The sequence below is a fragment of the Scyliorhinus torazame genome, chromosome 11, assembly GCF_047496885.1.
Source record: "Scyliorhinus torazame isolate Kashiwa2021f chromosome 11, sScyTor2.1, whole genome shotgun sequence".
In the NCBI taxonomy this organism is placed as follows: Eukaryota; Metazoa; Chordata; class Chondrichthyes; order Carcharhiniformes; family Scyliorhinidae; genus Scyliorhinus; species Scyliorhinus torazame.
Window position 1 is genome coordinate 167,744,782 of NC_092717.1, and position 288,358 is coordinate 168,033,139.

Sequence of the window (288,358 nt, forward strand, 5' to 3'; positions counted from 1 at the left end):
AAAACTAAAACTTAAACACTTTCTACCTTACAAGACCGCAGTTGCTAAGTAACCACTGTTGGTTTATTTACTCTTCATGCCTTAGCCCTCTCTGAGCTCAACACAATCACAGCTAGATTTGAAACCTAACCTCACGCATACAGACCTCTTTGTCCAGCATGAATCTAACTATAGGTGTTACCCTTCCGACACAGAAACGTTAAATTAAACCCCTTTAAAACCATACTTTATTTCTATTGTTTATCAATACAAATAGAAATTCCTTAAAACTACCTTTGTTTTCCTAACATCTGTATTTACGTAATGTTTCCCATCCACCTTTATATATCCCAGACGTAGGCAAAGAATGAACAGAACAAAATTTCAATAAAAGCAAACAGATAAAATAGAATAAATAGGGAAATAAGTTAAATGGGTTTGAATTTAATACTCATTAATAAATTATGTAGTACCAAAACAGCTTCAATTTCAATTCGATTTTACTTGATTTGCATTGTGTTTTCTAACTGAAACAGGTGTAATGTGTGTCCACATTCTTTCTGTCCACAAAAACAGTACTGTGTGTATTACTATATGTAGATTCCAGTATATGCAAATAAAAGACACTGAAAATCCAATTGACAATCTTAAATTGGGTGTCAGCGTCAGCTGAACAAAATCAGTGACAGCCATTCCAAGACTCATTCGTCAGAGCAATGCCTTGACCAGGGTCAAACTGCCTGGTTTAAATTTCAAACAATGCTTGGCAGTTAACTGTCAGTCATCTGGTAAATTCTCCTTGGCAATGCCTCTACCAATCAGAGTCTACTTCCCACTAATCAATACTTTCTTCTCATACAGTATAAATAATTGATTTACCCAGGGCGGCACGTGGCGCAGTGGTTAGCACTGGTACTACGGCGCTGAGGACTCGGGTTCAAATCCCGGCCCTGGGTCACCCCCACAACCCAAAGATGTGCAGGTTAGGTGGATTGACCATGCTAAATTGCCCATTAATTGGAAAAAAATAATTGGGTACTCTAATTTTATTTTTTAAAAATAAAAAAATTGTTTTACACTTATACCAGTATTCTTTCAAAGTGTCCTAGTGAGTACTTTGACCTGTCTCTTTTTTCAGCAATACTCAAGTCCTGTACCACCAAATGACAATGTATCTTTACACCTTCAGTGCATTTATTAAACAATCTTTTCAGCAGTTTGGTAAACATTTAATATAAACCCTTCTTTCAGTGCTAAACAAAAGCAGTTTTTTTACACCACATTTTCTGTCATCTGTTTCAGTAGTATACTTTATTGTATGAATTCTGTAGATACAAAAGCAGTAAATTACAAAGAGTATAGATACAACAGATCAGAAAGAATGTGTTGCACATTCTACTGATTAATCTATATGCAATCAGTGAACTTCACAGGTGGAAGGAAAGCATTTCCTACACCCTTTTAGCACACAGCTATCGTCACACAAATCACAAGCACATGAGAATGCAAGATATTTAAAACTCTTCAGCACAGAGGATTAATGCCAAATCTTTCCGAAAGAGTTTTCCTCCATCAGACAAAACCATAATGCTTTTCTTGTATGTTGTAAGGTTTTGAATGTCTAGGTCCTGAATTTAAAAAAAAAATAGAAGTCACAGTTAATTCCATGAACAACCTTTTAAATATGCTGTCATTTTGTGCATATCATTAAAATTAGTGGTTCTGAAATGTGTTTTTGCTACCTTTTTGTTCTTTTCGCAGAGATCCTTTAATAGTGCATCTAATTCATTTTCATCTATGTATCCATTGCCATCCTAAGCAAAAGAAACATGCAAGATTGAGGCACTTCTATGTTGTACAATGCATCTCTTAACCATCCCAATCAATCTGTTATCATTAGTAAATACTCTATAGTGCATGTATGATACGTTTCTGAAATACTAAGTCACTCTGACAATTTACAGTTGTCATTTGGTAAAAGTCTGACAAGTCACAACTTCGTCGCATAAAACATGCGGAAAAGACCTTCAGAATTCTGCAAATCAGAAATCACTATTTTTTTAAAAATAAACAAAACAATGATAACATACCATTGAACATCAATATATCATTTCTCCTTTGGAAATTGTGAGAAATAATTATAATATTGAAACCCTCATGGGCAGTTAACATTGCAACGCGCATTCACTCTAATTAATGAGTATTGCTAACTGTGTGGTTTAACAATATAGATGTAAAGTGATAAGTCCATTGCCTAAATCAAGTGACTAAAGAGCCAGTATGGAAAACTAAGCAGTTCAATGCAAACATCTGCATATTATTGCTACTATCCATAGTTTTTAGTCATAAAATGCTAATTGTTGTGATAATGTGCTTGCACGAACATGATATAATAAACAAGGAGCACATAAAGAACAATAGAACCATAACTAACATAAATCGAGTTATACCAGAAATTAGACAAATCCTGAGCTGCTGCAAAAAAAGCTCAAGATAGCTTTTAAAGAGCATAATGTTGCTTTTCTCAACTTGTCTTTTTCAATCACTAATAAAAACAGTTTGTATTTATATGGTGCCCTGAACATAGCAACACATCCCAATTAAGTTGTTTCACAGGAATGTCATCAAACAAAATTTGACTCTGAGCCACGTAAGGAAATGGTTGATTAGTGCTTTAAAAGAAGAAAGAGGTGAAGAGAGTAGGGGAAGGAATTCCAGAATTTAGTTGCATGGCAGCTGATGATGTGACCACCACTGGTGGAAAGATTTGAATTATGGATGCTTAAAAAGAGACTAAGCTGTTCAAAAAAACTAAACATTTAGAAACACAAACTAATTTATTTTGTGGCAGTGGAACCACCTGTATATTTATTGCATTTATGGAGATTGAAATATCTTAAAACACTTCATATAATAATACAAAATTAAAATACTGCAGGTCCTGGAACTATTAAATAAACAATAACATCCTGAAAATACTTAGCAAGTCTGGCAGCAATTGTGAATAGATAATTAAAGTGATCTCTCATTAGAGTTCTTTGGTTTTACTTCACACAATAAGTTCCCGTATCAGCCTCCCCGAACAGGTGCCGGAATGTGGCGACTAGGGGCTTTTCACAGTAACTTCATTTGAAGCCTACTTGTGACAATAAGCGATTTTCATTTCAAGTTATGTTTTATAGTGAATTCAAATTTGATGCGTTGGGAAACTTGTTATGTCAGAAAACTCTGTACCTAATGCATTTGTAATACTGTTCTCAATGCTAAGGTCATGGAAGATTATATTTACTGTAGCATAAACAAAATCATTTATTAATAATAGATGTTTCCTGGCTTCCTTTGTTTTTAAGTTAATAATAGGTGTTATACTAAATAAGAAGGACGTGGTAGAACCAAGAGACTACATTTTTAAAAAGCTAGCAGCCTTATCAATGTAAACAGATGTGTTTATGGAGGTGGGCAAACAAAATGAGTCATTGTTCTCCAATTCAGCATATTGCTCTTTCAGCAGCTTGTTATATAAATAGTAAGGTTTTTACATACTGTATTGAATATAATCCTTTTAAATTATCTAATAGAAGGACAAAATCATAAATGCAGTAGGCAAAGCTTTCAACTATGTGGTACTCATCAAGCAGAGGTGATTTTGCTGGCTTGTGCACATTCACAGGGTGGAAGATGGTCAAATGGGAAAAGATTTTCTGTATAGTGAAGTAACTGGAGCCAGAAGACCAGTAGGACATGTTAGGAAAGAGTTAATGTACGCCAATGTTTAAGTTAGAATTAGAGCTTTAATTGTTTAATAGACCACACTTACTGTTTGACAGACTTAACAATATAAATATAAAAGGGATACAGGTGGCACTGTGGAGTTGGAGGAAACGTGATTCTAGGATAAAATAAAATTGAAGTTGAAGAAGCCAAGACTTGCTTTCTAGTTCTTGTTACAAAGACACAATCAGAGCTTAACAATCCAGAGCTCTGCTTGAAGGAATTTTGCAAGCGTGATATGACGGATTTTGATTTCCACACCTGGGAGATACTAGCTGACAGAAAAATGGTCATCACCTGTGGGCTGGTGTGGCTACAGTGACTTGGCAATAGATGCCAACACTGAAAACAACAATCCACAATGACTCCTGTTGACCACTGGATATGTGGCACTTGTGGCTGAACTTTCCCCTTAAGGATTAGTCTCTTCAGACATCATCAAAAGTGCATCAAATAAACCTACCTCATCTCCATGGATTTGTTTTGCTGCATGTCCACCATCTTACATAAATGGAAGGATTCCACTACTGACGACCTTTTAAATTAATTAAATAATTGTAGGTCTTTCAGGGTAGCCTTATTTATTTTTCATGGGATGTGGACATTGCTGGCTGAGCGAGCCTTGAACTCAGTGCTCGCTAGGCCATTTCAGAGGGCAGTTAAGAGTCAACCACATTGCTGTGAATCTGGAGTCACATGTAGACCAGACCAGGTAAGGATAGCAGATTTCCTTCCCTGAAAGACAGTAGTGAACGAGATGGTTTTTTACAGCAATCGACAATGATTTCATTGTCATATTAGACTTAATTCCCAATTTTTATTGAGTTCAAATCTCACCAGCTGCAGGAAGCAAAATGCTGCAGTTGCTAGAATCAACATTGAGTTCATCAACTTTAGACTGACCTTTCTCCTCCATTTTAATCCCTTTTTTATATTCTGTACATTTTTGCCTCAATGCAAAAACACTCCTTCCCCCTGCATCTGGTTATCTATCTCTTGTTCTTAAGATTACTACACTTTTATTGCAATCTCTTCCAGCTACATTATAATATCAAACAGATTTCCCCCCTCTCTCTCTCAGTTCTGATGAACAGGCCAATGGACTCGAAAAATTGAGTGTGATTTACCGACCAATCCACCGTGTGTTTTTTGGAGGCGGCGCATACCCTCCCAATCCATAAAATCATTTTTTTAAAGTATTTTTATTCACCAAATTTTCAACAATTTTACAAGACAAAAACAATCCCAAAATAATACCCCCCCCTCCCCCGCCACAGTCAACGGTAACCAACTTGCGAAAGTGTATGATGAACAAACCCCAATTGTAGAACCTCTCACTCGCCCCCTTCAGCGTGAACTTCACCTTCTCCAGTATCAAAAACTCCAGCAGGTCCCCCCAAGACGCCGAGCCACAGAGTGGAGAAGCTGACCTCCACTTCAACAAGACCCACCTGCGAGCAATCAGTGTTGTGAAGACTAAAACATCTGCACCCGTCTGCAGTTCTGGCTGGCTGCTCGGGGACTGGGCTCCACATCCACATGTAAGATCCCCAAGATAGTACTGAACACCATCCTCCAAAACCTCTCCAACGACGAGCAGTACCAAAACATATAGACATGGTTCGCAGGGCCCCGCCCACATCGCTCACAGACATCCTCCACCCCCTTGAACAAGCGGTTCATCCTTGATTTTGTGAGGTGTACCCTATATGCCACCTGTCATAATATACACCAGTATATTGTGGTGCAGATACACACACACACTGATGGACATGCAGTGGGACCAATCAGCATACACAACACCGCAGCCAATCACCAATGAGAGCACAGGCACTATAAAGACACGGTTCAGGAGAGTTCCTGCTCATTCTAGTAGCAGCCAGCTCAGAGCACAGAGCTCACAGCCTGCAACACAGACATTCACCATGTGCTGAGTGCATCACCCGGTTAGGACTAGGCAAGGGTCAACAGTTAAAGCTGGTATTGCATTTACCCACAGTTCAAGTATGTTAATATAGTTAACCTTATAATAAAATAGAGTTGCACCACTTCCAGTGCTGGTGACCTGTTTGTTATCCAGAACACCCAACACATCATGGTACAAGGAGTGGTTGCATACTAGCACTTCTGAGACCCACCTGCAACTAATCAGCATCCTGAAGTATGGAGAACATCAACCCGCCGCCGCTGCCCCGCATCACCGTCAATCTCGGGGTCAATTGGAAGACTTTTAAACAGCGTTTCCAGCTCTTCCTCAAAGCCACAGACGGAGAATGCCACGGACACCAGGAAGATTGCTCTGCTCCTCTCCACGGCCGGGCAACACGCCATCCACATCTTCAACTCCCTCACATTCGCAGACGACGAGGACAAGACAAAGTACAAGACGGTTTTCCTCAAATTCAATACCCACTTCAATGAAAGCTTCGAAAGATACCTGTTCCAGCAGCGCTTGCAGGGTAAGGATGAGCCTTTCCAATCCTTTTTAACACACCTCCGCATCCTTGCGCAGTCCTGCGGCTACGGGCCCACCTCCGACTCCATGATACGCGACCAGATCGTATTTGGTGTCCTGTCGGACCCCCTGCATTAGCAGCTTCTCAAAATTAAGCAACTCACCCTAGCGACTGCCATCGAGACCTGTGTCCTGCATGAAAATGCCACCAGCCAGTACTCCCACATACAGGCGGCTGAAACGGCACGGCAAGGTCCCCACGAGGCGGAACGGGTCCAAACAATTGAAGAGCTCCAAGGCTGGAGCCTGAATGATGGCGGCCATTTCGCGTGCTTTTCGCGGCCTCCCGCGCTTGTATGCGCCAAACGAGGGGATGGTGACGTGGAGGAACATGATGCGAAGGCACGCACCATGCAGGATCGCACCGCGCATGCGCGGTGGCGCAACGAAGGTACTGACGACACGGTGTGCGGCAACTGTGGCTCCGCCCATTTAAAGTGGCAATGTCCTGCAAAATCGTGACAATGCCTATGATGTGGCAGACTTGGCCAGTATGCTGCCTGCTGTCGAGCAGCTCAGCCTGCCAATTCGCATCGCTTCAGCCAGCCTCACAGGAACGCTCGGGCAATTCAACCCACGTTCACCGAGTCCGATTCCGACTTGCCACAGATCAGTGACACCGAGGACCCGAGGGAGCCTTTTCGAGTCGCTGTTATAACAAAGAACAGGCTGTCCCCGAATCAAAACCACCAGCCGCTGTCGGTGCACAGCATTGACCCTGCTGACGAGTGGTGTGCCACCCTGACGGTCAACCGATCCCAGATACGATTCCGCCTGGACACAGGTGCTTCCGCTAATCTAGCGTGGTCAGACTTTCAGACCCTTGGGGTTAAACCAACCATTCTTCCGTCGACCTGCCAACTAGTGGACTACAATGGCAACGTCATTCCTGCTACCGGTTCATGCCAACTCGAAGTGACGCACAACTCGCGAAAAGCCATCCTTCCCTTCGAGATCATGGGCTCCTCGAAGGACTCTCTGCTATGCGCACAGGCGTGCAAACTCCTGAACCTCATTCAACGAGTACACTCTCTCTCTCCAGAGGACACGTCTGCCTTCCAGGATGCAGACTTCAGGGCGCAACTCAATGCCATCATCGACCAGCACCGCGACGTTTTCGAAGGCATGGGCACGCTTCCATACACTTACAAAATCCTGCTCAACCAAGACGCCACGCCTGTGGTTCATGCGCCTCGCAGAGTCCCAGCACCCCTCAAGGACCGCATCAAGCAGCAGCTGCAGGACCTCCAGGACCAAGAGTGCTCTCCAGAGTGACGGAACCAACCGACTGGGTCAGTTTCATGGTGTGCGTAAAGAAGCCTTCCGGCGAGCTCCGGATCTGCAGTGACCCAAAGGATCTGAATCGCAACATAATGAGGGAGCATTACCCTGTCCCCAAGCACGAGGAGATCACGTGTGAGATGGCCCAGGCCAACATCGTCACCAAACTTGACGCCTCGAAAGGATTCTGGCAAATTTAACTAGACAGGTCCAGCAGAAAGCTGTGTACCTTAAATACCCCGTTTGGCAGATACTGCTACAACAGGATGCCGTTTGGGATTATATCGGCATCAGAAGTATTCCACCGGATCATGGAGCAAATGATGGAGGGCATTGAGGGTGTGCGCGTCTATGTTGACGACATCATAATTTGGTCCACCACCCCGCAGGAGCATATCAGTCGCCTCCAGCACGTTTTCTAATGAATACAGGACCAAGGCCTTTGCCTCAACAGAGCCAAATGTTCCTTTGGCCAGACGGAACTCAAGTTCCTAGGGGACCACATTTCCCGGTTGGTGTGCGGCCGGATGCGGACAAGTTTGGTATGTTGCCTCCCAGGTGCAAGGGTACGTGATGTCTCGGATCGTGTTTTCCGGGTCCTTAGGGGGAGGGGGAGCAGCCCCAAGTTGTGGTCCACATTGGCACTAACGACATAGGTAGGAAAGGGGACAAGGATGTCAGGCAGGCTTTCAGGGAGCTAGGCTGGAAGCTCAGAACTAGAACAAACAGAGTTGTTATCTCTGGGTTGTTGCCCGTGCCACGTGATAGTGAGATGAGGAATAGGGAGAGAGAGCATTTAAACACGTGGCTACAGGGATGGTGCAGGCGGGAGGGATTCAGATTTCTGGATAACTGGGGCTCTTTCTGGGGAAGGTGGGACCTCTACAGACAGGATGGTCTACATCTGAACCTGAGGGGCACAAATATCCTGGGGGGGAGATTTGTTAGTGCTCTTTGGGGGGGTTTAAACTAATGCAGCAGGGGCATGGGAACCTGGATTGTAGTTTTAGGGTAAGGGAGAATGAGAGTATAGAGGTCAGGAGCACAGATTTGACGTCGCAGGAGGGGGCCAGTGTTCAGGTAGGTGGTTTGAAGTGTGTCTACTTCAATGCCAGGAGTATACGAAACTGGCAGCATGGGTTGGTACCTGGGACTTCGATGTTGTGGCCATTTCGGAGACATGGATAGAGCAGGGACAGGAATGGATGTTGCAGGTTCCGGGGTTTAGGTGTTTTAGTAAGCTCAGAGAAGGAGGCAAAAGAGGGGGAGGTGTGGCGCTGCTAGTCAAGAGCAGTATTACGGTGGCGGAGAGGATGCTAGATGGGGACTCTTCTTCCGAGGTAGTATGGGCTGAAGTTAGAAACAGGAAAGGAGAGGTCACCCTGTTGGGAGTTTTTTTATAGGCCTCCTAATAGTTCTAGGGATGTAGAGGAAAGGATGGCGAAGATGATTCTGGATAAGAGCGAAAGTAACAGGGTAGTTATTATGGGAGACTTTAACTTTCCAAATATTGACTGGAAAAGATATAGTTCGAGTACAATAGATGGGTCGTTTTTTGTACAGTGTGTGCAGGAGGGTTTCCTGAAACAATATGTTGACAGCCCAACAAGAGGCGAGGCCACGTTGGATTTGGTTTTGGGTAATGAACCAGGCCAGGTGTTGGATTTGGAGGTAGGAGAGCACTTTGGGGACAGTGACCACAATTCGGTGACGTTTACGTTAATGATGGAAAGGGATAAGTATACACCGCAGGGCAAGAGTTATAGCTGGGGGAAGGGCAATTATGATGCCATTAGACGTGACTTGGGGGGGATAAGGTGGAGAAGTAGGCTGCAAGTGTTGGGCACACTGGATAAATGGGGCTTTTTCAAGGATCAGCTACTGCGTGTTCTTGATAAGTATGTACCGGTCAGGCAGGGAGGAAGGCGTCGAGCGAGGGAACCGTGGTTTACCAAGGAAGTGGAATCTCTTGTTAAGAGGAAGAAGGAGGCCTATGTGAAGATGAGGTGTGAAGTTTCAGTTGGGGCGATGGATAGTTACAAGGTAGCGAGGAAGGATCTAAAGAGAGAGCTAAGACGAGCAAGGAGGGGACATGAGAAGTATTTGGCAGGAAGGATCAAGGAAAACCCAAAAGCTTTCTATAGGTATGTCAGGAATAAGCGAATGACTAGGGAAAGAGTAGGACCAGTCAAGGACAGGGATGGGAAATTGTGTGTGGAGTCTGAAGAGATAGGCGAGATACTAAATGAATATTTTTCGTCAGTATTCACTCAGGAAAAAGATAATGTTGTGGAGGAGAATGCTGAGCCCCAGGCTAATAGAATAGATGGCATTGAGGTACGTAGGGAAGAGGTGTTGGCAATTCTGGACAGGCTGAAAATAGATAAGTCCCCGGGACCTGATGGGATTTATCCTAGGATTCTCTGGGAGGCCAGGGAAGAGATTGCTGGACCTTTGGCTTTGATTTTTATGTCATCATTGGCTACAGGAATAGTGCCAGAGGACTGGAGGACAGCAAATGTGGTCCCTTTGTTCAAAAAGGGGAGCAGAGACAACCCCGGCAACTATAGACCGGTGAGCCTCACGTCTGTAGTGGGTAAAGTCTTGGAGGGGATTATAAGAGACAAGATTTATAATCATCTAGATAGGAATAATATGATCAGGGATAGTCAGCATGGCTTTGTGAAGGGTAGGTCATGCCTCACAAACCTTATTGAGTTCTTTGAGAAGGTGACTGAACAGGTAGATGAGGGTAGAGCAGTTGATGTGGTGTATATGGATTTCAGCAAAGCGTTTGATAAGGTTCCCCACGGTAGGCTATTGCAGAAAATACGGAGGCTGGGGATTGAGGGTGATTTAGAGATGTGGATCAGAAATTGGCTAGCTGAATGAAGACAGAGGGTGGTGGTTGATGGGAAATGTTCAGAATGGAGTACAGTCACAAGTGGAGTACCACAAGGATCTGTTCCGGGGCCGTTGCTGTTTGTCATTTTTATCAATGACCTAGAGGAAGGCGCAGAAGGGTGGGTGAGTAAATTTGCAGACGATACTAAAGTCGGTGGTGCTGTCGATAGTGTGGAAGGATGTAGCAGGTTACAGAGGGATATAGATAAGCTGCAGAGCTGGGCTGAGAGGTGGCAAATGGAGTTTAATGTAGAGAAGTGTGAGGTGATTCACTTTGGAAGGAATAACAGGAATGCGGAATATTTGGCTAATGGTAAAGTTCTTGAAAGTGTGGATGAGCAGAGGGATCTAGGTGTCCATGTACATAGATCCCTGAAAGTTGCCACCCAGGTTGATAGGGTTGTGAAGAAGGCCTATGGAGTGTTGGCCTTTATTGGTAGAGGGATTGAGTTCCGGAGTCGGGAGGTCATGTTACAGCTGTACAGAACTCTGGTACGGCCGCATTTGGAGCATTGCGTACAGTTCTGGTCACCGCATTATAGGAAGGACGTGGAGGCTTTGGAGCGGGTGCAGAGGAGATTTACCAGGATGTTGCCTGGTATGGAGGGAAAATCTTATGAGGAAAGGCTGATGGACTTGAGGTTGTTTTCGTTGGAGAGAAGAAGGTTAAGAGGAGACTTAATAGAGGCATACAAAATGATCAGGGGGTTGGATAGGGTGGACAGTGAGAGCCTTCTCCCGCAGATGGAAATGGCTGGCACGAGGGGACATAACTTTAAACTGAGGGGTAATAGATATAGGACAGAGGTCAGAGGTAGGTTCTTTACGCAAAGAGTAGTGAGGCCGTGGAATGCCCTACCTGCTACAGTAGTGAACTCGCCAACATTGAGGGCATTTAAAAGTTTATTGGATAAACATATGGATGATAATGGCATAGTGTAGGTTAGATGGCTTTTGTTTCGGTGCAACATCGTGGGCCGAAGGGCCTGTACTGCGCTGTATTGTTCTTATGTTCTAGGTGGCAGCCATCACGGCCATGCAGAAGCCAGCGGATAAGAAGGCGGTCCTCCAATTTTTTGGCACAGTCAACTTCCTGGGGAAGTTCATCCCCAACCTCGCCTCCCATACCACAGCTCTCCGGAACCTGGTCAGGAAGACGACAGACTTCCAATGGCTTCCAGCCCACGAGCGCGAAGGGGAGGAGCTTAAGACCAAGCTTACCACGGACCCGGTATTGGCATTTTTTGATTCCACGAAGGAAACAAAAATTTCAACAGATGCCAGCCAATCCGGCATTGGGGCGGTGCTCCTGTAACGCGATGAGGCCTCATCATGGGCCCCCGTTGCATATGCGTCATGTGCCATGACCCCCACGGAACAGCGCTACATGCAGATTGAAAAGGAGTGCCTGGGCCTGCTGACTGGGGTCGACAAATTTCATGATTACGTGTACGCCTCCCTCAATTCACTGTCAAGACCGACCATCGCCTGCTGGTCAACGTTATACAAAAAGACCTGAATGATATGACCCCTCGCCTCCAGTGCATTTTGCTTAAACTCCGGAGGTACGATTTCCAGCTCCTATACACCCCGGGCAAGGACCTGATCATAGCCGACGCTCTGTCCAGCACAGTCAACACCCCGTGTGACCCAGAGGGGTTCGTCTGCCAGGTTGACGCCCATGTGGCCTTCACTCGAGGCAACATCCTAGTTGACCGCTTCTGTACCCTCTCCAAAGCACTCACATCCTTCTGGTAGTGTGGCGACCGGAATTGTACACAATATTACAAATGAGGCCTAACTAAGTCCTGTACAGCTGCAACATGACTTGCCAATTTTTATATTCAATGCCCCAACCAATGAAGGCCAGCATGCCCTATGCCTTCTTGACCACCTTATCCACAAGCGTTGCCACTTTCAGTGATTGGTGGCCATGCACCTCTCTGCCTGTCAGTACTCGCAAGTGTTCTACCATTTATTGTGTAATTCCTACATGCATTGGACCTTCCAAAGTGCATTACCTCACACTTGTCCAGATTAAACTCCATCTGCCATTTTTCCGCCCAAGACTCCAACCAGTTTATATCCTGCTGTATCCTCTGACAATCCTCTTCAGTATTCGCAATTCCACCAATTTTTGTGTCACCTGCGAACTTACTAATCAGACCAGCTACATTTTCTTCTGAATCATTTATATACACTACGAACAACAGAGATCCAGAACTGATCCCTGTGGAATACCGCTAGTCACCACCTTCCATTCAGAAAAGCACCCTTCTATTGCTACCCTCTGTCTTCTGTGCCAAAGCCAGTTCTGTATCCAGCTTGCCAGCTCTCCTCTGATCTTTTTTGACTTCACCTTTTGTACCAGTCTACCATGAGGTACCTTGTCAAAGGCCAAACCTTTGCTTTGCGCAAGCCCAAACGTCTTGCCCAACTCCGCCAAACTCGCAAATTGCCTTCCCACAAACATCCTTCATTTCCTTAATCCCCCCTCTCTTCCCATTCCCAAAACCTTGCACCCAGCCTCCCCGGCTCGAACCCATGATTCCACCTAATCGGCATCCTCCCTGACCCTGCTCCCAGCTGAAAGTGCTGTCTAAACTGCCTCCGAATCTTCAACGTAGCCACCTCCACCGGACTCACTGTATACATCCCTGGGGTCACCAGGATTGGCACCGTTGCCAGCTCCCACAACCCCGGCCCCCTGCAGGAGCGCACCTCCATCCTCACCCACAGAATCCCTCCCTGCTCCAACCTCGCACCTTCTTTGCATTTGCCGCCCAATAATAATACAACAAATTTGGGATACCTAAACCCCCCTCTGCAGTATCATCCTCCTAATCCTGGCTACCTCCCCCACCCCCCACCCCCAAACAAACAAGGAAATCAACCTTGACAGGCAAAAATATAGGCAGAGATTGAATCAAAAACAGGATTCGCAGCAAAACATTCATATTAACTGCTTGCACGCAGCCTGCCAACGACAGAGGGAGATTGTCCCACCTCAAATCTGCCTCCTACCTAACCCACTACACTAGTGAAATTAAACTTCCGAAGCCCTGCCCAATCCCGGCCACCTGTACCTCCATGTGAGATGCTGCCAGGCAGAATGACAGCTCCCCCACCCCCGCTCCCACTCCCAGCAGGGATATACCTAAATTCAGTTTGTACCCTCAAAACATCCCAAATCTCTGGAGCAACCCCATCGATGTGCTTGGTTCCGAAATATACAGCAGCAAATCACCTGCATATAAGGTCACCCTGGGCGGGATTCTCCGTTTCTGAGACTAAGTGTTGACGCCAACGCATAATTTGTGGACTATCATGACAGAAAAATGACCGCCACACCTGCACCGATTCCGCTACTATTAAGGGGCTAGCACCGGTGCCACATGGAACACAATCGATTCCAATGAAAAATGGTGCCAGGTTCGTCGGTTCCGCGATTGTCACTAGGGAGGCTGACAAGCTGCAGCCGCATATACACACTTCACTCCCCACACACACTTACCCCAGCCAAAAAGATGGTACTGGCTGTGCTGGAGCACGCCCATTCTGCTGATGAGTCAGCTGGGGCCAGAGGTCACTGAAGGGGGTGCCCTGGGGGACAGCTATACGACACGTGGCACTAAGTTCAAAGTGGGCTGTTAGCAGTGTGCACAGTTGCATGGCTGCCTTGCCGGCTGCCGCAAATATGTTCCGTGCCCATCCACCCCCACCCCACTGCCCATAAGACCATAAGACATAGGAGCAGAATTAGGCCACTTGTCCCATCGAGTCTGCTCCGCCATTCAATCATGGCTGATATTTTTCTCATCCCCATTCTCCTGCCTTCTTCCCATAACCTGTCAGCAAACTATGGTGATGTCGGACACTTTCCTTACCCCCTCTCTCTCCCTCAGCAGCTGCCATACCGGTTTCACGATTTTTAAAAGCACAAGTGATAAGCGCCGTCGGGAACCCGGCCCATTGGAGGCCGAGAAGTGGGGAGGCCCCAGAGGATAACGGGTTGGGCCCGCTAATGATATGCAAATGATGTTGATTGTACATGCGTTCTGGAATGCATTGACACCACTGTCGAGGTGCTGGAGAATTGCCATTTGGCACCTGCCACCATTTTGGCGTCAGAACCAATAATCCACCCAATCGCTTTTCCTGATTTCGGCGTCAGCTAATGGAGAGTCTCGCCCCCTATGTTACCCCCCCCCCCCCCCACTCCATTATCGCCTTCCACAACCCCGAGCTCCTCACCACAATGGCCAAGGGCTCAATAGCCAAGGCAAATAGAATGCGGGACATAGGGCATCCCTGCCTTGTGCCCCGATGTAACATAAAATACCCTGAATTCATACTGTTTGTGCATAGGCTCGCCATCGGCTCCTTATATAGTAGCTGCACCCATGCCACAAACTACGGGTCAAACTCAAACTTCTCCAGTACCGCCATCAAATAATTCAACCCCACCCGATCAAACACCTTCTCCACACCCAACGCCACCAGCATCTCTGTCTCCCCTCTGCCGGAGAGAGCACCACGTTCAGCAACCTCCTTAACTGTCTTCCCTTCGCCCATCTGGTCCTCCCCGATCACTTTTGGAAGACACTCTTCTAACCTTAACACCATCATCTTTGCCAGTATCTTGGCATCTACATTCAGAAGAGAGATGGGCTGAAATTACCCACACTCCACCGGATCCTTGTCCTTTTTTAACTACAGTGAGATGGAAGCCTGCCCCATTGTTTGCAGCAAGGCACCGCATACTTATCGTGTCCTCAAACATTCCCACCATCAACGGCGCCAACCTGTCCTTAAAGTTTGTACAACATTCGATCAGGGCCCCATCTGGCCCTGCCTCCTCTGCCCGCATCCTCCCAATCGCCACCTTCACCTCCTGCTCCCCACCGCCTCCTCCAACTCTCACCTCTCCCAAACTTGAATACTCCAGCCCACCCAGAAACTCCCTCATCTCCCGCTCCTCCTCCGCTGGCTCCGACCTATGCAGGTCCCGATAATATTCCTCGCACGCTTTATTATTCTGATCGAGAGCATCAGCTCCCCCGCCTTATCATGCACCCGAACTATTTCCCTCGCCGTGGCCTCCCTTCGGAGCTGACCGGCCAACATACGCCAAGCCTTCTCCCCATACTCATGGACAGCTCCCCTTGCGCTTTTCAGCTGACACATCGCTTTCCCCGTGGACAACAGGTCAAACCTCACCTGCAACTCCTTCCTCTTTGCCAGGATACCCGGGTCCCCAGGGTACCTCCCATCTACCTCCAAAGAATGTGGAGAGACACTATATGCTATGTGGAACAATTTTAAAGGGGGTGCAAGAAGAGAGAACCTTATGTACCTTCTCCAAATATCCTTTTCAGCTTCTCTGCAGTCTATCCACATCGCTCAGCCCTGAAACCATTCTAGTAAATCTTTTATGTACCTTCTCCAAAGCCTACATGCCAATCCTGTGTGTAGTGCCCAGAGGTGGCTCCAGCTAGAACTGAACTCGTGTTTTGTGCATGTTTGGCATAACTTTGGGCTTTTTGTACTCTGCTTCTATTTACAAAGGCAAGATTCCGTATGGACAGATTAACCTGTCCTGCCACCTTCAAAGATTTGTACACAAATACCCAAGGTTCTCTCTTCTTGCACCCCTTTAAAATTGTTCCACTTAGCACATAGTGTCTCCACATTCTTCCAAAATGTATCACACTTTTTCTGTGTTGAATTTCATCTTCCAAATGTACGCCCACTGCACCAGCCTACGTCCTCACAAAGTGTATTGCTATCTTTCATACTTTTCACTGTACTTCCAAGTTCCATGTCAACTGCAAATTTCATAATTATGCGAAAGTCTAAGTCATTAATGTGTGTTATGACTTGACACATCGCATCATCAAATTTTACAGAACTGAAAATGTTCTCATCCTTTGTACATATAAATTTTTAAAACATTCATACATGCTCTTTTTAAAAGCCATAATGCATTCTGTATCCACAGCCATTTACGATATAGTATTCTACGTCCTGAAAGCTCTGCAGAATAATATTGCTCCTAACTTATCTCCAGTGGTGATGCTACATTTATGCCTTCTGTTTACTGATTCATCAACCAGTAAAAATAGTTATTCCCTTTTCAAACTGCCTTTCCCCACTGCGCCCCAATTTTGTACACCTCGATGAAACCTTCTAACCTTTCTTAAGACTGATAAGTCCTATTTATGGTCTCTTTTAATAACTAAGTCTCCGCGGTCCAGTGTTCCACCTTCATAGAACAGAGAGTGCAGAAGGAGGCCATTCGGCCCATCGAATGGCACCAACCCACTTAAGCCTTCACTTCCACCCTATCCCCGTAACCCAATAACGCCATCTAACCTTTTTTGGACACTAGGGGCAATTTATCATGGCCAATCCACCTAACTTGCACGTCTTTAGACTGTGGGAGGAAACCGGAGCACCCGGAGGAAACCCACGCAGACACGGGGAGAACAGACAGTGACCGAGTGGGGAATCGAACCAGGGACCCTGGCGCTGTGAAACCACAGTGCTATCCACTTGTGCTATCGTGCTTCACTGTCATCTGACAAGATCACAGCTGACCTGATTGTGGCCGCTACGTCCTTGTCTATCTCCGATATCCTTGTCAGTCAAGAATCTATCTAACTCAGCTTTAAAAATATTCACTGACCCTGCCTCCACTGCTTTCTGTAGAAGAGAATTCCACACACTAATGAACCTCTGAGAGAAAAAATTCTTCTTATCTCCACCTTAAAAGCAGGGTCCCTTATGATTTAACTGTGCTGCTTAGTTTTAATCACTACTGCAAGTGCAAACATCCTCCCAGTATCTAATCTATCAAGTCCCCTCAGGATCTTGAATGTTTCTATATAATCACCTCTTATTCTGCTAAACACAAAAGACTATTGGCTCAATCTGGTCAACTTTTCTTCATAAGATAAACTCCTCATCCCAGGAATGAGTCAAATGAGATTCTAATGCAATTATATATATTTTTTAAAAAGGGGACCAAAATGTACCCAGTACTCCAGGAGTGGTCTCAACAAGGCCCTGTACAGCTGCAGTAAAACAGCCCCCCTTTTATCATCCAGTCACCTTGCAATAAATGCCAATATTGCATTTGCCATTCTAATCACTTGCTGTACCTGCAAACTAACTGTTTGTGATTCATGTACCAGGACACCTCTGCACCACCAAACTTTGCAATCCCTCATCATTTAAATAGTGGACTGCTTTTCTATTCTTCCTGCCAAAGTGAACATGTTCACATTTTCCCACATAATACACAATCAGCAAAATATTTGCCCTCTCACTTAACGGGTGAGATTTTCCACACTCTCCCGCAGCGTGTTTCACAATGGCGGGATCTTCTGGTCCCACTGTTGTCCCGTTGTATGCATTCCCTGCCACTGGGAAAACCATGGGAGAGGTTTGCCATTGGCCGGACCAAAACGTCCGGCCAATGGGAACAGTTAGAGAAATCCAGCCAACCTGCCTGTATCCCTTTGCAGATCCTCTACATCAGTAATGGGCAACCTATGCTATTGAGTGGGGTATATGAGTGGCCTTCCTTCATCTCAGGGGGCCGCAAGACTGAAATCAGGCTTGTTCACTAAACATGACCCCAATGAATGAGATTCATCAAAAGAAATATTTACACTTTGGATGCAGAGGGAGCAAACAGCTCTCACAGTCACTGTTTTGTGCAATCAGCATGCACCTCACTTCACTTGCCCTTGCTTTAGACACATATCATTTCAGTTATACAAGTAGGAAAAAAACTATGCAGATGGAAATTAGTGGAATGTGGCAACCCTGCACGTGGGCAACAGTCAATAAAATATCTTGTGAGCTGTACTCAGAAGCCAGCATGTGGCCCCTGGGCCGCAGGTTGACGACCACTGTTGTACATCTTTTTGACAACTTACTTTCCTACCTATCTTTGTGCCATTGGGAAATTTAGCTACCATAGATTTGTTTCCTTCATTCAAGTCATCGTTGCAGATTGCACAATGCATACTTGGCCAAGATTAATTGTCAATTGTTTTAATCTTATCAAATGATTGGATTATTTGCCCAAAAATGTATTTGCCAAGTTTTGAGACTCTCTGGAGAGCGATCTTCCCATTTAGAGCACAATACCACAGAGTGGAACCTGAGCTAATGTTCTGCTTTAGGATTTCAAAGATCAGTTGTGGAATGCCGTCTGTCAAAAAAAAAGCATGCCAGTTTAAGGGCTGAAATCCAGAATGCAGCTGCAACAGCAGGAGAAGTTGAAAATGATCCGAAGATTTCAGAAGGACACTGAAGATGGCTACTAGACATCCACTGAAAACCTGAGCATTGGATAAGACAAGAACTTTAAGCAGCAAAATGCTGGACACAACTTAGAGGTAGGGAAGCTTCTACAATGTAACCCACCCACATTGTGAAAACTCAGTTACTCTGCAATCCAATGACACCTTCCACATGGTGGCTCCAGGAAGGGGTAGTAAGTGGGTCGGACAAAAGTGAGCCATGCCTCTTCCTGCCATTGTTTTAATGCAGCATGTGAGAAAGGAGCTGTCAGCTGCTGGTGCAGTGAATGTGAAAGGGAAATCCTAATCAGTGATGAGGGCCTTACCGACCAAATTTTCCTTCATTCTTCATCACAATCCCACCTGATTTTGAGGAGATGTCCCCCTCTGAAATGTACAACAGAACACATTTTCTACATCTGATATTGTTCTTCACAATGGAAAATGTTTAGCTGTTGAATATTATTGTGCTTTGTATAATAATTAAATAACATTTGGTTCTATGAACTCCTTTCATACCCAAATGGCAACTTTCCCCTTTAAGATAGTAAAACTGCTTCTCTTGTAGCAACATGTCTCTGATGATATACTTTGCTGATTAAAAGCTCACAAATTAGGTTTTAGAAAGCTTACCTGATCATAATAGTCAAAGATATCATTAAATTCTTTTGAAGACAGATTCACACCCTGAAAAATTAAAAAGAAATCATAGTGCCAGAATGCTGAAGTAAATGATGGTTCTGTAACTTGCAACTGATTACTGTAACATTGATAAATCTATGAACAGTCATGATATAATTGATCATTCCATGAAATTTCCTATGGCCAGTCAGAGATTATGGAGAATACGAGTTGGTATAAAAATGAAGTGGATAGTGCTGAGGTGCTCCTTGATATCTAAGAGAGACCAAGTTAATGAGCAGTGGGAAAAGTGAGAAAGAGGAGGAAGAATAAGGGCTTGATGTGGATTCAGTTTAAATAAACTTTGGTTTTCTACTGTAGCATAAAAAACCTGTAGGAATAGTTTTAAAAGTGTTCAAAACACTTTGTGCCAGATTCTCCACTTCTGAGGATCCGTGGCAAAAAATCAGTGGCACCCCCTCATCCATGCTGCGACCGGAGAGGGGCAATCAGCCATGCCGCGTAAAACTCCCGGCCTCCACAAAATAAACATCCGGAGAATGGCCGGGTCCGTGGCCGTGCATGGTGCCGACCCTCCAGCGGTCGTGCTGCAAAACATAGCACCGGTTGTGCGCGGACCCAACTTGCCAGATAGTGCCCCCCCTGGATACCCTGTACCACCCCCTGGCCACCCCCCTCCAGTCCCCCAGCCCTCATGAAAGGCCCCCCCCTCCCCCCCCGGCCAACAGTACAGTTCCCTCCCGACTGTGGCAGTGCTGGACACAGTCTGCAGCCGCCACACCGGGTTCCCGCATGGCTGTGACCAGAAGTGAACCGCGCCGTCGTGAACTCGGCCAATTGGGACGGAGCATCGGGGAAAGGCCTTCAGGTGATGCGCTGAGGCCGTCCCAACGGCGTGCGCCATGTGCCAAGATGATGCCAGTTCGGAGGGGGCAGAGCACACGAAACCTGCATCAAGCAGGCGCCGCCCCCCATTGTGTCATAAAAAGGGATTCTTCACCCGATTGCCAATTACGAAATCGGCGTCGGGGAACGGAGAATCACGCCCTTATTATTTCATGGGATGTGGGCGTCGCTGACCAGGACAACATTTGTTCTGCATCCCTAATTGCCCTTGAACTGAAGTGCTTGCTCAGCCATTTCAGAGAGCAGTTAAGAGTCAACCTCATTACTGTGGGTCTTGTGGTGGTTTTAAAATTAAGTCTGCAGACCTCAGAGGTTCAAACAAATGAAGAGCTTTATTTAGAAGATGTTAATACTACAGGCTGCTATGTTACACTACCCGTTTGCCCGTGCAATCAGCCAATGACGTCCCATGATCGTTCTTTTAAAGTGTCCCTTTTCCGCTGCGAGTGAGCAAAAACAAGAAATAGCATGAATAGAAATATTTTGCTCCCCCTGTAAATCAAAGATCCCTTACACAATAAACAGTAATACATGAATGATTAATCAACAACAAGTCACTACGTCAGACGCTTCAGAGGCCATCGTTCTCTAAGTAGTTGTCAGTGAACCTCAGCCTCTGCCTTTTAGTGCTCGCTGCCACCTCTGGTGTCTTTGGCTTGGTTTGGACATTGTCCATATTCGTCTTAACTGGAGTTGACGTAGTGATCTGAGATTGACTCAGTGTCTGGTTCTCAGCTGAGGTACTGCTTTCCCCAATTGATTCAATTAGTGTCAGGTTCTCAGGAAGGTCCAGGTCGTCTCTTGGCGCAACTTGATTTGAACTCTCTTGTAGGTTCTGTCTCTGGCAGATTGGTTCTTGTCGCCAAAAGTTGATCCCCATATCCCCTCCATATTGTATTGTCTGGGCGTGTACAGTTTAAGAGACTGGTCCTGTCATGCTAAATTGGTGTCAGTATTGTTGCTCTTTTTAACCTTAGTCTATTTGCTCTGATTACGTCACCTTTGCTCACGAGTCGCTAGGTATCTTTATGATACCGCCACGTGGTTCAAGTTCAGGCTATGATTAATAATACAGCACACCGCTTAGTAAGGATTAAAACAATGGTCATTTATTATATACAACGAGCAATATTAATACACTAATACTACTATCTATATAATAAACCTATCACCACTGGCCAATACTTAACTTAGGAAGAGCCCACCAGGTCAGGGAAACGAATGGCTTGTCCAATCAGATCTGGCCCGCGGGATTCAAAAGGCTGCTACAGGTCGGTGGCTAGGTGTCTCTACCGGATAGCGATCGCTGGATTCAAATTTACTGTTGCCGGTTGCTGTTCTTGCGAAGGTCTCGAGCAGGCGAAGAGGATAGAGCGAGAAATCTGAACTTGGCCCCTCACTTTTATAGGGCCCAGGGGCTTCCCGCCTCCCGGGGCAGCCCTTGACCCTGAGTCCCAAGTGATTGGATTTGTTCCCAATCCCTGGGGTCGATGTGTCCAATGGTGAGGCGATTCCTCGATCGGGGGGGTGGTCGTTCACCTGTCTTTGTTTCGGCCACTGCAGGCGCCGACAGGTCTGGCCTGGTATTCAATTGCTAATATGTTGCAATTGTTCCCGGGGATAGCCGATTTAACTGCAGATGTCTGGAAAGGTGGGCTGCAAACAGTCCTGAATGTAACTGCAAATACCTGGGTTGATGGGCTGTTGATAGCCCTGAGTATCGATCTGGGCTAACTTCCCCAGAGCCGAATATGCAATACTGTCTGCAGCTGCCTGCTTGTGTCTTGTTAGCTGCTTTTCCCAGCAGTCTTTCAGGTTAGCCATTTCAAACTGGGTTTTGGCCAGATTAATCGGAACGCAGCCATTTTACGTGGCTACAGTATCCAGTTTTCACTTGTGGTATATTTCCTTGCCCCTCTTGACCCTGGTGAAAAACACAACATTTCGCCTTGTATGACCTGCAGCTTTTTCTCAACAATTTATTTTGTCTTGGGTGTTTTTTGAAAATTGAATGCTCTGTGTAGTTGATGTTTAACCATTAGCAACGCCAGTGAAACTTGGGTTGTTGAGTGCACAGTATTCCTGTATGAATTGGCTCAAGCGTTTAGACAATAAACGTTGTTGTCTTGTTGCCTTTAATGAATCTTTCATTTGGAGTTTGTGTCCAGTTTTGGTCTCCTTATTTGAGGAAGGATGTGGTGGCATTGGAGGCAGTCCAGAGGAGGTCCACCAGATTGATTCGGGGATGAAAGGGTTGACGTACGAGGAGAGATTGAACAGTTTGGACTTATACTCACTGGGGTTTCGAAGAATGAGAGGAGATCTGATCGAGATACGTAAAATACTAAGAAGGATTGAGAAAGTAAACATGGACCAAATGTTCCCCCATGTAGGGCAATCTAGAATGAGAGGTCACAGATATGGGTGAGAGGCATTAGATTTAAAACTGAGATGAGGAGGAACTACTTCTCGCAGAGGGTGGTGAATTTGGGGGACATGCTGCCCATTGTGCAGTGGAGTCTGAATCATTAAATGATTTCAAGAAGGAGATACAAATATTTCTGATTTTAAAAACGGGTTAGAAGGATATGGGGAACAGGCAGGGAGGTAGATTTGAAACCAGGAAGAGATCAGCCATGATCTGATTGAATGGCAGAACAGTCTCGAGGGGCTGAACTGCCAACTTCTGCTCCTAATGCTTATGTTCCAATGTCCAGCGTTTGTACAAAATGTTCAACCTGCCAACCCATATGTGGCAGGATGATAAGGATCGAATCGATGTGTTGAATTCCGTTCTCCTTTAAGTGGTGTACGAACTCTTGCGAAATGAACTGTGGCTCATTATCGCTCACGAGGTGTTCATGGGAACAAAATCTTCTGAAGGTTTCACCCAATCTCTCAATTGTTCTCTCAATTGATTTCTCCGCTGACGTTATCTTAATGATGGCAACTTCAGGCCATTTTGAGTGAGCATCAATTAGAATGAGAATATACAACTCCAAACAGTCTGGCATAATCAACATGTACCTGTTGCCAGGCTTCTTCTGGCCATTCTGATGTGTGTAATGGGACTAATGGCAGCAGGTTAACACTTTTGCACAAGACAAACAGATAGCCTCCTTCTCCTTGGTTTCAGCATCCAATCTCGGCCACCAAAAATAGCTCCTGGTTATCTCCTTCATCTTTACAATATCACAGTGTTCTTTGTGTAATTGATTTACGCACGGTAGCATAGTGATGAGCACAGTTGCTTCACAGCTCCAGGGTCCCAGGTTCGATCCCCGGTTGGGGTACTGTCTGTGCGGAGTCTTCACGTTTTCCCCGTGTCTGCATGGGTTTCATCCGGGTGCTCCGGTTTCCTACCACAGTCCAAAGATGTGCGGGTTAGGTGGATTGGCCATGCTAAATTGCCTTTAGTGTCCAAAAAGGTTAAGTGGGGGTTACTGGATTACAGGGATAGGGCAGATACATGGGTTTGAGTAGGGTACTCTTTGTAGGGGCCGGTGCAGACTCGATGGGCCGAATAGCCTCCTTCTGCACTGTAAATTCTATGATTTCCTTTGGAGCGGTGGAATGAGAGGGGAATGGATAGTTAAAATTTTCTAGTAGAATATGCTTTAACCCAAGGTTTGCTCCTGAAGTCTTTCCTAGAAACAACATGCCCATGACCTCTGACAGTATTGGATCATTTCTTTTTTTAAATAAATTTAGAATACCCAATTCATTTTTTCCAATTAAGGGGCAATTTAGTGTGGCCAATCCACCTAGCCTGCACATCTTTGGGTTGTGTGGGCAAAACCCACGAAAACAAGGGGAGAATGTGCAAACTCTACAAGGACAGTGACCCAGAGCCGGGATCGAACCTGGCACCTTGGTGCCGTGAGGAAGCAGTGCTAACTACTGCGCCACCGTGTTGCCCTGTATTAGATCATTTCTGGTATGCCTTTTAATTTATCCTGTGGTTACAGCAGTGTTATCTATTTTCTTGAAGTGGAAAATATTTCTACACAAACTGCTTACCTATGAACTATTGGGTAAAGGTAGTTGGAAAAGCCCATCAGCGTTTCCATGATGGCTTGACGGTATTTGATCATGTATGTGTGTGCAGACAAGAGCAATGCCCACCTCTGCATCCTGTTGTATATTCATGTTTGTTCCTAGTTGGAACAAGGTCACTTTCGGAGTCTGGCCACATGGTGTATTGATGTTATCGGTTGTTTGCACAGCAAATGCAGTCCATCCAAATAGCTGGTAGAGTAAACATTATTCCAATGAAACTTATTTGTTTGTACCTACATGGTCTGCAAGTCGAACCTTTAAAAATACCTCAAAGAAAGCTGGCGACGAGGAAGTCAGAACCAAGCCAGCAGATTCCAGGAAAAGGAACAAAATCAGAAAAATCGTCGATCCGTGCGCAAACATGCTAAAAGGACGAAGAAGCTTAAAACTTCACAGCACCAGGGACCTCCGGTGGCGGCCATGGTGTGAGTGGTCACACATGTGGGAGGTCCCGCTCGTGGTGGTTTTGTTTGTCCCTTTCCCCGATTAACAGGTAGATGTTTTGACGAAAAAAGGTGCAGGAGTGGTTGAGGAAAACTATACTCCACCAGTGGATGGACTCGTGGACCAGAAGTGGTTTTAGGCAAAAGGAGCTGTTGGAGCAAGAAACTTTTCCTGTGGTACAGGAAAAGATGGCGGAGAGCAAGGGATTGGCCGTACCATCTCAATGGTCGATGGAGCAGCTGGTGGACTTCTTGAATGAGAAGATCAGCCAGCAGAGAAAAGAGGCTCTGGAGGACTTGGCGAAGGCGGTAGACCCGCTGAAGGCGGAGATCGATCTGTGGAGCTGAGGTTGCAGACCCAAGGTCAGGCGATCCAGAAAATGGAGGAAATGGTGGGGGAGCATGAGGAGCAGTTTGCCTCGTAGGCGGCCAAAATTGGGATATTGAGGGATACCCAGAAGCGGCTTAAAGAGAAAGTGGAGGATCTGGAGAACCGCTCCCGAAGACAGAACTTGAGTATTGTAGGATTGTCGGAGGGCATTGAGGGAGCGGACACTGGCTCTTATGTTGGAGAGGTTACTGGGGGAGAGAGCCTTCGACCTGCCCCTGGAAGTGGATCGGGCACATAGGGCGCTGATGAGGAAGCCATGGGCGAACGAGCCGCCGAGAGAGATGGTGGTGAGGTTACACCAATTCCTGGATAAGGGAAGGATCTTAAGGTGGGCCAGGCAGATGAGGAGATGTACCTGAGAGGGCAACGAGCTCCGGATTATCAGGACCTGGGTGCGGAACTGGCCAAGAGAAGAGCAGGTTTCAACTGAGTAAAGTCTTCCCTCTTTAAGAAGGGGGTGAATTTCGGGATGTTGTACCCGGCCTGCATCTGGGTGACCCACAATGGTAGCGAGTACTACTTTGGTACACCAGAGGAGGCAATGGAGATTGTTAGAGACAATGGACTTGTAGGAGAAGGAGGACATTGAGCTTTGGAGCAGGTGTTTGGGGAGGTTGCTCCACTCTGCCCCCCGTGCTGGGCGTTTGAGGTTTCTCTCCATATTTTGTCTGGCTGTTATTGTTGTCATTTTCTTGTTTCTCGGGGATGGGGGTCGGAGGAGAACCTCCTTTGTTTTTTTTTACCTCACTCAGGGTTATTTGATGGGTGTTATTTTCCTTTTCTCGTTCTTTTTTATTGACATTGCTGTTTGCACCATGAGACTGTGTGAGTGGGGGGGAGTGGAATCAGTGGGAGGGGGGGGAGGATGTTAGGCGCCATGGGTGGGGGTTGTCAGGGTAGCTGGGCGGGGTAGTTCACGGGAGCGCAGTGGGGGTTGAGCAGGCGATTAGTGGGTTGTGGGGGTTGGGATTGTTGTTTTGTTTGGGGGGAGAGACTGCTGATAGGGGTGAGGCTTTTGAAGTATGATAGGAGGGGGGTTGATGACGGTGGACATCCGAGGGCAGGCCTGAAGGGTTGCGTGATGTGGGCCGGGGGCAGTCTTAAGAAGGACTATGGTTGATCGACGGGGGGTAGGGTGTCCCCTGACCAGGCGGATCACATGGAATGAATGGGCCAGTCAAGAGGTCCCTCGTGTTCGCACATTTGAGGAGTTTAAAGGTGGATGGGGCATTCTTGCAGGAAACACACCTGAAGATCGGGGATAAGACCAGTCTAAGGAAAGGGTGGGTAGACGAGGGGCGGGATTCTCCGACCCCCCGCCGGGTCGGAATAAATTGGAGTAAGTCCTTACTGGTGGGACCTGGCGGCGCGGGCGGCCTCCAGGGTTCTCGGGGGGGCGCGGGGGGATCTGGCCCCGGGAGGTGCACCCATGGTGCCTGGCCCGCAATTGGGGCCCAGCGATTCGCGGGCGGGCCTGTGCCGTGGGGGCACTCTATTCTTCCGCACCGGCGGCTGTACCGGTCCTCCATGGCCGGTGCGGAAACGAAGCCCTCTGCATGCACGGGGATGGCGCCAGCACACGCTGGTGCTCCCGCGGATGCGGCAACTCACGCCGGCCGGCGGAGGCCCTTCAGCACCGGTTGCCATGGCGCCAAGCCCCTTCCCCGCCGCTCGGCGGGGCGCAACCCACTCCAGGGCCGGCCTAGCCCCTGTAGGTGCGGAGGATTCCGCACCTTTGGGGTGGCCTGACGCTGGAGTGGTTCACGCCACTCCTTCCCACCGGAGTTGCCCACTTCACCGATTACGGCAGAATCCCGCCCCAGGTCTTTCATTCAGGATTAGATATGAAGACGCAGGGGTTGGCAGTCCTAATAAATAAGCGGGTAGCATTTGAGGTGGGGAAATATAGTAGCAGACTCAGGGGGAAGGTTTGTAATGGTGAGTGGGAAATTGGCGGGAATGCTGGTGCTCCTGGTGAATATTTATGCCCCTAATTGGGACGATGTTGAATTCATGAGGCGGGTGATGGGGAAAAACCTGGACCCGCACTGGCTGATAATGGGGGGAAGATTTTAATAGGGTTTTAAGACAAAATCGGACAGGTCGAGTCCGAGGTCAGGGAGGGTATCAGTGGTGGCGAGGGAATTGAAAGGGTTTATGGAGCATATGGGAGGGGCGGACCCGTGAATGTTTGGTAGGCCAAGGGCGAAGGAATTTTCGTTCTTCTCCCAATCTACGTAGGGTGTACTCCCGGATCGATAGGAGGTATTCTGAGGCCCCGGAGGCTGGGTTGTTGAAAGAGCAGTAGAAACTCCATATAGAGTTTGGACTGATATCTACAGATAAGACGATGGGGCAGCTGAGTAAGGCCCGCGAGAGGGGGGGAGGGAGGGGGAGGGGGGGGGGTGTGCAATCTATGAATATGGGAAAAGGGCGACTATGTTTTTGGCACACCAATTGAGGAAACAGAAGGCGACGAGGGAGATTGAAAAAGTGAAGGATATGAGGAGTAATCTGGGGCGTCATTCTCCGACCCCCCGCCGGGTCGGAGAATAGACGTTGGCCGTCGTGAATCCCGCCTCGCCCCCGCCGAAGTCTCCGGTACCGGAGATTGGGCGGGGGCGGGAATCGGGCCGCGCCGGTTGGCGGGACCCCCCGCTCAATTCTCTGGCCCGGATGGGCCGAAGTCCCGCCCAGAAATTGCCTGTCCCGCCGGCGTAAATTAAACCTGGTATTTACCGGCGGGACCAGGCGGCGTGGGCGGGCTCCGGGGTCCTGGGGGGGGCGCGGGGCGATCTAACCCCGGGTGGTGCCCCCACGGTGGCCTGGCCCGCGATCGGGGCCCACTCTTTCCCTTCCGCCTCCGCCACGGCCTCCACCATGGCGGAGGCGGAAGTGACTCTCCCCACTGCGCATGCGTCGGGAAACTGTCAGCGGCCGCTGACGCTCCCGCGCATGCGCCGCATTTCCGCGCCAGCTGGCGGGGCAACAAACGCCATTTCCGCCAGCTGGCGGGACGGAAATCCCTCCGGCGTCGGCCTAGCCCCTCAATGTTGGGGCTCGGCCCCCAAAGATGCGGAGCATTCCGCACCTTTGGGGCGGCGCGATGCCCGTCTGATTGGCGCCGATTTGGGCGCCAGTCGGCGGACATCGCGCCGTTGGGGGAGAATTTTGCCCATGGTCTTAGACCTGGTGGGGCTCAATGGGGTATTTGAGGACTTTTACAAGAGGCTATATGATTTGGAACCCCTAGCCGGGGTGGAGGGAATGAGGTGTTTTTTAGGCGGGCTGGAGTTGCCCAAGGTGGAGGAGGACCTGGTGGAGGGGCTAGGAGTGCCCATTGGATTGGTGGAGGTCCTGGAGGGTACGGGGGCGAAGCAGCCAGGGAAGGCCCCGGGCCCGGATAGCTTCCCAGTGTAGTTTTATAAAAAGTTCTCGAGAAACCTGGGGCCACTGCTGGTAAGGGCATTAAATGAGGCAATGGAAAAGCAGGAGCTCCACTCAACTTTGTCACAGGCCTCGATTTCCTTAATTTTAAAGAGGGAAAAGGACCTGGAGCAGTGTGGATCCTATCACCCAATTTCATTGCTGAATGTGGATGTCAAGTTGCTGGCCAAGATCATGGCCTCACAGATTAAGGACCGTGTGCCAGGGGTGATAGGGAAGGACCAGACAGGATTTGTAAAGGAGAGGCATCTCTCAGCCAATATTAGGCATTTGTTGAACGTTATATTAATGCCCCCGGAGGGACGGAATGTGGAGGTGGTGGTCGCGATGGATGCGGAGAAGGTCTTTGACCAGGTGGAATGTTGGTTCAGTTGCCGTTCAAGGTAGTGGAGGCGAGTTTCAGGTATTTGGGCATTCAGGTGGCGCGGGGTGAGAGCAGTTACACAAGTTGAAACTGGCCCGGTTGGTGGAGCAAATGAGGGGGGTTTTAAGAGGTGGGACGTGCTCCCACTGTCGCTGGCAGGGTGGGTGCAGCCTGTGAAGATGACGGTTCCAGAACCTGCCGCTCTTTATTTCAAAGACCCTTTTTAGGAGGGTTAATGCATTGAATTCGGGGTTTTTGTGTGGGCAGGTAAGGCCCCACAGGAAAGAAGGTGCTGCTAGGGCAGGGACGAGGGTGGGGGGGTGGGGGGTGGGGGGGGGGCTGGCTCTGCCAAACGTGATGAATTATTATTGGGCAGCAAATATAGCCATGGTGAGGAAGTGGGTAGTGGGGGCGGGGGCGGCATGGGAGCGGATGGAGGCAGCCTCTTGTAAGCACTCGTGCTTACGGGCACTGTTGACAGCGCCTCTGCCATTCTCGCTGGCCAGGTACTCCACAAGTCCGGTGGTGGTGGCGGCACTGAGGGTGTGGGGACAGTGGCTGCAGCACCCGAGGCTGGAGGGGGCCTCGGTTTGGGCACCAGCAGCTAGAATCATAGGTTCGCTCTGGGTGGGCGAGACGCGGGGTTCCGGGGGTGGCGGCGGATGGGGATTGAATGGTTTGGGAACCTATTCATTGTGGGCAGCTTCTCAAGTTTGGAGGGGTTGGTCGAGGAATATGAGGTGCCCAGTGGGAATGGGTTCCGGTATTTGCAGGTAAGGGACTATGTGAGGAAGCAGGTGCCGTCCTTTCCCGACCTGCTGCCCCCGGGGTTGCAGGAAAAGGTTGTGTCAAAAACAGGGGTGGGTGAGGGCAGAGTCTTGTAGATCTACAAAGAGTTAATGGACTGGGAGGGCACCCCTATATGCGCAGTCAAGTGCAAGTGGGAGGAAGAGCAGGGAATGGAGTTGGAGGCTGGGCTATGGGGAGAGGCTCTGAGGAGAGTGAATGCATCCTCTTCGTGTGCAAGGCAGCCTTATTCAGTTAAAGGTAGTCCACAGGGCACATATGATAGTGGCCAGGATTAATGGGCTTTTCGAGGGGGTAGAGGATAGGTGTGGACAGTGCGCAGGTGGTCCTGCGAACCATGTCCACATGTTTTGGGCCTTTCTGAAGCTGAAGCGATTCGGGCGGGGGTTTGCTGATGTTACGTCTGAGGTGCTGAGGGTAAAGGTCGTGCCGAGTCCATAACTGGCAATCTTTGGAGTGTCAGAAGACGCAGGAGTCCAGGGGACAAGGAAGGCCGACGTTTTGGCCTTTGCCTCCCTGATAGCCTGGAGACAGATCTTATTGCAATGGAGGGACTCGGGGTCAGCCGAGGGTGGGTGGCATTGGAGGTTAAAATAAAGGTAGCTGAGTTCCTGCCATTTTTACTATGCAAAGGCCTTGCATAAGCATGATGTGCCGCAAAATTTTGAGCACTATTTTTGCTTCATTTTTCCAAACAAGAGTTAGAAAAACCAAGAGCCAAGGGCTGGACTCTCCGTTGCCTGACGCCGATATCGTAATCAGCGATTGGGCGGATAATCGACTTAGATGCCCAATTTGGGCCAGCACCAGAGTGACGCCGGTCAGCCATGCTCCGCCCCCTCGGAAATGGCATCATCACGGCACACGCCATTACAACGGCATTGGCGCGTCATCGGCCGCAATGCTCTGCACCCGATGGGCCGAGTTCCCGATGGCGCGGGACACGTGTGGTCTCAGCCGTGCAGGAACCCGGCATGGCAGCTGCAGACTGTGTCCAAGGCCGACTCATTTGGCCGGGATTCGTGCCGCTGGCTGGCGAGGGCTGGGGGGATTGGTGGGGGGTGGCCAGGGGGTGGTCGACGGGTGGGCTGTGGGGTCACGGATGGCAGGTCGGCTCCGCGCACGGCCGGTGCCATGTTGTACGGCGCGACTGCTGCAGGTCGTCAGCCGTGCGCATACGCAGCCACGGACCAGGCCATTCTCCGGCTATTTTCGGCATGGGAGCCGGGAGTTTCACCCGGCGCCACTGCTAGCCCCTCACTGGTCCCCGAATCAGTGAGGGGTCGGCGCCAATTCATCGTAAACCTCCTGAAAATTCTCCGATCGAGCCGGCACTTAGCCACTGAAATACAGTCTCAAGTGTATCAAATGCGGAACCGAATAAAGGAAAAGGATTCACATGATACAAAAAAGGTGCAAAAAAGGAGCAGATCACAGTCAGATGATTAACTGTCATTGAACGTGCTGGCCATTGCGGGCGCAACAAACCACTACTGGGTCATTCCTTTACTGGACGATAACTAGTGAAAATGGAGGTGGACAATGGAGCAACAGTTTTGTTGTTACCAGAAGCTGTTTACCAAGAGAAATTAAGACATATTGCCTTAAAACCCTCAAAGATAATACTAAAAACCTATACTGCGGAAATGGTTCCATTGAGGAGCCAAATCGATGTAAACAATATACCGCAGACTTGTCCCTGCACATCGTTAAAGGTAACTATCCAGCCCTAATGGGAAGAACCTGGCTAGAGAAAATTAAACTAAACTGGGCCAAGGTGAATCTCATGTCAGAGTGCGTAGCAAGTCTACCGAAGATTTTAAAGATCATCCCATTGTCTTTAATGGAGAGCTGGGTAGCATGAAAGAGATCTCGGTCAAGCTAAAGATTAAGGATGAAAGCCAAGCAAGATGTTCAAAGGCTAGGTTAGTGCCGTACGCCATCAGGCAGAATTAGAGAGGCTGGTCAAGACAGGAGTCCTCAAATGCATTAATGTAAGTGATTGGGCCACGATGATCGTATCCATGATGAAGAAAGATGATTTGATACATGCCAATTTTAAAGTTACTATCAATTTGGTACTGTGTGCAAAGCAGTACCCTCTGCCCTTAATTGCTGATTTATTTGCTGGGTTGGTTGGGGGGGGGGCAGCATCCCAGTGAAGTTGACCTTAATCAAGCTTATCTCCAGATAAATGTGGATCCAGGGGCGACATTCTCCGACCCCCCGCCGGGTCGGAGAATCGCCGGGGGCTGGCGTGAATCCCGCCCCCGCCGGTTGCTGAAGTCTCCAGCACCGGAGATTCGGCGGGGGCGGGAATCGCGCCGGTTGGCGGGCCCCCCCGCTCAATTCTCCGGCCCGTATGGGCCAAAGTCCCGCCGATAAATTGCCTGTCCCGCCGGCGTAAATTAAATCACCTACCTTACCGGCGGGACAAGGCGGCGTGGGCGGGCTCCGGGGTCCTGGGGGGGGCGCGGGGCGATCTGACCCCGGGGGGTGCCCCCACGGTGGCTTGGCCCGCGATCGGGGCCCACCGATCCGCGGGTGGGCCTGTGCCGTGGGGGCACTCTTTCCCTTCCGCCTCCGCCACGGTCTCCACCATGGCGGAGGTGGAAGAGACTCCCTCCACTGCGCATGCGTGGGAAACTGTCAGCGGCCGCTGACGCTCCCGCGCATGCGCCGCCCGGAGATGTCATTTCCGCGCCAGCTGGCAGGGCAACAAAGGCCGTTTCCGCCAGCTGGCGGGGTGGAAATTCCTCCGGCGTCGGCCTAGCCCCTCAATGTTGGGGCTCGGCCCCCAAAGATGCGGAGCATTCCGCACCTTTGGGGCGGTGCGATGCCCGTCTGATTGGCGCCGTTTTGGGCGCCAGTCGGCGGACATCGCACCGTTTCTGGAGAATTTCGCCCCAGGTTAACAACAATATTTGACAACCATGACACATAGCAGCTAATCAGATATAAAAGACTTCCATTTGGCATCATGTCCGCACCTATGTTGTTCCAACAGAAGTGGACTGAGTGCCATGGGCGGCGCCGGAGCACAGTTGTTAGCACTGTTGCTTCACAGCACCAGGGCCCCAGGTTCGATTCCTGGCTTGGGTCACTGTCCGCGCAGAGTCTGCGCATTCTCCCCATGTCTGCGTTGGTTACCTCCGGGCACTCCGGTTTCCTTCCACAAGTCCCAAAAGACATGTTTGTTAGGTGAATTGGACATTCTGAATTCTCCCTCAGTGTACCCGAACAGGCGACGGAATGTGGCGACTAGCGGCATTTCACAGTAACTTTATTTGAAGCCTACTTGTGACAATAAGCGATTTTCATTTCATTTTCATTTCATTTCATGGCTGCAGAGGTGGAGCAGGAGACATTGAAGAACCGTTGTAAACTGCCAGGCTTGCTGGGGAATGGCTGACTGGGCTAGGGCAGTAGCGTGTAGTGACTTGGTGCTAAGTCGTGAACTTGGGGTGTCACCCTCGGGCTCAGTCCGCCATTGCTGCAGTCTGCTTTTTAAATACAACCTTTTGGTGTTACTTACTGCGCACACTGCTGAGTGCTGCCTCTGTCCTTTAAATGCTCAGACGTCCTCTGGTCATCTGGGAGCCCACCCCTCTGGACACCCTCATACCCCAGCTGTATCATCAAGGATGAAGCTCAATCAGGAGCCCAGAAGGCGTTGGCACTCCTCAGAAGCGCTGCCCCATTGCAGAGGAAGCAGGGGATCAGCAGAGCTCACCGCATCTACAGGACACCTGCACTGCAGCGTTTGGAATTCTCCCTGGTTCTCTGCCACTCTCTGGGAAGAGGACTCACCAGTGACCAGCTGTCTCTTACTGGTGAGACTGGCAGTGCTGACTGCTTCTGCCACCACCTCCCAGGCTGTGTTCAAGTGGGCAGGCCTGAGTCTGCGGCCCATACTGGGGAAGAGGATGTCCCTCTACTCCTCACTGTTGATCCACTTCAGGGGCGTCATTCTCCGACCCCCCAGAACTGGCTGGCGGACCTGAGGACCGGGAGGTTGCTGATGCAGAGGTCGGGGGCGTACTAGCAAGTGAGCCACCGACAGCCCGTCCCCATATCCCCCCTCCCCTATATCCCCCTCCCCCATATCACCTGATCACTGCCTGATGTCTAACCATGCATGCTTCATTGTGTATCGCAGGACCAAACATCCAGGCACCCATCCCCGCAGATGCAGACCGCCCGCAGGATGCCCCTCGGAGGCCACGGGAGACAGAGAGACCCGGACCCTCCAGCATGCGATGCCCGCAGGATGCCCCTCGGAGGCCACGGGAGACAGAGAGACCCGGACCCTCCAGCATGCGACGCCCGCAGGATGCCCCTCGCACACTACTGGAGACGGAGAGACCTGGAGCAACAGGGAGACGACACCCCCGTCACGTGCGGGAGCGACCACCCAGCGACGAGGGGGGCAGCCACAGGCCCCCGTCACATCCGAGCCAGGACACCACTACCCAGGACACCACTACCCAGGACACCACTACCCAGGACACCCCTACCCGGGACAGCACTACCCAGGAAGACGAAATACCGGACAGTGACTCAGAGTGGATGGGTGGAGACGAACCCCCACCCCAAAGTGCCATGGAGTGGCAGAGAACCAGGGACTCTGGTTCTCTGGGACGAAGAGCACAACACAACGCCACTGCTGTCACCAACACCCTCCACCATCACAGAAACACTCACCTCGGTTGGGCACTTTAGTGATGAGGCGTCCGCTACACTCACTGGTGCGCACAACACAGCCGTCCCGGTACAGCAGGTGGAGGTAGGACCAGCAGAGGGGCGGGGCGGTCGGAGGGCAGCCCAGCCCAGGCGAACATCTGCCGCCCAGATGGATCCCGGGTTCCTGGAGTTACCACACCCACACATAGATCCGATGCAACCACCGACCCGGAGACGAGCGAAGAGGGTGACGGCCGGCTTGCGGCGGCTGCATTCGCAGGTGGAGGAGTCCACCCGCGTCCAGGAGCTGGGACTGGCGCTGGTCATGCGTGCCACCCAGGCTGACACCGCACGGGTGGCGTCCGCGGTGCAGGCAATGGGTGCGATAGTGTCAGACATGGGGAACGGTTTGCGAGGCCTGGGGCTTTCCGTGCAGGCGGCGTCTGTGGCCCAGGACATGGCTGCCCTCTCACAGGAGGCCATGAGCCAGTGCCAGCGCCAGATGGCAGAAGCGCTCAACGCCATAGCCCAGTCTCTGCAGGCCAAGACCCAGTCTCAGCAGGCCATGGCCCAGTCTCTGCAGGCCATCGCCCAGTCTCAGCAGGCCATCGCTGAGGGCATCGGCGCCAGTGGCCATGTGCGAGCCGGCGTCGCACTGTCACAGACAGGGTTTGCCAACCCCCTGGGCTCCATGGCTGCAAACCTGCAGACCCCCGTCGATACCAGCACGGGCCTCCAGGACTGGCAGCGCCAGATGCCGGGGGGGCGTCAGATGGCCAGTCCGTTCGCATCCCCCACCCATGTAGAGGCCTGGGAGCCATCGAGCACCCCGAGGGAGGAGGAGGTGGTGTGGTCCGTCCCGGCTCCCCCTGTAGGGGAGGTCCGGGAACACCGCGACACCTCGGACTCCCCCCCTTCCGTCCCAGGTGCATCGGTCAGGCTGGCAGCTCGCCATCCCAGTCGCCCGGGCCGCAGCCTGGCCCATCTAGGCCAGGACGCCCCAGGAAACGGCCGCCAAAGGGATCCAGTGTCAGAGGGCAGGAATCACAGTAGTCCACCTCCAGTTCTGCTGTACCGTCTGGGGAACCACGTAGACGTAGTCAAAGGGCACGTAAGGCCAAACAATTAGACACTGAGTAAGTTGGCACGGGTGCAGGGCACAGATGAGTTTTAGGGGCTAGGGCACGTGCATGAACTCGTTTGGTTATTAAAGTCAATGTTACACCTACAGAAGCTGCCTTTGTGCTCTGTCCAAAGCGTGCGGGGGTGTCATGTACGTTGAGCGCAAGTGTGTGTGTGAGGGGTGGTCTTACCTCAGTCCCAGGTGAGTCTGCCCCCTTCCCCCTGGGCCGCCATCAACATCCCCCGGGCAGAGGACGGGACCGTGCGCTGCAGTGTCACAGCCGCATGCAGGGATGGTCCGGGTGGATGTTGGTACTGTGGCCATGGGTCAGACATAGTCCAACGATGTGGAGCCAGGAGCTCACCGCAGGGCGGGTTGTCATCATCCTCCATGGCCTGCAATAGACACGCGTCCACCCGCAACTGTGTGAGCCCGGCCCGTTGTGCCGCAGGTGGATCGGCAATGGGGGGGGGGGTGGTGTGCATGCGGGTGGGATGGGTGGGGTTGGGGAGGGGGGTGAGGGTGCTGGGTGGGTGGATGGGTGGGGGGTGTGGGTGGTCGGCTGTTGCCATGGTGTGTGGTCTGCGGCCATACTACCCGATTCCCACGCCCATCTAGTCTGTGAAGCGGGCGGCTATCAGTCTGTCCCGTGCCCGCTTGGCCAGCCGGTAACGGTGGACAGCCACCCGCCTGTGTCTACCCCGTCTGCCCTGACCATTACCCCCATCCCCCTCATCTGGGGAGGACTGCGCCTCTTCCTGCTGCTCCTCCACTCTGCCCTCCTCTGCCTGCGGCACATCGCCCCTCTGCTGGGCTATGTTGTGCAGGACGCAGCACACCACAATGATGCGGCCGACCCTATCTGACCGATACTGGAGGGCGCCCCCAGAGAGGTCCAGGCACCTGAAACGCATCTTCAACACGCCAAAGCACATCTCTGTCACTCCCGTTGTCGCTACATGGGCATCATTGTAGCGGTTCTCCGCCTCATTGCGTGGCCTCCGTATAGGCGTCATCAGCCACGATCGCAATGGGTAGCCCCTGTCGCCCAGCAACCAGCCCCTCAGCCGGAGATGGCGTCCCTCGTACATGCCGGGGATGGATGACCGCGACAACACGTATGAGTCGTGTACACTGCCTGGGTAACGGGCGCAGACGTGCAGGATCATCATGCGGTGGTCGCAGACCACCTGTATGTTCATCGAATAGGCCCCCTTCCTATTGGTGAACACGGCCCTGTTATCTGCAGGTGGCCGCACGGCGACGTGCATCCCATCAATCGCGCCCTGGACCATGGGGAACCTGGCCACGGCAGAGAAGCCCACGGCCCGGGCATCTTGGCTGGCCCGGTCCACAGGGAAGCGGATGTAGCGGTGCGCCATGGCATATAGGGCATCTGTCACTGCCCGGATGCACCGATGCACCGATGTCTGCGATATGCCGGACAGGTCCCTACTCGGTGCCTGGAATGACCGCGTTGCATAAACGTTCAGGGCCACCGTAACCTTGACGGACACGGGGAGAGGGTGTCCCCCGCCAGTGCCACGCGGTGACAGGTGTGCCAGCAGGTGGCAGATGTGTGCCACGGTTTCCCGCCTCATCCGGAGTCTCCTCCTGCATTCCCGGTCCGTGAGGTCCTGGTATGACTGCCGGGGCCGGTACACACGGGGCGCCCTCGGGTGCCTCCGCTGCCGTGGGGCCGCGACGTCCTCCTCCCCCTCCTCGTCCTGTCGGTCAGGTGTCCCTCCAGCCTGGGCGGCTGCCGCCTGTCCCTCTGCGGCAGCCTGCGCCGCCTCTCTGGCACGCTCCTCCTCCTCCTCCTCATCCAGGGCAACATAGACATTAGCGGGGGAGGGGGGATATGGGGGAGGGGGATATGGGGGAGGGGGGATATGGGGGAGGGGGGATATGGGGGAGGGGGGATATGGGGGAGGGGGGATATGGGGGAGGGGGATATGGGGAGGGGGATATGGGGAGGGGGAATATGGGTGATATGGGGAGGGGGGATATGGGGGATATGAGGGAGGGGGGATATGGGGGAGGGGGGATATGGCGGAGAGGGGATATGGGTGAGGGGGGATTGGGGGAGGGGGGACATGGGGGAGGGGGGGACATGGGGGAGTGGGGGACATGGGGGATATGGGGGAGGGGGGATATGGGGAGGGGGGATATGGGGGAGGGGGTATATGGGGGAGGGGGGGATATGGGGGAGGGGGGATATGGGGGAGGCTCACCCTGCCTGCCCTGACGAGGTCGTTCACCTTCTTGTGGCACTGGGTGCCTGTCCGTGGTGTCAGGACCGCAGCGGTGACGGCCTCTGCCACTTCCCTCCACAGACGCCGGCTGTGGCGTGGGGCAACTCTGCGGCCATGCCCGGGATACAGGGCGTCCCTCCTCTGCTCCACCGCGTCCAGGAACGCCTCCACATCCCGTGACTCGAACCTCGGGGCTGAGCGGCGGCCAGCCATCCAGTCAGGTGTTCCGGTCGGGTGTTCCGGTCGGGTGTTCCGGTCGGGTGGGGGGGAGCAGCGCGGCCTTATGAGCCGTCACGCCGTGCGGCGCGTATGACGCTGCACGGCGTGAACCACGTGCGCAAGCGCGGATCCCGTTACGTCGCTGCTAGCCCATTTAGAGCCGGAGACTTTCGACCCATTTTTCCGATGTGACGGAAGTCGGATTTGCGCCGTTTTTTGCGCCGATCGGCGGACTTTCCGCCGATAACGGAGAATTTCGCCCCAGACTCCCAACATCAGTGGGGAGGTCTTCCAGGAGCCATCTTGGTGGCTGCAGTGAATGTGTGGTAAATGGAATGCTTAAAAACAGCTCTAGCTGACAGGCTCTTTGGTGCTAACTCTGGCCCCAGCAGTTAGAACACCCATCAGGCTGGAATTTGCTCGGAATTCATGTCAGCAGAGGGCTGGGTCATTAGCATGTTCTGAATTGCTCCACAAATTGCGTCACCAACAGGAAAGTGAACCTCACGCAATTCAGTCCTCGTGTCCACATTTAGGGCTGGATTCTCCCTCCGCGCCCGCCACAAGAACGCCACGGGCGAGACGCCGACAATGGAAAAATCCATTGACCTCGGGTGGGATTCTCCAGTTGCTGGGCGAATGCGGCCGGAGAATCCCACCCTTAGTCTCCCAATCGGAAAATTTCGCCCATCATGTTTCATTGCAGGAACCTCTAATATAAAGACGGATGAAAGTGTTGTGTATTCTTGTTTGTTCCTAGTTGGAACAAGGTCACTTTAAGAGTCTGATCACATGAGATATTGATGACATCATCGGCCATTTGCAGGGGCTGAAGGGCCTCCTCTGTGCTGTATTTTTCTGTGATTCTGTGATTGCAGGATTCCCCTGGGAATCCCACTTATTCCTCGTGATGCATTAATTTGCATGGCAAGGAATAGTGAATTGCTTCCTGATGAGCACTCACAGGGGGAACGTAAATCAATAGCAAATCTCCTCTGGAGGGAGAACATAGGGTAGGATTCTCCCTAGCCCGACGCCAAAATCAAAATCAGGAGGAGAATGAGCTCCGACTCCGAAATTGGGACCGGCGCCGGTTTGCCGCTGATCCGCCTTCCACCCCTCCAAAATGGCACTATTGTGGGGCGAAATTCTCCGGAAACAGCGCGATGTCCGCCGACTGGTGCCCAAAACGGCGCAAATCAGACGGGCATCGCGCCGCCCCAAAGGTGCGGAATGCTCCGCATCTTTGGGGGCCGAGCCCCAACCTTAAGGGGCTAGGTCGGCGCCGGACGAATTTCCACCCCTCAGCTGGCGGAAAAGGCCTTTGGTGCCCCGCCAGCTGGCGCGGAAATGACATCTCCGGGCGGCGCGTGCGCGGGAGCGTCAGCGGCCGCTGACAGCTTCCCACGCATGCGCAGTGGAGGGAGTCTCTTCTGCCTCCGCCATGGTGGAGACCGTGGCGGAGGCGGAAGGGAAAGAGTGCCCCCACGGCACAGGCCCGCCCACGGATCGGTGGGCCCCGATCGCGGGCCAGGCCACCGTGGGGGCACCCCCCCGGGGCCAGATCGCCCCGCACCCCCCCCCCGGACCACTGAGCCCGCCCGCGCCGCCTTGTCCCGCCGGTAAGGTAGGTGGTTTAATTTACACCGGCGGGACAGGCAGTTTAGCGGCGGGACTTCGGCCCAACCAGGCCGGAGAATCGAGCGGGGATCCCTCCCGATATGAACTGGATCGGGCTCATCAGTCGTGTAGGCCTGTACCAAAAGCGAGTGAGCCGCCAAGGGCAGTGGCTCTGTGCTTCCGTAGGTATAGTGTGAAGGAGAAGGTCCTGAGCTGGGCCAAGCAGAAGCGGGTGGTGCAGTGGGCTGGAGCTGGTATACGTGTATACCGGGACTTTACAGTGGAGCTGGCGAGGAGGCGGGCTGCCTTCAACCGGGTGAAGAGGGCACTGTACATTAGCAAGGTGCAGTGCGGCATTGTGTATCCAGCGAAGCTGAGGGTGACTTATAAGCACAGGGACTTTTATTTTGGAACAGCGGAAGCAGCGGAGGAGTTTGCGAAGGCAGAAGGACTGTGGCAGAACTGACAAACTGAGAAATGGCCATGTGCCGATGTAACCTCATGACTGTATTTTCTTCTTTTTTGTTTCACTGCGCGCGGGTGTAGGGGCTAAAGGAGCCAATGTGGTATATATTTGGACAAGGGAAGTGATGGGACTTTCACCCGAAATGAGGGCTCTTTGGGGTGTAGGTGGATATGCGGGGTTTGTGTGCTAAAAGGGGATCTCTGGGCTTTCCTAGGGCCGGGCAAGGGGGAAAGGGACCCGGGCGGGATCTCCACGCTGGCCGGTTTAAGCCGGGCAGTGAACGGGAGTGAGGTGGGGGGAGGGGCTGCGGCCATCGGGTCCGAGTGGTGTAGCCGGGGTGGAAAGTTGGGGGGAAGGAGTATTACAAGAGGCAGTGGACGGGAGGAGCTGGAGACTTGGTTGGGGGGGGGTGGGGGGGGGGTTGTACAATTCTTGGGTATCATGTACGGTACTCTTTCAGAGGCTGGATGGCGTTGAGTGTAGGCGGGGGGCGGGGGAGTGGACTCTATAGGTAAATGGTGACCACGGGCGGTCCCGGGCTCCTTTTTCTTTTTCTCTTTTGTTTTTTGTTTCCACCGTGGGAGGGTTTGGTTTATTGGATGCATATATTGACAGGTGGCCGTTGTTTGGGGTGGTGGGAGGATGGGATCATTGGTATTGTTAAGGGGTTTGATTTTGTATTTGTTACCATTTACTGTTTGTGGGTGGGGTGTAAATGTTTGAAGGAAAATGTGAAAATGTAGAATAAAAAATAATTTTTTTTTTAAATAGAAAAGATCCCATAATATCGGGACTAGATTGTTGGGGGAGGCAGCACAAGATTATGCTTTATGCGGATGGCGTGCTGCCGTTCGTGTCTAAAGCAGGTGTCATGGTTCCCGTCATTATTGGTGCGGTGGATAGATATAGCGCCTTCTCTGGTTATAAGATCAAATTTACTGAGTCCGAGGCTCTGCTGAGGATGTGTTAAGAGGTAAACCTCCTCCTTTTGTTAATTTCCTTTTTAGGTGGTCCCCCTTGTGATTTAAGTATCTTGGGATTTAAATTACTCCTTGCTTGAGGCAGTTATATGGGACCAATTTCCCTCGAATTGGGATTTAGCTTGTTGGTCAGCCCTGCTGCTTTCTGGCTGGGAAGGATTACCCTGATAAAAATGATCGCGTTGCCTAGATTGTTGTATTCCCTGCAGATGCTGCGTACACTACTGTCGGCTAAAGTTGTTAAGGAAATCAATAGAATGATCAGTTTATTTATCTGTAATAAGAAGCCTTGCGTTAATTTGTTAAGCTCCAGATCTCAGGTCCTAAGGGTGGGTTAGATGTCCTGAATATTAGGCTATATCAGCTGGCCTTTCATTTAAGGTTTATAAGGGATTGGGTTAAAAAGGACCTTCGTCAATTTAAAATAACAAAAAAATGTAATTAATTTATGGGATGTGGGCATCGCTGGTTAGGGCAGCATTTATTGTCCATCCGAAGTTGCGCTTCAGAAGGTGGTGGTGACCTGCCTTTTTGAACCGCTGCCGTCCCTGAGGTGTAGGTACACCCACTGTGCTGTTAGGGAGGGAGTTCCAGGACTTACCCCAGTGACAGTGAAGGAATGGCGATATATTTCCAAATCAGGGTGGTGAGTGACTTGGAGGGGACCTGAAGTCCTTAGCAGAAATGGAACATTGACTGACAATGCAAGTGAAATCGTGAGGATCACGCAGGCTCATCTATCATATTAAAGGTAAACAAAAAGTCAGTCGCGAGGTTTGGGCCGCGTGGGTTGTGAAGGTCAGCCAGTGTGGGTCGCAAATGTTGGCTGGCTGGCATGGGTCCTGAAGAATGGCCGGCTGGTAAAAATGGGTCGCGGGCAAAGAAAGTTTGAAAAACACTGTTCTAGATGGTAGCAGTCGTGGGTTTGGAAGGGGCTGTCTAAGGAACCTTGGTGAGCTACTGAAGTGCATCTTGTAGATAATAATAGTAATAACTTTTTATTGTCACAAATATGAAGTTACTGTGAAAAGCCCCTAGTCGCCACATTTTGGCGCCTGTTCGGGTAAGCTGGTACGGGAATTGAACCCGCGCTGCTGGCCTTGTTCTGCATCACAAACCAACTGTCGAGCTCACTGTGTTAAACCAGCCCAGCCCAGATGGGACACACGGCTGCTACTGTTCGTCGGTGGTGGATGGTTTGAATATTTGTGGAAGGTGGAACAATCAAGCGGACTGATTTGTCCTGGATGGTGTCGAGCTTCTTGAGTGTTTTTGGAGCTGCACTCATCCAGGCAAGTGAAGAGTATTCCATTACACTCCTGACTCGTGCCTTGTTGATGGTGGACTGGTTTGGGGGTGTCAGACGAGTCAGTTTACCCTCTACAGGATCTTGTTGTTCTATGGTGACTTTAAGGCACATTCTACTAAGTGGGATAATCCCATTATTATTAATTCTCTGAGAGCATGGAAATTAGGCCATCGATTAGAAGGGATATTGAAACTGACTTCCGTTCTTTTTCCTATTCAGGGCAGTCCAGATTTCCATCCAGTCTAATCGACTATGGATTCAACACTTGGAGAGACAGAGCATTTGTAGGCTGGGAGACTTGTTCAGAGATGCTTCCTTGTCATCCTTTGTGTAGCTATGTCAACAATTTGACATCCCAAGACACTCCTTTTTCAAGTATTTGCAACTTAGAGACTTTATCCTTCATAAAGATTATTATTATAAGACTAATGAAGATTTTTATTATTATAAGAAGACAATTTTGTACTTTGATTCCTCAATTTCCCTGGTGGGAAGAATCCTAAATTCTGTGGAGCCTAAACAACTAATTATTAAGTTCTATGATACTTTAAATTCTAGATCCCACGTTAGAATATAGATGCTTTTCAGTCTTGAGAAAAGGACTTGGCAATCAATATTTGCGAGGAGACATGGGGTAATATATGGGACACCGCTGGTAAAATTTTGTTTTGTAATAAAATGAAGGAAACCCAATTGAAGATACTACACCATTCGTATATAACACCTCGGGTTCAAATTAATGGGACAAAAACAGAGTCCCATTTGGGCCCGGTTAGCGGGTGTTTCTCAGCATAAACTACACCGCTATTTAGCCATTTTTTTTGGCTTCAGCGAGGAATGCCTTGCCGCGACTGCACTTCAGTCATTTCCTGCACTGGCGAGCTAGAGTATTTGCAGATTATGGTGACATTTTTAAATGCCTCCCCGATCTTTCAACCCCCCTTAGCCCCTCTACTATGGCCTCCGCCCCCCCCCCCCCCCCCACAGCACCCAACTTACCTCTTACGGGGTCCTCGCGCTTCCCGTCACCCCACCTCTTAAGGGCAAGGCACCCCTGGGGCGCGATGAGGCCGTTAAATCGCACCCTTATTCTTAGACACAGGCTTAATTCTGCTACATCCTTGATGTGCTTAAAGTGTCTGGTCGTTGAGGGTAATTATATAGATTTTTGATAGAGCCTTACAGTCTAAACCTGTGTTCCTGGTTCTTGGTCTCCCAGATCAGAGAATTACTGATTGTAATGAAAAGAGGCTGTACAATATCCTGACCTTTGCAGCTCATAAGAATATACGATGCTCCTAGATTAGTGACAAGTATCCCTCAACTCAAAACTGGCATATGCTAATTATGAAATGCATCCCTATGGAATTCCTAACCTCTGTGATTGGTTCTACGTCTGATGAATCCATAAGGTATGTGACCCCTATCTTAAATTCATAGGCTCCACCTTGGCTGACTTACTCCTGTTGGGATATCCATGACCTAATTCATTTCATTTAATTTCATTTTGGTAGTCTTGAAATTCTCGAAATTCAGAAAGACAAGCGTCCTGAATTGAACAGTTCTTCATTTCCCCCCGCTCAATTTTTGTTAATCTGTTGCTGAATTACTCCAATATGTAAACTAGAGGCACCGGTTCATTAAGCACACTATCCTGAATTTATTTCACTTGTTCTTGCTTGTTCCCATGTTCGCTATAAGTCTTGCTCCATTCTGTCTGTGTTTTGCACTAATTTTGTTTTGTTGCCTTTATTGTTAAAAATATGAAAAACCTAATTAAAATATATTGAAAAAATACTCACTCCAAAGACAGTAGCACCTACCTGAAATTTGAGGAGAAAATTTTCTTTGTCAGGAAGCAACCTATTAAAAAATAAATTTTACATATATGTAGTTTATGCATTCATACTGCCTAAACAATATTGCTGCTTTAAAAAAATAAATGGTGTATTGAAAACTACATACCTTGCCATTTCGCCCAGTCCCAACTTTCCATCATGATTTGAATCGAACATTTTAAGCTTAAAAAATAAAAATAAAAATGTTCTAAAATGATTCAAACATTTATTTTTTTCAGCAAATTTAAACAAAGTCAGAATTTTAAAAACAAGCCATTAGGAAATATAGCTTTTCATGTCACTTTGCAGGCAAATAAGTTAAATTCTAATCGTTTGAAAAAAATATCCCATCTGTACTCTTTTCTGTCTCCAGGACCTGATGCTTTTATGCTATTATTCCATGCTCTTGTTTTCTTGCACCAGTATCTAACTTAAGAAATCCCCTCGCCAAGTGAATATTAAGCTGTATCGTTTGAGCATGATTGATATATGATTGATAGTAGGCTGATATATGACCAGATTTCTACCAACAAGAAGTGTTGATTTTGAGCACAATATTACATTATTTACACCATTGTCCACCATATCCAGCAGGGGAAATTGAGACATGCAAACAAATCTATAGGAAATCTACAGACATAACTTTTTAAGTACCAATTTTGATTTTCCTTTGCAGATTCCGCAGTCTGTCAGCTTCTCCCAATTTCCTGTATTTGTTCTATTCTTTAGTATCTTTCGAATTGCAGCATCGTTGTATATAATCAACTGAAGATGAGCATTTACAGCTGGGAAACATAATAGTTTTCCAATTATTTTTAATCGATAAAGATCGATGATCAAACGTGCATTGTGTGTCGTGGGATGGGAGAGAGCTTTGGAGGATTTGTAATGTTATCAACATCTGATGCACACACTGATGCACATCTGATGCACACACATCAGTTATTTAAAAGTGTAAATATATATGAAATGGTCAAACTGGCATCAAGATAATTACTTTTCCCTACCATCAAATGTCCAAATATGCACATAACAGCCTAGTTTGATTAGCATAAAATGTTCCTTCTATAGTTGTTCTTGAAATCTTCCTGCAGCAGTTAAAAGCTGAAGCCTTACTATAAATTGACCTGAGCACTGCCATTATCCATAAGGACACTAATTGTGCAATATTTTAACAGAGCTAAATTTAGCAGTGATGTTGAGACTGTATTTAATCTAGTTAAATGTAATTCACTTCTGAGAATGGTGGTCTGTAGAGGAATGTAAAGTGAACTTTACCCGACAAGTGATCTGAGTCAGTTTCTGCTCCACCAGAATCTTCCATAAGTGCAAAGTTCACCAAAAAAGCAATTTCAACTTTGGTCAGCTACAAGATACAGCAGAATAGCATTGTTGATGTCTAAAATAAACGTTTTAAAATGACAGTAAGTAGGTGAACAGGTCACACACCAGGTTTGTGCTGTAGGGCAGGTTTATCTGGAGGGTACCCCACAAATGCGCTTGGAAATTTCTACCCCACCCACCCGAGCACTAGAGGTTCCCAGGTAAGGTTTGCACGCCAATTGCCTATGAAGTTCAAACTTCTGATAGGCAATTGTCCGGCATTATGAACTATTCCAAAATGCAATTTACAACACAATGTCTGATGGTTCTGACTGTGTTTCAGCAATAGTTACCCAGAAACAATTAGAGCATTTAAACCTCTTCTAGTTTCTGGGTAACTATAGCACTGAACCACCCCAACACCCATGGGGCTTCCCAAACACCCTCATACTCACCTACTACCCTCAACCACCCTCCCAGACCATACTCACCCAGCGCCCAGGACCCAACTCCCAACTCCAATCACCCCCAGGCCAAACTCCTGACCCTTGACCACCCCTCGCAAGGCAAGCTCCGCCCCACCACCCTTCTATGTCCCACTCCTTAAATCCCCCCTTCACAGGCCCAACTCCTGATACCACCCCCGTCCCCAGGCCCAACTCCCACCAGTCCTCCAACAGGTCCGATTCCTGACCCAACCACCCCCGATTCTCCACAAGGCTCAATGCCTGACCTCCCCTTGCCCACCTGGCCTGACCCACCTCCATTCCCAGACCTGACTTCCTACAGACCACCCCCCCCCACCTCCATGTAGTGCCATAAAAAATGGAGGTACTGGTAACCTACCTTTGACTGAGGTACACTAAACTGTAGGCCCGAGGAGCACACTACACAAAAAAGATATTGCCTGGCCTAGGCGGAACATCAGACGAGGTCGGATTGCCTGAATTTTCAGGTAAGTAATTTCAGGTGGAGTGGCAATCTGATTCATTTGCCAGTCCATCGGACTTTACAGCTTTTAAAACAAATTAAAACTGTTTGGCCTGAACATCAAGTATGGTTTGGAGCCTATGAAGTGAAGTAGAGTGGATTGTCCCCCATTTAATATTTAATGTCTGACATTAAAATATGAATTCTATGTTAGATCACACAACAAAATAAAAAATAACCTTTCGAATACGAGGAATGATTTTGCCAACTGCCTCTGTCCCTGTCGAGTCTGAATAATTTGGTTTCTATGAATCTTATATCCTATATCGTTGAGTAATAGTCAATTTCATTGAAGTGTCGACCACCGACATTTGACCAAATTTCTTAATTTTTCATATATTTTGCATATAAGCCGATCACTGACTTTCAAGGAAACCATGCTTCGACTCAGCTTATTGCATTTAGAGGAATACAGCAGAGACCACAGGATTTGAAGCAGGAAGCATCGTATTGGGCGACATGGTGGCACAATGGTTAGCACTGCTGCCTCACAGCGCCAAGGACCCGAGTTTGATTCCAGCTTTGGGTGACGGTGTGGAGTTTGCACTTTCTCCCCGTGCCTGCGTGGGTTTCCTCCGGGTGCTCTGGTTTCCTCCCACAGTCCAAAGATGTGCAGGTTAAGTGGATTGGCCATGCTAAATTGTCCCTTAGTGTCTAGGGATGTGCAGGTTATGTTATAGGGATAGGGTGGGGTGGACAAGGGAGTGGACCTGGGTAGGGTGCTCTTTCGGAGTGTCAGTGCAGACTCGATGGGCCAAATGGCCTTCTTCTGCACTGTAAGGATCCAATGATCACTTAAATTGGGTACAGCACAGGCAGTTGCAGGGTAATTTTCTGATCTTTCTGCATTGTTGCGAAGTCAGAAGGCAATTTGCCAACTGAGACATTAGGAACTTTAGTAAAAGTTCAATTTCTTGTTGAAATGATGGAGGTAATATTTGTACAAACTGCAGAGTCAGTGTGCTCCTGCCTGGGAGGTATCTGTATGAAGTAACAAGCTGCCTATGTGAGCCATGAGCATCGGTAGTTGAAAGTAAGCCCTTTGACAGCAATCCCCTCGAAAACAAATCGGAACAGAAACTGAAAACCCAGCATAGGTCGCTCCTGGCTTTATTTTTCTATTCATTCAAACGATGTGGGTGGTGTTGGCTGGGGCACCATTTATTGCCCATCTCTAATTTCTCTTGAACAGTGCATTTCAGAGAGCATTTTGTTAAGAGTCAATCACATTGCTGTCGTTCTGGAGTCACATGGAGACTAGGCCAGCTAAGGATGGAAGGGTTCCTTCCCTAAAGGACATTATAGTGAACCAGACGGGTCTTAATGACAATCGGAAATAATTTCATGGTCATCGTGGCTATGTGCACAGTAAATGTCAGTAGTTGAAAGTAAGCCCCTCTAAAACATTACCTATGTGAAAGTAAACTCTGTGACATTATGTAGAATGTCCAGAATATAAAAAGTTAATGCAATATCATAATTGAACACTAGATGGAGCTAGAAGCTGAACTATATAAAGCACTGACTCTCGGCTTCTGGGAGAGGGCTGGAGAGAGTGCAGAGGAGAAGTCTAGAGAGTGCAGAGTACAGTTATAGATAGAGACTAGATTGTAGATTACGAGATTATTGCTTGCTATAGAAGTAAGTGGTCGAGCTTTAATTAGTGTAATAAATGTTATTGAACTTAGCTTCTGTGGTCTTTGTGAACACTACGGCATCTATCCTGATAATAAGAATCACAAAGAACATCACATGATGCCAGAAGTGAGTTTCTAAAAGTATAGCAGTAAGTTTTGAAAGTCAGATTAGCTTCTAAGAAGAAAAGAAGAACAATCACGCTACTCAACAGAATCTCGAAGTCAGCACCAAGTTACTGGTTGTAAGATGGAAGGTCTGAAAAAGCCAGAACACTTCAGGACGACCGGTAAACTAAGCCCGATCTGGAAAAATTTCAAACAGTAATTTGAAGTTTTTCATCTGCCTTCATGTTAGAATCAGCTCCTGATCATCGCAAAATCCCATGCCTCCTAAATATGGCTGGACCGCAGGCATTTGAATTATATAATTCATTTGAGTTCAAAAACAGTGAGGATAAGAAAAAATATGAGCAGGTCATGAACAAATTCGATGTTCATTGGAAAGCACAAGTGAATGAAACGTATGAGTGCTACATGTTTAAAAAAAGGCTGCATCTAAAAGGAGAATCATTTGATTCATTTGTCACTGATCTAGAGCTCAGTCTTGTAACTTTTCCTCCATAACGGATTCATTAATTCGGGATCAGATCGTGTTTGGTGTGTATGATGAGCGGTTGCGGGACCGTTTACTTAGACGACCAATTTTGCCGTTAGAAGGTATAAACCTCTGCAAGGCTAGTGAACAAGCCACAAACCAATATGCAGATATGCAGCAAGTGCAAGATCCAAATTAACATATTTAAGTAAGCCATTAGACTCATTTAAATATGTTGCCGCCTGATTCTCCCGAGTACCTGGGAACAAACACCGTGCCTGGGAGACTTTGCCATGGGCCATTTAGCACTGGTCCACACAAACATGGGCCAGACATAATGGAAGTTCGGGGGGTCTCCCAGGCCACCGGAGCCCCCCCTAGATGGTCAAGTTCTGGACAGGGAAGTACCCTGGCACTCCGGCTGTCACCCAAGCAACTTGACACAGCCAAGTGGCAGTGATGTAAGTGCTTCCTCGATGGAGCATTCACGACCGAGGCCAGAAAAGAACGATAGAGTCCCATTTGATAGCAGGGTTCTCTCGGTGTTGCAGATGCCAAGACCCTGCTATAGGCGCCCAAAATGAGACTTTGATTTTTGCGCGTTAAATCACGCCCAACATGTCTTTACGCTTTGGCTGCCTGGTCCACATTGGCCAGGGTCCAGCTCCCAGGACCTGCACAAATTCCCAATTGGCCGAGGTTTGCAGGCTACCGTGTGATTGGCCCTGAGTCAGTCACATGGTCTTTGGAGCCTGGCCCCTTAAAGGGGCCATATTCCCACATCCCTCCCACCTTAAGTCGCTTAACACACTACCCCAAAACTATGTACGAACATTACAATTGTTAACAGGGAGAACCAAGGAACGAGCGTCCATCATAAAGTCAATCGGTCTGGAGACCTCCAGACCCTCCCAGACTTCTGTAGCCCAGCCATAGGCTCAGCACCCTTTTGGATGATCAAGTGGTCCATAGTTGATGCCACCTCAGGAAGGACCACTTCGACGACAGGTGGACTAGCCTCAATAGACACAGAATGTTGAACAGAAATGGAAGTCGCTGGCTTTCTGTGACTGGACCGAGTTACATGAGTATTCATGATGCTTGCTGGACTTGTTGACTTCTCGTCGGGGATGCCACCCTCAACTCCTCAGGTGGTCGACGTGTTTTTCGACAGTCTTCCCGTTAACATCACCAACATAAGACATCTCCTTTGAATGGGCCACAACCCGTTCTTCTAACCAAGGTGAACCAGCAGCAAAATTTCAGATCGAAATGACCTGTCAGCTTTCTGCTCTGACCGCTGACTCTTCTGGGAGGCCTGAAATGTCTCCTCCGCCCTGCCAAATTTGGAAATATAAAGTCCAATCGGGTTCACAACTGATGCCCCATGAGCAACTCAGTGAATGTGACCCCTGCGGTTGAATGGGGGGTTGAGTTGTGCAACAACAAAAAATTAGCCAACCCCTAGTGAAGTGATTTATCAGATTGCTTTTCATGGAATTCTTGAAATATGGCGCTCTCAGACAGACTGTTTGGCGTTGGATGGAAGGGTGCTGTCCTCGTGTGTTGTATGCCTTTTGAGCTCACAAAATGCTGGAAATCATCATCAGTGAAGGGGATGCTATGCAAAACAATTGACTTGGGAAGACCATGAATGGCAAACACTTGGCGCAAGACATACACTGTGTTTGCCGAGGTAGTGGTCCCCATCTCCTGAACTGGTAGCCACTTTGAATGGGTATCTACCAGCACCAAGAACATCTTAAACATTTGTTTAACCTTCAAAAGAATATGGGTCTCTTTGGAACCAGCTGTGGGAATGCCTGTGGACACTTACAGGATCTTTAGGATGATTCGGGTTAGAATGACCTGTTGGGTTAGCGGTGGTGGTGATACGCACTCGGGTAGGGCAGGTGACTTCATGCATCCGCATTAGCATTTTGTGTCCCAGGTTGGTGCTGAAAAGCATAGTTGTAAGCTATAAACAGCAGGGCCAAACAAGGCTTTGACTAGCTCCCAGTTCCAGGGACCGGCGGCTCTGCTTGGTTCGTGGTTACGGGTGGTGGAGTGGGGCGACGCTTCCGCCTTTCTCCTGGAAAAAGTGAGCAGTGGCTCTGCCTGGCTCCTGGTTACAGGGAGGGGCTCTGCCTGACTCCTGGTTACAGGGAGGGTCTCTGCCTGGCTCCTGGTTACAGGGAGGGGCTCTGCCTGGCTCCCGGTTATAGGGAGGGGCTCTGCCTGGCTCCCGGTTATAGGGAGTGGCGGCTCCACCTGACTCCCGGTCACAGGGAGCGGTGGCACTTCTGGCTCCTGGTTACAGGGAGCGGCGGCTCTGCCTGGCTCCTGGTTACAGGGAGGGGCTCTGCCTGCCTCCTGGTTACAGGGAGCAGCGGCTCTGCCTGGCTCCTGGTTACAGGGAGCGGCGGCTCTGCCTGGCTCCTGGTTACAGGGAGCGGCGGCTCTGCCTGGCTCCTGGTTACAGGGAGCGGCGGCTCTGCCTGGCTCCTGGTTACAGGGAGCGGTGGCACTTCTGGCTCCTGGTTACAGGGAGCGATGGCTCTGCCTGGCTCCTGGTTACAGGGAGCAGCGACTCTGCCTGGCTCCTGGTTACAGGGAGCGATGGCTCTGCCTGGCTCCTGGTTACAGGGAGCGATTGCTCTGCCTGGCTCCCAGTTACAGGAAGCAGCGGCTCTGCCTGGCTCTTGGTTACAGGGAGCGATGGCTCTGCCTGGCTCCTGGTTACAGGGAGCGATGGCTCTGCCTGGCTCCCAGTTACAGGGAGCGATGGCTCTGCCTGGCTCCTGGTTACAGGGAGCGATGGCTCTGCCTGGCTCCTGGTTACAGGGAGGGGCGGCTCTGCCTGGCTCCTGGTTACAGGGAGCGGCGGCTCTGCCTGGCTCCTGGTTACAGGGAGCGGCGGCTCTGCCTGGCTCCTGGTTACATGGAGCGGCGGCTCTGCCTGGCTCCTGGTTACAGGGAGCGGTGGCACTTCTGGCTCCTGGTTACAGGGAGCGATGGCTCTGCCTGGCTCCTGGTTACAGGGAGCGATGGCTCTGCCTGGCTCCTGGTTACAGGGAGCGATGGCTCTGCCTGGCTCCTGGTTACAGGGAGGGGCTCTGCCTGGCTCCCAGTTACAGGAAGCAGCGGCTCTGCCTGGCTCCTGGTTACAGGGAGCGATGGCTCTGCCTGGCTCCTGGTTACAGGGAGCGATGGCTCTGCCTGGCTCCTGGTTACAGGGAGGGGCTCTGCCTGGCTCCCAGTTACAGGAAGCAGCGGCTCTGCCTGGCTCCTGGTTACAGGGAGCGATGGCTCTGCCTGGCTCCTGGTTACAGGGAGCAGCGGCTCTGCCTGGCTCCTGGTTACAGGGAGTGGCTCTGCCTGGCTCCTGGTTACAGGGAGTGGCTCTGCCTGGCTCCTGGTTACAGGGAGGGGCTCTGCCTGGCTCCTGGTTACAGGGAGGGGCTCTGCCTGGCTCCCAGTTACAGGGAGGGGCTCTGCCTGGCTCCTGGTTACAGGGAGGGGCTCTGCCTGGCTCCTGGTTACAGGGAGGGGCTCTGCCTGGCTCCTGGTTACAGGGAGGGGCTCTACCTGCTTCCTGGTTACAGAAAATGAAAAAAAATGAAAATCGCTTATTGTCACAAGTCGGCTTCAAATGAAGCTACTGTGAAAAGCCCCTAGTCGCCACATTCCGGCGCCTGTTTGGGGAGGCTGTTACGGGAATTGAACCGTGCTGCTGGCCTGCCTCGGTCTGCCTTCAAAGCCAGCGATTTAGCCCTGTGCTAAACAGCCCCTGGCTCAGGGAGCAGTGACTCTGCCTGGCTCCTGGTTACAGGGAGCAGCGGCTCTGCCTGGCTCCTGGTTACAGGGAGGGGCTCTGCCTGGCTCCTGGTTACAGGGAGCAGCGACTCTGCCTGGCTCCTGGTTACAGGGAGCGGCTCTGCCTGGCTCCTGGTTACAGGGAGTGGCTCTGCCTGGCTCCTGGTTACAGGGAGTGGCTCTGCCTGGCTCCTGGTTACAGGGAGCAGCGACTCTGCCTTGCTCCTGGTTACAGGGAGCGGCTCTGCCTGGCTCCCAGTTACAGGGAGGGGCTCTGCCTGGCTCCCAGTTACAGGGAGGGGCTCTGCCTGCCTCCCAGTTACAGGAAGCAGCGACTCTGCCTGGCTCCCAGTTACAGGGAGGGGCTCTGCCTGGCTCCCAGTTACAGGGAGCGGCTCTGCCTGGCTCCTGGTTACAGGGAGGGGCTCTGCCTGGCTCCTGGTTACAGGGAGTGGCTCTGCCTGGCTCCCAGTTACAGGGAGGGGCTCTGCCTGGCTCCTGGTTACAGGGAGGGGCTCTGCCTGGCTCCCAGTTACAGGGAAGGGCTCTGCCTGGCTCCCAGTTACAGGGAGGGGCTCTGCCTGGCTCCTGGTTACAGGGAGGGGCTCTGCCTGGCTCCTGGTTACAGGGAGGGGCTCTGCCTGGCTCCCAGTTACAGGGAGGGGCTCTGCCTGGTTCCTGGTTACAGGGAGGGGCTCTGCCTGGCTCCCAGTTACAGGGAGGGGCTCTGCCTGGCTCCTGGTTACAGGGAGGGGCTCTGCCTGGCTCCCAGTTACAGGGAGGGGCTCTGCCTGGCTCCCAGTTACAGGGAGGGGCTCTGCCTGGCTCCCGGTTACAGGGAGTGGCTCTGTCTGGCTCCTGGTTACAGGGAGTGGAGGCGGCTCTTCCTGGCTCCTGGTTACAGGGAGCAGCGGCTCTGCCTGGCTCCCAGTTACAGGGAGTGGCCCTGCCTGGCTCCTGGTTACAGGGAGTGGAGGCGGCTCTTCCTGGCTCCTGGTTACAGGGAGTGGAGGCGGCTCTTCCTGGCTCCTGGTTACAGGGGGTAGCGACTAGCCCTATTCTCTGCTCCAAAGTCTTGCTCCTGTTATGGGCCAGGGTTTAGAGAACCCAAAGTGTATCATGGAGTTCACCTGACCCACAACTTTTAATAGATTGTGGTATGGGAAGCACACGGCCCACTCTATAGGTGTGAAACAGTAGAAATGGAAAATTATTTTTTAAAGCAAAATAATATTTATTCTATGAACTCAAGTTAACCTTTTTAAAACATACAGTGAACTTGTTAGCAACCATTAATTCAAATACAACATCCAAAGAATACAACACTAAGTAATCCTTTAAGCTTTCCTTTTAACATCCATAAGACGTAAAACACCTTTTTCCAGAAGCACATCAGGTTAAAGTCACTACTGTTATTAGTTTTAAATCACCAGGATCGATTTACAGTCTTTAGATTACAGAGAGAGATTCTAATACACCTTCTGGCTGTGACTGCAGCTATCCAGCTCTGAAAATGAAACTAAAATACACCCTGCAGCAAACAACCTAAAACAAAAGTAAAAAGCTGACAAACAGCCCAGCTCCACCCACTCTCTGACATCACTGCAGTAGTAATCACCCATTTCTTAAAGGTACTCTCACTACAGATACTTATATACACAGCCATTTATAAACACCCATTTCGTAAAGGTACTCTCACATGACACTCCTTAATGCCCCACTCTCTGCTGCAAATAATCATTATCTTGGTGTGCCCATTGAGCCTATTTGCTGGAGCATGATTAATGAAATCTTGTTTTGATTTGGAGTGTTTCAACCATAAACAAGTCTCTATTTTCAAGATGCTTTTATACTTCCTTGTTTATGTAAATGAGTGATGAAAATCCTTTTGACGGCTCTTTGAGATATCTCAGACAATTCGTTTTGCATTGAAAGGCAGAACAAATCATTGGATGAGGGCCCGAAGTCTCTGGTCATTGCGATCCTCTTTGCCCGTCGGCATGGGAAATCTCATTGACAAGCAGTGGGAGTAAAGAATCTCGCCGCCAGCGAATGGCGCGTCGCCAAGATACGCGGGGCTGGGGGCCTGAGAATCCCGCCCGAGGTTTTATAATTGTCTCTCAAAAAAAGCGTCAAACCAGTGCTGTGGATTTAATTCTCTGTTGGACTCTGAAATTTTGGCCTTTGTTACAATGTGCTCAGAAAATGGGATTGAAATCCCAGCAAAATCCTGCACTTCATTTGTCTGTTTCAGGAAAACATTGATTGATTTTTGTGCAAGGCTGAGACCAGTGTTCCAGCATAGCATCTTTAACTTCTCTGACCATTTCCTCGTCTGAAGACAAAGGCAACAGAGTTACATTGTCGTGGCGAAAGACTTTTCTGACAAAACTCTATTGTTCATGTACGATAAAAATGTTACATTACTTATCTGGCAAAGAAAGTTTAACCTCATTGCCGTGCAGATAGCCCAACAAAAACCTGGATCGAGGAAATGATGATGATTCAGAGAATATAAAAATCTCCTCCTTGAATTTGCAGATTCTTGCCAATAAATTTTTGCCATGAATCAACCTTAGAACGTTTTTGATTACCTTCATCTGTCCTTTCTGGTGAGAGAGCTTTTTATCTGAAAAAAAAGTCTTGTGGATTAATTTTGAGGGCAGGATGTTCAGTCTCCAAGTCACGTCTTAATTTGCTTGGTTTCATAAACTGGAAGAGCTTAAACACAGACAACACACTGCAGTCAGCGATCTTCATCAGAACTAGAGAATTTAATTCCAAGTTTGGGCAGGAAGGGTCCTATTTCCAGGTTTTATTTTGCTTGTTTTATTTGTTCCTTCCACAACCTCAAACAAAAACTTTCATCATTGTTGGATACCAAATATCACAGTCACTGCAGTTATATAGCTTTCAGAACACTTTAATGCTACAGATCAATGAAGTTTTGGCACAACTTTGTTATAACTTGCACGGGACCTACGGGTTGGAGCAATCAGTCTCCCAGTGAGTCTTGCCGAATATGAGCTCCCACCCCAGAAGCCTGAGAACATTCATGACTGTGATCTGTATAAAGTTGGCCAGGTATGGAACCGACAGAACAGACAGACTGGAATCTGGGGCAAAATTCTATGTAATCGGCGCGATGTCCGCCTACCGGCGCCCAAAACGGCGCAAATCAGTCCGGCATCGCATAGCCCCAAAGGTGCGGAATCCTCCGCATCTTGACTGGCCGAGCCCTCACCTTGAGGGGCTAGGCCCGATCCGGACTGATTTCCGCCCCGCCAGCTGGCGGGAAAGGCCTTTGGTGCCCCGCCAACTGACGCGGAAATGACATTGCCAGGCGGCGCATGCGCGGGAGCGTCAGCGGCCGCTCAAGGCATCCCCGCGCATGCGCAGTGGAGGGAGACTCTTCCGCCTCCGCCATGGTGGAGACCGTGGCGAAGGCGGAAGGAAAAGAGTGCCCCCACGGCACAGGCCCGCCCGCGGATCGGTGGGCCCCGATCGCGGGCCAGGCCACCGTGGGGGCACCCCCCAGGGCCAGATCGCCCCGTGCCCCCCCCCAGGACCCCGGAGCCCGCCCGCGCCGCCTTGTCCCGCCGGTAAGAGAGGTGGATTAATTCACGCCGGCGGTACAGGCATTCTAGCAGCGGGGCTTCGGCCCATCCGGGCCGGAGAATCGCTGGGGGAGAGGGCGCCAACCGGCGTGGTGTGATTCCCGCCCCCGCCGAATATCTGGTGCCGGAGCCCCTGATGTATATTGTAAATATAATTGCTTTGCAATAAACCAAGTTTTGTTTTGACAATCTCAGTTCGGTCTTGTTTGTGGCCTACTAAACTGGCGATGAGGCTAAAACTGGATTACTGTTGAAGCTGCTACACCATCAGACGAATAGCCACCTCCTTTCCATTGTTGGACTAAGTTTGGAGAATTGTTTTTTGTTGCAAATATGCCTTTGTGTGGGCGATTGTACGTGTGCAATGCAAGCTTAGAGGATTGGACACACTATGCAGAAAGCATACGTTATTCTTTCTGACGAACACTATCACAGATGGGAACACTATCACAGATGATGACCGACAGACAGTGATATTGCTGACTGCATGTGGAGCTCATACTTGCGAAAAGTGATTAAAACCCTGCAGCTCCAGCCACTAAAACCTTTGGCCAATTGGTTGCCCTAGTGGTGCAACACTTCAACCCTAAACCATCTGTTATAGTACAGAGGTACCATTTTAATACAGCAGAGGGGACTCCTGGAGAGTCCATAACCAAGTTTTTGATGAGGCGACGAAAAACAGCCGAATATTGTGAATATGGAACTTCTCTTTCCAAAATGCTGCGCGACCTTTTGGTCTGCAGCTTAAGTAACATGGCTACTCAAAAGAATTTGTCAGCCGAACCATCCCTAGACCTTCAGCACAAATTCTACTTTCCTGCAAAAGCACTGAGAGAGGAGTGCAAGAGATCCAGGGAGTGTAGGTAAATACGCCTCCCATGACAGAAACCCCACCCTGGACAGAGTACCGTAGAGGCCAGGTCCATTGATCAAGGACCAAAATGTCCCAATGGGATACCTCCCCAGAATCTGTAGAGGGAGACCCTAGATGTTGTCGGGCATGTGGCCACAAGAGCCACAGGGAGTACAAGACAGAAGTTAGCTAGCAACTCCTGCACTTAGTTAGAGGTAGGCGCCAATCAAGAGCTTGCACTTTCCTGGACTAGCCAGAGGAGGAATGCATGTAGTTAAATTGCAATGAAGCACCCCGATGGCCCCCATCAAGATTCCTGTGCAAGTTAATAGGCATCCATTAGACATGGAACTCAACACAGGAGCTGCGGTTTCAGTTATTGGGAAGCAGACCTTCGACTGGATAAAAACAGGAGTACAGCAGTTACATCATGCAGGACACTGAGGCATGATTAGTGACATCTACCATTGCAGTAACCACAATGACCCCAATGGTTAGCGGACTTGGTGCGCCTTCCATTGATCATCGTCCTGCTAGGCCGTGATTGACTGAAATGCCTGCACTTTGATTGGCAGCAAATTTTCCAAAACCCAGACTGGGGAAAATAAAAGGGACCATGGCAAGAATTCAGGTCAACCTGGATGCACAATCAGGTACTTCTGGGTTTGCCCGATCCCTTACGCTTTATTAGTGAAAGTTGAGGCCGAGCTCAGCTGGCTCGAAGGCCTTGGAATCATTAGACCAGTACACTTTGCCGATTGGGCAGTGCCGGTTGTCCTGGTGCTCAAGGTCAGACTGTGTGGGAACTATAAACTGATGGTCAACTGGGCATCCTGGTTGGATCACTACCCAATGTCCCATATCGAGGACCTATATGCAAAATTAGCCAGTGGATACTCATTTATGAAGCTCGATATGAGCCACGCATACTTGCAGTTAGAATTGGACCCTGTCTCTCGTAAATACACGATAAACACCCAGATAGGCCTATACGAGTACACCAGGCTACCCTTTGGAGTTCGCTGGCCTGTGCCATATTCCAGAAGGTAATGGAAAACATACTGAGAGGTTTGCCGCTAGTGGCAGTGTGCCTGGACAGCATGTTAGCCACAGGGGCAATTGAGCAGGACCATTTAAGTAATTTGATGAGGTTCTCTGTCATTTCTCAGAGATGGGTGTCCACCTGTGGAGAGAAAAATGCATATTTCATGCGAGGGAGTTGGTATACCTAGGTTACCGAGTGGTCTGCGAGGGGTTACACCCGGTTGTGGAATAAGTACGGGCAATTCAGCAAGCTCCTTCAGCTGAAAACACCACAACGTTGCTGTCTCTTTTAGGATTGGTGAAAGTTCACCCCCGGCCTTGCCACCATGTTGGCCTCCTACACCTCCTCTTGAAAAAGAACCAGGAATGGGCATGGAGAAAGCAACAGGAAGTAGCATTCACAAATGTACAAACAAAATTGACTTCCTCAGTCTTGTGAACACAGTATGATCCCGCCAAACAACTAATAGCCAGGTGTGATGCGTTACCATATAACATTGGCACCGTTTTATCACACCGCATGGAAGATGGTAGAGAGAGACCGATTGCTTTTGCCTCCCAGACACTGGCTGTGGCCAAGCGCAATTATGTGCACATTGAGAAAGAGGGATTGGCAATTGTCTCCACCATGAAGACATGCAATCAGTATGTGTGCGGTTGACGGTTCATGATCATCACGGACCACAAACCGATGCTACGTCTTTTTAAAGAAGACAAGGTGATTCCGCCCATCGCCTCTGCCATGATACAGCGTTGGGCCATCCTGCTGGCCACCTATGAGTACTCATTTGAACATCATCCAGATACCCAGATCAGAAACATGGATTAAGTCGACTGCCTTTGCCGGGCACGTGCCCTCCTTCTCCTCCCAGGGCAGACTGGGTAGTGGCCATGCTCAACTTTATGGATTTGTTGCCTGTTGCAGCACCACAAATCCATGAGTGGACTCATACCGACCCGGTCCTTTCGAAAGTACAACACATGGTCCTGTATGGGGGCCAGCATAGCAGACTGCCGAATGAGTTACGGGAATTCTCGACGAAAATGTGTAAGTTTAGTGTAGAAGGGGTATGCGTGTTGCCGTCCCGTGTTAGCAAGACCTGATCTGGAGGGACCTGCACAATGGCACCCGGGGGTGCCCAAAATGAAAATGCTTGCCCGTAGCTACATGTAATAACCTTTAATATTGTCACAAGTAGGCTCACATTAACACTGCAATGAAGTTACTGTTAAGAGCCCCCAGTCGCCACATTCTGGCACCTGTTCGGGTACACTGAGGGCGAATTCAAAATATCCAATTCACCTAACAGCACGTCTTTCGGGACTTCTGGGAGGAAACTGGAGCACCCGGAGGAAACCCATGAAGACACAGGTAAAATGTGCAGACTCCGCACGGACAGTGACCCAAGCCGGGATTCGAATCTAGAACCCTGGCGCTGTGAAGCAACAGTGCTAACCACTGTGTTATCGTGCCGCCCAGACCCTGTCGCCCATCTGGTGGTCAGGCCTAGATGCTGGGATAGAGGGCGTCATTCTCCGACCCCCCGCCGGGTCGGAGAATGGCCGCTGGCCGCCATGAATCCCGCCCCCACCCCCGCCAAAGTCTCCGGTACTGGAGATTGGGCGGGGACGGGAATCGGGCCGCGCCGGTTGGCGGGACCCCCTGCTCAATTCTCCGGCCCGGATGGGCCGAAGTCCCGCCCAGAAATTGCCTGTCCCGCCGGCGTAAATAAAAGCTGGTATTTACCGGAGAGACCAGGCGGCGTGGGCGGGCTCCGGGGTCCTGGGGGGGGGCGCGGGGCGATCTGACACCGGGGGGTGCCCCCACGGTGGCCTGGCCCGCGATTGGGGCCCACCGATCCACGGGCGGGCCTGTGCCGTGGGGGCACTCTTTCCCTTCCGCCTCCGCCACGGACTCCACAATGGCGGAGGCAGAAGAGACTCTCCCCACTGCGCATGCGCGGGAAACTGTCGGCGGCCGCTGACGCTCCCGCGCATGCGCCGCATTTCCGCGCCAGCTGGCGGGGTACCAAATGCCATTTCTGCCAGCTGGCGGGGCGGAAATCCCTCCGGCGCCGGCCTAGCCCCTCAATGTTGGGGCTCGGCCCCCAAAGATGCGGAGCATTCCGCACCTTTGGGCCGGCGCGATGCCCGTCTGATTGGCGCCATTTTTGCCGCCAGTCGGCGGACATCGCGCTGTTGGGGGAGAATTTTGCCCAGAGAGGGTTGTCCAGCAGTGCGGCGTATGTTAGGAACAACAAAAGCTTCCACCAGCTGTAATGATATAGAGACAAGCAGCTAATGGACACAGAACAGGACATGACCAATAAGCTGGCAGGACACTCGGGGGTGGGATCTGACTATAAAAGACACCAGGCACTCACACTCCGCCTCGTTCCACGAATGAACATCTAGAGAGTCAGTCAAGGGTGTTGTTACAATCACACACCACCACGTGGCTAAGAGCTAGTCTGGTTCAGTCAGACAGAGTAACCACACTTAAGTTAGCAGAGAGTCGAACTCACAGAGAACTGTGCTAACTGTGCTATTAGTTCAATAAACCTGATTGAACTAACTTCAAGGTCTGGAGTATCTTTCTGATCTAAGCTGCATCCAGTTGCAGCCAGTGTTAGACCAGTGTAACTTGTAGCCACCTGGGTTGGCCACTTCCCGACTTAAAATGGAGATCCGCAAAGAATGCAGGGAAATTCAGTCAAGCCAGGAAAAACAAGCAGGTGCAAAGTTTCCTGTGTATTAGAACTTGCAGAAACCCAGACAGCACTGAAACTAACCACCATCTGCATATTAATGAGCGATCCCCGGGAACAATTGGAAACATTTAAGGTGAACAAGGCCAAGCCAGAAACCTCGGAGCCAAGACAAAGAAAGGCCAACGGACAATTAGGAACCGCCCGGCGATCAGGGAACAGCTCCAGTATTGGAGAAATCGATCCAAGTGATCAGTACGTAGTCCAATCACTTGAAACCAGGTATGGGGTCCACCCCGAATTACGTGAAGCCCCTGGGGACTATAAAATAGAGTCCCCAAGTTCAATTTGTCCTTCTTGGCAGGGTCACTAAGCAGCTCGAAACAACCCTTGACAGTGACCTGCCTAGCCGCTGCATCAACCAAGTAAGTCTCCAGTCAACGCACGCTATGAGATAGGCGCTCCTAGCTACCAATCTATACCAGCTTTGAATCCTGCAGACTCAGAATCGAACGAAAGGCCATTTGTTCCCCTGACCTGGTGGGCCAGTTCCAAAGCTAAGTATAGGCCTTTTAGTGATAGAGATAGTCTAGTAAGTAGAGTTTTATGCATGAGTAGTAATTGACTGTGTATAATAAATGTGTTTTGATTTGAAACTTACTAACTGGTGTATTGAGTTATTGATCAGCACTTGAACTTGAACCTCGTGACAGTATTATAAAGATACCTGGCGACTCTAGAGCAAAGGTTATAGAAACAGAGCAAATTAAGTAAAGACACAACGAGCAACATTTAAGAGCCAACCAAAAGTTAGCAACAACCTAACACGACATGATACCAGGAGACTACTAATTTAAGGTGGCTTACCTCAGTTTGTTCTGTGATGACCAGCAAATGTATCCCGGCACCATGGAGAAGATTCAGGCTTCTCACCAGCTTAGGACCTCCGGCAATCTCAGTGCCAACTGATGGACATTCAAGCAAAAGTTTCTGCTGTACATTGCAGGCTCAGAGCTCAAGGGTGCGTCTGATGCAAGAAAGATCGTGTTTCTCCTCTCACCAGCGGGTGATCAAGCCATCGAACTCTTCAACTCATTTAACTTCACCGAAGGCCAGGACAAGACAAAGTTTCAGACCATCCTGGACAAGTTCGATAGTCACTGTGAAGTGGACACCAATGAAATCTTCGAGCGCCACATATTCAAACAACGTCTTCATGGTAAAGATGAATCTTTCAATGCCTTCTTAACTAGCCTCCGCCTGCTAGCGCTGACCTGCAACTTTGGTGATATTGCTGACTCCATGATCAGAGACCAAATCGTGTTTGGAGTTCACTCTGATCCTCTGAGAGAGCAGCTCTTAAAAATCAAGCATATGACCCTGCTAGTCTCAATTGAAACATGTACAGTGCATGAGCAAGCAAAAAATCGGTATTCCCAATACAAATCGGCTGAAAATGAGAAACTTGCCTCCCACGAGACAGTGAATGTGCAGGCCATCACCCGGATGCAGCGCCTCAGCATTGAAGACAGCGGCCATCTTGCGCGCGTTTCCCAGAGCCCCACGCATGCGCGATGCGAACGGGACAACAAAGCGGCCGACACTCACACTGCGTAGGTGCAGACGTCTGCCGACTGCACTGCGCATGTGCAACGACGTATACCCCATCACGACGCCGACGTCATGACGTGCCCGAACTGTGGCAATGCCCACTTAAAGGGACACGACCCTGCAAGAGGCAGGCGAAGTTTAAACTGCGGGAAGCCTGGACACTATGCAGCCCTGTGCAGATCTGCACCACCAGTCAGAGGCCAGCGCTCCCAATTCCGACGACGGCGCGTCCAGAATGTGCAACAACGATTACAGGATTCTGATCCTGGCAGTACAACAGATCCAGAAGACGAGGGCCTGTAGTCCGCCTACCAAGTGGGCATCATTACCACACGTGAACATGCCACACCTAACTCATCTTGCATTCAGTCCATCCTCGCTGTGGATTCGGAGGATGAATGGCGTGCCGTGATGCATGTCAACGGCTGCTCCATCCAGTTCAAGCTGGATACAGATGCTTCTGCCAACCTCCTCTCACAGGCAGACTTCAAACGCATCAAGAAGCCCCCCAAGATCCTTCCAGCAGCCTGCCAGCTCCTGGACTATAATGGTAATGCCATCACAGCACTGGGGTCCTGCCATCTACTCATCTCCAACTGGAGTACCCATGCACGGTTAAGGTTTGAAATTGTGAAGCCGGACAGGGCATCCCTACTGGGCACGCATGCCTGCAAAAAACTAAACCTGGTGCAGCGGGTTTATTCAACGACATCCTCCAACGTGGATCTTCAAGCTGGCATTGACATCATCCTCGCTCAGTATCCAGATGTGTTTGATTGGATGGGCACTTTGCCATATCGGTACAAGATCCTACTGCGACCTGATGCCAAGCCAGTGGTCCGTGCGCCACGCCGGGTCCCGGCTCCGCTGAAGGAGCGCCTGAAGGAACAGCTCAAGGAGCTGCAGCAGCAGGGGATCATTTCCAGGGTAACCGAACCGACTGACTGGGTCAGCTCGATGGTGGTGGTTAAAAAACCCTCTGGAGACCTGCGCATCTGCATTGATCCCAAGGATCTCAACCAGAATATAATGCGTGAACATTACCCCATCCCGAAGCGGTAGGAATTCACCAGTGAGATGGCACATGCACGGTTTTTCACGAAGTTGGATGCATCACATGGATTCTGGCAAATCCAGCTGGATGAGTCCAGCAGAAGGCTCTGCACCTTCAACACACCGTTTGGCATGTACTGCTACAACTGTATGCCATTCGGCATCGGAGATATTTCATCGCATCATGGAGCAGATGATGGAGGGCATCGAAGGGGTTCGTGTGTACGTGGACGACATCATCATATGGTCCACGATCCCTGAGGAGCATGTTTCCCGTCTCCAGCAGGTATTCTACCGTGTCCACGCCAATGGCCTGAAGCTGAACAGGGCCAAATGTTGCTTTGGCATGTCAACACTCAAGTTCCTAGGAGACCAGATCTCTCAGCAGGGCGTGTGCCCCGACACAGACAAGGTCAAGGCCATCACAGCCATGAAGGTCCCGGAAGACAAGAAGGCGGTATTGCGCTTCCTGGGCATGGTAAATTTTCTGGGCAAGTTCATCCCAAACATGGCCTCACACACCACGGCCCTACGAAACCTAGTGAAGAAGTCCACTGCCTTCGAGTGGAAGATGGCCCATCAGGCAGAGTGGTTGAAGCTGGAAGCCAAGCTCACCACTGCACCAGTATTGGCATTTTTCGGCCAGACAGGGAAACAAAAATCTCGGCAGATGAGAGCCAGGATAGCATCGGTGCGGTCCTGCTGCAACACGATGACACTTCATCCTGGGCACCGGTTGCCTACGTATCAAGGGCAATGACACCCACCGAACAAAGGTATGCACAAATCGAGAAGGAATGCCTGGGCCTTCTCACTGGCATTCTCAAGTTTCACGACTATGTCTATGGCCTGCCGACATTCACAGTTGAGATGGATCACAGGCCCCTGGTCCCCATTATCCACAAGGACCTTAATGGCAAGACGCCTCGGTTGCAGCGCATCCTTCTTAAACTCAGAAGTAACGACTTTGACCTGGTCCACACGCCTGGCAAAGAGCTCATCATTGCCGATACACTGTCCTGCTCCATCACCGTGCCTAGTGAACTACTGAACGTCATCCGGCAAATTGAGTCACAGGTTGAGTCGCAGGTGCAACTGTGTGATAGCACCCTCCTGGCATCTGATGAGAAGGTGATTCGTATCCGTGAGGAGACAGCCAAAGATCCCTCTTGCAGCGAGTTATGCAACACCTAGCCAATGGCTGGCAAAAAGGGCAGTGCCCTCAATTTTTCAATGTAAAGGACGACCTGACGGTGATTGATGGTATCCTCCTCAAACTGGGCCGGTTTGTAATTCCACACAGTCTCCAGAGCTTGGTGCTCCGTCAAATCCATGAGGGCCACCTGGGTGTGGAAAAGTGCAGAAGCAGAGCCAGGCAGGCTGTCTACTGGCCCGGGATCAGCCAGGACATCGCGAACATGGTCCTTAACTGTGCGACCTGTCAACACTTCCAGCCAGCGCAGAGTAAGGAGACACTTCAGCAGCATGAAATCGAAACCTCTCCGTGGTTCAAGGTTGGCATCCTCCTCTTTCAAGCAAATGGTCGGGATTACATGTTAATCATTGATTATTTTTCCAATTACCCTGAAGTCGTGAAGCTCTCAGACCTCACATCTCGGACCGTCATCAAGGCCTGTAAGGAGACGTTCTCCAGGCATGGTATCCCACTCACTGTCATGAGTGACAATGGCCCGTGCTTCAGCAGCCATGAATGGTCTCTGTTTGCACAGTCGTATCAGTTCAAAAACATCACTTCCAGCCCACACTATCTGCAGTCAAACGGAAACGTTGAGAAAGGGGTACACATAGTGAAGCAGCTCATCTGCAAGGCCGCGGATTCTGCATCTGACATTCACCTTGCGCTGCTTGCGTACATGCCACCGATTTGCCCGTGTTATCCCCGTCAGACACTGTTTGGGTCAAGATCCCTGATGGAAGCTGGTCAGTTCCACCTGTCATTGTTCGACAGGCTGCCCCCCGCTCGTATGTTGTGCGCCTGGCTGATGGTTCTGTTGTGCGACGAAACAGACGGGCACTGCGCAAAGTTGCCTGCCCACAACCACATTCTTCTCCGTTTCCTTCTGTTGTTTTGCCACCTCCTGATACCTCGACTCACGAAGCCACCAGTCAGGCTTCAATCCTGCCCACCAAGGCGCTGTCGTCCCCACCACCACCTCTCCGGCGGTCGACCAGGATCAGACGCAAGCCACAGAGACTGGACTTATGAACATTTGTTCTGTTTGCTATGTTCTGTGTTCTCGCATTAGACAGCTGTTTTTACATGTACATATGTTCACATCCACTGCATGTATATATGTTATGATGTGGAGATGCCGGCATTGGACTGGGGTGAGCACAGTACGAAGTCTTACAACACCAGGTTAAAGTCCAACAGGTTTGTTTCGATGTCACTAGCTTTCGGAGCGCTGCTCCTTCCTCAGGTGAATGAAGAGGTATGTTCCAGAAACATATATATAGACAAATTCAAAGATGCCAAACAATGCTTGGAATGCGAGCATTAGCAGGTGATTAAATCTTTACAGATCCAGAGATGGGGTAACCCCAGATTAAAGAGGTGTGAATTGTACCAAGCCAGGACAGTTGGTAGGATTTTGCAGGCCAGATGGTGGGGGATGATTGTAATGCGACATGAATCCCAGGTCCCGGTTGAGGCCGCACTCATGTGTGCGGAACTTGGCTATAAGTTTCTGCTCGGCGATTCTGCGTTGTCGCGGGTCCTGAAGGCCGCCTTGGAGAACGCTTACCCGGAGATCAGAGGCTGAATGCCCTTGACTGCTGAAGTGTTCCCCGACTGGAAGGGAACATTCCTGCCTGGTGATTGTTGCGCGATGTCCGTTCATTCGTTGTCGCAGCGTCTGCATGGTCTCGCCAATGTACCACGCTTCGGGACATCCTTTCCTGCAGCGTATGAGGTAGACAACGTTGGCCGAGTCGCACGAGTATGTACCGCGTACCTGGTGGGTGGTGTTCTCACGTGTAATGGTGGTATCCATGTCGATGATCTGGCACGTCTTGCAGAGATTGCCATGACAGGGTTGTGTGGTGTCGTGGTCGCTGTTCTGAAGACTAGGTAGTTTGCTGCAAACAATGGTTCGTTTGAGGTTGCGCGGTTGTTTGAAGGCAAGTAGTGGGGGTGTGGGGATGACCTTGGCAAGATGTTCATCGTCATCAATGACGTGTTGAAGGCTGTGAAGAAGATGACGTAGTTTCTCCGCTCCGGGGAAGTACTGGACGACGAAGGGTATTCTGTCGGTTGTGTCCCATGTTTGTCTTCTGAGGAGGTCGGTCCGGTTTTTCGCTGTGGCGCGTTGGAACTGTCGATCGATGAGTCGAGTGCCATATCCCGTTCGTACGAGGGCATCTTTCAACGTCTGTAGATGTCTGTTACGCTCCTCCTCGTCTGAGCAGATCCTGTGTATACGGAGCGCTTGTCCATAGGGGATGGCTTCTTTAATGTGTTTAGGGTGGAAGCTGGAGAAGTGGAGCATCATGAGGTTATCCGTAGGTTTGCGGTAAAGCGAAGTGCTGAGGTGACCGTCCTCCGATCAAGGAATGTTCCCTTCCAGTCGGGGAACACTTCAGCAGTCAAGGGCATTCAGCCTCTGATCTCCGGGTAAGCGTTCTCCAAGGCGGCCTTCAGGACCCGCGACAACGCAGAATCGCCGAGCAGAAACTTATAGCCAAGTTCCGCACACATGAGTGCGGCCTCAACCGGGACCTGGGATTCATGTCGCATTACATTCATCCCCCACCATCTGGCCTGCGAAATCCTACCAACTGTCCTGCCTTGGTACAATTCACACCTCTTTAATCTGGGGTTACCCCATCTCTGGATCTGTAAAGATTTAATCACCTGCTAATGCTCGCATTCCAAGCATTGTTTGGCATCTTTGAATTTGTCTATATATGTGTTTCTAGAACAGACCTCTTCATTCACCTGAGGAAGGAGCAGCGCTCCGAAAGCTAGTGACATCGAAACAAACCTGTTGGACTTTAACCTGGTGTTGTAAGACTTTGTACTGTATATATGTTAATATTGGCCTATTCTTGTAAATACGTTCACATATGTCATCCAAACATGAAAAAAAGGGGAGATGTAATGATATACAGACAAGCAGCTAATGGACACAGAGAACAGGACATGACCAATAAGCAGGCAGAACACTCAGGGGTGCCATCTGACTATAAAAGACACCAGGCACACACACTCCACCTCTTTGACATCTAGAGAGTCAGTCAAGGTTGATGTTACAATCTCACACCTCCACCACGTGGCTAAGAGCTAGTCTGGTTCAGTCAGACAGAGTAACCACACTTAAGTTAGCAGAGAGTCAAACTCACAGGGAACTGTGCTATTAGTTCAATAAACCTGATTGAACTAACTTCAAAGTCTGGAGTATCTTTCTGCTCTAAGCTGCATCCAGTTGCAGCCAATGTTAGACCAGTGTGCCTAACACCACACCAGCCACCCCCCTTTACCCTTGGGAATGGCTGAGGCGACGTTGGGTGCCGATACACCTGACTGTGCTGCTCTCTCTCAAGGCTCAATGTTTGTTCTCAGGATAGATGACCACGCTAAGTCCATAGAATGTAGTCGACCACTTTGAGGATGGCCATTGCGAAATTGCACCTGTCTTTCAGTATGCACGGTGTCCCAGAAGTTTTTGTTACCGACAATCGAATGCCTTGAACAAGTGAGGAAGTCTCAGGATTCCTAAAGAATAACGGGGTACAGCACATCCGTATGGCCCCATATCACCCAGCTTCCAACAGGCTGGTGGAAAAAGTGGTACAAACGCTCAAATGAGAATTGAAAAAGCAGACTTCAGGATCAATGGACACGAGATCGGCCAGGTTCTTGTTCTGCTTTGAGACCACTCCGCATGCAGCGACCTGGGTAGCACCAGCTCAATTGCTAATGGGCCAGAGGCTTCAAACCTGCCTTTGTCTGGCTTTCCCGGATATTGGCTGGAATGTCCGCCACATTAGGAGCAGCACGGGCATAGCCCTTTTCTAAGAAAGCCGCCCAGACTGTTTGGACCAGGTGACGTATTTTATGTTAGAAACTTTGTATGCAACGCCCAGTGGATCGCAGGGACCATCGGCCGCCAGACAGGGCCGGTATCTTATCAAGTTCAGGCACAAGGTCGCATTATGAGAAAGCACTTTGATCACATAAGGTCCAGAAGACCAATCTTACGAAAGATTCCTCGGGACAGGAAAATTACAGTCAAACCAAATCCGGTGCCAGGAGAGGCTAGAGCTTTACCCCAAGGGGGTAAGACGCCAAAATGAGAGAGTTCATACTTACGGATTCTGACATGGAACCCAGGCATTGGAATCTACAATGTGGAACAAGCAGTGCAGCAGCCTCAGACAGTGCATCCACCACAACATCTGAACGGAAGCAGCGTTCGCTGTCCAGATATACACCGGCCGATCCAGCCCTGCAAGTGCAAGAAGCACAGACACGGGGAAAAGAGAGTCCGGCGTTCCCCTACTCTGCAATCGTCAGAAGGGCCTTCAGACTTTGGAGGGAAGGGATGTTATAACCCGCAAAAGACCTACGGGGTTGGAGCAATCAGTTTCGCCGAATACAAGCTCCCCCACTTAGCGGGGAGGGAACCTGAGGATATTCATGACTGAGATCTGTATAAAGTTGGCCAGGTATGGAACCGACAGAGCACACCCAGCTGGGATCTGATGTATATTGTAAATATAATTGCTTTGCAATAAACCAAGTTTGCTTTTGACCATCTCGGTTCAGACTCGTTTGTGGTCGACAAAACTTGCCCAGACTTTTCGCAAAATATAGCAAAGAAATGCTGTTGAGCTGGTGAATGCCTGCTACCTTTCTTGCTCTGGCTGTTTTTTTATTGTAGTTTATGTCGTGTTGGGTTCTCTGCTACACAGACAAACCAACACGGTTGCAGATGGTACAACTCTGTTTTATTACTAACAATAACAACATCTGTAAACTGGTTACTGTGGTTCGTTCATTACCCTTTAACCTGTGGACCCAGCCCTAACACTATCTTAGAGAGGCACTCAGCACATGGTGAATGTCTGAATGGCTTGCTGTGAGCTCTGTGCCCTGAGCTGTCTCCTGCTGGATTGAGCGGGAAGTGTGGTGTTCCCCGTTTTATAGTGTGTATGCTCTTGCTTGTGATTGGCTGTGAAGTTGCGTGTGTGTTGATTGGTCCGTTGATCTGTCCATCAGTGTGTATGTGTGTTTGCACCATGATGTTTATCTGAATATCATGACATCCCCCCCCCTTTTTTACAAGAAAATGTGCTGAGTGTGTGTGTGCAATATCTACAACATGTACATGAGGCTAAACTATATACATAGGAAGGTGTCAGGTGCAACATAGCAACGAGGTTGTACCATAAACAAAACAAGTGTAAACAGCAAGCATCAAAACGAACTCCTGTAACGACAAAAAGAGAAATATATTAACATTGTGGCATAATACTTTAGTGAGTCCAATGTTCAAACAGGCTCATAAGTCCAGCCTAGTAGTTGGGCGACGAATTCGAGTTGACCGTTAGGGTGGCACACCATTCATCACCCGGATTGACACTGTTCACTGGCATCGGCTGATGGGTCCTGCTTGGAGACATCCGGTTCCTGTCAATGACCGCAACGCAGAAGGCTTCCCGGTCGTCTGTATCACTGGTCTGTATATCGTCAGGGTATGACTCGGAGTATGGAGGCTGAATGGTCCGCACATCCCTGCGAGGCTGTTGGAATTGGGGAGCGTTGGCAGGTTGAGCTGCTCGACAGTAGGCAGCGTAATGGCCCATCTTGCCACAGCGGAGGCATTGTCGGTTCTTTGCTGGACATTGCCACTTTAAATGTGCGGATCCACAGTTAACATAGAATTTTAACATAGAATTTACAGTGCAGAAGGAGGCCATTCGGCCCATCGAGACTGCACCGGCTCTTGGAAAGAGCACCCCACCCAAGGTCAACACCTCCACCCGATCCCCATAACCCAGTAACCCCACCCAACACTAAGGGCAATTTTGGACACTAAGGGCAATCTATCATGGCCAATCCACCTAACCTGCACATCTTTGGACTGTGGGAGGAAACCGGAGCACTCGAAGGAAACCCACGCACACACGGGGAGGATGTGCAGACTCCGCACAGACAGTGACCCAAGCTGGAATCGAACCTGGGACCCTGGAGCTGTGAAGCAATTGTGCTATCCACAATGCTACCGCACTTCGTGACGTCATGGCGTTCGTTGCACCATCGCGCATGTGCTGTTCGGTCCTGCGTAGAGCGCGCCTGCACGTCACGTCCCTCTGCGTCGACATCTCTTTTGGCACGTACAAGCGCGGGAGGCCGCGGAAAGCGTGCAAAATGGCCACCCTCGTCCGGGCCGCGGACCGGGAAGAACTCGATTGACTGGACCCGCTCGGCCTCGTAGGACCCCTGCCTTGCCGCTTCAGCCGCGTAGGACCCCTGCTGTGCCAATTCGGCTGCCTGGAATTGGGAGTAGCGGCTGGTCGTGTTTTCATGGAGGACGCAGGCTTCGATGGCGGTGGCTAGGGTGAGGCTTTTAATTTTGAGGATCTGCTGGCGTAGGGTGCCCGAGGTGACCCCAAAAACAATCTGGTCCCGAATCATGGAATCGGAGGTGGCCTCGTAACCGCAGGACTGCGCGAGGATACAGAGGTGTGTTAGGAAAGATTGAAGGTCGTTGTACATATTGGTACTAACGACATAGGCAGGAAGGGGCATGAGGTCCTGCAGCAGGAGTTCAGGGAGCTAGGCAGAAAGTTAAAAGACAGGACCTTGAGGGTTGTAATCTCGGGATTACTCCCTGTGCCACGTGCCAGTGAGGCTAGAAATAGGAAGATAGAGCAGATAAACACGTGGCTAAACAGCTGGTGTAGGAGGGAGGGTTTCCATTATCTGGACCACTGGGAGCTCTTCCGGGGAAGGTGTGACCTGTATAAGAAGGACGGGTTGCATCTAAACCGGAGAGGCATAAATATCCTGGCCGCGAGGTTTGCTAGTGTCACACGGGAGGGTTTAAACTAGTATGGCAGGGGGGTGGGCATGGGAGCAATAGGTCAGAAGGTGAGAGCATTGAGGGAGAACTAGGGAATAGGGACAGTGTGGCTCTGAGGCAGAGCAGATGGGGAGAAGTTGCTGAACACAGCGGGTCTGGTGGCCTGAAGTGCATATGTTTTAATGCAAGGAGCATTACGGGTAAGGCAGATGAACTTAGAGCTTGGATTACTACTTGGAACTATGATGTTGTTGCCATTACAGAGACCTGGTTGAGGGAAGGGCAGGATTGGCAGCTAAACGTTCCAGGATTTAGATGTTTCAGGCGGGATAGAGGGGGATGTAAAAGGGGAGGTGGAGTTGCGCTACTTGTTCGGGAGAATATCACAGCTATACTGCGAGAGGACACCTCAGAGGGCAGTGAGGCTATATGGGTAGAGATCAGGAATAAGAAGGGTGCAGTCACAATGTTGGGGGTATACTACAGGCCTCCCAACAGCCAGCGGGAGATAGAGGAGCAGATAGGTAGACAGATTTTGGAAAAGAGTAAAAACAACAGGGTTGTGGTGATGGGAGACTTCAACTTCCCCAATATTGACTGGGACTCACTTTGTGCCAGGGGCTTAGACGGGGCGGAGTTTGTAAGGAGCATCCAGGAGGGCTTCTTAAAACAATATGTAAACAGTCCAACTAGGGAAGGGGCGGTACTGGACCTGGTATTGGGGAATGAGCCCGGCCAGGTGGTAGATGTTTCAGTAGGGGAGCATTTCGGTAACAGTGACCACAATTCAGTAAGTTTTAAAATACTGGTGGACAAGGATAAGAGTGGTCCGAGGATGAATGTGCTAAATTGGGGGAAGGCTAATTATAACAATATTAGGTGGGAACTGAAGAACATAGATTGGGGGCGGATGTTTGAGGGCAAATCAACATCTGACATGTGGGAGGCTTTCAAGTGTCAGTTGAAAGGAATACAGGACCGGCATGTTCCTGTGAGGAAGAAAGATAAATACGGCAATTTTCGGGAACCTTGGATGACGAGTGATATTGTAGGCCTCGTCAAAAAGAAAAAGGAGGCATTTGTCAGGGCTAAGAGGCTGGGAACAGACGAAGCCTGTGTGGCATATAAGGAAAGTAGGAAGGAACTTAAGCAAGGAGTCAGGAGGGCTAGAAGGGGTCACGAAAAGTCATTAGCAAATAGGGTTAAGGAAAATCCCAAGGCTTTTTACACGTACATAAAAAGCAAGAGGGTAGCCAGGGAAAGGGTTGGCCCACTGAAGGATAGGCAAGGGAATCTATGTATGGAGCCAGAGGAAATGGGCGAGGTACTAAATGAATACTTTGCATCAGTATTCACCAAAGAGAAGGAATTGGTAGATGTTGAGTCTGGAGAAGGGGGTGTAGATAGCCTGGGTCACATTGTGATCCAAAAAGACGAGGTGTTGGGTGTCTTAAAAAATATTAAGGTAGATAAGTCCCCAGGGCCTGATGGGATCTACCCCAGAATACTGAAGGAGGCTGGAGAGGAAATTGCTGAGGCCTTGACAGAAATCTTTGGATCCTCACTGTCTTCAGGGGATGTCCCAGAGGACTGGAGAATAGCCAATGTTGTTCCTCTGTTTAAGAAGGGTAGCAAGGATAATCCCGGGAACTACAGGCCGGTGAGCCTTACTTCAGTGGTAGGGAAATTACTGGAGAGAATTCTTAGAGACAGGATCTACTCCCATTTGGAAGCAAATGGACGTATTAGTGAGAGGCAGCACGGTTTTGTGAAGGGGAGGTCGTGTCTCACTAACTTGATAGAGTTTTTCGAGGAGGTCACTAAGATGATTGATGCAGGTAGGGCAGTAGATGTTGTCTATATGGACTTCAGTAAGGCCTTTGACAAGGTCCCTCATGGTAGACTAGTACAAAAGGTGAAGTCACACGGGATCAGGGGTGAGCTGGCAAGGTGGATACAGAACTGGCTAGGCCATAGAAGGCAGAGGGTAGCAATGGAGGGATGCTTTTCTAATTGGAGGGCTGTGACCAGTGGTGTTCCACAGGGATCAGTGCTGGGACCTTTGCTCTTTGTAGTGATTTGGAGGAAAATGTAACTGGTCTGATTAGTAAGTTTGCAGATGACACAAAGGTTGGTGGAATTGCGGATAGTGATGAGGACTGACTGAGGATACAGCAGGATTTAGATTGTCTGGAGACTTGGGCGGAGAGATGGCAGATGGAGTTTAATCCGGACAAATGTGAGGTAATGCATTTTGGAAGGTCTAATGCAGGTAGGGAATATACAGTGAATGGTAGAACCCTCAAGAGTATTGAAAGTCAAAGAGATCTAGGAGTACAGGTCCACAGGTCATTGAAAGGGGCAACACAGGTGGAGAAGGTAGTCAAGAAGGCATACGGCATGCTTGCCTTCATTGGCCGGGGCATTGAGTATAAGAATTGGCAAGTCATGTTGCAGCTGTATAGAACCTTAGTTAGGCCACACTTGGAGTATAGTGTTCAATTCTGGTCGCCACACTACCAGAAGGATGTGGCGGCTTTAGAGAGGGTGCAGAAGAGATTTACCAGAATGTTGCCTGGTATGGAGGGCATAAGCTATGAGGAGCGATTGAATAAACTCGGTTTGTTCTCACTGAAACGAAGGAGGTTGAGGGGCGACGTGATAGAGATATACAAAATTATGAGGGGCATAGACAGAGTGGATAGTCAGAGGTTTTTCCCCAGGGTAGAGGGGTCAATTACTAGGGGGCATAGGTTTAAGGTGAGAGGGGCAAGGTTTAGAGTAGATGTACGAGGCAAGTTTTTTACGCAGAGGGTAGTGGGTACCTGGAACTCGCTACCGGAGGAGGTAGTGGAAGCAGGGACGATAGGGACATTTAAGGGGCATCTTGACAAATATATGAATAGGATGGGAATAGAAGGATACGGACCCAGGAAGTGTAGAAGATTGTAGTTTAGTCGGGCAGTATGGTCGGCACGGGCTTGGAGGGCCGAAGGGCCTGTTCCTGTGCTGTACATTTCTTTGTTCTTTGTTGTTTGAAAAGGCTCATCCTTACCCTGCAGGCGCTGCTGGAAGTGGTACCTCTCGAAGCTCTCATTTACCTCGACGCTGAAGTGTTGCTCGAGTTTAAGAAGGACCGTCTTGTACTTCGTCTTGTCCTCACCTTCAGCGAACACCAGGGAGTTGTAGATGTGGATGGCATGTTGCCCTGCCGTGGAGAGAAGGAGGGCGATTTTCCTGGTGTCCGAAGCATTCTCCCTCCCTGTGGCTTCTAGGAAGAACTGGAAGCGCTGTTTAAACAGCTTCCAGTTGACGTCGAGGTTTCCAAACCTGGCACTATGTCGTTTTGGGTGCTCTGCTACACAGACGAACCAACACGGTTGCAGATGGTACAACTCTGTTTTATTACTAACAATAACAACATCTGTAAACTGGTTACTGTGGTTTGTTCATTCCCCTTTAACCTGTGGACCCAGCCCTAACACTATCTTAGAGAGGCACTCAGCACATGGTGAATGTCTGAATGGCTTGCTGTGAGCTCTGTGCCCTGAGCTGTCTCCTGCTGGAATGAGCGGGAAGTGTGGTGTTCCCCGTTTTATAGTGTGTATGCTCTTGCTTGTGATTGGCTGTGATGTTGCGTGTGTTTTGATCGGTCTGTTGATCTGTCTATCAGTGTGTATGTGTGTTTGCACCATGATGTGAATATCATGACAGTTTACTGCTTTTGCGACTGGGTTACTTTGAACATTCTGCCTTTTCCTGAATCAGATTGTGTCAAGAAGTTGAACTTGTATGCGTTTTCCCTTTTCAAATACTCTTACGTTTGAATGGAGCTTGGTGAAATATCACGCAACATGTCCAGAACAGCCATTTCTCATTTAAAGGGATCAACTTAAATGTAGTTTTGCTTGGCCTATTTGACATTTTGTTTGTAACAGCAGACTGCCACTGATAGCCACGTGCCCCTTCCTGCTGGGATCGGTTGGACAGGCAATGAAAAGCACAGATTACAATGTTTGAATTCCCTCTAATTTCTCGAAGTCAAAGTAGGGCCTATCAAGGCTGTTTCTGGCAAATATCTGACTACTGTGCACAAGAAGATTTATTTGCTGCAATTTCTGTTTCTAAAATAGCGCAAGTTCAAACATTGCAAATTGTACTGAGATTGCAATGTGAAAGCCTACCGCAGTGTACATTTTTCTTTGGTTTCAAAATTAAGTGTGCTCAGTTTCTTCAAATATAAAGAAAACCAGACTTTTGACACATTTTGTTTATACAAGGTTGGAGCCATCCTCCCTTCCAGCCTTTACAATTTGGGAACCTATGCTCTAGGCTCAGAAAGATTGACAACATGGGCGAAATTCTCCGGAAACGGCGCGATGTCTGCCGACTGGCGCCCAAAATGGCGCAAATCAGACGGGCATCGCGCCACCCCAAAGGTGCAGAATCCTCCGCATCTTTGGGGGCCGAGTCCCAACCTTGAGGGGCTAGGTCGGTGCCGGACGAATTTCCGCCCCGCCAGCTGGCGGATAAGGCCTTTGGTGCCCCGCCAGCTTGCGCGGAAATGACATCTCCGGCCGGCGCATGCGCGGGAGCGTCAGCGGCCGCTGACAGCTTCCCACGCATGCGCAGTGGAGGGTGTCTCTTCTGCCTCTGCCATGGTGGAGACCGTGGCGGAGGCGGAAGGGAAAGAGTGCCCCCACGGCACAGGCCCGCCCGTGGATCGGTGGGCCCGATCGCGGGCCAGGCCACTGTGGGGGCACCCTCCCGGGGCCAGATCGCCCCGTGCCCCCCCCAGGACCCCGGAGCCCACCCGCGCCGCCTGTAAGGTAGGTGGTTTAATTTATGCCGACGGGACAGGCATTTTAGCGGCGGGACTTCGGCCCATCCGGGCCGGAGAATCGCACGGGGAGGTCCGCCAACCAGCGCGGCACGATTCCCGCCCCCGCCGAATCTCCAGTGCCGGAGATTTCGGCAACCAGCAGGGGCGGGATTCACGCCAGCCCCCGTCGATTCTCCGACCCGGCGGGGGGTCGGAGAATCTCGCCCCAGGTTACAAACTGGGTGAACTAAGGAACTTTGAGAGAAGTACAAAATAAATACTTGGAAAAGAGCATCAAGATTAGTCAGGAATATCGTTTCTTCTCAACCTGGGAATAAGGGAGTGACAAATATATCACTGATGCTTCTAACTAAACTTGAAAAATTTAGAATGAAACAAGCAAATGTTTATTACATTGATTAACATAGTGTAGGGGGGTACATGAGGGTGTCTAAATTGGACACAAGGTAAATGTAGAGCAGATAGTTTCAACTATAGCTTTTAAAGTTACAAATGAAAAATAAGTTAAAGCTTGGTGTTCTGTTCCCATATGTTAGACCTAAGTATACACTGAGAAACGTTTAACTTTGAATTTTCTTTTTAAAATGAGGAATGAAAACGATAACATGAATACTCTGCTACATTAATGAATGGAATGTGAATTGAAACATGAGCCAAATTATTTAATGCACATGTCAATACTTGTTAGCAGGTTGATTATCATGTGGTCATATTAAGAAAAGGCTATGATACTGAATGAATAGTATATGAGGCAATTGAAGTGGAGGTAAATATTGGAACATGCTGGTTGACTGAGGATCAATGAATCACCAGGGCGGGATTCTCCCATTCGGCGGCAGTGTGTCCATGCCATCGGAAACGCCGTCGCCTTTCACTATGGCGTGAACGGGCCGCTGGGAGTATCGATTCTGGCCCCTACAGGGGGCCAGCACAGCACTGGAGCGGTTCACGCTGGCGCCCTAAAAAGGCAGAGTTTGCGACGGTGCCAACCCGCGCATGCACGGTGGCCTCGCTCAACGCGCTGGCCATGATGCGGGACTTCAGGGGTCGGCGGGGATGAAAATGGGCCCGGGGAGCGAGAAGCCGGCCCACCGACTGGTGGGCCCCGATCGCGGGCTAGGCCCCATCGGAGGCCCCGCCTGGGGTCGGAGCCCCCCTTCCCCCCCCCAACAGGCTGCCCCCCCATGACCCTACGCACGGAGTTTGCGCCAGCTGTGACCAGGTGTAGACGTTTCCGGCGGAACTCTGCCTTTTTAGAGCGGCCGCTCGGCCCATCTGGGCCGGAGAATTGGCGGCCCGGCCGCGTACAGCAGCCCGCGGCCGGCGCCGTGCCAAATGCACCGGCACCAATGGCGGCAATTCTCCGCTCTGCGGAGAATCGCGTGCCGGCGTCGGGGCGGCGTGGCCCGGTTGCGGGGATTCTCCGGCCCGACCCCGGGCTGGGAGAATCACGCCCCAGGTATGTGTGAATAATTCCTATTTGTGAATTGCAGGTATAGGCTGGAAGCCTTAGTTGCTGACTATCTTTCTTGAGTTCCCGATGGAAGCACACTAATTGCGGTAGACCGGCTTACCAACAGAAAATACTGCACCTGATCCGTGTAAGTGGAACAGATGGATAAAGGATTATTAGTCGTGGAGACTATTTCAAGCCAAAGTAGGAAATAAGGCTGACTTTGGCTAATTAGATAACCCCACAGGCATCCAAAATAATGCTATTTCAATTAAGGTAATTCAGGCCTGCTTTCCTACGCCCAGGAGGATCATTTGCTCTCAGGAAACGGTGGCCATTCGGACTGGCAGCTGTGTAATGAACTTTAGGAGTTATTGAATGACAACATTGTCAGCAACAGAGTTATGCTTATAAAAGGCCTGCATAAGTGGTTGCTGTGACCATTACAGCACAGAGGGCAACGTGGCATGATTACAAATTGGCTGCAGAGGCAAGGAGTTCAATATCTGAATCCTGGATATTTCACCAGTCCGGAGAGTAAGCAGCCACCACTGCTAATCCTTAACCTGGAGGCAGAGTAGAAGCAGTGTGTGGATATTTACCAATCACAAGGATAATTAAATGCTAGAGGGAAAAAGCTTTGAAGACTTACGCCACATTTATTCCAGCAGCATATGTGCTCTATGCCACTTGAGATACATTTGACAATTTTATTGCACACAAATTAAGTTTCATGTTTAAAAAGCAGACCAAAATGAACATGTGCACTCTGAGACTTTATTTACTGAGAAAAGTAAAACTTCTATTTTATAGCATATTTTACACTCTCAAAACATCCCAAAGCAGTTTACCTTTTGAATAAAGAATCTTTTGCAATGTCATCTTCAATTATAAATGTGTCCAATACAATCACAAAGGTCACTTGACAATCAAAGCAATTATTACTTCCACACTTGCGTTTGCATGTCTTTGGTTATGCACTATATCCAGTTCCCTTGTGAGCACATCTCCATAACAAGAATGTGCAGCATAATGTGACATTTTCTCCATACCTTTACTGGGAAGTACTTCACTGAGAATCCCTAATCATTCTCATATGGCTTTAATGCTGGGAAGAAAGAGTGAGTACAGGCAGACAGATAATCTCCAATACCATTTTGTCAAAGAAACACATCATCTTGGACCATTTAAAATTCTTCAAACATTTCCAAATGTATGTGCCCAAATTTCATTACATACACCACTGGGAGTAGAAAGATTGAAAATTAACAAAACAATATTGTCAAGTATCAGTCATGTTTACTTATGCCTATTTTTTTCTTTAACGTACAAAGATTAAAAAATTAGCCCAAGTCTTTATTCCATTTGTTCTGCCTACTAAACCATTTTTATTATAAACAGCTTCATATTTCTAAGGGGAAAAACAATTGCCTCCAAGAGTTTGTTTGCTGCTTTAGGGGATAAAAAAATAATTTCCTCGAACTTTTTTGGCCAAACATAAAACACTTTTCTTTACCCCTTCAAAGGGATTGTTTTAAAGAACCATTTTTAAAGCACACCTATAAGGCTCCTTAATCAGGTATGTCCAGTCTGAAGCAATCCTGACAGCTCTATTTGGAAAATGATTGAACCCAACCAAAATACCGGATTTTATATCCACTTAAATTAAATGGGGAGATCGGTTTTGATCCCATCAAATGGTGAGGCAAAGCAACATTCAGGAGAAGGTCTACAGGATGCACCAACAGAATGATACCTATGCAAGAATGCTCTGGCCATTGCAATTCACTGTTCCCGCCAGCAGTGCATCCCTGCCCATGGGTCTCCTGGGGGTGTGGGGTAGCTTCAATGGGAATTCCCATTGGCAAGCAGCGGGAGCAATGAATCCCGCCGCCAGGGAATGGCATGCCATCGAGAAACATGGAGCTGGGGGACCAGAGATTGCAGCCCCTATACTTAGAGCTCTTAACTACCAGGAAAAGATTAGGCAAAGTTTATTTTTCCTTTGGTGAAACACAGAATTCAAGGTGGTATGAGGGATGATTTTAAGAAGAAGGAAATAGCTAGATCATTTGAGTTGGTTAGGAATGGGAGAAGTAAGGGACATCACTACAAAATAAAGATAGATTGGAAGTACTCGCAGAGAATTAGTGACCTCTTAAATTGGTGACCAAAATGTAGGGAAGTATGGATTCATTGCATCCTTCAAAAGCAACTGGGTATATTTGAAGGTGCTGAGGAGATTTCACATTACAGAAAGTTAATGGAAGAATAGTTGCAATTATTTTTTGTAATTGAAGCCTTCATTCGTTGCTTTAGGAAATAAGAAAACAATTACCAAGAGCTCTTTTGGCCTAAGATAACTCTTTTTCCTTACCCCTTCAAAGAGACTGCATTTCAGTTGATGGGGTAATGCAGTGTTCCTGGGTGGGAAAAGGTGAATGTATCAATGGTATTACGAATGTGGGCCTTTACAAGGCAGCTATCTTTTAAAATATGTCCTTTAAATTAAGGTATAATAGTATGTTCTAGATGGGGAGATGGTGATCATGCTAGACTTCTACCTGAGGACAGGCCCATGTGATTTGGTTGCCATGGGGAAAGAAATCCAAACCGAAACCTATTGAAAATCAAGTGACAGTTTTCACACCTTGACACAGGCAGAAGGACAGCTGTTTTTTTTTAAATAGAGGCAGACAGAGAGAGAAAAATTAATTGCTGCTGTGTGGAGCAGTGGCTAGGCTATGTGTGAAAAGCAGGAGAATATGATTTTGTATTGTCAAACAAGGTGGCTGCTGGTGAGAGCTGATAGTCGATTTTTAAAAGGCGAGCAGAACATATGGACGTTTTGAAGATTTAAGGAATAAGAAGTCGCCGAGATGGGTCTTGCTAGTTCTGGAATATTCAGGCTGAGCTGGATGATTTTCAAAGGACACCAGAAGATTTGACCTTGTAAGGCTGAAGAAGCAAACCTGCTTGAAAGTCAGGAGTAATTTGGGAATTGATCCTCATGGAAAGGAAATTTAAACCTTTGTTGTGACTGACTGAGGAGGCTGAATAGAGTGGAACTAATTCACTGCTTCTCACTGGTCATAACAGAAGCTTGTTATGGGATAGTCATAGTGTAAAGGGCAGAGAAGGAGAAGAGTGTTCAGAGGAATTTTCTAGATCTAACCCAATGAAGAAGAAGGCATTGCTGAATTTTGTTTGTGGGAATGAGGTCAAGCATCAGTAAGGGAACATTTAGGGAATAGTGATCATAATACCATGAAGCTTATACACACTATGGAAAAGTAGAGTTATCTAGAGTTCTTGGAGGATGGTAAAATAGGCTTCATATAAAAAGTTCAGAGAGAAAGTGAAGATGGAAATAAGAAGGTGTCATGGGAGTGTACCTTTACGAAATGGGTGTTTATCAAACAGCTGCAGTGATGTAATTGTGTGGGTGGATCTGTGTTGTGTCTCTGGCTTTTACTTTTGTTTTGAGCTGGAAGCTGTTTGTGGCTTTGTGTTTTACTTTCATTTTAGGCAGTTGAAAGCTGAATTTAGACAAGGAAGGTTCATTTTGTCTCTCTCTCTGTATGTGAAAAGGTGTCCAGATCACTTGATAATTTAAAAGTAATAACAATCTTGTGTAAAGAATGTATACCTACTGCTTTGTCAAAAAGGGTGTTTGGCTTATGGATGTTGCTCGGAAAGTTATTCAGGGTTGCCTAAAGAGTACTGTATCTGTGGGGGATATTTGTATTGGTAGTTGATAAAATGTTTATTGTGTGTTTATAAAATGTTAACTGAATTCATAGAATGAACATTGTTTTGTTTAAAAATACTTAAGGTCTCTGTGGCATAACTCCTGGAAAGTGTGCCCTTGTGCTCCTCATAACCAAAATCTATTAAAAGTTTTAGGTCAGGTAAACTCCATGATACACCTTGGCGTTTTCTAAACCCTGGCCCATAACAAAGGGCAAAGCTGGGCTATAAGAAGAGACTGGCAGCTAACATGAAAAGGAGCTGCAAAAGTCTTCTTTAGGCATATAAATGGTAAACAGGTAGCAAGAGGATGAGAGAGGCCAATTACAAGCTCAAAAGGAGATCTGGAATGGAAGCAAAGAATATGCTGCAGATACTAAATCAGTACTTATCATTTGTCTTTACCAATGAATAAGATGCTGCCAAAGTCATAGTGAAAGAGAAGGTAGTTGAGATACTGATGAGTTGACACTGAAAGATAAACTATTAGGCTTGATGAACGTAAAGTTGAGCAGTCACCAGGACTGGATGGGGATGCATCTGAGGATACTGAGAGAAATAAGAATGGAAATTATTGAGGCACTGGTCATAATCTTCCAATCCTCCTTAAATACAGGACACTGAAAACTGTAACTGTAGCAGCCATGTTCAAAAAAAAAAGTACAAAGGTTAGCCCACCTTACGTCTGTCCAGTCAATTTAACCTTGGGATTTGGAAAACTTTTAGTAACGATAATCCTGGACAAAGTTAACAACCATTTGGACCATTATAGGTTAGTTAGGAAAGCCAGCATGCCAAATAGTGTTTAACTACCAATTAAAAAAACAAATACTGCATGGAATGAAAGGACACACTGAGTGACAGGAAATAGAGTAATGAGGATCGGTTGGTTTTCAGACTGGAGAAAGATTTACAGTGATAGGCCTCAGGGGTAATAGGATCAGTGCTTTCCTTGATATCTATCAATGACATAGACTTCGGTGTCCGGGCCACAATTTCAAGATTTGTAGTAGACTTGGAAACATTGCAAGCTATTAGGAAGATAGTGATAGATTTCAAGAGGACATATACAGGCTTGAAGCAATGGGTGGACATGTAGGAGAATAAATTTATCACAGATAAATGCAAGATAATACATTTTGCTCGGAAGGATGAAGAAATGCAAGGGGGCACGGCGGCACAGTAGTTAGCACTGCTGCCTCACAGCACAAGGACCCAGGATCAATTCTGGCCTTGGGTGACTGTCTGTGTGCACTATCCCCCTGTGTCTGCATGGGTTTCCATCGGGTGCTCTGGTTTCCTCCCACATTCCAAAGATGTGTGGGCTAAGTGAATTAGCCATGCTATTTTGCCCTTAGTGTCCAAAGTTGTGCAGGTTAGGTGGGGTTACAAGGGTAGGACAAGGAGTGGGCATGGGTAGGGATGTTCTTTCAGAGGGTTGGTGCAGACTCGATGGGCTGAATGGCCTCTTTCTCCTTCTGTTAATATTTAATATTAACTTAAGGGTACAATTATAAAGAGATCAACAAAGAGACCTAAACGTAAATGTACACAAATTATTGATGGCAGGGCAGGTGGACAAAATCATGAAATGGCATCCTGGGCTTTATAACTAGGGATGAGGAGCACAGAAGCAAGGAAACTATGCTGATCGTTTAGAAAAGATGTGAAGGCAATTAGAAATTGAACAGAAAAGATTAATGACAATGGCTACAGGGATGAGCGACATCAGATACGAGGAATGATTGGTGAAGATGGGTCTGCTCTCCTGAGAGAAGAGAAAGCTAAGATACAATTCAGAGGTGTTCAAAGTCATGAGGAGTCAGGACCAGCTAGATAGAGAGAAACCGTCTCCTTTCATGCTCGGTCAAAAAACAGAGAACAAGGGCAGCACGGTGGCGCTGTGGGTTAGCACTGTGGTCTAACGCAGCCGAGGTCCCAGGTTCGGCTCTGGGTCACTGTCCGTGTGGAGTTTGCACATTCTCCCCGTGTTTGCGTGGTTTTCACCCCCACAACCTAAAAGATGTGCAGGCTAGGTGGATTGGCCACGCTAAATTGCCCCTTAATTGGAAAAAAAATGAATTGGGTACTCTAAATTTAAAAAAAAAAACGAGAACAAAGATTTAAAATGATTGACAAAACAATCAAAGGGCACAAGGGGGGAAGGTTTTTACACAGCAAGTGTTTATAATCTAGAGTGAACTGCCTAAAAGGGTGATGCAGGCAGATTTATTTGTGGTTTTCAAAAGGGAATCAGTTAGGCACCTGAAAGCAAAAACTTTGCAGGGCTATGGGGGAAAGGGTAGGGGAGTGGGCCCAGATAAAGATCTCTCGCAGAGAGCCTGCAAGAACTACATTCTGACCTTCAATGTTCTAGAATAAACTAGTTTGCAACCTGTAGCGCACAAAGACTCACGAGAGACGAATAGAGATGAAGTCGATGAGGCTTTATTAAGCGTGACTTAGTTCCCCGCAGTTCAGTAGCTGACTGGCCTGCGGGGGAGAACTCCAGGTTCTTATACTCCGCCTTCAGGGCGGAGCTAGAGGTCAACAGCCAACCATGACCCGGGATCTGTCAGCCAATGACATCGCGGCTTCACAGTCCCACATGACCCCTAATGCATACTACCACACAACCAATAAATGTTTCGAAAGTAAATTAATAGAACTTCACTCTTACCGTTGTCAGGGTATACTCTTCTAGCTTCACTTCATCAAAGGGTCTATTTGCTTTCTTTAGTAAATCTCGAAGAAAGCTCTGTTTAAGAAAAACAGTAATGCATTGAGATCTCAGCAGTGGTTTCTAATATCAATCATAGCTATATTTTTTCTGTATCAATATGATCCTTACAGAATGAAATCTCATTTTATTCCGAGTTATAAACAATAAAAATCAATACCTTGCCAAATACAGGCAAGATGGGATAAATGTTGAAAATGCTCTGAGGTAGTTGTAATAAATATATTAGTTTATAGACCTGTAAATTCTCTTTGTTATTTAGCTATTAATTAACCCATTTAAAGTAAGTAACCCACTGAACATATGAAAGAGCCTACAGCAGAATTCCATAGGAATAAACTAGTGCATATCAAATGTCACTAAATATTCTCTGATTATAAAACTCAGATTAAATTTGCTTCAGTAATTTATCATACAGATTTGAAATTCATTAGGGCTTCAATGATTCATGAAATTGTGAAAGACTAAATGCTCTAAGTAAAACAATAAAAACATACTATGAGGAGCTTTGGTGGTGTTATAATCAATATTAAACAACATGCACAATTGTCCTTTTACCTGACAGTTTCCAAAATGATTTGATTATAACCTATATTGAGGCTTCAAAGTTGATATCAAAGTTTATCAAAGCTGTGCAAACCTAACCATGCTGCAGCAAATCTGTTGTCATTGGCCTTTCGGCAGTCACTTAATTCGACAATAACATCTACTCAAGGTCACAAGTTAATGTCATGAACAGGCTGATTCTCAACCCACACATCTTTGGGCACATGGATCAGGATGTTGCACGAGGTATTGGTATCCGGAATGCAGGATCTGTTTTTCTTTCCTTCAGTGTAACCGCTCTGTCCATTATTAAGATGTTTGGCCTCAGAGCATGGATGCAGTTTAATGGACAGTTTGTCGTCGTTTTGAACAATTGGTAGCAATCTCTTCCAGTCATTAATGTCATTGCTACTGTGCTTTCAGAGCTTCGGAGTGTCTTTGAAGTGCTTTCTTTGTCCTCCCCGGAAACGTTGGCTGTTTGACAGTTGAGAAAACAATTGAGAAAACAAACAAAATGGGTGGCACGGTAGCACAGTGGTTAGCACAGTTGCTTCACAGCTCCAGGGTCCCAGGTTCGATTCCTGGCTTGGGTCACTGTCTGTGTGGAGGTTGCACTTTCTCCTGTCTGTGTGGGTTTCCTCCGGGTGCTCTGGTTTCCTCCCACAGTCCAAAGATGTGCAGGTTAAGTGGATTGGCCATGCTAAATTGTGCTTAGTGTCGGAACAAGTTTGGGTGTGGTTAAGGGGATACGGTGGAGTTGTGGGCTTAGGTAGGGTGCTCTCTACAAGGACTGGTGCAGACTCGATGGGTCGTATGGCCTCCTTCTGCCCTGCAAATTCTATTATTCTATGATTCTATGACCTGGCAGGGAAGATATTTTTTAGCTATGCGAACTCAGTGACCAATCCAATGTAGTTGAAATTGTACTAGTTTCACCTGAATGTTTGTCCATTGGCACATGAGCATTTGTTCGGTGGTTCTCCCATTGTATCCAGAGGATGTGGCGGAGGCATTGCTGATGGACTTTTTCTAGTACGCTTACGTGTCACTGACACAGTCCAGGTCTCACTGTAGTACAGGAATATGGTGACAATAATTCTTCTGTACACTAGGACACTTGTTGACTTGCGGAAGTCTTAGCTGTCAAACATTCGCTGCCATAGCTTGTAGAGGGCAGGGCTGGTGCAGCTGATCCATTGTTGGATTTCCTCGCCAATGTTGGCCTTTTAAGAGGGGTAGCTGCCAAGTCATGGGAAGTACTCCAGAGCCACTCCTTCAATCTATCTGGGAGGTGCAATATTTGGCTGACCAGGTATGGGTTGATATGCAAGTTTTGTTTTGTTGATATTCCAGGGCAATCTGAGCCTCTTATTTTATAGGCTTCCTCCAATTTTGAACACAAATTCAACATAACATTTCTTTTTTTAAAATCTGTTATTCTACAAAGGAATCACAGTGCTTTGTTTGCTTCAATAATGTTTTTTTGCTACTTTTATTGGTCCGTACCCCCATTTCCTCTGTACCTACGGACAGAATTTAATGATGCTCCTGGTAGCAAGACGTATTTCAGGCAGTGGCGCTTAATTTTGTATGTGGAGAAATATCAGCCTCCGTAGGGTGGAATGATGTTGTAGTGAGCTTAGGTGATCGCTATCCAGGATGGTTGAGGCATGGCTGACCCTGGAAGAACTGGTGGCAGCAGCTTCTAGAATCCAAGTGTAGCATTTGTGCAGGGAGTGACAGCGTTTGAAGGTCATAATCAACATCTGAGGCAGTTAGAATAATGATGCTGGCCTGCAGGGTGTGGTTGCCTGGCTGTTTGCCTTTTAAAAATGGTGCCTGGATCATTGACCCCCTGAGGTAACCGCAAGGTTGATTACTTTTTGCCCACTCCCACCACACAATTGGTCATGCCCCTTGACTGTACATATGTAGCTAATTGGTTGGCTGCTGTGTGATTGCGCGTCGTCAATAATCCCACCTATGAGTGGTGATCCCGCTCACTTTTTGTTACTGCTATTGGGACACTCACCACTACAATAAAATTCCATCTTATGTCCCATATCGGCAGTTATTTTAAGTGTATGTTTCCTCCTTTACCTTTCCCTCAAAATGTACTCGCTGACACTTAGCTATTTTGTTCATTTGACCAATACATGCCCATTCTATACTATTGCTGGCTCAAAATCCTGAAACTTCCTTCTAACAGTGATTTGGGTGCTCATTCAACACATGGACTGCAGCAGTTCAAGAAGGTAGTTCATTACCACCTTCTTAAGGGCAATGGATGCTGGTCTACCCAGCAACATCCAAATCCTATGAATGAATTTTTAAAAATCAGTGAGTTAATTGTCTTCCTATATTAGGGCAGCATGATGGCACAGTGGTTAGCACTGCTGCCTCACAGCGCCAGGGACGTGGATTCAATTCTGACCTTGGGTGACTGCCTGTGTGGAGTTTTCACTTTCTCGCCGTGTCTGCATGGGTTTTCTCCAGGTCCTCCAGTTTTCTCCCACAGTCCAAAGTTGTGCCGGTTATGTGAATTGGCCATGGTAACTTGGTGTACAGGTTAGGTTAGGGAGATAGGGTGAGGGAGTGAAATGAAATGAAAATCGCTTACTGTCACAAGTAGGCTTCAAATGAAGTTACTGTGAAAAGCCCCTAGTCGCCACATTCCGGTGCCTGTTTGGGGAGGCTGTTACAGGAATCGAACCGTGCTGCTGGCCTGCCTTGGTCTGCTTCCAAAGCCAGCGATTTAGCCCTGTGCTAAACAGCCCCTATAAGGGACTGGGCCTAGGTAGGGTGCTCTTTCAGAGGGTCAGTGCGGACTCGATGGGCTGAATGGTCTCCTTCTTCACTGTAGCAATTCTATGACTCAATAGTATTTTCAGTTTCTAGGGCTGTGATCTAGTGACTCTGTTAGATTGCGCATAAATCCCATAATGGCCGTGAAATTTCACAAGCGGTGAAGGACGTGAACTTGATTTCCATAAATTTCGATACATTATCGTCTGGGCTTGATCCCATAGCGTATCGCAGCCTAACCCTCAAGCCAGCGTGACAAATATCTACTGGTTTTCAAAAATGAAAACAGCTGTGTTGGCCACACCGGGGCGCACACTTCCTGGGGAAAGTCCCTGGTGCTGGAGGGTGTGGGTTGGTCACTGATTCTTGCATCGGGGATGCCCAATCTTTGAGTTTGGGGGTCAGGGTGTGGTGGTTGCCTTGATCTTTGAGTTGGGGTGTGGGGGTGCTTCAATCTTTGTGTTGTTGGGGGAGCGTGCCTCGATCTTTGCATTGGGGAGGAATAGCCCCTTATGTGTGTGGGCTTGAGGGTTTTTCTCTTGTCCACTTGGGGTCTTGATCTCCTTGGGGTGGTTCCCAATTTCCAGGAAGGGTTTTCCGAACTCCGTGGGGTGGGTTACGAACTCTGTTGGAGTGGGGTGGTGAGGGGTGGCCTTACAATTAACTTTGATATTGTGGCGTCCTTATCTCAGAATCCCGGTGTTGCCAGGAATCAGTCAGGTGAAGCTTTGCAGTACTCCTTCTATGGCAAGTATATCCTTTCTTAGATAAGGAGACCAAAACTGCACACAATACTCCAGGTGTATTTATTCCTACTCTGTTTACTGTCTGCCAACCAATTCTAAATCCATGCCAATACATTACCCCCAATCCCAAGTGCTTTAGGTTTGCACACTAACCTCTTATGTAGGACTGTATCAAAAGCTTTCTGAAAATCTAAATACACCACATACACTTCATTCACACTTATCACTTCGACTAGTTATGTCCTCAAAAAACTCCCATAGGTTTGTAAAAATGATTTCCCTTTCATAATTCTGTTGATGTTTTCTAAGTGTGCTGTTATCACATCCTTTATAATAGACTCCAACATTTTCCCTATTGCTGATGTTTAGTCGAACCGGTCTGTAATTCTGTTTTCTGCCTCCCTCCTTTTTTAAATAGTGGGGTTGCATTTATCACTCTCCAATCTGCTGGTACTGTTCTAGAATCTGCAGAATTTTGGAAGATGATAACCAACACATGTACTATTTCCATGGCCACCTCCTTTAGTACCCTGGGATGTAGATTATCAGACCAAGGAGATTTAGTGGCTTTCAGTCCCATTAATTTTTCGGTCACTATTTTTCTAGTAATATTAATTTCTTTCAATTCCTCCTTCTCAAAAGACCTTTGATTCCTGAGCATTTCTAGGAAATTATTTGTGTCTTTCTCCATGAAGACAGAACTAAAACTAATTGTTCAATTGCTCTGCATTTCCTCGTTCACAATTATAATTTCTCCTGCTTTTGGCTGCAATGAATCTACATTCATCTTCACTAATCGTTTTCTTTTATAGAAGCTTTTACAGTCCATTTTTATGTACTTGCAAGTTTACTCTCATACACTATTTCTCCCCTCCTAATCAATCTCTTTGTCCTCCTTTGCTGATTATTGAAATTATCCCAATCCTCAGGCTTGCTACTTTTTGTTTTAGCAACTTTACATGCCTCTGCTTTGGATCTAATACTATCCATAATTTATTTTGTAAGCCATGGTTGGGCCACTTTTTGTGTTGTGTTTTTGCGCCAGAAAGAAATGTATAACTGTTGCAATGCATACATTTGTTGCTTAAATATTAGCCATTGTCTAACCACTGCCAAGCCTTTTAATGAAGTTCTCCAATCTATCTTGGCCAACTTAGGCCTCATACCTTCATTGTTTCTTTTGTTTATGTTCCTTTTGTTCCTCTTGTTTATGACCTTCAATATTTAGTTGCTTGGTCTATTCTTTGTGTAGCCATGTTTCAATTATTTGTACATCATCTTAGTATGTGGTAATTGCTTCCAAATCCTGTTTTGTATACATGGCCGGTCCGATGGTAGTGGGTTATCGTTGCTATTTGCTATACATGCGGATTAATTAATTTTTAATAGTTGCTTTTTTTTACTTCAATTCTCTCTAGGTGGCAGCAAGCAGTATATGGTGCATAGTTTAAGTGCATTTGCATCAGTGATTTGCAAAGAAACATGAATAATGCACTATTTTGGCTCACTATTTACTTTTCAAACATCCCAACATCTGATTTGCTTTACTCACTGCTATTCAGCATTGTAATAGTTTCAATTGTCAATGGCCCCTGCCTCTTTGATTTCCAATGTGCCTTATTTTATTTCAGTTTGGGTAATAGACCCTTTTGAGATATTTTATTCCCAGGTGAAACACTTCAGGCACAATTTACCAGCCTTGTCGTGCCTGATTTGGTGACGCAATGAGTCCATTGAATCTCACGAGAGGCCACTCGCAAGATTCATACGCTTGAGACCTATCTCGAGATTCAACCAAACCTCGCGAGATGTCACAATCTGGATCTCGCTCTCACTGGGCAAGAGCCAGATCAGCATATCTAAATGAGCTATTGGGCTCACTTCGCCAGATTCTCCCAGTGCCCAGGAACTAACAGCCTCCACAGCAAGAGCTTGACAGAGTGCAATTTAGTACTGGTCCCCACAAATGTGGACCAGGCATAACGGCACCAGGGGTTTGTGGGGGGGGGGGGTTCCAAGGCAATTGGAACACCTGGGTGGTCATGGACAGGACAGAGTGGCCCCCTGTCTATGCCACTGGCACCCAGGTACCTTGAAATTGCCAGCCTGGCACCTTGGCACTACCACCCTGGGTGCCTGGGTGGAAGTGTTAGGGTTTCACTGCCAAAGGACAGGGCTTGAGGAGGGCCTTGCCAATGAAAGGGGGAGTGAGGGTGGGATATGAAGGGTGGGGAGGGTGAAGGGTGGTATGAAGGAGCCTCATAAAGGTTGGGAGGAGGGGAGGGTTAACAGCGGGGGTCCGGAAAGGGAGGAGCCTGAAAGAAGGGGTGGGTGGGGGCCTGAAAAGGGGACCAATGAGCGGCCCCATAGTGGGGTATCCTTACTTCAGGGAGCGTGGGGTAATGCCCCTGTGTGCAGGGGATGACACTGCCCATGGGTGGGGCATTTGGGGAACTCCCAAATTCACTTAGAGATCAGGCACCCTTTCAAGATTGCGCCCTGACCTTTGAGGAACTGGTTTAGTTGGCGAGTTCAGCTCCCTAGTGAAGATAAAATTTCTAAATGTGGACTAGACTGAGGAGAAACTCCCCAAGGCCCAGAAAATGGCTGTATTTCACTACGTTGAAGGTGACTCACCATCACCTTATTAAGGGCAATTAGGAATGGCTGCCAAATGATGGCCTATATCAAGTTATGACCACATCTTGTGAAAGAATAAAATAAATTACATCTATCACTTGTTCCTGAGTATATGCATAATCATAATCTCCTGTAGCTTGCCCAGTTCAGTTTTGGAATTTATCACATTATTAATCGTTAAATTGAATTAATTTAGTGAAGATAATTATCATTTGCAAATGTAGCCACTGTGCTTGCAACTTGTTGCTCCACAGTATTTACAGAAATATTAAACAAAGTGCTTCCAAAGCAGAATCCTGTGAGACTCCACTGATAATTTCCCAGACTATTAACCTCCCATCTCCCGCTGAACGCAGTCCTCAGCTGCCATCTCTGTGTCTATGGCTTCATCCAATCCTCGCTCCTTCTCTGCGTCTGCTACTTGGTACAGTTAAGCAGTCTAATCCTGCTTGACCTGGATGTTAACCTTAATCCATGTTCTACACCATAATAAATAAACTAATACACAAACACTCATGCATTTTCTATTTTGAAGATAGAATCAATCATAGAAATCTATGGTGGCCATTCAGTCTATTGTGTCTGTGCCAGCTGAAAAAACTATTCTACTTAATTCCAATTTCCAGCTCTTTGTCCGTCGCCTTGTAGGTTGTGGTATTTTGAATGCAAATCCATGCAATTTTTAAATGTGATGAGGGTGTTTGCCTCTAGCTTTCAGGCAATGAATTCCTGAGCCCCACAACCCTTTAGGTGAAAACAATTCTCAACAGCCTTCTACTTCCACTAATTATTTCAAATCAATGCCCCTTGGTTATTGACTAAGGGAAATAAATCCTTCCTATCCACTCAATCTCTCATAATTTTATACACTTCAATTAAATGTCCTGTTACCCTCTTATGTTCAAAGAAAGCAACTCCAGCCTATCCAATTAAATGATTATGATGATATTTCACCTGTAATGTGATGACCAGAACACTGTGCAGAATTCAAACTGTGACCTAACTAGTCTTATGTACAGTTCTAGCATAACCACCCTTCTCTTATATTCAGTGCTTCAAGAATCCATTTTATCATCTTAAATACGATAGAATCATAGAACCCCCAGTGTGGGAAGGAGACCATTTGGCCCATCGAGTATGTACCGACCCTCCAAAAGAGCACCGTACCAAGGCCCAATCCCCTGCCCTATCCCCATAACACCACTTAACCTTTGGACAATTAGGGGAAATGGCCAATCCACCTAACCTGCACATCTTTGAACTGTGGGAGGAAACTGGAGCACCCGAAGGAAACCCACGCAGATACGGGGAGAACATGCAAACTTGACACATCAAGTTGGGATTGAACCCTGGTCCCTGGCACTGTGAGGCAGCAGTGCTAACCACTGTATCACCATATCTTCCGTGTACCTCCGTATCATCCTGTTTCTACCATATCTACCCATACTTTTACCTTTAGGGATCTGTGTACATACACTTCAAGGACCCTTTTATATACTGCACTTCTCAGATCCTTATCATACTTGTGTATTCACTTGCCTTGCTTGCCTTCCCCAAATGTATTACTTCCCAATTCTCCAGATTAAAATCTTAATACCATTTTTTTGCCCACTTGGCCAGTCCATTGATATGTTTCTGCAGTTTACTGCTATCTTTCATCCTATCAACAGCAAGATCAACTTTTGTATCATTTGCAAACTTTTTCATCATGCCCACTATGTTCAAATCCAAATCTAAGCAATAAAAAGCAAGGGACCTAGTACTAAACGCTGTGGAGCCCTACTAACATCAGCCATCTTGTCACAAAAACACCCATCAACCGTAATAATTTGCTTCCTCTCACTGAGCCAATTTTGGATTCAATTTGCCACTTTACCTCGGTTCCCATGGTTCTCAGTTTTCTGAGCACTTTGCTATAATATATATGGACCACATCAAATACGCTACTCTCATTGACTCTCCTTGTTACCTCCTCAAAAATAATTCAGTCAAGTTAGTCAGAAATGACCTTGCCCTAACAAATCCATGCCCACTGTCCTTGATTATTTTATGCCTTTCTAAATTATATTTAATACTTTTTTTCAATACTTTTCCCACCATCAAGTTATATCTGATTGGTCTGTAATTATTTGGTCTATGCTTCCTCCCTTTTAAAGCAACAGAACAATGTGAGCAGTCCTTCAGTCCTCTGGCACTACACTGGTAGCCAGAGAGGATTAGAAAGTGATGGTTGTACCCACCACTGTTCATCCTTATCTGATAAAATATTATCAACCTGAAATATTGGGCAGAAATTTCTAGTTGTTGGAGGTGGGTTAGGAGTGAGCAAACTATTGGGTAAATTAATATTGGGTCAGGATCCCAATGTGATTCCACACTCTTCCATCTTTCCCTAATGCAGACTGAAAACAAGTGGGGAACCCTCTTAGATCTACCGGGTAAGCAATTGAGAAGTTATTGAAGTTGGTAAGAAACAAATGATGAGCTACCTTGTCGCTGAATCCTGAATTTCCCAGCCGTGGAGTCAGTCGCCTGACTTGTCAGCACCACAACAGCATTACCAAGGCAAGTGAAGAGCAGGAAGAACTCCCTTATTATAACTGCCAAGCTGGGAAGGGTTTGATCAATTGCACTGAAGAGCTTCAGCCATGGCCATTGAGAAACTGATATTCAATGAACTTCTCTCAGAGTACTGTCATTGCTTGACAGATGATTGCTACCATCTTGGAAGGCACTTCACCTGTCTAGCTTCACTGTCCTTCAGCTGAACTTCTCTGCTGCCCGCGTTCATCACGGAATGAGAGCAACTTAAGTAGCTCCACCTTCCAGCTCTGCTGAGTGGCAAAAGCAGAAGCCTCACCAACACCAACAGCAACAGTAGGGGCAAATCCTGCAGCAGCACCAACTGCCTCTTCCTCAGTTCATGCCCCTCTATAGTGCAAATGTGAGGGTCATCGAGATTGAGCTGGAAGGAGGTGGGACCCCTAACACAGGATCTACGGACAGAAGATCAGCTCCCTCAAAATATCTGAGCACCAGAGCCTCAGAATTTTCAGGCTATCACGGGGAGGTCACTGCTGACATCTGCAGCCTCCTGGAACTCCTTCCCAGTGGGGCACATGTTGCCAATTGCCAACAAAGTCCCTATAACTGTAGAATAAGGGCTTTACCACACCCCTGGTTCTCTTCCTTGAACCAAGTTTTGTGTGTTCTTCCCTTGCAAAGGGAGAAAACATGGCTTGAGTGCGGTGAAGAAAGGCATGATTCGTGAAGTGTAGGTGTGAGCTGTCAATAAGCTGAGGTAATGAGAGTATTTGCTGCTCAGTGAGGTGCCTGCAGAGAGATGAATGAATGGAGCTGCAAAGTGAGTTGGCCTGAGGGGTGTTGAGAAGTAGAATACTTGGTAATATTGGCAGCTCAATGTTTATGGTTGCAGGCTTTCCAAGTGGGATAGAGAGTGAAATAAAATCAGGCTGAAGTCATCACAATATTGATTGAAGAAGCAATTACAGCAGTGAGGAGGGATGAAAACGGTAGATGAGTCATCAAGTGTGGCCTTATCGATGGAATCAAAGAATAAAAAACTGGAATTGTACAATACACCTCCAAACAATCAGAGATAGAGAGTAATACAAAAATAGAGGGAAATCTCCGAGAAATGCAAAATCAATATGGCAGTAATAGGGGTTGCAACTACCCTAATATTAACTGGGATAGAATAATTGTGAAAGGTACAGAGGGAGCAGAATTCTTAAAAGTGTATTGCGGAGAACCTTTTTAGCCAGTATATAGCAAGACTAACAAGAGAGGGGGCAGTTCTGGACTAGTTTAGGGAATGAAACTGTGCAAGTGGAAGTGGTATCACTTGGGGAGCACCTCGGTGGAAGTGATCGTTACTCAGTTAGATTTAGAGTAATCACAGAAAAGGTCAAAGGTAGCCCAAGAATAAAAGTTCCCAATTGGGAAAATGCTAACTTTACTAACCTGATATGTTATAGAACATAGAATTGACTATAAAATTCCAACAGTGCAGAAGGAGGCCATTCAACCCATTTGAAAGAGCACCCTATCTAGGACCACTCCCCCGCCCTATCGCTGTAACCCCATCTGACCTGCACATCTTTGGACACCACGGGGCAGCACGGTAGCCTTGTGGATTGCACAATTGCTTCACAGCTCCAGGGTCCCAGGTTCGATTCCGGCTTGAGTCACTGTCTGTGCGGAGTCTGCACATCCTCCCTGTGTGTGCGTGGGTTTCCTCCGGGTGCTCCGGTTTCCTCCCACAGTCCAAAGATGTGCAGGTTAGGTGGATTGGCCATGATAAATTGCCCTTAGTGTCCAAAATTGCCCTTAGTGTTGGGTGGGGTTGCTGGGTTATGGGGATGGGGTGGAGGTGTTGACCTTGGGTGGGGTGCACTTTCCGAGAGCCGGTGCAGACTCGGTGGGCCAGGTGGCCTCCTTCTGCACTGTAAATTCTATGATTAAGAGGCACATTAACATGGTCAATCCATTTAACCTGTACATTGTTGGACTGTGGGAGGAAACCGGTGCACCCGGAGGAAACCCACACAGACACTGGGAGAAAGTGCAAAGTCCACATAGACGGTCACCCAAGGCGGAACTGAACCCACATCCCTGGCACTGTGAAGCAACAGTGCTAACCACTATGCCACCGTGCTGCCCGCGTAGTTAAAGTGAATTGGAAACAAGTATTTGTAAGGTAATTCAGTGCCAGATTAGTGGGAGACATTCATAGTAGAGACCGAGTGTGCAGAGGAAAAAGAGTGGTATGAACAAATCCCCCTGGATGTCAAAGGGCTTAAAAGAGGCAATTAGAACATAGAACATACAGTGCAGAAGGAGGCCATTCGGCCCATCGAGTCGGCACCGACCCACATTAAGCCCTCATTTCCACCCTATCCCCGTAACCCAATAACCCCTCCTAACCGTTTTGGAAACTGAGGGCAATTTAACATGGCCAATCCACCTAACCTGCACGTCTTTGGACTGTGGGAGGAAACTGGAGCACCCGGAGGAAACCCGCGCACACACGGGGAGAAGGTGCAGACTCCTCACAGACAGTGACCCAGCAGGGAATCGAACCTGGAACCCTGGCGCTGTGAAGCCTCAGTGCTATCCACTTGTGTTACCGTGCTGCTCTAATTATGGAAGAAAGGTTTATGACCGACACTAAGGACTCATTAGGAAACCTGAAGTGGTATAAAAAGTGTAGGGGTGAAATTAAAAAGGAAATTACGAAAGCGAAGACAGGGCAAGGAATGTTATTGGCCAGTAAAATCAAGGTAAACCTAAAGATTTTTTATCAATGCATAAAGAGCAAGATGATAACTAAAGAATGAGTAGGGCCTATTCGGGCCATAGGGGTAACCTCTGTGTGGAGGCAAACGATGTTGGTATGGTTGTTAAGTAATATTTTGCACCTTTTTCACAAAAGACTAGCACTACAGACATTGCAATCAAGAAAGAGGGGCGTCATTCTCCGACCCCCCGCCGGGTCTGAGAATGGCCGTTGGCCGCCGTGAAACACGCCCCCGCCCCCGCCAAAGTCTCCGGTACCGGAGATTGGGCGGGGGCGGGAATTGGGCCGCGCCGGTTGGCGGGAGCCCCCCTCAATTCTCCGGCCCGAATGGGCCGAAGTCCCGCCCAGAAATTGCCTGTCCCGCCGGCGTAAATCAAAGCTGTTATTTACCGGCGGGACCAGGCGGGCTCCGGGGTCCTGGGGGGGGGCGCGGGGCGATCTGACCCCGGGGGATGCCCCCACGGTGGCCTGGCCCGCGATCGGGGTCCACCGATCCGCGGGCGGGCCTGTGCCATGGGGGCACTCTTTCCCTTCCGTCTCCGCCACGACCTCCACCATGGCGGAGGCGGGAGAGACTCTCCCCACTGCGCATGCGCGGGAAACTGTCGGCGGCGGCTGACGCTCCCGCGCATGCGCCGCATTTCCGCGCCAGCTGGCGGGGCACCAAACGCCATTTCCGCCAGCTGGCGGGGCAACAAACGCCATTTCCACCAGCTGGCAGGGCGGAAATCCCTCCGGCGCCGGCCTAGCCCCTCAATGTTGGGGCTCGGCCCCCAAAGATGCGGAGCTTTCCGCACCTTTGGGCCGCGCGATGCCCATCTGATTGGCGCCGTTTTTGGCGCCAGTCGGCGGACATCGCGCCGTTGGGGGAGAATTTCGCCCGAGGAGTGTGAAACATTCAATGAAATTAACATAATGAGGGAAGAAATATTAAGGTGTTTAAACATCTTTGAAAGTGGATATATTCCAAGACCCAGATTAAATTTATTCTTGACGGTACAGGGCATCAAGAGGAGTGGAGGCTCTGCCAATCATTTCCTAATCCTCTCTGGCCACAATATTGGATGACAGCAAATATTGTATAAAAAGTGAGAAAGGGGTGGGCTGAGCAATTACAGGCCAGTCAGTCAAACCTCAGTGCTAGGAAAATTATTGGAAAATATTGAGGGACAGGTTAAAGCTTCTTTAGAAAGACACAGAATAACCAGTAACGGTCAACAAAAGCTTTTTGAAGGGAGGGTCATATCTGACTAACATGATTAAATTATTTCAGGAGGTAACAGGAGGATTGATAAGGATATTGCATTTGATGACCATGTAAATTTTAGCAAGACCTTTGACAAGATCCTGCATGTCTAAATGGTCAGCAGATTAAAATCACATGTCATACAAGGTAAAGTGGCAAGTTAGATCCAAAATTGGCTCGAAGGCAGGAAGCAAAGGGTAATGGTTGATGGTTTTTTTTTGTAACTGGAAGGCTGATTCCATTGCAGTTCCATAAGCTCAATACTAAGTCCCTTGCATTTTGTGGTACGTAGCCATGATTTTGACTAAAATATAGGGGGCATGATTATGTTTGTAGATGATACAAAAATTGACCATATGGTTGATGATGAAGAAACAAGTTGTCGGCTGCAAGAAGGTATTAGTGGACCATTCAGGCGGGCAGAACAGTTGAACAAAGAACAAAGAACAAAGAAATGTACAGCACAGGAACAGGCCCTTCGGCCTTCCAAACCCGTGCCGACCATACTGCCCGACTAAACTACAGAATCTCGAGAATTGTGAGTTAATGCATTTGGGGAAGGCTAACAAGACAAGTGAATATACAATAAATGGGAGGATACTGAGAAGTGTGGAAGAACACCTAAGATCGCTGAAGGTGGCTGGACAGATAGATAAGGAACTTAGGATACCATATGGACTTGCTTTTATTAGCTGTGTCACAGAATATAAGAATTGGGAAGTTATGCAGTTCCCAGTGGGTCTCAGGGCTTCTGTGCACTTGTTGTCTGGAGAAAGGCCGCATGTGCACAATTGGTGTCTTTCACGCCTTCAGGCCCGGAACAAGCCCTGCGCATGTGCGCAGTTCATTTCTTTTAGCCTGCAGGCTGAGAACTGTCCCTATGCGCCTGTGCGGCAGAAGAAAAAGGAGGAAAGTAAAACAGCGTTAAACTGCAGGTCAGGTGACCTGAAGAGGCACATCATTGTAGAAAATGTGACTCAGAGAACAGGACGCAGCGAGAGGGACAGGGAGTGGTCGCAAACCAAGATGAAGGTCCCAAACAAGGGAGTGGGACAGCACAGATCCTCGAAGACAGGCCCAGGTAAAAGATAAGGACAGAGATCAGAAATTGATCCTGTTAAACAAAGTGGAGAGAAAGGAGCAAAGCAATTTACTCCGAATTAAAGAGAGGGAGCTTCTGGGAGCAGACTTGAAGCAAAGTGGGCTCAAGAGGAGCCTTGAAGACCTGAGAGGGAAGTCAATCTTTGGTGACTTAGTGCTGTGAGCTGTAAGGGCAAAGCCACTCTTTGGAGAAGTGATGTTCTGCTTGGTACGGCCAAAGATCTAAAATTGTGCTTGGAATGTGAAGCTTGAGTGCACTCAGAGATCCTGAGGAAAGGAATCTAGATAGGCAAGATTGAAACACTGGAGGTGGATTTTTGTTGAAGCTGTCTGAGCGGGGCGATGTTTGAGAGAGAATTCCAAGGTGAGTTCTTCAAATGTGAATAGTGGTAGAGGATTCTATAGTTAGGGGAACACGAGCTTTAATTTTGTTCACTAATCTCTTGTGTGGGACCTTGTCAAAAGCCTTTTGAAAGTCCAGATACACAACATCCACTGGTTCACCCTTGTCCACACTACTGGTCACATCCTCAAAAAATTCCAAAATATCTGTCAAGTATGATTTCCCTGTAGTGAATCCATGCTGACTTGGACTGATCCTGTCCCCACTTTCCAAATGATCAGTTATTTAATCCTTAATAATTGACTGCAGTATTTTCCCCATTACAAATGTCAGCTAACCAGCCTATAATACCCTGTTTTCTCTGTCCCTCCTTTTTTAAAAAGTGGGGTTACATTAGCTACCGTCCAATCCATTGGAACTCTTCTAGAGTCTATAGAATGCTGGAAAATGATCACCAATGCGTCCACTATTTCTAGGGCCATTTCCTTAAGTACTCTGAGATGCAGAGCATCAGGCCCCGGGGACGAATCGGGTTTTAATCCCATCAATTTCCCCAATACAATTTCCTGACTTATAAGGACTTCCTTCAGTTCCTCCTACATTCTAGACCCTCTGTCCTCTAGTATTTCCAGAAGATTATTTGTGTCCTCCTTAGTAAAGACAGATCCAAAGTAATTGTTCAACTGGTCTGCCATCTCTTTGTTGCCCAATATGAATTCACCTGATTCTAAGTGTCAGGGTCTTCTCTAGTCTTTTTCTCTTCAAATATCTATAGAAGCTTTTGCAGTCAGTTTTTATGTTTTCTGCAAGCTTAATCCCATATTCTATTTCCCCTTCCGAATTAAACCCTTTGTCCTCCACTGCTGAATTTTAAATTTATCTCAGTCCTCAGGCTTGCTGCTTTTTCTGGTCAATTTATATGCCTCCTCTTTGGCTTTAACACTATCCCTGATTTCCCTTGTTAGCCATGGTTGAAAGATTGGATAGACTGGGGCTGTTATTCTTAAACAGAAAAGGTTTTGATTGAGATGTACAAACCTGTGTGGGGCCTGGATAGAGTGGATGGGAAGGGTCAATGTCCAGAGGGCATAGATTTAGGTAATCAGTAGAAAGATGAGAGGGAAGATGAGGAAGACTTTTTTCATCCAGAGAGTTGTTTCCAAAAAGTGTAGTAGATGTAATAACCCTCAACTTGCTTAAAAGGTGTCTGGATAAACACCTCGGGTGAAATTCTCCCGAAACGGCGCGATGTCTGCTGACTGCCGCCCAAAACGGCGCCAATCAGACGGGCATCACGCCGCCCCAAAGGCGCGGAATGCTCCGCATCTTTGGGGCCGAGCCCCAACATTGAGGGGCTAGGCCGGCACCGGAGGAATTTCTGCCCCGCCAGCTGGCGGAAACGGCCTTTGTTGTCCCGCCAGCTGGCGCGGAAATGACATCCCCGGGCGGCGCATGCGCGGGAGCGTCAGCGGACGCTGACAGTTTCCCACGCATACGCAGTGGAGGGAGTCTCTTCCGCCTCCGCCATGGTGGAGACCGTGGCGGAGGCGGAAGGGAAAGAGTGCCCCCACGGCACAGGCCCGCCCGCGGATCGGTGGGCCCCGATCACGGGCCAGGCCACCGTGGGGGCACCCCCCCCGGGGCCAGATATCCCTGCGCCCCCCCCCCAGGACCCCGGAGCTCGCCCACGCCGCCTTGTCCCGCCGTTCAAAAGGTGGTTTAATCCACGCCGGCGGGACAGGCAATTTATCGGCGGGACTTCGGCCCATCCGGGCCGGAGAATCGAGCGGGGGGGCCCACCAACTGGCGCGGCGCGATTCCCGCCCCCGCCGAATCTCTGGTGCCGGAGACTTCGGCAACCGTCGGGGGCGGGATTCACGCCAGCCCCCGGCGATTCTCCGACCCGGCGGGGGGGTCGGAGAATGACGCCCCTCAAGTGCCGTAACCTGCAAAGCTATGGACCGAATGCTAGCAAGTGGGATCAGGTTGGGTGGCTTGTTTTCCAGCCAGCGTGGGCACAATGGATCAAGTGGGCTTCTTTCTGTGCCATAAACTTTCTATGATTCTATCTGCAGTCACCAGCCCTGGAATTAGCAGCCTTCTGCCAGCTGTCCTGAATCGACTGGAGTTGCATGGCATAAGGCCACTTGGACAGGCAAAGACACATGGAAGACAGGCACAAAGGGAACAAAGGTGATTAGTTGACATTTGCATGTAATATGGAAAGGGTTGATGTTTCAATTTGATTTGTTACATTTATTATGCTGGCTTGTATTTTTGCATTATTGCCAAGTCTTTTAAAACAATTTTAGAAGGCAGCACGGTGGAGCAGTGGGTTAGCCCTGCAGCCTCATGATACTGAGGTCCCAGGTTCGATCCCGGCTCTGGGTCATTGTCCATGTGGAGTTTGCACATTCTCCCTATGTTTGCGTGGGTTTCACCTCCACAACCCAAACATGTGTGGGGTGTGGTGATATACACCACTCAGTACACAAAGGGTTAATGTACATACACTACACCTAGCTAGACACTAGAGGGAACACCAGAGGCATGGCACACAAACAGTCAACCAATAGGTCAGTAAGATAGGACATGACCAATGGGCAGTCACGATACACACAGAGGTGACACTACCACAGGAAGGCATTACACCAACCCATATAAAAGGAGACATTACACATGCTCAGTCTCTTTCCAGTGGAGACTCTCAGTGAGTACAGACACAGGATTGATTGAACATCACTCCCACCACATGGATTGTAGCAGACTGGTTAGTTAGTCTGAGTAGCTATAGCAGGATTAACAGTAGCGTCGAATCCAAGTAGGAGAATTGTTAACAGTTTAATAAATGTGTTAAAGCTATCTCCAAGTCTGAACCTTCCTTTGTCAGAGTGCACATCAAGGAAGCAGCTTATGCTACGTCAAGGGCACAACAAAACACGGAGTAGGTGGATTGGCCACGTTAAATTGCCCCTTAACTGGAAAAAAATAATTGGGTACTCTAAATTTATTTTAAAAAACAAACAAATAAATAAATAATTTTAGAGTACCCAATTAATTTTTTTCCAATTAAGGGGCAATTTAACGTGGCCAATCCACCTACCCCGCACATCTTTGGGTTGTGGAGGTGAAACCCACGCAAGCATGGGGAGAATGTGCAAACTCCACACGGACAGTGACCCAGAGCCGGGATCGAACCTGGGACCTCGGCGCCGTAAGAGTGCAGAGCTAACCACTGCGCCATCATGCTGCCGCCAAATTGTTGCCAAGTTGATGGTGTGATGCTCAGTGACAGAGGGAAGGAATGGCATTGGATTATTGTTGAATGGAGAATTACAGATACCGGTATTATACTTGGATGAGTTCTTCACAGCCTGCCCAGTCAGAAATGGACAGGCTGCCGTTTCCTCATTCTCCCTCCTCAGTTTCCTCCTCCTCATGCACCAGCTCCTCAGCTGTTTGCCTCCTCTTATGATGGCAAGATTGTACAGCATACAGCAGATAATGCAGAACCTTGGCATCCACTCTGCTCTCTACAGGGTTCCTCCATAACAGTCCAGGCAACAAAAACATTGGGTAGGATTTTCTGGCCCCTCTTGCTGGCAGGGTCTTCTGGTCATAGAATCATAGAGTACAGAAGAGGCCCTTCAAAATCTACCTATCTCACTTTCCAGCAATCCGAATCCTGGAGCTCATGTTTCTGTGGTTGTGAGAATTTCCTGCACATGTGGTCATCTAGGGTGTTGGTATGGTCCATGATGTCCCACATCTGCCAGGTCACGCATTCCACTCAGCTGACCTCACCTGCCATCTCTTGAATTTTAATGTCCTTCATCTTACTTGCTAACTCTTCAAATTACTTAGTCATAAAGATATTCCTCTTAGCTTAACTCCGTCCATTTGTCTAATTCTACTTTGACCGACTTATCCTTGTATTACTTATTATAATTACTTATCACTTTATTCTGGCGGCACTGACTTTATTTATCCCTGGTGCTTCTCAGTAAATTTACTTCAACTAGGACTGACTGTAGGATACCAAATACCAGACTGCTTCACTGAGGTGCTGACTGAAGGATACCGCTCCCAGACTGCTTCACTGCGATGCTGACTGCAGGACATTGTTCTCAGACTGCTTCACTCAGTGCTGACTGCAGGTCATCGCTCCCAGACTGCTTCACTGCGATGCTGACTGCAGGACACTGTTCTCAGACTGCTTCACTCAATGCTGACTGCAGGTCATCGCTCCCAGACTGCTTCACTGCGATGCTGACTGCAGGACACTGTTCTCAGACTGCTTCACTCAGTGCTGACTGCAGGTCACCATTCTCAGACTACTTCTCTGCGATACTGACTGCTGGTCACTGTTCCCAGACTGCTTCTCTGTGTTGCTGACTGCAGATCACTGTTCCCAGACTACTTCTCTGCGATGCTGACTGCAGGACACTGTTCCCAGACTGCTTCCCTGCAATGCTGACTGCAGGACACTGTTTCCAGACTGCTTCCCTGCGATGCTAACTGCAGGACACCACCCCCAGACTGCTTCACTGCGATGTAGACTGCAGGCCACCATTCTCAGACTGCTTCACTGCGATGCTGACTGCAGGACACTGTTTTCAGACTGCTTCACTGCGATGCTGACTGCAGGTCACTGTTCCCAGACTGCTTCACTGCAATGCTGACTGCAGGTCACTGTTCCCAGACTGCTTCACTGCGATGCTGACTGCAGAGCACTGTTCCCAGACTCAAGGAAGTCAATGGAGATTTGAATGGCTGGTTACATTCACCATGGGAAATCTCACTGTGGCGGGGTCGGAAAGTCTTGTCAATTGTTTCAGCTTACCAGTGGTCAACATTTTGTGTGGTTGCATGGCCTGCTGCATGACTTGCAGTCCGGAGTGATCATCCACGCAGTCAGTGAAAGACCTTGATGTGTAATAGCCATGCCTTAGTTTGCTGAGATGTCGCAAATGCAACTGACTTTAATAACTACATGCTGAAGACTTTAATAACTACTGTTGATATGTGGCATCCAAAAAGTGGTGTGCATGCAGCCTGCAAGCTTGGTGAAGCCCATATGCTTCTTCTGCCTGTTTATCTCTGGGAAACAGAGAAAATATATTGTGCGCTCACGGTATAGAGACCCTCAGTGACCTCCCATATGGAACATTGAACAACAGTACATATTTCTACTCTTCTACTCTAGCCTAGAACCATCCCAACATAAACAAGTTCATCGCCACTGTCACTTTCATGGTAATGCAACCTTTGCCCCTGTTCTTGGTTTGCAGTTATGTAGCAGTAGTTGGCAGATTTCACTGAGGATGGCTTTATTGAGGTTATTGTTCCTTGCTGAGGTTCTGATTGGAGAATTTCTCCCTGCACAACCCGGATAAATGTTGCCTCCTTCTGCGAGCCCTTCTCTTCTTCCTCCATACGACCTCTGCTCACTCTCCAAGTCATGCTGTATGCCGAATGAACTGCTGGCTCGTTCACTGACAACAGCTGGGTTGTGGACAAGTTTTCAAATCAGCTAATTCTCAGTCAGCATCTGCCACAGCACTTCCTGTAGACCTTGTAACAACTACAGAAAGCATCAAACAATAATAGAATTGAAGCAGGAGCCAGAAATAAAAAGAACCAACAGCTAACATATAATTAGTTGATGGTCTATCCACCAGCACTGCTGGTGAATCGTTCCTGCTGTTCAGCTGTGTGAGGTTAAAATAAAACTAGAGCATCAAGCTCTAAAATGGCATTGCTAATGGCATATCAGCATTGCCTTCTGATTGACATCATCATTATATGTCTGTATTTAATACTTCCAGTGGACAATCACTGAATGTGCACAGATATTCATCACTCAGGTGCGATTCACCTCAAAAGTATGTGTTTAGGTGCTATTATGAAGCTCTTGGGGTAATTGTAGCACCAAAAGACAGATACATACAATTCCAATTTATCATCCATTTTCTTTGGTCCCCAGCAGAAACACTTTATTCTTGCCACCAATTCTATCCCTCTCCCTGTTTATTTTTCTGATAGTTTGAAAACTAGTTTGAGTCCTAAAGAACTAGCCTTAATCATAAAGACCGCCATCTTCTATCTCACAGAAATATAGAAAATAGGAGCAGGAGGTAGCCATTCATTATGATCATGGTTGATCATCCAACTCAATAGCCGAATCCCGCTTTCCCCCTATCCTTTGATCCCTTTCGCCCTAAGTGCTATAACTAACCGCTTCTTGAAAACATGCAATGTTTTGGACTCAACTACTTCCTGTTGTAACAAAATTCACAGGCTCACCACTCTGGGTGAAGAAATTTCTCCTCATCTCTGTCCTAAATGGTCTACCTCGTATCCTCAGACAGTGAGGATAACATTGCATTTCTGCAAATTATACTGCATCTGCCATTCATTTGCCCACTCACTCAACCTGTCTAAATCACACTGAAAGATCTCTGCATCCTCCTCACACCTCACGCTCCCACCCAACTTGGTTCTGGACACGACCCCCGCCCCCCGCCACAAACACATTCTTCTGAACTCCAACTAATACAATCCTAAGCGATTCAATCTCCCCTCATATGTCAGTCCCACCATCTCAGGAATCAGTCTGGTAAACTTCCACTGCACTTCCTCTGGAGCAAGAACATCCTTCCTCAGATAAGGAGACCAAAGCTACACACACTATTCCAGGTGTGGTCTCATCAAGGCCCTGTATAATTGCAGCAAGACATCCCTGCTCCTGTACTCGAATCCTCTCACAATGAAGGCCAGCATACCATATCCCTTCTTTACCGCCTGCTGCACCTGCATGATTACCTTCAGTGACTGGTGTATGTGGACACCCAGCTCTCGTTGCACATTCCCCTCTCCTAATTTAGGGCCATTCAGGTAATAGTCTGTCTTCTCAGTTTTGCTACCAAAGAGGATAACCTTGCATTTCTTCAAATTATACTGCATCTGCCGTGCATTTGCCCACTCACTCAACCTGTCTAAATCACACTGAAAGATCTCTGCATCCTCCTCACCCTCCCACCCAACTTGGTGTCATCTGCAAATTATTACATTTTGTTCCCTCATCTAAGTCATTAATATATATTGTGAATAGCTGTGGTCCTAGCATCGATCCCTGCGGTACCCCACTATTCACTGCCTGCCAATTTGAAAAAGACCCAATAATTCCTACTCTTTGTTTCTTCTCTGCCAATCAGTTTTCTATCCATCTCAATACACTACCCCCATTCCCATGCACTTTAATTTTACACACTAACTTCTTATGTGGGATTTTGTCAAAAGCCTTCTGACAGTCCAAATATACCACATCCACTGGCTCCTCCTCATCAACTCTACTAGTTACATCCTTGAAGGATTCCAGTAGATTTGTCAAGCATGATTTCCCCTTCATAAATCCATGCAGACTCTGTCCGATCCTGCCACTGTTTTCTAAGTGCTCAGCTATAAAATATTGATAATAGATTCTAGATTTTCCCCTCGACCGACGTCAGGTTTACTAGTCTATAATTCCCTGTCTTGGCTCTACCCCCCTTTTTAAAAAGTGGAATTACATTAGCTACCCTCCAATCTGCAGGAACTGTTCCAGAGTCTATAGAATCCTGGAAGATGACCACCACTGCATCCATTATTTCTAGGAGCACTTCCTTAAGTATTTGGGGATGTAGATTATAAGACCCTGGGAATTTATTCTTCAATCCCATCAATTTCCCCAAAGCCATTGATCTCCTCCAGGTCCTCCCTCTCACTAAACCCTGCATTCCCCAACATATCTGATTTGCTTCCTCATTTGTGAAGACAGAACCAAAGTATGTATTTAGTTGCTCAGCCATTTCTTTGTTTACTATTATACTTTTGTGAGGGCCACGAAGAATCCAGCACGCGTTTTAAGGATACAAAGTAATAACATTTATTTACTATAACATATATATATATATAATAGCAGCAGCAACTTCCCTTGCTGCACACTCCTTCCTGCTGGTTCCAAACTCGCCAGCTTTATTTATACTTGGAGTTTACTAATGGTTTCTCTACCCCCCTCATTGGGGAAGCTCATACTATCACAGGATTGTGGGATTGTCATTAGTCCCCAGCCAATGGTAATCAGGCAGGTTATAACATCCCTCCCCCCCAAAGTCCAAGGAATCCACCGAAGACCCTGGCGAAGGAGGGCTTCGGACTCGTTTTGCCGCAGTCTGGACCCCATTTGCATGCGGTGCTGGATCAGGCGGCGTGTAACGAGACGGAGACTGGTGCTTCCGTGATGAACGGTGTAACGGTTGTACATCCACGGCCCGTGGACCTGAGGATTCCCCCTCTGATGCGTCCTGTGTCTCCATCTCGGAGTCAGAGTCTGCTGCCTCTGTCATGTCAGCGTCTCTATCTCCATTCGGTTCTGTAACGACCTGCGCAGGCTTTGAGTGAGGCACCAGTGGAAGATTGTGAGGACTACCTTCCCTTGTCTCTGGTCTCTGCGGCTGTAGAAATGAGCTCCGTTGGCGGGGAATCTTTGGAGGGGATAGTCTTCTGGACCGAACGTGGTCTACATGTTTGCGCTGGAGACGACCCTGGGCTTGCACCTGGTAAGATATAGCACCCGTTTGGCAAAAGATTACGCCAGGAACCCACTGGGCACCACCAGCAAAATTCCGAACGAACACTGGGTCACCGGGCGCAAACTGCCGAATCGGCCGATGCCGAGAAAATCCCTGTCGCTGCCGTTCTTGTGTGCAGCGTACTTTTGCGCCAATGTCCGGGAAAACCATACTAAGGCGGGTGCAAAGCCTCTGGCCCATTAGGAGTTTTGCGGGAGCTACCCCAGTCACCGCATGGGGGGTTGTCCTATACGTAAACAAAAAGCGAGCCAGTCTCGTGTCCATTGATCCAGAAGACTGCTTCTTTAGGCCTCTTTTGAATGTCTGCACTGCGCGCTCTGCCAACCCATTTGAAGCCGGGTGGTAAGGAGCAGTGCGGATATGGCGTATGCCATTCGCCTTCATGAACCTCGCAAACTCCTCACTCGTGAATGGAGTGCCATTATCCGTGACCAGCACCTCGGGAGGCCATGCGTACTAAAAGACAAACGCATCTTTTCAATTGTTGCGCAGGACGTTGTCCCCTGCATCTTATGCACCTCTAGCCATTTAGACTGGGCGTCGATTAATAGAGGAACATGGATCCTTGAAAAGGGCCTGCGAAATCTGCATGCAAGCGTGCCCAAGGCCGCCCTGGCCATTCCCAGTGATGTAGGGGCGCGGCCGGCGGAAGCTTCTGATGCTCCTGGCAAATGGAGCAGTTTTGGGCCACCTTCTCAATGTCGGTGTCGAGGCCTGGCCACCAGACATAACTCCGGGCCAACATTTTCATCTTGGTCACACCTGGATGCCCATTGTGCAAGTCTCTTAGTATCAGCTCCTGGCCTTTTTCCGGGACAATCACACGCGTCCCCCACAAGAGGATGCCGTCTTCCACGCTGAATTCTGACACTTGGAGGAAAATGCCCGCAACTCGCCTGGGAGCTGTCTATGCTGCCCACCATACAGGACTATGTGCCGAATCTTTGACAGGACTGGCTCGGTCTGGGTCCACTCACGGATCTGTGATGCCGTGACAGGCAAGGTGTCCATAAAATCTAGGGTTGCAACCACCTCACCGGTCGTGGGGGTCGACATGGGGCCGGTCGATAAAGGCAATCGGCTCAGTGCGTCGGCATTTTCCATCTGCGTTCGTGGTTTGTGCTCCAGAGAATACTCGTATGCAACAAAGCCCAGCGCTGGATTCGTATTGGGTGGTATTGGCCTATCCTCTCTGAAAAGTCCCAGCAGAGGCTTATGATCAGTCACGATAATGAAATGGCGGCCATACACGTACTGGTGGAAGCGTTTCACCGCAAAAACCACTGCCAGGCCCTCCTTCTCGATCTGCGCGTACTTTTTCTCCGCTGCAGTCAATGTGCGGGAGGCGAAAGCTATCGGTCGCTCGGCCACGTTCTCCATCTTGTGGGACAGGACGGCCCCAATACCATACGTGGATGCATCACATGCGACGAGCAAAGGCTTTCCAGGATCATAGTGGGTTACTAACCCAGACGACGTCAATTGTTGCTTTACCCGCCGGAAAGTGGTTTCTTGCGGCTGACCCCAAACCCAGGTGTGATTTTTCTTTAGCAGAAGGTGCAACGGGGCCAGCGTAGTTGCCAGATTGGGGAGGAACATCCCGTAATAGTTTACGAGACCGAGAAAAGAACGAAGATGCGAAGTGTAAGTCGGGGCGGGGGCCTGTTGAATCGCACGCACCTTCTCTGCGACGGGGTGCAAACCTTCGCGGTCCACCCGATAACCTAGGTAGACTACTTCCTTTGCCTGAAATACGCACTTTGTGCGACGTAAACGGACTCCAGCCTCCGAAAAGCGTCTAAGGACAGCCTCCAGATTTTCCAAATGTTCCTGCTCCGACGTCCCTGTGATCAAAACATCATCTAAGTAGACAGCAAGGCGTGGTAAACCTCTCAAAATGCCCTCCATAACACATTGAAAAATAGCACAGGCAGAGGATATTCCCAAGGGCAACCGTGTATATTCATACAGGCCCCGGTGTGTATTAATCGTTCCATATGGTCGGGAGGCAAGGTCCAGCTCCAACTGTAGGTAGGCGTGACTCATATCTAATTTTGTGAAGGAGAGTCCGCCTGCAAGCTTCGCGTAGAGATCCTCTATGCGAGGCATTGGATATCGGTCGAGTCGGGAAGCCGTATTCACTGTAAGTTTATAGTCGCCACACAAGCGAACTGTGGCACCTGGCTTCATTACAGGTACAATTGGTGTTGCCCAGTCAGCAAAATGGACGGGCCTGATAATACCCAAACTCTCCAAACGAGTGTGCTCCCCTTCTACCTTCTCGAGCAATGCGTAAGGCACCGGGCGCGCCCAGAAATAGCGCGGTGTGGCTCCTGGTTCGACTTGGATACGGGCTACGGCCCCTTTTATTTTTCCCAAACCAGGCTGGAATACATCTGGGTATCATCCTAGCACCTCACTCAACCCTTCAGAAACTGTTTGGAGGATGTGCTGCCATTGCAACCGCAAATGGCGCAACCAGTCCCGACCCAACAGGCTGGGCCCATGGCCACGCACCACAATAAGTGGGAAACGCCCCTGCTGGCGTCCATAAACAACAGGGGTCATTGTAGTTCCTGCAATGTCCAGTGGTTCCCCCGTGTAGTTGGCCAACCTGGCCTGTGAGTCGGTTAATGTAAGGGTCTGTATACCCTGCTTGATACGGTCGAATGTGCTCTGGGCGATCACGGAGACCGCTGCGCCAGTGTCCAACTCCATCTCAAGCGGGTGACCATTGACCCGTACTGTCACCTTAATGGGGGCCACACAGGGAGCTGCCACACAATGCAGCTGCAGGCAGTCGTCCTCCGTCTCCACGTCCTCAGGAGTAGTCGCCGCAGGTTCATCCACATGGAAGGACGGCCCCTGGGCTTGTCCCAGTTTCGGTCGGAACGACGGCCGCCCCCAGGACCGGCGTCCGTGACGGGGTCGTCGCCTACATGTCTGACATGGACATGGCTCCTCATCCATTGGTTCTGGACGAGGCTCCCTTCGGGGAGGAATGTCCGACGGCCACTGCCGTCGGTCCGGACGTCGCCTCGCCCAAGGTACCACAGGAGTGCGCGGGAACGTTTTCGGACGGAAGGGGTTGCGCCCCAAGGCATGCACTTCCATTCCCTGTAGCTCCTGCACTCCTCGTTCTGCGCCCTCTCGGGACAATACTATTTGAATGGCCTGTTGAAAAGTCAATGTAGGCTCAGCTAACAACTTTCTCTGGGTGGCCGCATTGTTAATACCGCAAACCAAACGGTCGCGTAACATTTCTGACAAGGTCTCACCATAGTCACAGCACTCCGCAATCCTGCGTAGCCTGGATAGAAAATCGGCAAGGGATTCTCCAGGGGTCCTCTCAGCAGTATTAAACCGGTAACGCTGGACTATTGTGGACAGGGTTGGGTTAACATGTTGCCCCACTATATTCACAAGTTCATCAAACGTTTTGGTGTCCGGCGCAGCTGTGTACGTAAGGCTCCTAATCACCCCCAAACATATGCGGGCCGCAGGCGGTGAGCAATATGACCACCTGGCACTCGTTTTTGGTGATATTGTTTGCCCGGAAATAGTAACGCATCCATTGTGTGTACTGGTTCCAGCTTTCCAACGCAGCATCAAAAACATCCAAATGTCAGTACAGAGGCATGGTATAATAGAAAACAGCTTCCAACCTGTATCCAACAAAAATCCAGGGAGGTGGCTTCAGCAGTGTAGACAGCTATTCACTTTAACCCTCGTCGCCCGTTTTGTGAGGGCCACGAAGAATCCAGCACGAGTTTTATGGTTACAAAGTAATAACATTTATTTACAATAACATAGATATATATAACAGCAGCAGCAACTTCCCTTGCTGCACACACATTCCTGCTGGTTCCAAACTGGCCAGCTTTATTTATACTTGGAGTTTACTAATGGTTTCTCCGCCCCCCTTATTGGGGGAGCTCATACTCCCACAGGATTGTGGGATTGTCATTAGTCCCCAGCCAATGGTAAGCAGGCAGGTTATAACATATACATTCCCATGTTCAACAATAGTTTTCTCTTCACATACCTATAGAAACATTTACAGTCAGTTTTTATGTTCCCTCGTACTCTATTTTCCCCTTCTTAACCAATCCCTTGGTCCTTCTTTGCTGAATTCTAAACTGTCTCCCAATCCTCAAGCCTATTGTTTTTCTTGGCCAATTTATATGCTTCTTCCTTGGATCGAATACTATCGCTACGTTCCCTTGTAAGCCACCGCTTGGCCACCTTTCCCGTTTTACTTTTGTGCCAGACAGGAATAAACAAATGTTGCAGTTCCCCCATGGGCTCCTTGAATGTTTGCCATTGCCTATCCACTGTCATCCCTTTCCGTAACGTTCCCCAATCGATCAAAGCTAACTCATGCCACATATCATTGTGGTTTCCTTTTATTCAGATTCAGGACCCTCGTCTCAGAATCATCTACTTCACTCTCCATCTGGATGAAAAATTCTATCATATTATGATCGCTCATCCCCAAGGGATCTCGCACAACTAGATTGCCAATGATTCCTTTCTCATTACACAGTACCCAGTCTAGCATGGCCTGTTCTCTAGTTGGTCCCTCAATGTTTGGTTCGGAAAACCATCCCGTATACACTCCAGGAATTCCTCCTCTACGGTATTGTGGCTAATTTTATTTGCCCAATCTATATGCAGATTAAAATCACCCATAATTACTGATGTTCCTTTATCGCATGCATCTCTAATTTATTTTTTAATGCCATTCCCAAATGTTTTTTTCCCCTTAAAATTACATATCTCTGGCTCTGCCACTGAAACCCAGGCTTGACTATTCCAGTGTTCTGTTTGCTCCCATTTCCTACACTCAAAAAGCCTGCCTTCCATATCCTATTTGCTGTAAACCCTCCCTTCATCCAACCATTGATGGGAGTGCCTTACACTATTTATGATCTGAATATCCACTCTAAATCCAACCCCCTCCTTAAGTTCTTCTTAAAATCCATCTCTTTCACCAAGGTTGTATCAGTCTTCCTTATTTGCATCAGCATCTATTTTTGTCTGGTTACGCCTCTGAACATTTTGGGATGTTTTTCTATGTCAGAAGTGCATAAAAAATACAAGTTGTTGATGCTGAATCTCAACTGTTCGTGTAGGGTAGAAACAGGTGAAGTTCCCAGTCCTTAGCCTTGGGAAATTCCACTTAGCACATCACTCCAGGTTAGCATCACTTTCCTAATCAATACTTTCTGCTTCTTTTCTTTCATCTAATTCAGTAACGTTGCAACATTTTGCCTAAGAATTAATTTTACATGGAGTCTTTCATGCAGAAATTTATTGAAAGTTTTCCAGATGTTCATGTACATATCATCATTAGCTGGATGTCCATTGATTTTTTTTGTACTTCCACTGCTCCAGCAACAAAAACAACCTGTACTTGATATAGTACCTTTAATGTAGAATAGTATCCCAATACAGGGCTGCATGGTAGCACAGTGATTAGCACAGTTGCTTCACAGCGCCAGGGTCCCAGGTTCGATTCCCGGCTTGGGGCACAGTTTGTGCGGAGTCTGCACATTTTACCTGTGTCTGCATGGGTTTGCTCTGGTTGCTTCCCACAAGTCCCAAAAGACGTGCTGTTAGGCAATTTGTGGACATTCTGAATTCTCCCTCTGTGTACCCGAACAGGCGCCGGAATGTGGCGACTCGGGGCTTTTCACAGTAACTTCATTGCAGTGTTAATGTAAGCCTACTTGTGACAATAAAGATTATTATAAATACACTTATTCATACTGATATCATCAAAAAGCAAGCACAAAGCAAAGGAGGCACTGGGAAGGATAACCGAAAAATGGGCAGGTTAATAGGGTGGTGAAAAGGCATATGGGACACTTGCCTTTATCAATCGAGGCATAGGTTACAAAAACAGGAAGGTCATGTTGGGGTTTCATAGAACTTTGGTTCACCTTGAGTGCTGTGTGCAATTCTGCTCACCACATTATAGGAAGGATGTGTTTGCACTGGAGGAGGGGCAGAGACGATTCAACAGGATGTTGCCTGGGATGGAACATTTTAGTTATGAAGAGAGGATGGATAGGCTTGGGTTGTTTTCAATGGAGCAGAGTAGACTGAGGTGTACAAGATTATGAGGAGCATGGACAGGGTTGATAGAGAGAAGCTGTTCCCCTTAGTTGAAGGGTCAGTTACAAGGGGACACAAAGTTCAATGTCAGGGGCAGGAGGTTTAAGGGGGATGTGAGGAAAATCTTTTTTATCCAGAAAGTGGTGATGGTCTGGAATGCACAGTCTGGGAGGGTGGTAGAGGCAGGTTGCCTCACATCCTTTAAAAAGAACCTGAATGAGCAATTGGCACGTCATAACATTCAACGCAATGGGCCAAGTGCTGGCAAATGGGATTAGGTAGGCAGTTCAGGTGTTTTTCATGTGTTGGTGCAGACTTGATGTGCCGAAGGGCTTCTTCTGCACTGTATTATTCTGTGATTCTGTGAAAGTTTGTTGAAGCGATGGGCTTTAAAGGAAGAGGGGAAAAGTAGAGAGGAGGTGTAGATTAGGGTGAGTGGTTGAGTGTGAGGCCTAGGTGACTCGTGGCAAGGCACCAATGGTGTGGAAAAGTCAGAAGAAGAGCGAATTTGAGGGCTTAAGTTGTAGAGCTGAAGATTACAGTGATAGGGATAGGACAGATCTTAAACATAAAGACAAGAATGAAATTGCTTCAGTCAAGAAGTATTTATCTAGATGATGATAATTCTTGTGAGGGATTGTACTGACCTTTTCATGGTTATTTTCTGCAAAAAAACACTTATACAACATTAAACATCCTGCTGAATGTTTAATTATTTGTTGGTATTTTAAACAGTCTGAACTGTTTCTAGTGAGACAATATCACTGTCTTCCCATGGTTACAAGTAACATGATACTAAATATCATCAGCAATCAACCATTATATTCGCAGTTAAACAACAGAAACATTACTGTAAATATTCAGCTATTAGATCTAGATCTATTGATTTTTTAAAAAAATGTTTTCTTTCGAAATATCATTGCTTAACTTTTGCCTTTCTGTGTTCTATACTTTGTTATACCAACTGCAGATGGAGAAGAGAGAGAAAATGAAAATATGCTTTCCAAAGGCCTTTATTAAAGGAATTGGGAACTTGAAAATAGCGATAGAAAGCTGACAGTGGAAGAAAATGACCAATTTCTTCATGCGGGATTCTGGTGGCTCTGATTAATAACTAAATTGCTGCTGCCCTCTTGTGGACGTAGTCTATATGTCAGTAAAATGTCAGTCAGTTATAATTTCTGTGCATGGTTGGTGATATGGTAGGCACACAGCTATATCATCGAAATTGGAAGTTAATTTGGGTGATGCATGTTAAGATCCCAGGGAAGTCTTGACGTGCACACATGCACTGAAATTACCTGGGAAATGTAAGCTTCCGATAGGCTGATATTTGGTGCCTGGGACTCTCCACAAAAATTTCCGACATTGAATTGGGCCAGATACACGTGATTTGACTAACTCCATGATTAGTCAGTGTAACTAAACTGAGCACCACAATCAATCCACCCAATGACTCCTCAGACCCGGCCAGACCTGGCTTTTTTTCCTACCTCCATTCCCCTGACTCGACGACCTCCCAAGCTGACCACCCCTGTACTTCACGGCCGACCCAATCTGAACGAACCCGACTCTCTCCTATCAATACCCCTCCAACCAGAACTGACTGCCCACTCATTCAATCACCTGCCCATTTGCCTACTCACTCGCCCACCCATTCATCCACTCACTCCCTCAACCACACATTCACCAACTCACTGAAAGACTTGGGACCTTTCAAAATATACCTGAATATGGCAGCTAATGTTTTAAAAATGGGGCAAGTCCTCTCTTGGCCTGTATTTTCTTGTGCTGGTCAGTCTTCCACAGGGATGGATTGCACATCTATCCGAGAGGATGAGCCATCTTGGCCTCCTCAGGAGGTCCCCAGCATCACAGATATCAGTCTTCAGCCAATTCGCTTCACTCCACGTGATTGCAAGAAACAACCAAATGCACTGAATGCTGACAATATTCTGGCAATAGTACTGAAGACTTGAGTTCTGGAACTAGCCGCACCATATCTCTTTCAGTACAACTACAACACTACCATCTATATGACAATGTGGACAATTGCCAGGTATATCCTTTCCACAAAAAGCAGGACAAATCCAACTCGGCCAAATACCGCCCGATCAGTCTACCCTCCATCATCAGTAAAGTGATAGAAGGCGTCATTAACAGCGCTATCAAGTGGATCTTTCTCAGCAATAACATGCACATGGATGCTCAGTTTGGGTTCCGCTGGGGTCACTCAGTTCCTGATCTCATTATAGCCTTGGTCGAAACATGGATAAAAGAGCTGAATGCCAGAGGTGAGGTGGGAGTCACTGCCCTTGACATCAAGGCAGCATTTGACCAAGTGTGGTGTCAAGGTGTCCTAGTAAAACTGGAGACAAAGGAATGAGGGGAAATCTCTCTGCTTGCTGGAGTCATATTTGGCACAAAGGAAGATGGTTGTGGTGGTTGGAGGTCAATCATCTCAGTCCTGGGGTGTCACTGCAGGAGTTCCTTAGGGTAATGTCCTGGACCCAACCATCTTCAGTTGCTTTATCAATGGTCATCCCTCCATCATAGAGTCAGAAGTGGGGATGTGCGGTGATGATTTCACCATGTTCAGCACCATTCGTGACTGCACAGAAACAGAAGCAGTCCATGCCCAAATGCAGCAAGACCTGGATAACATTAGGCTTAGACTGATAATTGATAAGTTACACTCGCATCACACAAGTGCCAAGCAATGACCATCTCCATCAAGAGAGAATCTAACCATCACATTCAATGATATTACCATCACTGAATCCTCCACTATCAACATCCTGGGGGTTACCATTCAACAGAAGCTGAATTGGATAAGCCATAGAAATATTGTGGCTACAAGAGCAGGTTAGAGTTTGGGAATTCTACAGAGGATAACATACCTGCTGACTCCCCAAAGCCTGACCACCATCTACAAAGTACAATTCAGGAGCCTGGTGAAATAATCTCCACTTCCCTGGATGAGTGCAGATCCAACAACTCACAAGAAACTCAACACCATTCAGGACAAAGCAGCTGCTTGAGTGGCACCACATCCACCACCAACACACAGTGACAGCAGTATGTACCATGGACAAGACGCACTGCAGCAACTCACCAAGTCTCCTTTAACAGCACCTTCCAAACCTATGACCTTTACCACCTGGATGGACAAGTGCAGCAAATGCATGGGAACACCACCACCTGCAAGTTCCCTTCCAAGCCACACACCATCCTGACTTGGGATTATATCGCTGTTCATTCACTGTGGGTGAATCCTGGAACTTCCTCCCTAACAGTGCTGTGGGTTACCTGCAACACATGGACTGCAACAGTTCAAGAAAACGGCTCACCTGCACTTTCTGAAGGGCAATCAAGGAAAGGCAATAAAAATGTTGTCCCAGCCAGTGACACACAGGACCCATTAAAGAATTTAAAAAAGAGCCAGGGAAAGGAGCTGGCAGTAAAAATCAAACCGAAAGATCTGTGCCGGGGTGGAAGACAAGAGTGACTGAATGATGAAAGAGATACCCGTGTAAGTCAAAAGGCTGATGGTACCAGAAGTAAAGAAACAAAATTTAGTAAATGGAATAGCAGAGTAAGCGATGGCAACAATGATTAGTTCAGCCGACAGAAATTTTTGAATTTTATGCTGAGCCTGGAAGGCTCCACAATGCCTAATCAAAAGGTAAAGTACTGTTCGTCAAGCTCACATTGAGCTTCATTTGAGCACTGTTTGAGACCGAGGGCAAATAGGTCAAAGTTGGAGTGGGGAGAATTAAAATGACAGACAACTGGAAGCTCAGGGTCACACTTGAAGACTGAATGGAGGTGTTGCACATCATGGCCACCCAATCTGCATTTGGTCTCCGTGACTGCATTGTGAATAACAAATGCAGTGTAATAAATACAAGTAAATCACTAGTTCTTTATTTGTCCTGCTGGCGAAATATTAGACCGAATAATATGGTCGCTTTCCAGGGCATGTCCTGCAACCATAAGATAGCAACATTCCAACTTCAAGGCCTGCTGTCGGTGCGCAACCTACAATATGCTAATTGCTTTGAATTAACAGCAAAGGCATCTCACAGACCCCAGTCCCGCCTATAGATTGCTGGAGGGCGTGATGTCCAGGCTCCAAAGCTTCAGGCACCTGGAACAAGGTAATGGCCAGAAATTTAAAGGGTCCGCTGGCACTTGACAGTGTCAGGGGGCCTATCAGACGATCAGTCAAGTGCATCTAGTATACTTAGTAAAGATTGTTGCATCTTTCAGTCTGGTCAGGTGAGTCCATTTCAGTTTTAGCTAAAATAAAAGGAAAATACTGCAGATGCTGAGAATCAGAAATAAAAACAGAAAATGCTGGAAAAACTCAGCAAGTCTGACTGTATCTGTGGAGAGGCAAACAGTCAAAGTTGCATCTGTGCATCTCTTCTTTAGAGCTGAAGAGAGGGAGAAATATGATGGATTTTGTAGTGTTGAAGAGACAGGGTGAAGCACTGGAGCAAAAGGTTGTTTTCCTTGGAGCAGAGGTTACTGAGGGGAGGCATGACTGAGATGTATAAAATTATGAGGGTCCTAGAGTAGACAAGAAGAGACCTTTCCCCTTAGTGGAAGGATCAATGACCAGTGAGCATCGATTTAAGGTAAAGGGCAGGAGGTTTCAAGGGGATGTGAGGAAAAATATTTTCACCCAGAGGGTGGTGGAGGCAGAGGTCCTCATAACATTTAAGGTGTATTTAGGTGTGCACTTGTGATGCCAAGGCATACAAGGCTATGGGCCAAGTGCTTGAAAATTGGATTAGAATGGTTAGGTGGCTGTTTTGACCGGTGCAGACACGATGGGCCGAAAGGCCTTTTATGTGCAGCAAACCTCTATGACTCTATGAGAGACAGCTGGGAGCTCAGGGGATATTTGGCAAAGTTGTCATGGATACAAGACAAATGATAGTGTTGAAGACTAAGAAGGTCTTAATGGTACTATAATCAGAATGTGCTAATAGTGGTACAAGGGCCTTGACTCCCTGAAAGCAAACATAAGAACAATTACAGACTGACCATGTTTGGGGTGGGGGGGGGGGGGGGGGGGGACTGCGGGGAGCGGTGTAGGAGTAGGGAGCTGACAAAAGATTATCAAATGGAGGGCAGAGTTCATAGACTGATGTTGTTGAACTCAATGTTCAATGCAGAAGTTTGTCAAATGCTTAATGTGAAGATGTAATATTCCTCCAGTTCCCCTGATTAGAGGAACAGCAATTCAACTTCCGATTAGGCTTTCTGCACTTGTCAATGTGTTCAACAAATCCAGCCCATGAACTCTGTCCTGCATGTTAATAATCTTTCCCAAACCTCTCGTTTCCCCACAGGGCCACTCTGTAATTTGTTCTTATGCTTTGTTTTCAGAGAACACAGCCTTATTTTGCTATTGACACATTCTGTCTTCTGACCTTCATGCAACTTTTAGCATTTGCTTTAGTCTTTCACACTCTCATTACCACTCCCTTTTTCTTGTGTCTATAACATCTTTGTCAAATCTCTTCTGAGCTTCCATGTATCCCTGTCCTATTCTACTCCACCTGCTCCACCTTCTGTACAAGAGTATAAAACCCGTTACATTCCTACCTCACTTCAGCTCTGGAGAAGAGTCACATGGACTCAAGGGCGGCACGGTAGCTCAGTGGTTAGCACTGTTGCTTCACAGCACCAGGGACCCAGGTTCAATTCCCGGATTGGGTTACTGTCTGTGCGGTGTCTGCACGTTCTTTCCGTGTTTGCGTGTGTTTCCTCCGGGTGCTCCAGTTTTCCCCCACATGTCCCGAAAGACGTGCTTGTTAGGTGAATTGGACATTCTGAATTCTCCCTCTGTGTACCCGAACACCGGTGTGTGGCGACTAGGGGTTTTTCACAGTAACTTCATTGCAGTTTAATGTAAGCCTACTTGTGATACTCATGAAGATTAAATGTATTTCCCTCCACTGATGCTACCAGGTCTGCTGAGTCTTTGCAGCATTTTGCTTTTTAAAAAAATATTCTAGCTAATCTCTACCAACCATGTCAAATTTCATAGGGAGCAGAAATTTTACAATTCTGCAAGTCTCCCACTTTTTGGCATTCAGGAATTATACATTCATTACATGTCACAATACATAGTTGTCTGCGATATTGGGGAGAGGCAAAGTTGCCTCCAGATTCAGGGAGGTCGGCCTTGCTGCTGTCTTGCATGCAGTGCACAATAGACATCACCAGTTCATACTGAGCACTGGGAAGTAGAGGACGCTCAGGCAGACTCATGCCTTATGGGTGAGGAGGACTTGGTTGCAGTAACACAAAAGGCTCAATGACCTAATGAGGTCAGTTGCAGGTTGCTACATCTCTACCTGCATACCTTTGGGGAGACATAAATTAATTTGGGCCTCCGCTGAATGTTTCTGGGTTCCTCCTGACCCTCAAATGTCTGGCACTGCTCTATCCCCTTCTTGACGAATCACAGAATCCTGAGCCTCCCTGTTTTCCGTTCTTCATCTCACCTTCCCCTCCTCCTAACCCTTCTCACCAGAGATTGTGTCTCCAACTGAGACAACAATCCCCATCTGTCTAAGACACTTTATACCCCTCTCGAATGGGTAATGGGCAGAAAAATATTCTATCCAAAGAGCCCTCTCAGATGAGAATTCTTCTCATGGAAAATATTCATGGAAAATATGTCCACTCAAATGAGCAGTTTCTGCAGTCAATGGAGTTTGAACTGCAGAGTTGAGCAGTTTTAAACCACCCAAACCAGCTTGTCCTTGAAATAAAAGATTACCCCCCTGGGACGTAATGGAGGATGACTATTCGGGGCATGGAAGTTTAGTAGTGTATCTTAATAAATCTCTTTCTTTGTATCCTACTGTTCATTCTATGAGTGTTTCGTACCCGTCGAATTCTACACTGGCGACGAGGCTGAAGTGGAGTTGCCGCAGGCACCACATGTTCCACATCGGACCACTTTGTCTAGGCCGCAAGAGACCTAACCTCAACCGACCGAGATGCCTCATGTAGGAAAGTTGGAGGTTTTCGATGTGAGTAACGATCATTGGGCTCAATATATAGAGTGTATGCAATTTTTTATTTTGGCCCAACACCATAATTGGAGATGAATGGCAGACCACAACCCTACTAATGGCGGTTGACGGACCAAAGTATGCACTTGTCAAAAGCTTGACACACCCGGATGTGCCTGACTCTCAGCCTTTTACAGCTTTGGTAGCTTTGGTAGAAAACCACTTAAATCCAAAACTGGCACACATTGTTGCCAATTCCGCTTCCACACGGCTACCCAAACATGTTTAAGGAAACTGTGAGACTTGTGAGTTTGGGCTATCCTGAGTGAATACCTTGGCGACTGCTTTGTCTGCCACCACGCAAGAGGAAGTTGCTGACCAAAACCCAGCTGACTTTGCAGCGGACAATTGAGATTGCCGTTTCCCGCGAGAATGTGGAGCTGGAAGTCCAGGAGCTTCAAGGGATGGAGATATTGAATCTCAATGCCTTATGGGTGAGGAGGACTTGGTTGCAGTAACACAAAAGGCTCAATGACCTAATGAGACAAACCCCACTGGAGGAACCGTCTTCCAACCCTGCTGGTCTGACACAGAGGGTTCTGGGGACATTATCCCCTAGGAGACCCCAACACTGACATGCATGAAGTGGAGGAGTTCGGATCTGATATGGAGACTCAGGCATCCAGGTTTTCGGACGATGGCATCGCCAGGGATCGACTGCTGATGGTGTCCCCCAGATGATCGACAGGGAAACGACGTTTCCTGACACATTACATTCCTCCGACCCAACCCCACAACAGCCGGCGGCACAACTGTGGGACAGTGGGGAAGACAATCTCCTCTACTCCCTGCAAAAGAGGGACATACGCACAATGGGTGGGGGGGATGATATAACCCACATGTGTCCCATGGTGACTGTAGTGATTTGTACATCTGCACATACATCTGCACATACACCAGGGACTACAGACAGATGTAACAGCCACAACATCACTAGAGGGCAGCATCAGAGACGGGTATAAAGGGTCCAGCCCAAGGTAGGATTTGCCTCTTTTGGAAGCACAGGGCTAGTGAGCAGCAACAGACAGAGACAGCTCAGCATAGGCAGTTTACCTTAGCTTCCCTGGTCATACCTCTTGACTGTATTATATCTAGTTAAGCTCTGGAAACAGAACAAACCCACTGAATAAAGTATTTGCGTTAACTGGAAGTCAACAATCTTTATTCAGACGTAAAGAATAACATATGATACCAGAGGTGATTTCAGAAAGCTAGCTAGACACCAGCAAGAGAAAAAAAACTTAAACCGGATATTCGACTGTGGAAGACTTTGCAGCAAATGGATCCTCGACGACTAACTGATTTGATGGAACGCGTTGGAACTCCATGGCGGCTGGAAACAATGGTAATTTAAGTTATAACTGGAAAATGTTTGAACAGATATTCCAAATATTTATCACAGCTAATGATTTAAGCATTGCCTCTGATGCAATGAAAATAGCCCTACTACTCTCAACAGGAGGGCATGAAGCTAGAGAAATCTATAATTGCTTTAATTACTTAGAAGGTGAGGAAAACACCAAAGTAGAAGTTATCCTCAAAAAACTTGATGAACGCTGTAACAGTCAGGCTGGTGAGATGCTGGAAAGATTTAACTCTTGTCAGAGAAACGGAGGGCCCATTTCTGATTTTATTACAAATCTCAAGTTAATACCATAAGGCTGTGATTGTGCTGATTTCAGAGACACTGTGATAATGCATCAATTAATTTCTGGACTAACTGATAAAAATTTGAGGGAAGAACTTTCGCAAAATAAGTATATAACTCTAGAAATCGCTATACAAAAATGCCTTGCTTATGAACAAAAACAAAATCAATACTTTGAGTCTCTACAAACACAGAATCATCATTTAGAAAACAAAATTGGTAAAAATGGCACGAACACTCACCACGAGGCGGAGGCAGGGTTGAATCGGAGGAAATTGGAGGTTCTGAGCGGCAGCCATCTTGAGAAAGGAGCCGCACATGCGCAGTTGCGCAAAGAGCGCACAGTACTGGAAACTTGGAGTGCGCATGGGCAATCGAGTCCTACGCATGACATCATGAGCGTCATGACGTCAGAGGACAAGGACCACGCTCACTTAAAAAGGAAATGCACGAAAATGAACAAAAAGACATTTAAAGCTGCAAAACCCAATTTTCTTGCCTCAAAAGACAGAATAATGCCCGAACGTACACCAGCAGTTGAAAATAACTTTCACCCCTGTCACTGGCAGGGAGGGTGCAGGCGGTTAAAATGGTAGTCCTTCCGAGATTCCTCTTTGTGTTTCAGTGCCTCCCGGTGGTGATCACGAAGGCTTTTTTCAAAAGGATCGAAAAGAGTATCATGAGTTTTGTGTGGGCCGGGAAGACCCCGAGAGTGAGGAAGGGATTCTTACAGCGTAGTAGGGATAGGGGGGAGCTGGCACTGCCGAGCCTAAGTGAGTACTACTGGGCCGCCAATATCTCAATGGTGAGTAAGTGGATGGGAGAAGAGGAGGGAGCGGCGTGGAAGAGATTGGAGAGGGCGTCCTGTAGGGGTACTAGCCTACAAGCTATGGTGACGGCCCATTGCCGTTCTCACCGAAGAAATACACCACAAGCCCGGTGGTGGTGGCGACTTTGAAAATTTGGGGACAGTAGAGACGGCATAGGGGAAAGACGGGAGCCTTGGTGGGGTCCCCGATAAGAAATAACCATAGGTTTTCCCTGGGGAGAATGGATGGGGGATTTGGAATATGGCAAAGAGCAGGAGTAACGCAACTGAAAGATCTGTTTGTGGATGGGAAGTTCGCAAGTCTGGGAGCGCTGACCGAGAAATATGGGTTGCCCCAAGGGAATGCATTCAGGTATATGCAACTGAGGGCTTTTGCGAGGCAACAGGTGAGGGAATTCCCGCAGCTCCCGACGCATGAGGTGCAGGACAGAGTGATCTCAAAGACATGGGTGGGGGACGGTAAGGTGTCAGATATATATAGGGAAATGAGGGACGAGGGGGAGATTATGGTAGATGAGCTGAAAGGGAAATGGGAAGAAGAGCTGGGGGAGGAGATTGAGGAGCGGCTGTGGGCGGATGCCCTAAGTAGGGTAAACTCATCGTCCTCGTGTGCCAGGCTAAGCCTGATTCAATTTAAGGTGTTACACAGGGCGCATATGACTGGAGCACGGCTCAGTACATTTTTTGGGGTAGAGGATAGGTGTGCGAGATGCTCGAGAAGCCCAGCGAATCACACCCACATGTTCTGGTCATGTCCGGCACTACAGGGGTTCTGGGTGGGGGTGACCAAGGTGCTTTCGAAAGTAGTGGGGGTCCAGGTCGAACCAAGCTGGGGGTTGGCTATATTTGGGTTTGCACAAGAGCCGGGAGTGCAGGAGGCGAGAGAGGCCGATGTTTTGGCCTTTGCGTCCCTAGTAGCCCGGCGCAGGATACTGTTGATGTGGAAGGAAGCCAAGCCCCCGGGGGTGGAGACCTGGATAAATGACATGGCAGGGTTTATAAAGCTGGAACGGATTAAGTTCGTCCTAAGGGGATCGGCTCAAGGGTTCACCAGGCGGTGGCAACCGTTCGTCGAATACCTCACAGAAAGATAGAGGGAATGGAAAAGAAGAAGGCAGCAGCAGCAGCCCGGGGGGGGGGGGGGGGGGTGAAGAGGGGGGGGTGGGGGGAGAGGAACCAGAAGGACTCTCAGGGTTGTTAATATATATGTATAATATGTATAGGTCGTTGCTATAAATAATTGTATATTGGACTGTTAAATCATATTTTTGGAGAGTGTTTATTTGAGACAAGGCAGTTGCAATTTAGTTTTAGTTTTCGTTTTTGTTATATATTACTTATTCTTTGTTAATAAAACAGGCCATTGTTACTTATACTGTTATATTATTGTGTAAAGGATACACAATGTACTGTGATGGTTGACCAAAAATTTTCAATAAAATATTTAAAAAAAAAGAAAATAACTTTCACAACACCCTGGAACAAGCTGTTTGCACCGCTCTAGAAGATGATATGGTCCTTGTAGAGTATGACTCAGATGAAGATTTCATCTTGGGAGATGGCTACCACAGTACCAAATCCGAACCGCAACTAGAGGTGTTGTACCGTGAAGATCCCAACGATAAGTTCTTCAGATTGGGGAATCTTCAGTCCAGCATATATGACATCCTGACTCGTGAGTGCAGGATTATGCTGCGGCCTGACGCCAAGAAACAGAGAGTGGTCCACGCAGCACAAAGGGTCCCAGCCTCCACACAAGAAGATGATTTGTTTATTGAACATGACGAGAACTATCACAACTCCGAAACAAAAAGCAAGGATTTGTCTATCAAACAATACACACAATACTGCTCAGACATGGCTGAGTTATTCGGAGATCCTGATCACAGCATCAGCAACACGGTTGAAAAGCTCAATACGACTCTTCTCATGGTAGATGAATCCAATACAATGGTGCCATGGCAGATCATCGATACATGGGAGGACAGCAATACCAAAGACGAAGACAACGCCACACAGAGAGCACAGAACGACTCAGTTGAGAGAGCACAGATCGACTCTACAGCGAGAACACTGCATGACTCCACAAAGAGAGCAATGGCAGACTCCACAGAGAGAGCGATGACAAACTCCACAGAGAGAGCGATGAAGGACTCCACAAAGAGAGCGACACAAGCCTCCACAAAGAGAGCGATGCAAGCCTCCACAAGACCATGAAGATCTATCAAGCTTATTTGAGCCACCAGAAGAAGACACTGAATGTCTACCCACTGTATGTGAGACAAGTGACGAAGAAATCACAATTCCCATACACGATGTGCAGGATTACAGCGACACTGACATATCTCAGCTCGTTTGCATAGAAGCACTCAATAATCAGAGGACAGCCACCCATGAGTCCAGAGAGACCATGTCAATTGAAATCCTGAAGATTTTGACTCCAGAAGAGGAGCACCACGACCCACAACAAAATGAAATGGTGAAGTTTTTAACTCCAGAAAAGGAACTCAAAGAGATCACAGATTATTCAAATGAACCTGAAATGACTCCAAAAGAGGAGCACCTAGAAATCAATGATGATTCAAGTGAACCAGAAATTACTCTAGAAGAGGAGTACCAAGTAAGCAAAGAAGAGGAATTGAATCCACCACAAATGACTGATGTCACCAACATCAATGCAACATCAGATCATTCTCACAATTTTCAAGAAGACACGCTCAATGTAGCAGATACCACAAAGGACACTGACACCAATAACTGTGACAATTACTCAAATCAGCCACATGGCACACTCATTGAGCGCAACAAGAACAACAAAAACTGCAAGAAGCACAGCAGAAACAAGAACAACAGCAATAACAAAAAACAACATGCAGCGCAACAAGAACGCCAAAGCAACAAGAAGCATCCCAGAAACAACAAGCACAACAAGAAAAAGAACAAGAATAAAAGCGAAAACAACAAAAACAGAATCAACAAGCGCGACAAAAGGAACAACAAGAACGACAACAACAAGAACGCCAACGAAAACAACCAAGACAGAAACGACAAAAACAATAAGAACGACAACGAAAACAACAAAGACAGAAACGACAGAAACAAAAACATGAAACAACGACCTGTACAACATGGTACAACTCTGCACATGAAGGACAATGCCACAGCACACTGCGAAACAATGACAAGGCTACAAACATGCCATGGCATGATAAAGAATCTCACAAATTCATATCTGCTCGAGAACAAACAAGCAAAACAGCTTTCACGAATGCTGACATACAGAATTAATACCACAAACACAGGAAAAAGTCGAGGTCAGACAATGGTGCGACACAGAATCGCTACCCACAATCAAATGGAACAAGGGAAAAAGGTGTTCACATCATTAAACGACTCATCAGCAAAGCAGCCGAGTCACGTTCTGACATCAACCTAGCTCTATTATCGTACCGAGCAACCCCATTGAGCTCAGGACTGTCGCCAGCGCAAATGCTCTTCGGCAGAGACATCTGGACAACCCTACTGGCAAAGCAATTCCGAGACCCTGGCAATGCACTGGTTCTCGATGACGTGCGGGCACTATGCTCCAAACAAAAACTATACTACGATCAACATGCGATCCCACTCAAGCCACTGACAATAGGTGACACCATCAGAATCAAGGAACCAGAAGACAGATGGTCTGAGTCAGCCACGGTGATCAGGCAGGAGGCACCGCGGTCCTACATTGTCAAATCGTCTGCGGGAGTACTTTTTCGCCGTAACCGCAGGGATATATTAGAGATTCGACCTACAATGCCACTGGATTTGACCGAGTCCATTTATCCACAGGACGTTCCTCGCCACACAACGCCAGACAGTACTCTTGATGACATCAAACCATCATCCCTACTACCACCGTTAAGATGCTCCAGCAGTAGCCGTAAGGCACCCGACCGGCTAGATTTGTAACGACACTTCAACACACGCACAAGACGAATATGGACATTTCTCACGATGGACTCACAACACAGTTAATTGTTTCTGTATTACTTTTATCATTTTCACAGTGTGCAGATTTGCATATTCTCACCACTTGTTATGTACAGTTTTCTTGAGGCCAGTCTAGAAAACATGTCCAATAAAAGGGGGAGGGATGTAGTGATCTGTACATCTGTACATACATCTGCACATACACCAGGGACTACAGACAGATGTAACAGCCACAGCATCACTAGAGGGCATCAGAGACGGGTATAAAGGGCCCAAGGGAGGATCTGCCTCTTTCAGAAGCACAAGGCTAGGGAGCAGCAGCACACAGAGACAGCTCAGCATAGGCAGTTTACCTTAGCTTCCCTGGTCATACCTCTTGACTGTATTATATCTAGTTAAGCTCTGGAAACAGAACAAACCCACTGAATAAAGTATTTATGTTAACTGGAAGTCTACAATCTTTATTCAGACTCAGAGAATAACAGTGACAACCCGATTGATCTCCCCGTGGGACTCGTGGAGTACGAGTTCCCACACTGAGAGACGGAGGACCAACGGTGGGCTCATTAATTCCCCCAGATAAAAGCCGGCCCAGGAAGGAGCCTGCATCTTAGGATGGTCCCAACTGGGACTTGGACTGTTACATAGTTGCTGTGTTTCCTCGCTGTGAGCAAGTAATATGCTGCTTTTGATTCACTTATTTGGGCCTCCTCATTCACTGCAATATTCACCATATGACATATTATGAGAAATGCTTTAGGTGATCATGTAGTAATCTTTTATTTTACTAAATGTTTGCTCTTATTGTGTCATGCTCACTTACGATAATGTGCTTTCCACACTTAAATATATTTATAAATTTGTCTTACTCCTAATTGAACATCCATTCTTGCCTTCCACCCATTGCTAATGTTAACGCCCATTCTTGCTACCTTGGGAATAGCTCTCACTCCCTGCTGCTTCCTCAAACCTGCTTTCTGCCTCCTCCCTAGCACCCCCTCACCGCACAACCACTACAACTTCTCTGCCAAACCTGGTTCACACTTTCCAGAGTTTCTGCAGTCCAGGAACACCCCCCCCCCCCCCCCCCCCCTACCACCACCATCTGCCTGGATCCCAGACTCTCGCAGTGCTCCAATACACAAACACTTCTCATGCGCTGGTCCTGGTACATATTTTCTATTTTACAATCCCTATCAGCTCGATGTGACCCTCAGGAACCCATAAATTGCAGTACACATGCTCCAATACCCACAGAGCCCTCCTCTCTCCAGTGTTACATATAGTTCCTACCTAGAGTATTTTCTCTACCATCTTCCGTTACATGGTTAAACATTAATCAATTGGACACTCAAACTTTCTAATATTCCTACAGATTCTCTAATAAAAAACAATCCAATTTGATTTATTTCAATCATGATAAATCATGGGTCCTGATAATATTTAACACATAGCATAAAAGAGAGTATCATCTAACGGCACGGAGATTCCCTAATGCACTGAAAGCTTTGCATGTGGTACAAACCTATCCCTGCTAATACTTTTCTGGAAGCTTTTTATTCGCTCTTAATCACATGTAAAATGATTTTAGCTCAGGTGAATTGACAAGACAAACACATTCTGCCAAACCCAATTTCTTCTGACAAGATTGACTCCCAGGACTCACTTCCTTAAGAATGGGAACCAATTCTGTGAAACAACTACACATGCTATCTCTTACACTCGGCTCTTTCTTACAGATGCAAAACAATCTTCAAATACTCATTTTTCAACTCCCCCTCTCCAGAAGGATGTGAGTTTCATAACGTCTCAACCTTCTTCGCTGACCTGTTAATCAAGCAGTTGCTTGATTATCTGCAAGATCTCTTAGTCAACGCGGCATTTAACACAATTTCACTGCACTATAGGCAGTAATTGTGTGATATTTGTTTTTGTATACAATGGTGTATTTTTGACTCCGATGAGCTACACGACTGGAGATTTGCTGGTGATAATAAATACAGTACATCTAGTTCTGGTTCATTTGCTGTATTTCAGCCATCACATTAACATGACAATTTCATGTGTTTGATAACCAAAATTAATAGCATTAGTGAAGAAAATCTGCTAACTAATGAAGAAAATCTGCTAACAATGAAATTCAGAATCAGAACCAATCTAGCTTTAAACAAAATTAGGTGCTAAGTAGTGTGGTGGATATGCTGGACCTGCGGTTAATAGGGACTTCCAGGAAGTCTTTATTAAGGACTCTGCAAAAGAGACTATTAATAAAAATGAAAGCGTATGTCATGATATTTAGGTCAGCATATCATGGTGCAATCAAACACACACTGATGGACATGCAGTAGGACCAACCAACACACATACAACATTGCAACCAATCACCAGTGAGAGTGCACGGACTATAAAAACAGGGGACACTACAGTTCCCGCTCATTCCAGCAGCAGCCAGCTCAGAGCACCGAGCTCAGAGCCTGCCACTCAGACATTCACCAAGTGCTGAGTGCCTCACCCAGATAGTAATAGGACAGGATCCACAGATTAGCTGGTAATGCACGTACCCAAGTTAGCAGTGTGCTGTTATAGTTAAGTAGTAAATAAAATTGAGTTACACCATCTCCAGCCATGTTGGATCGTTTGTACACCAGAACACCCAACACGACAGCATACAGTATTGAATCTAACCTTGATAAGCATCAAGTTGGCTTATTTTTACCAGCCTATCTTTTTTGGTTCTTGGAATGCAACTCAGGGTGTAAGGCAATCCATATTTCCTTCAAATGTTTAGGCAAAGGTTTTCAATAGATTTGCGAGCCAGCTTTTAAAAGTAGCTTAGCAGTAGAAAGCAGAACAATCATTGCAGGACTAGACTGAATAGCATTGACTAATTAAACCGAATAACTTCATCAAATTTGCTTCCAATTTCTCACATTCACATGGTCCACCTCTGGCTCTTCCCTTCTGTAGTGGATTGAGGTGCTCTCTTTAAGACAGTACAGCAGAGGAGGGTCACGTGGCTCTGGGGACAAATGGGGGCCGAGAGCGGTTGATCATTCAAGAGGATGCAGTCCTCTCCTTTGGCAGAATACATCGGGGAACCATGCAGTAAAGATGTAAAGGCTGGAGCAACAGCTCCATGCTTCTCCAGGTAAGTGAGGCCAGTTGCCTCTGCACAATTATTCCTTGTTATCAATAAACTCCGTTTGGTCACACGAAGAACCTCCATCTTGTCGCCGCTCGGCCACCACATCAGCGATGAGGATAAATCGATTATGAGGATAGAGCCAACCTGTGAGTATTTGGTTAAACTGAAGTCTGAAGGAAGGAAAGACTCACCTGAATGCATATTGGGTGAATAGATAATGCCAGACCCTGAGGGACAGACGCAGAGCAAACTTGAATTGGCTAGGAGAGTCAGAAGTTTGAGACAACGTAGAAAAATTGTAAATTTAGAAAAAATAATCCTATAAGCAAAAGCTGTATAGCCAGATGGCCAACAGCTAAACCTCTGCAAAGCATGTTGGGAAAAGTAGTCAACCTGACAAAACACAGCTTGTTTCTGCGAGCAAGTGTGATAGATGTACTCAACAGACAGATATAGCGACTTCCGGTTGCAGCTATGCCTAGGTAGGTCACACGGTCGGCAGCTCCCGCCGATAAGGGACTTTTGGGCTCTTTTAAGGAGCTCCAGCAGCATTTGGACGACGATTCCTGGGGCGAAATTCTCCTACCCGCCCCGTCACATTTCTGCGCCGACCGGCCGGCGGGAGTCTCCGTAACACCGGCCGGTCAATGGGGTTTCCCATTGTGGGGCAGCCCCACGCCGTCGGGAAACCCGCCGGTGCCGGCAGAACGGAGACTCCCGCCGGCGGAGAATGACGCCCCAGGTGTGGGAATGAAACAGTGAGGGTCCCCCAGCACTGTATGGAGTGGACCAGGAGTGGAGCGGTCAAAAAAGTGTCTTTAGGAAAGAGAGGCGAACGGGCATGAAAAAACAAGATGGCGGCGGGCGGGGATCAGGCAGCGTGGGCCCAGTGGTCCCGGGAGTAGCAGGAGTTTTTAAGAAGCTGCTTTGCTGACCTGAAGGCGGAGATGTTGGCCCCTATGAAGGCGTCGATTGAAAGGCTGGTGGAAACCCAGAAGATGGAGGGGACGGCGATCAAGGAGGTGCAGCAGAAGGCCTCTGATAATGAGGACGAGATTCTGGGCCTGGCGTTCAGAGTGGAAGCGCACGAGGCGCTGCACAAAAAATGGCAGAAGCTGGTGGACCTGGAGAATAGGTCAAGGAGGCAGAACCTGCGGATTCTGGGTCTCCCTGAAGGCGCGGAGGGGTCGGATACTGGGGCACATGTGACCACGATGCTGAGTATGCTCATGGGCGTGGGGGCCTTCCCGAGGCCCCTCCCGAGGCCCCTGGAGCTGGATGGGGTGCACAGAGCCCTGGCAAAGAGGCCGAGGGCGAACGAGCCGCCGAGGGCTATGTTGGTAAGGTTCCACCGCTTCACCGACAGGGAGTGTGTCCTGCGATGGGCGAAGAAGGAGCGGAGCAGCAGGTGGGAGAACACCGAAATCCGGATTTACCAGGACTGGAGTGCAGAGCTGACCAAGAAGCGTGCAGGATTCAATCAGGCCAAGGCGGTCCTCCACGGGAAGGGGGTGAAGTTTGGGCTGCTACAGCCGGTGAGGCTGTGGGTCACATAGCAGGACCGACACCATTATTTTGATACGCCGGATGAGGCGTGGACTTTTATCAAGAATGAGAAGTTGGACTCGAGTTAATGGATTGCAGTATGTTATGGGGGTTGTTGGTGAGGGGGATGGGGCGGTGTTTGGGTGGGGTTTCCCCGCGTTTTCTTGTATCTTTGTGGCCTGGGGCCCTCGGGGATTTGGGTGAGGTCACAGTTGAGAGGAGCTGCGTCACAGGGGGTGGGGTTGGCCCAGGCAGGGAGCGCGGTTTTTCCCGCGAAATGGTGGGGGCGGTACCTGAAGCGGGGGACGATACTGTGTTCGATATCCGCATTGGTTCATACGGGGTGTAGGGGGGGGGGACTTTCTCTGCCCCACTTAGGTTGGGGGAGGGGGCTGGAGATTTGGATGGGGAATCCACAGGGGGATTGGAGGTAGAGGCGGGAGCGGCCCGGGTCAGCATGAGTCAGCTGACTTACGGGAGTGTAATGGGGGCTGCAGGGGGGTTAAGCAGTTGCTTGGCCGGGGGAGGGGGGGTTTGGGGGGACGACGACTGTGCTGCTGCTGTGCTGACTGAGGGGGAATTGATGGTAAGAGGGAGAGCGGCCAAGGTCCTGAGGGGGTTCATGGACCAGATGGGGGGAGTGGATCCGTGGCGATTTGCCAGGCCAAGGGTGAAGGAGTTTTCCTTCTTCTCCCATGTACACAAGGCTCACTTGCGGATAGATTTTTTCGTGGTAAGCAGGGCGCTCATTCCGAGAGTGGAGGGGGTGGAGTACTCGGCCATTGCGATCTCAGACCATGCCCTGCACTGGGTGGATCTGGGGATGTGGGAGGAAAGAGGCCAACACCCGCTGTGGCGAATGGACATGGGACTACTGGCGGACGAGGAGGTCTGTGGGCGGGTCCGGAGGTGTATCCAAAGATATGTGGAGGCCAATGATAATGGGGAGGTTTCGGTGAGTGTGGTCTGGGAGGCGCTGAAGGCAGTGGTCAGGGGGGAGCTAATCTCAATCAGGGCCCACAGAGAGAAGAGGGAGAGGATGGAGAGGGAGAGGGAGAGGTTGGTAGGGGAGATACTGGGGGTGGATAGGAGGTATGCGGAATCCCCCGAGGAGGGGTTGTTGAAGGAGCGCCGTAGCCTTCAAATGGAGTTTGACTTGCTAACCCCGGGGAAGGCTGAGGCCCAGTTGAGGAACGTACAGGGAGCGGTGTATGAGTATGGGGAGAAGGCAAGTCGGATGCTGGCGCATCAGCTGCGGAAGAGGGAGGCGGCTAGGGAGATTGGGGGAATTAGAGACACTGGGGGGAACATGGTGCTGGGCTCAGCTAAGATAAACGAGGTCTATAAGGACTTTTCTGGTAAATTATACGAGTCAGAACCCCCAGAGGGAGGAAAGGGGATGAGGCAGTTCCTGGGCCAACTGAGGTTTCCAAAGGTGGAGGAAGGGTGGGTAGAGGGATTGGGGGCCCCGATTGAGATGGAAGAACTAATTAATGGGTTGGGGAGTATGTAGGCGGGCAAGGCCCCGGGGCCGGATGGGTTTCCCGTAGAGTTCTATAGGAAATACTCGGAGCTGTTGGGCCCGTTGCTGTTGAGAACTTTTAACGAGGCTAAGGAAAAGGGAATCCTTCCCCCGACAATGTCGCAGGCTCTGATCTCGCTTATCCTCAAGCGTGATAAGGACCCACTGCAATGCGGCTCCTATAGGCCGATTTCGCTCCTTAATGTGGATGTCAAGCTTTTGGCCAAGATCTTGGCCACTAGGATTGAGGACTCTGTCCCAGGAGTGCTTCATGAGGATCAGACGGGGTTTGTGAAGGGCAGGCAGCTGAATACGAATGTGCGGAGGCTCCTGAATATGATCATGATGCTCTCGGAGGGTGGGGACACAGAAGCGGTAGCGGCAATGGACCCAGAGAAAGCCTTTGAACGGGTGGAGTGGGGGTACCTGTGGGAAGGTGTGAGGCAGGTTTGGGTTTGGGGAGGAATTCATCGGGTGGGTAAAATGTTTGTATCAGGCCCCTGTAGCGAGTGTTTTGACGAACCGGCGGCGGTCGGGGTACTTTAGACTATATCGTGCAACAAGGCAGGGGTGCCCCTTGTCCCCCCCCTGCTGTTTACCCTGGCAATTGAGCCGCTGGCCATGGCGTTGAGGGAGTCCAGAAACTGGAGGGGGTTGGTTCGGAGGGGGGGGGGGGGGGGGGGGGGGGGGGGCGCACCGTGTTTCACTGTATGCGGATGACCTGCTCCTGTACATTGGGGATCCGGTGGAGGGGATGCGGGAGGTCATGCGGATACTTAGGGATTTTGAAGACTTCTCGGGATACAAGCTAAATGTGGGAAAAAGCGAGCTTTTTGTGGTGCATGCGAGGGGCCAGGAAAAGAGGTTGGGAGAGCTGCCGCTCAAAGATGGTGGAGAGGAGCTTTCGGTACTTGGGCATCCAGGTTGCCAAGAGCTGGGGATCTTGCACAAGCTCAATTTAGCACGGCTGGTGGAGCAGATGGAGGGGGACTTTAGGAGGTGGGACATGCTGCCACTCTCCCTGGCGGGCAGGGTGCAGTCCGTAAAGGTCCTCCCTAGGTTCTTGTTTGTCTTCCAGTGCCTGCCCATTCTCATCCCCAAGTCTTTCTCAAGCGGGTAAATAGGAGTATTACGGGATTTGTGTGGGCAAATAAGACCCCGCGGGTTAAGAGACTGTTTTTGGAGTGCAGCCGGGGGGGGCGGAACAACCACAGGTTCGTTCCAGGTAGGATAGACGGCGGGTTCCTAAGCTGGCACAGGGCGGGAATTAAAAGGATGGGGGACTTGTTTATCGATGGGACTTTTGCCAGTCTGAGGGCGCTAGAGGGGAAATTTGGGTTGCCCCAGGGAAAACTTTTAGGTACATGCAGGTTCGGGTGTTTGTGAAAAAGGAGGTGGGGGAATTCCCGCTGCTACCTGCCCGGAGGATACAGGACAGGGTGGTCTGGGGCGTGAGGGTGGGGGATAGCAAAGTATCGGACATATACCAGGAGCTGTAGGAGGTGGAGGAGGCCTTGGTGGAAGAGCTGAAGGGCAAGTGGGAGGAGGAGCTGGGTGAGAAGCTGGATGAGGGCCTGTGGGCTGACGCCCTAGGCAGGGTCAATTCCTCATCTTGCGTCAGGCTGAGCCTGATTCAGTTTGAAGTGGTGCACCAGGCGCATATGACAGTGGCGAGAATGAGTAAGTTCTTTGGGGTAGAGGGCAGGTGTGTGAGATGTTCAGGGAGCCCAGCGAACCATGCCCATATGTTTTGGACATGCCCGGCACTTACGGAATTTTGGAGAGGCTTTGCAAAGGCTATGACCAAGGTCTTGGACACTCAGGTAAAACCGAGCTGGGGATAGCGATATTTGGGGTATCGGATGATCCAGGAGTGCAGGAGTCGAAAGAGGCCGGAGTTCTAGCCTTTGCCTCCTTGGTAGCCCGGAGAAGGCTCTTGTTAATGGGGAGGGACGCAAAACCCCCAAGCGTAGAGGCTTGGGTCAGTGACATGGCGGAATTTCTCTGGTTGGAAAGGATAAAGTTTGCCTTGCGAGGGTCCTTGCAGGGGTTCTCCAGGCGGTGGCAACCGTTCCTTAACTTTCTCGCGGAATGTTAGATGGAGGTCAGCAGCAGCAGGATGGGGGGGGGGGGGTGATTTCATTTTATTTGTAAGGGGCAAATGCTCCACCTTATTTTGTTTTGTTTGTTAAATTGTTAATTTGTTAGAGGATTAAGTTGTTTTTGTTGGCATATTGTTTTGTTCCTTTGCATTATATTTTCTTTTGTAGTGGTTTGTAAAAATTATTGAAAAACTTTGAATAAAAACATTTTTAAAAAACCCCCAAAAAAGATAGATATAGAAAGCGACGCCAGCAGATGTGAGCTGTTTTTGCAAACTAACATTCAGGGAAACAGGTAACAGATCATCTGTGTACATGGCTAAAAGCTTTCTCAATGCTGGAAGATATGGGAAGATATCCCGTAACAGCCTCCCTGAACAGGCGCCGGAATGTGGCGACTAGGGGCTTTTCACAGTAACTTGTGACAATAAACGATTTTCATTTTCCATTTCATTTCATATGGTATAAAAGGGGAAGGCTTGACGCCTCCCCAGCAATGACCTGCAGGACCCACCATCGTGAAGACCCCCCTGAGTCCCGGACTCAGTGAAGAAGGCACATATCGAAGGGAGACTGATCACCTCACCTTATAACGGGTACTATTAACTCCAAGCCATGAGTTTTCTGATTTATTGTAACAAGTAATCAGTGTTTTAACAAGTGAGTTAAGTGAAGTAACAAGCAGTTCATTGTTTATCAAATGTTTTAAACAATAATACAGAGTGATTTGTATGAAATATCTCGTCGAAGTGTTTCTTTGTCCGCCACATCAGTTTGAGGGCAACAGCCGTGATCACAAGTTCAAGAAAAAGAAAACTGAAGTTAAAGAGGAAAACCAAGAAGAAAGGCGAGCACAGAGAACAATGCCAAAATGTAAAAATGCCCCAAAGAACTGCAGAACCCTGTCCCAAATGTGAAGAGGCTGAGACTCCAAGTGACCAATCGGAGCAGAAACTGCTTGGGAGGCGGGTGGCTGGGGTGAGGGAGGTGGCGGTGAAGAGAAGAAAGGTTTTACAATATAGCGCTATGGATTCCAAGAGCATTGAATCCATTGATGAAACTGCCAAAACAAGGCACAATGGGAGAAAACATTTTTTTAGGTGGCAGAGAGGTTTAGAGGAGAGCTGTGGAAATCATTGACAAAGTTTTTCCACCGAAAAGAAGAGAAGTGAAACAGGTTCGAAGGGCGTCCATAAGGGGGAGCTGCAGTTCCTGCCAAAACTCCTAAAGCACAGGCAGAGAGAGAGAGAAGAACAGCAAACTGTGAGCAAAAAAATGGTTTTGATGGTTTTAAAGTGGTAATGCATTCAAAGTTGTACAACATTAATGTGCAACCAGAAAGTCATAGAAGACCCCAGATGGGGGGCAATTTTGAAAAGCAATGAATAACCTCAGGGAAGGTAGTGAAGACCTGGAGCAAGAGGCAATGCTGGAGCTCAGAGGAGATAGTAAGTCCTCAAGGGAGAGGCAACACTGAACTCAATCAGTAAAAGAAACCCCGGAGAGGGGGGAGCAGTGTTTGACCCCGAACCTGGAGAGGGAGAGGGATCAGGGAGAGAACCCAGGAAGTGGGCAACAGAAGACCTTAAAGGTTTAAATGAAGAGCTGAAGGCACTGAGGCTCAGTTGCATTCCATCCCTTTGTATCGTAATGAGAAGTTCCGTGGAGGTTTTGGCAATTAAATACTAGCAAACGGTAAAGCTATAATCAGTCAGAAAGTAAGACAGGAAACAACAGAAGGAGTGCTAAGAGTGAACAGAAAAAGAGTTGGATGAACCCAACCGAAAACTGCAGCAAGTAGAAAAGGAATAAAAAGTGTGTGGCCCTAACCTAAATGTGAAGCAGCCCAGCTACATCAAAGTCAAGGGAAAAAAACAAGCACTAGGCCGAAGGTAGAAGAGGAAGAGATTAGGAAATCTATCAAGGCCAGCAAGGAACAGTACAACATTCACCAGCCATGGTAAGAGAACTAGAGTTAGAGCCAGAAGGAAAAAAGGGGATTGAGATAAAAAGCACAAGCAGAACCCAACACAGTAGTCATAGAAGGGAACTCGAGTAGAGCCAAGGAAATCCCGTTGTAAAGGAGGTTATCAGTTTTGTGATGAATGACAAAACTGCTAGTTTGAGAGTGAAACGCATCAAAGATGCGTTGATGGTCATCTTCCAGGATTCTATAGACTCTGGAACAGTTCCTGCAGATTGAAGGGTAGCTAATGTAACTCCACTATTTAAAAAGGATGTGTAGAGAGAAAACAGGGAATTATAGACCAGTACGTCTGACGTCAGTAGTGCGAAAAATTCTAGAATCTATTATCAAATATTTTGTGGCAGAGCACTTAAAAAATAGTGGCAGGATCGGACAGAGTGGGCATGGATTTATGAACGGGAAATCATGCCTGACAAATCTATTGGAATTCTTTGAGGATGTAACGAGGAGAGTTATTGAGGGGGGACCAGTGGATGTAGTATATTTGGACTTTCAGAAGGCTTTCGACAAAGGCCCACGTAAGAGATTAGCGTGTAAAATGAAAGCACATGGGATTAGGGTTGGTGTATTAAGATTGATAGAAGCTTGGCAGACAAGAAACAAAGAGTAGGAATTCTTGCATCTTTTTCGAAATGTCAGACAGTGACTAGTGGGGACCGCAGGGATCGGTACTGGGACCCCAGCATTATATATTAATGATTTGGATGAGGAATGAAATGTAATATCTCCAAGTTTGCAGATGAGACAAAGTTGGGTGGGAGGGTGAGCTGTGGAGGGTGCAGAGATGCTTCAGTGTGATTCGGACAAGTTGAGTGAAAGGGCAAATGAATGGCAGATGCAGTATAATTTGGATAAATGCAAGGTTATCCACCTGGGTAGGAATAATGGAAGCCAGACTATTATCTGAATGACCATAAATTAGGAGAAGGGAATGTCCAACGAGACCTGGGTGTCCTCATTCACCAGTTGCTGAAGGTGAGCCTGCAGGTGCAGCAGGCAGTAAAGAAGGCAAATGGCATGTTGGCCTTCATAGCAAGAGGATTCGAGTACAGTAGGGATGTATTGCTGCAATTACACACGGCCACACCTGGAATATTGTATGTAGTTTTGGTCTCCTTATCTGAGGAAGGATGTTCTTGCTCTGGAGGGAGTGCAGTGAAGATTTACCAGTGTAGCCATCTGGGATGGCCACTTCCCGATTACAAAATGGACACTTTGCAAAGATTGCAGGGAAAATGGACAATACTGAGAAAACAAGCAGGTTCAGAGCTTGTCTGTATATTGGAGCCGCAGCTCCCAGACAAGACCAAAACTGCAAACCCATTAGCATACTAATGGCCCATCTCCAGGAACAAAAGAGTAAGATTTGAGTAACCGATACTAAGGCAGACACCCCGGCTCCAGAGGAGACCAGAACAAAGCAGGCCAACGGCCATCTAGGACATGCCCAACCATCAGGGCACCCACCCCTTTATTGGAGGAAATCGATAGGAACGATCGAGAAACGGCCCAATTAATTGGGGCCAAGTTCAAGGCCCGCCCAAAAGAGCATGAAGCCCGTTTGGGTATAAGAAGGAACCCCCAAAAGAGAATCGTTCTCTTGGCTCTGGCTCTCACCGAGGAGAGACCTGTCCAACAGCTGCACAAGAACAAGTAAGTCCAAGGTCAACGCACACTACCGGTCAGCCGTCCTTAGCTGTTCCCCTTCACCACTTCGACCCCAGCAGACTCAGAACCGAACAACGGCCATTGTTCCTCTGACTGAGTGGGTGCCCGAAGCTAAGTATAGGCTTTAGCAGTAGTGATAGTTTAGTCTGTAGTATTTGTGCATGAGTATATTTAACTGTGTGTGTAAATAAATAAGCATTTGACTTTGAACTAACTAACTGGTGTATCGAGTCTTTGATCAGTATTTGGTTTGAACCTTGTGGCGGTATCGAAAGATACCTGGCGACTCTAGAGCAAAACGTAATTAGAATTAAAGAAGGCGAACTTCCGGTGGCGGCAATGAGTGAATGAGCCGCACATTCGGGAGCTCTCACTCCGGCGGGATTTGAGGACCTGGTTCCCCGGTTTTGCGGGGCTGTGGAGCGCTGAAAGGACGGCCACGGGGGGCTAAGGAGTGAGCAGAGCTGCATGGAACTGCGGGAGAGCAGAAAGCAGCACAAACGGGAGAGGAAGGGAAACAGGCAAGGTGCAGGGGAAGCTGACCCGGGAGCAAAGATGGCGGACCTGCGGACCTCGGACCTGGCGATCCAGCAGGCGCTGGAAAACATGCTGCAGGTGATAAAGAGCAGTTTTGAGTCGTTGAAGCGGGATAACTTGGACCCACTTCAGAAGGCAGTGGATCAGCTGAACCAGAGACTGGATGCCCAGGACGAAAAAGTTAAGGAACTGGGGGAGGCGGTGGAGGAGCAGGCGGACGCGCAGACGATTGCTGCTCTAGAAGTCGACGGGTTGAAGCAGAGATAGAGAAGACTGCTGGACAGAGTAGAGGAGCTGGAAAATAGAGCCCGTAGAGAAAATCTGAGGATCATCGGCCTTCTGGAGGAGGCGGAGGGAGCTGATGCCACAGCGTTCGTGGCGGACCTGGTGATGCAGCTGATGGGGGCTGAAGCCTGTCCGCGACCGCCGGAGCTGGAGGGGGCACACAGAGTACAGGCGATACAGGTGCGTCTGGGGGGGGCCCTCCATGTCCGATGGTGATTAGGTTCCACAGGTTTGTGGAGAAGGAGCGGGTGCTGCAGTGGGCAAAGAGCGCTAAGAGCAGCGCATGGAATAACAGTGTCCTTCGCATTTACCAGGACCTAAGCCAGGAGGTGGCCAGGCGGCGAGCAGCCTTTAAACAAGTTAAGGAGGTGTTATTCAAAAAGCACGTGAAGTTTGGTCTGCTCTTCCCGGCCCGTCTTTGGGTTATGCATCAGGGCCGACACCATTACTTCTCCGAGCCCGAAGAAGCGATGGACTTTGTGAGGGATCAGGGGCTGGTCTCGAAAAAAGGACCCACGGACGCAAGCTCGGGTCTGAGAATTACTGGCCTACTGTGCCTGGACTGCAGGTCGACTGTTTACTGCTTTAAAAGTGCCTCGTGGTGTATTTTTTGTGGGCAGTTTTTGCTTGTGGAGGATGTGCGGGGGGAGGGTATCCCCCCCCCCCCCCCCCCCCCCCCTTTCGAATGGTCTTTTTCCTTTTTCTGTTGGTTTTTTTTCTCTCCTTTTTTTTTCTTCTGTTGTGGTGGGTACCTTTTGTTGGGCTCTCTGAGTGCGCTGGAGCCTGTATTGTAACAAAAGGGTGGCCGGTCAGCAATGGGGATTAAAGATGTTGGTTGGGGGCTTTTATTTCATTTATGTCTATGGTTTTTATGTTTGTTTCGGATGGGGGATGCACGGGTACTGGGTTATTGCAGTGTTATATATATATTTTTTTGGTGCTCAGAAAGGAACGTGGGTTAACACTTGTCTGTGTACACAGCTGGAACTGTATTGTACCTGGGGCAGCCTCGCGTTGCTGTTTGATGTTTACACCGTGTTTGATCTTTCCCATCTTAGTGAGACTGCTCCAGTGGGTCGGAGTGGGGGATGGTGTGCTGGGGAGATGAGGTCGGGGGAACAATGGAAGTGAGACTAGGGGGCACCGGCGATCAGTCACCGGGCTAGCAGATTGGCTAGTCAAGGGAGTCAGGTGGGGGGAGGGGGGGGGGGCGCGGAGAATACAGCCAGTGAATGGCAGGGGTGGGGTTGTCGGGGGGTGTTGCTAGGGGAGGAGTTATTTTGCTGATGTGGGGGGATCTGAAGTAGGTAATGGAAAGGAGGTTGGGGTGGAGGCAGCCTAAAGGCGAGCCAGGAATGACACGGCGCATGGGCCGGGGGCGGGCCCAAGAAGGTTATGGCTGACCGGCAGGTGGGGGGTTTGGGGGGGGGGGGGGGGGGGGGGTTGGGCCCCCCAACCAGGCTGATGTCAGGGGACGGAATGGGCCAGTTAAAAGGGCACATGTGTTCGTGCATTTGCGAGCTCTAAAGGCGGACGTAATTATGTTGCAGGAGACACATCTGAAAGTGTCTGACCAGACTAGGCTAAGGAAGGGCTGGATGTAGAAGCCAAGTATTTCAAATACAACTAGTATAGGTAAAAGATAGCTGTTTAAGCATAAATGTTGAGCCCCACTTTTAATACCCATTTATACAGCATAATTCACTTATACTGAAGTCCGTTGTTCTGGCAAATGCATATTTTCAAAGACAGTGTGACATTAAAAAAAAAGCACAGTTGCAAGATAATTTGACACTGTCTTGTGCTAATTGTCAAGGCCAAGGGATTGAATACACAGCAACATGAAGGCACCATTGTTCACAATGCAGATAACAGCTAGGTCAGAAAAGCTGATGTTGCACATTGAAGATGGACGGCTTGCCATCAAATCAAATGTGTTTGAGTCTAACCCAAACCAATTAGGATTATATTGGGGTGTAATTAGATGACTTAAGACAGATATGAAAGTGTATAACTGAAAAGTTTCTCCCGGCCATTTTAGGTTAGGTTGGGGTTTTGTTGTCTTTGTGAGTATTGTCTTTGTAAGTTTTGTTTTAGTGTTTAGTTTTTCGTGTGTTGTCTGTGTTTTTATTGTCTTTGGGGGTGTGTTGTGCTGTGTTGTCTTTCTGTTAGTTTAGTCAGTTTTTGCCTTTGATTCTAGTCTCCATTTTAGTTTATGTCTTTTGGGGGTTCTGTCAGTCTACCAGTCTGTGTCAGTGATGTTAGTCCACTTTTGACTTTGAGTTTGAGTTTAGCTGAAGATTAGCTTTCTCTCTCTTTTCATGTTTCATTGCCAGACTTTGACCTTTTAAAAGTTACTTTCGAGCTGTCTGCCTAAGCAAAGAAAGATAATGTCTGTAATTCTCTGAAAGCTTCGAATTGTCTACGAATTGCCTTTTAAATGACTTACAAATTGTAATCAAGCGACTACAAATAAAACAATTCTTTTTGGCACCTGAGGAGTTTATACTGCAAATTTCTGCTGAGTTCCAGTATTCGCAAAGTGCTACTGATAACCGAATAGCAGAGATGATATAAATTCCTTCAACTATACACAGTCGAATAATACAAGGAATCGAACAACTTAACACAGTCTAAATAGTACAAATCTTACAACTTGTCGTATTGCGCCAGGATTTGATTCAACAACTAAGCTTCCCCCAAACTTGGCGTAGTTCGACAGGTTAAGATCCTATAAATTAAAGATTCCTTCATTTTGGCGTAGTCAGGCAGTCGGGGGGGGGGGGGGGGGGGGAGTACTGAGGACGACCTTCGGAGGCCCAGGTGACGACGGAAAGCTTCGAAGATAATCAGAGGAGGTCGGGTACCTTCGGGAAGCTTCGGAGATAATCGGAGGAGGCCCAGAAGACAGCCGGAACCCACGGCTAGACTGGGGTAAGAAATATCTTTTTCACCCATTAAAAGTCTTAAAGCCGCATCAATCAGTACTTCGACCCTTGAAAAGAACATTTTTTATAGACTGTGTTAAATAAATCAAGTGCCAGTCGGTCGGTCAGACTATCAGACGTGACTGGAAGATGAGTCACTGCAGTAACTAAAATAAAATGTCAGTCAGCGGTCAAGAAAAGTTATGGCTGATCCTAATCAAAGTGTAGATTCAGAGCCTTTAGCAGACAGAAAATTACTCCCCACTACATCCAAGGGGGGTGCTGGAATACCAGATGTTTCTGTTGAAGATATGTTGGGGGATTGTAGATCTTTCACTCGTAGACATTTTAACCTATGTGAAACCTCAAAAAAAATTGAATCAAAGTATGATATCCCCAGAGGACAGTGGTCCTTCAATAATATCAAGAGAGCATGGGGAAAATGCACCACGATTATATGGTGCAGAACGTGTAAAATGGTCCCTGGTATTTACGGGACAGATACACAGTCAGCAAGAGATCATTGTTAAAAATAAAAGTGATCATCAGCTTCAGTCCACTAAAGACCAACTAAGTGCAGTTCTTGAAGATTTGCAAGATGCAAAATCCAAACTTGAGCATTATGATGAAATTAGAACAGATTTGCAAAATAAAACCTCTGAACTCCAGCAGTTATCTGTTCAAATCGGAGAATTTCAAAATCAAGTTTTTAAAGTGGAGTCAAAATACCAACAGTTACAATTAAATACTGAACGAAGTGATGATGAGTATAGGTCTACTAAAAGGCAACTAATTGCAGTTGTTGAAGAATTGCAAGATGCAAAATCCAAACTTGAAACAGATTTGCAAGATGCAAAATCTAAACTTGCGCATTCTGATGAAATTAAAACAGATTTGCAAGTTGCAAAATCCAAACTTGAGCATTATGATGAAATTAAAACAGATTTGCAAGATGCAAAATCCAAACTTGAAACAGAATTGCAAGTTGCAAAATCCAAACTTGAGCATTATGATGAAATTAAAACAGAATTGCAAGATGCAAAATCCAAACTTGAAACAGAATTGCAAGATGCAAAATCCAAACTTGAGCATTCTGATGAAATTAAAACAGGTTTGCAAGTTGCAAAATCCAAACTTGAGCATTATGATGAAATTAAAACAGATTTACGAGTTGCAAAATCCAAACTTGAGCATCATGATGAAATTAAAACAGATTTGCAAAACAAAACCTCTGAACTCCAGCAGTTATCTTTTCAAATAACAGAATTCCAAAATCAAGTCTTTGAAGTGGAGTCAAAATACCGACAATTGCAATTAAAAACTGAGCAAATTGAACTTGAAAATTGCAAGTTAGTGAAAGAAAGATATGTTTTAGAAAGAAATATAACCAGCGTGACTGAACATTGCAATTCTTTGACAAACATGCTTTCTGTACAAAAGATTGAACAAACTCAGAAAGCAGTCCAAGCCACCCACCTAGTGGCACAATCGGCAATTGCACAGCCGAGATCAATCGTTAAACAAAATCATTTTCTCTGTCGGATGAATCAGACGAAGATAGTGTTCCTACAATACAAAATACTAAAGCAATTCGACTAGCCCCTTTAAAACGCAAACGGGTTAGAGTTGGAAGTAAAAAAATAGAAGAAGATGGTGAAACTATCACTAGAAACATATTTGACCACCAATGGGTTCATGAACAAATTGATCCTTCTAAAATTGACGAATGGTCCAAGGGTCTTCCACACCCTAAAAAGGGTGGTCTGACCACATGGGATGGAATTCACAGATTACAAGCCATTTACAGTCTCCACCCACTTGATGGAGTACAAATTCTGACTATCATGCTAGGTACTCGTATACGTTCAACCCTTAAAAATGAAGTAGAAGTTGCCCTTGGAGATGATTTGCAAAATTTAGAAGCTGGTTGGCTAACAATCAAGAATTGGCTATTACAATTTCGCCCCCCGAGGACCAATTGGTCTAAGATCACAGCTTGCTTTCAAAAAAATGATGAAGATATTCAGGATTTTGAGGAAAGATTTTTACATACTTGGATGGAATATTCAGGGATGACACTCGACCAGGAAAATGACACATGGGATGCAAGCACTTTAAGTCCATTAAAAACGGCTTTTATAGCCGGTGTTAAACCTGGAGTTTCTGCTGCCTTGAATTTGGTTTTACCAGCTTGGGCCACAGCTGGCACATACCGAGACATAGTTGACCGATGCATTCAGATAGATCGTGGTTTGCACAATCAGGCAACTTTTAACACTGCAGCTGCTCAAATGCAGCCTATTGCTCAAATCCAGCCCATGTTACCTGCTGCTCCAGCGGCGGCTGTTGCAGCACCTGCAGGAATATCAGCAGTAACTACAATTTCACCACCAGCGCTAGAACAAACATGTACCCTTGCTCCATTAAAATCACGTAAGAAAATACCACAATGTCTTTCCTGTGATAGAGTAGGACACTGGATGGCAAAATGCTATCAAAAACAACGGATGGATTCAAGAGATGATAATGAAGTAGACAATGTTCACTACAATACATCTCCACCTCGTGGTCAACCATGTAACACGTACCAACAAGACACACCCAGTATGGCTTCTGGTCAGCAACACTGGCTAAGCAACTACAACCATGGTTTGCTTTTACAGTTAATCAACAACAGTATCATAATAGCCCAACTGTTTACCACATGGCTTTACAGAATCATCTCAGGTAACTGCCTGTTCGGCCTTCCACCATTATCCAATATGAAGATGATGTTCTGATAACCTCTATCAATAAAGATGATCATGACAAAGACTTACGGGTGGTCTTGAACCACCTCAGTACTAACAATCACAAAGCTAGCTTTCACAAAGCACAAACTGCCCAGAAAGATGTTTACTTGGGACAGAAAATTTCCAAACGAGAAAGGGAACTTACTCAGAAGAGAACGGCTGCCATCAAAGCAGCTAAAGAAACCTCAATGTATCGCTAAAAAGTTGCCAAGAACTGTCAACTTAAGAAAACTGTCATTATTCTGAACGTTGCTTTATTAATTTAAAGAAATTAACATATCTTGTTAGCTGTGTTTCCTTTAACAGAATCGACAAATTCATCTACAGAAAATCAAGATACAGCACAAGATTGGTTCAGTTATATATTTAATAAGTTATTGTATTTGATATTTTAAAATAAATGTTTAAAATTAGTCTGGAAATTAAAACTTCAAACAATGTGGAAGCTGGTTTAAAAAAAAACCCGACAATCTTTGATTAAAAGCCAAAAGAACAGGTTGTTCAAAGAAATTTGATAACGGGAATATGGCAGCAATCCAACTTTTACTCCCAGTCCATTTGAGTGACAAAAAAAAGTTTTAAGATGCGAATGGCATCATTCCAAGCTATACGCCTCTTTTTGTCTCTGTAAAAAAATTAACCCTTTCAACAAGCTTTTGTGCATAATCCAGAGGATGTCCATTTTGATAATCATTTTACCATTTATTACTAGATCATATGTTCAACTTTTATTGTATAATAATTTTACATGAAGTTATTATTAATTACCAATGTGATCAAATTTGATTAATTTATTGATTTTAATAATTATTTTGAAATGCCTGTTGTATTTTAAGTGTCCATTTTATGGTTTAAAACTGCAATGATTCTTTGCGCTTTTACCTATCCTATCGCATTAATGATGTATTTTAATCTTTTCTGATATATCTCAATTTTTCGATTTATCAAAGGGCCGACTGTAGAAGCCAAGTATTTCAAATACAACTAGTATAGGTAAAAGATAGCTGTTTAAGCATAAATGTTGAGCCCCACTTTTAATACCCATTTATACAGCATAATTCACTTATACTGAAGTCCGTTGTTCTGGCAAATGCATATTTTCAAAGACAGTGTGACATTAAAAAAAAAGCACAGTTGCAAGATAATTTGACACTGTCTTGTGCTAATTGTCAAGGCCAAGGGATTGAATACACAGCAACATGAAGGCACCATTGTTCACAATGCAGATAACAGCTAGGTCAGAAAAGCTGATGTTGCACATTGAAGATGGACGGCTTGCCATCAAATCAAATGTGTTTGAGTCTAACCCAAACCAATTAGGATTATATTGGGGTGTAATTAGATGACTTAAGACAGATATGAAAGTGTATAACTGAAAAGTTTCTCCCGGCCATTTTAGGTTAGGTTGGGGTTTTGTTGTCTTTGTGAGTATTGTCTTTGTAAGTTTTGTTTTAGTGTTTAGTTTTTCGTGTGTTGTCTGTGTTTTTATTGTCTTTGGGGGTGTGTTGTGCTGTGTTGTCTTTCTGTTAGTTTAGTCAGTTTTTGCCTTTGATTCTAGTCTCCATTTTAGTTTATGTCTTTTGGGGGTTCTGTCAGTCTACCAGTCTGTGTCAGTGATGTTAGTCCACTTTTGACTTTGAGTTTGAGTTTAGCTGAAGATTAGCTTTCTCTCTCTTTTCATGTTTCATTGCCAGACTTTGACCTTTTAAAAGTTACTTTCGAGCTGTCTGCCTAAGTAAAGAAAGATAATGTCTGTAATTCTCTGAAAGCTTCGAATTGTCTACGAATTGCCTTTTAAATGACTTTCAAATTGTAATCAAGCGATTACAAATAAAACAATTCTTTTTGGCACCTGAGGAGTTTATACTGCAAATTTCTGCTGAGTTCCAGTATTCGCAAAGTGCTACTGATAACCGAATAGCAGAGATGATATAAATTCCTTCAACTATACACAGTCGAATAATACAAGGAATCGAACAACTTAACACAGTCTAAATAGTACAAATCTTACAACTTGTCGTATTGCGCCAGGACTTGATTCATCAACTAAGCTTCCCCCAAACTTGGCGTAGTTCGACAGGTTAAGATCCCATAAATTATAGATTCCTTCACTGGATCAGCCAGGTCTTCCACTCGGACTTGGATTCTAAGTCCAGGGGGGTAGCAATTATGATCAATAAGTGGGTTCAATTTGAGGCGGAGGGCGTAGTCACAGATGGCGAGGGCAGATTCCTTACGGTAAGGGGGCAAGCTGGAGGGGAGAAGAGTGGTGCTGGTGAACATATATGCGCCAAACTGGGACGACGTTGACTTTATCAAAAGAGTGCTGGGGAAGATCCCGGACCTAGACTCATGTAAGTTGATAATGGGGGGGGGGGGACGTTAATACGGTCCTTGACCCGGGGCTGGACCGGTCATGTCCCAGAACGGGCAGACTCCCAGCAATGGCAAGGGAGCTGAAAGGGTTCATGGAGCAAATGGGAGCTGTGGACCCATGGAGAGCCAGACAGCCGACGGGAAGGGGCTACTCGTTCTACTCGCATGTTCATAAAGTATATTCTAGGATTGATTTTTTTATCGTGAGCAGGGACTGTGTAGGGGAGGTAAAGAATACGGAATACTCGGCAATCACTATCTCGGACCATGCCCCGCAATGGGTGGACCTGGAGACGGGGGGGGGGGGGGGGGGGGGGGGGGGGGGGGGGGGGGGCGAATTACCAACGCCCGTAATGGAGGTTAGACGTAGGACTGTTGTCGGAGGAGGGGATATGTGAGAGACTTCGGAAGTGTATGCAAAATTACTTGCAGGTGAACGATACGGGGGAGGTTTCAGCAGCGACCCTGTGGGAGGCGCTGAAGGCAGTAGTGAGGGGGGAACTGATCTCAATTCGGGCTCACAGGGTCAGGACGGACAGAGCAGAAATGGACAGATTGGTGAGGGAAATTCACAGGATAGACGAGGAGCATGCGGGGTCGCCGAGGGAGGACGTACTCAGGGAGAGACGGAGATTGTAGGCGGAACTGGGGGTGCTATCCACGAGTAGGGCCGTGGAACAACTTAGGAAGGCGAGGGGAGTGGTGTATGAGCATGGGGAGAAAGCCAGTAGGTTGATGGCGCAGCAACTCAGGAAGAGGGAGGCGACTAGGGAAATAAGTAGAGTGGTTGATGGGGAGGGGAGCAGAGTGGAGGACCCGGCAGGACTGAATAAGGTATTTTGGGACTTCTATAGTAAGCTGTACACTTCAGAACCCTCGGAAGAGCCGGAGGAGATGTAAAGGTTCCTGGATGGACTAACCTTCCCAAAATAGGCAGGGGACTAGTGGACGGGCTGGGGGCCCCAATTAGAGCGGAGGAGGTATTGGGGGGCCTAAAGGCCATGCAGTCGGGGAAAGCCCCGGGACCGGATGGATACCCAGTAGAGTTTTACAAGAGGTTCTCGGAGATAGTGGGACCGGTCCTCACAACGGTTTTTAATGAGGCAAGGGACAGAGGGACCCTGCCACCGACGATGTAGCAAGCCACAATCTCGTTGATACTGAAGCGGGACAAGGACCCGGAATCCTGCGGGTCATACAGGCCAATCTCCCTGATCAATGTGGATGCAAAGCTCCTGGCCAAGGTCCTGGCGATTAGAATTGAGGATTGTGTACCGGACGTGATTGGGGACGATCAGACAGGGTTTGTGAAAGGCAGGCAGCTGATAGTTAACTTGAGAAGATTGCTTAATATGATCATGATGCCCCCGACGGGCAAGGAGGTGGAGGTAGTGGTGGCAATGGACGCTGAGAAGGCCTTCGATCGGGTGGAGTGGGGCTATTTGTGGGAGGTGCTTGGAAGGTTTGGGTTCGGGGAGGGACTGGTTAATTGGGTCAGACTATTGTACCAGGCCCCAAAAGCTAGCGTTAGGATGAACAGGATAATGTCAAATTATTTCAGACTACACCGCCGGACCAGACAGGGGTGCCCACTCTCCCTGTTGCTGTTCACGCTGGCCATAGAGCCGTTGGCGATGGCGTTGAGAGCTGCGAAGGGGTGGAAGGGAATGACTAGGGGTGGTGGGGGGGTGGTGGGGGGGGTGGGGGGGGCTGGAGAGTGTGGAACATAGGGTCTCTCTCTATGCGGACAAACTGCACCTGTACGTGTCGGACCCACTGGCCGGGATGGAAAATATACTGGAAACATTGAACAGGTTCGGCCGGTTTTCAGGGTACAAATTAAATATGGCCAAGAGTGAGATGTTTGTGGTGCAGGCAAGGGGCCAGGAGAATAGACTGAAGGAGCTGCCATTTAGGCTGGTTGGGGAAAGTTTTCGGTACTTGGGGATACAGGTGGCACGAGACTGGGGCAGGTTGCATAAGTTAAATTTGACTAGGGTGGTGGAACAAATGAAGAGGGAGTTTCGGAGATGGGATGCACTCCCGCTGTCACTGGCGGGGAGGGTACAGACTGTAAAGATGACAATCCTCCCTAGATTTCTGTTCATCTTCCAGTGCATCCCGATCTTTATCCCAAGGTCCTTCTTCCAAAGGACTGGCAAAATCATCATGAGCTTTGTCTGGGCGACAAAATCCCCACGGATGAAGAAGGCGATGCTTGAAAGGAGCCGCAGCGAGGGGGGGCTGGCATTGCCGAGTCTGATCAACTACTACTGGATGGCTAACATAGCCATGATAAGGAAGTGGATGGTGGGTACGGGGTCTATCTGGGAGCGAGTAGAGGCGGCTTCGTGCAGGGGCACCAGTTTGGCAGCCCTGGTCACGGCTCCCTGACCGCTGTCGCCGGCCAGCTACTCCACCAGCCCGGTAGTGGGGGCGGCCCTGCGGATATGGGGCCAGTGGAGGAGGCATGTTGGGGGGGGGGGTGCGTCTGTCTGGGCTCCAATATGTGATAACCATCGATTCTCCCCCGGGAACATGGATGGAGGGTTTCGAACATGGCGGCGGGCGGGGATGGGGAGGGTGGGCGATATGTTCCTGGAGGGGAGCTTTGTGAGTTTGAGGGGATTGGAGGAGAAATTTGGGCTGGGAAGGGGAAATGACTTTAGGTACTTACAGATGCGGGACTTTGTACGCAGACAGGTCCCATCCTTCCCATGCCTCCCGCCAACAGGGATCCAGGACAGAATAGTCTCTAGAGGAGAAGGAGCAGATGGTAGAGTCTCGGATATCTACAAGGCGCTCATGAAGGGGGAAGAGTCCCAGACGGAGGAACTGAAACTCAAATGGGAGGAGGAGTTTCGCAGGGAGATGGTGGACGGGCTGTGGGCGGAAGCTCTGAGTAGGGTAAACACAACCGCAACATGTGCCAGGCTCGGCCTGATTCAATTTAAGGTTGTTCACCGGGCCCACATGACAGTAGCTCGGATGAGCAAATTCTTTGGGGTGGAGGACGAGTGAGCTAGATGCGCGGGAGGACCAGCGAACCACGTTCACATGCTTTGGGCATGTCCTAAGCTTAGGGGGTACTGGGAGGGATTTGCGGGGGTCATGTCCCGGGTGCTGAAAACAAGGGTGGTGATGAGTCCAGGGATGGCAATTTTCAGGGTTTCGGAAGATCCGGGAGTCCAGGGGGAGACAGAGGCAGATGTTCTGGCCTTTGCATCCCTAATAGCCCGGCGGCGAATACTGCTGGCATGGAAGGACTCAAAACCCTAGAAGACCGAACTATGGCTTTCGGACATGTCAAGTTTTCTGGATATGGAAAAAATTAAGTTCACCTTGAAGGGATCTGGGGTTCGCCCAAAGGTGAAATGAAAAATTGAAATGAAAATCGCTTATTGTCACGAGTAGGCTTCAATGAGGTTACTGTGAAAAGCCCCTAGTCGCCACATTCCGGCGCCTGTTCGGGGAGGCTGTTACGGGAATTGAACCGTTCTGCTGGCCTGCCTTGGTCTGCTTTAAAAGCCAGCGATTTAGCCCAGTGAGCTAAACCAGCCCCCAGGTGGCAACCATTCATCGACTTCTTCGCGGGAGAGTGAATGTCAGCAGGGGTGGGGGGGGAGATTAGAGTAGGAGGGATAAATAGGCGGGTCGTGTCTTGGGGAGAGGAGCGGGCATGCGCAGTATGGTTTGATTGAAGTATTGGTTTTTATATTGATGTTTGCACATTTATGTTATCTGTAACTGTTTACAATGCCAAAAAATACCTCAATAAAATTGTTTGTTAAAAAAAAAGAATTAAGGAAGACGACCATATTGACTGCCATATTCAGAGCCAAATAAAGAGAACACAAATAGCAACATTTACTGGTGACTCTGACGGGACTCGACCTAGAAGTGGCCTAGTCACTCCGAGAGAACCCAAATTTGAATTGGAATCCAACTAGAAACAGAAAAACCACAAGTGTGAGAACGATACTGATCAAACCTCCGAGATTTGGAAGTATGTTAATGCATGCGTATTAACAGGGATATAAGGTAAACCTGAGAGATTTTGTTGCGTAAAACTGTCGGGAGTTTGGTAGGCCGGAAGTTAGCGTAAGCCGTACCCGTGTTTACATCACCACTTTATCACCCCTGTTCCAAATTCAGTAGAGAACCCAGAGAGATAAAATGGTACTGAAGGCAATGGAACGCCTTATGAACCCCCAAGAATTCGAGGTTGCAGTGACCAGTAGAGTAGGACAGTGTCCCGTATGGGAAGAGGAAATCAGAAGGTACCTCAAAGGGAAAGGGTGGCCCCTTTGGAGCGAATTATGCGCGAATGATGAAACAGGTCCCGGGAGAATAGGACATTCTTGGTGGGAGAACCTGTCAGAGATCCACAAGAAGAGCTTAGGAAAAGCTCGCAAGCCAATGGCAATTGTGTCCTGCTTGGCACAATTGCGAGGAACAGAGGAGGTCATTTGGACGCTCCGTAGAGAGATTGATGAGAGAGAAAGAAATAATGAGGGAGATGTGAGCGAATTTGAGAAGGCGAATAAGGAGTTAAGAGAACAGTTAGCAGCGAGGGACAGAGAGGTGGATGATGCCAAGAGGACACACCAGGCTTGTCTCGCCCATTTGAGTAGTTTTCAGACCCAGTATGATAAGGCCTACCAGGACACACAACGCGCGGTCTTGGTAAGACAAGAAACCAAGCAACAGGTAGAGAAATTGCAGAAACAGTGCAATGATTTAAAAGCAGCCCTATGAGCGCTCCACACTTCCATGACGAAACAAAGGCAGAGCTCAGTAGATCTCGCAAAGTGCCGGAAGCAAATTGCAGAATTGCAATCTCTGCTTTCTGTCCAGAATGAGTTTCAAAGTACGTTTGGACCCCAGTTAGACCAGGAAAACGGCCCCGATTGGCAGGAGTTAAATGAAACTGCCCACAGATACGTATATGGGACATGTACGCAAGAAAAACCCCAGAAGAGAAAAGCACACCAACACCCGACTGAACAGGCAGAACACACCCCCATGAACCCTGTAGCCACATACCGCAGAACCACAGCAGAAGGAAATGCAGATTTCCTATATACAACCCCGTTAACCGTGACCCAATTACGGGACGCGTGTGGAAAAATTACACCGTCCCTTCCCACATCAGACCCCCACCAGTTTCTTGCTAGAGTTAATCAGCAGGCTACCATGTACGGCCTGGACGAAAAGGAGCAAGTGAAGCTCACAGTTTTAAGCCTCGACCCTTCAGTCATGGCAGCCCTTCCCGACCCACAGAATGTAGGAGGAGGCATACTCCAAGAAATGCACACAGCGATCCTGGATGCGATCGGCTATAACAGAGGAGACCCCGTAGAAGGCCTAAACAAGTGTAGGCAAAAGAAACAGAGCACCCCACAATGTTTGCTGGACGCTTGTGGATACATTTCACAACAGTATCTGGAGAGTTAGCCCGCGCCCATTTGTCCGCGGATAATATGGCCAAATGGACTTGAATCCTAGTCTCTCATGCGACATAGGCAGGACAGAGAGCTTGCGCAAATTACGACCCCTCAGACGAGGCCCACAACGAGAAATGGGTTTTGAAAAGATTGTCCCGCACTTGGAAGCAATCAGTCCAAGGCAAAACCTCATTTGTTAAAACCGAGGAAGAGCAGGCAGACATGAATCTAGTTAAAGCGCACCAGAACCCCACATGGGTAAATGAGGGCAGGAACAGCCCACCGCAACCAAAATCCCAGGAATGTTACAACTGTGGACAATTAGGTCACTTTGCACGAGAGTGCAATGCGCCCCAAAAGCAGCAGAAAAACCAACAGACAGGCACCCTAAATAAGAATAAAGCAAAGCCAATCCATAGCGTTCGCGTCCGTTCAGAGAATGCAGACATGAACGGCACCGACTGACGGTGTTCGGGCTCCCCAACTTGGGTCTGCGACACCCTTTGGGACAAGTCCAGTAGACCGGTAGTAGCAGGCAAAGTCCGGGGACACCCTGTAGAATTTCTTTGGGACACAGGACGATCCCGCACCACACTCAATTCCTCCACGATTTTTCAGCGAGACACGTGGCCCACAACAGACACCATCACACTCAGCGGCTTTACAGGTCATTTACAACAAGGACACATCACAGCCCCTGTAGCGATACAAATAGGGAACATTATGACTAAACACCCCGTAGTTTTGGTCGATCTACCCCAGACAGCTGAACACATCCTAGGAATCAATTTTATGAGCTCCCACAACCTCTCTTTTGATCCAGTTAATAAATGTGTATGGAGAATGGCAAAGGCAGCACAAGCCCCTGCCACGCTCACAGTTGGAGACTATGAAAACAGAATTAGCTCAGTAGGAGACTTCTGGTTTGATCCTTGAGCCATTAGTCAGGCCAAACAGGTTAGGGAAGTCCTGCAGCAAGACAAAGCAGCATTTGCACAGCACAAGCACGACTGTGGCAAAATAGCTGGCTTGGTGAATATTACAGGTCCCGACCCCAGACCCCAAAAGCAGTACGGTTTTCCCCAAGAAGCAGAGGGGGAAATCTCCAAAATAATAGAGAGTTTGCTTGATAAAAGCGTACTCAGATCAGTAGCCTCCACGAATAACGCAGCAATTTGGCCCGTCAGGAAACCCGATGGGTCATGGCGACTGACCATTGATTACCGGGAACTGAACAAAGTAACCCCAGTAGCAGCCCCCACCATAGCCACTAGCCCGAGACCATGCTCAAACAGGGACTCCAATCAAAAGATTTTTCAGTTTTGGACATTAGCAACGGCTTTTGGTCCATTCCATTGGATTAAGTGTGCCAGTACAAATTCGCCTTTACGTTCCAGGGACAACAATATACGTGGACGTGCCTTCCACAGGGCTTCCACAACTCCCCCTCCATTTTCCACCGACAGCTGGCAAATGGACTAGAAAAATATTCCCGACCCAAATGTCTGGTCCAGTATGTAGGTGACTTGCTACTACAGAGAAACACAAAGGGAGAGCACATTTTGCTTCTCGCCAAACTCCTTGGACTCCTAAAACATATTGGATGTAAAGTCAACCCCAAGAAGGCCCAGATTTTGCAGGAAAAATGATTTACTTGGGTACAGTAATCACTCATTGTAAACGCGAGATCGAGCAAAAGAGAATTGAGTCGATCGTCAAATTGCCCCTTCCCCATAATGTCTCAGCACTCCGGTCATTTCTAGGACTGGTTGGCTACTGCCAAAACCATATTGATGGTTTCGCCACAAAAGCAGCGACCCTATCCGACCTTCTCAAGAAGCAGGCACCTTGGGAATGGCTTCCACAGCACAGGGATGCTGTAGGTGCTTTAAGAAAGCCCTCAGCACAGCCCCTGCATTACAGGTCCCAGATCCACTTTCCCCGTACGCAATTGAAGTAGCAAGCACCGACCGAACCCTTTCGGCCGTGCTCCTCCAGGAACGCCATGACCAATTACGCCCCATGGCATACGCCTCACGCATGTTAGATCCTGTCAAGCAAGGATTTTCTGCCTGCGAAAGGCACCAGCTCGCAGTTTTTTGGGCAGTACAGTACTTCGCCTACATTGCAGGACTCAACCCCATCACCATTCTCACTGAACACACTCCAACACAGCTATTATTAGACGGTCGACTTAAAGATGGCACAGTCAGCCAAATCCGCGCAGCCCGTTGGACTCTTCTTTTACAGGGACGGGACATTACAGTTAAAAGAACCAAGACCCACACTTTCCTAGCCGATAATTTGCAGTATGCAGGTACCCCACATGAGTGTGAGATCATCACCACGAACCATAATTCAGGCCCATTTATACCTCAGTCATCTCCCAGGAAGGCAGGAAATACACCCCAGAGACCCCAACCCACAGACACGTGCTGAAGATTTATGTGGATGGCTCCTTCACAGTTTTGAATGGAAAGAGAATCACCGGTTGCGGCATTTATGTAGAGGACACGCAGGGACGCGCCCTAGATGAGATTTCATTAAAGTTGCCAGGACATCTAGGCTCGCAGGCAGCAGAATTGGCAGCCATTGCTTACATTGTAGACCACCCTAACTCGTTTCCGACCCCAGCAGACATATATTCGGACAGCTTATATGGCTGTAACAGTTTAACGGAATTCCTACCCCTGTGGGAAACTAGAGGATTTGTTTCCACAGACGGAAAACCCCTACCGTCAGCCCCATTACTCCAACATATCCTAGAGACAGCTAAAGATAAGAAATACGATATAATTAAGGTTCGCAGTCATCACCTTTCTTCCCCCCCGGTAACGTTAAAGCAGACGTCCTAGCGAAGGCAGGTTCCAGGCATGGTTCGTTTTGGAACCTCCACCCCCCCCCCGAGAGCACCCCAGTACACGCAGTTCAGGTCTCACAGACCAACATTCAGGATCTAGCAAAGGCCCAGAAGGAAGATGAAAAGCTCAGGGAAGTTTTAAAAGGAACCTTCCCAGCCCTGTACGACAATTTTAAGAACACAATCACCACACATGACGGTGTGATTTTGAAGGAAGGCATTTATGTAGTTCCCAGCCAGGACAGGAACCAGATTATTTGTCAGTTCCATGACAATCATGGACACCAAGGCATTGAACCCACCCTAACCCACCTCAGACCTCTCTGCTGGTGGCCTGATTTAAAAGCCGATGTTACTCACTACTTTGAAAATTACTTGATCTGTGCCCAGAACAATCCGGACAGATATGCAAGAAAGGCTCACCTTAGTCACACCCACCCCGTTAATGGCCCCTGGACAAATTTGCAGATAGACTACATAGGACCCCTACCCCCCTGCAGAAATGGTTATAAGTATGTGTTGGTGGTCATCGACACCTTCATAAAATGGGTAGAAGCTTTTCCATCCAGAACGAATACGGCCAAAACAACAGCTAAAATCCTTACACAGCACATCTTTACAAGATTGGGCCTCCCACGCAGTATAGAGTCCGATCAAGGCTCCCATTTTACAGGATGAGTAATGAAAAACGTCCTCACAATTGTCAGAATTAGGCAGAAGTTTCACATAGCCTACCACCTCCAGTCAAGCGGCATTGTAGAGAGGATGAACAGAACTCCAAAAGCCACTCTCAGGAAAATGTACAACTGAACAACAGCACCTGGGATTCAGTTCTTCCATTTGCTTTGATGTTCTTACGAAACACGGTATCCACGTCCACAGGATACACCCCTCACGACCGGACGCCCCATGAAAGGGACAGAGCATTTATTAGGACTGGATTTGGCCAGCCCCGCAGTCACCGCCCTCATGCATGAAAATGCTGTACATCAGTTAATTAAGAATATAAAAGGTGCCCAGCTCGCAGCAGCTGTGAGACTTGGGACCAGGAGGAAACAAAGCAAGGCTTGTTTTGATAAAAAGGTACACGCCACCGAGTTCATAGGGCAGCAAGTGGTGCTTTCCCTATACAACCTCCAGTTCATTCCTTGCCCCCAAATTTTCTGGACCGTACTCCATTTCGGACAAAGTCAGCCCCTCTGTATACAAGATCACATATCCCAATGGCAAGTCTGCGTGGTTTCACATAAACCAGCTTCAGGCTTATGGCTTGCAGAACAACCATGCACACCACATCTTGCTCGCAGCAGCTAGACGAGCATGCCCCGCCCACAGATGACGTATTCCTACTCTCCCCAGTCTGTCCAGCCCGTCCTCAGACACAACTTCAACTCCACCCCCAGAGGCACGACTCCACCTCTCCCTTCCTTCAACCAGCAGCGACAGTGACAGCGATAGCAATGACGACAGCCACAGCACATCATGTTACGATTATACCCCTGCACCAGGCCCCACTCCCAGCGAATCCGAGCATGATTTCAGCGACCCCTTCGAAATCACATACATCAAAGCACCTGGCCCAGACCCACCGCCTGACGATTACGGATTAAAACCTCGTAGCTGCAACTTTGACACACAATTCTGGCTCTGAGACAATTCGTTCAGGCTCATCCAGAATGATGAGAAGGACCCCAATTTGCCCCAAGCAGCTTTAGCCAAACTACTTCAGTCAAGAGTATAGCAGCTGGGAGAAGATGATGACATAGAGTCTGACTCCCACCAAACGAATCCGTTTGCGACCCTGTTCACTACTGAGCAATGAGGTGTCCACATGATGAAAAAAAAGGAACTTATGGAGAGATACGGTGTCCTTTCTGATGGAACCTGCACCATATTTGTAATGTATGTTTGTTCGTTTAATGTCCATGTTAAATGTTGTTTGTGAATTTAAAAGTTTTCATGGCCCCACGCGACTACCCTTTTGACGCCCAATGGCTGTTAGAGGAACTAGTTTGTCCACAGACAACCGTTCAGAGGAACTAGTTTGTCGACAGACACCACTCATAGCTACTCTCCTGATTCGATCACGAGAGGCAGCCCCCCATGACGACCGCATTCTTACCTGTTCTTGCCGGTCGCTCAGGCAGTGGAGAAACGGCACTGGTCCCCACCCTGCCTGAGGACCCCCTTTGGTCAGCTATGCTCGGGTAGAGCACAAACGGCACTGATCACCGTCCTACGCAGGGATTCCACCCATTTCTTACCCGCCGCAGTCCATATGCACCCCATTTTGGCACTTTCAGTTCAAAATTCTTTTGTTTGTTTCTGGCGACCCTTAGGTTGCTTCCGTATGCTATTTACATCCCCAAACACTAGGATAGTAGATCGCACAGGCTGCGAGAAGGCTCGCACTGTGTCAGTATTTTTCTCGGATGTCTTGTCCCAAATATTTGGTTTTTTAAAAAAAATGAGCGAGTCACAGATAGTGACCAATTATAATGGGTAATTGGCAACAAAGGTTCAGGGTTTGTCTGCATATTGGAGCCGCAGCTCCCAGACAAGACCAAAACTGCAAACCCATTAGCATACAAATGGCCCATCTCCAGGAAGAAAAGAGTAACATTTGAGTAACCGATACTAAGGCAGACACCCTGGCGCCAGAGGAGACCAGAACAATGCAGGCCAACAGCCACCTAGGATACGCCCAGCCATCAGTGCACCCACCCCTTTATTGGAGGAAATCGATAGGAACGATGGAGAAATGGCCCAATTAATTGGGGCCAAGTTCAAAGCCCGCCCAAAAGAGCGCGAATCCCCTTTGGGTATAAGAAGGAACCCCCAAGAGAGAATCGTTCTCTTGGCTCCGGCTCTCACCGAGGAGAGACCTGTCCACCAGCTGCACCAGAAGCAAGTAAGTCCAAGGTAACTCATGCTACCAGACAGACGACCTTAGCTGTTCCCCTTCACCACTTCGACCCCAGCAGCCTCAGAACCGAACAACGGCCATTGTTCCTCTGACTGAGTGGGCAAAGCTAAGTATAGGCTTTAGCAGGAGTGATAGTTTAGTCTGTAGTATTTGTGCATGAGTATATTTAACTATGTGTGTAAATAAATAAACATTTGACTTTGAACTAACTGATGTATCGAGTCTTTGATCAGTATTCGGTTTGAACCTTGTGGCGGAATCGAAAGATACCTGGCGACTCTAGCGCAAAACGTAATTAGAATTAAGGAAGGCGACCATATTGACCGCCATATTCAGAGCCAAATAAAGAGAAACACAATTAGCACCGCCAGACTGATTCTTGGGATTGCAGGATGGACATTTGAGGAGAGATTGAGTTAGTTAGGATCATATTCTCTGCAGTTCTGACGAATAATGGGCGATCTCTTAGAAACCTATAATGGTCTAACAGGACTAGACTTGGTAGATGCAAGAAGGATGTATCCGGTGGTGGTGTATCCAGAACCAGAGGTCACTGACTGAGGATATGGGGTAGACCATTTAGGACAGAGATCAGACAAAATTTCTTCAACCAGAAAGTTTGAAAATTAGTTACCACAGAATATAGTTGAGGCCAAAACATTTTATATTTTCAAGAAGCAGTTAGATGTAACACTTGGGCTGAAGGTGATCAAAGGATATGGGGGTAAGCAAGGTTAGGCTATTGGGTTAGATGATCAAGATGAATGGTGGAACAGGCTCAAAGGGCCAAATAGCCTCCTCCAGCTCCTATTTCCAGTTTCTATGTTTAAGATGTGATCCATGGTGTTCATGTAGGACATCCTGCACATCTACTACAAAAGCCATTCAAAGTTCATGAAAAATAAGATTGATCAGTTGAAATAGCTTTTGTCCAAGAAAGAATTTGAACACCTTGCCTTATAAACCTAGTTTGAAACATTGAACAATTAAAATTCTGATTGTAAACAATGCATTGAGGTTCTCAAAGAATCTCACTGCTAAAGAACAGAGCTACCATACTTCAAATAGAGGGTACCACGATTGCGTGACTGGAGAGAAGTATTAGAGATTTAAAAGATGAAATTCAAATCCTGAAGATTAATGGAGGTTTGAGTACTGAAGACCAGGAAGATGTACTTGAGCAGTTGGAAGTTTACAAGGGCCATTAATGGGAATTCTTTGGAGATCCAATCGAATTATCAACTACCAGTCATGTGGAAAATAGAAATGAACTTGCGAACTTGGCATTCTGCAAAGAGGCAGCAACTGTCCAGTATTTGAGGGTGCTGTAGAAGTCAGAGCAGTGAATGATCCAAAGAAAGAACACACTGTTGGGACAATTTAGCAATTCAGGAGAAGTGTACCACAAACATAACAAAAGGAAGGAAGAAATGTTGAACGTAGGGCAGCACAGTAGGACAAGTGGCTAGCACTGTGGCTTCACAGCGCCAGGGTCCCAGGTTCGATTCGCCGCTGGGTCACTGTCTGTGCGGAGTCTGCACGTTCTCCCTGTGTCTGCGTGGGTTTCTTCTGGGTGCTCCGGTTTCCTCCCACAGTCCAAAGACGTGCAGGCTAGGTGGTTTTGCCATGCTAAATTGCCCTTTGTATCCAAAAAGGTGTTATTGGGTTATGGGGATAGGGTGGAAGTGAGGGCTTAAGTGGGTCGGTGCAGACTTGATGGGCCGAATGGCCTCCTTCTGCACTGTGTGTTCTATGTTCTATGTAGAAGTAGACTTCAATGCAATCATAACAAAAGGAATGTGGCAATGGTCCAGCATGAGAAAGGAGAGATCATTATCAAATGTTATTGGAAGAGAATGGTTGTGATCCTTTTGGTAAGAGAAGGTTATTATGACTGGAAGAAAGCCACGGTGATCGATGAAGAACACTGAGTTGCACAGTAACAGAACATTAGGATGGCGGAAAAGTCAGTGGAATAGGAATTTCCCGTAAAGAGCTGGAAGTAAAGGTTGGAATGCTAATGGAGCAACATTTTCACGAGACAGGTAGCCTAAAAGTAAAACTATCGAACACTGAGGAGAAGGATCAGAAACCAAGGAGAACAGTTGAAGCACTGGAAATAGACACATCAGATCTCAACTGAGTTTGGGTTGGCAACAGTTGGGAAACCAAGTTCAGTTGGAACAAATTCGGACACAGGTTGATGACTTCAATCACTTAACATCGAGGGGGCCACTTGGAGTTGTCAGTTCATCCAAGGGTATTTCAGATGATTGTCAAAAGAAGGAAAAGGAGTTCTTAAAGAAATAGGTAAACCGACTGCATGAGATGGAGCCGGAACGGTCTCAGACCAAACTGCAACTCGGGGTGCCAGAGTGAAAAGAAAGCTTAGGAGTGGAGGAAGAAGCTGATGTATGGTATAAAGAACTCCTTATGTCCACGTATGGCATAAAGGGCACCTCATGCCAAGCAGGTCAGTTAATGCAGAAAATGAAGAAAACTGAGATGACATGTCAGATCACTAAAATGGTCACACTAATAGATATGCATAAGAGCTAATATGGTAACGTGGTTGATGGGAAAGAAGCAAATAGTAATGCTCGAATGAGAAGGGACTTTATCACATGACTGAAATACCAGAAACATTGCCTTCACAAGTGACAGACCGAGTTTGAGAATGAGCTGTCAGGACATAAGACTATGGGGGGTACCTGCAGGCATTGTAGAGTAAGGTACTTGACAGAGAAAAGGATCAACAGAGGAGTAGAGTGTGACACCATCCATCGAGTAAAGTATGTAGATTTTGGTCAGCACAGAGTCCAGAACAGGACTCGAAAAACAGCAAGCCTCCATGGAAAAATCCCAAACAAGACTATATTTCGAAGTGTGCATATTTGAAGCCTACTAGTTTTGTTAAATGCAAACCTCAAGACCTCATCCATGAACAATCACTATATGGATTTACAAATGTTTAACTTGTGTGCATAATGTTTGTGTAGAATTTGGGTTGAGTAGATTAATTTTGAAGATTGTGTGAAAATGTTAAAGAGGGAGAGATGTAGTGGATTAAGGTGCCTGCGTCTTAATAACAGGGCAGCAGAGGAGGGTCATCTGGCTCTGGGAAAAAATGGGGAACAAGAGCGGGTGATCACCCCAGAGGTCAACAGCTATCAACACCCCAACTATCAACATTTAAATAATACTCCGCCATTCTGTTTTTCATACTGAACTGGAAAATGTCACATTTATCCACGTTTTACTGCATCTGCCATGTATTTGCCCAATTATTCAACTTGTCGAAATCACCTTGAAGTCTCTTGATATCCTCCTCACCACTCACATTCCCACCAAGTTTTGTGTCATCAGCAAACTTGGAAATATTACATTTGGCTCCCTCAACCAAATTATTAATATATGAGTCGCATTCCTTAACTTTTCTGTCTCCATTTCTACTAATACAAGCTCACTGACTGCCATAACTACTTTGACTACACTTCCTCACACCCTTTTTTCAATAAGAACTCGATTCCATTCTCACAGATTCTCTGCCGTATCTGTTCCGATGATGCAACCTTTCCAACTGGCCAACCTTCGCAACCCACGCCGGCCGACCTTCACGATCCATGCCGGCCGACCTTCGCGGCGCACCATTTTCTCTTACCTTGTTTGCTGCTGACACAATGGAGGAATCGCAATCGCGCCCAAAGATGTCGAAGTTCGGGGGGGCGTAACCTGCTCTCTGCCTCCCTTCTGGTAGGAACATTACATTAAATTTAAAAAGTAATCTTCTCCTTCGTCTCCAATTGTGCAAATTCACACGCAACAGCCGGCTTTTAACAATGCCGGCTGCAAGCGGCCTTCAAAATGACAGCCGCGACCATATAAAAAAATGCGGGTGCACTGCACATGCATGCCCGTTCATTGGTGTGCATCTGCAGAACCAGCGATGAACGGGCATGGATGTGCAGTGCGCCCACATTTTTTTATATGGTTGCGGCCATCATTTTGAAGGTCGCTTGCAGCCGGCATTGTTTTTTAATTAAATTTAGAGTACCCAATTCATTTATTTTTTCCAATTAAGGGGCAATTTAGCATGGTCAATCCACCTAGCATGCACATCTTTTGGGTTGTGGGGGCGAAACCCGCCCAAACACAGAGAGAATGTGCAAACTCCACACGGATAGTGACCCAGAGCCGTGATCGAACCTGGGACCTCGGCGCCGTGAGGCCACAGTGCTAACCCACTGCGCCACCGTGTAGCCCTGCAGCCGGCATTGTTAAAAGCTGGCTGCTGCGGTTATTGCGCGCGGAATTGTGCAATTGGAAGTGCCGCGACCGATGGCTCCCGACACCCGCCCGCGACCCACCCGCGGGGCGTGACCCCGATTTTGAAAATGCCTGATCTATGCAAAGAAATACAAACCGTGAGTGACAATGATAACCTTCACGTTATGTACTGTATGATGGTATTGAAATTGTGCTCAGCCTCATCATCATCAAACTTGCCCCTTTAAAATCTGTAGACCGTTAAGGACACACCAATATGAACAAGCAAAGGGACCATTGGTTGAGACTACTCCAAGCTTTACTCGCATGAAGCAGCTATCTCTCTGCTTGTGCTTGATCATCTTCTACAACTATCTGTCATGTATGAGCTTGGTATAGAATCCTCCTTATCTGAGCTTCAAAGGACTATTGAATCCCTGGCAGCAAGGAAGGTGCTAGAAAGAACAGAATATCAGCTGAGCTACTTCAATATGGAAAGCCCCATTTGCTGTCATAACTTCTTGATCTCTTCCTCCTCTGCTAGAGAGAAGACTTTCTCGCTGATATGTTTGATGCAAAATCATCACGTTATTAAAAAAGACACTGATAATCGAGGGAATTACAGCAACTACCGGAGTATCTCACTCCTCAGCTCCACTGGGAAGGCATTTACCAGAGTCATTCTAACAAGGCTGTACCTGCAAACAATATTATTGTGACTTCAGAGCAGGCAGCTCCATGATAAAAGTGATCGTCTCCCTAAGTCAGCTTTGAGAGACGCTCAGAGAGCACAAACACCACTATACTTTGCTTTTGTTGATCTCACAAAATCCTCTGACACTGTGTAGCAGGGCGGACCTCTACTGGACACTGGAGAAAATGAGCTGCCCTCCCAAGCTATCCAGTTTCGTACAGTCCTTTCATGATAACATGTTTGGGACCATTCGCTTTGATGACTTCACCTCTGACAGTTTTGAGATCAAGAAGGGGATGAAACAGGACTTTGCCTAAGCTTCTAATTTGTTTGGTATATTTTCCTCTGTCCTACTAATCCCTGTGACATGGAAGGAGCATACTTCGCCACACAATCGGATGGGAAACACTTCAACCCATCAAGACTGAAAGCCAAGAGAAAATTGCAATATGACCTGACCAGAGATCTTCTGTATGCTGACAATGCTGCACTCATTGCCCAGACTGAAGTCCAGCTTCAAAAGCTCATGGATATCTCTCAACGATATCTGCGCACCCATCAGACAAGCAGCCACCAACTTTGGCCGACTAACAAAATGGGCTCTCAGGACCAAGATATTTATCTATAAGGCCTGTATCCTCAGCACATTGCTGCATGGCAGTGACATTTGGAAGGAAGAGAAGTTGTTTTTTTCTTCTCTACAAAAGGTGACCTAAGAGAGGTCTTTAAAATTATGAAACTTTCAATAGAACAGACAGTGAGAATGTTCTGTTTATGAAGTGTTCAAAACTAGGAGCTATAAATATCAGATAGTCAATAATTACTCCAAAAAATAATTCAGGAAATATTTGCTCACTAAAGAGGGGAGTGAGGATTTAACATTTGTTGCCATAGAGTAGTTGAATAGCATTTCTGAATTTAAGAGGAAACTAGATAGGTACATGAAGTAATAAAGAAGATACAGGCTGAAATGAAGTTAAAGTCTGCTGCCAGGCAGTGCCGGAACATTCTGTCAGTGCCTGGCTGTCCCTGGAGACTGGCTACCTGGAGATCTCCAATGACCTGGGAGACTCCCCAGGTGCTGTTACGCCTGGTCCTTGTTTGTGTACTAAACAGCACCCTGGGTCTCCCAAACGCGGTTGTTTAATCCGGCATCTAGGTATTGAAATCAGCTGTTAGGCTCACTTCAATATTCAGATCTGGATCTCACCCAGTGAGGGCAAGATCTGTTTTGCACTGGGCGGAGCATTTTGGGTGACTTGCAACCAGCCCGACACGGAGCCCAATTTGGGGCTCATGCATGATTCACCTCTTCTGCGCGGATCTGTGCCGGGAACAACGGGATCACTGATTCACGCCCGAAGTAAAGTGGGAGAAGGCTCTGCTCCTCCAATATTGATTGCTGGACAAGTAATGTAACAAAGAAGAGATAGTGGAATGTTCAAGCGGTGATGAGATAGAGCTGAGTGTTGCACGTAAACAAAAATATATTTGTGCGGGCTTATTATAATTGAATTTGCTGGGGCAGCATGGTTGCGCAGTGGGTAGCACTGCGGCCTCACGGCGCCGAGGTCCCAGGTTCGATCCCAGCTCTGGGTCACTGTCCGTGTGGAGTTTGCACATTCTCCCCGTGTCTGCGTGGGTTTTGCCCCACAACCCAAAAGATATTCAGGGTAGGTGGATTGGCCACGCTAAATTACCCCTTAAATGGAAAAATGAATTGGGTACTCTAAAAAAAATTTTTTTTTTAAATTGTATTTTCTGAGATGAAATTTCAGCCTTATTGGGCGGGATTTTCCGACCCCCAGAGTGTGTTTTTCGGCGGCAGAGGCAGCTCGCCATTGGCTACCAGACCCACTGATGTCTACGGTGCTTTGAGTGGCACGACCGTCCTACCTCCAGGGAAACCGCCGGACGATCCCACCGATGGGAAGGGCCAGAAAATCTTGCCCATAGTGACATACACTAATCTACTTACATATGCACTAAATCAGTGACTACAGCAAGTGTTGGATTCTTCATTGGTTGCTGCAACCCAGGTTGAGATGATGATCAAAAGGTTTTTTTTTAGGAAAGAGTGTGTTTAGTAAATGTTCCCAGTAACTTCCTTGCTTTTGTGTTCTATTTAAAAAAGGACGTGGCCACCGATTTCGGCAGTCTATATATGACCCCTTGAGGTCTATCGCTATCCTTGTAATTCATAATACTCCCAAGTTTTGTTTCATGTGCACAAACAATTCTAGGTTATTATTATAGATCAAGAAAAGCAGTAGTCCTAATACTGACACTGAATCCTGCTAAATATCTTCCTCCAGTTCAAAGAACAACCGTTCACCGCCGCACTGTTTCTTGCTACTCAGTCAACACTGTGTGCATGCTGTCATTCTTCCTTTTATTCCTTGGGCTTCAACTTTGCTGACAAGCCTGTTATGTGGCACTTTACCAAATTTTTTGGGGGAGATAGATGTACAGCGAACTGCATTATCCACAACCATTTCTATTCTCTCATTGAAAAACTCAATCAAATTAGTCAAACAGATTTGGCCTTAAAAATCTGTGCTGGCTTTCTCTAATTAATCCAGATTTTTCCAAGTGACTGTTAATTTTTTCCTGAATTGTTGTTTCTGAAAGATTTTGCGATACCGAGGCTAAACTGACAGACCTGTAGCTGCTGGCATTATTTTTGCTCTCTTTTTGGAGTGTAACACTTGCATTTTTCCAATCCACTGACACCACCGCTGTATTGAAGGAGAATTAGAATTTCCAGCCTTCCTTCAGTATTCTCGGATGCATCAGATCTGGTCCAGGTGACTTTCCAACTTTAAATACAGCCAGCCTTTCTTTAACAACGCCTCATTGACAATGTTGTAGTCCATCCTGTGAATCAGCTACCTCTTTTTTTTCACTATGACTTGGGGAGCATCTTCTTTCTTGGTGAAAGCAGGTGCAAAGTGTCATTTAGTACCTCATCTACGTGCTCTGCCTACATGTGTAAATACCCTTTTTCCTCCATGGTCATCCTTATTCCTCATTTTACCAAGGTTTTGCTGTTTATATGCCGACAGAAAACTTTTGCTTCCTTTTGTGTTGTCTGCTAGTCTCTTCTTATACTTTCACTTTGCTGCTGTTATTTTCTTTTTTGACTTCTCCTCTGAACTTTCTTATTCAGCCCGGTTCTCTCTTTTATTATCAACCTGCCATGTCATACACATGCTTTTTGTGCATCATTTTACTCTAACTCCTTTGTCCAGCGAACCCTAGTTTTGGTTGCTTTACCTTTCCGCCTTCAGGGAATGTACCTAGACTCTGCCTTAGGCACCTTCTCTATAAAGGCAGCCCATTGTGCAATTACTCTTGCCAATTTCGTGGGCAGATCCTGGGGGTTGTCAAATGACCAGAAACAGATCTAGAACAGCATTTCAATACGGTTGCTACAACAGCATTTCAAAGGCTGGGAATTCTGTGATGAGTAACTCATCTCCTGACCGTGCCCCCCCCCCCCCCCCCCCACCCCCCTCCACCCCATGCCTTTCTGCCATCTACAAGACACGGGTATGATGGAATCTTCTCCACTTGGCTGGTTGAGTGCGGCTCCAATTACACTCAAGAAGCTTGACACTTCAAGACAAATTAGTCCACTTGATTGGCACCCCATCCACCAACTGAAAGATTCAATCTCTCCATCACCAATGCACAATGACAACATTGTTTACTATGTACAAGGTGGACCGCAACAACTCATCAAGGCTCCTTCCAAACCCATGACCTTTACCACCTAGAAGAATAAGGGCAGCAGACACATGGGAATACCACCACCTGCAAGTTCCCCTCCAAGCCACACATCATCCTGACTTGGAACTATTGGCGGGTTTTTCCAGCCCCGCCCACTGCTGGTTACGTCAGGTCCCATCAAACATCAATGGACTTTTGACTGGGCAGCCGGATATCTGGCAGCGGACCTGGCCTATATCACCGATCACCATTCCTTCACTGTCGCTGGATCAAAATCCTGGAACTCCCTTCCTAATAGCACTGTGGTTACACCTACAGCAGATGAGCTGCAGCGTTCAAGGGCAATTGGGGATGAGCAACAAGTGAAGGACTTGCCAGTCATGCCCACATCCCATGAAAGATTTTCAAAATTCAATATTCACCCCCACTGACATAGACCTTCCCCCAATTAATAGTTTTACTCTTGAGTGCGCTTTGTCCCTTCCATAGCAAACCTTATGATAGAATGATCACTGTTGGTAAAGGTTCATCTAATGATACTTGATCTACTTGACCTATGGTCATTCTCCTGAACCAGATCCAGCAATGCTTCCTTCCCAGTTGGACAGGAAACATATTGATACAGAACATTCTCCTGAACATATTTTAGAAACTGTTACTCTTTTATGTCCTTTGCACTATTATTATCCCAGCCTGTAAAGGGATAATTAAAGTTATTCATTTCTCTGTAATTTCCCAATTCTGTTCTTCGATATTTTTCGCATTGATTGGTACAGTGATGTAATGGTACCTCTATTGTTTCTTAACTCAAACCAAATACACTCTGTCCTTTATTCCTATAGGACATCCTTTCCATGAAGATTGCAAACAACCTGGTTTAGCCTCTGACTTTTCCCAAGGAGAAGAATGAAGTCAGCAACTAGAGAATGGCATTTGGACAGGGGGCCAAAAACAATGGCGTTAGTCATAGGACCGAGACCTGTTGCTGGCCTGCATTTGATCCCCCCCTTCCCATTGTCCTTTCCCCTGCCCCTGTACACCCAACACAGTACTTAATTGAAAGCAAGGTAGAAAACACAAAATTGAAATACTGGAAACAGGTGTTAGCTGCTGGCAGCTCATCCCAATTATTGAAATGAGTGAGGCCTGCTTGTGGACAAGACCTCAGGTCTCCCAGTTGGAATGCATTTCTGAAAAAAGTCATAACCAAATTTCAGCCCATAAACTATTTGATAAAGAAGAGTTTTTTTTATCTATACCAGTAAAAGCTGCATTCTGTAGTGCCAGGGTAGGCACAGGAGTCAATAGCATTCATATGAGCAACTCTATCAGCTACCAATTAACTAACCATGCACTTAGTTAACCACACGAATGCAATCTGCATATTTTCCATGCAACTCCTTCACTGCAGAGATGAGAGCAACTTCAATTAGGAGGTCACAACTCGTTTCAAGCTCTTGGAGTATTAATATATACAATATCCGTGTTCAATAAGTCATTACCTTCAGCTCATCTGCTTCTATGAAGCCACTATGATCTTCATCATACCTTCGCCATGTCTGAAAAAGAAAATGCTTTAGATGCACAAGTTGTATCATTTAGCTATGATTTACCTACTAGCTCAAAATTCTGGGAATATTTTTTAGTGGGATTGTTGCTCGAAATGACAAAATCTATTTCAACTCTCATGTCAACAAGAACCACTTTATTTTATTGGTGTGTGTAGCAATCTTTGCCTTTGTATGTTGGATTTTAATATGTAGTATAATATTTTTTTAAAATGTTTGTCTAGGACCTTGTCAAATTGCTTTTACTTTCTTGATCAAAATACTTTTGGATACTTTTTCTTTTTATCTGTATGTTTAAACTCCATTTTCTTCTTCACCACCTGTTCTTAAACTTTACAACCAAACCAGTAAGCACAAAACCTACTTCCAAGCTGCTGCCAGTGGTTTCTATAACTGGCTTCCAAAACATGCTCGAGGAAACCATGCAATCTTAGCCTGGCACCTTCCTGATAAATCTTAAAATTTAGTTTTAACTTTTGCAACATCAAGGTAACATATACCTTACAACCGTTATAAAAGAATCTCAGGTTGCCTTAACTGTTCCGACTCCTAACATTACAAGAAAATCTGCCATTTTCACTGCTCCAGGTTGGAGTGTTGCCTGTAACATGGGAGAATCAAGTTTAATTATAACTTGTAAGATATAGCATTGCACTTTTTTTTTCGTAACAATGTGTGTTGCAGCATACTATGAAAATCCTATCCATGTTTTTCACAATATATGCTACTGATGCCAACTTGAAATTATTTTCTAATAAATCACCCAATGTTCCTATCATGATAATGTGTTGTTCCTGCATATCCTCCATTGAGCCTAAGATTATTGCAACCGCCGCCATGTTCTGGCACTTACCGTACATTTTTATTTCAGTGGTGATATCAATAGGATATCCAAATCACTGAAGAATTACATATTTTAATAAATAATTCCTACTCCTATTTTCTCTATGTGTGCATTTTGGAAATCTAGGATTCTTTGTACATTAAGTGCAGAGTACAAAAACAAATTGTTTAATTTATGACAAATATGCAGTCTAAGACCAAAGTATCCATTCATGTCTCAATAACCTCTATAAAACGTATTGATGTTCACATATGTGTGTATTATATAATCAGAATTTGAAAATCTGATGTATTTTTGTAACTGGCAATCTTTTAATTTACTATATCATTCCAATTTATTTTTGACATGTATTCCAACGTTTTCTCTTCATTCCAAAAGAAATTTTAAAGGTGCGGGTATGACATTTCAGTAGACACATTAAAATATTTGAGTAATGTTTGTAACACTTAATAATGTAGTAATATGACAATGTAATGGACATTTTTAGATAGCATTTGTAATATGGATCTTTCACTCAGCTAGGACATGGATGGTGTATGAAGAGTCACTGCTATGAATGAAAACTCTTTAAATCATGGGAAAGGGCAATGATACCTCCATGAACTCTGTGCTTGACTTTAATTGTTGTCGAAAGAATAAGAAGAAGTTTTCCTCTGTAGGTAGAATCTGAACAAGCTGGAAAAATAAAATATTAGGTTAACACTTTGTTGTCCAATTAATTCCTTCAATTAAAATTAGTGATGCAAATATTAAACCGCAACTTAAATCAAAGGTTGTAGAATTTCTTAACATGGTGCCGTCTCTTGTGCCTTCTTTTTGCCATTACTGAATGATGACCGATCGTTCTAACATAGCGTTATGCCACCCTGTATTAACACTCTTAAAAAGAGCCAAATTTTATTGATAATTCAATAAAATCACTGCACAAGAATTTACACATCTATGTGTTTGCTAAAATGCAGGTCAGTTATTCGACTGAATGCCTGCTTAAAAATCAGAAACTTCGAGCTTTACTATTGCAATGATCAACTTCTGAGTCCCCTAAATGGCCAATGTAATATTTTGAAAATGCTTGCTACATGTCTAAAACCACGATTTATATCAAAGAATTTAGCTCATCAGTTAGGATCTATGTGTGCTGCAGAGCTCTGTGTTGTCCTGACAACATATCTGATCTACAAATCGCACAAGTACACCCTTTGATGCAACAGCTGACATGACATTATTTCCTTTGGCCATCTTTTGGGATCTAACTGCAAATTGTTACATTTGTGCCAGTTACTGCAGAATGAGGGTAGTTCATGATACAGATGCATGTCTACTGGTATTTGATTTTGCCTGTCTAAACTCATTTTCATTGAGAACAGTAGCCCATGGAAACAGGAGACATACGTATCCCTTAGATGTAAATATTGATCTAGGTAGATGGTTTTTAACATTTTCCATTTAAAGTCAAAACATTGATTAAACTGGTGTGAATATCAGTGATGTTGCTTTTCATGATAGTTTATCATTTCATTGAAAACCATTACAGAATAAAATATTTTTGTTCCAACCATTCTTATTATTTCGAACATTTCTAGTTGGGCTTTTGATTTAGATTATGAATCTTTTAGTACAAAATTAGGATTTTGAATATGTATCACAATTATGGTATTAATCAGTTTTAATTCATTTCCAAGTATCAATCTCACAGAAGATTTTTCTGCCTGACGTTAGGTGAACAAATAATCATTTCTTCCCTTGTTCTTTCTGCCAGTTTCAATTCAGTTTCTTTTTTCCCCCTCCCATGGCAATTTACCATTTCCTGTCTACAAGAAAAGGCAACTGATCTGCCATTAGCGTCTGCCAATAATATTCTATATCCAACCACCAGATAGTATCCAGACATGAATCAGTCTCAGATTGTTCCTCAATCCTTGTTTGAAATATTTAATTTCTGCTCAATTGCTTCAACTGAATAAATAAATGTGATAAATAAATATAACTATAAGCAAAAGCCAATTGCCTTACCAAGCCAAGTCATGGGGCTATCATGTCTGTGTGTAATAAACTTGTTATGCATGTTAGTTAAGATGTACATTAAACATACAATCAAGGTTGCCAAAGTCTAGGAATGATAATGTGATTTTAAATTCCTACAGTGGCTGGCTTTGAATGAAATTTAAAAGTTTATTTGAGATTAGATGATGCAAATTGGCACAATTCCCATTTTAAATGTAAGCAGTTCTGTACAAATTGGTGCTGAATCTCATTGATAATATATGGAAAGATTGTTTCGAATCGTTGAATTTACAGAGCAGAAGGAAGTCATTCGGCCCATCAAGTCTGCACCAGCCCTTGGAAAGTGCACCCTACTCAAGCCCTCTACCCTATCCCCATAACCCAATAACGCCACTAAGGACAATTTAGCATGGCCAATCCACCTAACCTGCACGTCTTTGGCCTGTGGGAGGAAACAAGAGCACCCAGAGGAAACCGGTGCAGACACGGGGAGGACATGCAGTCTCCGCACAGACAAATGGAACCTGGGACCCTGGAGCTGGACAGCTTTGCTACCGTAGCCTTTTATTACAAAGAATTTATGTTTTCCACACGGATATCAATATTGCACTGTTGCTAGTAACTTCGAGAAGCGAACATGAAGCCGAAAGCAACTATTTGCTTATCAAAGCAACAATGAGATCCAGCTCTCTCCACATGAATTTACAATAAACGTTTCAGCATACATGTGATCAAGTTAAAGCAAAGTGAAAATTCTTACATCGGCCAGCTCTATCTTTCCATCAGCACTCTGATCATACTTCTCCACCAAAGCTTTCATCCCGTCAGATAATTCCTACGGATTGATCATGTTAGTCAAGTTACCAATGATACTAACAGTGCACCGTCCTGCAAAACATTATTTGGTCAGTGTAGAACACAAGCGGGAGCATTCGGGACAATCGTGGCTGATCTTGGGCTCCGACCCCATTTTCTCGCCCGCTGGTCCCAATATCCCTTCATGTGAAAGAAAAGTGCATCCTTGAATAAAATGCTGGGATGCATAAAATGAACATTTTTGAATGGACTTAACAACGCGGATGGAGAGTGGAAAAAAGATTTGGAAAAATACCAATAAACACGTTTCTTAATGATTTTCAAAAGAATATGAGACGCCTTCGATTTTACTATCCACAACAGAAATCACTTCAACCAGTTAACTTTTTAAATCATGCCATTAAAGAAACCAATGTCCTGCTTAGAGATAGGGCGCCGTTTATTTCCACAGGACTTCCCTAATCGCTTTAGCACAAAGGGGAGAATGATAATGTCTCTGGACCATGAATGCAACAGTTTGTAAACAGGGAATTGCCATCAAATTATTAATGCCGTCATTAAATTATATTATTTGCCGTGCGGGGACTTGAATTCCATTTATCCCGCCCAAAGCTGTGGTTTTGTCATTAACTTGTCCACTTGGTGTCTGTCACTGTGCTGTTGCGTCCAGGTGCGCGCGCTCAGGACCTACTCCAGCGGAAGATTTTTCTCTGATCAGAGAATCCGTTTGGGAAGAAAATCAAATCAGAATAAAAGATAACACAAACGCTGCTCGCTCACTGTGTGGGCGCCGAGTGGAAAGATACGATTCAAAATCAGTGACAAATTCTTTTGGAGATACTAAACAATGGGGCATAATTACAGGGATTGAGACTTGCTGTCAGGCATTGACGGTGTTAATGACTGAGTTCCTCTTATCACTGCCGCTTTTACAGGGAGTGTGTAGTCAAGGAAACAGTGGACACCAAAGTATCGCATTTTTGCCGCTGTGATGGTTCTCGTTGGTGTCACACATCTGGGTTTGAGTGACGGAAATTCGAGTTTATACATGTTCATTTAACTGTTAAACGTGTCAAACACACTAAATATGCGTTAATATAGCATTGCTTTATTTAAAGATTGTCAATGTTTTTAATTTTTTTAGTTACTGACTATTTCAGAAACATACCCCGTGAATATAATCTCCTGTCTTATCTTTGCTCTATAATTGTTGGCCGTGGTATTAATTCAAACACCATTGACTCACGTTGTCTGCATTGTGAATTTCAGCAGTGATGACACTGTCTAATCATCACCTGAGGTGGAGCCAGAGGGAAAGGATTGCTCAGTGACATTTGTCACTAAGAAGTAGAATTCGCTGTTTGCAACCTTAGTTACAATCATTTTTAAGTGTAATCCAGAATGCAGATATGTTGAGTCTGGGATAGGTAGGCTGGTGGTTGTTCGGCTCCACATTAGTGAAACTATTGGGGAAAGGCAACAGTTCCCGCTTCAAAGTAAGTGTCGAACAATAATTTCATCATCGTACTTCAGAGAAATTCCTGAAGTTATTGGGTTTTCGTGGTTTTCTATCATTCTAGAAACGACCGCACGTCCAATCTTTGGAACGAAGCAACATCTAAACAAATTGTATTTACAAACAAAACGGCTGTCACAAAGCTATTGTTTCGGTGATTAGACTTTCATGGTGTATTTGCACATTTACATCTCAATAATTTGGTAAACACGATGTGTTTATTCCATTAAGTATACTGCCCTCAAGTTGTTTAACACTTACTAAGCCAGTGCCTTTTCGAGCTTGCTGAAGTTCTCGAATGAAATTTTGCAGTTCGTTTCCTTCAATATAACCACGACCTAAAATTATAAATTATACTTTCACTTATAGCAAAGTTAAGTCAATTTTAAATTTACGTAATCAAATTAAAGTAATCAAATGCCCAACTCATATCCCACTTGAGAAACCAGGTTTTATTTCTAAGATAACACTGACATTTCACATTTCAGTACTGCCCAAGCTTTGATAATAAGCGAGTGAAATCTAGCAGGTTATTTTCAGCATTTATTGTCCACACATTGTTTGCGCGCAGACGTTCTTATTAATGGACCTAAAAAAAAGTATTAACTTTGCATAACAAACAATGCAGTGTGGAGGAGTTAATTTATTGCAAAATAAAACTAGTTACCAGCGTTGTCATAGTGGTGCCAAATTTCCAAAAACTGCGTGGTAGACTCTTCGATCCCTTGCAGGTAAAGGTTGTGGGTGTCTGCCATGGTTGCTCGGTGCCTGCTCCTCCCCACTTGCCTGCACTGTGGAGCTTTCAATCTGAGCTGCCCCTGCCAGCGCGCGCCCTCTAAATGCGGCTCCTGCGCCGGAGCCCTGCCCTTCGTGCGCCGTGCGCACGCGCCGCCGCTCCCGCCAGCAGAGTGGCGGCCGCTGCAGGTGAGAGCGGAGGAATCGCCACCAGGCTGGAAGGGACAAGTCATGGGACGGAGTGGGGTGGAGGGCAAGGCTTTAGGGCTGATTGGAGATGAGGGAGAAGTGTGCACTTGGTTAACGGTTCACTCTCTCGCAAAACCATTGGAGGGGAAGGACAGTTAGACCAGATATATTGCTTTATCTGCAGGAGAGGCGACCCTTGTGCATTTCATCGTCGCTTTGCTGAATCGATAAGGGGGGGGGGGGGGAGGGAGGGAGTGTTGCACAATACTGACCGCGGAATGCATGCGTGGGAAATGGAAAATAATGCATTTTAATAATTAGTCACTGTATATGCACTGGAAACGTTGTAGCCACTTACGGTATGTGTAGGGCAGGGCGAAAATGAACTACTTAACAAAACTTATTAACGGTTCACTCCATATCAATGCATCTAATTAACTTCGCTAAAACGAGCAAATAGTATGTGTAGGAGTGGAAGAAGTAGACATCTCAATGACTATATGATTGGGGCAAGATGGGAATGTATTTTATTAAATATTCGCTACATGTGTAGAAGTGAAATATCTGCAAAGTTATACAGAACAGGAACATCCATCTCAGTATTTTCAGTATGCAAAGGAGGGGGAGAAATGGAAATGAAAGATTGGTTAATTTCATCATTATTACTGCACAGAAAATAGATTTTTATAACTCCCTTTCCACTATACATATATAGCTCAGATTACTGTCTTCTTGATTTACATACAATGAGATGGATTTCCCCTCTTTACTATACGTACATTTATTTATCAAATGGCTATCCCAATAGCCATAAAATATCAATGTATTTTATTAATTCCCAGTAAATGGTTAACTGAATTTATCTATTTTCCCTACTAAAACAGAGATGAAATTAAGACAGAAAATGCCAGAAGTAATAGGTCAGGCAACATGAGTGGAGAGAGAAGCAAAGTTAATGTTTTAGGTGGATGACCTTTCACCAGTTCTGAAGATGGAGCATCAAATATTTACAGGAGTAGACCATTCAGCTTCTCCAGCCACTTTCAACTGTACGATTGGTCTGTATCTCCCATCTACTCGTCTTTGTTCACATACCTTCATCATATGATCTAGCAAAAATCTATGTCTGACATGAAAATTTTACTTGACCCAAAATTTACAACCTTTTGTGGGAGAAAATGTCAGAATTCCATTACACTTTGTCTGAAAAAAGGTACCTGATTTCAACCCTAAATGCCTTAGCTCTAACTTTAAAATTAAAATTATGTCCACATGGCTGGATTCTCCAACAAGAAGAAACAGTTTCTCTGCTGCTCCCAATTTCAATTCCCTATACCAATTTGAGGTTCTCAGTTAGATATTCATTCCTCCATTCACCTACTATTTTAAACCCAAGGACCACAAACTGAGTTTATGCAAATAGTCCTCATACTTTAATTTTTTTAAAGCAATGAATTTACACTGTGCCTTGTCCTGGAGTTCAGTGTCCAAGAGTGAACACCACTCAGGCAGGGTCTGCTCAAAGGACTGTACAATGAAGGACTCATGTCCTCAATTTTGAATTATTAGTGATGGCAACCATCCATTTTGTAAGGTGATGGTCTGTGCCATGGTATTCTGTATTAAGCATCATGTGGGGAGCCCCACTCTGGCAAGCCAGTCTTTGCTGCATTTGCTGCAGAGGAAGACAGCGTGCTGAGAAAGTGTACAATTTGTTGGCCATAATTTTCTCTAGGCCCTTATCTCGGCCAGCTGAGCTTTCCAGTTCTGCTTGCCTCTTCTAATGCCATTCCAAATAGTCAGCCTAAACTGTCAGCAATGGTCCCCCAGTTGTCAGTGTTAATGTCTGTCATCTTTTATTATCTCTTACAAGTGTCCATATAGTGGAGATATGGACACTCAGGAGATCATGGCCTAGTGATCAATTCACTGTACAGAATGTCCTTGCGTCCACTGCTGTCATCAATCTGGCAAACATGGTTGAGCCAGTGCAGACATTATTGGCTTAGCAATCAGTGTATGCTTCTGGAATTGGTAGACTCCAGCATCTCTTAGCTGGTCCTGCCATTCTAATGAATCCAATTCCCTTCAGATAGAGGACAACATTCCATTAGTCTCTTGATGACCTTTGCACCTGTAAAGTTGTTTTTATTGATCTATGAACAGAGACATAAATCCCATTAAGCCTTTATAACTTTTCCTCTCACCATTTGGAGAATCTTCGGATTTGTTTTTCTCAGATTCAAAGTAGATGGCTTCATAGCACCCAACATTAAACCCCATCTGCATTACTGCATACATACACACATGCATACCAGTGTGATTTTATATAGAAATGCTACAGATGTTGGAAATCTGAAATAAAAACCGAAAACTCTGGAAAAATTCAACAGGTCTGGCAGTATCTATGGAGAGATAAACACAGTTAATGTTTTGGAGTCCAATTTCACTCATCTTGCGACTAGTTCTGAAAAAGTCGTATTGGACTGGAAACATTAACTCTGTTTCTCTCTCCTCAGATGCTGCCAGATTTATTGTGTTTTGCCAGCATTAGCTATATTTCTATACATATTTGAATGCACGTTTGTATCAATCCCAAAAAACGTTAGTATGCATCTATATATTCATGCAACTGTGATTTTTAGAACAGAATAGAATTGCTACAGTGCTGAAGGAGGCCATTTGGCCCATCGAGTTTGCACTGACCATCTGAAAGAGCACTCCACCCAGGCCCACTCCCCCAAGCCAACCCGCACATCTTTGGACACTAAGAGGCAATTTAGCATGGTCAGTCCACCTAACTTGCACATCTTTGGACACTGAGGGAAATTTCGCATTGGCCAATCCATTTTCTGGCCCCGCAGAACACACCTTTCTACTTATTGAAGGAATATAATATTTGTAAGCTGTGCATTGTTTATACAGCCACCTAGTAGCCAATAATGGAACTCATATTATCCAGATAAAAGCAACATATTGCAGATGCTGGAAATCTGAATAGAAACAGAAAACGCTGGAGAAACTCAGCAGGTCTGGCAGCACCTGTGGAGAGAGAAACAGAACGTTTTGGAGTAGAGCCATAGGGACTGGAAACGTTAGCTCGGATTCTGTCTCCACAGATGCTGCCAGGCCTGCTGCGTTTGTGCAGCATTTTCGGTTTTTCTTTTCCAAATGACTTGTGCCAGCCTCAGTCTGCAGTGAGATCCATTGGTTATTTCTTTTTATTCCTGCAATTGAAAAATCAGCCAGAGCCTGTTCATTGATGATCCCTCACCTCTGCATGTTTGAAATTATTTCCTCATCATGTCTCTTTTTCCATGACTCTTTTGCTCTCACTTCCTCACTTTATCTGTTAAAGTTCGCAAGACATCTTTTGTCTGTTGATGGGGTCTTCAAGGCACCGCACCCCACTTACCTTTACACATATGTACACTTCATAAAAAAAACAACTTGCATTTAGTTTCCTTGCTCTAACCCTTTCCATTATTTATTGGCTGTATCCATCCACAGCCATTTTCGGGCATATTTCTTGTAAAGTTACCTCACTGGAATTTAGACGAGGTGGCTCAGCGTCGCTCTCTTCCAGTCATCTTGCAGTTAACCTAAAAAAACCAGATAAAACAAGTTTATTGTTTCTTCTTAAGTTTTTTTTCTTCTTTAGAGCTCTCATTTTTCATTTCCTTTTTTGCCCACTCGTCAGCGCATTGCCAAGCAAGCGGGAGCTAAGTTTTCAAGCATATTCTTAACTCAAAACTAACTAATGGACCACTGCGCTGCCAACGTGCAATTTGCCAGTAGCTCAGTTTCCAAGCCAGTTATGTATAATTAGGTCTTCTTTGAAGTGAACATGCAGGCAGGCAGGTTAGCAGGGCAGTTCAGCAGCGAATTATTTTGGGGTATCTCCAGGATTAAAAGCATAATCTTCTATTATGTTCTGGAGCAGAAGAAGGAAATGTGCCTGCAGCTGTTCAGGCTGCACAGCCGCGGAAGGAATCTGCTGGAGAGAAGGATAATGATCAGGAAAATATTGTCGAGCATGTTAGGATTATGTGAGAGGTGATATAAAAATAGAGAACGATTGGAAAAGCTCAGGCAGGTCAGCTGCCCGGTTTTTATTTCAGGTTTCCAGCACCTGCAGTATTTTTTTTACTGTTGTCCATGTGACAAATTATATTGTTTTGTGGTCTTTGAAAAATAATTTCCCTTTCTTAATGTGAAGCTTATAAATCCCTCCCCCTACCGGTGACATCACGGATGTATCGAAAATCCTTATATCGAATTACATTTAAAAAAACCAGAGCAGTTTCAGCCTCATCACAACTCCGGATCCCAATTCTACAGATCACCAAGGATGCCTCAAACACCTAGACGGCAGGGATCGATCGGATTATATTGGGAACCTTTTCTTACTGGGAAACTAACTCACTGATTTATAACCAAAGACAGTGTGGATAAAGCATATTAAACTTGATGTGTATGCTCATGTAATTCATCGAGCTGTGAGGCGTGGATCTGTCAATAAGTTAGTGTGCATTTCTCATAATGAAAGGTTCGGTGCTCAATGTGTCCCTGGGGTGTAAGCATTATATTGTACCCCAGGCGAATAAAGAAGCCTCTCCATCAGGTATGAAGTGGCGCCAAAATCAAGGAAAACAGTCGTTTTTTAATGTATTTAAAGTAGATCAGAATTTAAAATCCACCATTGCAACACTTTTGCAAGCAAAGCTGAACAGCGGCACGCAAATCAGAAGATCCATTTTGCTGTTGATTTTACTTGAGCCTTTAATGCTCAATCTTCAGTGTGAATTTGGCGGCAACGAGACGGACTATTGGACGAAAGGAGATTGCGGTACTTCCAAGGGTCTCTGGCGATGCTGAACTTCTAAGCGTTTCAAAATAAATTGAGAACCTTGCGCGGTTATCTGAAGGATTCAAGCTGTTTTTTTGGTGACATTTGTAAGTTATACATGAGGCGTCGCCCTGAGCCTTGACGAACGAAATTGTTCAGAGTTTTGCTTGATTAATAAATTGCAGAGTTTACTGTTCATCCCCCCAAAAAACCCGAATCAAACTCATTCAAAGGCTTTGATTGTGCAACGTATTATTTTTACTGTGTAAGATACTAAATTATTTATCGACCCGTTAAAAATGTTCAAATGCAAGCTGAGTATAAATAAGTGAATTATACTATGAAGTAAAGTGAGTAGTTTGCAACCACCACTGCAAGGTGTGTGAGCTTCTTGAAGAACGGAGAACTTCGCAAGTTCCAGTTCGAGAATTCTATTAATTCTAATAGTTTAGTTCAAAATCTGCGCGAATTATGCAATTTAATTATTTGGCATAAAAACACAAGACGAGTGGAAAATGGCTTTAATTTGATGAACTTTTATGTTATAATGTGCTGTTGTACTGACTTGGCCGATATCCTCCCGCCCCTCCAATAAATCGGACGCTAGACTTGGGTTGCAGTTATTACTGCACACTGACGCTGAGAGACAGAGCTGAGACAGCACATCCGCATTAAAGTGTCACACCGAAGTGTCACATCCCACCCTGAGTCCTAAGAAAAGTGAAACCACACAGTGTGAGAGCCCTGGCAACGGCCTGTTCCACCCCACCTGCAGTACAACTCCTGCCTGGTGCACATCTCCGATTGGCGACGGGAGTAGATACACTGAGACTGGAGCTTTGAAGGTGGGAGATCACCTGTTCCGAGATCAGACTGTGCAGCTTAAAGATAAAACCACGAATAGCGAGTTAGAATTCTGCATGTGGCCCCGAGTTGATTTCATGTCATTGCATCCACATGTGCACCTCCAGACCCACGACTTATGATGGGCATAGACTATTGACGAACTTTATTATAAGTCAGATTCCATCCAAATTGTAAGGGTGCATATTTGCTTTAAAAAAACCGAAATCAATCATTCACTTTTGTCAAAAAAATGTTTTTGATTATTTTTTCGGCTGTTACAAGGAGAGGAATAGCAATACTGCAAATTAAACGTTTCTACATTCCATCTTGTGTGACCAAGTCAGGTTCCTTCTACTTTGCCCAAAAGGGTGCCTTATCTCCAAACCTAGAAAAATATTCACTACTGCATCGGTGTGACAGTTCTTCTTTCCTCACCAGTCACTCATATGCCCCTTGAGTGAATGCCAATCTTATGCCAGTTATCACTGAAATAAGCAATTTTGTGCTGTGGAACTGCAGCCAACAGGAAACGTGTTGAGACTGTTGAAACTCATTTCACTTAGAGCTCCTATAACTAACAGAGAAAATAGAAAAAAAAACGATTTTCACTCCATGAGATTGCATTGAAATCTAGATTAGAGGGTGAAAACTATTGTTATGAATTAGGGAGTATTCCAGTCTTGTCCTTGTTTGGAGAATATGTAACTGAGATTGCATTTCCTGCATTCACATAATGAGTGAGGCAATTTGGCTGTTTTCATTTGCTCAAATAATGATGTCACACTGTTATCACAGCAAATATTTTTCACAAATCCATAATGTCCTCTATCCTTGGCTCTCTAAACTATTTATATTTTGTGTCAAGATCATTTGGCAATAGCTTCCATATGCATGGTGATAACATCAAAAATTAGCTTTCAACCATTATTGTTCATTTCACAACTGTTATTATGGGGTACAGTTGCTTGTCTGACATCAGGTAATGCATGAGTTAGACAATTTCCAGCTTAAAATCACCAGGACAGAAACAGAAAATACTGGAAATTGATCTGTCAGTAGCACAAAGAGGTAAGGCAGGTTAGTGTTTCGGGTTCAATGCCTTTATCAAAACCGGAGACTGAAGGGTAGGTGAAATATTTTCATAAAACTGGATAAAATAAATAAAGGGAGAAGTGTAGCAAAACAAGAAAGGGAATGGGTAGAACGTCCAGATGGGTCTTTTGAAATTCTTGAAGGAGGCTGCAACTCATGGATGGTAAGTGAAAATTATCTCAGTGCGATGAATAGAATGCGCAAAATGGACAAAAGAGTGTAAAAATAGTTTAAATGTGCAAATAAAGGAGAAAATGTAAAACTAACTTAAAAAGAGTAGGGATTCTGAAATAATAGTGGAAAGTGCTAGAATGTTAAGTACAAGTCTCTAATCCATGAGCTTTTACCTCTTCCTGGTTTTCAAAATAAAATTGGGCACACAAGCCACATTTCTTCTGCATTAAAGGGCTCACTTAACTTCTGAATTCCTGTTCTGATGAAAAAATTGATCAAGCACGGGCAGCATGGTAGAATAGTGGTTAGCATAATTGCTTCACAGCTCCAGGGTCCCAGGTTCGATTCCCGGCTTGGGTCACTGTCTGTGCGGAGTCTGCACGTTCTCCCCGTGTGTGCGTGGGTTTCCTCCGGGTGCTCCGGTTTCCTCCCACAGTCCAAAGACGTGCAGGTTAGGTGGATTGGCCATGCTAAATTGCCCTTAGTGTCCAATATTGGCCTTAGGGTTGGTTGAGTGGGGTTACTGGGTTATAGGGATAGGGTGGTGTGGGCCTCGGTAGGGTGCTCTTTCCAAGAGCTGGTGCAGACTCAATGGGCCGAATGGCCTCCTTCTGCACTGTAAATTCTATGATCTAAGCATGAACCTTTTTCTACAGACACTGATGGGCCTGCTGTTTATTTCCAACATGTTTGTTTTATTTAAGTTTTCCAGAACATTTAATGATTTTTTTTCCTTTTCTTGACAAGATGGAAGGAATTTTGTTCATCGACCATCAGAAACTTCATAGCTCTGACTATCTCCCTTTGTAGCCACTTATTTATACCAAATCTGAAGATATATATCCTGGTCTACACTGTTTGATTCTGAACTGGTCCTCAAGCTCTTCACTTTGTTCATCACTTAGACAGCTTTCTTCCATGTCTGCAATATCATATCCTTTAACCCCCAGCCCCTGTATGACAGCCTACAGCCCTCCAATTGCTTACCGTCGCACCAAAACTATGGAAACTTTCAATTATTCTTTTTATAGCTCCAAGGATTATTTTCTCTCAGCAGATTAACTACCAATATTCTCAAACTTGGCCTCAAACATCTTCACATTGCTTCCGAAATCTTCTCCAACCTACTGTTTTAATTCCAGCATATTGTCCATCCTTCAATCCCTCCATTATATTCTTAACATAGCATTTACCCAACATGCCAAGCACTCTGGAACCTTTTTAACTTTGTAACTGCTTCAACTTAATTTACCCGTGTCCTCTTTCAAAAACCTACTTAAAGCCTACACAGCGCCAACCCTGGCTCATTGTATCAAGCATAAACTTCGAATCAGTAAGCTGTGGATTTAAGCCATGCTTCAAAGAATGTCGTAAGATATTCCATTTGCATTACTTGACGAAGAAGGAAGCTCTGCTCATTTTTAACCAATATTTTGTCCCTAGCCAATACGTAAAATAAATGATCTAGTTGTTCACTTTATTGCTGTCTGGAGAATAAAATCAGAAAGTGCTGGAAAAACCCAGCACATCTAGCAGCATTGGTTGACAGAGAAACAGGGCTAATGTTTTGAGTCCAACATGACTCGTCCTTGAACTGAAGAGAGATAGAAATGTGATGTGTTTTATACTGTTGAAAAAGGGGGAGGGTCAGGTGGAACAAAAGGAATGGTTAGGGATAGGTTGGAGTGAGAGATTATATGACAAAGATGTCATGGAACAAAAAGTGAAGGGATCTGTAACGGTAATAGTCAAGAAACAAAACATTGGTCCAGAGTAGGTGTTAATAGCAGAATAAAGGTCAGCAGGGTGTGAAAGCAAAGTATGTGAATCAGATACAGATTGGCACTTGGGGAAAACTCGATGAAGGACAACGTTCATGGTCTGAAGTTGTACTTAATGTTGAGTCCAGAGTGCCCAAGGGGTTTGTGGAACATTACTTGTTCCTGTCCTTTATAGGTTCTCTCCAACAGCTCTTTTTCTGGTACATTGACGACTGCCATATGATGTCCAATTCATATGATGTTGCATTTCCGAATGCAATACTTCAAAACTACTTTGTTAGCTGTGAAGGAAATTGGGACATGTGGAGATTATGAAAGATATAATATAAATCCGCACTATTTCTTACATCTTCAATTATGCCAGTTAGATACTCTAACTCAGTGTTTTTCAAAGTGGGGGCCATGACCCACGGGTCAGTGTTGGAAAATGGATGGCCAAAAATGGTCCCCAAAGATCAACTGATCTTTTTATACGTCTTCTCTCTAGGAAAGCTTTAGCAGCCCTAAACTGATCCTGTCCAAAAAAAAATGCACATTCATCAGGTTAAATTTAATTCCTAGCAAATATGCAAATACAAAGTTTCACTATGAAATCTATTTGAAATGGCTCTGGTATCAACACTGGTGTAGCATTACATATAGGTATGATTCTGTTCTGATTATAGCACACATTTTGTAGAAGATGATATTTCAACAAGGATCTTTCAGATGATGACAGAGCCAGCAGGAGGTAATTTGATGCGGAGGAAAAGCTGAGTAGTGCCGCATGAATTTGTGCACTTTATGAAAAGAAAAGGTAAGAATTGGGAGAGAGATATGTGTTTAAATGTACAGTGAATCCTCTTTAGATTACGTCAGTAGCAGCAGTACTGCTGCTTGCCTGGACAGTGGACTCTGCCTGTGTCTCGAATTTCCTGCCATGAAGACAGACTATGGCTTCAGAGTTTGATGAGTATCATTATTATCCCGTGTGTGCATTGAAACATTTTGCAGTGGAATCAATTTCATAATGAGATGACGTCTGAAAACCGTGCATGGCTGATGCATGGATAGCTGATGAGTGTATTGTCTCATTTCAGACATTTAGTTTGAATTTATATGTTGCCGAGAAGAATAAGATTTATCTTAATTTTTTTAAAGCTGAATACACGTATTTATGCTGATACAGCACTACCAAATCAGTGAATGTGTTTGGGTAGGTGGGATGGTACATGGTTGTCAACTCCTCAGATTGATTAAGCAGACTTTTGGTACTTTGGAGACAAGAGTTAAATCTCGACTTCAAGTTGGAAACGTCCGATTGATCAAAACCAATTATTTCAGTGTCAGAGATGTGAAACTGTTTGTTGGTAAGTGAAATTTGCAATATACAAGGTGGAATTATTTTGTTGCCATGCAACAGCTTGTCTTTAAGTATGCAGAACTGAATGCAATCTACCATCATAAGTGGAGAAAATCAACTATATTAATTTTAAATGCATAAAAGTGAGGACAGGCTCACCTAAGTAGTAAGTGAACATTCTGTGGGTCGTGAGGGCCATCCATTTGGTAAAAGCACATTGACGCAAAAAAAGTTTGAAAAACACTGCTGTAACTGCTTAGCTGAGAAGTCAAGCTTGTTAGCACATGCTTTGAGTGCCCTTAAAGTTTGAAAATTATGTCTGCAGTTTGCATGCAAACGTGTGGGGTGAATCACAGTGGGCACTTCATTGGTGACAACTTTATCATGGGCATAGAGAACAGGCACAGAATATACAGAGTAGGCAGACCATGATGATGGTGGTGCCATTTTGGAGCTCAATACTCCAGCCATGTCCTATCTTTGCTTTGCACTGCTGGAAACATATTCAGCAGCAGTAAGGATGGGTACCCACTTACCCTCCCAGAGCCCAACACAATAAGGTTATTTAAAGGCTCAACAGGTTGCAGGTTAGTGCTGCTTGGTATCTTCTTCATGTCCCTACGGTTCTATAGCTGTTTTCTGGATTTTATAGCTGTTTCTAGTTGCAAAACTCTGAAGAGAGTGGTGTGATAGGTACTCAGGGCTTTTCACTGACTTCAATGCTTGTCCACAAAACGCTTAGTCTCAAACATCAGTGCACTGGTAAGTATTGGAATATAACATAATTAGAGAATGACCAGAAAGCATGCAGTGGGACAAGCTGCTGGAAGAGGAGAAGGATGAGAGGTATGAGTGGGCAGCACGGTAGCATTGTGGATAGCACAATTACTTCACAGCTCCAGGGTCCCAGGTTCAATTCTGGCTTGGGTCACTGTGCGGAGTCTGCACATCCTCCCTGTGTGTGCGTGGGTTTCCTCCGGGTTCTCCAGTTTCCTCCCACAGTCCAAAGATGTGCAGGTTAGGTGGATTGGCCATGATAAATTGCCCTTAGTGTCCAAAATTGCCCTTAGTGTTGGGTGGGGTTACTGGGTTATGGGGATAGGGTGGAGGTGTTGACCTTGGGTAGGGTGCTCTTTCCAAGAGCTGGTGCAGACTCGATGGGCCGAATGGCCTCCTTCTGCACTGTAAATTCTATGAAAATCCTATGAAAGGTCTGTCAGTTGATGTCTTATCCGCCCAGGTGTTCAGGGAGCAATTTCCAACCTGAACCATAGTAAGGAATGATGTGCGAGCAGTGTGCTCTTCAGTAAGCATCTCGGCACTGAAATCTGCCAGTTGCTACAACCACAACTAGACAGCAGGACAAAAACCCAATTGCCAGTGGCTGTAGAATGATTGTGATATTGGAATGTATATATCTGGCTCTTTCAGGTTGTGGCTGGAGATATTTGCAACTTCTCACTGTTGCTTAATGGAGGTCACTGAGGATCCATATTCCAAGGGAATTTATTTTATTGTCTCTTGTCAAAGAGAAGCGGCCAAGTGAGAATGTGACGTCACTAGAATTGTAGGCTTTTCCATGGTGCAGGGTGTCACGCATTGCATGTACATCATTTTGCTGGCACTATATTTCAACTTTTCCCCACAGAGGAACCAAAACAGGTTCCATTCCCTCAATACACACGTGGTGTATAACCATAGGGAGCAAACTAGGGCAGCATGGTAGCATAGTGGTTAGCACTATGGCTTCACAGCACCAGGGTCCCAGGTTCGATTCCTGCTTGGGTCACTGTCTGTGCGGAGTCAGCACATTCTCCCCGTGTCTGTGTGGGTTTCCTCTGGGTGCTCCGGTTTCCTCCCACAGTCCAAAGATTAGGTGGATTGGCCATACTAAATTGCCCTTAGGTTTCTGGGTTACGGGGATAGGTTGGAGGTGTGGGCTTAAGTAGGGTGCTCTTTCCAAGAGCCAGTGCAGACTTGATGGGCTGAATGGCCTCCTTCTGCACTGTAAATTCTATGATTCTATGAAACCATGCAGTTCAATTCTCAGTAACGCAGCAGTCATAATGCCTTACTTTTGCGGCAGTCTGCTGTGCCAATTGCATTTCAGTCACCATGGCAAACCAAAGCGTGGTTACTGGAAGCCAAATACTCCAGTGCATAACCTTTCCACACACACTCATATGCATGGCATGCACCTGAAATATGAAAGAGCAGACCACTGACATGCTAGAACTACATAGCTGCTCCCTGGATCACTCTGGGGGAACCTGGCTTGGTTTGAATTAGAGCAGGTATCAAGGTTGCAGGGGGTTTGCTGCATGCAATACTATTTGGTGGACACCTAAGAAAAAGAACATGCGAAGCAGGAGAATGAAGAAGAGGAAAAGGAGAAAGAGGAATTGAGAAGGCAACCAAGGCAATCTTTTCCCAGCCAAGCAGCCCCAAAGAACTCACTTGAGTTTAATACCAGTTAACTTCCAACCCAATTCCCAATTCATCAAGGACCCTCTGCCTCTGTCACTGGTCATCAGAGTGTGTGCTTGGTCACAATCCGAAAATAAAAGCCACGACGAAACAAACATTCCAAACTAAACAAAACATGCCGAAACGTAAAATACTCACCCTTATGCATTTCTTCAGTGGCTGTCTTCTGTAAGCATTTGATGGTGGACTTCTTCCTCTGGCAAGCTGGCACCTACAATTGTCTTGCTCCCTGACTTGGCTGCAAGCCGCTCATGCTCGGTATTTCACCACGTGCAGGTTCTGCCTCTCTTCTATCCTCTAAATGCTTGCAGTTTCAATATCTGACCTGGTGACTGTGAGTGTGAAACAACTACATGTACCGGCTGCACGGTGGCGCAGTGGTTAGCACTGCTGCTACACAGCACTAATGACCTGTGTTTAATTACAGCCTTGGGGTCTGTGTGTTCTCCCCATGTCTGCGTGGGTTTCGTCCTGGCATTCCAGTTTCCTCCCACAGTCCAAATATGTGCAGGTTAGGTGGATTGGCCATGATCCATGCGCGGGGTCATGGGGATCGGGCAGGGGAGTGGCAGGTGGAGTGCTCTTTTGCATGGTGTGTGTAGACTCGATGGGCCAACTGGTTTCCTTCTGCAGGGATTCTATGGATTTTGTGGTTCCATAGATTTCATAGAATTTACAGTGCAGAAGGAGGCCATTCGGCCCATCGAGTCTGCACCGGCTCTTGGAAAAAGCACCCTACCCAAGCCCACACTTCCACCCTATCCCCATAACCCAGTAACTCCACCCAGCACTAAGGGCAATATAGGACACTGTTATGGGCGAGGCGTTTTCAGAACCCCAAAATGTTTCAAGGAGTTCAACCAATCTCACCCTTTAATGGATTTGTTGCTTTTCCGAGCACGCGGCTTTTTCCCTAGGTGTGAGATTACAATTATGGGCACGTGGGTTTTTAAACACAAAACAATGTTTATTCCATGAACTCAACTTAACATCTTAAATAAACATTGGATCTCTCAATACCCCTTACTTCAAAGATAACCCCGAAAATATTGCAACAGTAAATAACTCCTTAAAATGTTCCTTCAAACTTCCAAGAGACTGAACACCTTTAAACAGTATCTCATCAGGTTAAAGGATATATATATTTTCTGTAGAATGGCAGAGATATATTAGCTTGATTAACTTCAGCTCCAGCATCTTTCTATCTTCCTGCAGCTCTCTGGACACACACAGACACACACCAACTGCTTTTTCCAACTGGCTTTCTCCCTTCAAGCAACTTACAGCAAATCAGAATTTCTCAAGCTGCTGTCTCAAACTGGCTTTCTCCTTTTCATCAGCTCACAGCAAAACAGCCAGGCACTTTTAAACTACTCTCAGCAAAACCAGCCAGGCACTTTTCCAAACTGCAAAACCAAAACTGCAAAATGGCTGACCTCACCTCAGCTCCACCCACTCTCTGACATCACTGTTTTCTTAAAGGTACATTGCTTAAACATCCATGTTTTAAAGGTACCCTCACATGACAACACTAAGGGCAATTTAGCATGGCCAATCCACCTAACCTGCACATCTTTGGACTGTGGGAGGAAACCGCAGCACCCAGAGGAAACCCATGCACACACGGGGAGAACGAGCAGACTCCGCACAGTGACCCAAGCCAGGAATCAAACCTGGGACCCTGGAGCTGTGAAGCAATTGTGCTGAGCACTATGCTACCGTGCTGCCCCAATCATCATCCTCTCATATTGGTTCTCTTCTGATGCCTGGCCGGTTGTTCTTCTTGAGTATCTGAAAGGAAAAAGGCAAAATTATTGTGAAGTGGGGATGCGAGGAGAATTTACAATGTGCAAAATCTTTGTATTCTTTCACAGGATATGGGCATCACTGGCAAGGCCAGCATTTGTTGCCCATTCTTAATTGCCCTTGAATTAAGTGGCTTGCTCCGCCACTTTAGAGGACTGTGAAGAATCAACCACATAACAATAATAATCTTTATTGTCACAAGTAGGCTTACATTAACACTGCAATTAAGTTACTGTGAAAATCCCCTAGTCCCCACATTCTGCCGCCTGTTCGGGTACATGGAGGGAGAATTCAGAATGTCCAAATGACCTAATCCATGTCTTTCGGGACTTGTGGGAGGAAACCAGAGCACCCGGAGAAAATCCACGCAGACACAAGGATAACGGGCAGACTCCGCACAGAGAGTGACCCAAGCCGGGAATCGAACCTTGGATCCTGACGCTGTGAAGCAACGGTGTTAACCACTATGCTACTGTGCTGCCCATATTGCTATGGGCCTGGTTTCATATGTAGGCCAGATCAGGTCATGGTGGCAGATTTCTTTCCCTAAAAGATATTAATGAGCGAGACGGGTTTTTATGACAATTGATGATAGTTTCACGGTCACCATTATTGAGATCAGCTTTCAATCCCAGAATTAAATAACTGCATTTAAATCCCACCAGCTGCCATAATAGGATTTGAACATATGCCCCCAGAGCAATGGTCTGGACCTTTGGATTACTAACTCAGTGACAATATATCTGTATGCCATCATCTGCTCCATGGTTAGATGTCTGGCTTTTAAATGTAAATAGAATGTGGGATAAGGGGAAGTGGGAAGGAGGATTAGGCATGAGGAATCAGCTCCACCATTGGCTACAGCCTCAGCAATAGCCATCCCAAAGTATCATCTCCTCTTAGAGGGTTTGGAAATATAGGTGCACCTGTTCCCCTCTGGTTGCCTCCAGTTGTGCATCACCTCGTTCTGCAAGACAGCGGGAAGCAGTGAGTGTTGTGCAATGTTTTTGGGTGATGTTTGCCATGGTTGAATTCCTGACAGTGTCCAAGCTGTGAGATTTGAGTATGAGGCTTGCAACAGTGTTAAGTGTGTGAGGATGCAGTGAATGTTGTTTATGACTCCTGGTTGACTGAAGGTGTTGGCAGATGAATGAATCAGCTGTGGTGCTTTGGGCAATGTCTGAGGCTAGTGGTGGAGTAGGTAGGTTATGGCATTTGAACCTGGATTCACTGACCATGACCACTCAAGTAAGGGCAGGATGGCTGGAATTCTCCGACCTTTGCGGTTCACCTTTCCCGCCGGCAGCACACCCGTCCACGGGTTTCCCGGTGGCATGGGGTAGCTTCAATGGGAAATCCCATTGACATGTGGCTGGAAGACAGAATCCCACTGCCAGCGAATAGTGTGCCGCCGAGAAACACATAGCTGGGAAACCGGAGATTCCAGCCCAAACCTCTCCTGCTTTCCGTCTCCTTCATCAGAGCCTCTAGTACAGCGAGCGATGCTCTCTCATGTTGTGCCATTTTTCACTTTCTTCCAGGTCAGATTCACCTCTTGTATTACTGCCAGCATCTGTTCCATCCCCAGTGTGCCCCTTTAAGAGATGTTATTAGTTGTAAGCACTGAAGGCCAGCTTTAAATGGTGATACTCCAAAGGTACATTTTTGGGCTCACTTGCTGCTTTGGGCAGCCAGTGAACAGCTGGCCACAAGTAAAAGTCATTCTATTGAGCAGGCAGGATGAAGTTGGTCAACTCCATATAATCATCCCTGTGCCAGTTTTCAGGGGCTAACCAATCTGGTCCCCTTTACTTCCTGCTCTGAAAGCATTGCTCCTGCTGAAAAGTGATGTTGAATGCCTATAATTGTACAATGTAAAATAAATGTAAGCTATTATTTGCTGTTGGTTCTGTTCAGTAACTTGAAAAGAGTGACCTTGGCATGTCAGCTGATATTTCAGTTTCTGTTTCGGTCTACTACCTTTGCAGTCTGGTGATGGGGCCGAAAACACAATAGCATCTGTTCAGCTGACATATCTCTTTTCTTTGCATTATTATTCTTGTCTGTGAGAGTTGTCCAAATCCCCATCAATAATTTTTATCAAAATAACAATTATTACAGTTCCTACATTAAGATGGAGGAAACTATCCATAAGTATAGCTGACAGAATAATATGTTTTTACATTATGTATATAAACTATTCAAACAAAATTTATCAAGAAGCAAGTCATTTTAACTGCAATGCCCTATGCCCAGCAAATATCTTCAGTAACTCAGCTTGAAGCAGGCTGGGACAATGGGTCATGGGGTGCAGTGCCTCAGAGTCATCTAAGAATCAGGATCCAGAAGAATTAATAGCTACATTTTTTATAATTTATTGCAGATGGGTGCTATTTTACAAGGGCTTAACAGCCACTGAAAGGAGGAAGAGACCCGTAATTCCAGGTCTCCATTTGTTTTGTTCATGTTGCACATTTCCAGTGAGAATTGGGAGCAGGTTCTTCACAATAATATAATGATGCAAAATTCTGTAATTATGCAAGACTTTTCAAGCCATTATGCCAAGCCAGAGCGATGTGCAAATCCTGCTCATGTATAATGGGTGTCCAAGGTTGCTAGGCATTGAACTGTGCATGGCAGTAAATTTAAAAGCTTGAGTAAGACAAGTCATTCAACACTTTTAATGCTGCATCTGTGCTGTTTTTGTTGACTTTTATTTCTACTGGCTGTTGGCTTCGCATGAGCCTTTGTCCCAATTGGGGCCATTTTCTTCCCATTTGGTGCTGTTGCCAGATGTCGCATTTCAGGAATTTTTGATAATTTCCTTACACAGAAGGATTCAGAGAAAGCAAATTCTCGTTACCTGATTTTATAGGGTGCCTTAATCCCTGCCTCCCCTCCCCCACCCAGCTAAAACATTGGTGGAGAGCCCAACCGGTGGAAGAACATCTGCCCTGCTGTCACTTAATGGTCAACTGGCCGGTAATAGTTTGGAGGCAGAATTTCCACCCCTCAGGGACAATTAATGGCTTGAGGGCCTCAATAGGCACAAGGGCAAGTGTGAGGCTTGTGTTGACATTCTGGCATAGCGGGAGGAATCAGTGTTGGATCCAATTTTGGTCCTGGGTCCTCATTATAATATGGTACTGAACTGTCAGCATGAAACTGCCCCCTTAAAGGCAGAAAATCAGCTGGGGAAACCTGACTGTTAATTAAGGGCCTGCAGCAGCACCTTAAAGGTATTAATACCCAGAATGAAAAGATGCAACATGATTGCAAAATGCAGTAACTAATCAAAGTTGATTCCATTTAAGGTGCCAACTCACCACAGTCTGTCATAAGATGTCTCCCAAATTGACTATAGCTATAATAATAATAATAAAATTCCGATAGCTTTTGCTGGAAATGGATGCTTCCTGACTTGCTGCACCGGGGATTCAAAGTGAGAAATAATGCTGTACATTCTAACTGTCAGCTGATTCTGATTCAAATATAATGTATAAGCATGTATGATGTGGAAGCACCTGCTGAAGTCAGTGCTTTCACCAGTCACACCATTTTAATATCGTCACTGCCCTATTTCCAAATGCCACAGGCATGATAGATATGCAAAAAGCGGCCCCAGTGTCCCTAAATCTGTGATCAATTTATGGCGTAATTTTGTTATCTATCAAATACTGTGTCATGATATTCAGATAAACATCATGGTGCAAACATACATACACACTGATGGACAGATCAACAGACCAATCAATACACACGCAACATCACAGCCAATCACAAGCAAGAGCAGACACACTATAAAACGGGGAACACGATACTTCCGATTCATTCCAGCAGGAAACAGCTCAGGGCACAGAGCTCACAGCAAGCCACTCAGACATTCACCATGTGCTGAGTGCCTCTCCAAGATAGTGTTAGGGCTGGGTCCACAGATTAGAGGGTAATGAACGTACCACAGCAACCAGTTTACAAATGTGAATAATTGTTAGTAATAAAACTGAGTTGTACCTTCCGCAACCGTGTTGGTTCGTCTGTGTAGCAGAGCACCCAACACGACATACTGTACCAGTTTCTGGCACGGCGCAGCAACATTAGTGATGGACCACTTTGAAAATACTGGAACCTCACTGACTCACGCAAATATTGGTGGAGTGCCTCAATTTACTTATCTTTTCAAGCTGTCAATTTCATTCTTTTGCAAGTAATGGCGTAGAATTTAGTTTTATTCCAGCAAGATAGTCCAAACTTCATGAAGTTACAATGTCTGCTGTGGTTTCAAAATACCTCAAATGCTGTTTAGGAGCGCAAACCTCTAAATTATCAATCTGTGATCAATCAATAAAATCATTTTCTCATTTACAGTTTTCTGCTGTATAGCAGAAAATTATTGAAGGTGCCTCAATACAGATTTAGTCTGTTGCAAATGGTTTTGTACAGCACGGTGTCAGATAACTGATAATATGCTGTCTGAGCATAAAATTGCATTGCTGTTGATGCATGTTATTTCCAGATGAGAGTATGTATTGTTGCTGTTGTTTCGTGATTTGTGTATTGTTAGTTCCTGTGATTTAGACGCACACCAAAAATGGACAATACTGATTATGCACAGTAAGTGGAAAGAGGTTAAATTATTTTCCGGTCTTTGTTTTTGCAGAGAATGGTGGACCATTCAATGGCTCTATTAAGACCAAGTGATCTGTTGCTTTTAGAGTTGCACAGATTGGTATTACGAACCGATAATGCATAACATATGAACAAGGTTAGGCCATACAACCCCTCAATTCAATTCCTCATTCAATTAGATCACAGAACCATAGGAACCCTGCAGTGCAGGAGGAGGCCATTTGGCCCATCAGGTTTCCACCAACCATCTGAAAGAGCACCCAATCCAGGTTGTCTCCCCCACCCTATCCCGTAAACCCACCGAACCTTTTGGGCACTAAGGGGCAATTTAACATGGCCAATCTACTTAACCTGCACATCTTTGGACTGTGGGAGAAAATCAAAGCACCCGGAGGAAACCCACGCAGTCAGTCCCAATGCCGGGAGAAGACCAACGACCTCCACCAAGCTGCAAGGGTAAGTTACCCCTTTCTCCTGGCATCAGTTCCACCTGCCACCCTTCAAATTCCCAAATCCCACAAATCACTGGCTGACACCTTGCACTCTCCCCACATCTGGTCTTCATGCTTGTTCCTCAGCACCTCCTGGCACCCACCAGCACGACCCCTTCATGTCCAGGTGCGGTGCCCACACATCCGTAGATCTACCCGACCCACCAAAGGTGCATTTCACAATGCCCTCTCTTTGTCCCCAGATGAGAAGATAGCCCATAATATGTGGGAAAGGGCCAAGACAGGATACAGAGTAACAAAGATCTGAGTCCTCACCCTCTGTGAGGAACAGGCCTTGAAAATCATGCGGTTGTCCGAGGAGAGAGCAGTCACCAACAGCGCAGTCGATCTGTGTCGCAGTGGTGAGGATTCACTGCCCCTTCATCCAGATGACCTGTCTCAAGTGAGTTGTTCATGTCAGACAAAATTATCCTTCACTATAACTGACCTCATGTCCATCCTCTCGCAGGATCTCCATCTGATGGGGCTTGACCATCCGGAGTCTATTCCACCCCTCCCACCAACCAACAGAACACCTCGGAGGAGAGCTCGGAGGAGCCCACCATCGTGGAATCACAGCTATCACCCCCCACCTGCCACCAGCGCAGAGACACACTTCGGTGGGCAATATTAGTGGACAGATTTCTGGAACGCAATCTGGTGAGCATCACACAGTTGCTGATGCAAATCAGGTGGAGGCAGGAACATCCAAGGGAGTCAGCAGTCGGAGGTCTGCTGGATCCCAGGACTCAGCTGAGTCTCAGTCAGATGCTGAGCCTCTGGACAGGGTCATCTCAGATCTGATGCAAATGCTAGGACACAGCTGTGAGATTCAGGAGGGGATGACAGCGACATGCCAGCGAATGCATAGCTGATTGGAGGAGTCCCAAAGGCTATGGGCACAGGAGATGATGCCGACAAGGCGTGGCACCCAGGCCAATACTGCTAGGGTGACAACCACAGTGAAAAGCCTGAAGAACGAGGTCAGCATCTTGAGTGGTCAAGTCCAAGGCATGGCTCAGTCAATGACGACCATGGCTGAGAGCCTCAACATCATGGGCGGGATTCTCCAACCCCCCGCCGGGCAGGAGAGTCGCAGGGGGGAGGCGTGAATCCCGCCCTGCCGCCCCAAAGCCGGCTGCCGGATTCTCCGGTGCCGGTTTTTCAGCGGGGGTGGGAATCGTGGAGAAGAACCCCCCTGCGCAGCTGCTGGAATCACGGCAGAACACGCTGGTGCTCCCGTGCATGCGGCAACTCGCACCGGCCCTTTGCCGCCGGCTGGTGCGGCACCAACCACCGCTAGCACGGTAGCATTGTGGATAGCACAATTGCTTCACAGCTCCAGGGTCCCAGGTTCGATTCTGGCTTGGGTCACTGTCTGTGCGGAGTCTGCACGTTCTCCCGGTGTATGCGTGGGTTTCCTCCGGGTGCTCCGGTTTCCTCCCACATTCCAAAGATGTGCAGGTTAGGTGGATTGGCCATGCTAAATTGCCCTTAGTGTCCAAAATTGCCCTTAGTATTGGGTGAGGTTACTGGGTTATGGGGATAGGGTGGAGGTATTGACCTTGGGTGGGGTGCTCTTTCCAAGAGCCGGTGCAGACTTGATGGGCCAAATGGCCTCCTTCTGCACTGTAAATTCTATGATAATCTATGAAACCCTGCCGGCGCCGGCTTAATCCCTGAAGGTGCGGAATACTCTGCACCTTCCGGGCGGCCCGAAGCCGGAGTGGTTCCCGCCTCTCCTCGGCGCCGGTACGGCACGCCCCGCCGGATAGCGGAGAATCCCGGCCCATATCCCAGTCGCTGAGGGACATGTCCAATATTTGGATTTAGATTTTGGTTTATTGCCACGTGTTCCAAGGTACAGTGAAAAGTATTGTTCTGCATACAGTCCAGACAAATTGTTCGATACATGAATAGGACATACAATAGATACAGAATGTAAATACATAGACATAGACATTGGGTGAAGCATACAAAGTGTAGTACTACTCAGTAGAGAAGTAGTCAGCGGCACGGTAGCAGAGTGGTTAGGACTGTTGCTTCACAGTGCCAGGGTCCCAGGTTCGATTCCTGGCTGGGTCACTGTCTGTGCGGAGTCTGCACGTTCTCCCTGTGTATGCGTGGGTTTTCTCCGGGTGCTCTGGTTTCCTCCCGCAAGTCCCGAAAGACGTGCTGTTAGGTAATTTGGACATTCTGAATTCTCCCTCTATGTACCCGAACAGGTGCTGGAATGTGGCGACTAGAGGCTTTTCACAGTAACCTCATTGCAGTGTTAATGTAAGCCTACTTGTGACAATAAAGATCATTATTATTATTAGATGCGTGGAGAGATCCATTCAGTCCATTAGAGGGTCATTAAGGAGTCTGGTAACAGTGGGGAATAATATATTTTTGAATCTGTTAGTGTGTGTTCCAAGACTTTTATATCTCCTGCCCGATGGAAGAAGTTGGAAGAGTGAGTAAGCCGGGTGGGAGGGGTCTTTGATTATGCTGCCCGCTTTCCCCAGGCAGTGGGAGGTGTAGACAGAGTCAATGGATGGGAGGCGGGTTTGTGTGATGGACTAGGCTGTGTTCATGACTCTCTGTAGTCTCTTACGGTCTTGGGCCGAGCAGTTGCTATACCAGGCTGTGATGCAGGCAGATAGGATTCTTTCTATGATACATCTGTAAAATTTGGTAAGAGTCAATGTGGACATGCCGAATTTCCTTAGTTTCCTGAGGAAGTATAGTGCTGTTGTACTTTCTTGGTCATAGTGTCGACGTGGGTGAACCAGAACAGATAGTTGGTGGTGGGCACACCTAGGAATTTGAAGCTGTCAACCATCTCCACCTCAGCACCATTGATGCAGACAGGGGTGTGTACGATATTTCGCTTCCTGAAGTCAATGCCTAGCTCCTTAGTTTTGCTGATGTTGAGGGAGAGATTGTTGTCGTTATTAGGTTCTCTATCTCCCTCCTGTACTCTGGCTCATTGTTTGAGATCCGACCCACTATGGTCGTGCCGTCAGCAAACTTGTCGATGGAGTTGGAGCCAGATTTTGCCAGGCAGTCGTTTGTATACAGTGAGTATAGTAGGGAATATTTGATTTTTATTTGATTTGATTTATTGTCACATGTATAGAAGTATAGCGAAAGTATTTTTCTGCGGCCGAGGAACGTACACAGTACGTACATAGTAGACACAAGAATAATTAACAGGGAATATTGACAAATGGTACATCGACAAAACAGTGATTGGTTACAGTGCGGAACAAGCGGCCAAACAAAGCAAATACACGAGGAAGAGCAGCATAGGGCGTCGTGAATAGTGTTCTTACAGGGAACAGATCTGAATATAGTCAGGAGTACCTGCAGGTGGACATTGCTGGGGCACTGCAGAGCATGGCACAGACACTGAGGAACATCGCCAAGGGTCTTGATGCTATAGTGCACACAACGGAGGAACTCCAGGACTGGCAGAGCCAGATGACACAGGCCTCTGGAACTCATTCCAACTGCCCCTCCATCCCATGGAGAGCCCAGGGCATACTGGCTCTGGCAGAGAAGAGGAAGTGCTGGAAGTCAATCCAAGCCTGTTACCAAGGAAACAACGGCGGTTTCCAGTTCTTCTGAATTCCCTCCTCCTGACACTAGCACAGCTCAAGGTCAGCGGGCAGAAGAGGGTGATATGGCGATGCCAGTCAGTTAGCTGGGGCCCTCCAGCTCTGGGGTCCCCAGAGGACACCTGCAAAGGGCATCAAGGGCCATAGGGTGTGAAAAGCAGCAGGCTGCCTCTACCTTTGATGTGCATCCTGGGGACACACCTAGACGTAACACTGGACCACAAAAGATCAAGAAGGTGGAGGATCATTGAGTGGGCACTGGGGGTGGGGTGGTGGGGGGCACTATCTGTAGATAGGGGGAATGGAAATGTCAAATGTTCACTATTAAAACATGTTATACCTGACACATGTGAGGCCTCTGTCACTTTAATCTTCATGTCGAGATGCCGGCACTGGCCTGTGGTGGGCACAATAAGAAGTCTAATAATACCAGGTTAAAGTCCAACTTTAAAGTCTCAGAAAATTGTTTCTGCCGAGCAGAAACTGGTACCCAAGCTCCGCACACATGAGTATGACCTCAACCGGGAGCTTGGATTCATGTTGCATTATATTCACCCCACACTATTTGGCCTGGGCTTGCGAAATCCTACCAACTGTCCTGGCTTGAGACAATTCATACCTCTTTAACCTGTGATTATCCCTCTCTCCAGTCACTCCGTCTGGACCTGTAAAGACTTAATTACCTGCAAAAACTCACATTCAAAGTATGCATCAATGATTTTGTCTATATATGTGTTTCTGGAACCCACCTCTTCATTCACCTGAGGAAGGAGCTGCGCTCCGAAAGCTAGTGATTCCAAAAAAATCTGTTGGACTTTAACCTGGTGTTGTAAGACTTCCTACTTTAATCTTTACAGCAGGCCTGGCCGTACCCTCACCCCCTGTTGCCCTCTGCTCCCCCCCACCCCCGTCCCCTGGGCACAGTGGTCCAAGATCAAACACCCCCTATGCAGAGGATGGGTGTGAGTTGTCAGCAGAAAGACAGGAGTCAGAGATTGGCACAAACTGAGGAGCACCAGAGATAACCTCACAGTGAGTGATCTTCACTCTCCTGCCTTGTATATTGGCCCATTAGGGTGCTGACACAAGCCAATCACCCTGGGAGGTTGGAACAGGGTAGTTGGGGGCGGGTGGGAGGGTTGGAGAATGGGTGGAGGGGGTCCTCCTGCGGCTCCTCTCTGGGCTCGTCCACCGTCCTCTCATGGTCTGACTCCTTCTCCCCTTCCTCAGATGAAGCCACATGTCCCTCCTTTTCCTCCTCCAGCATCCCTCCCAACTGCTGAGCCAAACTATGGATGACACAGCAGACCACCACAAAGTGGGAGACCCTTAAGGCACGATCAATTTGACTAAAGTCGAAAGTTGAATCCAAACTGAGGCTTAATTGCTATCAGAGGTGTGGCCTCCCACAGCAGCTGGCGAAATGGCTGCGAGCTGGAGGACACGAACATTTATACCCCGCCTCCTGGGCAGAGCCAGCAGGCAGGGGCCACAGGTGAACCTGTAGTGCAGGTTCTACCGTACATCCTCTAATATAGGTACAACAGTGGTTTACCACATTCAACCCCTGTTAAAATTGAGTCCGGCGGGGGTGATGGGTAACTATATACAATAATGATTTAAATATTTACAAAGCAAAACAAATGTCCTTTGACATCCGGTGGACCGGTCAGAGGTTCAGCCGGTCCGGGGCCTTGATGGTCCTTTGGGAGCGACAAAGTGGTGACGGCGATGTTGGTGCTGACCTGGTCGAAGGTGACTCCGGGAGCATGCCGAAATCCTCTTCATCGATAGGGGGAGAACAGATGGTCTTGGGGGGGGGGGGGTTGTGTTGTGAGTGACGGGGGAGGGGAGGGTGGCGCCGGGGGCGGCGGGGGTGGTGTGGGGGTGTAACCTGTTGGTGCCAGGTCCTTGAGGGAGACAGTATCCTGGCGGCCGTCGGGGAATGCCACGTAGGACTACTGGGGGTTTGCATGGAGCAAGTGTACCCTCTCCACTAACGGGTCCGCCTTGTGGAGTCGGACATGTTTACGGAGAAGCACGGTTCCCGGAGCTGTGAGCCAAGTCATGAGTGACACCCCGGGTGTGGATTTCCTGGGGAAGGCAAAAAGACGTTCATGCGGTGTATTGTTAGTGGCAGTGCAGAGTAATGAGCGAATGGAATGTAGCACATCAGGGAGGACCTCTTGACAGGGGGAGGCCGGGAGGTTACTGGACCATAGGGCCAGCTGGATGGCCCTCCATACCGTCCCATTCTCCCTTTCTACCTGCCCGTTTCCCCGGGGGTTATAGCTCATCGTTCTGCTGGAGGCGATACCCCTGCTGAGCAGGAACTGACACAGCTCATCACGCATGAATGAGGATTCCCTGTCACTGTGGATGTAGGCGGGGAAACTGAACAGAGTGAAGATCGAATTGAGGGCTTTAATGACGGTGGCAGACATCATGTCGGGGCATGGGATTGCGAAGGGGAGACAGGAGTATTCGTCGATCACACTGAGGAAATATGTGTGATGATCGGTGGAGGGGAGGGGGCCTTTGAAGTTCACGCTGAGGCGTTCAAAGGGGTGGGAGGCCTTCACCAGACGTGCGCGGTCCGACCGGTAGAAGTGCGGCTTGCACTCCGCACAGACTTGGCAATCTCTGGTGATTGTCCTTACTTCCTCGATGGAGTAGGGCAAATTGTGTGCCTTAATGAAGTGGTACAACCGTGTGACTCCTGGGTGACAAAGGCTGTCGTGCAGGGTCCGGAGTCGGTCTACCTGTGCGCTGGCACATGTACCTCGGGATAGGGCGTCTGGGGGCTCATTGAGTTTGCCGGGGCGATACAAGATCTCGTAATTATAGGCGGAGAGCTCGATTCTCCACCGCAAGATTTTATCATTTTCGATCTTGCCCCGCTGTATGCTGTTGAACATAAAGGCTACCGACCATTGGTCAGTGAGGAGAGTGAATCTCCTGCCGGCCAGGTAATGCCTCCAATGCCGCACAGCTTCAACGACAGCTTGGGTCTCATTTTCGACGGATGAGTGCCGAATTTCAGCGGCATGAAGGGTACGGGAGAAGAATGCCGTGTACCTGCCTGCCTGATTGAGGGTGGCGGCAAGGGCGACGTCTGATGCGTCGCTTTCTACTTGTAAGGGCAGTGTTTCATCTACAGCGTGCATTGTGGCCTTGGCAATATCAGCTCTGATCCGGGTGAAGGCCTGTTGGGCCTCGGCCGTCAGGGGAAAGTGGGTGGACTGCAAGAGTGGGCGGGCCTTGTCCGCATAGTTTGGGACCCACTGAGCGTAATATGAAAAGAACCCCAGGCAGCGTTTGAGGGCCTTGGGGCAGTGGGGGAGGGGGAGCTCCATGAGGGGGCGCATGCTGTTGGGATGGGGCCCCAGAACTCCGTTCTGGACCACATAGCCGAGGATGGCTAAGCGGTTTGTGCTCAACACGCACATCTCCTTGTTGCAAGTGAGGTTGAGGAGAGTAGCGGTGTGGAGAAATTTAGCAAGGTTGGCGTCGTGGTCCTGCTGATCATGGCCGCAGATGGTGACAGTGTCTAGGTACGGAAACGTGGCCCGCAAACTGTACCAGTCGACCATTCGGTCCATCTCTTTGGAAGACCGAGACCCCGTTAGTGACACCGAAGGGGACCGTAAGGAAGTGGTATCGGCGGCCGTCTGCCTCGAAGGCGATGTATGGACGGTCCGATTTACGGATGGGAAGCTGGTGGTAGGTGGATTTCAGGTCTACCGTTGAGAAGACCCGGTACTGTGCAATCTGGTCAGATGTGCGTGGGAGGGGGTACGCGTCGAGCTGCATGTACCGGTTGATGATCTGGCTGTAGTCCACGATCATTCGGTGTTTCTCCCCAGTTTTAACTACTACCACTTGAGCTCTCCAGGGGCTGTTGCTGGCCTCGATGATGCCTTCCCGAAGCAGCTGCTGGACTTCGGTCCTGATGAAGGTCTTGTCCTGGGTGCTGTGCGTCTGTTCCTGGTGGCGACGGGTTTGCAATCTGGAGTTAGATTGGCAAAGAGGGAAGGTGGGTCGACCTTTAGGGTCGCGAGGCCACACACAGTAAGGGGTGGTAAGAGTCCGCCGAATTTCAGGGTTAGGCTCTGGAGGTTACACTGGAAATCCAGTAAGAAGTCTTACAACACCAGGTTAAAGTCCAACAGGTTTGTTTTGATGTCACTAGCTTTCGGAGCGCTGCTCCTTCCTCAGGTGAATGACGAGGAATGTCCATTCCTCAGGTGAATGTCCAGAAACATATATATAGACAGATTCAAAGATGCCAGACAATGCTTGGAATACGACCATTAGCAGGTGATTAAATCTTTACAGATCCAGAGATGGAGTAACCCCAGGTTAAAGAGGTGTGAATTGAGTCAAGCCAGGACAGTTGGTAGGATTTCGCAGGCCAGATGGTGGGGGATGAATGTAATGCGGCATGAATCCCAGGTCCCGGTTGAGGCCGCACTCATGTGTGCGGAACTTGGCTATAAGTTTCTGCTCGGCGATTCTGTGTTGTCGTGCGTCCTGAAGGCCGCCTTGGAGAACGTTTACCCGGAGATCAGAGGTTGAATGCCCTTGACTGCTGAAGTGTTCCCCGACTGGAAGGGAACATTCCTGCCTGGTGATTGTCGCGCGATGTCCGTTCATTCGTTGTCGCAGCGTCTGCATGGTCTCGCCAATGTACCACGCTTCGGGACATCCTTTCCTGCAGCGTATGAGGTAGACAGCGTTGGCCGAGTCGCATGAGTATGTACCGCGTACCTGGTGGGTGGTGTTCTCACGTGTAATGGTGGTATCCATGTCGATGGAAATCCAGGTTGCGGATTAGCGCAGCGCAAAGGTTAGGGAGAACGTAGAGGCGGACGCCATGGAATTTTACGCCCTGGACCGTGAGCATGACCGTACAGTACCCCCGGATCGCTACGCAATGGGATGCGGACGCAGTGAGATTTTGTGATTGGCGGGGTGTATCGTGAGGGAGCAGCGCCTTACCGTATCTGGGTCTATGAAGCTTTCGGTGCTCCCGGAGTCCAGCAGGCAAGAGGTTACATGGCCATCGTCTTTCACGCTGATGGATGCGTTGGTCAGGTTATGCGGGCGAAACTGGTCGAGTGACATGGAGGTGAGCCTTGGTTGGTCGTCGAGTAATGGGGCGGCTGTTGAGTTCCGGTCCTGGAATGCTGTTGGTGCCCATGTGCTGAGGGGTAGACAGGATGGCGGTGCCCGAAGATCTTGCGGGTTACAAAATGGCAGCGCCCAAGGAATGCACATTGTGGGGGTGGGACAAGATGGCGGCGCCCATGAAACGCACGTGTCGTGCGGAGGGGAAGATGGCGGCGCCCACTGGCCGCTCGTGGTCTGGGGGGTATGGAAGCGCCCATAGCCCGTGACCGGGGTGGGGGGTGGCGATCGCGGCTACTGAGTGGGCCTGGCACACCGCGGCGAAGTGCCCCTTCTTCCTGCAGACTTTACAAAGGGCAGCGCAGGCCGGGCAGCATTGGCGGGGGTGCTTTTGCTGGCCGCAAAAATAGCATCGGGGCCCCCCGGGGTTCGCTGGCTGGCGTGTAGCGCAGGCGTATTGGGTGGGCAGCGCCCCCGCTGGGGCGGCTGTCTGTGGGGTCCACGAAGCGTAGGTGGGGTGGGCCGCACGGTTGGGGGCGTAGGACTGGACGTTGTGCAGGGTGACCGTCATGGAGAGCGCTAGCATTTTAGTCTCTGCAGAGGTCGCACATGGCCCCTTCTAGGAGCCGCGGAGTATGATATCTGACCCAATTCCAGTCACAAAGGCGACCCGCATAAGGAGGTCTGAGTGTTCCTTGGCTGTAACGTCCTGGCAGTCACAGTCCCGGACTAGTGGGATTAGGGCCCTCCAGAAGTCTTCTATGGACTCACCAGGTAGTAGAGAGCGAGTGGCGAGCGCGTGTCTGGCGAAGAGCGTGTTTGTCTTCTGCTCGTAGTTGTCCTTGAGTCGAGTCATGGCTTCGGCGTAGTTCGGCGAATCCTGGATTAGTGGGAAGACTTTGGAACTCAGCCTGGAATATAAGATCTGAATCTTCTGAGCCTCTGGAACAGGGGTCGGCACCGCGTTGATATACGCTTCAAAACAAGCTAGCCAGTGCTGGAAGTCCTTTCTGGCGTCGCCTGAGTGCGGATCCAGCTGCAGGCGATCTGGTTTAATACGGAGGTCCATCCTTCGAAACTGATAGCAGTAAATTGAGGCACGATCAATTTGACTAAAGATGAAAGTTGAATCCAAACTGAGGCTTTATTGCCATCAGATGTGTGGCCTCCCACAGCAGCTGGCGAAATGGCTGCGAGCAGGAGGACACACATATTTATACCCCACCCCCTGGGCGGAGCCAGCAGGCAGGGGCCACAGGCAAACCTGTAGTGCAGGTTCTACCGTACATCCTCTAATATAGGTACGACAGTGGTTTATCACAAACCTCTGAGGGGTGTACTGGAGTGTGCCATCACAGCGGTCCAGGCATCGGAACCGGATTTTGAGCAGTCCGATGTGCTGCTCAATGACAGTATAGGTGGCAGCATAGGCCTTTTTATGTTGGGTCTCCACCTTGGTCTCCAACCTCCGCACTGGCAACATCAGTCAGGACCTCAGCTGGTACCCCTTATCCCCCAAGAGCCAACCCATCAGTCTGGGGTGATCCTCAAAGTCGCTGGGGATCTCCTAATGTCCCAGGATGTAGTTGTCATGCACATTCCCTGGGAAGCATGCACACACGTGCATGATTTGGAAGTGGTGGTTGCACATAGTTGCTAAAAGGACACTATATTCGCCCGGTAAACCAGGTCTATGCCTGGCACCTGCTTGCAACAAGGCAACAAACCCCGAGGGAATCGCTGGAAGAATTCTACCATGCACTCCTGGTGTTGCGGAGAAGCTGCAGCTGCCCGCAAGCTTCGCCGGGCGAACACACTGAACTCTTAGTCTGGAACGCTTTTGTGGCAGGTATGCTATCTGTCATGATATTCAGGTAAACATCATAGCACAAACATACATACATACATACTGATGGACAGATCAACGGACCAATCAACACACACACAACACCACAGCCAATCACAGGCAAGAGCATACACAGTACAAAACAGGGAACACGACACTTCCTGAGGATTCCAGCAGTAGACAGCTCAGGGCACAGAGCCAATAGCAAGCCACTCAGACATCCACCATGTGCTGAGTGCCACTACAAGATAGTATTAGGAATAGGTCCACAGATTCTAGGGTTATGATCAAACCTCAGTAACCAGTTTACCACTGTAAATAAATGTAAGTAATAAAACTGAGTTGTACCATTCGCAACCGTGTTGTTTCATCTGTGTAGTAGAGTATCCAACACATCACTATCCTCACAAATCCGCCAGCGACGGTTAGAAAAAGACACTCTGGGTCTCAGGGAGGCACGGGCCCTTGCAGGCTCCCTGGACGTGGCCTCCAGGAACGCCCGCGCTTACGTTCCCGACCGCGCGGCAGCCTCCTGTGCAGCGTGGAACCCCTCCGCGGCCGACCCCGAGACTTCCCCCATCCCCCCACAGGCCTGCGCTGCAAGGCGGCCTGGCATCTCCTGGGGGCCCCGCTGCTACTTTTGCAGGCAGGCCAAGCCCCCTGCCAGCGCTGCTCGGCCCGCGCATCCACCTGCAAGGGATGCGGCATAAAGGGCCATTTCGTGGGGGTATGTCAGGCCCATGCAGTTGCCGCTGTCTCCGGCGGCGAATACGGACCGCAACCACAAACTTCTCCACGGTCCCCGTGCGGCCAGCGGTTGCCACCATCTTCCTATTCCAGGGCTACGTGCGGACTCCGGGTGCCGCCATCTTGTTCCGTGGACGCCACGTTGGAGGGATGGGCGCCGCCATTTTGTGCACCCCCAGCCATGAGCGACCAATGGGAGCCGCCATCTTGGATGAACCCTCAGGACCCCAGCTCGGCTGACCACGCACTGCCCGAAGAGAACTCTCAACTGCTGCGATTAGCCTCGGTGACCCTGGATTAGTCCCGGCCTCGAACACTCTCAACTGCTACAACAACTGTACTAATCAACGGGCACGAGACGTCCTGCCCAATCGACTCTGGGAGCACGGAGAGCTTCATACACCCTGACACGGTAAGGCGCTGTTCTCTCCTCATCCACCCCGTTAACCAAAAAATCTCCCTGGCCTCCGGTTCACACTCAGTGGAGATAAAAGGGTTTTGTGTAGCAAACCTCACAGTCCAGGGAAGGGCATTCAAAAATTTCCATCTCTACGTCCTTCCCCACCTCTGCGCGGCTACACTCCTGGGTTTAGACTTCCAGTGTAACTCCCAAAGTCTAACCTTCAAATTCGGTGGTCTATTTACCACCCCCCCTTACTGTTTGCGGCCTCACAACCCTTAAGGTCGACCCGCCTTCCCTGTTTGCGAATCTCACCCCGGATTGGAAACCCGTCGCCACCAGGAGCAGACGGTACAGTGCCCAGGACCGGATCTTTATTAGGTCAGAATTCCAAAGGCAACTGAGGGAAGGGGTCATTGAAGCCAGTAACAGCCCCAGGAGAGCTCAAGTAGTGGTGGTAAAGACCGGGGAGAAGCATAGGATGGTCAACGACTACAGTCAGACCATCAACAGGTTTACACAGCTGGACGCGTGCCCTCTCCCCCGCATATCCGACCTGGTAAACAGGATCGCGCATTATAAGGTCTTCTCCACGGTGGATCTCAAGTCCGCCTACCACCAGCTCCCCATCCGCACTAGTGACCGCAAATACACTGCCTTCGAGGCAGATGGGCGGCTCTACCACTTCTTGAGGGTTCGCTTCGGTGTCACCAACGGGGTCTCGGTCTTCCAGCACGAGATGGACCGAATGGTTGACCGGTACAGTTTACGGGCAACATTCCCGTATCTCGATAATGTCACCATCTGCGGCCACAACCAGCAAGACCACGACACCAACCTCCGAAAATTCCTCCAGATCGCAAAAATCCTTAACCTTACAACAAGGATAAATGCGCGTTTAGCACCGAACGCCTAGCCATCCTCGGCTACATAGTGCTAAATGGAGTTATAGGCCCCGACCCTGAGCGCATGCACCCCCTTATGGAGTTCCCCCTCCCTCACTGCTCCAAGGCCCTGAAGCGCTGCCTAGGGTTTTTCAGCTACTACGCCCAGTGGGTCCCCAACTATGCAGACAAGGCACGTCCCCTGATCCAATCCACAGCTTTCCCCTGTCGATAGAGGCCCGCCAGGCCTTCAGCCACATCAAAGCAGACATTGCAAAGGTCATGAGGCACGTCATCGACGAGTCCCTCCCCTTCCAGGTCGAGAGTGATGCGTCCAACGTAGCCCTGGCAGCCACCCTCAACCAAGCGGGCAGACCGATGACCTTCTCTCGCACCCTTCATGCTTCTGAAATCCGCCACTCCTCAGTCGAAAAGGAGGCCCAGGCCATAGTAGAAGCTGTGCGACATTGGAGGCATTACCCGGCCGGCAGAAGATTCACTCTCCTCACGGACCAACGGTCGGTTGCTTTCATGTTTGATAATGCACAGCGGGGCAAAATAAAAAACGACAAGATCTTGCGGTGGAGGATCAAACTCGCCACCTACAACTACGAGATCTTGTACCATCCGGGAAGCTAAATGAACCTCCTGACGCCCTGTCCCGCGGCACATGTGCCACCGCACAAGTGGACCGCCTCCGAGCCCTCCACGAGGACCTCTGCCACCCAGGGGTCACTAGCGTTTTCCATTTTGTCAAGACCCACAACCTGCCCTATTCCATCGAGAAGGTCAGGACGGCCACCAGGGACTGCCTAATCTTCGTGGAGTGAAAACCGCACTTCTACCGACCAGAGAAAGTGCATCTGATAAAGGTTTCCCGTTCCTTTGAACGCCTCAGCATGGACTTCAAAGGCCCCCTCCCCTCCACCGACCGCAACACGTACTTCCTGAACGTGATTGATCAGTACTCCCGGTTCCCATTCGCCATCCCCTGCCCCGACATGACTGCAACCACCGTCATCAAGGCCCTCCATAGCATCTTTGCACTGTTCGGGTTCCCCGCTTACATACATAGTGATAGGGGGTACTCCTTTATGAGCGACGAACTGCGTCAATTCCTGCTCAGCAAGGGCATCGCCTCGAGCAGGACGACCAGTTACAACCCCCGGGGTAACGGACAGATAGAGAGGGAGAATGGAACGGTCTGGAAGACCGTCCTACTGGCCCTACGGTCCAGGAACCTCCCAGTCTCCCGCTGGCAGGAAGTCCTCCCGGATGCCCTCCACTCCATCCGGTCACTGCTTTGTACAACCACCAACCAGTCACCTCACGAACGTCTCCTTGTCTTCCCCAGGAAGTCCTCCTCTGGGACCTCGCTCCCGTGATGGCTGGCAGCACCCGGACCCATCCTGCTCCAAAAACACGTGCGGGCGCACAAGTCGGACCCGTTGGTCGAGAGGGTCCATCTGCTCCATGTTAACCCCCAGTACGCCTACGTGGCGTACCCCGACGGCCAACAAGATACGGTTTCCCTACGAGACCTGGCGCCCGCCGGAACCCCACACACACCCCAGCCACCAGTCCCACCCTCCCCTCCACCGCTGCACCTTACAGGAGGATTGATCCTTCCGCCGGCCCCATGTAGGCCCCCCCACCCACCGATGCTCCCCGCAGGCACTCCCTTCCCAAGTCAACCGTTTTCCCCATCAGCGCCGTCTAGGGGTGCCGAAGCTGCCATGGAGATCGAAGCCACGCTCCCGGAGTCACACACGCTCGCGCCTCCACCGGAGTCACCGCCGAAATTCCGACGATCACAGAGGACGATCAGGGCCCCCGATCGACTGATTGCTTCATTTTAAATTGTAGACTGTAAACTGTAAATGTAAACCATCAAATGTACATAGCTATCAGAATTGTAAATAGCTACAAAACACTGTACGGAGGTATTACGGTACCTCCATAACTAATTCTACCATGTTGCCATGTTTGTAGTACCAGGCCACCACCCCCGCCGGACTCTTTTTTAACAGGGAGTGAATGTGGTATTATAGGTATTACGGTACCTGATAGGCATGAGCACCATTGGTGGAAACTGTATGCTTTCTATTGGTTAGGATGTATGGTAGCTCCGCCCTGCTAGGCGGGGTATAAGAACCCGTGCCGCCCCAGCAGCCTTCATTCTGTATCTGAGCTGCTGGGGGAAACATCTAGCTTATTAAAGCCTTCAGTTGGACTACAACCTCGCTTTAGTGGTCATTGATCGTGCATCAAAGATGTAACTAGTACAGTCGACAAGGGGGAGCCAGTCGGTGTGGTATATTTGGACTTTCAGAAGGCGTTTGACAAAGTCCCTCATAAGAGATTATTGTGCAAAATTAAAGCGCATGGGATTGAGCGAAATGTATTGAGGTGGATAGAAAACTGGTTGACAGAGAGGAAACAAAGAGTAGGGATTAATGGGTCCTTTTCAAATTGGCAGGCAGTAACTAGTGGGGTACCACAAGGATCAGTGCTGGGACCCCAGCTATTCACAATATATATTAATGATTTGGATGAGGGAACAAAATGTAACATCTAAAAATTTGCAGATGAAAACAAATTAGGTGGGAGGGTGAATTGTGACGAGGATGCATGGATCCTACAGCATGATCTGGACAGGTTGGGCGAGTGGGCAAATCAATGGCAGATACAGTATAATTTGGATAAGTGTGAGGTTATTCACTTTGGAAGCAAAAACAGGAAGGCAGATTACTACCTGAATGGTTGTAAATTGGGAGAGGGGAGTGTGAAGCGGGACCTGGGTGTCCTTGTGCACCAGTCGCTGAAGGTAAGCATGCAGGTGCAGCAGGTGGTAAAGAAGGCTAATGGTATGTTGGCCTTCATTGCGAGAGGTTTTGAGTACAGAAGCAGGAATGCGTTGCTGCAATTATACAGGTCCTTGGTGAGGCCACATCTGGAGTATTGTGTGCAGTTTTGGTCTCCTTCTCTGAGGAAGGATGTCCTTGTTCTCGAGGGAGTGCAGCGAAGGTTTACCAGTCTGATTCCAGGGATGGCCGGACTGTCATATGAGGAGAGATTGACTAGGTTGGGATTGTTCTCGCTGGAGTTCAGAAGAATGAGAGAACTAAACAGGATAGATGCAGGGAAGATGTTACCAATGATGGGTGTGTCCAGAACCAGGGGTCACAGTCTGAGGATTCAGGGTAAACCATTTTGGACAGATATGAGACATTTTTTCACCCATAGAGAGATAAGCCTGTGGAATTCATTACCACAGGAAGTAGTTGATGCTAAAACATTGAATATTTTCAAGAGATGGCTAGATATAGCACTTGGGGAGAATAGGATCAAAGGCTATGGTGAGAAAGCAGGATTAAGCTATTGAATTGAATGATCAGCCATGATCGTGATGAATGGTGGAGCAGGCTTGAAGGGCCAAAAGGTCTCCTCCTGCTCCTGTCTTCTATGTATGTATCTATGTATGTATCTATGTATCTATGTATGTATCTATGTATCCTCTGTGGGACTGACACCACCATCCATTTTGGTATCTGTAAGGAATTGGAGAATAAGATAGACTATCAATAAGTTGGGGCTTCCACCCCGGGACCCTCAAATCCTCCAAGCCTCCCCCACCATTACGTGTCCCGCCTTCTCTTAGAGTGCCATCCAGTGAGCCAGCTGTGCTGGAAAACCTCGCTTGGCACACTCAACCGCAGCCACATCAGTGGCTCCTAGACCTCAGACTCCAGACCCCTACCAGGAACATTAGGGAGACCATGCTCAGGTGCCCTCCCCTGATCCACACACTCATCCTTTGGGTGCATGCATATCCACAGTGCTGAAGCCCAGCTCTTGAGTGTTTGGCTGCTGCCTATATGGTGCTGATGCTTCTAGAGGTCAGGAAAACTGTTAAAGCTTCAAAGTTTGATTTTGATGATGTAATAATCACCATCTGAGACATGGCATGTGTACCCACGAGAATCCACTTGAGAATATTTTGTTTATTAAACGGTCAACAGTAACAAAGATTTCAAATTCAACGACGTAATATTCCACATATCACACTAACCATTAAACCACAAGGAAACATCACCATTCCTAGTGGTACCAATACAAAGCCAAATCAACTCATTTTCACAAAAATAAAGCACACGGTATCATCCCTCGCAGGTTCTTCAGAAATGGAGGATAAGCCTGACAATGTGTTATCATGTCCAGAACTTTCTCGTAGAAATGATTTGTCCGTCAATATGTGACTTGTTCACATACCAGGGCGATTCTCCGCCCAGGAGCCGCAGCTATGCAGGCCCTCTCACACAGCCCAATCTCACCAGCACCAAACCCTGGCATCTACATATTCCACTGGCTCTCAAGGTGCAGTTGAACATCCTTGACTTCCAGTGTGTTTAACCCGTGGTGATGAGCCAGTTACATGCAGCACTCACCATACCAGCAACCTGCGAAAGCATTTCTTAAAATGGTGTTAGCAGATGGCCCATTTGGATCAATGTCGCGCACCAGGTCCCACAGCGTCTTCTTGCTTCAGATCGGATTGCCTTCTGGACTTAAACATCCCCCTGAGCCCAGTGTTCCAGGACCCAAGAACGTTAGGAAAAAAATGTCCTTCATGCCGGCTACAGAAAAGGTAGGAAACAGCAATAACAGCCTCCAGGCATGTGTAGCCACAAGCAGGAGCAAGCAGCAAACACACCCTGCATCTGTGAAGTGCTTTCACAACCAACAAGGTCAATTGCTTATTAGCAATAGCCTTCAGCTGTGAAGTTAGAGGCTGCTCACAGTCAATGGGAGTTAAAGTGGCCATCAGCATATAACCAAGAATAGGGCACTGTCCTGGAATTGTTTGGTAAGACAGAAAGGCAGCAGCTGTAGTTGCCTCTGCAATTCGTATCCACAATATTTAAAGATAGCTTGAAAACCTCACAGATCAAAAGCCCTCACCCTTTTACCCTGACCCAGGAGCGACCCCCGACCAGGAATGCTTCAGCCCACCGCCCAAGCCCAACTCCCCCTCCCACTTAGTGAACCCCTCCCCACCCACCTGAGCATTGGGACAGTAGCTACAGTGCCCATCAGCTGCATGCACACATCCTCAGTTCTCTTCAGCAGCCATTGTGCCAGCTTCACATTTTAAAAAAGGAGTATTAAACAACACTGTGTGATTTTTTGCTGGGAAGCCGGTTAATTCCCAGGAGAAGGTTACTTTCGACTTCAATCTCACTAATGGGATGGCAATTAATTCAAATTGTGATCAATGATATGCTCTCCATATTTTGGCGAGATCTGGAACTCACCATTAGGAGCAAGCCAGTTAGATGGCAATCTGAATCGTGCACAGCGCAAATCTCGATTTTTGGTCTTTCACAACATTTAACCGGCGCGCCCAGATCCATGTCGGGCTCAACGCGGCGGTTAAATCACTCCCATAGTCATTAATAAATAACTCAATCAGCTCTAACAAATATATACCAGGTTTGATTCCCAGCTTGTATCACTATCTGTGCGGAGTCTGCACGTTCTCCCCGTGTCTCCGTGGGTTTCCTCCGGGTGCTCCGGTTTTCTCCCACAAGTCTCAAAAGATGTGCTGTTAGGTAATTTGGACATTCTGAATTCTCCCTGTGTACCTGAACTGGCAGCAGAATGTGGCGACTGGGGGATTTTCACAGTAAGCTCATTGCAGTGTTAATGTAAGCCTACTTGTGACAATAATAAAGATTATAAAAATAAAAATTGCATTTTCAAACTATAGTTTTAAGTCTCTGATTTGTTTCCCACACTTGGCATCCTCAGTGATAGTGCCTGCAGCCATCTTCATTCTATAATAATGAAAATCATATTTGTGCACATTTGTTCCACAAACGAAATGCGGACAAACCTTGATAATATATATATGTTCGTCAACCAGAGGTTATTTACTTCATATTTGATGACATAATTCAAATGCCCATGGAAGATAACTGATAATTAAAGCACTCTTATTGCTGTTGCTGAATAATTTCACTTTGCCCTCCAACACTGAGATCACACAGCAAACCATATGACGGCAGCAGCCACTTTAGACACATGAAAAAGCTGAAGTGAATATCATTATATCCCAAATGCTTATCAACAGAAATCTTACACAAATAAAAAAATCTTACACAACAAAAATAAAACTAATGTCAAATAATTCATGTGGAACATTAATTTTGTTTGCCTCCATCAGGGATTTTATTTTATTGTAAAAATTGTTCTATATACCCTGATCTACATTTGATAAATGCTCCAGCTTGTTTGTTTCTCAGTTATTGCTTTGGGAACATGGTTTGAATTTTGGTAGCTATAACGACCTTAAACAAGCAGTTGATTTGACAAGTCTTAATGAGATAATTAAAAAATGATCATGCTTAATAATTTGCACCTCATTCCCTCATCATTATTATTATTTGATTTTCAAAGAATTAGATTTTAATTGATGCTGATACGTTTTTCGAAAAATAAAACACTTTCTAACCAAATGCAATGCCATATTTTGTTGCGTGATTGGTAACACTTCAGAGTGTTTAGAGGAGAAAAGCATTTTAATCATATCTTGGAATAGTAAAAACTTCAAATAATAAAACATAAGTTTGTCTCTTATGTTAAAATCATAAGAGTTTAGCACCTGATTGTCATAATATACACCAGTATATCATGGTGCAGATACACACACACTGATGGACACACAGCAAGACCAATCAACACACACAACACCGCAGCCAATCACCAGTTAGAGCACACTCACTATAAAGACAGGGGGCATCAGAGTTCCCGCTCATTCGGGATACAGCCTCCTACAAGGACAGAGCTTACAGCTTACAGCACAGATCCTCACCATGTGCTGAGTGCATAGACTGGTTCGGACAGGCATAGATCTTTAGTTAAATCTAACATCATGTCAACCCACAGTGAAAGTATGTTCAACAGTTTCTAACTTAATAAAATAGTGTTGCACTATTTTAAGTGTTGGTGGCCTGTATGTGTTCCACGGATCCAGAGCACCCAACACATCATGATACCAGGAGTTGAGGGATATTAGAATTTCTTAGACCTACATGCAAGTGATCTGCCTTCCACCAGCATACAGTCATCCTGCAAAATGGACAGCGTCCGCCCGCCGCCGCCGCTCCGCATCACCGGTAACCTAGGGGCCAACTGGAAGATATTCAAACAACGCTTCCAGCTCTACCTTGAAACCACAGACCGGGAAGATGCCTCGGACACCGCGAAGATCGCTCTCTTCCTATCCACGGCCGGGGAACATGCCATCCACATTTTCAATTCTCTCACCTTTGCTGATAATGAAGATAAATCAAAATTCAAGATGGTCCTCCTCAAGTTTGACACTCACTGCAACATGGAGGTGAATGAAAGGTTCGAGCGCTATGTATTCCAACAGCATTTGCAGGGTAAGGATGCACCTTTCCAGTCCTTTCTCACCCACCTCCGCATCCTTGCGCAGTCCTGTAATTACAGGCCCATCTCTGACTCCATGATACCAGATCGTTTTCGGTGTTCAGTCGGACCCCCTACGCCAGCAGCTCCTCAAGGTGAAGCAGCTTACCCTAGCGACTGCCATCGAGACCTGCGTGCCACACGAACACGCCACTAGTCGGTATTCCCACATCCAAGCGGCTGAAATGGCACGGCAAGGTCCCCACGAGGCAGAACAGGTCCACGCAATCGAGCAATTCCAGGGCCTCAGCCTGGATGAGGGCGGCCATTTCGCGCGCTTTTCACGGACTCCCGCGCTTGTGCGCACCAAACGAGGGGTCGGCGACATCAACGAATGTACTGCGCAGGCGCGCACCATGTACGGCCGCACCGCACATGCGCGATGGCGCAGCGAATGTACTGATGCTACAACATGCGGCAACTGTGGCTCCGCCCACTTAAAGCGGCAATGCCCTGCCAAATCCCGACAATGCCTGAGATGTGGCAAACTTGGCCACTATGCTGCTTTATGCAGAGCAGTTCAGCCTGTCAACTCATATCGCTTCAGCCAGCCTCGCAGGAATGTCCGGGCCATTCAACCCACGGTCACCGAGTCCGATGCGGACCTACTACCCGATATTGACACCGAGGAAGGCACCTTTTCGAGTCGGTATCGTAACAAAAAGCAGGGTGTCCCCAAAGCAAAGAATCCAGCTTTTGTCGGTTTACAGCATCGATCCGGACGATGAGTGGTGTGCCACCCTGACGGTCAACTGGTCCCAAATACAATTCCTCTGGACACTGGTGCCTCCGCCAATCTTATTGCGTGCGCGGTCTGACCTCCAAAGCCTTCGTGTCACACCAGCCATCCTCCCATCAGCCTGCCAGCTATTAGATTACAATGGCAATGCCATTGCTGCCAGCGGCTCGTGTCAACTTGAAATGACGCACAGGCCCACGCAAAGCCATCCTTCCCTTTGAAATCGTGGGCTCCTCGAAACCTCCCTGCTTGGCGCGCTGGCATGCAAGCTGTTGAACCTAGTTCAGAGAGTTCACTCTCTCTCCTGCTGACGCGCCTGCCTTTCAGGACACCGACTTCAGGGCGCAGCTCAACGCCATTATCAACCAGTACCACGAAGTCTTCGAGGGCATGGGCACGCTCCCGTACACCTACAAGATTTTATTAAAAGCGAATGCCACGCCTGTGGTGCACGCACCTCGCAGGGTCCCAGCACCCCTTAAGGACCGCCTCAAGCAGCAGCTGCAGGACCTCCAGAACCAAGGAGTGATTTCCAAAGTCATGGAACCGACCGAATTGAGAATTGGCATTGATCCCAAGGATCTAAATCGCAATATCATGAGGGAACATTATCCAATTCCCAAGCGCGAAGAGCTCACATGTGAGATGGCTCGCGCCAAGCTCGTCACCAAACTCGACGCCTCAAAAGCATTCTGGCAAATCCAGCTCGATAAATCCAGCAGGAAACTGTGCACATTTAATACCCCCTTTGGCAGATATTGTTACAACAGGATGCCGTTTGGGATCATATCTGCATCAGAAGTGTTCCATAGGATTATGGAACAAATGATGGAAGGCATTGAAGGTGTTCGCGTCTATGTCGATGACATAATCATTTGGTCCACCACCCCGCAGGAGCATGTTAGTCGCCTCCAGCGCGTATTCAGACGTATATGTGAGCATGGCCTCCACCTCAACAGGGCCAAATGCTCTTTTGGTCAGACGGAACTCAAGTTCCTCTGGGACCACATCTCCCAATTGGGTGTGCAGCCGGATGCGGACAAGGTATCTGCCATCACAGCTATGAAAACACCAGAGGACAAGAAGGCGGTCCTCCGATTTCAGGGCATGGTCAATGTTTTAGGGAGGTTTATCCCTAACCTCGCCTCTCATACCACGGCTCTCATGAACCTGGTCAGGAAGACGACAGACTTCCAATGGCTCCCTGCCCACGAGCGCGAATGGAGAGAACTCAAAACCAAACTCACCACGGCCCCGGTCTTAGCTTATTTGATCCAGCAAAGGAGACCAAAATTTCGACCGATGCCAGTCAATCCAGCATTGGCATTGATCCCAAGGGACCTCAACATGGGACCCCATTGCATATGCATCACGTGCGATGACCCCCACGGAGCAGCACTACGCGCAGATAGAAAAGGAGTGCCTGGGCCTCCTGACTGGTGTGATTAAGTTTCACGATTATGTCTATGGACTTCCTCAATTCACCGTCGAGACCGACCATCGCCCGCGGGTCAAAATAATGCACAAAGACAATATGACGCCTCGCCTCCTGCGTGTTCTTCTCAAGCTCCGGCGATATGACTTCCAGCTGGTATACACCCCTGGCAAAGACCTCACCATTGCGGACGCTCTCTCCAGGGCAGTCAACACTCCATGTGACACAGCGGGATTTGTCTGCCAGGTTGACACCCACGTGGCATTTGTGGCCTCCAATCTACCTGCCACGGATGAACGCCTTGTCCAAATACACCGCGAGACGGCGGCTGACCCCTTGCTACAGAGTGTCATGCGCCACCTAACCGACGGATGGCTCAAGGGCCAATTCCCTCAGTTCTATAATGTCAGAGATGATCTGGCGGTATTAGACGGGGTTCTTCTAAAACTGGACCGCATTGTCATCCCGCATAGCATGTGCCAACCTGTCCTGGAACAAGTACACGAGGGCCACCTTGGCGTGGAAAAGTGCCACCGACGGGCCCGAGAGGCAGTGGACTGGCCCGGCATTATTGAAGACATAGCCAACACAGTGCTCAACTGCCCCACTTGTCAGCGTTTCCAGCCGGCCCAACCACGTGAGACCCTGAAGCCCCATGAGTTGGTCACGTCACCATGGACCAAGGTGGGCATAGACCTGTTCCACGCGTTGGGTAGAGACTATGTCCTGATTGTGGATTACTTTTCGAATTACCCGGAGGTGATACGGTTGCACGACATCACCTTGTCTGCAGTCAATCGTGCATGTAAAGAAACATTTGCTCGACACGGCATCCCGCTCACGGTTATGTCGGACAATGGTCCCTGCTTCGCCAGCGAGGAATGGTCCAACTTTGCCAGGCGGTACAATTTTGCCCATGTGACATCCAGTCCTCTGTACCCCCAATCCAACGGCAAAGCGGAGAAGGGAGTACATATAGTCAAACGGCTCCTATGCAAGGCTGCCGTGCTGGGTCCGATTTCTACCTTGCCTTGCTGGCCTATCGCACCACCCAGCTGTCCACTGGCCTGTCGCCAGCCCAGTTACTCATGGGTCGTACCTGAGGACAACGGTGCCGTCCGTCCATGTCCCAGACCTCAACCACGTTCCGGTCCTTCGCCGGATGCAGATGTATCATGCACAGCACAAGGCAGCTCATGACTCCCGTGCAGCTGATCTCCCTGCTCTGGCTCCAGATGACAACGTCCGCGTCCATTTTCCAGATGGGGGCTGGTCTGCAACCGCTGTTGTCCTTCGGCAGGTGGCCCCCCCGCTCGTTCCTCATCCGTCTACCGGATGGCTCTATTCTGCGTCGCGATCGACTCGCCCTTCGTCTCATTCCACGCTCGCCACGTGATCCTCCACTGTTGCCTCACCCTCCTGCTGACCCTGCCACGGACTATGCAGAGCTCCCTGTCACTCTGCCTCCCCCTGACTCTGATGCAGTCCAGCCCGCTCCTGAACCGGCGGCTCTCGACCCACCCTTGAGGCGGTCAACCAGAATTCGCCGCCCACCTCAGAGACGTGATTTATGAACTTTGCGGACTTAGAGACTCTCTGAATTGTTTTGTTGCTTTCTTTGATCGTTTCTCTGGTTTGTATATAGTGTTGATCTTGTTATTCTTGTTGCATACTGCTTCTCTGCACCAGGGACCTTCCCATGTAAATAGCTTAGTTCTCATGTACGTAGTCCTGTAAATATGTCTTCGCACCCCACATGTAGTTAGGAACATTCTCACCACATTATTTATTGCCACACACATACATTCTTTTATAAAAGGGGGGATGTCATAATATACACCAGTGTATCATGGTGCAGATACACACACTGAAGGACATACAGCAAGACCAATCAACACACACAACACCGCAGCCAATCACCAGTTAGAGCACACTCACTATAAAGACAGGGGGCATCAGAGTTCCCGTTCATTCGGGATACAGCCTCCTACAAGGACAGAGCTTACAGCTTACAGCACAGATCCTCACCATGTGCTGAGTGCATAGACTGGTTCGGACAGGCATAGATCTTTAGTTAAATCTAACATCATGTCAACCCACAGTGAAAGTATGTTCAACAGTTTCTAACTGAATAAAATAGTGTTGCACTATTTTAAGTGTTGGTGGCCTGTATGTGTTCCACGGATCCAGAGCACCCAACACATCATGATACCAGGAGTTGAGGGATATTAGAATTTCTTAGACCTACATGCAAGTGATCTGCCTTCCACCAGCATACAGTCATCCTGCAAAATGGACAGCGTCCGCCCGCCGCCGCCGCTCCGCATCACCGGTAACCTAGGGGCCAACTGGAAGATATTCAAACAACGCTTCCAGCTCTACCTTGAAACCACAGACCGGGAAGATGCCTCGGACACCGCGAAGATCGCTCTCTTCCTATCCACGGCCGGGGAACATGCCATCCACATTTTCAATTCTCTCACCTTTGCTGATAATGAAGATAAATCAAAATTCAAGATGGTCCTCCTCAAGTTTGACACTCACTGCAACATGGAGGTGAATGAAAGGTTCGAGCGCTATGTATTCCAACAGCATTTGCAGGGTAAGGATGAACCCTTCCAGCGCATATTGTAATCCTGCTTATCATCAGCATCAACATCTTAGTAACTTGTCAGGATGGCCACGTGGCCTAATGCACCAGCCGTAAAGAGAGTCCTTCATTGCCCTTGACGACCTGATGATCCTGATGATTTCTGGTCCCTTTCTAGGGGTGTGGGTTTAAATCTCACTCCTGACATTCCCCTGTTGGGTGGCATGATAGCACAGTGGTTAGCACTGCTGCCTCACAGCACCAGGGACCCGGGTTCAATTCTGACCTCGGGTGACTGTGTGGAGTTTGTATATTCTCCTCATGTCTGCGTGGGTTTATCCGGGTGCTCCGGTTTCCTCCCACAGTGCAAAGATGTGCAGGGTAGGTGGATTGTCCATGCTAAATTGCCCCTTAGTGTCCAGAGATGTGGAAGGTTAGGTTATGGGGTTACGCGGCTAGGGCATGGTAAATGGTGCAGACTTGACAGGCCAAATGGCCTCCTTCTGAACTGTAGGGATTCTGTGATGAAAGAAATGCTTTCCTTCTATGCCGCACTTCCTCTTCAATCTCTTCCCCAGCTCTTCTTTTTGTCACCAATGGCTGTGATGGATGTATGGAAAAAGAGGATAGTGATAAACAGAATGGTGGATATAAGAAAGTTTTGAAAATTACTTACTCGAACAGTTTTAGATTTCTAGCTGCGCCTTGCTGCACACAGTTCCACATTTGACACAGCAGACGAGTGATCAGTTTCTGGGATTCTGCCAATGTGACTTGATAACTGATACTGAAACTTACATAACGCCTGGATTGAAGTGCTGCCTGTTTCCATTTGGCTTCCTCTTCAGATGATCAAATTCTAATGAGGCTCTCACACCATGTGAGAAATTGTCGACATGAATCCATGTTCTTATGATTTATGTATTGATAACACAGGTTTAATTTAATTGATTTGTTTGTATCATGCGAGAACCAAGTTTTGACTTCAAATGGTTTGAGGTCAGGGAGAATACTATAGTAATATCATGAATGGAGTTTTTCAAATTCCTGTGTAATGGTTGCCGTCTCTGGTTCTTCTTTCTTCTTTGGTGATTGCTCACTAACAAGTCTGTATGATAAACTCTGTGTCATTGGTTCTGTGGGTCCTTGCGTGGCTGATGAGTCCGATCCTAGAGCCGCATCAGCAACTGCACACATGGCAGGTGTTTCCAGGAGTTGGGATAGGTCTTTGGATTTGAGATCACTGGTATTCCTTTCTCAGGCTCCTTTTCTGGGCCTCGGCTCGTTATCGATTGTCAGCAAAGAATTGTGTCCCTTCAATCAGGCGGTTCCTCCAAGTCGGTCAGTTCTGAGCAAGGGTCTCCCAGGCTATGTTTATGTCTATGCTTCATTTCTTGAGGTAAGCCTTCAGGGTGTCTTGAAGCACTTCCTTTGACCTCCTCTTGTTAGGGGGCCTTTCTTGAGCTGGGTGAAGAAGATTGTTTTGGTAGTCGGAATACTGACATCCTAAGCACATAGTCGGCCCAGCGGAGTTGGTTTCGGATAATCATGACCTCGATGCTGGTGTTCTTGGCTCCTTCAAAGACACTGGTGTTAGTACGCCTGTCCTCCCAGCTAATGCGGAAAATCTGTCTCAGATAGCATTGATGATACTTCTCTAAGGCCTTGAGAAGGTGTCTGTACATAGTGGAACTCGTACGGAAGAGTTGGGAGGACGACTGCCTTACACACAAGGATCTTGGTATCAGAATGGATGTTGGTTTGATTAGTATTGAACTGACACAGCTACCGATCACTTTTTGAAGATTGCAGCATTGTACACCAGTTTGGGGGGGGGGAGCCGGTGGTGCAGTGGTTAGCACTGCTGCCTCATGGCACCGAGGACCCGGGTTCGATTCCTGCCTGGGTCATTGTTCGTATGGAGTTTGCATATTCTCCATATGTCTGGATGGGTCTCGCCCCCACAATCCAAAGATGTGCAGGGTAGGTAGATTGGCCACAATAAATTAGCCCTTAATTGGAAAAAAAGAATTGGGTTCTCTAAATTTATAATTGAAAAATTGTACAACCAGTTGAAATTATTTAAAGTGTGATTATAAAATAGAAACAATTTGCATTTATGCAGAACCCTTCATGATTTCAGGACATCACAAAGCACTTTATCGGCTATGAAATATTTTCAAGTTCAGTTACTATTGCAATGTAAGCAAATACCACAGCCAATTTGCACTACACGTTCCACAAATAGCAAGCAGATAAATGATCAGTGTTAGGTAAGGAATAAAGTTTGGCCAGGGCACCACTCCTGTTCCTCTTTGAATAGTCATGATGTGGAGATGCCGGCGTTAGACTGGGGTAAGCACAGTAAGAAGTCTTACAACACCAGGTTAAAGTCGAACAGGTTTGTTTCGAATCACTAGCTTTCGGAGCACAGCTCTTTTCTCAGGTGAATGAAGAGGTGGGTTCCAGAAACACATATATTTAGACAAAGTCAATGATGCAAGGCGATACTTTGAATGTGAGTCTTTGTAGGTAATTACGTCTTTACAGGTCAAGGCGGTGTGAATTGTCTCAAGCCAGGACAGTTGGTAGGATTTTGCAAGATCATGCCAGTTGGTGTGGGTTAGATGTAATGCGACATGAATCCCAGGTCCCGGTTGAGGTCGTACTCATGTGTGCTGAACTTGGCTATAAGTTTCTGCTCAGCTATTCTACGTTGTCGCGCATCCTGAAAGCCACCTCGGAGAACTCTTACCCAAAGATCAAAGGCTGAATGCCCTTGACTGCTGAACTGTTCCCCGACTGGAAGGGAACATTCCTGCCTGGCGATTGTTGCGCGATGTCTGTTCATCCGTTGTGGCAGCACCTGCATGGTCCCGCCAATGTACCACGCTTCTTTTCCTGCAGCATATGAGGTAGACAACGTTGGCCAAGTCGCACGAGTATGTACCATGTACCTGGTGGGCAGTTTTCTCAAGCGTAATGGTGGTACCCATGTCAATGATCTGGCACGTCTTGCAGAGATTGCCATGGCAGGGTTATGTGGTGTCGTGGTCGCTGTTCTGAAGGCTGGGTAGTTTGCTGCAAACAATGGTCTGTTTGAGGTTGCGCGGTTGTTTGAAGTAGTGGGTGTTTGGGGATGCCCTTGGCAAGATGTTTGTCTTCATCGATGACGTGTTGAAGGCTGCGAAGAAGATGTTGTAGTTTCTCTGCTCTGGGGAAATACTGGACGATGAAATGTACTCTGTTGGTGGGGAAGGTCTCGGAAACTTACCAGGTTATGCAGGAGGAGGAGGAGGCCTCGGTGGTGGAGTTGAAAGGTAAGTGGGAGGAGGAGTTGGGAGAGGAGTTCGAAGAGGGGACATGGGCAGATGCCCTAGGGAGGGTGAATTCTTCCTCTTTGTGCGCGAGGCTCAGCCTCATACAGTTTAAGGTGCTGCACAGGGCACACATGACTGGGACAAGGATGAGCCGGTTCTTTGGGGGTGAGGACAGGTGTGTTAGGTGCTCAGGGAGCCCAGCAAATCACACCCATATGTTCTGGGCATGCCCAGCACTGGCAGAATTTTGGAGGGGCGTAGCGAGGACGGTGTCGAGGGTGGTAGGATCCAGGGTCAGACCGGGCTGGGGGCTCGCAATATTTGGGGTGGCAGAGGAGCCGGGAGTGCAGGAGGCGAAAGAGGCCAGAATTCTGGCCTTTGCGTCCCTGGTAGCCCGGCGAAGGATTCTCCTTCAGTGGAAAGATGTGAGGCCCCCAAGCGTGGAATCCTGGATCAGCGATATGGCAGGGTTCATTAAATTGGAGAGGGTGAAATTCGCCTTGAGAGGGTCGGTACAAGGGTTCTTTAGACAGTGGCAACCGTTCTTAGACTTTCTGACAGAACGATAGACATTGGTCAATGGCAGCAGCAGCTCGGGGGGGTGGGGGGTTTACTTTATTTTTCATAGCATAGCATTTACAGTGCAGAAGGAGGCCATTCAGCCCGTCGAGTCTGCACCGGTTCTTGGAAAGAGCACCCTACCCAAGGTCAACACTTCCACCTATCTCCATAATCCAGTAACCCCACCCAACACTAAGGGCAATTTTGGACACTAAGGGCACTTTATCATGGCCATTCCACCTAACCTGCACATCTTTGGACTGTGGGAGGAAACCGGAGCACACAGAGGAAACCCACGTGTGCAGACTCCACACAGATAGTGACCCAAGCCGGAATCGAACCTGGGACCCTGGAGCTGTGAAGCAATTGTGCTATCCACAATGCTACCATTCTGCCCTAAAATGAAAGTGTAGAATGTGGGCATCGATCCCACAACCTCGCACATGCGAAGCGAGCACTCTACCATTTGAGCTAATTCCCCCAATTTGTTCATGTTATTTACACTGGAGGGTCTGAGGGGGTGTATACACCTGTTGTGTTAAGTCAGGGTGTTAATGTTAATTTATTATTTATGTGCAGGGGGGGAGGGATTTGGGGGGTTGCTTTTTTAGATTGTGTTTTGTCCTTAAACCTGTTGGGTTCTTTTTTCTTTCTCATTTTGTTATTGATATTTTATGAAAACCTTTAATTAAAATTCTTTTTTAAAAATGCACTCTGTCCAGGAAGCTTTTCTAACACAGTATGTAGATTGTCCGACCAGAGGAGGGGCAATATTGGATTTAGTACTGGGTAATGAACCAGGGCAAGTAATAGATTTGTTAGTGGGGGAGCATTTTGGAGATAGTGACCACAATTCTGTGACTTTCACTTTAGTAATGGAGAGGGATAGGTACGTGCAACAGGGCAAGGTTTACAATTGGGGGAAGGGTAAATACAATGTTGTCAGACAAGAATTGAAGTGCATAAGTTGGGAACATAGGCTGGCAGGGAAGGACACAAGTGAAATGTGGAACTTGTTCAAGGAACAGGTGCTACGTGTCCTTGATATGTATGTCCCTGTCAGGCAGGGAAGAGATGGTCGAGTGAGGGAACCATGGTTGACAAGAGAGGTTGAATGTCTTGTTAAGAGGAAAAAGGTGACTTATGTAAGGCTGAGGAAACAAGGTTCAGACAGGGCATTGGAGGGATACAAGATAGCCAGGAGGGAACTGAAGAAAGGGATTAGGAGAGCTAAGAGAGGGCATGAACAATCTTTGGCGGGTAGGATCAAGGAAAACCCCAAGGCCTTTTACACATATGTGAGAAATATGAGAATGACTAGAGCGAGGGTAGGTCCAATCAAGGACAGTAGCGGGAGATTGTGTATTGAGTCTGAAGAGATAGGAGAAGTCTTGAATGAGTACTTTTCTTCTGTATTTACAAATGAGAGGGGCGATATTGTTGGAGAGGACAGTGTGAAACAGATTGGTAAGCTCGAGGAAATACTTGTTAGGAAGGAAGATGTGTTGGGCATTTTGAAAAACTTGAGGATAGACAAGACCCCCGGGCCTGACGGGATATATCCAAGGATTCTATGGGAAGCAAGAGATGAAATTGCAGAGCCGTTGGCAATTATCTTTTCATCCTCACTGTCAACAGGGGTGGTACCAGGGGATTGGAGAGTGGTGAATGTCGTGCCCCTGTTCAAAAAAGGAACTAGGGATAACCCTGGGAATTACAGGCCAGTTAGTCTTACTTCGGTGGTAGGCAAAGTAATGGAAAGGATACTGAAGGATAGGGTTTCTGAGCATCTGGAAAGACACTGCTTGATTAGGGATAGTCAGCACGGATTTGTGAGGGGTAGGTCTTGCCTAACAAATCTTATTGAATTCTTTGAGGAGGTGACCAAGCATGTGGATGAAGGTAAAGCAGTGGATGTAGTGTACATGGATTTTAGTAAGGCATTTGATAAAGTTCCCCATGGTAGGCTTATGCAGAAAGTAAGGAGGCATGGGATAGTGGGAAATGTGGCCAGTTGGATAACAAACTGGCTAACCGATAGAAGTCAGAGAGTGGTGGTGGATGGCAAATATTCAGCCTGGATCCCAGTTACCAGTGGTGTACCGCAGGGATCAGTTCTGGGTCCTCTGCTGTTTGTGATTTTCATTAATGACTTGGATGAGGGAGTTGAAGGGTGGGTCAGTAAATTTGCAGACGATGCAAAGATTGGTGGAGTTGTGGATAGTAAGGAGGGCTGTTGTCGGCTGCAAAGAGACATAGATAGGATGCAGAGCTGGGCTGAGAAGTGGCAGATGGAGTTTAACCCTGAAAAGTGTGAGGTTGTCCATTTTGGAAGGACAAATATGAATGTGGAATACAGGGTTAACGGTCGAGTTCTTGGCAATGTGGAGGAGCAGAGAGATCTTGGGGTCTATGTTCATACATCTTTGAAAGTTGCCACTCAAGTGGATAGAGCTGTGAAGAAGGCCTATGGTGTGCTCGCGTTCATTAACAGAGGGATTGAATTTAAGAGCCGTGAGGTGATGATGCAGCTGTACAAAACTTTGGTAAGGCCACATTTGGAGTACTGTGTACAGTTCTGGTCGCCTCATTTTAGGAAGGATGTGGAAGCTCTGGAAAAGGTGCAAAGAAGATTTACCAGGATGTTGCCTGGAATGGAGAGTAGGTCTTACAAGGAAAGGTTGAGGGTGCTAGGCCTTTTCTCATTAGAGCGGAGAAGGATGAGGGGCGACTTGATAGAGGTTTATAAGATGATCAGGGGAATAGATAGAGTAGACAGTCAGAGACTTTTTCCCCGGGTGGTACACACCATTACAAGGGGACATAAATTTAAGGTGAAAGGTGGAAGATATAGGAGGGATATCAGAGGTAGGTTCTTTACCCAAAGAGTAGTGGGGACATGGAATGCACTGCCTGTGGAAGTAGTTGAGTCGGAAACATTAGGGACCTTCAAGCAGCTATTGGATAGGTACATGGATTACGGTAAAATGATATAGTGTAGATTTATTTGTTCTTAAGGGCAGCACGGTAGCATTGTGGATAGCACGATTGCTTCACAGCTCCATGGTCCCAGGTTCGATTCCGGCTTGGGTCATCGTCTGTGCGGAGTCTGCACGTCCTCCCCGTGTCTGCGTGGGTTTCCTCCGGGTGCTCCGGTTTCCTCCCACAGTCCAAAGATGTGCGGGTTAGGTGAATTGGCCAATGATAAATTGCCCTTAATGTCCAAATTGCCCTTGGTGTTGGGTGGAGGTGTTGAGTTTGGGTAGGGTGCTCTTTCCAAGAGCCGGTGCAGACTCAAAGGGCCGAATGGCCTCCTTCTGCACTGTAAATTCAATGATAATCTATGATTAATCTAGGACAAAGGTTCGGCACAACATCATGGGCCGAAGGGCCTGTTCTGTGCTGTGCTGTATTTTCTATGTTCTATGTCAGTTGTGTCCCATGTTTGTCTTCTGAGGAGGTCGGTGCGATCTTTGAATAGTGCCATGGGATATTTTATTTCTATCTTAAAAGGTAGGTTGGGCCTTCTTCAGTACTGTACCTCGAGGCTGGATTGCATGCTCAAATTGCCAGCATGAGGTTTGAACACACAACCTTTTGATTTCAAGGTGAGAGTGCTACTGCTGAGCCACACCTGACACTTAGCTTATATTGCCAAACATCAACTGAGTGATGAGATAAACAAATACATAAGAGATCACACATGCTATATGGGATCAACTTTACCACTCACAAACAAAGGACTAAGTGTGCTCAAAACAGAAATCCGGCAAGTTTGATAGTCTGTTGCCCCTATGCTTCTTACATCACTAAAATTCCTCTTAATGTCACAAAGAGAAACTGAACTTGAAAACATCATGGAGGCAAAAGGCAAGGATTTGTGTGCAGTGATATTTGCTCCATCACCAGAGACAGTAATTGATCTGAACTATTTCCTTTCCTTTGCTGTGAAGCTAAAAAAAACTTTCAATAGAGTATTGAGGCGCTATCTGTAGAAAATGGAGGATATTTAATCAGGTGTAAACGTTTTAATGTCAATGCCAGGTGTTTTACTTAACTCCAGGGAATATCAGTCTCATATTGAACCGTATATATCTAACAAGTTGTCAAAGGCTGCTGTTGAAAGCCTCCAATGGTAACTTGAGTAATGACACAAAATTTCACACTAACTATCTTGCATTATCTAGTGCCTCTGGTGATTTTGCTTGCTTACAACCAGACCAAGCACTTAGATACTACCATTTCTTCATTAGAGGTGAAAAGCTTTGATTCATCATTGGACATTTACAGCAATACATAATGGCTGAAAGGTAGGATGCGATATAGCCAACATGAACAAATTAGTACATAAGAAAGACTGGAGTAAGAAAAAGTATTTCAATCCATTAAGTCTGCTTCTTTCTCAGAGCGCACATAATAAACCATTGACTCGCCAATGAGATAACATTTTGGTCCTATTCCCAAAAGAATGGAACCAATGTTTTGTGAGGTATTTGATCATGCCACTCTTTCCCCACAAATAAGATGTACTTGAACAAGAATGCTTAGTGATATCATACTTAATTTCTGTCCGAGTTGGGACAGGGGTTGGGTGTGTGGTGTGGATTAACATGCAATCTTATTTTATTATAATATGCACTGATCACAGGCCAAGGGCTTTCACCACAAATCATTCTAATTTTTTGCAATTGTTATGGGTCAGGGTTTAGAGAATCCCAAAGTCTATCATGGAGTTCACCTGACCCACAACTTTTAATAGATTGTGGCATGGGGAGCACACGGCTCACTCTACAGGTATGGTACAGCAGAAATGGACCAGTATTTTTAAAAACAAAACAATGTTTATTCTATGAACTCAAGTTAACCTTTTTAAAACAAACAGTGAATATCTTAGCAACCATTAATTCAAAGATAACCCCCAAAGAATACAACACTAAGTAATGCTTCATAACTTTCCAAACATCCAGAAGACAGAAGAAACACCTTTCAACAGAAGCACATTAGGTTAAAGTCATTACTGTTCTTGGTTTTAAATCACCAGGATCGATTTACAGTCTTTAGATTACAGAGAGATTCATACATCGTCTGGCTGTGACTGCAGCTATCCAGCTCTGAAAACAAAACCAAAAAGACAGACACACCCAAGCTTTTCTCAAAGTGAAACTAAAAAGCAGAACCAGAGCTCAGCTCCACCCACACTCTGACATCACTGCAGTAACATGAGCAGCCAAACATTTCTTAAAGCGACATTCTCATGACACAATTGATAACAAAGATTGTAGTAAAGTTGTATCTGATAAGGAGTAATGTTACATACCAGCTCATTTAAATTCTATAATGATGTGGAGATTCCGGCATTGGACTGGGGTGGGCACAATAAGAAGTCTTACAACACCAGGTTAAAGTCCAACAGGTTTGTTTGGAATCACTAACTTTCGAAGCGCGGCTACTTCCTCAGGTGAATCTGATGAAGGAGCAGTGCTCCGAAAGCTGGTGATTCGAAACAAACCTGTTGGACTTTAACCTGGTGTTGTAAGACATTCAATAATGACCTTTCATTTTTTTTCAGTTCCCATTGAAGTTGACTTCCAAACTGCTGTTCTCAGTGGAGCTGAATCATGGTTCATACACCTGCTGAGCACTTCACCACACTCCAAGCAACTATCCCAGTAAAAGCAATTTTAATGTAGTGGATTAACAAGTACAGGTAATTTGTATATTCAAATAATTTACAAAATCTCTATCGTCAATGTAAGTGCTTGAAATTGCTGTGGGCTATTCATTGGCAGCTGCTCAAAATTATATATGGAAGAGAGTTTGTCATTAAAATACAGTAGATAATTGAATGAGTGATGGGATGCATTTCATACGTAAGCAAATTATTTAAGTAATTATGTAATATCGACTTTTATGTTTGCATCAGATAAAAGAGATTGAATCTTCCAAGTCGGAATCAATGGAGAGATGCAGAATGATTGAAAATCATGAGCAACAGATCAATACTTTATGGGTGTCGGCAAGATGCCTCACCACTGGTGCTATGCGGGGAGGCTGTCAGCTATGCGTGCGGGCTCCTGGTAGGGTGCCTCGTTCAAAAGCACTCAGTACCTGAAGGACACAGCATTGGGAATGGGAAGCCTGGTTAGAGCTACCCTCTGGCCTTGCTGTAGAGCCTCCTGCTCTGAGACACCATCTTTTTCTCACTCATCTGTGGCCTGCACCGTTAAATGTTTTAGTGACCACACCTCATGCAGCAGATGCATTTTTTTCCAAATGTATTTATCCAATATGGTCGCTGAATTATTAGGTCTGATGTTAATCTGGAGTGGGAATATGGCAGGGTGGAGCCAAAACGATGTGAGGCCTGGGAAGTTTTAATTTCTGAGCTCCATAAGTATCCCATTGTTCAGCAGCATGGCAAAAATCTGTAGGAAGTGAGAACTGGCCAGAATGCTAACAGCTGAAGGCCACCAAAAGGATGGTCCCTTGTACCCATGTGAGTCACAGGAAAGGGGTTTCAGGAAGGTTGGGGGTATTGACATCTGACCAGGAAGAGGGGCCTGTCCAAGACAGTGGAGACCTTAGGTTTCCTTGTAAGAGGTGGAGAAGCACTCCTCTTCCTTCTGAACCCACTGAGAAAGTCAGGAAAGTTTTTGAAACTTACGTTTTTGCATCTTTTCTAGCCCAAGCTGCTTTTTTTCACTCCCAATTTCACTGCCAATGCTACCAGTTAAAATGGAAGTTAAGACCTTGCATGCGCGAGATCATGCCGGCCCTTTGGCGCATGCGCGAACTCGCGCAGACCCTTCGCCGCCGGTTGGAGCGGAGCTAACCCCTCCGCCGTCTACCTAGCCCCCGGAAGTGCGGAGAATTCTGCACTTTCAGGGGCTGTTGTCGCCGGAGTGGTTCGTGCCGGTTTTCCCGCCGACGTGGGGACTTAGTCCCCGGAAAGGAGAATCCCGCCCCTAATCTCCGAATTTGCAGATGATACCAAGATTGATGGGAGAATAAGCTTTAAGGAGGATTCAGAGATGCTTCAGTGGGATTCAGACAGGCTGAGTGAGTGGGCATTCATTCATAGATTACAGTGCAGAAGGAGGCCATTCGGCCCATCGCGTCTGCACCGGCTCTTGGAAAGAGCACCCTACCCAAGGTCAACACCTCCACCTCATCCCCATAACCCAGTAACCCCACCCAACACTAAGGGCAATTTTGGACACGAAGGGCAATTTTAGCAAGGCAAATCCACCTAACCTGCACATCTTTGGACTGTGGGAGGAAACCGGGGCACCCGGAGGAAACCCACGTACACACGGGGAGGATGTGCAGACTCCGCACAGACAGTGACCCAAGCCGGATTCGAACCTGGGACCCTGGAGCTGTGAAGCAATTGTGCTATCCACAATGCTACCATGCTGGCATTTGCATGTCAGATTCAGTATAATGTGGATAAATGTGAGGTTATCCATTTTGGTAGCAAAATAGGAAGGCAGATTATTATTTGAATGGATGTAAATTGAGAGAGGTGGATACTCAGCAAGACCTTGCTGTCCTCGTGCACCAGTCGCTGAAAGTAAGCATGCAGGTACAGCAGGCAGCAAAGAAAGCAAATGGTATGTTGGCCTTCATAACAAGACGATTTGAGAATAGGAATAGAGATGTTTTACTGTTATTGTAAGGGGCATTGGTGAGGCCACACCTGGAGTATTGTCTGCAGTTTTGGTGTCCTTGTATAAAGAAGGATGTTCGTGCTATGGAGGAAGTGCAGAGAAGGTTTACCAGGTTGATTCCTGGGATGGCGAGACTGTCATATGAGGAGAGACTAGGTTAGGATAATATCCATTGGAGTTTAGAAGAGTGAGAGGGGATCTCGTAGAAATTTATAAAATTCTAACAGTATTAGGCAGGGTAGATTCAGAAAGAACTTTCCCGATGGTGGGGTAGTCCAGAACTAGTGGTCATAGAACATACAGTGAAGAAGGAGGCCATTCAGCCCAGTGACCCACTTTAAGCCCTCACTTCCACCCTATCCTCATAACCCAATAACCCCTCCTAAACGTTTTCGGCACTTAGGGCAATTTAGCATGTCCAATCCACCTAACCTGCACATCGTTGGACTTTGGGAGGAAACCGGAGCACTTGGAGGAAACCCACGCAGAAACAGGGAGAACGTGCAGACTCCGCACAGACAGTGACCCAGCGGGAAATCGAACCTGGGACCCTGGTGCTGTGAAGCCACAGTGCTAACCACTGCTCTACTGTGCTGCCCTCCACTGTGCTACCTTGCTGCCCTGTGGGGCAGTTGTAAACTTTTTGGGACTGAGGCGAGGAGACGTTTCTTCATCCAGAGAGTGGTGAATCTGTGGAATTCACTACCACAAAAAGTGGTTGAGGCCAAAACATTGTGTAATTTCAAGAAGGAGTTAGGTATAGCTCTCAGGGCATTGAACTTGATGATCAGCCATGATCATAATGAATGGCGGAGCAGACTTGAAGGTCTGAATGGGCTCCTGCTGCTTCTATTTTCATGTGTGATTTTTTTTGTATGTGGGTGACCTAGCGGCCTTCTCAGTGCAGCGGATTCAAATTCCAGCCCCAAGGAATGGAGGAGGCAGTGATGGTTAAATCTCCTGGCCAATTTTAACTACTCAACCAGTTTCTGTGAGGCAGGAGGGTTAATATCACCTCATACTTTAAAATTGTTAAATGTTAAATTGGATTTTGCCTCCTTAATGGTCCACCACTATTCAATGCGAAGCCCATTGAAGTGACTACAGGCAATGTTTCACATAAAGATTTATACTGTAATAAAACATTTAATTTCAGAATGAAATAACTATGTACCTAATTATTAATAAAGTTTTATGTATGATGAATATCTGTCATTTCTATGAATTAAGGCAACGATCAAATATTGGAATTTTTAACTAATCAGTTATAATAGTCGTACTTGGCATCACATTGATCTTTAATTGCTTTCAATGTTTAACCATTTCCTCATACTTAAAAAATTATATCACCAAGTACTTTATATTGTTTGTCAGTGTAATGAAAATCCTTTTTGTCGAAGACATGCGGATCAGCTTCAACACTGGTCAGGACCCAACTAATCTGCTTGTGTGTTCGGGTCAGCGCTAAATTTTTGTTGGTTGTTTACAATGACTGCACATGAAGAACATTAGGCGGCAACTTGCAAATGTGGATTGGGGCATAGCACACATACGCATTCCCTGGGGATTCATTTTCCCATTGTGCGGAGCATATACTGAGCCTATTATAGCTTCAGGATTTTTCAATGATTGCAAACAAAAGAAAGATTAAAAAGAAATTGAAAAATCATTCCTGTGCCCTGCTGACTCCACTGTCCTTGTGATCATCCCACCCAGTTACTCACTCCTCCCAGACACCAGGCAGCCACCAGCAAAGTGGCTGAAGATTTGCCCACTCCCAGTGGACGAGCTGTCTGTGGAGGCATGGTAGGCAGAGGGTAAGTTTCCTACCAGCAGGCCTCAGCTCTCTGTAATAAACCCCACGAGGCCCACGGGGAAACTGTCATTGATCTCCCCACGGGGCTCGTGTAGTATGAGCATCCCCAATAGTGGGCAAAGGCTCACACAGCTGGGGTGGGTAAGATCAAGCATAAAGATCAACATGACGGCCCAAGCAGGACCGACATGTTGCTTCTCCCAACGGGGACTGTGAAGCGAAAAACACCTGCTGCTGTGGCAGTCTTACGTTACGATGAAAAAGATAAATCTGAACACGACTTCAGGATGCTTCAGCCACTCCAGAAGATTACCATGCAGCAGTGTGTGGAATTAGGTATCAAAAGTGCCACTTTTTGGGAGACTGAAGGCCTTTGACGCAGACCTGGAAGTTAGGCTCAGTGCACATAAGAGCGTATAAGATACTTTTCCCAGGCCAATGGCATCATGGGAGAAGGTGGACAAAATGTAATCCTCCTAATGGCTTTTTGGTTGATTGATTGATTGATTGATATTTATCCTCAACCTTTGGTATTATAAAGTGCTTTATGTACCCAGCTGCTCCAGATTCCAAGTTATTTGATGAGTTTGTTGCACTAGTGTCTTAACCATTATGACCCAAAGCCATCAGTTATTATGCACCATGATTGTGTGAACTCCTGGAGAGTCAGTGACTGTTTACTTGACTCTCCTCTGTCCACTGGCAGAGCACTGTGAGTTCACGCCATCCCTATCTGAAATGTTGAGGGAGCGGCTTGTGTGTGGAATCAACAACATGGCCAAGAAAAGGAAGCTGTTGGTGGAGTCCACGTTGGATTTATAACAGGTCATTAAGCTAGCACTGCCCCCCGAAAACATGGAGAAAGGAGTGCAGGAACATCAAGGTTCAATGCGCTATGAGGTCAATAGTGGTGTTAGGCCTCTATACCGGCCTTCAGCGACATCCTCAGGAAGTGCCCGAATGGCCAAGTCACCTCCAAAGTGACAAAAAAAGGTACATTACCATAGTCGGGCTCAAAGTTCGGGTGCCACCACAGACCAGTGCCACACCTCTCCAGAGGATGAGGGAGAATTCCGGTAGCATTGCCAGACATGTGGGTATAGAGCACGCGGTTATCAAGGCCACCAGAATCAGCGGAGGGAGTGCTGCCCTGGGCAGGCGATGAGGGCGCTCTGAGCCAGGGCCTTGCATGTGGCCCTACCCGAAGAAGACAACATGATACATCCCAATCCCAAATGTGGCGCCGATTCGGGTCACGCAGTAGGTGAATGGACATTCCCTGATGTTCAAAATAGACACTGGGGGCGGCATGGTGGCACAGTAGTTAGCACTGCTGCCTCACGGCGCCAAGGACCCAGGTTCAATCACGGCCTCGGGTCACTGTCCCTGTGGAGTTTGCACATTCTCCCTGTGTCTGCATGGGTCTCACCCCCACAACCCAAGATGTGCAGGGTAGGTGGGTTTGCCACGCTAAATTGCCCCTCAATTGGAATTTATTTTATTAAGAAAATGGACCCCAGGGCCATCACGTTGGTCAGCGGACCTTCTGCCGACTCCGCAGAGGAATCTTGCCACGAACTCTGCGTGACACCAAGGCCAGATTGGTGAACCACTGAGCGTTGTATTGGGGCGGTTCTGTCCCATGGGGGGTGATGGTACAGAACACCCCATTGCATTCACTTCCAGAACTCTGGCAGAATGCCGCCATTCTCAGATAGAAAAAGAAGGTTTGGCAGTGTGGTTCGCAGTAAAAATATTTCATCAATATGTTTACGAGCAGTACTTCTTCATAATCACCAACCAAAAGCCTCTGCTGGGCCTCATTCAGGTGGACGAGTGGATTCTTCCCATAGCTTCAGCCTGAATTCAGCGCTGGGCACTCTTACTCGCAAAAGTATCATGACCATCGCAAGCCAGGACAGAGTTTTCAGCCAAGGGCCACAGTTTACACCCACAATTTCAGAGATAGTGCACTCTGGCTCCCAGGGGTCATTTTGGAGAAAACAGGGCCTGTTAAATGGGGTCAAGGTCTAAGGAAAGACCCTGCATGAATACTATGAACCACCTAAAGAAGTGAGTGCCTGCACTAGAGGATGGCTGACCAGGGACGTTGATACTTAAATGAGAACCACTCCTTAGCCAAGGCGTGAAACCCACCGTGGTCCCATGCCTGGACCATCAGGAAGAGGCCGACTCCGGCTCAGAGATGGACACCGAAGCCTCCGGACAGGCGGATGATGCTGAGTCTGGGGCTGAAATCCCAGCAATAACCCTCTGGTCAATTACCAACTGTTACACGTCTCCTGACCAGACCCAGCGCAAGTAGAAGCACAGCGATATGTGAAGTGATGCAGATGGCCCCCTCAGATGGTTGCCAAGGGGGAACTTTCACTCTTGGGCGAAGGAAAGGTGGAATAACCCCCAATGAAGCACACGGGACTTGTGGAATATGAGCTTCCCTGGTAGAGGGCAGAGACCAACCCAACTGGCGCTCGTAGGATCGAGCATAAAAGCCGGCACGAGTAGGGACCGGCATGTTGGTTGTCGGAATGGGGACTGTGATTGTAGATAGTTACTGCCCTGGGCAGACTTACGTCACTTTAAATCAATCCTATGTTCAGTTCATTCTACTGCTGGTTTCCTGGTCATTAAACTCTCCAAATTGGGTATTGTGCTGCTGGAGAAACACTGGCTGTGGACCTGCAAATTGAGCTGTAACGAATCTCTACTCGGTACTTTGTTACAGACAAGAAAAAACCTTTTGACTGAAAGGTTGGGAATAATCTCATCCCAGTTACACTGTAGTAATACCTAAACTTGTTTCAAAATGTAAGCAAATTCAGAGCCAAAATATTTAAACTTAAAAGAAATAATGTAAAATTAAAATTAAGCTAGTCAAAATAGAACTAAGGGATGATAAAGAAGTCAAACAGGGGAAGAAATAGAAGTTAGGTGCAGTTAAAATATTTGGGAGCCTTTTACTATTCTTTAATTCTGCAGAATTAATTTTAATTATGTGTAACTCTCGCAATACATTAATCAAATTTTACTCATGACAACTGATGAAACTTTAAAAAAATATCAGGAATACAGAATTCTACAGAGCTGTCTACAATGTTTGGGTGAAATGTTTTTTATTAACCAAAGCAAAATATTTAATCAAAATATAATTCATACTTAGTGTAACAGGTTAAAGAAGTTTAAAGGATTTTTAGTAACTAGAATCTAAGGTGAACAATGAGGCATTAAACAGAAATGTGCAAATAACAAATTAGACTTTCTAAAAGTGTGAACTGAGTCACCTGCTGTTCGACTAATTCTCGATTGTACGGTTGCAAAGCTTTGCACTTAAAGTGGGTATTTAATCTTTTATTAGTAAACAACATTTCAAATTCTGATAATTAATGCATCCTAGATTAAAATGATAATCCTCAACTCTTGAACATGTCCTTTCAATTTTATTGTCGCATATACACATCTGCCAATAATCCCACCCTGAATCAGAGCCTCCCACTTTGGAACTACGCTTCCATCTCCCACACAGGTAATGTTTCTCTTACTTTCTAAGCGCAGGCTAAAATTCACAATATAATTATCCTGTTGCAATGATTCATACTGGTAGAATGACTCATAGAGCCTTTTATCATCATAGTATTTATTCTGTTTTGGCTGTTCAGCCTAAAAAAAAAGTGGCCTCAAAATTATGTAACTGTTAAAGTGTGTAGAATTATGATATAGATCATTTTATAGACTTTCATCTTTAAAATTGGTGTTTAGTCACCAGGTTGATGACATTAGTCTCAATTTATCACTCAATGGAATGGGCTGTGTGAAGGCTGCCATCTTCAACATCAACAAGGTGGCTTCAGCCCTGATGAAACTTGGAAAGTCAAACGGGGGACACAAAGATGTCACAAGCAAACACCTTGTGAAAGACCCAATGTAGAAGATCCCTGGCTTCAAACCTCCGCAAAGCTCATGAACAATCCTAAATCATATCCAGACAAACCATGGCAGACATGAACACTCAACGCACAAATGGATCACTGTTCATTGTATGGCTGTCCTCACCAAGGACAGATGAAGTGATATATAATGAGGCAATGCCCGATTCACATATACAAAGGAGGCATTACAGCGATATACTTTGTTACTTCTAATGTAATTATCGAGCGTAATTGCCTGAATGTAAAATAATAATAATTGTTTAGTTTTCAGGCACATGCCTGAAGAACTACTGCTGGAGTGTTGTTGGGGCTTATGGCATTAGCTGTGTCCAGCCACTTCAGTCATTTCTTGATATAATGTGGAATGATTTCAGCATCTGTGTTGCTGAAGATCTCGAAGAAGGCTGAAATGCATCATTCATTTGGCACTTATGGCTGAAGGTGGTTGATGAGAATGGGGATATCATGGAGCCTCTTCCTCCTAATAGTTCTTTAATTGACCATTACTATTCATGAATGGATGTGGCAGGACTGCAGAGCTTTGATCTGATCCATTTGTGTGGGATTGTGTAGTTCTGCCTAAAATATGCTGCTTCTGCTGTTTAGCATACATGGAGCATTATCGCTTGGCACCTCATTTTTAGGTATGCCTGATGTGTTCTTCAGATACTCTCCTACACTGCTCATTGTATCAGGGTTTTTCCTGTAGTTTGATGGTAATGGTAGAGCAAACACTATGTAAGACCATGTGGTTACAGATTGTGGTGTAATATAGTTTTACTGTTCTTTAGGGTCCATAGCACCACGTGGATGAGCACTTCTGAGTTGCCTGGGGCGAAATTCTCCCGAAACGGCGCGATGTCCGCCGACTGGCGCCCAAAACGGCGCCAATCAGACGGGCATCGCGCCGCCCCAAAGGTGCGGAATGCTCCTCATCTTTGGGGGCCGAGCCCCAACATTGAGGGGCTAGGTGGCGCCAGAGGAATTTCCACTCCGCCAGCTGGTGGAAACGGCCTTTGTTGCCCCGCCAGCTGCCGCGGAAATCACATCCCCGGGCGGCGCATGCGCGGGAGTGTCAGCGGCCGCTGACAGTTTCCCACGCATGCGCAGTGGAGGGAGTCACTTCCACCTCCGCCGTGGTGGAGACCGTGGTGGAGGCGGAAGGGAAAGAGTGCCCCCACGGCACAGGCCCGCCCGCGGATTGGTGGGCCCCGATCGTGGGCCAGGCCACCGTGGGGGCACCCCCCGGGGCCAGGTTGCCCCGCGTCCCCCCCAGGACCCTGGAACCCGCCCACGCCGCCTTGTCCCGCCGTTCAAAAGGTGGTTTAATCCACGCCCAGGGACAGGCAATTTATCGGCACTGGCACGGCGCGATTCCCGCCCCCGCCGAATCTCCGGTGCCGGAGACTTCGGCAACCGGCGGGGGCGGGATTCACGCCAGCCCCCGGCGATTCTCCGACCCGACGGGGGGTCGGAGAATGACGCCCCTGATCTTTTCTGAATTATCCCATTTATCAAGGTGGCCGCACAACACAATAGAGAGTATCTTCAGTAAGAATATGGGAGCTTATTTCCACAAGCACTGTACAGTATCACCCCTACCAATACTGTCACAGACTGATTCAGCTGCACCAGGTAGATTGATGACCATAAAGTCAAGTATGTTTTTACTTTTTGTTAGTTCTCTCACCATTTGCTGATGGTCTAAAAATAAAAGGACATTTTCAAGTATCAATTTTAGTAAGGACCCCATTAACTGCCAGAAAACTACAGTTTTTATTTGCTTCTATAAAAAAACACATCAAAGGCATAATTGAACTGGGGTAGATTGACATTCAGGTCAACAAGGCCATCTGGCATTTCAGATACCTAACCAATTATCAAAATTTCATTTGTTAAATTAAATAGCAAAATTTGTGGAAATGTGACTGTGCTTCTCTGAGAATAATTATTCAATGCAAGCCAAAAGATCCTCCCTTCCAAACTTATTTCATTCATCATTATTTGCTAAGCCAGTGCATTCCACCTCTTCTTGATGTGATTTATCCATTGCTTCTTTGACCCCTCTGTTAATGACAGCTGCCATTGCCGACCAGTAATATTAAGTGTGACTTTTGTTGACAACACACTTTGTACAAGATGATTTTCTTCATTGAGGCAATATTGTTAATTCCACTTCTTGGGAAACAGGAGGATTGTTCTCAAGCACTGATACACATTATCACATAGTGGGAGGACAACATTTAATTCTCACCTTCCCCTTACTTCCCACTCTGAAGTGTAGCAACAGAGAAATCTCAAGCTGAGGCCACATGTGTTCATGTGCACCACTGAACTGAAGAACAAAAGGAAATTTAAGGACTAGAAGGTAAAATTAAAATGTCTTTCCAGTTTGGGAAGTAACTTACAACCCATCTGCATTCCCAACAGAGACACTGTAATAATATTTCAATTTCAATAACAACTTACCAAATTCACATGTTTCAAAATACTTCACACAGTTAATTCCATGAGAAGTACACACTCGCAGCAGTAAAAGCATAAAGCCAGACAGATGAAAAAAAAATTCCAGGGAATAATGTAGACACAAATACAGTTGACCAGAATTTGCTGTAGAAGGACATTCAACAATTTCAGCTCTTTGACTTGCTCTTACACCCTGCAGTTTAAATAAAATGTTGTCCACAAATTGCTGACAATGTGAACTGATCAGGGTGAAGCGAAGGAAGCAGAGCACATTTGACCCGAGTGAACAGGGAAACCAAAAGTATGTACCTTTAACCAAACAGGTTTGAGGATTGGAAAGAAACACACGGCTGAGGGTGGGTTACAGTGGATGAATTCAATGTCAAGTCAGGTACAGAAAGAGAAATAAAGAGAGCGGGAAAGAAAATTGTATTGTGAGAGTGAGAAGAAAAGAGGTAGAATGGAAATGTAAGGAAAGAGTTCTTGGGAGCAGTTTTCAGCCAACATTAGCTGTCAGCAAGAATTGTGATGCAAGCGTAATTCTCACTGGCTAGATTACTTTTCCCAATTTTCTAGGCCTCATGACGGTAAAGTTACAGGAAGATCAGCAACTTCATTGAAATGCATTAGCACCTGATTAGCGAGCCCTACCTCCAGGACTTCACCCTCTCACTGAATATTCATTAGGCGTCAGCGTAATGCCGGCACAATTTACAACAGCGGTATAAAAATAGGCAACCTCATCTCCGAGAGGAATATTGGAGGTGAGCGCTCAGGTTGCCATCACCCCCCGCCCCCCCCTCTTGCGCAAGTGAGAGAATGAGTGCAATCAGAATGAATCCCCACATTCAGGCTGAACTTTGAAGCCTGAGAGCATGAGCTGTCTGGAAGTTCAAGGCTGGTTATGGAGGACAGGCTGTCAGGGATTGTGGCTGGCTGGTTACATTGGAAGGCTAGTTTAATCCACAGTTCATGACAGCTATGGTAATGACGGTGCTCTCCAAGGATGAACTTAACTGCAAATTGCAATGTTTACATGCATCTGGTCTGCCTCGCCTGTCACAAAGGGACATCTGTTGCCTAATTAGCTCCCTGACCCTTCCTTGAAGAGTCAAATGTGATCGAGCAGCAGCAGCGACATCAATGTGCCGCTCAAACAGATGGGACCACCAGCCTGCAGAGGAAGGGGAGGGAGAACCAGGTGATCTTCTGGGAGCAGTGTCATAAGTGGCAGAGCCTCGGAGGAGACACTACCGGCCGCAGGTGTACGGCTGTAGAACTTCCTACCTCCAGATATCAGAGGTCCAGTGGCAGATAAAACTGCGTCTGTCCTGGGGAATGTGGACCACCTGTGCCTGGTGTTGCAAGAGTTGGAACCACATGGACTGGGAGGTCACCATTGCCTGTGCCCCTGAACCTTTCTGCCAGCAGCTCATTTCAGGGCTGCATGGGTGACCTGTGCGGCATCTCGCAGACAACCACATGCATGGGCATAAGAGAGGTCACAGATGCACTATTTGCGAGAGCCCACATGTACAATCACTTGGACCCAGACCAGGAGAGCCAAGACATCAGGACCATGCACTTCATCCACATACATGCGTGCCCCAGATGCAGGGTGTTATCAACTGCACCCATGTGGCTCTGCACTCTCTATGGTGGCATGGGGAACCATTTACGAACCATAAGAGATATCACTCCCACAAGTTCCAAATCGCCTGTGACCACACAATGTGTATTATGAAGGTGTGTGTTCCCGTTTCCCAGGGAGTGTCCATTATTGTTATGCCTTGGGATGCTCGCAGGTCCCATCCATTTTAGAGGAAGAGCAGTGGCTGGAGTGGCCGCTCCTCGGAGACAAATGGAGACACTTAGGAGATGGTGCAGAGGCCACACACACCGCTGAGACTCGCTACATGAGGTTCATGCTTAAACTTGTGCACTGTTCGAGCAGGCGATTGGCCTGCTCAAGGTGCAGTTTCGGTGCCTTGACCAGTTGGGGAGAGCCCTCCAATACAGACCCCATAGTGATGCACGCTGCACAACTTAGCACTGCAGCTGGGCGAGCTGCTGGACAAGAAGAGATGGAAGAGTGCCACATCTCCTTGGGTGTGGAGGATGTCGAGGAGTGCGGAAGGAGCGGAGGAAGGATGTTGAGCGATGGCTCATGGGGCAGAGGGCTGGGGACACCCTCTTAAACTCTTGTTTTTGAATGTCCAGGACTAGGGTGTGAAGAACTCTCCCAACATTGGATCTGACATTCTGACACCTCTGTGGTGCCTGCGGGAGGTCATCGTGATGGTGGCTACATTCATGGGCAGGATGTTAAAGTGGCTGGCAGGAGCTCTAGGAGAATGATGGTGATTTGCTATAAAGACAGAGCGATGCTCCTGTTATCTTCTGCAGAATGTCTGACGCCTGTCTGAGAGAGAGCAAACTGCAAACTGCCCCTGAACGGGGTGACCTCGGGTTCCAGAGAGGCTTAAGCCGCATCTCAGCTGTTACTGCCCCTTCTGAGGTCAGGGCTCCTGATATTTTTCTCTATCTCCTGATGAGGTGGACAGATTCTTACATGTTCTCAGCCCTTGGCATCCTCATAACTAGAGAATGTTGGCAGATAGTGAGAGGCTGGAGCATTGATGTGTGCATGTGTGGGGAGATGGGGGTTGCTGGGAGAAACCTTCCATGTATAGGGGTGTTAGGGGAAGGTTGAGGGGTGGAGCTGGGGGTCCATGCCAGGAGTGGCATGGCTTTACTGCATCATCAGTGTGGGAGGTGGGAGAGAAATAGCACTGCCATTCTCACACTGCGCAGAGATGAAGTGGTGAGTTTATGCGGGATTTGTGGAGCATGGCACCATGAAATCAGTGTGGGGGATTCGTGTGGGTGAAAAAGGTGAATTTTATTACAAGTGCACTATTAAATGGTGATGTACCTCAATTGTTGCCTTGGTTCACCCTTGCCTACTTGGTGCCTACAGTTTCTTACCCTCCCGCTACAGCTAGGTGTATCCCCAGGATCCACAGCTGAGGTTTAGGTGGCCTTCTGACTTTCACGCTGTGGTAGTCGGTATTAGGAGTAATACGGTACCCAGGTTAATGCTGTAAGGCCATTTGTATGGAAGGTACCTGAGACAGCAATATCATTGGTGAAGCCTGTCTGCTGGTTCCGCCCAGTAAGGCGGAGTATAAGAGCCTGTGTCTCCCTAGCAGCTGCATTCTGTACCTGCGCTGCTGGGGGAAACATCTAGTCCAATAAAGCCTTCAATTGTCATCCAATCTCGCTTCTGGAGTTATTGATTGAGCTTCACACGCCCTGTTGCCTGAGGGCATCTTGGCGGAAATCCCCTAGGGGGCTTGCACTTTGAGAGTCTGGAACTACTTTAGGGTTCTACGGGTGTGACAGTGCTTCTCTCCTTGGTGTATGGGGCTGGGGATGTGTCGCTCACAGGTAGGGGGGTGTCAGATGGGCAGGACACCCTCAGAATCTCCTGGGTGGTAGGCCCTGGGCTGCGCTCCTGGCGATCCTCTTCCCTTTAGGTACCTGGGGGCCCCAAGCTCCTCCATGGGGTGGAGGAACAGTTAGAATGAGATCCAGAAGACCCACCATCATCTGGCATTACCACTCGTGGATTCCCATTAGTGCTTGCACCATGCAGTTGAAGCCCTGCACGATGGAGATCATGAGCTGAACACACCCCACCATGGAGTACACATCATGTCCCAAGGTCTCCACTGCTGATGCCACCCTCACAGTGCTGGCCTCGTTGCGTAGGACTGATGGCACCAGGACACATTCGATGGAATTTCTCTAGTTGGCCTTGCAGTCCAAGGAAAGATGCTGTCAGCCCTTTCTGATGCTCGTGTCTCTGCCTTTGCATCTCCGGCAACTATGGGAAGACCGTCCCCAAGTGCTTGTCATCAGCCTGGGGCTCAGCAAAGTCCTGGGCTCTGGAATCCCTCTGGGTGCTGGATCCCTGGGACATTCCTTCCACCGCCTACTTTGGATCTTCAGCTGTGAGATGCTCTCAAGTAAGCGATCCAGAACCCTGCCTTGTAGTTGTTCTCACCAAGGTTGTGAATATCTGCACTGGTGGAGGGTGCGGGTGACAGCTGTGACACCTTCTCGATGCTTGTCTCAGAAATGTCTTCCTCGGAGTTGCTCCGGTCTCTGATCCCCAAAGCACGCGAGGATGGTCCGGGCTGTTTGACTGATTGACCTGTAAGGGAAGTGAGATCGCATTAGTGCATCACAGAGGCAGCCTGATGGGAGAAAGTTAATTCACGTGAGGTTTCCACCATGGCTCAACGTGTTGAGGATTCTCAATTGTCTCTTGCTCTAATCGTGCCCTCTGCATAAGTGTGGTTTTGCTCCTTGCCAGCCAGCTCCAGGGCTCTCTCCTCAAAGGGTGTTAGAGCATGGCTCAGGCAATCTGTACTCGCTTATGTCAGTTGTGCTCAGGTTTGTCCTGCAATGAGACAGATGGGGAGAGTGTAGGCAGGTCAGATGGTGATGAAGTCTGGGCATGCTTGGAGCTGAGTGGGAGCAGGATGTGGGGAGCAGATTATCTACTGGGAATACCATGGGGAATTGGGGAGGGGGTCGTGACTAGTGTTGAGACCCTGTGACGTGGCTGGGAGAGAGATCACTGTGGAGGTGTGATGGATATGTTAAGGGGTGCAGTGGGCGACATGAGGCAGACTTACCCTCTGACTGCACGAAGAAGGTCATTGAGCTTATTTTGGCACTGTAGCCCCGTCCTCTTGTGGAGTGAGCTGGCACTCACCATCGCGGCCACAGCCTCTCAGGCGGTGTTGGTGACCTTGCTTAATGGGCATCTGGCCACTCATGGGTAGAGGATGTCACGCCTCTCAACACCATCGAGAAATTTGGTGAGAGCTCCCTCCGTGAAACGTGGTCCTGTCTTCTTGGCAACCACCCCCCCAAGTGGACTTGGAACAAGTGCTGGAAGGCGTTTAAATGGAGCTGATTACAGATATTAAGATTTCCTGGGGCGGGCGAATCAGACGTAAGCTGCCACGAGTGCGGCGTGAAACTCATGGAGGAATTTTTTTTTGTGAAAGAGGCTGAATATATGCTAAGCATTGCTGCCATCGAGATTGTCCCCGGTTTCCTGACCGGGACCGACACTTTGAAAAAATATCGGAAAATTCCACCCGTTTTTTGGAAGCTCCTCGAAAAACCTGAAGTAATGAGATTCAATACAGGCAATAATTAATTTTTGGTGTCCAAAGGCCTGACTGGCAGTCATTAACACATACCATACTATTTAAAGGTACTCCCACTTTTCATGGAAAGGTATAACTTTCTGTGACACATTTATTGGGTATTCATGGCCAAACACAGCAAGTTTCTAAGGGTGCACATCTCCAAAAATCTGTCCTGGTCCACCCATGTCGATGCTACCACCAAGAAAGCACAACAGCATCTATACTTCCTCAGGAAACTAAGGAAATTTGGCATTTCCACATTAACTCTTACCAGCTTTTACAGATGCACCTTAGAAAGAAGCATCCTATCTGGCTGCATCACAGCCTGGTATGGCAACTGCTCAGCCCAGGACCGCAAGAAATTTCAGAGAGTTGTGAACACCGTCCAGTCCATCACACGAACCTGCCTCCCATCCATTGAGTCCATCTACACCTCCCGCTGCCAGGGGAAACCGGGCAGCATAATCAAAGACCCCTCCCACCTGGCTTACTCACTTTTCCAACTTCTTCCATCGGGCAGGAGATACAGAAGTCTGAGAACACGCACGAGCAGACTCAAAAACAGCTTCTTCCCCACTGTCACCAGACTCCTAAATGACCCTCTTATGGACGGACCTCATTAACACTACACCCTGTATGCTTCATCCGATGCTGGTGCTTATGTAGTGACATTGTATACCTTGTGTTGCCCTATTCTGTATTTTCTTTTACTCCCGTTTCTTCCCATGTACTTAATGATCTGTTGAGCTGCTCGCAGAAAAATACTTTTCACTGTACCTCGGTACACGTGACAATAAATAAATCCAATCCAAGTTCACAAAAAACAGGGAGGCTGAAGACAGGTTGCCATTTTCGCAGAGCCAACGGCAAATCAGCACAACTTGACAGCAACATTTGTATGTTCATAGTTAACTGTGCCTCTGTGTCTTGCCTGAAGTTGCTGCAACTTTTACCCATAAATAATGGCAAGTTCCATTAGCTTTATTACTTTGACAAGTTCCAACCCCCTTTTTCAATCGCAGCTCATTAAATAGAACTATCAATCAGCTGCAATTATCGGAAGGGATGACAAATGTAAGAGTGAACTTTGATTATTTTCATATTGTGTTGAAACTTATTTAAAAACTATTTTACACTCATATTTATATCAATTAAATTTAACATGCTGCTCGACAGGCTCGACCCCAAGTTCTCAGTTTGTCAATGGCTATTTATTGCTTTGTTTCAGATGATTGAATCTTATGAAATCCCAGCCCAGTAGCCTCATTCATAACTTAGCTAACAGTTGTAGTGGCCATTCATACTTATTTGACAATATTGACGCAGCGGAACGGAATGGTGTTAAAATTAGATCTGTGTGCTGTGCTATGAATTTAAACAAGAAAGGCACAGTTACATGATTTCTGAAAACATTGTTTTCATGCTTATATATCAATACACATTAAAATTGAAACATTGGGACTAGATTTCCTCTATTGCTATTGTGTTTATTTATAAGTAGGCTTGTAATTCGGTACAAATTGTGTACAGAGATAGGCTTCCAAGATGTTGCAATCTATCATTCGAATACTGCAACTGTCTTAATAAAAAGTATTTAAATGCAGTAACATTAATTTCTCACTAATTATCACAATGAAATATTCAAACAATTAAGGGGAATTCAATGCTTGTTCATAATTTTATATTTTATTACCCCTAATTGACTCTTTGGCATCTTTCACTTTTGTTTAAGAATTTAAATTAAAAGCACATTTAGAGACAATTGTACTGACTGTGAAATTAAATCTAGGCAGTATATATTGAGCTTATCCAGTGAAATTAATGTGGGTATGATATTGGATTTAAATCTGTGCTTACTCCATTTCATATTTTTGCCTTCACTATAGTTTAACACAGGTGCAGTTACCTTGGCTACCGATCCTTTTTCTCCTTCTTATCGCTTAGACCTCAATCGTGCCATTTCTCAAATATTTTTTCAGCTGTGATTGTTCAGTTGAAATTACTATTAAAACCCTCAGCATACACATTACTGTGTTAATATGCCACATGTCTGATTTGTTCATTTCCCATGTCTTTGAGCTTTCCTTCATTAATTCCTCCAAAAAAAAGAGCTGAATGCTAGGGTATGAAAAGAGAATAAATAGTCTTGCATTCATTACCACAAAGCTTCTGATTTTGATCTGTTTCCTTCCTTCCAGCCGAGAAGAGGATTTTCATCCTCCCGATAGGACTGAGCACAGAGGTGGATGGGAATGAAAGTAAAACATTGGCTAGGCCTCAGCTACAGTACTGCACAATCCTGAACATTACATTCGAGGAAGGATGTCAAGATCTTAGATGCAGGACAAAATTACTCGAATAGTTTGAGAGATGAGGAGCTAAAGGAACATGGAGAGACTGGAGAAGCTGGGGTTGTTCTCCTTAGAGCAGAGAAGCTTAAGAGGGGATTTGATAGAGGTATCCAAAGCCATGAGGAGTTTAGATAGAATAAATAAAAAGATGTAATTTCCACTGGCCGAGGGGGTCAGAATTCAGCAGATAGAAAATCAAGGGGATAGGCAAAATAATTGGAACCAATGAGTTGTTGTGACCTTTTCTGCAAGGGAATAGAAAGAGGAAGTATTTACAGGTCATGGGGCCAAGCCAAAGAGCTGGCATGACTCTGATAGCCTAAATCATGTCCTTTACTAAAGCATTCCAGGATCTATATGTTCAAATATGGGGATAATTAGCTACGAACATTGAGCAGTGAGAAATGTTTTCCAATCTGAACTTCTGGATCTAGTGCTCATCATTTATTCTGTACGTTACCTCTGGGGGCTTACACAGGGAGTGCTTCCTATGTGATTGTAGCCATGTAGCACCATCGATCACACACGAGGCGAGACGTAAAGAACTTCAATCGAGGCTTTATTGAGCAGATTTGTTCAGACTCGTTCCCCAGCAGCTCAGTCACAGAATGCAGCTGCGGGGATTAAACCCAGGTTCTTATACCCCGCCTATCTGGGTGGAGCCCAGTAGGCGACGGATCCAATTGGGATCCAGCATCTGTCCTCCAATGGCTCCTCGGCGTTCATGGTCTACCGTATTACCCTTAATACATACCACCACATTCTCCCCTTGTTAAAAAAGAACCCGGCGGGGTGGTGGGTGGTATGGTGGTAGGGGTTTACGTGGTCAGTACCTTAACCATTGAACTATATACAATCATGCCGCTTTTACTGGGCCACTGAATTATTCACATTTGACCCGATTTGCAGCGTTAACTATTTACAATAATGCCGCTTTACTGGGCCCCTGAATTATATACATCTTAAGTCGATTCAATGAGTCAAGATGGTGCTCTGGTCGCCCTTTCCGATCGTCTCAGCCCGGGTGGTGGTGGTGGTGCAGGCTCGGGTCTGGTCAACTCTGGGAGCATTGTGCTGTCCCCCTCTGTTTCCTTACCCCTGGATGGGCCTGGGAGGAGAACTGATCCCCCTGGGAAGGGGGTGGCTGTGGGGTGCACCGGCGGGAGTGAGGGGGAGGTGAATTGTGTTGGGGGGGGGGGCGGGGAGCTCCGGCGGGCGCCAGGTCCCGCAGAGAGACCGTGTCCTGTCGGCCGTCTGGGTACGCCACGTAGGCGTACTGCGGGTTTGCGTGGAGTAGATGTACCTTTTCCACCAGCGGGTCTGATTTGTGCGCCCGCACATATTTCCGGAGCAGGATGGGTCCCGGGGCTGCCAGCCAGGTTGGAAGTGACGTTCCAGAAGCGGACCTCCTAGAGAAGACAAGGAGGCGCTCGTGAGGCGTTTGGTTAGTGGTGGTACACAGCAGGGACCGGATAGAGTGAAGGGCATCCGGGAGGACTTCCTGCCAGCGGGAAGTTGGGAGACTCCTAGACCGTAGGGCCAGTAGGACGGTCTTCCAGACTGTTCCGTTCTCCCTCTCTACCTGCCCGTTCCCCCGGGGGTTGTAGCTGGTCGTCCTGCTCGAGGCTATGCCATTGCTGAGCAGGAATTGACGCAGTTCGTCACTCATGAAGGAGGGCCCCCTGTCGCTATGGATGTAGGCGGGGAAACCGAACAGGGTAAAGATGGTGCCGAGGGCTTTAATGATCGTGGCCGCGGTCATGTCGGGGCAGGGGATGGCGAAGGGGAAGCGGGAGTATTCGTCAACGACGTTAAGAAAGTACGTGTTGCGATCGGTGGAGGGGAGGGGGCGGTTGAAGTCCAAACTGAGGCGTTCAAAGGGACGGGGAGCCTTTATCAGGTGCGCTCTATCTAGCCTGAAAAAATGCGGTTTGCACTCTGCGCAGATTTGGCAGTTCCTGGTTACTGTTCGGACGTCCTCGACGGAGTAAGGGAGGTTGCGGGCCTTTATGAAGTGGTAGAAACGAGTGACCCCCGGGTGGCAGAGGTCCTCATGGAGGGCTTGGAGATGGTCCACTTGTGCATTGGCACAAGTGCCGCGAGATAGGGAATCGGACGGCTCGTTCAGCTTTCCGGGACGGTACAAGATCTCATAATTGTAGGTGGAGAGTTCGATCCTCCACCGCAGGATCTTGTCGTTCTTTATCTTGCCCCGCTGTGCATTATCGAACATGAAGGCTACCGACCATTGGTCAGTGAGGAGAGTGAATCTCCTAACGGGCAGGTAATGCCTCCAATGCCGCACAGCTTCCACTATGGCTTGGGCCTCCTTTTCTACTGAGGAGTGGCGAATTTCTGAAGTGTGTAGGGTCCGGGAGAAAAAGGCCACGGGTCTGCCTGCGTGGTTGAGCGTGGCCGCCAGAGCTATGTCGGATGCGTCGCTCTCGACTTGGAAGGGGAGGGACTCGTCGATGACGCGCATCGTGGCCTTTGCGATATCCGTTTTGATGCGGCTGAAGGCCTGGTAGGCCTCTGTCGACAGGGGAAAAGTAGTGGACTGGATTAGTGGACGGGCCTTGTCTGCGTACTGGGGGACCCACTGGGCGTAATAAGAAAAGAAGCCCAGGCAGCGTTTCAGGGCTTTGGTACAGTGGGGGAGAGGGAACTCCATGAGGGGGCGTATGCGTTCGGGGTCAGGGCCTATCACTCCATTACACACTACGTAGCCAAGGATGGCTAGACGGTCGGTGCTAAACACGCACTTTTCCTCGTTGTAGGTGAGGTTGAGGGCGTTAGCGGTCTGGAGGAATTTGCGGAGGTTGGCGTCGTGGTCCTGCTGGTCGTGACCGCAGATGGTGACGTTGTCGAGGTACGGGAATGCGGCCCGTAAACCGTGCTGGTCGACCATTCGGTCCATCTCCCGTTGGAAGACCGAGACTCCGTTCGTGACGCCAAATGGAACCCTTAAAAAGTGGTATAGCCGCCCGTCTGCTTCGAAGGCAGTGTACTTGCGGTCACCGGGGCGAATGGGGAGCTGGTGGTAGGCGGTCTTAAGGTCCACGGTGGAGAAGACCTTGTACTGTGCAATCCGATTGACCATGTCGGATATGCGGGGAAGAGGGTACGCATCTAGCTGCGTGTACCTGTTGATGGTCTGACTGTAGTCTACGACCATCCTTTGCTTCTCCCCTGTCTTCACTACTACCACCTGGGCTCTCCAGGGACTATTGCTGGCCTGGATTATGCCTTCCTGCAGCAGCCGCTGGACTTCGGACCTGATAAACGTCCGGTCCTGGGTGCTGTACCGTCTGCTCCTAGCGGCGACGGGTTTGCAATCCGGGGTGAGGTTCGCAAACAGGGAGGGCGGTTCGACCTTGAGTGTCGCGAGGCCGCAGATAGTCAGTGGGGGTATAGGGCCACCAAATTTGAATGTTAAGCTCTGGAGGTTGCATTGGAAGTCCAACCCAGGAGGGTGGGAGCGCAGAGGTGGGGAAGGACGTACAACCGGTAATTTTTGAACTCTCTCCCCTGCACCGTTAGGTTTGCGATGCAGAACCCTTTGATTTCAACGGAGTGGGACCCCGCCGCCAGGAAAATATTTTGGGTGCTTGGTCGAATTACAAGGGAACAGCGGAGATAGCGGCGACCCCATGGGACTGGCACACCGCTGCGTAGTGCCCCTTTTTACCGCAGCTTTTGCAGGTGGCCGAGCGGGCCGGGCAGCGCTGGCGGGGGTGTTTTGACTGCCCGCAAAAGTAGCAGCGGGGGCCCCCCGGGTGGTCTGGGATTCTGGCTGCGCACGCTTGCGGAGGCGTTGGGGTTGCCGGGGGGTCGGTCGCGGCGGGTTTCCACGGAACCCAAGGGGCTGCAGCGCGGTCGGGGGCATAGGCGCGGGCGTTTTGGGAGGCCACGTCGAGGGAGGCTGCAAGGGCCATGACCTCTGTGAGTCCGAGAGAGTCTTTCTCTAAAAGTCTCTGGCGAATTTGCGACGATGCCAAACCTGCTACGTAAGCGTCTCTGATCAGGAGGTCCATATGTTCGTTCGCCGTAACCGCTGGGCAGTTGCAGTTTCGTCCAAGGATCGTTAGAGCATTGAAGAAATCGTCTAGCGATTCCCCGGGGATTTGTCGTCTCGTCGCGAGCTGGTAGCGTGCGTAGACCTGGTTGACGGGCTTAATGTAGATTTCCTTCAGCAAGTTGAGCGCTGCTGGGAATTCTTCTGCGTCCTCGATGAGTGAGTAGATTTCGGGACTCATCCTGGAATGCAGGACCTGCATCTTCTGGTCTTCTGTTGGTCTGCCGGGGGCCGTTTGGAGGTATCCCTCAAAGCATGCCAGCCAGTGTTTAAACGCAGATGTTGCGTTAGCTGCGTGGGGGTCGATTCACAGGCACTCCGGGGTGATCCGGAGCTCCATATTACTTTTTAAGTCTGCTCAATAAATTGTAGCACCATCGATCACACACGAGGCGAGACGTAAAGAACTTCAATCGAGGCTTTATTGAGAAGACTTGTTCAGACTCGTTCCCCAGCAGCTCAGTCACAGAATGCAGCTGCGGGGATTAAACCCAGGTTCTTATACCCCGCCTATCTGAGCCATTGGAGGACAGATGCTGGATCCCGATTGGATCCACCGCCTACTGGGCGGAGGCTCCTCAGTATTCATGGTGTACCTTATTACCCTTAATACATACCACCACAAGCCATTTATAGGATTACAGCAGCCATTTAAAGGAAAGGGGCCATTGGAATAAAATTAAACTTAGCCAGTAAATTAAGTATGCGGGAAAGTGATAGAATGTGCTGCAGGTGAACCCCAGAATTTACAGATGATAAAGCACAAGAATCATTGCAAAGGCCTATGCAAGTGCTTTGGAAATACTGGAAAAATCAATGGCGCAGTCATCGACTCCTCCCAGTCATGCTACCCTGCTAGCCTGAGTGGAAGGAGGGATGCTCTGTGCAGCACTCACAGGCACTCTCCTGAGATGAGTGCAGTGCAACATATCTGGAAGTGTCAGCTAGGATTAATGGTCTCTGTAGACCCATAGAAAAAGATGGAAGATCTTAAGAATGGCATTATAGAACATAGAGTGCAGAAGGAGGGCATTCGGCCCATCGAGTCTGCACCAACCCACTTAAGCCCTCACTTCCACCCTATTCCCGTAACCCAATAAACCCTCCTAACCTTTTTTTTGGTCACTAAGGGCAATTTATCATGGCCAATCCACCTAACCTGCACATCTTTGGACTGTGGGAGGAAACCGGAGCACCCGGAGGAAACCCACGCAGACACGGGGAGAACGTGCAGACTCCGCACAGACAGTGACCCAGCGGGGAATCGAACCTGGGACCCTGGCGCTGTGAAGCCACAGTGCTATCCATTTGTGCTACCGTGCTGCCCATTAATGTTTCAGGTAGTTGGCTTAAATGTACATGTTCGCCATGAATATGAATGAAAATCGCTTGTTGTCACGAGTAGGCTTCAATGAAGTTACTGTGAAAAGCCCAGAAGAAAGAGTTGCATTTCCATCGAGCCTTTCAACAACTCAGGATATCCCAAAATGCTTTAGGAATGAAATACTTTTGGGAGCGTAGTAACTGCTGGAAGGTAGAAAATGTGTGTGTGAGCGTTTCCTCCGGGTGCTGCGGTTTCCTCCCACAGTCCAAAGATATGCAGCTTAGGTTGATTGGATATTCTAAACCGTCCCTTAGTGCCCAAAAGGTTAGGTAGGGTAACAGGTGAGTGGCCCTGGGTGGGGTGCTCTTTCAGAGGGTCGGTGCAGATGTGATGGGCCGAATGGCCTCCTTCTGCACTGTAGGGATTGTATGATCAGAGTAAGGTCCTAAAAAGAGCATATAATCTACTTTAGTGATGTTGGTTGAGGGTTAAGCTCCCCTGATCTTCTTCAACATAGTGCCCTTCGATCCTTTACATCCAACTGAGAGGGCAGAAGGGACCTTTATCTCATTTGAAAGGGAACCTCTGCCAGTGCAGCATTCCTCAGAACTGAAGTTTCAGCCTTGGTTGTGTGCTGAATTCATGGGGTGGTGCTTGAACACACAAGCTTCTGATTCAAAGGCTAAGCTGCGCCTGACCCCTTAAAAAAAATATCCCCCACAGGCATTGTCTCAATGCAACCCCTGCCACCTCCCCCCCGCCGCAATGCACTCATACACCTGGCCATTTTCTTTTGTTCTTAAAGTTTGCTACTTTTTGTTGCAATCTCTCACAGCTACATCTTAATACCTAAAACATTCTCCCTCTCTTCAGTTCTGACTAAGAGCCAAAAGAACTCAAAACATTGACTCTATCTTCTCTCCTTACAGATGTTGCCAGACCTGCTGAGTTGTTCCAGCATCCTCTCTTCCCGTTCCTGACCCCTAAATGCCCAATGCCACAGGGGACTGTGCAATTAAGCTGCAACTTACAACAGTATATCTTGTCAGATTCACAACTCAAAGGGACTTTGTGGTAGTCACCACTGTTTGTACAATACGTGTATTAGAGGTAATACGGCAAGACTCCTGTATTACAGGTACGGGGGTAGATCCCTGCCTGCTGGTTCCGCCCAGTAGGCGGAGTATAAATGCGTGTGCACACCGAGCTGCTACCATTTCTAGTAGCAGCTGCAGGAGGCAACACATCTCTGCTTAATAAAGCCTCGATTACTCTCTACTCTTGTCTCGTCATAATTGATCGTGCATCAATTTATTAAGCAGAGATATTACAGCGATGGAACTACGCATCAAGCCTGATCGCCTACAGCTGCACCCGCAAGCAGCCAACGCAGCTTCGGCCTTCGACCACTGGCTCGCTTGTTTCGAGAGCTACCTCCGATCCACGACGGACCAACCCTCTGAAGAACAGAAACTCCAGGTCCTCTACTCACGGGTGAGCTCCAGTATTTTCCCCCTTATCCGGGATGAGCCTACTTACACGGAACCAATGGTGCTCCTGAAAGGACATTATATCCGCCCAATCAACAAACTGTACACCACAAGGGTCGCCCTGCCACTTTGTTCTGCCCGTTTCCCGTGAGATGCACTGGTGTCGGGGGTGGAAGTCAGAATGACTGGAGACTGCCTGAGTCTCCTTGGTGGAAGGCCCCAGGGTGGGCGCCTGCAGTTTCACCTTGCTCAGGGTGCCTGTAGGATCCTGGGTGACTCCATCGAATGGAGGGGCAGCTGGTGTGAGCTCCAGAAATCTCTGAATGAGCTGGCACTGCTAGTCCTGGAAGCCTCCCATTGTCTGCACCATGGTGTTGAAGACCTCAGCGATGGCCCCCTGTGCCTGGGCCAAGCTCTGGAGTGCCTTGGTGATGTCCATCTGTGCCTGGGACATGTCCCTCAGTGATTGGTGTCGAGGTCATCAGCCATGGGGTCGTCAGAGACTGAGCCTTGCCTTGAACTTCACCACTCATGGCTCAAGTGTCATGCTCTAGGCTTTCCACTGTGGTCACTACCCTTGTAGAGTTGGCCTGGGTGCCCCTTTCAGTGACCTGTGGACCTGTACTCCTAGATCTCTCTGACTTTCAATACTCTTGAGGGTTCTACTATTCACTGTATATTCCCTACCTGCATTAGACCTTCCAAAATGCATTACCTCACATTTGTCCGGATTAAACTCCATCTGCCATCTCTCCGCCCAAGTCTCCAAACAATCTAAATCCCGCTGTATCCTCTGACAGTCCTCATCGCTATCCTCAATTCCACCAACCTTTGTGTCGTCTGCAAACTTACTAATCAGACCAGTTACATTTTCCTCCAAATCATTTATATATACTACAAACAGCAAAGGTCCCAGCACTGATCCCTGCAGAAAAGGCACTGGTCACAGCCCTCCAATTAGAAAAGCATCCTTCCATTGCTACTCTCTGCCTTTTATGACCTAGACAGTTCTATATCCACCTTGCCAGCTCACCCCTGATCCCATGTGACTTCACCTTTTGTACTAGTCTACCATGAGGGACCTTGTCAAAGGCCTTACTGAAGTCCATATAGACAACATCCACTGCCCTACCTGCATCAATCATCTTTGTGACCTCCTCGAAAAACTCTATCAAGTTAGTGAGACACGACCTCCCCTTCACAAAACCATGCTGCCCCGCACTAATACGTCCATTTGCTTCCAAATGGGAGTAGATCCTGTCTCGAAGAATTCTCTCCAGTAATTTCCCTACCACTTAAGTAAGGCTCGCCGGCCTGTAGTTCCCTGGATTATCCTTGCTACCCTTCTTAAACAGAGGAACAACATTGGCTATTCTCCAGTCCTCCGGGACATCACCGGAAGACAGTGAGGATCCAAAGATTTCTGTCAAGGCCTCAGCAATTTCCTCTCCAGCCTCCTTCAGTATCCTGGGGTAGATCCCATCAGGCCTTGGGGACTTATCTACCTTAATATTTTTAAAGACGTCCAACACCTCGTCTTTTTGGATCTCAATGTGACCCAGGCTATCTACACACCCTTCTCCAGACTCAACATCTACCAATTCCTTCTCTTTGGTGAATATTGATGCAAAGTGTTCATTTAGTACCTCGCCCATTTCCTCTGGCTCCACACATAGATTCCCTTGCCTATCCTTCAGTGGGCCAACCCTTTCCCTGGCTACCCTCTTGCTTTTTATGTACGTGTAAAAAGCCTTGGGATTTTCCTTAATCCTATTTGCCAATGACTTTTCGTGACCCCTTCTAGCCCTCCTGACTCCTTGCTTAAGTTCCTTCCTACTTTCCTTATATTCCACACAGGCTTCATCTGTTCCCAGCCTTTTAGCCCTGACAAATGCCTCCTTTTTCCTTTTGACGAGGCCTACAATATCTCTCGTTATCCAAGGTTCCCGAAAATTGCCGTATTTATCCTTCTTCCTCACAGGAACATGCCGGTCCTGAATTCCTTTCAACTGACACTTGAAAGCCTCCCACATGTCAGATGTTGATTTGCCCTCAAACATCCACCCCCAATCTATGTTCTTCCGTTCCCGCCTAATATTGTTATAATTAGCCTTCCCCCAATTTAGCACATTCATGCTAGGACCACTCTTATCCTTGTCCACCAGCACTTTAAAACTTACTGAATTGTGGTCACTGTTCCCGAAATGCTCCCCTACTGAAACTTCTACCACCTGGCCGGGCTCATTCCCCAATACCAGGTCCAGTACTGCCACCTTCCCGAGTTGGACTGTCTACATATTGTTTTAAGAAGCCCTCCTGGATGCTCCTTACAAAATCTGCCCCCATCTAAGCCCCTGGCACTAAGTGAGTCCCAGTCAATATTGGGGAAGTTGAAGTCTCCCGTCACCACAACCGTTGTTTTTACTCTTTTCCAAAATCTGTCTACCTATCTGCTTCTCTATCTCCCGCTGGCTGTTGGGAGGCCTGTAGTAAACCCCCAACATTGTGACTGCACCCTTCTTATTCCTGATCTCTACCCATATAGCCTCACTGCCCTCTGAGGTGTCCTCCCATAGTACAGCTGTGATATTCTCCCTAACCAGTAGCGCAACTCCGCCACCCCTTTAACATCCCCCTCTATCCCGCCTGAAACATCTAAATCCTGGAACGTTTAGCTGCCAATCCTACCCTTCCCTCAACCAGGTCTCTGTAATGGCAACAACGTCATAGTTCCAAGTACTAATCCAAGCTCTAAGTTCATCTGCCTTACCCGTAATACTTCTTGCATTAAAACATATGCACTTCAGGCCACCAGACCCGCTGTGTTCAGCAACTTCTCCCTGTCTGCTCTGCCTCAGAGCCACACTGTCCCTATTCCCTAGTTCTCCCTCAATGCTCTCACCTTCTGACCTATTGCTCCTGTGCCCACCCCCCTGCCATACTAGTTTAAACCACTCCTTTTGTAAAACATGAAACTGGTGGAAGGGCATCTGTAGGGAGCTGAGGAGGTGAATAGCCATCTTTGCTCACAGGCAAAGAGCCCGGGGATGGGGGGTGGTGGGGGGTGGGGGGGTGGGGGGACTGGACTTGCTCAGGGGGGTGGGAGGGTTGGGGGGGAGGACCCTTGGTTGGGGGGGGGGTGGACCATCCGCAGGGGTGACCTGCCATGGGATGGTGTGGGGCAACCGCGTGCACTTTGCCATGCCAACCCCTGGATCACGTGTACCCATTCTGGGGGCGGTCCTTGTCCCTGACCGTCTGCCCCACCGACCACCTATAACACCTACCGTCTGCCAAGGCCTCTGACCATGCGGCTAAGGCTATTGTTAATAGGGAATTGGCAATCGTGGTGAAATAAGCATTTCACACAATCCAAGTGGATTTCAGTCATAGATCAGTCATAGAATTTACAGTGCAGAAGGAGGCCATTTGGCCCATCGAGTCTGCATCGGCTCTTTGAAATAGCACCCTATCCAAGCCCACATCTCCACCCTATCCCCATAACCCAGTAACCCCACCCATCACTAAGGGCAATTTTGGAAACTAAGGGCAATTTAGCATGGCCAATCCACCTAACCTGCACATCTTTGGACTGTGGGAGGAAACCGGAGCACCGGTGGAAACCCACGCACACACAGGGAAAACGTGCAGACTCCAGATTTCCGTGGGTGGACGGGCAATGTGGCATGTGGGAGTCATTGTCTAGCATCCCAATCAGACTGCAATGCCTGGACACTGTGCCTAGCATTGCGGGAGGCAACACCACACACACAGCAGCCCACATCCAAACATCCAGGGGATGGCGCACATGTGCGGAGACATGTCCATGGTCGAAGGGTGGGTGGGGGCCATGAGAAGGGAACCAGAGCCCGGTCAAGGTGATCTTATGAGTGGGTGTCCGTGGTACAAGGTCTGGGATCTGGTGAAGGGGACCCGCTGTGGCCAGGTGTGCGTAGGCTGGGAGTTCCGAGTGGGGGATGGAGGGGAGGGGGTCAATAGGGGATTGGAGGGTCACGGAGTGAGAGCCTCTGCTGTTTCTCAGTCTAACACCCTCTCCCAACGCCTGACAGACGTTGAACGCTGTGGCTGGGATTTTGGACCCAGAACTTGCTCCAGTGGTGCTGTTGCTAGGCCGGGGGGTGGCCAGATGCCGGAGATGGTGGCACCAGCAGCATCTGCAGATGCTCAAGGTAGCGGACCCTATGTCGGGCCCGCCAAACATCCTGAGGACATGGCTGCCCATCAGGCCAGGGAGGGACCCAGAGAGGGAGGCCTGCGACGGCCCAGGGTGTAGAGGCGTCGTCGGTCGTTTACAGACGATGGACAGTGCGTGCCTCAGGAGGCTCCGCCTCAACAAGGAGACGGGGCGGCACCTGTGGAATGTCTGGACTTTGCACCACATGGAGGAGGAGGACTCCCGCTCTCGGTGCCTGTCACGGTCATTGCAGCTCTGAGCTTTTACATCTCGGGATCATTCTAGGTCTCCAGCGAGGACCTGTGTGGTATCTCACAGGCCACAGGCGCATCCAGCAGGTCACGGATGCCCTGTTTGCCTGGACGGAAAACTACATAAAGTTTGACATGGACCAAGCCCAGCAAGATGCACAGGCAGCAGGTTTCTCTGCCATCGCTGGGAGACCCAGGTTCAGCGGGTAATAGATAGCATCCATGTGGCCCTGTGCTCACCAGGCCATCTGGAAGAGCCCTACATTAACAGAAAGGGGTTCCACTCCCTGAATATCCAGCTTGTGTGCGACCACCACATGAAGATCATGCATGTGTTTGCATGTTTTCCGCGGACTGTTCATGACAGCTACATCCGGCGGACGGCGGGGGGGGGGGGGATAATGCCTGGTGAGATGGGCCAAGGGTTCAGAGGTTGGCCCGCATTACAGAAGAAAGTGACAGAGGCATCATACTGGTTGTGCACAAGGGTGTTTATTGTGTGTAACAATTCCCCGCTGTCCTGATGGTGCCACCCCCTCCTACCTACCACCCCACCACTCCCCCGGTGCCCTCAGTGATCCTCGATGTGCTTTGCCTCCCTAGCTCTACTACTACGTCCAGGTGTGTCCCCAGGATGCAGATCAGAGATGGAGGCAGCCAGCTTGTCGCTGGCCTTCGATGCCCCTGGTGGGCATCTTCTGGGGGCTCTGGGGCCAGAGAGTCCTTGCCCAATTCACAGCAGCACATGCACATGCCATGTTCCGGGTGCTGGGTGCAAGACGCAGCCTCATCAGAGTGGTGGAACTTCAGGGAGCTGGTGACCGCCATTGCCACTCCATGGAGCAGTGCCTCGGCAATGCCCGCCTGCGACTAGGACAAGCTCTGCAGTGCCTCGGCCATTCCCATCTGAGAGCGGGACATGTCCTTCAGAACCTCATCAAGGTCAGCCTGGTACTGGGTAACATCCCCCGGCAAGGCCCACAGCTATGACCATCACCGACTGCGCAATGCCTTGGACACTTTCACTCATGGTGCCAACGTCATGCAGTGTTGCCCTCGTGACAAGCAATGCCAGTTCCATTTCCTGTGCCAGTAGCCTCTGCGACTCTGCCAATTGGCAATGGATCTGCTTGAGTGTCGCTGACATCTCCCTCTGAATCTCCTGACCGCTGCCTATCATCTCCATCAGCTCTGGGGTGACCTCTTCCATAAGCTCAGCATCAGGCTGGGACCCAGCTGGGTCCTGGGATCCAGCAGACCTCCAACTGCTGTCTCACCTGGGGGTTCCTGCCTTCACCTCATGTACATCAGCAACTGTGTGGTGCTCACCAGATTGTGCACAGAAGCCTGACCGCTAACATTTCCCACCGAGGTGCATGTATCTGCGCTGGTGGAGGGTGGTGATGACAGCTGTGATGCCTCGGTCGTGTCTTCCTCAGACCTCCCCTCCAAAGCGTTCTCCTGGGATGCTGGAGGGGGGGCCACCTGGGATGGGCTGGTGCCGTCAGCTGGAGGACCTGCAGGAGAATGGACATGTGGTCAGTGGGAGGGATGGGTCAGTCACTAAGGCAATAACAACTCACATTTGACAGGTCCTGACGGCGCCGAGAACCCTGGTTAGATCCCATGCAGACACGGGGAGAATGCACAAACTCCACACGGACAGTGACACGAGGTTGGGATCGAACCCGGGTCCTCGACGCTGTGAGGCAGCAATGCTAACCACTCTGCCACTGTGCCACCCCATTAGCATTGAAAAGCTGAGCCCCGACTCGCGCGACCCACAGAGAATTTACAGTGCAGAAGTAGACCATTGTAGGCCAATCGAGTCTGCACCGGCCCTTGGAAAGAGCACCCCACTTAAGCCCATGCCTCCACCCAGTAAGCCCATTACCCCACCTAACCTTTTTGGACACTAAGGGCAATTTTGCATCGCCAATCCATCTAACCTGCACATCTTTGGACTGTGGGAGGAAACCGGAACACCCGGAAGAAATCCACGCAGACACTGGGAGAACATGCAGACCCTACACAGACAGTGACCCAATCCGGGAATCGAACCTGCCTGGGGACTCGGGCTTGGTGTGTTTCACCTGTGAGCTCTTGTTTGCACTAATTGTGAGTGAATAATGTCTGGATCACCCCCATACACCTGGTGCAAATCACCCCGCGATTCCCCCCCAAAATGATACACCGTCATTTTTTGGGAGAATCGCGCCCGATGTTAATTGTGATGGTGAGAGGGCTGGTGGCTGGAGGCATACCAATGGAGGGCACTCAATGGACGTTACCTCTGCCAGACTTTCTCAGGGTAGTTTCCTAGGCCCAACCATATTCAGCTGCTTCATCAATGGCCACCCTTCCATCATAAAGTCAGAAGTGGAATGTTTGCGGATGACTACACAATATTCCGCACCATTCGTAACTCCCCAGATAACGAAGCAGCCCATGTCCAAATGATGCAAGACCTGGATAATATCCAGGCTTGGGCTGACAAGTGGCAAGTTATATTCGTGCCACACAAGTGCCAGGTAATGACCATCTCCTACATGAGAGGATTTAACCATCATCCCTTGACATTCAATGGCATTACCATCGCTGAATTCCCCCATAATCAACTTCCTAGGGGTTACCATTGATCAGAAACTGAACTAGACTGGCCATATTAATACTGTGAGTACAGCTCCAACAACACTCAAGAAGCTCAACACCATCAAGGACAAAGCAGCCCGCTTGATTGCTCCTCCTTCCACAAACATTCAAACCCTCCACCACCGACGAAAAGTGGCGACCATGTGTAACATCTACAAGATGCACTGCATTAACTCACCAAGGTTCCTCAGGCAGCACCGTCCAAACCCACGACCACTACCATCTAGAAGGACAAGAGCAGCAGATACCTGGGAACCCCACCACCTGGAGGTTCCTCTCCGAGTCACTTACCACCCTGACTTGGAAATATATCGCCGTTCCTTCACTGTCGCTGATGCAAAATCCTGGAACTACCTCTCTAACAGCACAGTGGGTGTACCTACATCTCAAGACTGCAGCGGTTCAAGAAGGCAACAAACCGCCACCTTCCGAAGGGCAACTAGGAATGGGTTATAAATGCTGGCCTAACCAGTGATGCCCACATCCCATAAATAAATTTTAAAAATTTTGAGAACAGCTACATGGTACATAGGTTTAGAATAGGCCACCTGGCATTCAGTTCTGATTCCAGGCATAGACTACAAAGAAAATCTTAATTTAGAGTAAGCCCCAGGTAATAGAATTTGGTCAGCCATTTCCTGAGGAATGGAGGCTGTCAGCTAAAGGCCAAGTAGGTGGAACGCTCCTTATTTCCTGTCACCATCTTCTGGTCTTCATAGTGTCATATGTGTTTACCAACAAAACACAGATCAAAGAGCCTCCTATTCACTCCAGAAAACCCAGTGATGGAAATTTCTAATATTTGGAAGTCAAACCCACAAAGGTACAGTTGCCATGCCTTTGAATTAAGACATGGAAAACATTACGGATACTGTGAGACTTCCTTATACAAACAACATAATGACATCAGGACTGGACTTTCCTTGAAGTTAGTGATGACCTTTTAACAATTCTGGGTCAGTTAATGAAATGAAGTTACATTTATTGTCTCAAAACCTTCGACTTAAAATTGCAGCAGAGCTATCCTGACGCTGGTTTCCTTCAGGTCTACATTTCCTTCAATGCCTACATTTAAATGGGACATGTGGTGTGGCTGAGGCCTCTGATCCATTATCAACATCTTTGACTCAATGTCCACAGAAAATAATTTATCTCACTATATAAGTAGCAATACTAACAACACTAAGATATTTTGAAGTAGATACTCCATGAAGGAAGCTACTTTGTTTTGCTCCAACTGCAGGTTGAAGTTTCTAGGCTAATATGGCATCTTCCAGCTCTTTTTTCGCACGTTTTTATGTTTCTTTAACTGTCAAAGACTTTGGCCAGTTTTCTTCATAAGGTAGATATTGCCCATGTCCAAAACTTAAGCAGGATTGCACAGTCCAGTTCAGTGATATTTATTTTGCACAAAAACATGAGTCAACTGGGGACAAAACAATCATTCACTATCTATCTCTATTTATTACCACCATATTTTCTACTTGCTGGAGCTGTTATTGGATGGCCTGTGAGCGAAATTAGTTTGAGCAGTTTGGCATTTGAGAGGTTTTTGCTGGAGCATCAGAGGTTGAAGGTAACACTCATTTCAATTAAGTTGCTGTTCTGAAAAGAGCAGTTTGTGCAGCTTTTTCTCTTGCAGTGTGGCACAGGTACCAAGCTCATGCCTGAGGCTATCTTTATTGGTCAGGGTGTAAGGAAACAGACTCATTGTCACTCTCTGAAGAAATTAACCATTCCTTGCAGCCCACTGCTATTCATACAAGATTGAATTGTTGCAATTGGGGATTGGTAACCCTGTGAATATGTGTTATTCAAAGCCTTTATTGCAGCACTGTTAACTGTCTCCCTGGATGGCATTAAGATCTTCAGAAGCTGCTGCGCTTGCATAATTATTATTATTTTAACATTGCTGCAATCCCTTGGATTATCACTCTCTCCAGTGCCTTTCTGTAGTTTGCAGCAGATACAGATACTGGACTCATACTGGACTCATGTCCTCTCAACAGAATGCTTGCTAATTACTTTCATTGCCTCCCACATGAGATCGAAACTTATGTCTGTTATATTTTTAAAAATGACTTATCTAAAATATATATATTACTCTTGAATCAACCAGGATAATAAAATGACCAATAGTCTTCTTGTTGAAAGATGAACTATTTAATGAGTAATAAAGTAATAAACTGTGAGTCCTTTTACTCAATACAAAACTAACAATAAAGAATTAAAGTACAATACAGATAACTATATAACTATACACTGTTATAACAAACTAGTTCTAACTTCTCTCACTCTAGCTATTCTATGTCTTGCTTGTTCACTGTTCTGAATAACATCATCATCTGTATCATCTGACTTGGAAAAGGTGGGAAAACAGTTCTTATAGTATCTGACTGTGAGCCATTGTTGCTAACTTTTGGTTGGCTCTTAATTTGGTTCTGTTCAATCACGTTTGCTCAAGACTCGCCAGGTATCTTTCGACACCACCACAAGGTTCAGAACCGAATACTGATCAATGACACGATACACCAGTTAGTAAGTTCAAAAGCAATGCTCATTTATTTACACAGTGCAAATCTACTCATGCTTAAACTCTACAAACTAAACTACCACTATTACTAAAGCCTATACTTAGCTTCAGGTTCCCACTCAGTCAGAGGAACAATGGCCGTTGCTTGGTTCTGAGGCTGCTGGGTTGAGCTGTTTACAGGGTAGCAACTAGGAGCATCTATCTCATAGCGTATATTGACTTGGGACTTACTTGGTCTGATGTAACTGCTAGGCAGGTCCCTCTCTTCGGTGAGAGCCAAAGCCAAAGGAGAGCGTTTCTCCCTTGGGGGATACCTTTTATACGGAAAAGGGATTCGCACGCTTTTGGGCGGGCCTTGAACTTGGCCTCAACTAATCGGGTCTTTTCCAATCATCTGTATCGATTTTCCTCCAATAGAGGGGTGGTTCCCTGATCGCTGGGTGTGTCCTGGTGACTGTCAATCTGCTTTGTCTTAACTTCTTCTGGCACCGTGGAGTCTGCCTTAACATTGTGTATCTAAATGTTTCCCTTTTGTCCCCGGAGATGGCTCATTAGTTTAGAACATAGAACATAGAACAATACAGCGCAGTACAGGCCCTTCGGCCCACGATGTTGCACCGAAACAAAAGCCATCTAACCTACACTATGCCATTATCATCCATATGTTTATCCAATAAACTTTTAAATGCCCTCAATGTTGGCGAGTTCACTACTGTTGCAGGTAGGGCATTCCACGGCCTCACTACTCTTTGCGTAAAGAACCTACCTCTGACCTCTGTCCTATATCTATTACCCCTCAGTTTAAAGTTATGTCCCCTCGTGCCAGCCATATCCATCCGCGGGAGAAGGCTCTCACTGTCCACCCTATCCAACCCCCTGATCATTTTGTATGCCTCTATTAAGTCTCCTCTTAACCTTCTTCTCTCCAACGAAAACAACCTCAAGTCCATCAGCCTTTCCTCATAAGATTTTCCCTCCATACCAGGCAACATCCTGGTAAATCTCCTCTGCACCCGCTCCAAAGCCTCCACGTCCTTCCTATAATGCGGTGACCAGAACTGTACGCAATACTCCAAATGCGGCCGGACCAGAGTTCTGTACAGCTGCAACATGACCTCCCGACTCCGGAACTCAATCCCTCTACCAATAAAGGCCAACACTCCATAGGCCTTCTTCACAACCCTATCAACCTGGGTGGCAACTTTCAGGGATCTATGTACATGGACACCTAGATCCCTCTGCTCATCCACACTTTCAAGAACTTTACCATTAGCCAAATATTCCGCATTCCTGTTATTCCTTCCAAAGTGAATCACCTCACACTTCTCTACATTAAACTCCATTTGCCACCTCTCAGCCCAGCTCTGCAGCTTATCTATATCCCTCTGTAACCTGCTACATCCTTCCACACTATCGACAACACCACCGACTTTAGTATCGTCTGCAAATTTACTCACCCACCCTTCTGCGCCTTCCTCTAGGTCATTGATAAAAATGACAAACAGCAACGGCCCCAGAACAGATCCTTGTGGTACTCCACTTGTGACTGTACTCCATTCTGAACATTTCCCATCAACCACCACCCTCTGTCTTCTTTCAGCTAGCCAATTTCTGATCCACATCTCTAAATCACCCTCAATCCCCAGCCTCCGTATTTTTTGCAATAGCCTACCGTGGGGAACCTTATCAAACGCTTTGCTGAAATCCATATACACCACATCAACTGCTCTACCCTCGTCTACCTGTTCAGTCACCTTCTCAAAGAACTCAATAAGGTTTGTGAGGCATGACCTACCCTTCACAAAGCCATGCTGACTATCCCTGATCATATTATTCCTATCTAGATGATTATAAATCTTGTCTCTTATAATCCCCTCCAAGACTTTACCCACTACAGACGTGAGGCTCACCGGTCTATAGTTGCCGGGGTTGTCTCTGCTCCCCTTTTTGAACAAAGGGACCACATTTGCTGTCCTCCAGTCCTCTGGCACTATTCCTGTAGCCAATGATGACATAAAAATCAAAGCCAAAGGTCCAGCAATCTCTTCCCTGGCCTCCCATAGAATCCTAGGATAAATCCCATCAGGTCCCGGCGACTTATCTATTTTCAGCCTGTCCAGAATTGCCAACACCTCTTCCCTACGTACCTCAATGCCATCTATTCTATTAGCCTGGGGCTCAGCATTCTCCTCCACAACATTATCTTTTTCCTGAGTGAATACTGAGTGTAGAGTGTTTGGTAGTTTCTGTCCTGTCTGAAAGTTTAAGGTTCTAATCAACAGACAGAGCTTGCACCTGTTTATTTCTTAGCATTGTCCAATTTTCCCTGCATTCTTTGAAGGTGTCCATTTTGTAATCGGGATGTGGCCATCCCAGATGGCTACACCATAGAACATACAGTGCAGAAGGAGGCCATTCGGCCCATCGAGTCTGCACCGACCCACTTAAACCCTCACTTCCACCCTATCCCCTTAACCCCTCCTAACCTTTTTGGACACTAAGGGCAATTTAGCATGGCCAATCCACCTAACCTGCACGTCTTTGGACTGTGGGAGGAAACCGGAGCACCCGGAGGAAACCCACGCAGACACGGGGAGAACGTGCAGACTCCGCACAGACAGTGACCCAGCGGGGAATCGAACCTGGGACCCTGGCGCTGTGAAGCCACAGTGCTAGCCACGTGTGCTACCGTGCTGCCCATTTCAACACCATCTAGTGTTGAAATGACTGTACTACATTTACATACATTGATCATGTATATTGATAACTGAATATCGCTATATCCCCCTTCCTTTTGAACATTTTCTTTGAAATATTTGAAAAGAAAATTTACATAAGAAATACAGTGTAAACATTATACAGTAATCAGTAGATTATTGATAAAGTTCACAAATTCAGACGATTGGGTCTTCTTCTTGTCGATCTTCTCAACGTCAAAGATGATGAATAATTCTCCAGTTTGTTGTGAATCAGTACATTGGATTGCATTCTTCTTTCAAGTTGTTTGGAAATTGTCTGGTTCAAATCAAGATCTGGAAAAATGTTGACAGTATCTTTGACTTGTAGTAGATTTCTTCTATTTCTTTTTAGAATGATTCCATCAGAAGTTCTGATCTGATAAGATCGTGGTAAGAATTGCCTAATTATGTGAGCTTTGTCAGGCCAACCTCCTTCAGGAAGTCTGAATCTAACTATATCATCATCAGATAGAGTAGACAGTTCTTTTGAATGTTGATCAAAATATCTTTTCTGACTCATTTTCTGTTGTTGCATTCTTTTAAAAAGATTTTGTTGTTCTTGATCAGGAAAGTAATTGAGGTAATGTTGTTTCAACACTCTGTTGTACAACATTTGAGATGGAGATAAGCCTGTTGATAGAGGAGATGTTCTGTAATTGACGAAAGCTAAGTAAAAAGCAGAATCCGATTCTTCAGATTTGCTAATAGCTGTTTCATGATGTGAACACCTTTCTCTGCTTTTCCATTTGATTGCGGAAAGTGTGGGCTTGAAGTAACATGTTGAAAATTGTATTTCAATGAGAAATCACGCTATTCATATCTTGAAAAACAAGGGCCATTGTCAGACATTATGATACTGAGAATACCATGTCTGGCAAATATCTCCTTGCATGCCTGTATGACATTGTTGGATGTGATGTCATTCAGTTTCACTAACTCAGGAAAACTGGAAAAATAGTCAATGACCACAAGATAGTCTTTTCCAAAAAAGTGAAAAAGATCAGCACCAACCTTGATCCATGATGATGTTACTAGATCATGTGGTTGCAGTGGTTCTTTGCATTGCTGACTTTGATGGGATTGACATGTTGAACAGGACGATATCATGTTCACAATATCATTGTTGATACCAGGCCAATAGATAGACTGTTTGCCACGTCTTCTACATTTCTCAATGCCTAGATGACCCTCATGTAATCTCGACAGCATTTCAGAATGCATGCTTTGTGGAATTACAATGCGATCTTGTCTCAGCAGTATACCATCTACAATAGTCAGCTCTGACTGAATGGATTGATATTGCGGACAATTGCCTTTGGGCCATCCTTCTTGAAGATGTTTCATAACTTTCATCAACGTGGTATCTTTCTGTGTTTCAATGCAAATTTGCTGAAATTTGACATCTGATACAGGTTGTAATTCTTTGAATAATTGAAAATGTGAATCAACACCATTGATGAATTCTTCTTGGAGAATGTCAGTGTTGACTGACCTAGATAAAGTATCAGCAATTACTAATGCTTAACCGGCTGTATACTTCAGTGTGAAATCGTATCTTCTCAATTTCATCATTAAACGTTGAAGTCTGGGAGTCATGTCATTTAAGTTTTGTTCTATGATGTGTACTAGTGGACAATGGTCAGTTTCCACTGTGAATTTGGGTAGACCATATATGTAGTCATGGAATTTGGAAATTCCAGTGACTAACCCTAGACATTCTTTTTCAATTTGGGAGTACCTACAATCAGTGTCAGTCATTGATCTTGACGCAAAGGTAACAGGAACCCAATTATCAAAACAGTCTTGTTGCAGTAAAACAGCACCAATGCCATTTTTACTTGCATCGGTTGAAACTTTAGTTGGTTTTGTAGGATCAAAGAATGATAAGCATGGAGCTTGTATCAATTGTTCTTTCAAATCAGTCCATTCTGCAGTATGTTTGTCAGTCCAGATGAATTCTCTGTTCTTTCTGATCAATTAATGTAGATCAGTTGTTCTCGCTGATAGATTTGAAATGAACTTTCCTAGAAAGTTGACAAATCCGAGAAAGCGTTAGACAGCCTTCTTATCTTTGGGAATTTGTATTGCCTTGATAGCTTGCACTTTGTCTTGATCTGGTTTAATGCCTTCAGCCGTTTTGTTGTCACCTAGAAATTTTAAAGATGAGGCTGCAAACATGCACTTGGCCTTGTTTAACTTTACACCATAGTTGTCAATTCTTTGGAAAACCTCCTGAAGACGCTTGATATGCTCTTCAGGTGTTGTTGACCAACGGTTATGTCGTCAACATAAACCCAAACTCCTTCTATGTTCTCGGTCATCTGTTCCATTGTTCTGTGAAAAATTTCAGAAGCAGATATGATACCAAAAGGCATCCTATTGAAACAGTACCTTCCAAAGGGTGTATTAAAAGTACAAAGAAGTTTGCTGGAGTCTTCTAACTGCATCTGCCAAAATCCTTGAGACACATCAAGCTGGGTAAATAGTTTAGCATTTTCCATCTCAGCAATGATATCTTCTTTCTTTGGTATTGGATAATGCTTTCTCTTGATACTTTTATTGAGATCTTTTGGGTCCATACAGATTCTTATTTCACCTGTAGGTTTCTTTACACAGACTAGGGAGCTTACCCAGTCAGTAGGTGGAATAACCTTAGAGATTATTCCTTGACTTTGAAGTCTTGACAATTCAGCTTTCAGTCGATCTTTAAGTGGAGCAGGGGCACGTCTAGGCAGATGGATCACCGATTTGGCATCCTTTTTCAGTTGGATTTTGTACTGGAAAGGTAACATGCCCATACCTTGAAAAACATTTGGGTATTGCTGTAAGAATTGGTGAATATAATCATTGAGTACTTGACTGACAGATATTCATGAAGATTCTCTGTATGCGTTGCAAATCTTTGCATGCTTGTGCTCCAAGTAATGATGAACGAGTATCATTGACAATCTCGAACCTTACTTGTTGTTCAATGTCTCTGTTTGTGACACTTAGGTAGCAGGATCCATGTGAAAAAGTGGGGTTGCCATTGTAATCACGCAATGAGCATTCTGAAGGAATCATTTCATAATGATTCTTGATTTTTGACAGGTCCTTGGAATTCAAAAGATTCGCTGAGGCATTTGTATCCAATTTAAAAGTGATTGGAATTGTGTTAACATACACAGTAGTCATCCATTCGTTGCTTACTATATTGACTTTTTGTTCTTCCGTTGCTTGAAGATTTTTCTCATACTCCCGATGAGGTAACTTCATTGTTTTAAGATGATTCTTGCTTGCTTGTAGATCATGCTTGATGGTAGAATCAACTACACCAACGAAGAAAGTATTTTCTAATCGTCATCTTCCGTAAAATCTTCTTGAGTGTTGATTTCTTCTGTTTTGTCCACAGCTTGTACTTTGTGATACTTTTTGTGTGTAGGAGGAATGTATTTAGCAGTTGATTGACACTATGAAGCATTATGGTTGAGTTTCTGATATTTTAAACATCATTTGCCAAAAGCTGGGCAATTCCCCTTTAAGTGGGTGTTACCCTATCTGTGACACGTAATGACGTTGTTGTTATGACGTAATTGTGACGTACACGCATGTGCAGATTTCTTCTTGAACGTCTCGCATTTTGGTGCGTAGTGCGCATGTGCAGATCTCGAAAATGCTTGCAGAGGATAGCTTCCGTTCCTTACAGATTTCTGCTTTGCTTGCGACATCATTTTAATTTTCTCTGCCCCGTGGCAGAGATTCGCGCTTTTTTCCTTTGGATAAAATGCTAGATACTGGCTTCTGCTCTGTTCTGCTGCTATACGTTTGTCAATCGCGATTTGTAGAGTTAAATCATTTTGATGAATTAACACTTCTCTGATATTATCATCAAGTATACAATATACTATTTGATCTCTGACAAGTGAATCATGCAGATTTTCATAGTTCCACGTTTGAGCTAAGAGCTTGAGATCTGTGATAAAATTGTTCATAGGTCCACCAGCTTTTTGAATTCTTCGATGAAATTTCAGTCGTTTTAAAATCTCATTTGTCTGCATTTTACAATGTTCATCAAACTTCGCTATCATTTGATCAAATTTAGTGTTATCTTCACCAGCACTAAAATGAAATGAGTTGAATATTTTGATTGATTGCTGTCCTGCAAGGGATAGAAATAATGCGATCCTTCTAGCTTCTGGTACTGCACTTAAATCACTAGCTTCCAGGTAAAGTTGAAATTACTGCTTGAACAACTTCCAATTTAAATTTGAATGACCAGTGGTCTTTAGATGTTTTGGTGCTTGAACTTGGTCTATTGATAGGTCGTTTGCGTCAAAGTTTTCAAAGTTGCGATGATTGCTATAGTCAAACAGTTGACTCCATTTGTGCTTTTTTCTTTCTACTAAATCTTTGTTAGTCTTTCTTAAAAGATTTAAAATGCGCTGGTACCATGTTATATTTTAAATAATGACTTATCTAAAATATACATATTACTCTTGTATCCACCAGGATGATAAAATGACCAATAGCCTTCTTGTTGAAAGATGAACTATTTATTGAGTAATAATAAACTGTGAGTCCTTTTCTCAATACTAACAATAAAGAATTAAAATACAATACAGATAACTATACACTATTATAACAAACTAGTTCTAACTTCTCTCACTTCATCTATTCTATGTCTTGCTTGTTCACGGTTCTGAATCACATCATCATCTGCATCATCTGACTTAGAAAAGGTGGGAAACCAGTTCTTATAGTATCTGACTGTGAGCCATCTAGTGTTGAAATGACTGTACTACATTTACATACATTGATCATGTATATTGATATCTGAATATCACTACAATGTCAAAGTATTTTTTGAAGCAAGGTTGATTCCTCATCCAAAGATGGCTGCTTCTGTCTCCTCAACGGAGGAGCAGCACACTCTTTCCCTTCTGCTTCCAGATCCTCAAGGTCTCTGTGCTTCACCCAGTGAAAATCTCGAATTACAAAGACTGGGTGGTGGTGATGGGTTGATCCTGCAGTCAGTGAGTTGATGGATTTAGTGGATTATGACGCTGGACATGCCAATATTTTCAGATCTAAAAGTTCCTCACTGATCTTCTTATGGCTCCCCACTTCTTGCATGGCCCCCAACAACTTCATTCTCTCTCCCTCACCCATGGCAAGGTGAAAAACAGAAAACCCCAGTTAACATTCTCCATTGACTAAATGGGGGCTGAATTTGGTTCCATTGCAATACTTTGAGAAAGGACACAAAGCTCAGAACTCTTACAGAATCTCTACTTTTCAGCCTGTCATTTCAAATGTCTGCTCATCATGTAGACTCTCTGGTGCTCCTTCTCAAATGGCATTACTCCAACAATAGATGCAGGTGAGCATCTCTTTAGGAGGGAGCAAACACGAGTAGCATGAAGACTTCTCCAAATGTACGATATGCTGCTTTGTCTTATTAAAAAGTGTTCATGGCAAGGTAGCACAGTGGTTAGCACTGCTGTCTCACAGCGCCAGGGATCTGGGTTCAATTCCGGTTTCGGTGACTGTGTGGAGTTTGCACTTTCTCCACGTGTCTGCATGAGTTTCCTCCAGGTGCTGGGCCTAGGTACGACATTCTTCCCAAAGGTCGGTATAGATTCGATTGGCCAAATGGCCTCCTTCTGTACTGTAGGCATTCTATGATTCTATCCTACTAGCAGAATCCCCTTGTGAGTTATCTTAGTGATTTTGAATAATGATGGTGTTTGTAGGGGTTATGTTTTGCATAGCTGAGTTTATTTAATACCTATTTAGCAAAACTAGATTATGATGGACAAAGAGTAGATTACAATCTCGATCATTGGGACAAAAACTGGATTGGCAACAATAATTTGATATGCCTTGGAGCCCCCTTTGATGTAATTGTACCTCTTTCTGTAATGTTTAAGTTATTGAGGTGCTGAAAATATTATTCACTAACTTTTCCACTTTGCTCTACACTGTTTGAACTAAACTTTGAAGGGCTTTCTGACCCTCAGTGCCTAAAAGTCTTGTTCTGGCCCTGACTTCTGTTCAGATGCATCAGGACTCTTCAGATACACCTGTGAACGTAGGAGTTCATCTAGCTGCTGACACCATTGAGATTGCTGTTCTCTCTTGATTGCTATCCGCTCCTGTCTATTGCTCTCCAGATGGACATGTGTCTCTTTAATTGGATGTTTTAAATCCTGCTGCACAAACCTTCCCTCCATCCCAGTGACAGCAAATCCATTTGCAGCAGTTCTGTTGCTGCACGGATAGCCCACTAATTAAAAGCAAATTCAAGCCCTTCATCCTCACATTGTATCAAGTTGGCTGAAAACTGTTCGCCAATCTTATTAACTTTATTGCCAATCACCATTGATTGCGCAGACCCAAAACCAATCTTGCTTTTCCTTGTGAGCCATAGACATTGCCATTGAAAAATCCTAGTCATCATCTGATGCCCGATCTATTGTGATTTTAGGCAGGGCATAAATCACCTTTGTTATCATCTCCAAGACTCTGATCTTGGAGAGGCTTATTCCAGTGAGTGTAGTTTTTAGATATATGAAACACATGGGAATTTGTCATTTAAATAAAAGGATTAATTTGCAGTCGATGAGTTCAGATGTTGAGCATATTGTTACAGAATAAAAGGAATGAATGGAGTGGAAAACTGATTTCAACTGTCTCAGAATTTATACTCAAATTAAGTCAATATAAAAGTTTCTTTGAAGTGGCAAGACTGGTATGATTGGTGATGGTTCAATCACAGTATCATTTGTGCAGTCTTAAGTTGTGAGTAAAACTAGTAAATAAATGTAGAAGCAGCTTTGATTGTTGGTTAAAGATGTAAGAAAAACAGCTGCCAATATCATTCTCATGATAAACAATGCCAAAAGGAAATTACCAAAAAGTATCAGCAAATCAACGATATAACTCAAATAAATTTAAATCGATGTAATTATGAATTTGAAAAAGTTCTTATTGCCATTGAAAAATCTTATTATGAAACATTAATTTGATGATGAGCTAAGAACATGTGGGATTATTATTTAGCTCTTATTGTTGACAACATTTTTATTTGGAGACTTTCCTGGGCTGTCTTTTCTTGTTTCAATATTGAGGAGCAAAAGATAAAATATACAATTTACACATCATATTGCTGATCAGCTGTGACCACCAGAGTGGTGAGATGAATAAAAACAAATCAATACATTTTCAGTCAGTATGACATTTGGCTCATCATTGATCAACCAGAGTGAAGTGTGATATATGTTTTGAGGACTTTACTGAATCATTATTTCATGCATCGTTACCCTCGGTCCAGTTTTCAAAATCAGGCTTGATGATTGTCACCAAGGTGAAACCCCAACCTTAGTTTGAAGAGCTGGTTCTAATTCAAGCCCTTCAGATTGAAATACAGAATCAGAAAGCTCAAATTGCTATTTATGAAACCCGATCAAATCAAACTATGTGCACAGCCTTAAAAGTTTAACAAGAACAACAATCGCTGAGGCTGTTGAGGTAATGGTGCTTGCTGTAATATTCTTTGGAAACAAAAGTGCGGTGACCATATTTTATACTTTCATTCTCAGGGGCATTGTACCCTGGAGGAAGCCCAATTGATGCACTGGGGTCATCCCTGTCCTCCATCCCACAGGTCCCTATCCAAGGACTGCACAAGATTTGCTTGGGAAGTTTAAACTTCCAATTGGTAATTTCCCTGCACTGGGAACCATCCGATACTATGATTTAAATTGGAGACTTCAGGTGGTTCTCCCCCCAAAATTAGAAGGATTAAAATTGCGTCTGACTTGTTGGTAACTTAAATACGGACCCACTACCCCGACCCCAACTGGACCCCCTGACTACCTCCCCACCCGCTGACTATCCCATCAGCTCCCACGATTACACCCCACGTCCTGACTACCTCCGACTAGCCAGACTAACCACCGACCCCCTTCATAACCCTACAACAACCCAATTAACCCCCCCCCCAATCCCCCTGGTACCCTCCCTACTCCTGACTACGCTCTCCACCCCCCAATTACCCCTACCCTTTGACTACCCTCCTGACCACACACACCCTCGTGCCCCCCCCTTCCCCCATCCCCACCCTCCCGCCCCTCCACCTCTAGACAACCTCCAGACTTTGGCTGACAACCTAGTGAGAATTCACCCATTTAATGCAAACCTTAGGGTCAAACCATGCTCTCCACTCCTCCAGCCACTCACCCCTCCCCGCGACTACCCCCTCCATCCCCGGATTCACCCTCAACCCCCACCACCCAACAGATTCCCTGACGAAACCTCCACCCACATGACTACTCTCCCAACCTCTGACTAAGCCCCATCCCACTCCACTGACTGCCGACCTGACCACCTTGACCCATCCTACATCCCTTGACCCAGTCTATCATCCCACCACCCTAACCCTTCGCCCACTTACCTCACACGTTAACCTTCTCTCTGGCATTCAGTGCCATATAAAGGGGACTTGACCTCATCCCCCGCGCCCCCCCCCCCCCCCCCCCGCAACTCTGCTGTCTTGCACAGACGTTGCACATTTCTTCGCTGCCGGACGGCGGAGGAATGTCGGGTGAGAAATATGCAGCTCGAGACCAACGTAACTAAAAAGTGGTAAGGCAATCCGACCCTCACTGCCACTTCTCGCAAGTTTTAACCTCGCTAGGATAGAAAAAAAGAAAATATACAACAATATTAATTCTCTTAAAAAGGGATGAATGATCTGAAATCAGGTGCTACAACTGATGTAACATGCAGCCACCTTTGGCACAACCTCTCAAAATGGGAGAGACCAGAAGAGGTCGAGCACATCGGAGGACTCAAACTGAATAGAAGCAGAGGGCTTCAGAACTCATGGGACTCAAGCAAGCATGAGCCATCTGTGTTGGCTTTGGCTGACAGCCTAGCAAGGATTCATCCATTTAATGCAAACCTGAGGGTCAAATATGCCTCCATCTTGGAGGCAGCTGATACTGTCACTTGCATTCTCCTTTCTCACTTGCAGGTACCTCCAGGAAGAGGGCAAGGCCCATGGAGGAAGACTCCTTTTCCAGCCCCAGCCCAGAAAAGAGACAGGACAGAGTGGAGGAGGAGAGCTCTACTGCATTAGAGGCACTACAGCGCTCACTTGCACCCTCCAAAAGCTCAGGTATATACACCTCAGTGGACATTAGTGGTAGCTCAGGAAGGATCACACAATCTTCTAGTCACTGCACGCTCACATATCCATAGCAGGAGGGGAAAAGATCAGCCGAGTTCCCGGACTTTTGGAGGACTGCGAGGAAGAGACATGTGTGAGCTCTGAGTCTGATAATCAGCCTTTGGAATTGGCTTTCCAACTCATGGTGGGGCAACATCAGGCAGATTCTGATGGTGGGTCCGCAGCTTCCCACCCGACAGGGAATCAGGTACCAGGTTCAATTCTTTTGGTGGAACCAACTTGTGCCATCAAGCGGAAGGGGAACTGTGCGCGGCATTTTAGTTCTCCCTTTCTCTGTTCAACAAAAGGTGGGGCAATATCAGGCAGAGCTGCTGGAAGCCCTCAACAAAGTGGCATGCAACTCAGAGGAGTCCGTCCACCTGCTCTATGATGAAGTGATGCCCACATGTGTGCGCATCAAGGTCTCCAAAGAGAGGGTGGCAGATGCCATGGAGACCCTAGTCCAGCCGTTCACGCAGACCTCCACAGCAGCAATGTGAGAGACGAATGGGACACCTCTATAACACTTGGGGAGAATATGACCAAAGGCTATGTGGAGAAAGCAGGATTAGGCTATTGAGTTGGATGATCAACCATGATCGTGAAGAATGGCGGAGCAGGCTCGAAGGGCCAAAAGGCCTCCTCCTGCTCCTATCTTCTATGTATCTATGCATCTATCTACCTCAACATCCCTTGGGCCAGGAGGAGGAGTAGCAGCTGGACATGTTTGGGACATCCACTCAGGACTCTCAAAGGTTGCCCGCTCCTTCCAATTTCCGCTCAGTCTGTGACCTCTTCAGCCTCGCACTCTGTCACCACTGAGGAAGCAGCTGGCCCACTGGTGGGAAGCCAAAGTCAGCCGGGGTTCTCCAGGCCTCCATGCTCCAGAGCACAGCCGCAGAAGTCATCAAAGGCAACAGGGCTGACAATTCCACACACTGCCTCCACCCCTCATGCGGATGTCAAGACAGCACTTTGAAGAAGGTAGTAGGCCAAGGAACATAAAGAAATATTGATCACAAGTGGTTGCACGGTAAATACAATTGCAGTATTATATGTAAATATATTCATACTGTCACTAAATAATGGCTAGTATTATCTTTAAGCATCATTATATAGGCATGGTAGCACAGTGGTTAGCACTGTTGCTTCATGGCTCCAGGGTCCCAGGTTCGATTCCTGGCTTGGGTCACTGTCTGTGTGGAGTCTGCACGTTCTCCCTGTGTCGGCGTGGGTTTCCTCCGGGTGCTCTGGTTTCCTCCCACAAGTCCTGAAAAACGTGCTGTTAGGTAATTTGGACATTCTGAATTCTCCCTCTGCATACCCGAACAGGCGCAGGAATGTGGCGACCAGGGGATTTTCACAGTAACTTCATTGCAATGTTAATGTAAGCCTACTTGTGACAATAAAGATTTATTTAAATCTAGGCTTCGTGAGGGCCTCCTGTACCATCGCTTTTGGTAAGATGAGTATTGTGAGATTTTTCATTAGCCCTCCTCTCATTTCTCCTCCCCCATGTCCTGTCACCTATGTCCTATCCCCAATCACCATAAGCCTGTTGGCATCACCTTGACCTCCTCTCTGTTACCCCTCAGCCCCAAACCTTCCTCTTCAACAACGTCCAGGTCAATGTGTACATTCCCTACCTCTCTGAACATTGCACCCACATCCACATTGACTTCCATGACCTTCTACTTCCTATCCCCAGGGTCTGTGTTTGCCTCCGTGTCTCCACCAACAACCCTCATCACCCTTCTACTGCTAATGCTGCATTCTCACACTCCCATCCTACTGGCTCCCTCTTCTCCCTCTCACACTCACCATTTGATCCAACCATGCCCACCCTCAGTTCACTTCCCAGGAAGCAAACAATGACTCTACAAACACCTCCCTTGCACTTCTGATAACAGCAAATTAATGTGGATGCCGGAATCTGAAACAAAAACAGAAAATGCTGGACACTCTCATCACATCTGACAGCATCTGTGGAGAGAGAACGGAGCTGTTTTGACAAAGAGACATCCAGTCTCAGAAGGTTATCTCCATCTCTCTCCACACAGGCTGTCAAACATGCTGAGATTGTCCAGCATTTTCTGTTTTTGTCTCCGTCACATTCGTCCACCCCCATACTCCTTCCACACCATTGCGACTTCCTCCCCAACTCCTTCATCACTCTGTACTCTTTCCTTTACTCATTGCTTCCCCCGATATCTTTACCTGTCTGATCCTCTCTCTTACTCTTCCTCCCCCGTAACAGCAACAGTTGCAACATTCCTCCCCCCAAACACCTTCAGCCATGTGAACGCTCCCCATCAGCTTCTTCCCTCCTGATACCTTTGAGGCCCACTCCCAGTTTCATCGCCCCACTCCCAGCTTCATCCCCCCACTCCCAGTTTCATCGCCCCACTCCCAGCTTCATCCCCCCCACTCCCAGCTTCATCCCCCCCACTCCCAGTTTCATCGCCCCACTCCCAGCTTCATCCCCCCCACTCCCAGCTTCACCCCCACTCCCAGCCACATCCCACCCACTCCCAGCTTCACCCCCCTACTCCCAGCTTCACCCCACTCCCAGCTTCACCCCCCACTCCGAGCTTCATCCCCCCACTCCCGGTTTCATCGCCCCACTCCCAGCTTCACCCCCCCCCACTCCCAGCTTCACCCCCCACTCCCAGCTTCATCTCCCCACTCCCAGCTTCACCCCCCCCCACTCCCAGCTTCATTCCCCCACTCCCAGCTTCACCCCCCCACTCCCAGCTTCATCCCCTCCCACTCCCAGCTTCACCCCCCCACTCCCAGCTTCATCCACCCCACTCCCAGCTTCACCCCCGACTCCCAGCTTCACCCCCCACTCCCAGCTTCACCCACCACTCCCAGCTTCATCTCCCCACTCCCAGCTTCACCCCCCCACTCCCAGATTCACCCCCCCACTCCCAGCTTCACCCCCCACTCCCAGCTTCACCCCCCACTCCCAGCTCCAGCCCCCACTCCCAGCTTCACCCCCCCACTCCCAGCTTCACCCCCCCACTCCCAGCTTCAACCCCCCACTCCAAGCTTCATCCCCCCACTCCCAGCTTCACCCCCCTCTCCCAGCTTCATCCCCCCCACTCCCAGCTTCATCCCCCCCACTCACAGCTTCACTCCCCCACTCCCAGCTTCATGCCCTCCACTCCCAGCTTCATCTACCCCACTCCCAGCTTCACCCCCCACTCCTAGCTTCAGCCCCCCACTCCCAGCTTCACCCCCCACTCCCAGCTTCACCCCCCCACTCCCAGCTTCACCCCCCCCACTCCCAGCTTCACCCCCCCACTCCTAGCTTCACCCCCCACTCCCAGCTTCACCCCCACTCCCAGCTTCAGCCCCCACTCCCAGCTTCACCCCCCCACTCCCAGCTTCATCCCCTCCCACTCCCAGCTTCACCCCCCCACTCCCAGCTTCATCCACCCCACTCCCAGCTTCACCCCCGACTCCCAGCTTCACCCCCCACTCCCAACTTCACCCCCCCACTCCCAGCTTCATCCACCCCACTCCCAGCTTCACCCCCGACTCCCAGCTTCACCCCCCACTCCCTGCTTCACCCCCCCCACTCCCAGCTTCACCCCCCCACTCCTAGCTTCACCCCCCACTCCCAGCTTCACCCCCCACTCCCAGCTTCAGCCCCCACTCCCAGCTTCACCCCCCCACTCCCAGCTTCACCCCCCCACTCCCAGCTTCAACCCCCCACTCCAAGCTTCATCCCCCCACTACCAGCTTCACCCCCCTCTCCCAGCTTCACCGCCCCCCACTCCCAGCTTCATCCCCCCCACTCCCAGCTTCTCCCCCCCACTCCCAGCTTCATCCCCCCCACTCCCAGCTTCATCCCCCCACTCCCAGCTTCACCCCCCACTCCCGGTTTCATCGCCCCACTCCCAGCTTCACCCCCCCCCACTCCCAGCTTCACCCCCCACTCCCAGCTTCATCTCCCCACTCCCAGCTTCACCCCCCCACTCCCAGCTTCACCCCCCCACTCCCAGCTTCACCCCCCCCACTCCCAGCTTCACCCCCCCACTCCCAGCTTCATCCCCCCACTCTCAGCTTCACCCCCCCACTCCCAGCTTCATCCCCTCCCACTCCCAGCTTCACCCCCCCACTCCCAGCTTCATCCACCCCACTCCCAGCTTCACCCCCGACTCCCAGCTTCACCCCCCACTCCCAGCTTCACCCACCACTCCCAGCTTCATCTCCCCACTCCCAGCTTCACCCCCCCACTCCCAGCTTCACCCCCCACTCCCAGCTTCACCCCCACACTCCCAGCTTCACCCCCCACTCCCAGCTTCACTCCCCACTCCCAGCTTCAGCCCCCACTCCCAGCTTCACCCCCCCACTCCCAGCTTCACCCCCCCACTCCCAGCTTCAACCCCCCACTCCAAGCTTCATCCCCCCACTCCCAGCTTCAACCCCCTCTCCCAGCTTCACCCCCCCCCACTCCCAGCTTCATCCCCCCCACTCACAGCTTCACCCCCCCACTCCCAGCTTCATCCCCCCCACTCCCAGCTTCATCCACCCCACTCCCAGCTTCACCCCCCACTCCCAGCTTCAGCCCCCCACTCCCAGCTTCACCCCCCCACACCCAGCTTCACCCCCCACTCCCAGCTTCACCCCCCCACTCCCAGCTTCATCCCCCACTCCCAGCTTCACCCCCCCACTCCCAGCTTCACCCCCACACTCCCAGCTTCATCCCCCCCACTCCCAGCTTCATCCCCCACTCCCAGCTTCACCCCCCCACTCCCAGTCCCCCCCCACTCTCAGCTTCACCCCCCCACTCCCAGCTTCATCCACCCCACTCCCAGCTTCACCCCCCACTCCCAGCTTCACCCCCCAACTCCCAGCTTCACTCCCCACTCCCAGCTTCATCCTCCACTCCCAGCTTCACCCCCACTCCCAGCTTCATCCCCCCCACTCCCAGCTTCACCCCCCCACTCCCAGCTTCACCCCCCCACTCCCAGCTTCACCCCCCCCCACTCCCAGCTTCATCCATCACTCCCAGCTTCACCCCCCCACTCTCAGCTTCACCCCCCCACTCCCAGCTTCATCCCCCAACTCCCATTTTCATTGCCCCACTCCCAGCTTCAACGCCCCACTCCCAGCTTCACCCCCCCACTCCCAGCTTCACCCCCCACTCCCAGCTTCATCCCCCCCACTCCCAGCTTCACACCTCACTCCCAGCTTCACCCCCCACTCCCAGCTTCATCCCCCCCACCCCAGCTTCATTCCCCCCACTCCCAGCTTCACCCCCCTCTCCCAGCTTCACCCCCCCCACACCCAGCTTCATCCCACCCACTCCCAGCTTCACCCCCCCACTCCCAGCTTCATCCCCTCCCACTCCCAGCTTCACCCCCCCACTCCCAGCTTCATCCACCCCACTCCCAGCTTCACCCCCGACTCCCAGCTTCACCCCCCACTCCCAGCTTCACCCACCACTCCCAGCTTCAGCCCCTCACTCCCAGCTTCACCACCCCACTCCCAGCTTCACCCCCCCCACTCCCAGCTTCACCCCCCCACTTCTAGCTTCACCCCCCACTCCCAGCTTCACCCCCCACTCCCAGCTTCAGCCCCCACTCCCAGCTTCACCCCCCCACTCCCTGCTTCACCCCCCCACTCCCAGCTTCAACCCCCCACTCCAAGCTTCTTCCCCCCACTCCCAGCTTCACCCCCCTCTCCCAGCTTCACTGCCCCCCACTCCCAGCTTCATCCCCCCCACTCCCAGCTTCACCCCCCCACTCCCAGCTTCATCCCCCCCACTCCCAGCTTCATCCCCCCACTCCCAGCTTCACCCCCCACTCCCGGTTTCATCGCCCCACTCCCAGCTTCACCCCCCCCCACTCCCAGCTTCACCCCCCACTCCCAGCTTCATCTCCCCACTCCCAGCTTCACCCCCCCCACTCCCAGCTTCACCCCCCACTCCCAGCTTCATTCCCCCACTCCCAGCTTCACCCCCCCACTCCCAGCTTCATCCCCTCCCACTCCCAGCTTCACCCCCCCACTCCCAGCTTCATCCACCCCACTCCCAGCTTCACCCCCGACTCCCAGCTTCACCCCCCACTCCCAGCTTCACCCACCACTCCCAGCTTCATCTCCCCACTCCCAGCTTCACCCCCCCACTCCCAGCTTCACCCCCCCACTCCCAGCTTCACCCCCCACTCCCAGCTTCAGCCCCCACTCCCAGCTTCACCCCCCCACTCCCAGCTTCACCCCCCCACTCCCAGCTTCAACCCCCCACTCCAAGCTTCATCCCCCCACTCCCAGCTTCACCCCCCTCTCCCAGCTTCATCCCCCCCACTCCCAGCTTCATCCCCCCCACTCACAGCTTCACCCCCCCACTCCCAGCTTCATGCCCCCCACTCCCAGCTTCATCCACCCCACTCCCAGCTTCACCCCCCACTCCCAGCTTCAGCCCCCCACTCCCAGCTTCACCCCCCACTCCCAGCTTCATCCCCCCCACTCCCAGCTTCACCCCCCCCACTCCCAGCTTCATACCCCCCACTCCCAGCTTCATCCCCCACTCCCAGCTTCACCCCCACACTCCCAGCTTCATCCCCCACACTCCCAGCTTCATCCCCCACTCCCAGCTTCACCCCCCACTCCCAGCCCCCCCCCACTCTCAGCTTCACCCCCCCACTCCCAGCTTCATCCCCCCCACTCCCAGCTTCATTCCCCCCACTCCCAGCTTTATCCCCCCCACTCCCAGCTTCACACCCCACTCCCAGCTTCACCCCCCACTCCCAGCTTCACACCCCACTCCCAGCTTCACCCCCCACTCCCAGCTTCACCCCCCACTCCCAGCTTCACCCCCCACTCCCAGCTTCATCTCCCCACTCCCAGCTTCACCCCCCCACTCCCAGCTTCACCCCCCACTCCCAGCTTCATCCCCCCACTCCCAGCTTCACCCCCCCACTCCCAGCTTCATCCCCTCCCACTCCCAGCTTCACCCCCCCACTCCCAGCTTCATCCACCCCACTCCCAGCTTCACCCCCGACTCCCAGCTTCACCCCCCACTCCCAGCTTCACCCACCACTCCCAGCTTCATCCCCCCACTCCCAGCTTCACCCCCCCACTCCCAGCTTCACCCCCCCCCACTCCCAGCTTCACCCCCCCACTCCTAGCTTCACCCCCCACTCCCAGCTTCACCCCCCACTCCCAGCTTCAGCCCCCACTCCCAGCTTCACCCCCCCACTCCCAGCTTCATCCCCTCCCACTCCCAGCTTCACCCCCCTACTCCCAGCTTCATCCACCCCACTCCCAGCTTCACCCCCGACTCCCAGCTTCACCCCCCACTCCCAGCTTCACCCCCCCACTCCCAGCTTCATCCACCCCACTCCCAGCTTCACCCCCGACTCCCAGCTTCACCCCCCACTCCCAGCTTCACCCCCCCCACTCCCAGCTTCACCCCCCCACTCCTAGCTTCACCCCCCACTCCCAGCTTCACCCCCCACTCCCAGCTTCAGCCCCCACTCCCAGCTTCATCCCCCCACTCCCAGCTTCACCCCCCCACTCCCAGCTTCAACCCCCCACTCCAAGCTTCATCCCCCCACTTCCAGCTTCACCCCCCTCTCCCAGCTTCACCGCCCCCCACTCCCAGCTTCATCCCCCCCACTCCCAGCTTCACCCCCCCACTCCCAGCTTCATCCCCCCCACTCCCAGCTTCATCCCCCCACTCCCAGCTTCACCCCCCACTCCCGGTTTCATCGCCCCACTCCCAGCTTCACCCCCCCCCCACTCCCAGCTTCACCCCCCACTCCCAGCTTCATCTCCCCACTCCCAGCTTCACCCCCCCACTCCCAGCTTCACCCCCCCCACTCCCAGCTTCACCCCCCCACTCCCAGCTTCACCCCCCCACTCCCAGCTTCACCCCCCCACTCCCAGCTTCATCCCCCCACTCCCAGCTTCACCCCCCCACTCCCAGCTTCATCCCCTCCCACTCCCAGCTTCACCCCCCCACTCCCAGCTTCATCCACCCCACTCCCAGCTTCACCCCCGACTCCCAGCTTCACCCCCCACTCCCAGCTTCACCCACCACTCCCAGCTTCATCTCCCCACTCCCAGCTTCACCCCCCCACTCCCAGCTTCACCCCCCCACTCCCAGCTTCACCCCCCCACTCCCAGCTTCACCCCCCCCTCCCAGCTTCACTCCCCACTCCCAGCTTCAGCCCCCACTCCCAGCTTCACCCCCCCACTCCCTGCTTCACCCCCCCACTCCCAGCTTCAACCCCCCACTCCAAGCTTCATCCCCCCACTCCCAGCTTCACCCCCCTCTCCCAGCTTCACCCCCCACTCCCAGCTTCATCCCCCCCACTCACAGCTTCACCCCCCCACTCCCAGCTTCATCCCCCCCACTCCCAGCTTCATCCACCCCACTCCCAGCTTCACCCCCCACTCCCAGCTTCAGCCCCCCACTCCCAGCTTCACCCCCCCACACCCAGCTTCACCCCCCACTCCCAGCTTCACCCCCCCACTCCCAGCTTCATCCCCCACTCCCAGCTTCACCCCCCCACTCCCAGCTTCACCCCCACACTCCCAGCTTCATCCCCCCCACTCCCAGCCCCCCCCCCACTCTCAGCTTCACCCCCCCACTCCCAGCTTCATCCACCCCACTCCCAGCTTCACCCCCACTCCCAGCTTCACCCCCCAACTCCCAGCTTCACTCCCCACTCCCAGCTTCATCCTCCACTCCCAGCTTCACCCCCACTCCCAGCTTCATCCCCCCCACTCCCAGCTTCACCCCCCCACTCCCAGCTTCACCCCCCCACTCCCAGCTTCACCCCCCCCCACTCCCAGCTTCATCCATCACTCCCAGCTTCACCCCCCCACTCCCAGCTTCATCCCCCAACTCCCATTTTCATTGCCCCACTCCCAGCTTCAACGCCCCACTCCCAGCTTCACCCCCCCACTCCCAGCTTCACCCCCCACTCCCAGCTTCATCCCCCCCACTCCCAGCTTCACACCTCACTCCCAGCTTCACCCCCCACTCCCAGCTTCATCCCCCCCACCCCAGCTTCATTCCCCCCACTCCCAGCTTCACCCCCCTCTCCCAGCTTCACCCCCCCCACACCCAGCTTCATCCCTCCCACTCCCAGCTTCACCCCCCACTCCCAGCTTTATCCCCCCCACTCCCAGCTTCATCGCCCCACTCCCAGCTTCACCCCCCCACTCCCAGCTCCACCCCCCCACTCCCAGCTTCACCCCCCCCCACTCCCAGCTTCAACCCCCACTCCCAGCTTCACCCCCCCACTCCCAGCTTCATCCCCCCACTCCCAGTTTCACCCCCCCACTCCCAGCTTCACCCCCCCCACTCCCAGCTTCATTCCCACACTCCCAGCTTCACCCCCCCACTCCCTGCTTCAACCCCCCAACCCCAGCTTCATTCCCCCCACACCCAGCTTTATCCCCCCCCACTCCCAGCTTCATTCCCCCCACTCCCAGCTTCATCCCCCCTACTCCCAGCTTTATCCCCCCCACTCCCAGCTTCACACCCCACTCCCAGCTTCACCCCCCACTCCCAGCTTCACCCCCCACTCCCAGCTTCACCCCCCACTCCCAGCTTCACCCCCCACTCCCAGCTTCACCCCCCACTCTCAGCTTCATCCCCCCCACTCCCAGCTTCATCCCCCCCACTCCCAGCTTCACACCCCACTCCCAGCTTCACCCCCCACTCCCAGCTTCACCCCCCACTCCCAGCTTCACCCCCCACTCCCAGCTTCACCCCCAACTCCCAGCTTCACCCCCCACTCCCAGCTTCACCCCCCACTCCCAGCTTCACCCCCCACTCTCAGCTTCATCCCCCCCACTCCCAGCTTCACCCCCCACTCCCAGCTTCACCCCCCACTCCCAACTTCACCCCCCACTCTCAGCTTCATCGCCCCCCCCACTCCCAGCTTCATCCACCCCACTCCCAGCTTCACCCCCCCCACTCCCAGCTTCACCCCCCACTCTCAGCTTCATCCCCCCCCACTCCCAGCTTCATCCACCCCACTCCCAGCTTCACCCCCCCACTCTCAGCTTCATCCCCCCCACTCCCAGCTTCACCCCCACTGTAAGCTTCATCCCCCCACTCTCAGCTTCACCCCCCCACTCCCAGCTTCACCCCCCCCACTCCCAGCTTCACCCCCCACTCCCAGCTTCATCCCCCCCCCTCCCAGCTTCATCCACCCCACTCCCAGCTTCACCCCCCCACTCCCAGCTTCACCCCCCACTCTCAGCTTCATCCCCCCCCACTCCCAGCTTCATCCACCCCACTCCCAGCTTCATCCCCCCCCACTCCCAGCTTCACCCCCCCACTCCCAGCTTCACCCCCCCCACTCCCAGCTTCAACCCCCACTCCCAGCTTCATCCCCCCCACTCCCAGCTTCACCCCCCACTCCCAGCTTCATCCCCCCCACCCCAGCTTCATTCCCCCCACTCCCAGCTTCACCCCCCTCTCCCAGCTTCACCCCCCCCACACCCAGCTTCATCCCCCCCACTCCCAGCTTCACCCCCCACTCCCAGCTTTATCCCCCCCACTCCCAGCTTCATCGCCCCACCCCCAGCTTCACCCCCCACTCCCAGCTCCACCCCCCCACTCCCAGCTTCACCCCCCCACTCCCAGCTTCACCCCCCCACTCCCAGCTTCATCCACCCCACTCCCAGCTTCACCCCCGACTCCCAGCTTCACCCCCCACTCCCAGCTTCACCCACCACTCCCAGCTTCATCCCCCCACTCCCAGCTTCACCCCCCCACTCCCAGCTTCACCCCCCCCCACTCCCAGCTTCACCCCCCCACTCCTAGCTTCACCCCCCACTCCCAGCTTCACCCCCCACTCCCAGCTTCAGCCCCCACTCCCAGCTTCACCCCCCCACTCCCAGCTTCATCCCCTCCCACTCCCAGCTTCACCCCCCTACTCCCAGCTTCATCCACCCCACTCCCAGCTTCACCCCCGACTCCCAGCTTCACCCCCCACTCCCAGCTTCACCCCCCCACTCCCAGCTTCATCCACCCCACTCCCAGCTTCACCCCCGACTCCCAGCTTCACCCCCCACTCCCAGCTTCACCCCCCCCACTCCCAGCTTCACCCCCCCACTCCTAGCTTCACCCCCCACTCCCAGCTTCACCCCCCACTCCCAGCTTCAGCCCCCACTCCCAGCTTCATCCCCCCACTCCCAGCTTCACCCCCCCACTCCCAGCTTCAACCCCCCACTCCAAGCTTCATCCCCCCACTTCCAGCTTCACCCCCCTCTCCCAGCTTCACCGCCCCCCACTCCCAGCTTCATCCCCCCCACTCCCAGCTTCACCCCCCCACTCCCAGCTTCATCCCCCCCACTCCCAGCTTCATCCCCCCACTCCCAGCTTCACCCCCCACTCCCGGTTTCATCGCCCCACTCCCAGCTTCACCCCCCCCCCACTCCCAGCTTCACCCCCCACTCCCAGCTTCATCTCCCCACTCCCAGCTTCACCCCCCCACTCCCAGCTTCACCCCCCCCACTCCCAGCTTCACCCCCCCACTCCCAGCTTCACCCCCCCACTCCCAGCTTCACCCCCCCACTCCCAGCTTCATCCCCCCACTCCCAGCTTCACCCCCCCACTCCCAGCTTCATCCCCTCCCACTCCCAGCTTCACCCCCCCACTCCCAGCTTCATCCACCCCACTCCCAGCTTCACCCCCGACTCCCAGCTTCACCCCCCACTCCCAGCTTCACCCACCACTCCCAGCTTCATCTCCCCACTCCCAGCTTCACCCCCCCACTCCCAGCTTCACCCCCCCACTCCCAGCTTCACCCCCCCACTCCCAGCTTCACCCCCCACTCCCAGCTTCACTCCCCACTCCCAGCTTCAGCCCCCACTCCCAGCTTCACCCCCCCACTCCCTGCTTCACCCCCCCACTCCCAGCTTCAACCCCCCACTCCAAGCTTCATCCCCCCACTCCCAGCTTCACCCCCCTCTCCCAGCTTCACCCCCCACTCCCAGCTTCATCCCCCCCCACTCACAGCTTCACCCCCCCACTCCCAGCTTCATCCCCCCCACTCCCAGCTTCATCCACCCCACTCCCAGCTTCACCCCCCACTCCCAGCTTCAGCCCCCCACTCCCAGCTTCACCCCCCCACACCCAGCTTCACCCCCCACTCCCAGCTTCACCCCCCCACTCCCAGCTTCATCCCCCACTCCCAGCTTCACCCCCCCACTCCCAGCTTCACCCCCACACTCCCAGCTTCATCCCCCCCACT

General features: G+C 47.9%; 1 protein-coding gene across 1 annotated transcript; it reads right to left on the reverse strand.

Moving 5' to 3' along the window:
• Positions 1-1,261: 1,261 nt before the first annotated feature.
• calb1 (calbindin 1) lies at positions 1,262-175,854 on the reverse strand. The gene is made up of 11 exons (XM_072467985.1): positions 175,677-175,854; positions 175,271-175,347; positions 173,438-173,512; positions 171,268-171,348; positions 169,764-169,820; positions 84,342-84,419; positions 44,445-44,500; positions 44,303-44,342; positions 19,399-19,452; positions 1,722-1,793; positions 1,262-1,607 (listed from the first exon to the last, which is right to left on the reverse strand). Exons 1-11 carry the CDS (start codon positions 175,762-175,764, stop codon positions 1,494-1,496), a joined length of 792 nt encoding a protein of 263 aa, XP_072324086.1. The 5' UTR covers positions 175,765-175,854; the 3' UTR covers positions 1,262-1,493.
• Between the last annotated feature and the right edge of the window lie 112,504 nt (positions 175,855-288,358).

What these genes read in the sequence shown, in the direction of transcription:
- calb1 (XM_072467985.1), bottom strand. Translation starts at nt 175,764, where the DNA reads ATGGCAGACACCCACAACCTTTACCTGCAAGGGATCGAAGAGTCTACC. An exon ending in AAGAGTATACCCTGACAACG is followed by an intron (nt 44,501 to 84,341) that starts GTAAGAGTGAAG and finishes TTATTTTTTAAG; the next exon opens with CTTAAAATGTTCGATTCAAA. An exon ending in ATTTTCTCCTCAAATTTCAG is followed by an intron (nt 19,453 to 44,302) that starts GTAGGTGCTACT and finishes TTAATTTTTCAG; the next exon opens with GGTGTGAATCTGTCTTCAAA.